Here is a 288,358-nt window from a genome sequence, read left to right as displayed (position 1 = left end):
TCTGGCACTTTTAGAATGTTCGTTTTCAGAGCTGTTAGAAAAGATGCTGCTTTACGTAATAAAACAGCAGTTCTGTTTTGTGAAATGCAAGTCTTCATCACATTGACAGTATGCGTTACTGAGCTTTTGTCACATGATTCTGGGTCATCTTTTCACATCTGCTGATGAACCCTTAAGAAAAAAGGACAAGAAGGGAAGAAAATTCAATTCTGTCTGCAGGATTCACATCTCAATTTTTTTTTTTATTTCATCAGATGGAAAAGGTCAGTGAACTAGAAGTCTTTTTTTGGCAATGGAGCTAGGAGGTCCAGAAGAATTTCTGTGAAGAGAAAATGTAAAACAAATCATAAATGTAAATCAAAAGAACATCCCATTCTTGTTTATCTTGCAGATTAAACTAGAAATTCACAAAACTTTATGCACAGTTGAAAGCGGGTTTAAGACAACCTGTTGTCTGCCTATGATCTGAACAGCTGTTTGTAGGAAAATTTTCCACATAGGTCACTGCAGAAAAAGAGTAAGGTGTTGACAGCCTGACGGATGAGTTTGGCTGGCATGGTGCCCATCCAGTTGTATGACTAACACTTTCATGTACAGTATCACACACATTCAGATTGCCTGTAATATAGTAGCAGATCTTCTAAAATTATAAATTGAAAACAGAAGATCACCTGAGTTCCTAAAGAGCAAGCCGCTCTTCTCCTAAATGCTCTACCTATAAAAATGTAGGGAAAGTTTAAATTAGACTTATGAAAGCCTCTTTATGTGAGCTGTTGCAGCTGTTAATACGTGGAAAGGATCATGCTGCTATGTGCACAGAACTAAAAGATAAGCAAAGGTCCCATTGCTATGTAGAACTGCTCCGTGTTTCCTAGCCAGGAGCAGTGCTTCTTGTCTTTCAGAATATTGGTGGCCTTACTTATGCAACATTTTGCTAAATGGTCAGACATGGACATGTATGTAGTCGCATCATTGTTTCAATTAGTTGGCATTGACTGGTACTGCAAATCCCAGAAATCTCATCCTTTTCTTTGTGCATGGAACAGTGTTGCTGCAATGCAAATAAAAAAAAATCTTCAAGTCACACTTTATATAAAGGAAAAGACAGACATTTTCTTCTTTTTACTTCCCAAAAGACAAATACCTATCTGTTTCTGTTCAACCTTGCCTTGACATTTCCTCTGAAAAGAGAAATGGATTACCACCCCAACATGGTAGACATCTGATCTGTTGATCTGCCCTGGTCTATTCGGGTATGGAACTGAAAATATGCATTTTGTTTTAAGTCCTGCTACTAGGTGGCTCAGTGGCCATATGCAAGTCATCTAACTTCCATGAGGAACCCACGCATACCACGGCAGGTGCCTGCAGCTTGCTGGTTTAACCTTGGGCTGGAAGTGAATTTGGGAAAGTTTTGTTCTGTGCTTGTCTGCCAGCGACTTACAGGAAAAACAGAATTGAGTTCCTTAACGTCTCCATTCCCCTGTTGCCATACTTGTAAAGTTGCTGTTATATTCAGTATTTACCTGCTGTTTCAAACTGTTGTGAGGCATCTGCAAGGTGAATATGCTGCTGCACAGAATGCTCTCTATGAGCCAAACAGCTGAAACCTGACTGTCATCGCCAGCCCGGCAAATACAAAAGCAGTACAAGAGATTTCTCCTCTCCTGTCTCTTTATCATAGAGGATAGGATTCTTTGTTATCCTAATTCATTTTTAATAAGGTATTATTTATATTATATATATTTATACTTAATATTAAGTAAGCCTTTGGGATCTCTCTGGTGGAGAATATTAATCTTAAGTAGAATGGGTTTCACCCCTACTTCTTATCGCAAGGGAAGGACAGCACATAGCACTTAGTTTATCTCCACAGTGGAGGCAACCAGGGACGTTTAACTGTCCTCCTTCCCTGGCTGGGGGAGCCTGCAGTGGTACGTGCAGGGTAAAAGGTTTTTGTAGGTGCTCCACCTTGTTCTGCTCCAGGCCCTTGTAGGAGGAGTTTTTCTACCCCCAGGAAAAGAGCCTGTTTACTGTGTTACACTGGTAGAAGATAAAGTAATCTGGTATCTGCTTAATCTCTGTAGCCGTGTAAGGCAAAGGGGAGTGAGATCTGTCTTCATTTTACAGATGTGAAAATAGATGAGGGTGTTGCCAAAGGCCTCAAGGGGTCCCTGTGCTGGATCGGCCACTGAGTTACTTCTGTCAGGCTTATTCTTCTAGGTATATTCTTGCAGCATTCCTACCTGACAGTACACAACAACAAAAAAAGTAAAATTTCTTTTGAAATCAATACTTCTAGTAAGAAATTGACAGGAGTGATCCCTCCCATGCTGGAAGGTGTGTCACGTTTTAATGACATGGCCCTGGCAAGTCTGATTTTTTTTTTCTTCTTCCTTGCTTAGCTTTTTCCTCCTTGAATTTTTTCTAGGAAACCCTTTCTGAATGCTTGCTCTGCAGAAGCATCAATATTTTTCTACTTCTTTTGACCACTAGAAATTCCATACTCTGCTGGCAATCTCACAGTCAGCTGGTATGGTGGCTACTGTGTTAGCTAGTTATCTAGTTAATTAGGGTGTTGTGCTAGGGGTCCAGTAGGGAGGATGTATTTCTCTACAGGAGTTTCTAAACTACTTGTACAGTCATTAATTGTTTCATTTTAGTCCCAACTGCAGGAAAACGAGCAGGAGAGATGTTAACATTTAGCTTTGTAACAATGCTTCGTTTCACTGCCCTACTTATAAATAGCCAAAGTTTATAAATATAGCTGAAAACCATCTTTCCTGCAGAAAGAAATGGAAAACACTGACAGTACAGACTAAAAAAATGATGACATAGAAAATGTGTCATGCAACTGGAGAAGAGCTTCCCAAGCACTGATTTTTAATTATAAAACCTTCCTTCTGCAATATGCCATGGCTCAGTGAATGCCCCAGAACCAAAGCTCTGGGTTTGCTAAAGCTTATGCTGATTGAAATCTAGAATCATTCAAGTCCGAAGAAGTAATTATTGAGTCATCCATGCCTCACCAGCTTTTTTTACTGGCTTGACAAACTGTTCATTTTAAGCTGATGCTGTGTTCTGTGTATAGGCAAATCCCAAAGTTCAGGCCAAGGTTGCTAAGACTCACGTGCAGTGAGTTGAAACAAAATGTAAACTCTCAATCAACAGGGAACATTATGGGTTTTGAGCAATAGACATGTTGCCACAGTTGCCTTATTAATGCATGTCACTCTAAACTTCACCAGTGCCTACAAAAGCTGATCAAAAATGAATTAAGAGTGGCTCAGCAGGGCAACTGGTGCTCTCACTGTCTGCTAATTGGAAATAAGCATACTCTTGCAGGCTCCTCCCCTGCTTTCCTGCTTGATAAAAATGTGTACAGCTTTTATCCCCAGTAGCATGGTTTTAAATTGTTTCCAAAGCTGTCTTCCTTGGTGACTCTGACTGTGGAGAGTAGGTTTAATCTCTGTTGCACTGAATGACCACTGCAGTGCGAGTGCTGGGCAGGACCACTTACTGGTCAATGTTTCTGGGGAGCGGGTGCAGTCCTAGGCCATGCAGGTAAAGCTAAATGGGCTCACAGATGGCAACCTTAGAAACAGAGCAGATGTATAGAGCTAAAATGCAGTGGATATTGTACCAATTCTTTTTCATCAAATCTTCCTTTTATCAAAGGAAGTAAAAATACTATGAAGAAAAGATTTCTCTCCTTAACTTCCGAAGTAGCTACTTGCATAAGACATGTAAGACATTCAAAAAAAGAGAAGACAGCTTAAAGACTGCTGTCTACCAAAGATCTGCAGTAATATTTTAACCTAACTTATGCTGATTGTACTTTTGGATGAGTTTGCTGATAAAACAACTGCAATGAAAGTTTTGGTGTATAATATAAAGTAGGAGTATAGGACTATAGTATAAATTTGACATAGGACTGAAGAAGTAGGTGAGGGTCTATAAATACAATATGTCCTGTAGTAGAGGTCAGCTATTTTATGCATACTGAGTAATGCTAACCAATCCTAAAACATGAGGAAACATCCAATTTAGATGATTTACCCCATAAGATGTCGTCACCTGTTAGGTCAGATCCTTCTGATAATGTTACAAGAACAGATCTATTTTTACTCAGCTCTGTTCAAATATCATTCACTAGCTCTGCAAGTGCTTTGGTCCAAAGCCTGAATGAACAGGTGTAAGAACATTATCTGACCAAATATGAACTCATGTATTTTATATATTGTACACGCTCACACTTTTATTTATAAATGAGTTTGCTGTCCCTGGCATTTTACTTGCACTGTTTCTGTCTTGTCTGTTGAAATCGGAAATGAAAGAAAGCAGCGCCAGTATCTTCTAAACATTCATAATGAACTGGGAGAAGTAAAAGTTAAGTGAAAGGTGAGAGGTTTTTCCCTCCTAGCTGATTTAGTGAAGGCACATAAAGCTTAGTTTAGTTTTCTGTTACTTCGGGAGTAAACCAAAATAATTATTCACAAATTGTTGGTTTTGTCTGTATTGCATCTTGGGATTTGTTTTTAAGTTTTTGCCTACCAAAACTACAGAGAGATATAAGAAAACTCTTTTAAATTCTCTGTAATGTGCTTTCTAAAGAGAAAGTGGAACACAATCAGAATTAACTGAATTGTCATGGTTTTAAGGACACTATGTGTGGGTTTATGTGTTTGTTTACTTTTCAACAAAGTTTTTGGAAGGAAATGCATGAAACATTATGGCTATGCAGTCTGTAAGAATCTTTGCGCTTCATGTATGGTCTTTGTTTAATGAAAGCCTGTGATTTTCACATGCTTGTCCTTTCTTTTACTGCATGGCTCAGGGTTCCTAAAGCAACCAATTGAAGGTTCCTGGTAAGATACAAAGAAATTACATACAGACAAAATGCAAAACCAAGAAACAAACAAATATCGTATTGCAGATTCAGATCATAAAACCTTTAAACATACTAGGGTGAAACATCTCTCTTTAAATCTGTACCTTTTAACATGTTTTTTACAAGGATTTGGTAGCAGAGTGGCAGTACAACATTGGCAAGCAAGCTCTGCTGCTTGTTTACAGGTGGCTCATAGCTTCCACATGCATAACGGTGGAATTTTTTGCAAGAATTTTTAGCAAAGTCTGTGTGTTAAAAGCTGAAGCTGACCACCCTTTTTATTTAACCAGGGCCAATATTTTTCACTGAAGCGAAGTTAAAATTAATGGAGCTAGTAGAGATTTACTCAAGCCGATAATCTGAATGAAAGCACTACACCTGTATAAAAGTAAGATTCCAGGAGACCCTGATAGCATTTTGTGCTGTTAAGGCTGCACCGCACGTCCCGGTATGACTCCTGGTATTCAGTTGCTCATTACTTTGAGAAGCTTTAACAGTTTTGGCTGCACTTTTCCATAGCTGATGTCTGCTTCAGGTGGAAAACTTTGACAAATAGCAGCCAAGTGATTCAACCATTTCTGAAAGGAAGGTTAAGAGAAGAATATATTGCTTTATTCCTTTAAAATATTATTTAAAGTTTGTCTCTGCAGTGTTGTACTTTGGTCTGGGAGTTGGGGGGAGTGGGGAAAGGAATGGATGACGAACAAGAGGGAGGCATGGAGGTGGTGCAAGAAGAGGGAGCGAGTGAGGAAGGAAGTGGGGGCTGGAGAGAAAAATGACAACTGGGAAGGTTACAAGCTGGGTCTTAGCTGGGCAAAGAGGAAAACAGGTGTCCACGAGGATGGAGAGGAGAGTTCATATGTCAAGGTCAAGGATGGAGACCTCTTGGGAGGTCAAAAGAGTGTCAAAAGAGGCAGATTGGGCATTGTCATTCAAGACAAGGCAGGAATGAGGTAACTGATACACATTTGAGCAAGAAATTGGGAGGATATGTCAACCTGGGAGTTGTTGGGAGTCTGATGTTCAAGCAGTAACCTTGGAGGGAAGCCAAAGGCAGAGACCTGAGGCTGGCTTAGCCAGGACAGCGGGACTGACATAAGAGGCTTACTGGAGAAAGGGGAGGACACAGATGGACAAGCAAAAGGCATGGGCCTTCAACAGGGAGCTGCTATTACAGAAACCCTTATGCATAGGTAGGGACAGATAGGAAGGGCTGGGCATTGTGAATAAGATCCAAGAAGAGTGGGTGGGAGTTTTACCTGTCAGAATACATTCTTCTTCCATGATGGAACCCACTGTCCCTGAATTACCTTTCCCATCAGCCAATAATGGTAGTAAATGTTACCTGACAAAGCAAATGCTTTGCACCCTCTTCTGCTGGTTCACTGGCAGGAAGGCAGCTTGTCTGGCTCAGGGACAGAGATCTGTGCTTTGGGTCCAGAAGTCTTGGCTTGTGGATGCGTGGTAGGCACCTGTGACAGTCACGCAGAAGTTGGTATAGCGATGTAGTGTTGCATTTCTGTCCTTTTCAGGCTGTGATTTGAGTCTAGGAAGGTGTACACGAAATGGTACTTTTAGTACTGCAGAATCAAATGCCTCAAAGTTAGTAAGTAGCCACAAGAGTCTGCTCTGAAATCAGAGTGATTAATTTCCTAATGCACTCTTGTGCATCCCTATTGAATTTATTCCATCATACTCCTGTGACACAATGAGGCTTTTGTACCCTCTCTTTGTTATCTTCACTAATTTATGACATACGTGCCCAGGAGCTGATATTTCAGAGTACTTAGTATTTAGTATTGTAGATACTCAAAGTAAAGCTTCCACATAAATCAACTGCAAGCTGACTCTTCAGCTCTGCTACAAATTAGAACCCACAATCTCAAGCCACATATGGGAAGATGAGGAATACACAATTGCTGAAGAACAGTGAAAAGTCTGATTTAAATGGCTTGGCTGGCACAGCAGAAAAACTCCATGGCAAAAAGCCACATTCATTTGCTTTCATTGTGATACCTTCTGTTTTCTTCAAGTTTATCTTTAATCACTTGGCAATTTTTGCAACAAATGATATAGAGGGAAAAAAGAGTGTCCAGAAAGGGTAGCCTCCATGACTACATTGTCTGGATTTTGTCCCAGAGGAAAATCCACGTAGTAAACAGAGGAAGGCAAGGGCCCCAGAAAACTGGTATTTAATATTATATTTTGAATATAAATAAATATATGTACTCTGACCTTATCTCAGAGTACATACATAATTGTAAGCCTAGCATCATGTCACAAACTCAGGTGCTTTTGGAGCTTGGCAAATACTTAGAGAAACAGGCTTAATATTTTGGCTTTGGAGTGTTGTGATAATTAGGCCATGCCCTATAATGCATGCTGTCATGCTACTGCTGCTGGAGGATTGGAACAAAAAATAATGACATGAGCCTCTGCTTTTATTTTGCAAGTGCATTTTAAATATAGATATACTCAGAAAAATGTCTGCACCTGACATCAGAGTTTTCTATATTTATAGCTGTTACTCTCATGTCAAATGTGTTCAGTTTACCCAGCCTAATGACTATGCTATCTGCTTCTAATCCAGCAAATTCAACCTGGGCCATACAAAATGAAGCAATATTCTTCTAGGATCATTCAAAGCTGGGTTTTATAAGGGTGGACAGGTGCTGGTCAAGAGGAGTGTTAGGTTGCATATTTGATCCCATGTTCCTCTGGGGAGCTGGACTGTCCACATGCTATTGTTATCTGTGACTCTCTTGACCAGATGTGCCACATGTGGCTGGGTTGGTGCATGAATAGGAACAGTAGTTCTAATGGTGCTGCTCAGCACCTGAAGAAAGCATGTTTTTCCTCAGCATATTCCCAAGTCTCACTCCAGTGGGCAATATACTCCTGCCTGTGGCAAGATATCAACTGTTGGCTTTGTCCTGTAACCTGATGCAATGGGAGGATCAGCCACCTCTCCAATCCTGCTCTTGTGGAGGTTAGGTCCAACCTGGCCACTGTCAGGAACTGTAAGTCCTGTGGTCAGAATTGTGGCAGTTGGCCTGTTAGTGTAGGCAGAAGACTAGAAGTAAGTTTTCTCCCTTCCAGCTGATTAATCGCTGCCATTCCACCAAAAGCAACACTTAGCTAATGTTAATTAAGTGAGAAAATAACCCTGAACACCCTGGAAGCAGACAAGCAGAGTCACTGGGTACACGTGCCATCTTGTATAGTAACTTCAGTGCCTATAATTGTGCTTTAGAAGAGAAACACCTGAGAGAAAGTCATTAAGAAATTACAGTTATGTAGATAAATGTCATGCTTTATTTTTAAATGTAAAAGTAAAACACATACCAAAGATGTGCTAAATTGCTATATTAGAATGGCCAACACTGTGTCTGCTCAGGGCAGGAAGGTGCAGAGAACTTTTTCAGTAGTTAATTGGTAAAAGTTTTGTATTTTTAAAGGAGAGAGGGAGGATTTGAAAGTAGAAGGGAATTATTTTTAAGAGGCAGATCAGAGACAGGGTCTGAATCATAGGAGTAAGAGGTCCCAAGAAAGGAGGAGGAGTGAGCGTGGAGTATAAAAACCTCAGGAGAATGAAGAAGTGGAGAACTCAGGGGTATTAGAATTTTACTCTTTTCCGACTTGTGGACACTGCCTTTTCTCTCCTGGAGGTGTGGACCCCTGGTTGGTGTTTCTGAGACTATTAACAATATCTTGTCTTTAGAGCTACCTTCCTCTGACTCTCCAGCAGTGATCCATAAACCTCCTGGGATCTGTAACCCTCTTGTTGAAAATTATTGGTTTGCATAAAGAGAGTAAGTTTTTACTGTTAACAGCAGCACCTTGCTGTAGGTGGAGGAGCCTAAGCCAGGTATCAACACAACATTCTGTCCTGAAGGAAAGAAGCTGGCCTTCACTTTTACCCTACCTGCCTGCAGGTACAGTGTTTCAGGCCAGTGTTTGGATACAACTTCGGGGTGCCTGAAACATATAGGTTAAAACATATTTCAAGGTATAGCTTTTGATCATAACAATGAGAAAACTTAGAGCCAGACCTGCTTCAATAAAGCAATACCAAATACAGAATTACCTCTGTTATCTTCTGTTATTATCTCTGTTATCTTGAAGTCCCTGCACTGGGAGGAGTTTGATCATTTGCCTGGAAGGTGCTTCCTCTGTAACTGTTTTCTGACCACTGAACTTTTGGGTGGGAATTCACTCTATCAATGTGTTTTTATGCCAGATGCCACATTATATTTGTAAAAGACAAACACCTGTATCCTAAACAGGGCTGGTTGCTGCTTCATTGCCCTTCCTGTCACTGATGTTGTTCCTTGCTGTTCCTGTGTCTTTCCACATGTTGTGGTTTAACCCTAGCCAGCAACTAAGCACCACACATCCACTCGCTCAACAACAATTTAAAGGTATTTCTCTTACAATGTCCACCCCTGGGCTCTTTGGACCAGACCACTGGTTTAACATTGCAATGAACTCCTCCCCTTGCCCCTGCTCTGGCTTGGACTTATCCACAGGCTGCAGTTCATTAGGGTTGTACTTGCTCCACGTGGAGCCTTATCTATGAACCACAGTCTCTGCAGGGGTTACCTGCTGTGGCATAGACTTATTGACAGCCACAGTTGCTTTGAGGTGTATCTGTTCCAGCATGGCCTTCTCCATGGGCCACAATGCCTTCAGAGATATACCTGCCACATCATGGCCTTACCATGGCTGCAGTCCATCCAGGGGAGTATCTGCTCTGTCAAGAGCTTTTCAGTGGCCACATGCTTTGATGTGCTCCTGCATGACCTCATGCACAGCCATGGATGCTTCAAGGTGTACCTGCAGCAGCACAGAAACAGCAGTGATGCCCTGGCCCTCTACCAGCTCAGGCACACTGCCATTGCTGTTATCAGAATGTTCCCTGGCACAGCAGAGCAAGACGACCAGCAGTAGAGCACTACAGCAAGCAGTGAAAGCAAAAAGCAGCCACTAATGAATACTAGACTCTAATATACAGTAGGGCAAGCAAGCCCCATGGCAAGCACAGAAGCCTGTCAATAAATAGCTAAACAGCAATAACAGCTATAAATTCAGTCTAGCGTATTCCAGTCAAATCTGTTGTTGTCTCAAACCCTTTGAGCCCCACATTGGGTGCCGAAAAGGACCGTCGTGGTTTAACCTCAGCTGGCAACTAAACACCATGCAGCTGCTCACTCACTCCCCTGCAGTGGGATGGGGGAGAGAATCAGAAGGGTAAAAGTGAGAAAACTTGTGGGTTGAAATAAAGACAGTTTAATAGGTAAAGCAAAAGCTGCACATGCAAGCAAAGCAAACTAGGAATTCATTCACTCCTTCCCATCAGCAGGCAGATGTTCAGCCATCTCCAGGGAAGCAGGGCTCCAACCCAAGTAATGGTTACTTGGGAAGACAAACGCCATCACTCTGAACATCCCCCCCTTCCTTCTTCTTTCCCCAGCTTTGTTGAGCATGAAGCCCCATGGTATGGGATATCCCTTTGGTCAGCTGGGGTCAGCTGTCCCAGCCGTGTCCCCTCCCAGCTTCTTGTGCACCCCCAGCCTATGCGCTGGTGGGCTAGGGTGAGAGGCAGAAAAGGCCTTGACTCCATAGAAGCACTGCTCAGCAATAATGAAAACACCCCTGTATCATGAACACTGTTTTCAGCAGAAATCCAAAACATAGTCCTATACAAGCTAATATGGAACAAGTAACTCCATCCCAGCTGAAACCAGCACACCATGGTTTAAGAAATACCTGTCCCTTAAGAAAGACCATAAGCAAAGTCCACACTTTGGAAAAGCAGGTAAATAAATAAGCAAGTACTCAGTGGAGGACAATGACATTTCTTTCTTTAGCTGTTATTTTAGTATTTTCTTCTTCACTGTCAATTTTACTCCATTCTCATTTTATAATCAGCTTGTAGGAATGAACAGAGACTTAGGATGTCCCGCAGGCATTCTGCCTGACTATGTGAAGAATGTTCACTGTCAGTCAAGTGGCTGAAAATAAAAGGAAACCTTGTACTGAACCTCATTAATGTGTAATAAAATGGACTAGCATGTTATCTTGGAGATAGACTACTCTACCCTGTAATAGAGAACATCTGCAAAACAGAGACAGAGAAAATGTTGTGCTTGTAGGAGCAGCTGTGTATTTGCCATAACCAGAATTGCTCTGAGGCAGCGGTGCCTCTGCTTTCAGCCTGCGCAGTCACATAGCTTCTGATAGCTATGTGATGAGGAAAGGTTTAGCCCTTCCCCTATCAGATAAGTGCCTGTGTATATGTTGTATACTCAAAATCCACCTGCCCTGTCATCTAGCTGCCACATGTCCAGGTGCATGTGAAATGAGTCATCTTACTGGACACTCTGTGTGTGTCTTGTTATGTGGCTAATACAGGTTTACTCTATCCTGTGATCACCACACAGTGTGTCATATGGCCAGAGGTTGCACATCTGTCCTGGCAGACATGCATATACAGTCCTGCCTTGCATTTTTCTTATGGTGGTAGGACCTGTGTTTAGGCCATAGATGAGATGAAGGCAAGCGATGGAAGGACAGTGAGGCCCTTAGAAGAAATGGTTTGTGCAGACTGCCCAAGTAATCACCTGTTTTGTGGCTTGCTGCCTGTCCACATTTCAGAGAATCTCTGGAAGATGGTGTAAATACTGGGCTGTGGCCTGGATGAACTGTTTGGTGTGCTGTATTCAGGTCATGAGCTCACCACCCCTGCACTAAAAACACTGACTCGCTAGCTAGGATTTCATCCATTAGTGTAATTAAAAAGAAATGAAACAAAGCTAATGAGCCTTCTTTAATAATCTCAGTGGCTATCTCTAAAACAGAAATATACGAACAATTTAATTTTAGAATAATTAGATTTTAATTCATTGACGTTTTAAAAGTGACTAGGTTTTGGAACTGTAACAAGCTGGGTTTAAGCAAATTCCAAAATCCAAAGCAGAGGTCACAACTTGTTATCAAACACACAAAGTCTTAACATTTTTTTCTCATGTTAGGAGTGCAAACAGATGTTTTGAAGGAATAACACATATGAGTTGTTTTGTAAGCAGGAGACTGGAAAGGGAATGCCTGTCTGGTTTTGCCTTGTGTCTTCTGAGGAAGGAAGGCAGGCCAGCAAAGGGAACAATGTTCAGGTTTTCCTGAAACGGGGACTGACCGTGAGTAGGAAAAGAATAAAACGTGCATACGAAAAGCATAGGGAAAGTGCATATGTTACTTTCTTAGTTTCCTTTTCCTCTATACTTTTCCCGAGGTTTCTGCTTGGATACATAAGCAGCCTGCTTTTTACCGATCTAAATCTCAAATTTAACTTTGTTGTTATGCAAGAAGGCTACAAGTATATCAAAACTGGAAAAGCATACAGGGTTTGTGCTGATGTGTAGGTGCTGGCCTCTCCTGATTTTTATCTGAATCATGTTGGAAGATAATGTATCAGAAACTGGGAAAGACACGTTTATTTAGTACACTTTAGCATGAAACCTCACCAGCAGACAGGATCAACTGGGAAACTGAGTGTCACCCAGAGGCAGACATTGGCTAGGAACTAGCACAGTGCCTGATCTGTAGTCCTGGAAAAGCTTCAGGCTGCTATCCCTTCCCCCAAACCGTGGGTCCATTCAGTAGCTGAGGACGGCTCAGCTCTAGGACCATGTCCACTGCGACAGTAACTATAATAAGGATAATGATGTGCCTGAAATTGCGAAACTGCCTGCTTAAATGTGATTAGCTCTAGGAATGGTTGGATGGGTTTGCATGAAATAAAAATAGCAAGAAATGTTGTAAACGAGTCAGTTCCCTTTTTATTTTATTACAAAGTGTGTATCTCTGGACTTGCAATTCTACTTGGGAGGAAAGGTTGAAAGGCCAGGTAATTTTAAGGCTGTCCAGTGTGCTGGAATGGGATGCCTGAGTCCGGATCTGCTGGCATACTGCTTCCAAAAGGGTCTGATGATTTTCTCAATCCTGCTCCTGGCTGCATGGTGCTGCTTCTTCCCTTATGTGGAGTCTACTGCTTAGCTGCCTTTATGCTGATTCAACTCACTGAAGCAGCAGAAAAATAATCTGCTTTTCCATTTTATTTTTTAGATTAATTTTCATTGAAAGGCAGCGCAAGGTGAGAAGGAAGACCAGATGACTGAAAATGGTATGAGAAAGAGCTGGGACCCCCCTCCTCTGGCTGCTGTAAGATGTTAGACTCAGCTTACCTTGTCTTGGGAACTGCCCTATAAGTATGATCTGTGTGAGTATAAATACCTTCTATGTTGACGTGGAGATGGTGGTTCTTATTGATTCTCCTGAAAACTGCCATGTGCCTAACTGCACATGCGGCTTTTCCCTCAGTCCCTTGGTTCTGTGAGAACTACTCAGGTTAGCATGAATCCTGCTAATACTGTGTGTGTGGGCGGAGAAGGAGATGTAGGATGAACAGGATTATTTTGGCAGGACTGAGTGCAGATCATGTACAGCTAAGCAGGCAGGAAGGAATGGAAACATCAGCTGGGGGATAGAGAGGTGAGGGCAGGAACCTTTTAACCAGAGCATTAGCTTTGATCAGAGCCCAAACTTTTGTAGACAGACAAAGGTGATGTAATATTCCCAGGAGCTGGAAATTACTTCACCTTAAATGGTCCTCTGAGTTTGACTCACAGAGAAAATGACTTTAGGTGAAAAATATTTTGAAAATATTAGGGGGAGGATTTGGATTTTATCACTTCTTCTATTTAAAAGCCATAAATACAAAGCTTATTTCTGGCACTCCAGAAAATCAGTTGGCTTCCGTAGTGTCACAGAAGTGATGTAGGAGTTGCCTCTGGATATCTGTGCAGGTGAAGTAAGCACTAGCATTAGAGATTAAAAATCAGGGTTTCCTGTCCTAAAAGTCCCATTTTAAGAGCTTGATAGGTATTGCTATGTGATGGCTTCAAGGGACTGCCATCATAATAAGCAAGGAATCCTTGTAGCAGCTGAACCTGGGGATGGAGGGCTGGCCCAACGGGCTACGTGCTCAGTGCTCTCCCCTTGCTGAGAAACAGCTACAAGAAGTGCTATAGAAGCAGTGTGGCAGTGTGCTCCAGCAGGCAGGTTGTGTCTTGTAAGGATGCTGCTCTCCAGCTCTACAGGATGACGGCCATCAGTGGCTAATGCTGGACATTAAGTGGCAGAGAAACTTGGTATTTGTCTGAACTTTCGCACAAGATGGGGGATAATAAGTTAAATGATTTATTTATATTCTGCCCATTTAAGGTAGCGTCTAAGTACGGCAAAGAGATAAGAAGTTGAACTTTCTCAATAATAAACCCTCCTCTATCATGGATGCTTCTTCAGCTTTTTCTGTAGATGTGGGAAGTAGGCTGATGAGTGCAATCAGGGCTGAGGTGACAACGCTGAGCTGTGGAGTGTTTTAGAGGAAAGCAACGGATCTGGCTGTAGCACTGACAAATTAATTTCCACCCTCTGGAAAGAATCACTGACTTCCCTTCTGTGTCTTCAGGCCAGGAAAAAGTACCCAGAACAATGAGATTAGAAACAGATGGAACCACTGTTATGTTAGGAGTTGGAAATCATGGTTTTTTCAGAGTTTTAAGAAGAGGAATAAAACATTTTTGAAGTTCATTGCATATGCAACGTTGCAGTGCTGTGTACAGCTGATGCACATAAGCCTTTCCCAAATACTGTAGACATTAACAGCTCTCCGGTAACTGAAAGAGGATACAACTTTAGCAAGAATGCCAAGCATTTGTAGGAGCAGATAGTTTGAAAACACAACAGCTTTGCCTCGCCAGGTGGCTACGTTTGCTTGATTGTGTTGACAGGAGAGTAAAGCAGTATGATGCACTGCATAGTTTGTTCCAGTTACCAGATGGGACTGGTCGGTACTGGCTGAACAGGCTTGGCTGTTATTGCACCTTTCCTCTCACTGACTTGTATATTTATTCATCCTATTTTTCCTTTCTTTATAAATAGCAAGAAACGATTCCCTTAAACAGCTCCTTTCTACCTCTAATTGTGCTCTGAGATACTATGATCTTGCAATGACTATGAAGCTACTGTATTGTAGCAAAAGTGCTACCATCTGTCAAGAAAATCATAAGAGTGAAGCAGCAAGAACCTAACAGCAGGGACAGGGCATGCAAGTGAGGCTTAGAAAAGCTGTCCAGCAGGAAGTGCAACAAGGGCTGTAAGTCTGAGAGCTCGAAGGGAGAGAGAAGCAGGGCCATCTGACATAGGAGGCACTGCTATTTGCAGTGGAATTGCTAACAGTGGAAACAGCCTCTGCACTTTGGTAGAGTCAGGAAGAAAAAGGTGTCAGGGAATAAGCAAGCAGGCAAGGAAGACGTGGCCGTTTTCCAGTCTGCACCTCACTTACCTCCTTTGGCCTGTTGTGCAGGCAGAAGTCTGCACGGCTTCTTTCCTTTATTGAAGCTGTCTAGGAGAGCAATGGACGGGCTGTGCCATTCTCTGAGTTGCTTCATGTTGTGTTCAGAATAGGCAGTTCAATAGCTTTTGGGGGGCAAAACCTTTCTTGCCATCATGCATATGAATCAGGCCTAGTTCTTGAATGCAAGTAACAAAGCATGTAGGACGCGATGTAGAGTCTGTGGGCTCAGAGGGAGATCAGACAGGGACACGAACTGAAACAGCAATGACTAGTGCACCAAAGCAATCTCAGAAGAATGGAGCAGCAAGCATCAGTTAAGCTGATGGTGCAGGTATCCAAGCATTGCAGATGAACTGGAAGAGAAAGAGAGGAACAGCAGAAAAAAATGTGAGGAGTCCTCGTCCAAGGCAGTGGCTGCCAAAGAGTCCTGATGTCCAAATTATTTTCTGGGCCATATCTTCCACAGTGTAATACCAGCTGAGTGTCAGTGGGGAATAAGGTATTAATATTACGTCCTCTTTTTAACTGCTGGTAATCTCAGTATCTTCTCTGTATTGATAGGGTTTGTGTGTGTTGTCTAGCAGAGTGCTTAACAGCCAAGATCTTCCTTCATCTATACTAGACTTTTACTAATAAAAGGTGATGATCCTTTTGTGGTATACCAGCCCGCCTCAGCATATTGCTGTCTGATGCCACTGAACTGGCCACTGCTTTCTGCAGTAATGATTGGTTTGGGCTTGATTCCTGTTTCTAGCCTTTTAAAATTTTATTTTATTGGTTTTCAAATTAATTGCAGAAAGTGCTTGCAGATTTGTCCTCGCACAGTCTGGGCACTCGGAATACAGTGAGCTGAGGCTCACTGATAGTAGTGAGAGAGGAAGCAAACCCATTGTTTGTCTCATTTGGGAGAAAGGCAAAGCAGAGGAATATATGTGTGAGGGGAAAGGGATGATGAGGGGGAAGGGGACAAAACAGTTTAAGTAGTGTTGGAAACATCCTGCTCAAGTGGCATATGGATTTGATGAGGTCTGTGCTTGCAAATGCTGTAACTACCTGCACATATCAACTCAGTGTAATCTTTTGTGGGGTTAATAGCAGTAAATGATCAACTTAGATTTTCCAGATTGTCTGGAGATTAAATTTCTTTAAATCCCTTTGGGTGGAGGTAAAGCAAGTGCATAGCTTGGGCTCTGTGCTGTGACCTGTAACAGGATCTTGCTGGAATACACTAGCATGGGTGGCCTTCAGGAAGGAAGGCAGATGTTTATTCATATGAGAGGAGTGCAAGGGGGAGTAGAGGGAAGTTTAAAAATTAACAGAAAAAACCCTCAGCTTTATAATTCCAAATAAGACCTCTCAGCTGTGACTATCAGTAAGAAAATGAAGAGCAGACCTGCCACACACTATGTGAAAAGCACGTGAAGAGTAGTGACATTGGGGCATCCTGAAGTCTGAGCAAAACAAGTTTGCATGCCCTAAATTACAACACTCTTATACTACTAATATGAATGAGGTGGGTGTAGCACAACAGCTGTGCAACCCACCAACAATGGTGGGTGCTTGGAGGCACCTCTCAGGTGGGCATGGTGGTGGGCATGGCGACAGTGCGTCTGGCAGTCACAGGTGAGGCGGCAGTCAGATACAGATCATCCGATGTTCCTTATTAAGTGCTGACGGAAGCCAAAAGAGTGGAGATAAGAGGTTGCTAAGGGTAGATGAGCATTAAGGAAGTTTTGTTAAATGGAGCGTAACATTAATATACAAGAAACTGGAGGAGTCCAGGCCCTGAAGCAAGGCAGGTAAGCAGGACAGGACAGGCTGTGTAGAGCCCAGCAAGCTCACCTGCTGACAGGGATTCCCTTTGCTGTTGGAGCTGGTATCTCCATTTCACCCAGCATTGCCAGGTTTCTCCAGCTTCATGACTCTCTGCAGGTTGCCAGTTTGAGCATTATCTGCTTGCAGGCTGTATTTGCCATGTGGGAGTTGCAGAGAGAAAAGCCCTTGGGATATGCACCTCCAAGCCAGGGGTTGTTCGTGCTCCTTGTTTTCCATGCACCCCCATCCCATATGTCAGTCTCCCATGCCAGTGCCTGCCTTTTCCCCCTGATGCTGTTAAGGCCCTGTATTCCCTCTCCCCCAGCCAGTGGCTCTGTGAGCTCCTCCAGCAGTGATGCTGTGCATCTCTCCCACTGTTTTCTCCCTAAGCATTCTCTCCTTCCTTTTCTCCCAATCTGCAGTACAAGATGTCCCTTCAAGGATGGGCAAGACCTGCAAAGCTGACCTAGCAAGACAGGGTGAGATGGAGATGGCATTAAGGATAGGGGTGTTAATGGCTCCCTTGAAGAATCCTAGAAATTCATGGTAATGTGGAAGTGGTTGGAGAAAAAACAACCTCAGGTCAGTGGATGTAGCCTCTGTTTTCTTGCTTTCTTTTCAAATTTTCAGCCAGTAAGAATGAAATGTTCCTCTAAAACATAAGGACTGAGCAGAAGTGATGTCCAAAAGTTGCAGCTTTGTACACAGGCAGGCAGAGAATTGCTGTTGAGCAGAGTACTAGGTCATGCTCTCTTTGCCTAAGATGTTTTGGATTTTTTTTTATGTAGCTGGCAGTTGCTCTTTACTTGCACTCTTAAAGGAAAGCTGGCTTCTCTCCATCTTGCACAGAACTATTAGTAACAGAAGCTTGGAAGCAGAGCAAATTTGGTACACCATGAAAAGTTGTGCAAATCCCTGTTTTTCTTGCAGGGAAGCTGAGGCACAGACAGGGTCAATGCTAAAGGTTAGACAGTGAAGGATGTAGCAGACCTAAAATTAAACAGGAATTTCTGATTTCAGGTTTTCTGCTTGCCTTTTAGCTCATGCTGCTGTTTTGCAATGCTGATAATACTGGTGTGATGTTTTTGGCTGGTTAGAGCTGAGGTATATGAATTTTCTGTGGTTACTTCAACATGAGATATTTACCAAAGTTGAGTTGCTTGGATTACTCATATCTTCTGCACAGGTTGATGTAAGGTTAATATGGTTACTAATCTTATAGGGCATTTGTGTGCTTGTGCACAGAATCTTATAGAATGCTTTTTAGTCATTTGCAGGCTACAGCCTTTTTTTCAAATATGGTAAACCTCTTAAATAAAAAGCTCTTCTGCAGCTAAGAGCATCAGAAGGAATCCATGTTCTTAGCAGAAAAGAGACATTATCCAAAATAGCTATATCAGAAGCTTGGAGGAATAAGACTTAGAAAATCTAATTGAAAAGCATGTGTCATATGAACCAAACTTAGTGGATATACATACACACGCTGGATCCCTAGAGAGAAAATGTATTTCAGTCAGCTGGAATGTTGACAAAATTAATTACTGTGATTAGGTTTCTTGTGCACTATGTGTCCTTAATCTTAAATATTTTTAATCAATGCTTTTATTTCTGGAATGGAACTTTCATATAGTGCCTCTGCTACCATTTGCGATCAAGTCCTGCAGTTGTGATAACAATCCTGATAATATCTATCAATCTCAGATTACATTATCTGAGAATTATTAAGTTTGTATGTAAGTGCCCTGTACTTGATTTCAGTGAGGCTTCAGGACAGTACTTAGGTATGTGTGCAAACACTTTAAAATACTATTTAGAAATCACAGTCAATATGGTGTTATATACACTTTTTTGGAATGTATGCTGGTCTCTTTATCAGGCATTCTGTGTGATGCATACACCCCGTGTGCCTAGTAAGGGACAGCATCTAAGAAAAGAAGTTTGCCTTCCTTAATACAATGAAAGTAGCATTTGGTAGGTATTAAAGAAGCTGTCTTCTAGGTGACAGAAATTAGAGATAAGTAAGAACAGTTATTTCTGATGACAGAGCTTTGTCCTATAATGCATTTTCTCGTGCTTTGGGACAGAATTCCAGTGGTTGGTAATACTGTGTATTTAGCAGAAGCTTCCCGTGGACTAATTTCTTCTCAAAATTCACAGTTTTCTCATTATTTTAAGTAACTACATAATTATAATGTACAATACATGGGATCTCAGAGCTGTCTCACAGGGACTAGATCAGTTTTCAGTTCTCCGAGTACACAATGGTAGCGCGATGTCTGAGCCATGGGACCATTGTAGTGTCCTTCAGAAAGCATGTTTTCAGTGTAGTTAAGCCAGCTTGGGTGTCAATTCATGTTGTAATTTAGATTATACAAAAGGGTGATTTTACAGAGTGGGGAAGCCAGATGTTGAAATCTCATTGACTTTCAGAAAAAAGTTGTGAACATAACTTCCCTTTGTGCTTTTTTAGAAACCTAAGTGTGGAGTTCATGTAGTTTTGCTTTCTTTCCCCTTGCTCATACGATCTCTTTCTGGTGTTAATCAGAACTATTGTTCTCACATGGGCTGGTCCTGCAGGGTGGCGAGTTGTTAATCAAACAGTGCGTGTCATCTGCTTTAAACCATGTACAGTGTTCCAGGGGTAATCAGGGATAAGTGCTCTGAAGTTGGTTTCCTGTTATCATCTCTATTTTATAAAATGGGCAGCTTCCTAAGCCTGTCCAAATAAACAGAACTGAAAAAGAAAATGACTTGTTTTGGTGGCTGGGTGTTGGAGATGTATGTACCAGTGCTTGTTTTTCTTTCCCTGGGCACGATGAACTGCTACATCGCAGCCACCTTATTTTGCTTGGCTGTGCTCCTTAGTTTTTCTTATGTGGGTGCAAAATAATAAAAAAAAAAAAGACTTGAGCCAGATCATATTTAGGAACTTTTAATTTAAAACATGCCCCAGCGTGCAGATTTGTGCCTTACAGTAGAAAATAAGAATTACAACTAGTTTAGCTGTTTTGATATAAGGTTCTATAGGAAATACTCTCACAGTGAGTTTTCCTTGAGGTCTTGCACACCTTTTTGTCTTTTTCTTTCAAGCATTGTTTTTACTCAGTTGCTTTTGTTGAAGCAGTTTTCAGTTCAACATAGAAAAGTTTGATCAGCACGCTCAAGGGACAGGCAAACAGGCGGTGGAGGGACAGGGACTTCCTAAGTTGGCTTCCGTGCTGGATCTGATGTGTTGTAAGACTGGGATCTATGTCGTAGTACCTGCATTTGCGTGGCTGTGTCAGGCTTTCTTATCCTTGTGGTATTTTAAGTGTCATTCTATGTATTTCCTAAGTGTCACTGCAAACTTTACTGCTCCCGGCTTCCCATTCATGTCCATGCAGTGCTTGTTCCATCATGCTGTCAGGTCTGTTTGGGCACTTGCACACTCAACTAGACTGGGAACGGATCCATCTGAAAATAACCATTTATTTTGCTGGGTCATTTTACAGATGGATCAGCTTTCTGATCAAGTTTATTGCTTGGTTGCTCAAAAATGCTTGGCTGGCAGAGCAGAGAGGGAGAGAGATGGAGAAGTTGTTCAAACCAGATGAAATAGTGCTCTTGCCAGACACAAAACCCATCTGTTATTGCTCTGCCATGATCTGCTTTTTTTTATACCCTGTGGATCTGATGGACCAAAGACATATCTTGCTGTCCTTTTCATTCAGTCTTGCATAATGTTGACTGAGGAAAAAAATCCTGGTTTATGTTTAAGAACCCCATTGTTTCACTTGCTCCCCTGAAGAACCTTGAGGACTTTTTCAGTCTCCTTAAATGAAAGGTGATGTCCAAGGGATTCAAGCCAGCTTCCTGCACTTGCCCTTAGCAGTGGAATCCAGCCACAAGCGATGAAGCAGCGTTATTGGCAGAGGAGCTACTGGATGATATTGATGAATCTGCTTGGATGCAGTTTCTGAATTTTGTGGCAAGTGATAACGTGCTGAATGGCCATATTCTCCGTTATTCCTTTGTTCCTCTTGTCCTGCTATTTTTTTTTTTTTCCATAGTGGGCAGAACTGAAGGCACTTCAGTAATACCCTTTTGACACTAGAGCATACTTAAAGCTGTAGGCTTGCTTTCCCTCTGACCCATAATCATTACTGGAACTGAAGAAGGTGGTAGATAGAGGGTATCGTCCAACATCAGAAATATATTTAATCATCCAGGTCTGTGGCAAGGAGTTTAAAGATATGATTACTGTAAGAAACTGCAAAAACTGAGTTATGCTAAGGGGAAAGAATAAAAGATGCATTTTGGTAGCTTACAATAAATGGAATAGGAAGATGAAAGATTGTCTCAAATTTGATTCCCTTCATTGGCTTATCAAATAAGGTACAAGTATTTGAATTGATTTTAATAATGTTTTCTCATTTTTGTCCTAAGTGAACACTTCTGAAACTAATATATCCAGCTGCGCAAATTTCATGTGAAGATCTTCTTTACCCTGGTCATCCTGATCTCTGGAAATTTAGACTTTAGATATGACAAGTAAAACAATCATCCTTGAAGTACAGTTGCTTCCAGGGGTAAGAGACTATGCCAATACCTGAAAAGCATTATTTTTCATATATTGTACTTGACTACAAAAACTCTTAGATTTTTAGACACCTTTATGTTTGACTGACTAAGAAAAAATATCTATGCAGGTAACGCTGCCCTCTGCCTATTGGTAGTCAATTAAATGAGGCATTCATATGTAATGTTTAAACAGCTGGTGTTAAGTAACTTCACAAGGACATGTACTTAACACTAGATACCTTTGCAGTTGCATCCACTACATCTGTTTATACTGTTATTGCATGAATGTGAGTCTCATATTCTTGGAAGAGCTTGGCATTTGAGCTATGAGGGTCCTGCGCTCTTAAGTTCTCAATACGATGCATTGGCTTCTCAGAAATAAGCTGACGAGCTGGAAAGGGAGAAAAGTAGTTCATGCACAAGCTGGCAGATGTAATTTTGCTCCTATTAACCCTGAAATGACACCTCATGTTTATAACAGATTTTTTTAAAGAAATAAGTGGAGTTCGGTTCTTTTTTCCCTTTTAAATTACCTGAACTATTACAGGTCTATCTAGAAGCCTGTGTCAGCATGCAGTTCTAATTAAAACAGTGGCTGCCTGAGATTATCCACACTGTTGAGGGTGTACTTGAAACAGTTCTGGGTTCTTTATATCATGGCAATGGATTGCTTCATGTTCTCTTTGTGGTTTCCTGTACTCCCAGGTTTTGTTCTTCAGAATTTCTGCTCACTATGTATTTGTGCAGTTAATTCTCCCAGAGTGTAGTACTCTGAACTTACCATTTCTGAATTGCATCCTACCTGTCCTGTGTTTTTTCAAGGCCATTTTGAAGTCTGTTTCCACTGTGGTGCTTGCAACACTTTGCAGCTTGTTAGCAAAGACACCTTTCAAATGCTACCTTATCAGTCAAAAGAGTAATAAAAACACAGAATAGGACCAATACACCATGAAACTCTATGTAAGGTACTCTTAGAGTGTGAGATTACTTATAGTAAACTTATAGTGAAAATTGCTCTTTGAATACAGTTTTCCAACTTGTTTTGCAGTCAGCATACAAAATCTGTAATCTCGCACAACATTCCCATGTTTGATTATGGGAATGTTGTGTGAGATGGTATCAAAAGCCATAATAAAGCAATAGCTGTATCATCTCCATGGTATCTCCTACAGCCACAGGGTATTTTTCCTCCTAACCACTCTAAGAGCGAGCCATTTGCTATATTCTTGCTGCTCAGTTCAGCAGGCTATTTATTGGAAACAGAAGTACTGACCTAAGAGTTTTGCTAGAATGAACAAAATATAAGGACTCCTTCACAGGTGTATTTTTATTCGCGTAAAAGACAATAGGAACCAGTCAAATAGTTGGGTAAATAAAATTCTTCTGAACAACCTAGCCATGCTCTCAAAGCCGGTGGTGCTGTGAAATACAGATCTCTCCCACAATTAAATACTTCGAGGTTTCTGAGAAGAGAACACTGGTTGTTTCCTACCAAACTGACAGGAAGTTGCAGCTTTAATGACTGTGTCTGGATTACAGGATGTAACAAGAAAAGTCTAAGTAATTATAAATTCCCTGCTTCAGAGGCATCTTGGAAGAGCTCTGAATAAAGATGTAGTTTGCGGGAGCTGCCAGAATGGTATTTCTCCTGTTGTTTTTTTTGTTTTGTTTTGTTTTTGTTTGAATTTCAGTTTGTAGAATAAGTAGATAGTGTGTCTGACTGTCAGGTAGCTATGTGAGAAGTTCTGTGTATATGCAACTTCAAAACCAAATGTGTACTCTTGTTAATTGAACTCCATATTTTGCAATACAGAGTAAGCCATGGAATATCAGTAGCAGTGCATTTTCCTCAGTAATATGAGACGTATCTGCTGCTTCTCTCCTAGGGTGAGTAAGTTGATCTACTGGCACCAGTAAACATGGTGAGAAACTGTCCATTGTAAAAAACCAAAGTCCCTGATCAGTTCCTACCTCAGCACAAATACACCAACTTTGCCACCTTATTTCCTTTTCTTTATTTTCTTTTCTTTTTTAACACCTGTCCAGTCTCGTATGGTGATAGATTCACAGTTAGCTCTTCCTGACTCCACACTTTTATGGGTTAAAAGACATTTTGAACATTCTCATTTGCAGTACATTTAAAGCATTCGATCCTTGTATCTCTTTCTCTTCCAGTGAAAGTCCTTTACCAGAAGACCTTGATTTGGTGCTACAGCAGTGCAGGATCATGGAGTTGCATTTACAAAACCCAGGAATGTCTGTATCACAGGGTAGTTTTGATTTCTGCAAAGTTCTTTTGGCAGTAAACTTAGAGGTCGCTTAAGGCTCTTGCTGTATTGGTGCAGCACAGTGATATATCAGTTGCAATATTTCCTTAGACTAAGATTAATTTTTAGAACTACAGCCCACTTGAATGCAATAGAAATTATCAAATGTCTCAAAAGTGCAATCTGTGATGAAAGACTGAGAGGACCAGGTTTGTTTAGCTTGGAGAAGAGAAGACTGAAGGGAAGTGTGAGAACAGTCTTCAAATACATGAAAGGTCACTGCAAAGAGGAAGGGGATGAGCCTTTGCTTGTATCCTACTTCTTGGCTTTTGAACCCAGTCTAGCAAGGTCACTAGATCCAAGAATTACATTATTAGTGCTGCTGTGAGGTTATTGGTACTGTTGTCAGTCCCTGAGCCAGTGTAGCAATTTTAAAATTTTTTTTTTTTGCTGGCTAAAGCTGAAATATCATCTGCAAGCTGTTGCCTTCTAAGTGAGTGAATGCAGGAGCCTCAGCCTGCTGCTTGCCTCAGCAACTGAAGGCAGGTTCTGCTATCACACTCAATTAATCTTTTCCTCTCACCTCTCTTGTCTGTCATTGTGTTTTGGGAACCACTTAGTGTTAGCTGCAGTAGAGTTTTTTTTATTTCATGGTCAAATGCCCACTAGAATTTGGGCTGTTTGGTCACAAAGCCTAGTTAACTTTTAGTAAAAAATGAGAGGATAAAATAGTATAGGAAAGTACTGCAGCCACACCAACAAGGTATAGGGTCAGGTGCAGCTGACAGTTACCAGCATGTGCTAGAACTCATTTGGTTTTCTGCCTGGAGAGGTTGCAAAACTGCCTAAGTTTTGCACAGCTGATCAGTAGTAATCTTTTCTTTATTGCTAAAATAAAGAATGACACAGCAGAGGGGGACTGTTAACCTCTGATTTTGTGCACAGGTGAGGAAAATCTTCCTGTTGGGGGATCCCTCTAATATTTCTTTTTCCTCAGGCTCTAGGAGGTAGAGGCATATGCATCTACTTAACCCTCCTGGCCTTCATTCAGTGACCTGGCAGTTATTATTCTGGTGAAAAATTCTGAGACAGTAGATAAATTGTAGAGTCCTGTAGGATTTACACCCTGGCTCCCTGTTTACTATTATTTCTCCTTGCTAACCCTGAGGAGTCCCAGAGTTCAGCAGCTGAACAGCTGTAATAATGTGTTCAAAGTTAGCAGGGCTGATTTTTTTTTTTTAATCCAGCAGTTTGAAAAATATATTTTGAGTGTTCTGAGAGAGCTTGCACAATTTTTGGTTTTTCTTCCAGTATCCTTTTCCACTCTATGCCCACTCAGAAATCTGCAGTCACCATCAGGTTGCCCACATGTTTATCCTACTGGGGCTTCTGATCAATTAGTCATTTGGTAGATGTCCAGCAGTATGCCAGACTTTCAGATCAACAGGGTTTAAGGACAGGGTAAGCCTGCCATTATTAGATATATTTACAGAAGGAAACAGACAGCCTTTCTCAAAACCCAAAATAATTTCCTCACAGTGGAACAGTAAGTTGCAATTCTACTCTAAATCTTGTAAGCTACTTTTGGTGTTCAGATATCTGCCATAGACTCAGGTATGGTTTCACAGCGAGCTTGAGACCATGCTGCTGTTGAAAATAGTGGTCCTGCCCTGCCATTATATTGATGAGTTTTCATGTGGATCATCCAGTTGTTCTGAGTTAGCCCCTGGCTGGATGAGTGCTACAGCTGATGTAAGGGCAGGAGCAGACAGGGAGGGAGGGGCCGATGGCACCCTTGGAGGACACAGTGCACGGCTTGTCACGTTGGCCAAGTGTGAAACTTCAGGCTCAGGACCAGGCTTAGGCCAGGCAGCAGGATCTACGCCAGCACTCAGTGCTTTGTCCGGTTCCTGCCTTGCACTGGCAGTACTGTTTGTCCTGTTTGCCCAACATGTTATGAACTGTTTCTTTCATAAGGTCATGGGAACTTATCCCCCTCATATTTTCAAATTCCCATTACCTAGGCTAGGTAAGTGCTGCCTCTCTTCTCTTTGCTTTTGGATTGACTCCTCTGGCAGCCTTGAAGGATTATGTTGTTTTCCAGCAATGCATTCCCTTTGCCCTTGCTAACTCTCAGCACTGTCACATGCCAGGTTGATTGAAGAGGTCTCCTGAATGGTCTTCTCTGTCAGCATACTAGAATTTTTTTTCCTTGCTTTTGCTCTTTCTGATTTTTAGAGAGAGATCAGAGCATTACAAAAAGCAAGAGTGGCGGGTCATCTTCTCTGGCCTCATGCAAATTCAGTCTCCTCATGGACGTTTCTAGAGCTGACTTGACTGGATTATCTGATTATCTCTAACAGGAATCATGCTAATTACAAGTGACTCTGAGTGATAAGGTTCCACAGGTATCTATTGTCAGACTGGGCAATCACATTAAGAAATCATCAAATTAAGTGGAAGTGACTGGAGTGAACATGAGAGGGAATTTTTTATTTGTGCGTTGCTACTTCAATCCATTACATTCTTGCTGTGTATACAGTTACAACAAACAAGTGGCTGCATGTCTACAGCTAAGGAGGACAGCTTTAGGGCCCACAGGACTGTAATTCCATGGACACGTATACTAGTTAAGCCAGTCTCAGACAGAGTGAGTCCTGTGGTTCCCTGTCCCCAGGCACTGGTTCACATGCTCAGGTTTGTACATGTGGGGTGAAATAGGTGGAAGACGCATCCCTTGAGAACTGACTTGAGCAAAACAAAGGTGAAATCTATTTTTCAGCTGGGTAAGTTCCCCGATCCTGTTTATTGTAAAGCTGCAAAAAACATCTGTGTCTGCCAAAAGGAAATGGAGACATGAGATGGGAGAGAGCCCTTACCCATGAGGTAAGGGACTACTTCTCTCAGAGGCAGAGCCAGCTGATGCTAAAACAAAGTGTTTGCTGAACAGTGAATTAAGGCAAGGGATGGCATGTCTGTTTAAGCTGTCCTAAGCACCTTCTGCGCTCCAGCCCCATCTTTCAGGCAGTTTATTCTAATTCCTAAGTCTCCCAGTCTGCTGTTTGTGCAGCTGGGGAACGGACCCAGCTGAAAAAAGTGGCATTTAGGTGGGGAGTGGTGGTACAGTCAGTTTGAAACCTGTTTACCCTGGGACCTCCCAAACATCTGCCCTCATGAAGAAGAGAACAGGCTCAAACTGTTGGGGGTGGAAAGAAGGTGGCAGTTGTTTAACTGGCATTGCCACTAAAGGAAGGGATCAGCAAGCTGAAGGAGACATGCATTTGTTCGTATGAGGAAGGTAGATGTTGTTATAAACACTAGGTTTTTTATTTTAACAACTGGCTTAAAATTCTATATCTTGAAATGAAAAAATGTCTCTTTTTCCAGTGTGAAAGCCAAAGCATTCATTCATATGTGCTCAGAGTCTGTTTCATAGCTCACGTTTTCAATCACTGGGCTTGTCTTTACTATTTTTAATTTTCTTCTATAGCTGCTGTGTTTCTTTTGACTCTCTACTTAGTCATAATGAGTTTATTTTGTTTTCTACTTCTATTTTTTTCTACTTTGTTTCATTCACTGGAGCACATGATATGTTCTGTTTCGTTCTTGCACTAGAATGATTTGATTCTGTTAATCTTACAGGGTAAAAAAAGAAAAGGAACAAGAAAAAGGCTATGATTAGGAAAGTGAGGTTTATGCTCTAATATTTATCTCTTTACATGACTGAAATTCTCTTTGCTTGTAGTGGACCCACCATCACAAAATGGAAGAATTAGACTGAAATCAAGATCAGATAAAAGAATAGTTCCCTAATTACTGTTCTCAGTACTTCTCTGTAGTAGATATTCCAACTGTTTTCTTTTTCAGGAGTATGAACTATCTTCACTTTTCATGAGGTGTGGTAGTAATGGTAATGGCATGGTAATGACTTGCCATATGACCTCTTGCCTTGCAGTGGTAGAAGAGGAAATAGAGCTAAGAATTCCTGGTCCCCAGGCCTTCATTTGAACTTCTCCATATTTAAGCATATTTCTAGGCTCTGTCTTGGAGTTACCTTACTTACCTATAGATGCAGCTGGTTAAAGTGACAGAATGTGAATACTGGAAGTATGGGGGATATTTACAGTCCATCCAATGGGATACAAGTTAGTACCTTAATCAGCCCACATACACTTGCTACCCACAAAGTAATTTTTCTTTTGACATCCTGTGTGAGGCATTGATTTACAAATACTACATAATTCTGGTCAGTTGAGCAGTTTCCTCTAACAGTGTAGAAGCCAAAGTTGACACCATTCAATGTGGACCCATCATGTAACACTCTCTTACTTATCATGAGACCTATCTGTGCAAAATAGATATCTGGTGTAACCATATACTTCTGTGAACTGCACAGAGCTGGTGTCACACTCTGAAGTCATCCATTATTTTCAGAAGGCTTTGCTTGTCTCGTCTGCCTAGCCTCTCAAAAATAGGTTTATATTAATAACTTTATGGCAGGCATTTTATGTTGAAATATGTTCCTACTATATTAGGATTTTCATCCATCTAAATGTCCACCATGATAAGCAATAGAACACAGTGCTCACTAAATTTAGAGAAAAGATTCTTAAATTATTAACCAAAATCTTATTTATTTTTGTCAGTATCAAATAGCTTTTAAGTAGTAAGTGAATTGCTGAGTTGATCTAAAGAAGACCCCGTCAAGTAACCCATATTTGAATTCAATAACTTAATCAAGAATGAGATTCCAGCAGAAATGAAGGAAGTCTTTCCTCATTTGTCAGCTTTTATAATTGCGACTGAAGTGGAGTTATAAATTACATCTTTCCTCTGGTGGGAGCTATTCATGGTGGCTAAGTGTTTGTTACGCTATGGCGTTATCCCTGCTATTGATGTTTTTTCATGCTCACTTACTCAGACTTCCTGTGCTGCTGATTTTAATTCCATATGGAGGTACAATGGCATAAGAAGTTGTCTGTGCTAGCGCAATGAAAAATCTCTTATGAATGGATTATGACAAAGTTGTACTTTTATAGCATCTAGAGAAGCTATGAAATTAACAATTGATTGCCTCAGTTTTCAATTAGTCTTTGCACTGTGACAGGAATATTACTGCTCTGCTTCTTTGCCTGGCTAATGAGGCTACTCCCAGCTACTGGGAGAGATTGGTCCTATCTTCATTATGTGCTAATGCTGTATTTAACCTGGGTTTTCCCCTTCAGCATGGGATGCAACTGCCAGAGCCACACATGAAAGCACTGTCATAAGCTGCCTTGGTGGCTTTTTATCAGCTGTTGGTGCCGGGTGGATTCACTGAATGCATGTACTCATACAAAGAAGTAATCAGTTTTTTAATGCCTACCCACAAGCCTTCTGGGCACTCATTCCCATATACTCCTTACCTGTGCTGGCTCGCTCTTTGCATCGTTGGCCTGACATGGGATACATAAGACCTTGCCTTAGCATCTATTATCCCAACCTGCCTCCAATCTCATCATTTTTCATTTGTCTCTACATTTTAAGCAGTGAAGCAGTGGGTCATCAGAAACCCAAGAGTCTTTATACCAATTGCTTGACTGCAGGAACACATCAGATGCCTGGTGTCAGTCTGGGCTGAAGAGAGCAAAACCTGCTACTTTAATAATGAAGGAGGAACACGAAACATCAAGCTGCTGCTGTTTGACCAGAGGTCTGAAGATCAGTGTAGAGAAGAGATAAAGGGGCTGAGGGGTAGAGGCTGGAAATGCAGTGGTAAAAAATCCAGTGGTGAAATGGGCTGTACACTGGCACCCCTGGGAGCATGGGGAAAGGGCAAAGGTATCCATGTTGAACATGGCATCTGCAAAGACCAGTTCACCCTGGCAGCCAGCAAAGGGACGGGGGGAAGAAAGGAGGAGGTAAGTAGCCTTACCCTGCCCTGGAAAAAAGGTCAGCTTTGATTTAAAAGATGTATATCACACAAAGAATATAAGCAGCACAGGGTGGGACTCAGCATCTCAGGATGGGAAGATGGAGGCAGTTGTCTTTATTCCTGTTTCAAAGGAGAGTTTGAAACATAAGGAGTGTGCTTCATATTGAAAGCTCACCCTCAGCTTTCTGCTTGGAGATGGCACCGTTGCTCATTTGCCAATGTATTTCCTACTTTATTCTTCCTTCATCTTGATCGCACTGTTCAGACTGACTGGCTTGGGTATGAGGAGGTAGAAAAGGCAAGCAGGACTTTATTTTTGGGTAGGTTTTCCACGTGACCACAGCTGTAGCTCTGAGTTGGTAGAGTGTCTCTGCTACAGTTGTAAAGGCTACTTTCCCCTACTAATTTCTGGGGTCCCTTTTTCATTCATGCACTTCAAAATATCTGGCAAATGGAGAAAAAAGAGGAGATCTAGCACTTCACAGCAGGTGATTTAGTTGGCTTTTTCAAAATGAAAAGCATTTATATATAAAACTTAAAATGTGTCCACCTCTTGATCAAATATAAATTGCCAGGTTTTTGCATGCTGCGTCACCTGTTCAAACCACCTGCCTATTTAGACAGCCTGTAGGTTATCACATACCAGAGTACCGCCTGGCTGATTTAATTTCATTCTGCAGAGGAACAAGACGGATTTTTTCACTTGCTAAGACTTCCAGTCAATAATTATGTTGTAAGAGAAACATCTCTTGTCTGCTTCTGTAGCTTGCAGTCCCCATCCTGTCGCTTGATTACTTGAGCTCCTTCAGTGCAAGACAGAGAAATATTTCTGTGGTACAGATGGAAGGTGTCACCTCATACATTGTAAATAAACTGTGGTGGTTTTTTTTTTTCTTCCATTGTAGTATGTAAGGGTGAGGTCTCATCATATAGCACAGCAGATCTAAAGGTCACTGTCACATGAGAAAGCTAGTTTCCCTTATTTTTCTCTCTCTTCACCACTTCCTACTCTTCCTCCTGTCACGAGCTGCACAATTCTCCCCTTCTTTCCTGGTACTTCTTTGGTGGGCTGGTTCAGCTTACTGAACCCACAAAAAACTAACTCAGTACAATCAAGTGAATATTCTTCTGAGGATGTGGTGAGCCAGGTCAGCTCAGCTGAGCTGCCAAGCCATGCAAGGGATGGAGCAGGAATGCACAGAAAGGAATGGCAGAGGAGGCAGCCCATCCCTTGTAGCAGCAAGATCTGGCTCTTAGATCTGGCTGGCTGCAATGTGAAACCTTACCTGAATGGAAGCTTGCAGAAGTCTGAAAAGGGCACAGCACAACCACTGCTGCTATTGTGTCTTCTACTATCTGGCCGACCCACCTCCTTTACTTCAACAACTGTTTTGAATAATTAGAAGTTAAATTTAACTCCAAATTTCTTCCCTTGGGGTAAGTCCCTCTAAGAATAATTCTTAGCAGACAAAAGATTAATGGCAGACGGAGCAAACAACAGGAGCCAGCAGACCTCAAAAAGAACAGAGATGGGACTAATGTGTCTTCTAATCCCTAGAAGCGGGTCCTTCTCTCTATAATATTTGCACATACTTTGACCAAATTAGGGCAGCTACTTTTTTAGCATCAAGGATTTTGAATGCACATGTCAAAAAAAGAATGTTTATTTTTGTAACATGCACATAAGGATTATATCTACATACAAAGCACCAACCCCAGTGCACCACACTGCAGCCCAAACATATGACTTTGTCCTGCTTTGCAGGCACTCTGAGTGTATTAGAGACACCGTGTTCTTCGCCATCTTTGCTCTGGCAGCTGTATTGCTTGCTGTGGCTACGTACAGCCTCAGGGCAGGCATGAAACATGACAGAAATATGCTAATGTTGCAAGTGTAACCATGCTGTAGAAGGGTAGGCTAGCACATGTGGATAAGCTCAGATTATTTACCTCTGGAACTGGCAAAAGTTAAGGTTTTTTGCTTTGTGCCTCATGCATTGAGCAACAGGTACAGTATTTCTTTGCCTCACAGGTGATGCTGGGTGGATAAATCCTTTGTGTGGCACTTAGTTGCTACAGTTACTGTATCTCAAACTGACTAACTGGTAGCTCACCCTGACCGAAGGGGTTAGTGTGGGTATGCATCCATACAGAGGTAGCTCTTCCAAGCTGGAAATGGGGGAGGTGCTATGCAGTTTGAAGGTGTGTCCCTGCCACACTGCTGATGCCCTTGCTCTTTCTGTGAATAGACTTCAGGACATTCCTGTATTAAAACAAAAAGTGCTATTTAACAGTTAAAATCAACTGTGTTTTATTATCTTGTATAGCACTATTCTGCTTCCAGCCTGATGCCCTTGGAGGATATTGCTTTAGGTGCATTTTAACTACAGGCATTTCTCCTCTGCTGGATTCTCATCAGGCAGGGATTAGGATGCGGTACTTGGCTGAAGCTGTCCTGCTGACAGATCGCGGTGACCTTGCTGTGACTTCTGTTCTGATCTCACTGGCACTGCTGGAATTTGACACACTAGAACATGAGATACTGGCTCCATTATGCCACTAATTGGTATCCAGAGCATTGTGTTCCTCCTTCCTTCACCATCTGATGTAGGTGGCAGATAGTTCTAATTTATTTTTGCCATGTGATTTAGGAGGCTTAAGTCTCTATCATCAGCCAGTTGATGCCCTTATCTTTTCACATGGCTGTCTTTATCATATGCAGGTGTAGAGCTTGACACAGGCTTGTATTGTAAGCGTGGTTAGTCTCTTATTTATTGCTGGGTGCTCTTCTGGAATGGAAGGAAATTGTTTGCTTACTGAACATGGATAAAACATGCTAAATATTTTTCTTATGCACCTTAAAAGGTAGATCTTAAAATATTTTCTTGTCAAAGATACGATAACATAATATTTTATTTCTGCAAGATTACTTAGTTTTCGGACAGCATAGATTGGCTTTTATTTTTGTTTAGCAGTGGTGTGGAAGATAACACAGTAGGAAAATTCATACCCTTAACCAAAATACTTCAGAGTTTGCTCTGAATGGCAGATTTTGGTTTTAGAATTTTTTTTTGTCCAATAATCATGAAGCTGGATGAAAGATCAACAAACTGAAACAGAAAACAACTCCACATGGGATGATGTCTCTAGCATTTCTTCCCCCCATCAAAAAAAAAGACAGTAGTTTTCCAAAATGCAATTTTGTCAGCGCTACAAGTTGGAATTTCATCCTGTTAATTTAATCATTAGGGAAGTTTATGACCCTGAAGAATATGACTTGCAAATGCCTTGGTATCAAGAGGGAACCAATAACAAATCTGGCCTGGAGGGAGCACAGGGAGTAGTTGTAAGCAGCAAACTACCTGACACAATTAACAGAAAAGTAAGCTGTGGATTTATTACTGCAGCTCTGCCAGCTGAATGTAATAGTTGTTTATTTCTGGCACTGGTTAGACACAAATGGCTAAATCTACAGGAGGACTTCAGCGTTGTCAAAGTGGCACATAACTTGCAGGGTCCCGGCTCCCTAGGTGGAATTCACAGCTTGCTGTTAGACCCCGTGGCTCCAAGGCAATCTGTCTCAGAGTAAGATGCAAAGCAGTCTGCAGCTACCTCAATATCAAACATGAAGTGCTGAATTGCAGAGCAGGTTTGAACCCCACTTCTTTATCCTCGCTCATCCTAGGCTGTAGGAATGTGCATAGGCTAAATTAGAATCCATATCCTCTTTTTAGGTACCTAAGCGCCCCCTTTAAATATGGGGTAGACGACCACTGGTGCGTAGAAGTTAGAGCATGGATAGGCTGTGGATAGCTGGGGATAACTCCCTGCTGGGGAGGCTCTTTCTCATCCTTGATGCAAGGACTGTTCATACATTTTACACTAGCCTGCCCACAAGACTCAGTCCTCCATTTGAAGAGTCCTGTGTGGACACAAGAGTTTCAAAATCTCAGGAACAGGGTAAGGACAACTGATAGGAGAGCCTGCAGGGCAAACCACAGAGCAATTGTCAGCGTAGGTATGACTGCAACTCGCATCCCTGAATTGGTTTATTATAACTGTGCCACATTTCTCCTTCCTCTGAACAGGGAATAGTTGGCAAGCTATAGAAGAGAACTTCTGATAATATTGACAAGGTGAATTAATGGCTCATAAACTGTACTAATGAGGCTATTCCAGAATAGAGTTCGAGCAGGGACATTCAAAAAGGGTTTAACGCACAGGACATGTTAAAGACCAAGCTCTCTCCTCTCACTGATTAGTCTTTAATGGCCTACAAAACCTGACAGATCTGAATAAGCAGATACTCTTTATTGGGAAACACTGAAGATTGATTTCCTGATTGTATTGGCTGCCTTTTTGAGTACAAGTGCACATAATTAAAGGCAGATTTATTTCTTCAGTAAAGATGTGGCAGAGCTAAGGAAAAGAGATTTTTACCAGCCTGACTTCAGTCACATGACCTAAACTGGGGTTAGAAAATCCCACAGCAGAGGTTATCATCTGCTGAGTACAGCAGTTACAGTTCACAGTGCTTTTTGTTTTTACTTTTTAATAATGATTATACAGCTGAATTTAAAGATTTAGGCAACTATGTTGAATGATGATAAACTGCTGCCCAGTAGTTTGGTGACTTAAAGGACTATACATGCAGTTCACCTATTTGTTTTTCTAAGATCATATTATGGTTGAAGAGCATGTTGGTCACTATGCTTGTTTCCTAGAAGAACGACTAGTTGCTTTATGACTTTTTGTTGTTGTTATTTATTGAAACAAACTTAGGTATTTTTATGGTCCCGTTTTCCATTGTGTCCAAGCTCCTCCTAAGTGTCTGTTGATTTCTCCTCACAATTTCCTTGACATTTCTCATGTCATCATAAGTATTTGTAATATAGAGGAGAGAGCTTTTTTTTTTTCTCCCCAAAGGAAAAGTCTTAATCAAGAGACAGTTGCCAAAATAATTATAAATGGAAGGATTCTTTACCAGGCAACATGTACACAGATACACGGCGGTGTTTAGTAGTTCAGCAAGGTGCCACTTTCAAACATATCAAGAGATGACAAGATGGCCTGATTTTTTTTTTTTCTCAGAGGTTGGCTAGACTTTTTTTGCAAGAGGTTAGACCTCTTAAAGGTTAGGACCTCAGGTTGTGGCTCCACAGTATGAGGCATCAGGCAGCAGTGCCAGATAAAGGGGTTCCTGCTTTCTTCTCCTAGTACCTTCACATACTCTTTCTTTCCCCTGCACTGCAAGGAACTAAATCAGCCAACACAGAAGTCACGAACCAGATCAAGGGACTAATCCATGTTAAAAAATAACCTTTGTTTTGTTTTTAACTCAGACTGGCTTCTTTGTGGAATTCACAGCAGGGTTTCAGAAGCAGTGGTGCAGGAGTGTTATTTCACAGTGCAGATGTGAAGGTCGTGCTTGGCCAATGGGAAGTGAAGGTGGAGCTCCAGGATGGGATGTTTCTGCCAAACATTTTTTATTGTGGAACCATGGTCTCAGACTTCCCATCTTCCCTAGAAAGAGCAAAGCCTTTTTCTTGCCTCCTTGGCCTTACTTAAAAGGGAATTGAGACCTGCACAACTACTATTTAATGATTTTTTTCGATAAGGCCACTGTGAGAGCATTCTAGGTTCATTCTGTGAGCAGATTAAAGTATTTTATTCTACTATTGACCACTTAGGTCTTGAAAGCACACTATTATTCCCTATTCCTATCTTCAGTTGTTGCTGAAGCAGTCATTTTTATTGAATTGCTTAAGCATACCATGGCCAAAGGTTGGGGAAGCTATAAAAGCACAGGTAACTAAAAATTCTCCAACGTAAAGACATGTTTGAGGAGTGATAACCTATCATCAATAGCTTTGCAAGTAGAATGACAGACTCTGTTAATCATTGTGAATAGCCTGCTCTGAAGAGTTCAGATATTGCCAGCAAGGAGTGGTCCAGTCCACCCCTCATTAGGGTGATGAAACTGCCTTTCTTCAGAGGGCTGAGGAGAAACCTTCATGGTACAACCAGTTTAGCCTGCATTGCTGGGGTGTGGGCTCTTCCCCACACCCTTGGGAGGAGAGGAAACCAAAGGTGGTGCTGTCTAGAAAAGCAGAAGTTGCCCCACCAAATGGCAGTTTCCACAGACATGATGATAATCCCATGGTCCAGGGGAGAATCCCTCACTTCTGTATGGGCTGTGAATTCTTCGAATCATAGAAATGATCATAGAATCAGAATGGTTTGGGTTGGAAGGGACCTTAAAGATTATCTAGTTCCAACCCCTCTGCCATGGGCAGGGACATCTTCCACTGGACCAGGTAGCTCAAAGCCCCATCCAACCTGCCTTTGAACACTTCCAGGGATGGGGCATCCACAACTTCTCTGGACGACCTGTTCCAGTGCCTCACCACCCTCATTGTGAAGAATTTCTTCCTTATATCTAACCTGAATCTACCGTCTTTCAGTTTAAAGCCATTACCCCTTGTCCTATCACTACATGCCCTTGTAAAAAGTCCCTCTCTGGCATTCTTGTAGGCCCCCTTCAGGTACTGGAAGGCTGCTATAAGGTCTCCACAGAGCCTTCTCTTCTCCAGGCTCACCTCAATTCACTCAGCCTGTCTTCATAGGAGAGGTGCTCCAGCCCTCTGATCATCTTTGTGGCCCTCCTCTGGACTCCCTCAACAGGTCCATGTCTTTCTTATATTGGGGGCCCCAGAGCTGAATGCAGTACTCCATGTGGGGTCTTGTGAGACCAGAGTAGAGGGGGAGAATGACCTCCCTCGACCTGCTGGCCAGGCTTCTTCTGAAGCAGCCCAGGATACAGTTGGCTTTCTTGCCTGTAAGAGCATGTTGCTGGGTCATGTTGAGCTTCTCATCAACCAACATCCCCAAGACCTTCTCCTCAGGGCTGCTCTCAATCCAATCTCCACTCAGCCTGTATTTGTGCTTGGGAATGCTCTGACCCATGTGCAGGGCCTTGCACTTGGCCTTGTTGAACTTCATGAGGTTTGCTTGGGCACACTTCTCAAGCCTGTCAACGTCCTTCTGGGTGGCATCCCTTCTCTCCAGCACATCAACTGAACCACACAGCTTGGCATTGTCAGCAAACTTGCTGAGGGTGCACTCAATCCTACTGTTCAGGTTGCCAACAAAGGTGTTAAGCAGCACCAGTCCCAATACTGACCCCTGAGGAATGCCACTCATCACTGGTCTCCACTTGGACATCCAGCCATTGACCATAACACTTTGAGTGCGACCATCCATCTAATTACTTATCCACTGAGTGGTCCATCCATCAAATCCATGTCTCTCCCATTTAAGGACAAGGGTGTTGTGTGGGATAGTGTCAAATGCTTTGCACGAGTCCAGGTAGATGACGTCAGTTGATCTTCCCTTATCCACCAAAGCTGTAATCCCATCACAGAAGGCCATCATGTTTGTCAGGCACAATTTTCCCTTAGTGAAGCCATGTTGGTTGTCACCAATCACCTCCATATTTTTCTGTATGCCTTCACATAGTTCCCAGGAGGATCTGGTCCATGATCTTGCCAGGCATAGAGGTGAGACTGACTGGCATGTAGTTCCTCGGGCCTTCCTTTTGAGCTTTCCCTGATATACCTACAGAAGCTTTTCTTGTTGCACTTGATGTTCCTGGCCAGATCTAATTCTACCAGGGCTTTAGCTTTTTTAACCTGATCCCCGGAGCTCCTTGTTCATCCATGCAGGTGTCCTGGCATTTTTGCCTGACTTTGTCTTTGTTGGGATGCATCGCTCCTGAACTTGGAGGAGGTGATCCTTGAATATTAACCAGCGTTGTTGGACCCCTCTTCCCTTCAGGGCTTTATCCCATGGTACTCTACCAAGCAGATCCCTGAAGAGGCCAAAGTGTGCCCTTCTGAAGTCCAGGGTAGTGAGCTTGCTGTGCACCCTCCTCAGTGCCCTAAGGATCTTGAACTCCATTTCATGGCCATTGCAGCCAAGGCTGCCATTGAGCTTCACATTCTCCACCAGTCCCTCCTTGTTGGTGAGAACAAAGTCCAGCATAGCACCTCTCCTTGTTGGCTTCTCTATCACTTGGAAAAGGAAGTTATCATCAGTGCATTCCAGTAACCTCCCGGATTGCTTATGCTCTGCTGTGTTGTCCCTCCAACAGATAGCGGGGTGACTGAAGTCCCCCATGAGGACCATAGCTTGTGAATGTGAGGCTGCTCCTATCTGTCTATAGAGGGCCCCGTCTGCTCAGTCTTCCTGGTTGGGTGGCCTGTAGCAGACCCCCACTATAATGTCACCTGTTCCTGTCCTCCCTTTAATCCTGACCTATAAGCTCTCGGTCAGCTCCCCATCCATCCCCAGGCAGAGCTCCATGCACTCCAGCTAGTCATTAACATAGAGGGTGACACCCCCTCCTCATCTCCCCTGCCTGTTCTTCCTAAAGAGCCTGTATCCTTCCATTCCAACACTCCAGTCCTAGGAGCCATCCCACCACGTCTCCGTGATGGCAATAAGTTCATAGCCTTAAGGGTCAGGTAGGATGAGTGCCCTTGACATGTGCAGATGGTCACAGAATGGTGCCCGGTTGCCGGGTTATGTGTACTTCAGGTCTCCCACCTGGCCAGTGGAATCCCCCTCCCTGCATGCCCTCCTGTGCAAACTGCCACGCTGTTCCCTGTTTGCCCATCCCAGTCACAGCGCTGCTCTTTATGGGAGTGGGGGGTGGATGCCATTACTTCTGGCCCTGCCCACGCTTCATCAGCCACTATTATGAGAGCTGCTGGCTCCTGGTGGGTCTCTGTGCTCCCCTGGGGTTTCTGTGGCTCAGGAAACCCCCCTGCATGCCATGATCCCCTGCTTTGCTGCAGAACGTGCCTGCACTGGAGATGATCGCCTGTGAGTAATCCAGGCCTTGGTACCATGACTGTTCCTGCCTGACATACTCCTCCTGGGTCACCCAGCGGTATAAACCTGAGCCAGATGACAGACAGGCACATGACCACATTCCTGTTGAATGCGTTCTGGTGTGGATATTGGCTTTGTGTGTTTATTCAGGCTTTACAGTGGCCGTGTAGACGGGCACTTCTTGATCTGGCATAAAATCTGCCAGTGCAAAATTAATCCATCAAAAATGCTTTATCACATTTGAACCAGCAGAGTGAATCTATACTGGATTGGTGCCTAATGTCCCATGGTCATGGCATTTCTGGGTCCATTTCCTGTTGTCTCAGAGGAGAATTTACTATACTTTTGAAGATTTGTGGACCAGAAAGAGCGGGACCAGGTAAATTTGGGACAAGGAGTACTGCGGATGATTCTCAGATAGGTGGAAAGGAGCTGGTTTTGGAGCTGATAATCAAGAAGCTTCATGAAGACTATACTGTAAGGAATGATATAGAACAAGGGATCTCTGGATTGAAAAAGGTAACCGCAGGAAGGCCTGAATGAAAGCAGAAGGTAGGTCTGTCTTATATTACAATGTGCTTCCTGCTGTTGAACAGGTAAGTCCCAGAGTAACTCCTCCAAGGGATACTGCTTAAAACACCCTACTTCATTAGTTTTATCAGGTTAGGGGGTGGTGTGGCCCATTACTGTTATCTGAGTAAAGAGGTGTGTTCATCTGTGTGTACGAACGCAGGCAAGACCATGTCATTGTCTGAGAAACTTAATATCTAAGTCTAGACAGGCATGATCTGTACTTTGAAGGTTCAAACTGGAACTGAAACTAATAAAGAGAGTTTTAATTACTATCCTTAGAGCCTGGTTCTCACCCAGCACTGCCTGGTATCAATAGCTATCTGCTGTCTGTCATTGCCTGCTCTCTAAAAATAGACGGAGATAGATTGAGGCCATATAAACTGAAGGTGAAAAAAGGTAGGATTAATTTTTTTAGGGGAAAAGGCAAAGGTATAGCTAAAAATGCACATATAGGAGTGAAGTGTTTGGCATGTTACCTTTAGAGGAAACCATTACTGAACATTTTACTCAGGGCCTAGAGATTCCCAGATACGTTTACCTAGAAAAGGAAGAGACATTAAAAAATAAAGTCAGGAATAACTGTTTGTAAATAGGCTAAGTGTTTCACAAAATGACTCAACTTGCCTGGAAAATGTTGCAGTCTCCACTACAGGCTGGCTTGCCCCTCCCTCCTCACAGGTGAATGCTCTTGGAGCGGTGGTTTGACAGGCTCCTTTGCTGGGTGAGCAAGGAGCAGCTTTGCTGAGAAAATAATATTTCGACTGCTCCGTTTGTAACCTTGAGAAGATCTCCATGGCAACAGAAGCAACAGGACTTGGTCATGACATTTTGACAGACGAAGTTTTCCACTAGAAAATGCTGTTTTAATGCAAAAGTGTTGGGGGTGGGGGGGGGTGGGGAAAGATTAGATGTTGACAATATTTTGGTCTGAAAAAATCAGGGAAAATCTGAAAAATGTCTTGGAAGGAAGAGGGTTTTTTTTTCTTTTTCAAGCCTACTGCCTTCCCTTCTGGGACCTTACATGTCAGGAAACAAGACTACCATCTCTTCCTTTTCTATTTTGGGACTAGCGGTTGAATTCCCAGTTAATCTCCTCTTTTCAACTCTTTATTATTGATGCTTTTATGAAAAGGCTCTAAGCAAAACAGGAGATGAGAGAAGCTGTAAATCTTCAAATATCTAAAGTATTGGCTTTTTTGAAGCTCTATCTTAGGAAAGAGAAATTCTGAAATAAAAGCAAAATAATGCAGTGGAAGAGTGTACTATAATTACTTTCCCATTCTGTTTTGAATAGTTGATTTTGTACCATATGGCCTAAAATCTCAGATTAAAACTCTGTCTTCTTTGCTCTTCATGAGTTATCTTCATCCCTTCTCTCTACTCCTAAACCTGAACTGCTGGACGCAGTGATGGCCAGAGGCATTGTCATTGCATATCATATCCTCTCACTAACATTATTAGTTTTACTGAGGAGAGGTCTTGGCACCTGCAAGTGCCAACCTAGTGATTTGTCTCTTTTTGCAGTGGTGGCTCCTTATGAAACCAGTGCAGAAAATGGTATGGGTAATACATGTTTCTGTAGGGGAAGTTTTCACACTTGTTCTGCTTCATGACTCCTTCCTTGCCCATTCAATATTAAGAATATGAATAAAAATGAAACCGTTAATTCTTTGCAGTCAGAAAAGACAGGGAAATAGACACCTGTCTTCCTCACTGTCTTCAGCGAGAATGTTATTTTTAAGAGCTTCCCATGGGATTTTTGGAAATGGATTCGACATTTGAGATGATTAGTCAAATTTGCTGATTAGTTCAGTCACTTGACTGCCTGCTGTTACTAGCTGCCATTTCAGTACCATTTCTCTCTCTGCTCTGCTGCTAAGATTACAGTAGCCTTCCCTTTGCCTTCCTCTCCTTCCCCCACACTTGCCAGATCACTTTGAGGATTGTCTTTTTCAGGGCTTTGCCATTGAACATGGGGCTATAGCTGCACCACAGAGGGCCAGGCGGTGCCTGCGCTCCTGGGCTAGCGCCAGGTGAGTTCGCACTGGGCTCACAAGTCTGATGAGGTGGTACGGGGACAGACTGCTGTTGGAAACACGGCAGGTCTTCCTCCACAGCAGTGGACTGTTTTACATATTCTGGTTCAATCAGCTGTAGCAAGTGTCCCCAGGCTGGAAGCTGCTAGCAGTACTGCACCTATGTGGAAGTGGTACACACAACAAAATCCAGCCTGCTGTCTTTATCCTGGAGAGAAATGGAAGCAGATATTTTGGCAACTGTCAGACACCCATTTACCTCCTCCTGCACCTGCCCGTTGGCCAGCACAGAGTCACGAACCGCTGCTTCTGCCAAGGAAGAGCACATCTGCCTTTCCAGGAGCCAGCCACCACCAGCAAGCTAATCATGTTTGCATGGTGTGGACTCATCTTATGTAAATTTGCCACACAGGTATGTGCCAAGTCACTGGAGGTGATTGTACCATGTAAAAAATGCTGGGAATGGTAACAGGATTTGTCAAATAAGGTGTCATCTGGAGAAAGCATTAAGTTTCTAATTGGAATAGCTAAGATGAACAAACAAAGTGAAGATGAACAAAAAGATGAGGTGAGCAGAGAGAAAAATAGCTCAAGGTCATACAGCATATTAGTAGTGGAGCTGGTGTGAGCATCCAGCATCTTAATTATCAGGCCGTTTTCCTGTCACGTAATCTGCAGACTCATGCTTTAGGTTCAGCAGGCTTATGTCTACTTTGGATACATTTTTCCTAGAAAACATTGCCTCTACTTACCTCAAACTACATCACACTACAGGGTTCGCACTTGCTGTGGCCACTCAGCATCTTGACTCTGGTGTTAAAACTGGCAAAGGAGCAGATGATATCCTCTTTGTCAAGGCTGACTGATGGAAAAAGGCACAAAGCCAACATCGAATGCCAGCTCTGATAGGAGGCTGACGTAAATGAGGCTGAGGAACCATATAGGACTTCTGCCCTGGTTATATAACCTGGAATATTTTTTGTAAATGCTCAAAGCGACATGCATTGTGTTTTGGCATGTGCTTGTCAGTGTCCTTGTTTTATAGCCTTGCTGAAGACTCATTGACAGATGGCACTCAAGAGAGTGCTTTTTATAGGTGCCAGTGTCCAACTCAGATACAGTTTCTGAAAGCAAAAGGTGTTTGGGGGTGGAGGGATCTGACGCACTGCCAAAGCATTTTGTAACAGGTGCTTTGATGGTACTTCATACTTTTCAAAAAGGGGAGGTATGTGGGAGATGAATGAAGAACATCCGCTCTCATGGATGTTGAGTCACCAGATGATTCTGGTAGAAGGTGAACAGCATTTATAAAATGGAAGGACATGAAAACAGGAATTTAAATGCCCCCCTGTGTCCAGGGGAGGCAGGATCTGGGCAGTGCCTATCTAACCTGGTATTCTGGAGAAAGATTTTTTGTGACAGATTGATGCAGTTCTTACCTGGAGACTAAGCGTGTTATAAATGAACCTATCTAGTGCTTCATAGCATCTTTCTCGTAGCAAGGAGTTCCATGGACAGGACAAGGGGGATTGGATACAAGTTGCTCTTGGGGAGATTCCGACTGGACATGAGAGGGAAATTTTTCACAGTGAGAACAGTCAACCATTGGAATAATCTCCCCAGGGAAGTGGTTGACTCGGCCACATTGGACACTTTCAAGAGTTGTCTGGACAGGGTGCTGGGCCATCTTGTCTAGACTGTGCTCTTCCCAGAAAGGTTGGACTAGATGATCCCTGAGGTCCCTTCCAACCTGTGATTCTGTGATTCTTCTTTGTGGGACAGGGACCTTGGGGCTGGCAGTCACCCCAGTCCAGGCTGTGCCCTAACTGATGGGGTGCTTTCCCTTGGGGGCCAATCATGGTAGGCAGAGCCAGGTGCTGGTAACTCCATCGACAGCCCCAGTAAGGCCTCTTGGTGCACTTAGGACCCTGACACAGAGAAAGGTGTGTTTTTGCTACAGGATGACTCATGTGCAGTGACTGTCCAGTTTTACTAGAAGCAGGAAACAGAGGTGGTTTCAGCTGTAGGAAATGGAAAGAGTACTTTGTCTCTACTTATAAGACTTTGCAGTTACGTAGATAAAAGTAAACAATGCATTTCTTATTCCACTGTCATTGAACTCTATTCAGTAGAAGTATCTGGATCTCACTGTACTGTTTCTAGCTCTGGGGCTGAAGGATTTGCAGGCTCTGACTCCTTCCCACATTTTTGGCAGCCAGGTCATGGCAGTCCAGCCATGTCCGATTCCCAGTCCTCTGGTTGTCGCATGCTCTGGTTAGTGGGGATTCAGGCTTCCAGTTGAGGTGTTTGGAGACAAGATGGCAGGCAGGCTGAAAAACAGGCACAGTCAAGGGATTTATTAACCACATGCACTTTGCTCTTTACATGTACTAGGGAGTTATACATAACCCTGAAACAATGCAAGTCCATGAAGTACCTTTTGTGGAAGTCTGTGGCAGAGACAAGTATAGAATCCATTTATTCTTGGAAGTGTTCAGCTGTGGAATGATCCTTTCTCTTCTGGAAGATATAAATCTTCTTTACCACACACTTTATGACTTCTACAGAAAAAAAAAAACCAAGGCTGAAGAGCCAACAGTCTTCTCTGGAAGGCATCTCTGAGTAGGATCTTGTGTGCACTGAATGAGGTACAGGGTCTTTGCAAACCAATGGTATGTATTCCTGTAGTGAAAGATTATATTGTAGAGCAAATATATTGTAGTGCAGGGGAGATGAAGACAAGGTAATGCAGGCAACCACACCATTTCCAAATTGTTTTCTGCAGCCTCAGATTTTTTTTTTCCTGTGACATGTTTGTTATGTGCCACTCCACAGTGGCACATAGAAATATAGAAATGCTTCATGGTATAAGGCCTACTTTATTAGATTTTTAAACACTAAGAAGCAACTTCACCAACATGGCAATGATATTGATGCCCCATGTAAGCCATTTGAAGCCTTTAGATTAATTGGACATGTTCCCATCCTTCCTGTGTGCCCTCACCAGAGTGGAAGGGGTTAGTTTGCCCATGTCATGCTTGCTACAGCAGGTGAATGGTGAGATGCCTTCTCTGAAGGGGACCATGTCCTAGTGGGCTTCGATCCTTCTGCCTTGTATAGACAGCTTTTTCCTGTTCACCCTAACCTTTTATTCTCAGTTCTGAAATTCAAGCCTTAAGATTCCTGTCCCAGGTTACCCTCCTTGCCATGTCCTCTCCCTCTGCATATGTGAGAAAAAGGTAATCTTTTACACCAGGCTATTCCCTGTTGATCTTCAAACTTCTGTCCCCAAATATGGGGATATAAAGGTTTCCAAAGAAAAAGCTTACCTGCATTTTTTAACATGAGTAAAAAGTGAGCAATGATGGCTTTTCTTTGGATTCATTCTTATACATTGTTGCACCATTTTGACTGATATTTTCTCAAAGCAGATGCTCAGCTGGAAAATTTAAGCTATGGGGATGGATATCTGGCAAAGTATTCAGAACTAAAAAAACACCATGGAATGGAAATTGTCAGACAATGCTAATTATAGGTGTGGCGAGCAGCTGTAACAACCAACCTGGCAATTTCTGCTGTCTCTCTCTGTCTGCTTTGCAATTTAATGCTCTTACACTCTGTTGCCTAATTTTAGAGCAAATGCACACTAGCAATTCACAACCAGGTAATGCTTGTAACCATCTGGAACAGAGATTATCTTAAAATGGGAAGTGGAGGAAACACTTTTCCATGTGGTTGTGACGCTGTCTGTTCCTGACCTCGCTAATGACAGGAATTTAGGGAAAGCAATCATTAGAGGGAGGAGAGGAAGGAAACGTAGGGGGAGAAGTTGGAGTGGGACAGAGTGCCAGACCATCAGAGCCAGGAGAGTCAGTAGGTGCACAGACAAAAGTAGAACCAAAGATCTACAATGAGTGAGAAGCAGTCTCAGTGTGTGGGTAAAACCAGTACCAGAGAGGGTAAGGAGCACTAGGAAGGGAGGAGAATGCAAAAGATTACTCTGAAGAAGCAAAAATGACAAAACCAGGTAAAAGAGAATAAATAAGAACTATGATGTGAGACTAATGAAAACCATCAGCAAACATGCATGGTGGTCCAGGCCTGTTCAGAAAAGCTGATATCTATCCCTGAAATTATGACACGGAAGATCAGCTGCTACTTTTGAATTATAATAAGTATTTCCTCTGAATAAAAGGGAGGTGGAGGAAGTCTATCCACAAAGTTTTGGACTGAAATATATGCTCTTCATATAAAGAGAAGAAAAATAATTTGCTTTTTTGTAGCTTTTTTTGGGTCCCTTAGTACATGAATGCCGCCCAGTGCTTTTACTCAGCCCATCTCACATGCCTCTGCTTTCTGCCTATAAAATCCATGTGGAGGTTCTGCAGGGTTTTTGGTGAGAAAAGTCTTCAGAGCTCAAAGATGCTTTGTGTAGCAGCTCATAAATGCCTAACTATGCAAGTTTTAGGATGTGGCAACAGGTAGTAATTTAATATGACTTCATTGTTTTTAGTATAGTTGCGTAATCAGAGAAGTATTATTAGACTGACCAGCATGAACAATAAAGACAGGCGTAGTTTTGTGTCAACTGTCATGAACAGTTGTTCATTCACTTTAATGGCAACCCACTTCCAGATACTGTAAAAATAGGTTGCATTACATCTGGATGGAATACAGAGCACAACAAAAGTTTGTGTGGATGTGTTGTGTGACAGTCACTCTCAAAACACTACCATAGTTCATCACAGTAGAAAGGTACAGCAACAGCATGATTTGGAGTGGTTTGAGGAGAGGAGAGCAAAGGAGAGAGGAAAAGGAAAGGGAGGGAAAAGGAAGAGAAAGGGATATATTGTAATTATAGTTACATTCCCTTCAGAAGCTACACTGAATTTTGTAGATAATGTTTTGCATGGCAGAAAATCACCAAGTCTCTCTTGACTATAAAAATCATAAAAATTCCTTTTAAAACATGTATATTCACAGCAGAACCAGAAAAGAAGTCAAGCAAGACTGTGTGGGAGCCCACCCGTGGTCATAGGCAGTGGTGGCCTTTGTTGGTCTTTAGCTGCTTCCAAAATCATGGGGTTATGTTTATAACTAAAGAAAACACACAGTTTAGAACAGAAGTTTGTATCCCTCACTTCATTAGAAAAGGGTAAATTTAATCATAGTGCAGAACTATGCATTATAACACTGCTTTTGAAATATGTCAAAAAGGTATGTCTTGCAAATCTGGAAAAGATCTGAACCACGGAAATCTTGGAGAGGAACAACACATGATCGGCTTGGCTTCAGTGTTACAAGGGCCTTACACTGGTTGGGGTGTAACTCTCCTGCTGTGTTTCACACCCTGCCTGCTCACAGCATTGTTTTTCAGTCCCAGGAAAATAATTTAAATCAACTTCTATGATTCTGGCAAAAAATCTGATATTTAGATTGGCTGAGCAAATGGAGATATTTTTGAACGGGCTTCAATAACTTTCAGTAAGATAACAGTTGGCTTCCAACAGATAAACCTGCATAATTAGTCAGTCATGACTGAAATCAGAACTCTGTAGCTGAAACCTGTTGTTTAATTAACATTCTCCCACATTTGGAACTATCATAAGACAGTAAATAGTTCTGAGTCTTCCTGAAAAAATAATGACTGAATACCGGATAAATCCATTATGTAATAATAGAAGTGCTGTTAGCATTACATCAGCAAATTTGGAGAGCTGGCTTTGCCAGTCCTTGCTGGATTTTCTTGGGAACTTTTGTCTCAGGCATCTCAGGCATCTCCAGCTGTAAACTTTACTGATGATTTTGCTCCCGCAGTATGTTGTAGCTTTCATCACAGTCAATTCACTGAAATGAATTAAGTGCCATTTTGAAGAGATGGGCCTTCTGTTCCTAAAATATTTGATTTTTTGCAGAGTTTTGGACAGATTGTCTACTATGTTTAGGGAGTTCTGACCTTTTTTCCCACTTCAGACTCTTATATAAGGAGCTTGCTTCCTTCACAGCTTAAGATGCATCATGTAAGGCATTTTTCTGAAAGTAAAGTCAATGCATTTTCTGTGAAGCGTGCTCCTGCTGTAACAAAGGTGCTTGGTGGCACACTAACTGCTCATCTTTCATGTCTTGAAATAAGGGCAGTATCTTTGGTTGTGATCTAACCAATTTTATGAGTTAGCTAGAATGGTATTTCCTAAATGCTAATGAAAACTTAATTTAGGATTATGCATTTCTGAATAATGTGTTGCTATGATAAGTCCAGGTGATTTCCAAAATCAATGAGTCTGTGTTCCTCATGGTTCCTCCTGGTGCAGTCTTGTTGCTGCTCTGGATGCTAAAGCTGTCGTCTCAGAGCCACCGTCATACCACTCTTTCTGATAGTTGCTCATCTATAGGTTGCAGGCATAGAAGTTGTGATTTCTGTTATCTCATTTCAGGTAACTGGATTTGTGAGTCTGTTTTGGTCTCTCTTTTTTTTCAGTAATTCTGAAACTTTAGAATTATTTAAGTGCTTGCAAATCAAATAAAAACTCTGGTTTATAAACTTAAAAATTAAACATCCAAACCTAAACTGGCCTTCCTGGGCTTTGCGATCAAATGAGAGAGAGTTTGACCTCCAGAGCACAATGAATCTGACAGCGAGATGACTTGTCTTGAGGCGATAGTCAGTGTATTCACTGACTATACATAGAGTCAGGAATGACCACCCTACACTTTGGCATCTGAGTTTTAAACTCCTGGATTAGAAAAGATGAATTCTATCCTTCCTGTCACAATTTTTTTTTTGTGTGTTAATGCAAATATCTTGATGCTTCTTGTATTTGTTATTTTCCAGTGAGAAAAAATAGATTGCTTGGAAGCTCCAAGTCTTGGTTAAATTCAATATATATATGGCAACAGTGTATCTGTGAAACTGAAGTACTCCATCATCCTCTTCAGGCTAATCAAAACATGAAAAACCATTCAACTAGAATGAAAAGAAAGAGTGATCATGTTTCACAAAGTTTTGTGCTAAGAAAAGATTACGTTATGGCGGATAAAGTATCTCAGAAATGTGAATAGAACGAGGTATTTGGTTTCTGGTGCAGGCAATAGAACAGAGAGTACAGTATGACAAACAACAGAAGCTGGTTTATTTGCTGCAGGGAATGTAGGATTTTTCTTCTTTAGTCAGCTGTTTGTTAATTGGGTTTAACACTTTAAAAATGCAACTTCTGATTCTGTTTTGAGCTGTGCTTAACTTTGAATGGCATAAGATTAGAGAGCTGAAACACCTGTAGGTCTCTGAGGCAAATATCTAGCTCACACACTGGTCATCACAGCCCTTGTGGAGCAGTCTGGAGTTAAGAGAGAAGAGCCCATACCAGACTCCTTATCATGCTGGAAACAATCTGCTTTTCTGTTTAGTAACTGAAGACCATCAGTTCCTCTTTCCTCCAGGTTCCTGACAAGTGAAATAAAATTCCAGGTGTAGCTGGAGGCTGACTGGCCTTGAGAAAGCTGGAAGTGCAAAAGGGCTGTTAATTCTCTGGTCAGTTTGTGCTTTGCAGAGATCCCTCACTGGGCTAAATGCTAGCAGGGAATCTGCCTGAGAGGAGAGGTGGGATCTGGATCTGCCTCAGATGGCAGGGTTCAGGGATGGTCATCCTAGGGCAGGAATGGGAATGAGAAGCCTCTGTGAGAGGAGGAGGAACAAAGGACTCCTGGTGGGAAAAATCCAGTAGGAGAACAACAAGAGGACTTCATGTAGGAACACAGGGTACCTCTTCACAAAAGGAAGAGCCCCTTCACAGCCAGGGAAGAACGGAGCTAGGCCTTCCTGCAGAGGAATTCCTCACCTTAGAGGTAGTTAACATTACTTGATTGTTCTTCATGAGGAAAGAGGAGGACTTGAAACTGTTGACAGCATTACAGAAGGGTATGCCTCTTAACACAGAAAAAGTGGGTATGTATGGACTGTGGCCAAAGGTGTGATGATGAGTCACGTAGCCATACCTGGGGGAGCTGAACTCCAGCTACCTTGTGTAAAATCACAGCAATGCAGCAATGGTAGGGGCTTCACTGCAGGCTGGGAGTGCCAGCCTTCTCCACCAACATGAGCTGGGCTGTAAGCGATAGTTTAGGAGGCCTCTGCCATGAGACTCTCACCATCACAGGAAGAATGACCCTGACCACATCCTATCACTGCAGAGGAGATAAAAGTAAATACCTAGGAGACCAGCCCAGATATAACGATCAGCTCAGTTATAACCACCAGCCCAGCTACAATATGTAAACAGTGGATACTAGCTATTAGCTTACTATTTTTTAACTGCATAACCCTTTCCTCTGAGCTAATAAGGAAAGCTATTTACACCCCCCCATCTTTACAGACTTCGATAGAACTGTAAAAGGCACTGTGATAAGGTGAAGTGCTTGTAGGAAAGACTGCAGGATCCCAACAAAAAATGTAGTGATATGGAGAAAGTGAGGAAAAGGAACTGGATCTAGGGAGCTGTCAGAATGAAAGATTGTTTTTCCTTTTTTATTTTTGCCTCTTCATTTTTTGTTACATGCAGGAGAAAATTTAATATGTGCAAGCTATGTCTGTTGACTGAGTTACTGTAGGTCATGTAAATTCTTTCAAATAATAAATTATTCAAGATTGGGATTTGGAAAGTCCTGGGTATGGTTTTTGCCTCTTTCTCCAGTGGCTGAGCCCAGCTACAGGCATTTTAAAATACCACAGAATGTTTTTGCACTGGACATTTTTTTCAGAGCAGTGTACTTCTAACCAGCCCAAATCCCAGTGGGATGCAGTTATACTTAAATGGGAGTGCTTATACTGACATACATTATTCTGGTCTGAGAAGAAAAATAAGCTCTCCCTGTATAAAGCTCTTTGATGTTGTATGTGGGGTCCATCTACCCAAATTTAGGCACCTACAAATTAGTCAAGTGTCCTGGGATTCCTTTTAGTCAATTAGAGAAATAGTACCTTCAGTGTATGTATATAAAATACATAAGACAAATTGGAGAAACCATCCTAGAAGTGTCAGTTCCTCTCCATTGAATGTACAGGGTGCTTAACACGAATCAGATTTAGACATGTAACTTTCAAATGTCTAAATTGGGATGAGATAAATCTGACCATATGTATCTGCACTGGAACTTGAATCTTTGCAGCCACACTGGTGCAAAATCCTGAATTCATCCAGCAGAGTTGTATGGGTATGACTTTCCCCACCTAATGTAAACCAAAGGTTACACTTAAAGCACATGACAGAGCTTTCATATGCTGTAGGTAGGGACTTTGCTACACTGTAGGAACAGCAGGCTGAATACCTCTGTAGGTGGGTTTGCTAACTGTGTGGTAGAAATATTACTGTGATAATTCTCTGGTTGCTTTTTAGTGCACATCCAAAATACAACAGCTGATAACATGTTTTGAGCTAGTGGTATAGAATTAGAAGCTGCTGAGATAATGCTGCTGATGGTTAAGCTTGCCAAACATGTTCCTCTATAAAAGCAGTAGTGTGTTTTAGCCCAGTGTTAAGTACAGTTGATTCTTGGCTTGAGTGAAAATAGTTCTGATTTTTATGGAATGCAGAATAGTGAATTTAGAAAAAAAACAGGGGCTTTCCGAGACAACTTCTCTCGACCTCTGCCACCCCCAATAGTGAAGAGGTGGTTTACAAGAACTGTGTTCATAATGGATTAACTTTCTGTGGCTTTGGGAAAAGCCTAGGCTTGGTTTTGGGAGGGGCTTTCTTATAGAAAGCTGTTCGTAGTGCACTCAGGATTTTGAGGTGGCCTTTACTTGCCGGAAAAAAGAGCAGTGTGGATTTCATGGATTTTGTTCATGGTGCAGGTAATGCAGAGGGCATCGGAGAGCTGTGTGTTGAGGCACGTGTACACAGAAGCTTTCACCTATAGTACAAAGTGCTTACTGGGAGGAAGTGTCTTTCACACTGCGTGGAGAATGTACTGTACAGTTCTGAGCTGGTGCTCTGGGCAGAGACCCCAGAGTGCCTGTGCTTTATAAAAGATTATCTAAGTGAAAGGGCCCTTCACCTTTGATGGTAATAATTAGGAATACTGTTTGAGATACATATCCAAATATGTTCTCAGTATTATTTCTTTATTAGTAATCTAAAATTTTGAAATGAGCTCTACAGCTCATGAAAACTGAAGTGCAGTTTTAACCCCGAAGTGAATGACTATCCCAAAATTAGCAGTATTAACATCCTTGTACCTGTCTATCAACCCTTTACATCTTCCTACTCTTAGTCCAGTTTATAAATGGTTACTTGCATGGCTCAATATGCACATTATTTGTGCCTGCAATCAGTTACTAAGGTCTCAGCACATGGTTGGGTTACAGGGGCTTGAAAAGATGCCCCTGACCTAGTAAAGATCAAAAGAGCTTTACTGACTGTTGGTACTTGTCCAGGTGTGTGAACTTAGACCACCGCCATTGTAAGGTGATGTGACTTAGCTTAAACCTCCATGAAAGATATTTGTGAGCCATATTACCTCATATTTGAGGTAGTCTGAGAGCATGCCCATGGATAGCTGGCATGGTCAATCTGACAGACTTGTTAAGTTGCCGTAATTTGATCATATGACTGAGACCAAAATGTTTGACCGGTGTGCATGTGCAGTTTTTTTGGTCCTCTTAACTTCTGGGTGCAAGTATGTGGTTGTTATGGCACACGCTGCCCTGTGCACATCCATGCAGCTGCATCCTAAGGGAGCTCTGCTCTCAGCCTGCACAACATGGAGAGTTTCCCGGGGAGCAGTGGTACAAAACAGGTAGGCATGAGGGAGTCCTGGCTGTGGCTGAGGTGGCAGAAAGTTGGCACATGGACAAGAAATGAATTATGTTGTTGCCTGTAACTTTGTGGAGTGATTATTCCTTTAAAGATGTGCAAAATCGTGGATAAGCACCATTATGAAGGATGAATCTTAATATTTCATTTCTTTTAAGGTTTCTTGAAAGTCTAAATGGGAGCACCTACTGGACCATATTGTGATGCCCTCCCACTCTGCCTACCCACATTTTCTTCTTGTAGAAAATACAGTTTATGGAGAAAAAAGAATGAGAAAGGAATCTGTACACTCTTCCTTCCTTGCAAGCTGGATGCCAACAAGTGGCCCTGAGTCTTGATACGCCTCAGGTCAAGACAAGACATGCCAGATATGCATGTCTGAGATCTGCAGATACAAATATACACCTGAGATTTGCAAAACACTGCTGGTTCCCACAGTATAGACACAGCTTGAGAGAATTCTCTGAGCAGATTGCTGAGGTAGCACAAGGGCCAGAAGTAGCGTGTATATCTGGACTGAATAGGAGCAATCAAGGGCTGGGGAAAAAAAAATGATTTTATGGTTGAGTGTATTGCAATAGCAGAAACTCCTTCAGTTCTTTCCTTTTATCCACTTAGATCAAGCTCTCTGGAAGCGTTTCATGTCTTCACATGAGGAAAAAGATGAAAAGAAGAATGCTGTGCTCAACTCTTGCTCACTGGGTTTATGTTGAACTCACTAGGGTCTGATGCAGAACTCTTTTTTTTTTTTTTTTAAGTATACAGATCCTGAAATATAATGGAAGCTATAGTTCTAAATTCTCAGCAAAAGGTTGGGCTTATTTATGCCTTTTTCCATGGTGCTGTGCAAATATACAAGTTTATTGCCAATTATCATGGTTAGGTTTTTAACAAATGCTTAGTTCTTACTTGTCAAAGCCAAAAAGACTTAAATATGTTTACAGATCAGGCTGCTGGTGATCTCCGCTTTGTGTTTTGTCATGTTTAACATGCAGTTTCAGTGTTTTGAATTTTTGCTTAGCAGGCTGAGAACCACACCATAACTCTTTTTAAAATAGCCTTCATAGCTTAAATATTAATTACAGCTTCTGCTGGGGCCATTGAGATTTAAACACTGCTGATATAACTTTACATGGAGCAAAGTAAGAATTAGGACAATGTAAAATATGTCCTGGTGTTGCATCAAAATGAAAATATGGGGTGCTACCAAACCTAGACTTGTGTGGGGCACTACAGAAGCATGTTGTGTAGTACCCATGGGGTAGGATTGTTACCTTGCAAGGCAGAAGACAATTGAATAAACCCCACATCAACCCACATTAGCTATTTCCTGTTAGCAAACATTGGATATTGTTTCCCTTAGCCACACTTTATGAAGCACATGTCATGGTAATTGTCAAGTGTTGTGATACTTCTTCTTATTTGGTAAATCTTGTACAGGTGGATGAGATATTATTTTTCCATGGATATGTTTATATGAATTGCAGCCAGTGCCTCTGCCTAGAAAACTATGTCAATGCAATGCAATGTTATGTAAGTTTTGTTTAGGTTCTTATATGCTGCACGTCACAGGGTTGAATGTCTTCCAGGAGTGCATTAAGTGACAGGGTTGTCTTCTGCTACGTATAGTTCTCTCCTTTCCAAAGACGACTTTTGTGCTTTTGCTGTTTTTAGTGTCTTTTAAAATAGTTATTACATGATCTGTACACAGTTCTGGATGTATTTGTGTGACTCACATTCAAACTAGAAGATAGAGAGCTTTGTGCTGGGGATAATACCAGTGGGAACTCATCCAAAAGTCTGAGACTGGCCTGAGAAAGCTCTGTTCTCTGCAGAGCTTTTCTTTGGGTATGGATAATCCCACCTGCACCTGCACGATGAAGCTGCTGCCTATTTTTCCTCATTTTGTCTCTCTCTGTAGGTGACCTTTCACATAAGTGTCAAAGGTCCTAAACTTCTGAATCCCTTAGGAATAAGGAGGAGATACTGAAAGTAACACCACAGATTAAACACAGGTCTTAGACCTGTACCCATTCAGGAGTGGTTCTCACAGCAGCTGTATCTCATCCTTGCACATTTGCAGGGCTGATTCTCTGTAATATATAGTGGTGAGAGGGACAGCAGGACCCAGTGCTCCCAGGGGGACCCCACACTGGAAAGAGTGTTGCTGTGGGACTTTCCTCCTCTCCTTCTTTCCAGCTTTTTCAGGCTGAAGTCTAACAGTGGGTCTTCAAATTTGGGTGTTAAAGCTAAAGCAGTGGCTGATATGTATCACACAAGCGATTATTAGAGTAGCACAAGCCCTTTTGACCAAGAATTACTGCTGTGTAGTTTTTTGTCTTTGGGATTTTTCCCCAGCTGGATATTGCTTTTGAACTGAAATGATCTGCACGTCTCTTAGGAGCTTAGCTGCCTGGAAAACATTTTGATCAGATTCCAACACAGTTTTTCCAAGAGTGTTTCTTTTGCCTTGTGCTAGCTACTTCCTGATGCTGTTTATCCAAAACACCACCTGCTGTCAAGGGCAATGCTGGCCATTTGAAATGTCTCCATGTCCTCGAAGGAGCTGTACCTATTAGGCTTAATTTCTGCAATGAATTCCCAAGTGTATGTAATTTAAAACCCACTCTTCTTCTCTGCCCTCCTACCACCACCAGTCAGCTCATTTCATCTGCAAGCAGTGATGGAATTAGGTTGCCAAGAACCTGGAAGGTTTGCTTTCTCAATACCAAATTTAGCATAATATATGTATGGCTTATGCAAGAAGGAGAGTTTTTCTGTTTTCCTGCTATATCATATAACCCTGGGATCTGTTCTCTTCATGAATAGCAACATTAATTTCTGTTTATTTGGAGAAGAAGAAGGGAAACAAAAGGGAAATGAAGACTAAGCTTGCGAGGTCTGCCATAGGAAGATACAATTTTCTGACAAATATTTTAAAATTCCAAAAGAGTCTGAACTTGGGACTGGTATGCAAGGAAAACACAAAAGATTTACATATGGTATGAATGTCCAAGAAGTCTGAATCAAAGGAAAGCTGAGAATATACTTTTGCATTATAGTGGTCTGTGCAATATTTGGATCAAGCAAAGAGGGAAGGAAAGAGAAAATGAATTATTTGAAAGTACAAGAAAGGACAAGTGAACTCCAGCATCACAATACTTCCTGAAAGAGTTATTTTTCCTTCTTTTTTTTTGTTCAGGAGATCCTCAAGTACCGTGGAATAATGGAAGAGTGTCAATAGTGGATTGACATGAGCTGCCAACAAGCTGGATGAATGGTGTGACTGTCACATCTACTGAATGTTCCGGAGCTTTCCTGGCAAGGTTTTAATTTTCTGCCAGTGTAGACTGATTTTATTTTGAAAATTTGTGAGACATAAAAAATTTTATTCTCTAAGCTCTATCAGCAACTGAAAGGCTCTGTGAGGAGTAATTTAACTATTTGTTCCAAACAACCTACATAGCTCATTTTTTCTCCTTTTGGCAAGTATCTGATAACACACTTAAGATTTAGAAAGCCTTGAAGTAGTCATTACAGCTGTATTTGACCAATGGATTGCAGGGACTGTCACTGCCTGTAAGTGATGAGATCTTTTCAGTACGAGCGCCCAGTCACTGTAAGGTTAACAGTTTGACCCTCCAAAGAATCCTCATACTGACTTAAAACTCATGAGACTGGGAAATTTAGGGGACAGCATTTTTAAGTAGTATTTTATAAGCCATATTGTTACTGTCTTCTGCTCAAATGCACCCATCTTTATAAATGAATTTTTCACCTTCCACCCTTCTCTCCATGTTCCTATATCTTTGTCAACCAAGTTTGTGAAACTGCTTTTTGCAGAATTCTGTTAGAACAGTGTTGGGTCTTGGAATATTTCTGAACAACTCATAATTCAGAGGTTAAGTATTCAATTCAGTAAAGCTGTTTCAAGAAGGTTTTTATACTATTTGAACAGCTCCAAGACTTGCTTACCTGGCTCCCCTGCAACAAAACACTTGATTTTTATATTTGCTGGGGTTACCACTAGATGTTACATCTGGTGCTGAAGTCTGTGACACTGAGGTCTGTGAAGATCTCTGAACCTCACTTAAATAAACACTTAACAAAAATATACGTTGCATACTTGGCAGTGGAGAGATGCCATAGTCAGATGACAGAGCCACCCTATGAAAAGGGACTTGCCATGCATCCCCAAGGGACACATCTTATTAAAATAAAATACAAGGAAAACAAGAACATATCAAGAATAGCGGTCTGTGTATTTCAAAGGCAGCAAGGTATGCCAAGAAAAACATTGTAGTCCTGCTTCCAGCTTAAAACACGCTTGAGAAGCGTTTTTAAAAGCTTTCTACTTCAGTTTCAGTTTGGTGCCAGTGTGGGTTTTCAGGCTTACAGGACCCTTTTTTTTTAATCTAGACACAACACAGAAAATACAGAATTAAGAAAAAGCATTCCTAATATTGGAACCCATTTGTTATCCAGGCTGAAAAAACATGAAAAAATAGTATGACCTGGAAGAGAGAGAAAGAAAAATGTCCTAGAAAATAGCTTAAAACCCCAGAACATCTCAGTTGGATGTATTTATATGCAATAACAGATAATGTATTTATCGGACTGGTATTGGTTGAAAACCTAAAAGAGAAATCAATCTTTCTTGCAATAACAATAGCTAAATGGTAAGCTGGTGATGAAAAACCTTGTTTTAGTTACCTGAAATCAGGCATAACAGTCTTAGCTGCAGTGGAACATACACTGTCTCTTTAACAACATTACACAGCAGCTTCTGCTGGCTACATACTATATAAAATCTGTTCTGCTGAATATTGTTACTTGGAGCAGTTATTAGCAGAATAGGAATGGCACAGAGTTGGAAAACACAAATCAGAATAAACATTTTTTCAGACCACATTGGTATGGATAATCACCGAAAACTGCGTGAACGGTAAGGGAATGGACACAAAGCGAAAGGGACAGAAGTAATGCTGCCTGGCTTTAGGTGACATCTGGCAAAAGGTGACATCCAGAAAACGTACCTGATTTGGACAGGAATGAAGTAGGAACCAGCCAAACTGAGTAGTGAATATAAAGGCTTGTGTTTCTGTGTTGCCATCTGTCCCTGCTCTAAAGAGCATAGCAACCCTTAGTGCCTCTACATGGTTGCCTGCTTAGTCCATTACCTGAGCATCTGTTTTGTTTTGCAGGATTTCGGTGTTCCCACAGACGAGGGAGAGTACAGAACTCTAGAAAGTGAATCTGTGTAAATTAAGAGAGTAACCTAACCGAGCTGTAGAGCAGGAGGGGAAGGAGGGATGTTGCACTGTTACTGCTCCTGTGCAATGTGCTGTCCACCCTGGCCCTCTTGACCTCTCCAGTTTTCTTCTCTTTCCCCTTTGGCTGCATTTGTCTCATGGCAGCGCATTTGGTTTCTTTAGCTGTCTGTGTGTGATAGTTTAAGCTACAAAACTGGACATTATTCTATGCAGTTGTTTCTGTATACTTCCAAATGAATGTGCTTCTGGGTTTTAGACAGTGACATTTGTGGTGGGCTGGGAGACACGGGTTAGAGCTGTGTGTTCAGCCCCAGTGGAGCAGGAAGCCTAGGACACTCCAGATTAATCAGCTTCAATAAAATAAAACTCGCTTGTCCTACCTCCACCGGGGTTTTTCAGTGTGCTAGATAAAACAACCAAACCAAAGCTTTGGAAGGGGGCAGAAAATGGGATTTCTGTAAGAAGTTCTATAGCAAACTAAAACTTTCTGAAAAATAATGAGTTAAATACATTTTTGGAAAATATTTAGCTCTTAAAAAAAATTACATCAGATTTTGTCTTCCTTTCTCTGGAAAATATCTGAAGTTTCTTAAGCTGCCTGATGGGAAGCAGAGAAAGCGTAAGATCCTGTAGGCTGCTGTGTCAGGGAAAAATGTAACTACCCTTTAGAGATGTATTTCATCCTGCCTCTCATATCATTAGGCTGTTTTCTGTACTGGGTGTTTGTAAGTCACATTATCTTCAGAGAACAAAAAAAAAACAAACCCAAACAAACCCAAAGGAAAACAGCTGAGTTAATTTCAAAACCTTTTACTTGAGAAATAATGTGTGAATAATGTAAAGACTGTCAGATTAATGCAGCATTGGATAGGGGAGGAAAGGCACATTTCCTCAGCATTACATACTTAATAGAGGCATTCATGATGTCTTAGCCAGCCCAGCTGCTGGATCCTCTGGCTTCAGTCACAACATCAGCCCGCCAGGCTGCCTAGGCTTTCTCTGTAGGTAGCAGAGAGCAAGACCCCTGGACAAGGCAACTGAAAACACCTGAGTTAAGACAGTTCTGATCAGCCAGTAAAGGTACATCTCCCTGTCTGCTGGATATCATGAGCATTGCTTGCTTGAGAGGTGCCTAAAATGGGATGATGCCAATTATCCTTTCTATATAAATTTTTAAACAACTAATAAATTGCCTCAAGTCTTCTATGAAATATCATGGAGACATTTTCTGTTTATTTAATTTACCAGAAGTATATTTTTCTTTCTTTCATTTTCCTAAATTGCCCTTCCCTAGTTTTCATGTCCTATTCCTTGCACCATAACGTTATGATCATCAGAGCTATATGGTTTGGCCTTATCATAGGCAAATCAAAACTGATGTACGGTGGGAAATAGTGCTTACTAAATTTAAACATCAAGGCAAACTGTTATTTACATACAAGACAGCTTTTTTTGTTATGATCATTTATTTATTGCACTTCTAGTGTACTGGGAGCTTTGCAGCACATATTGCTAGGTGTGCTCTCTGCCCTCTGAAAACTGATATTTTGGAATTCTGAGAATGAAAGGTTGGTTGATCTACTCTTGAACCTTGACAGACAATATTCTTATTTATCTTTTTAAAATGAGAAAACAAAATATAATCACCATTTTTTTTCTGAGCATCTGGCAAAATGCATATAGCAGATGTGAGCAGTTTCAATTCCTTTCCTTTGTTAATCTCACTGGGTAGGAATATTTACAGTTTTTATGATCTGATTGCCTTCTTCACACAATGTAATTCATCACCACAGTTGGGGATAAATACTGCAGGGAAGGTACCGTGAAAGGTAAAGTATACATTCTTCTTCAAGTTGGTGCATTTATCTGTTTAATAAACCTGGTTCACAGCTTCCAACAGCTATAGCCAGCTGTTAATAATGTAATTTATGTTATCCCACAGGGGCCTGGTAGCAGAGCAATTAGGACACCTGGCTGCAGAGCCAGAGTCATGAGCACGGGCTCCATATGTGTGCTGACAGTGGTTCCCAAGGGATCCTGCTCTACATGAAGGCTTAGTCACTCAGGCTGGCAAGTGGAAGGTGGGCAGGGGTGATGCCAACAGGCTCATGCCCGTCCTTGCTGTTTTCTGCAGAAGTGGGCGTGCTCTTAACTGTATTTACCCAGGTCGCATCCCAAGACTCAGGGGGATGGTGGATGTGTTGTAGATGCATATCACTGCCCTCTTATGGATGGAGTCAGCAGTGATGGGGAATGCGTTCTCAGGCCCCTGCAGCAAGGTGCATGGTATGCTTCAGATTTAGAAAGCCTCTGTGCATCAAATGGTGGCAGCCTTACCTTTCATAGTGGGAAGATGTAAAAGCAATATGTGCTGTTGCTCTGCCATTCTGGAAGGGGGAGAAGCACAAAAAAATCACACAATTGCCACACATCTATTATGACACAGTGGCTATAAATTGGAGGAACACTAGTCCAAAGCTAACAACAATTCTTAATGTGCCCTAGGATACTCTGTTGGGCCCCACTGGATGCAAGGGCATCCAGTCAACAAATAATGTCTTTACTATGTTCTGCTGCACAGTCCCAAACCTTTGTCTTACTGAAGATGGCCACCTGGTACCCCCTTATTCAAATGCCTTTGCAATGCAAATGGCATTGACTTGAAGCATGTTATGAAAGCAAAATAGAATAGAAAAATGGTATTATTTGCAAGCAAATTGAATAACAGTGTCAAATCCAGTGGGGTAGCACTGTGCAGTCAGTTGAAGCCAAGACTTAATAACTTCTATGTTAAGGGAGAGAGAGTATGTGTTCTTCCTAGCTGGCAGTAAACTTCCCTGCTTATATTTTAGGGCTGCTACCGTTTCAGTGTCTTTTCAAAAAAAGTAATATCAATCTCCAGCTCCATTATACTGTTTGTGACCTCTTTGTCAATCTCTCAGAATCTCTTTGAGCTCTGGTGTCTATGCTGGATCAGGCCTTGATCACCACTGCTTGCAATAAATAGCTGCTTTTTTTTCTCTGTACCTGAGCACTACTACCTAAGGTGCCCATCAGTCAAAGGCAGTTACATGCTGTAGCTCCCAGTCTGGCAAATTACTGATGCTAAAAGAGGGGAGATCCTGTTGTTCTCCCCTGCTCTGTTCCTTCCTCTTCACACTGCGTAGTTCTGGCTGTCCTCTGCACTGTCTCTAGGGCTCATCTAATTGTAGAGTGACCTGACTCAACTTGGCAGCACTAAATAACCTCAGCACAGCTTTTTGCTGCTTAACATGTTGAATTGGCTTTATGGTACAGATAGATCATTGGAAGTAACACAAGAGAGGAGCTGAGGCTGTGTGGTTGGGAATGGGGATACAGGCAAGGAAGAGGGAGAAGGAACGTGGAAGAGCAGGACCATTGCATCCTAAGGCAACCAGCTGTTAAATCTCCTCTGCTACACATCTGGCTATACTCACAGCATCTCAGCACCTCTCTTTCTTTCTTGCCAGGCTTCCTTATGCCATGCCTGTGGTGTAACGGTGGTCTGCTATTGCCATTTTACAGGAGAAGGCACAGAGACAATCAATGGCTCTCCCGGTGCTATACAGATTAGCTGAGGTATGGCAAGGAATTAAGTCAAGTGTCATAAACCAGAGGTGAGTGTCTGAACCACTGGCCATTCCTCCTCACCAAAAGGTGCAACTAGTGTTTCTTCCTGCCTCTTTATTCCTGCTCTTATGTGGTAACTGTACTTCTGCTTATGAGCATACAGGGGTATTTTAATACTGCACTGAAAAGGCAGAGGTTTGGTATCCTCCTGCTGTCCTTTTATCCATGAACTATTGCAAATAATGTGCTTGCTAGGGAGTGGAAGCGGCCTTCCATTTGTTGCTGCCTTGCTGTAGTCTGACTAGTTAGCTGCCAGAATCTTCTAATTTCTAAGCTAAATGTGCTAGCACTTGGATTTCAAAGTGTAAGACCATGTTCAGCATATTCATATCCAGGACTGTTTATAATTGGAGTTTTTATTAAATTTTTCTTTGTAGTCAGGATTGGTTACATGAAAATATATTATGCCTTTTGAAAGCCTCAAGCTAACATGCAGCAAAGACTAGCTTGTTTCTACATAATAACCATGTGACACTTTGAAGTCACTGTGCAGGCTGTACACGACACTCAGGGACATGTTTAAAAGCAGTGTAATCAGCTTTCAGTCTGGTCATTCACTTTGCATGCATTTAGAGCAAGTCAGACAGAAATATTCTACTCACAGGTCTTGCTGAGATCCCTTTACCCACTTGTAAAATCTTTTAGTAACATGGTGCAATGGCAGAAAACAGCTCATATAGCATTTTGAAAATAAAGTAACGTACCGGAGCTGAACGCTTCTGAATGGTGACATATTAATTGCATTTCATATTAGTCCCAAATAATTTTTTTTTTTTTATTGGCTGCATTTTGCTCAGTGAATGTAACTTCTTCCGCTTGTGGAGTCCATGCAGACAGACTGCGCTTTCCTTGTTCATATTCCGTAAGTATGTTTGCAGTATGGAATACTTAAGTCATTTGTTATTATTTCCATTACCTAATTGGGGGAGAAGAATTTATAATTAGCAGGGTGAGTTTGGCTTTCTGAAGAAGGCAGTAATTTGTGGGATGGGATTTAGCAGGGAAGCAGAATTAGGACATTTTTCCTTCTCTTAATTATATAGGTCTTGTCCATAGAATCAATCTTAATTATACAGGTCTTGTCCATAGAATCAATCCTAGAAAATTAAGTTACTCGATACTTTAGGAAGGAAACATATTGATTTTGAATACTGTATTCTATGTAAAAAGGAATGCGACTGTGCTCTTGGTATTAACTATGAGGAGCACTGTCAGTACAGAGTTTGGTTTATGTCAGTCTGTATACAACATGTGTATTGTGTCTATTATGTACTTAGATATCTTTGATCTGTGGGCTGTGGCTCTCCTAGTCACCCTTCACTTTGTACCTGTGATCAGTGATACAGCTGGAGGCAGAGGCTAAAGGTTTGATACAGGGTTCTAGTTACAGCCACTCCTTGCTGTTAAGGCAGCTTTTCTGTGCTACTTCTGTGGTACATGTGCTGAAATGAATTAGAAATTTTGACAGTTAGGAGCCACATCTTATTCCTTCTTCCACATTTGCTAGAACTGGAAGTCTTTATAGGGATACATGCAATGTTAAGGTCAGGGTAACAATGAGAGGCAGGACTAGTTGGAGACCTCCTCTTCTGATGAATCTATATGGGAATATTATACTCTGGTTAGGAGTATTATCCTTAAATCTGGGCAGATCAGTGTCAATCATGTAGTTTTAAAAATAAGCTCAAGCTTCAGTATTGGGTTGATTTTAGTAAGCATAGTCTCTGGCAACTCAAGTTTTAGTTTAATCTGTATTTGGCTTTCAAATTGCATTTTGAACTCTGGCCAGAAGAAATGAGAGACTGAGATCAGACTCGAAAGTGACAAGGCAGTGCATCTAGCCTACAACTGGTTGATGATAAGCATGAGGGTTTGAGTAGTGCTTGCAGGGCAGTCTTGACCTCTGATGGGTTTATACAGAAATGGTAAATTAGATGTCAGGATGAATTATCTTCAGGGGGTGCTTGTTACTCTTCATGGACTACACAGAATACCTAGTATGATGTGGCTTCCAACTCAGATGTCTGCATTAAATACCTACTGCTAGATGGGATGAATCAGGTCTTTTTTGCATGTTGGCAGTAGCACTAATGAGGATCAATTGCCTGAATTTTCAGCACATCAGTAGCAATCTAGTCTGGAATTTACTCAGATTATTTTGATCAGTGGTTGCTCCCTTGTCAGTTGTTTTGAATAACATTTTGAATCCTTCTGACAAATACGGAAATACTGTGAAAATGTGAAAGCTGAAGCCAAGGTAGGTGAGTTCATTCCAGCTTTGTTCAGGCTTGATTCTGAAGAAAGTGCCTTTCCACAAGATGTTGGGTGGAGACACCCCGGGTTCTGTAGCTCAGCCAGTCTGGCTATTTCGGTTGGAAAATTTTATTTCTTTTATACTTCCGTTCAGGCCAACTTTAAGCTTGCTTCTCCTTTCTAACAGATGTACAGATTCACCTGGTTCCTATACATTTGGTAAAGCTTTCCCAATAAGTTTAGTGGGTGTGAAAATAATCAATAAGCAATACCTATCATGCTTTTCATCTTTCATCTGCAAACTCTCTAAAGTCAGCCACCTCCCCCTTGTACAGAGCAGGAAATTGTAGCTGTGAAGGGGCTTGAATTCCAGTTCAGGAACTGAGTCTTCTCTGAGGGTTGGGCTTGGCAGAGACTTCATTAATCTGCAGCTCTGGCTCAGGCAGGCATTTTCCTCGCTCTTTCCTCCTCCTTTCCTTTCCTCCTCTTGGCTGCTTGTCCTTGTCTGGCTCTCCCTCCACCGTGCTAGCACAGTTGCGAGTAGGACTGCAGAATAAGTTGCACTGGGGAACCGTTCCAGCTAAGAAAATTATTATTATATTGGAGATACAGATTATTTTTCAGCTGAATCACTTCCTTAGGAGACTAGATAAATGTTTATGCTGGGAGGGCATTGTGAGAACCAGGATTGCAGGTGAAGTAGGAATGGCTTCAGCTGGCAAAAGCATCATGGCTGCCAAAGCCTCAGTCCCAGGAAAGTGCTCTGAGAGCAAGGGCAAACCTGATCAAGTGATCTGGCGATGGACCTGCTTTGAGCAGGGGGATTGGACTAGGTAAGCTCCAGAGGTCTGTTCCAACCTCAATTATTCTGTGGTTTTATGATTCAAACTTAAAACCTGTTTCAGGCATCCTTTGACTCTGTCATGCTGTTGCACACCTTTCTTCAAGAGCATGAATACAAAGCGAAGATCAATACTGTCCAACAGAGATAGAGCCCCTCTGACCATCTGGTACACTCTACATAGTAAAAGCCAGATCACATCCACCCAGTTTTTGTTTAGTAAGAACACTATTGCAACTTTTCTTTATTCTTTTCTGCTTTGTCCCAAATAAGAACTGCAAACGTGGCAGTAAAGATGTTGTATTTTGATTTGTTACAGCTTAATTGTAAATGGTGTGAAAGCTGAAAGGATGATATCTAGGTTGAAGCGCTAGACAACCCCATACCTGCACCACTGTCAAACTCTCTGTGATACCCATGCTACCGAGCCTGTTCTTCCATAGCCAGTGACAAAGCAGGCAGTGCCTTCTGTGGTGCAGGACTATCCCTGAGAGCCATCTATCATCTCTCAGGATTAGGGCCACCGTGTGTTGGTAGTAGATCGCATAGCAATGTTGAATATATACCTCTGTTTCCTTCTTCCCTGCTGTGATGCTGGTGTTGGGAGTGATGTTCCTTTCCAGTTGCCCAGCCTCATGCACAAAATGCAGAGGGAGTGAAAGACAAGGTAGCCCCCACTCTAGCTGCAGTAATGCAGATATTGAAGGAAGTGCTGAAGTCCAAAGTTCCCACCCATCTGAGGTGTCCCCCCTGGTATTGCAGCTCTGTCTGCCCCTGCTACTTTCCAATGAGATAATATTTAAAAACACTACAGCATACTGCACAAAGACAACCAAGGCCAAAGAGGAGCACTGTGTCCAGCGCTCAGAGTGACGTAGCTCACTTTTTCAGCATCCTGCACAATTTCAATTAAAAAAAAATTATTTTTAGTATGCATGAAAGTATAGGCGGGAGACCTAATTCTAAAGTTTTGCTCTGCTTAAATGACAGTCAACTCCAGCTATGCAAATGAAACTGGAATAAATCAGTTCCAAGCTGATATAAATGTATCCAAGTGGGTATTTGTAGGAAATGGTGCAAGCAAATACAGCTCCACTTGTTTGACATCTAGAATGGGATTCATTGATGGATTCAATAGTGAGGAATAAATACTTTGCAATACATGAGTCACCCCATCCTAAGGTAGATATATAAATTAATTCAGATGAGTTGTACTCCAGAAGGATTTCTCCACTACAGTAAAAAGGTTGTCTAGACAACGAGCTCAATTTTGCATGCTTACCTTAAAGGCATCAAAAGTTTTAGTGAGGTGAATCTCATCCCTGTTTTACTACAGGCCTCACTTGTGTCCAGGTTTAACATGGGGATCTGAGATCCTCATCCTATTACTAGCGTGAACATGTTTAGCTCTGTCTGGACCAGCCAGTAGCTGTTGCTGCCCAGACACAGGGCATGCAGGTCCCTGGTGGCAACTAGTAGGAGTGTGAAAGGCAGGAAGAAGCACCACAGTAGGATGGTCTGGGAGAGGGATGCTCCCAAACATTCTTGTGATGGCTCTGCCTGCATTTCTTGCGTGCCAGCAGCGTTGCATATGACACAGGGAGAGGCACGTAAGTTGCATTCTTTACAAGCCGACAGCAAATTATTATCTGCAGCATGTGAGGGATATTTTAGAGAAACTGTGCTTCAGAGGAGTGTAGTGGAGGGTCAAGACTTCTTGGGCGGCTCAGGGACGTAGTCTCAAGAGGAATTCCCTGGTGGCAGACCTGATCCCAGCTGAGATCTCAAGCCAGGTGGCCCTTTTCTCTGTACCAACACAGCTGTTCATATCACCATGTGAGAGACTGGACTGGGAAACTGATGCCACTGAAATATAATGTGTTCTTTATTATTTTGCAGTGTGGTTTGCTGCCTTATGTGGCTCTGCTGCCAGATGTCTATGGTGAGGTTCACACAGCAACCCTTCCTCAGAGCTGCTTTTTAAAGGCTCAGCATAGCCTATTGCATAGCCTCTTTGATTTCTGTTTATGTCCTGTCAAGCAACTCTTGCTAGTGACACGAGTCTTTGCACATGTCCCTGGCTACCCTTTGGCTGGTCCTCAGAGAAGATCCTGCGTAATGACCAGCCCCTGTCTCCTGTGAGTGTGGTGAGCTAGGCTGTAGTCACAGCACCTTTGCCTGTTGTCGGTGACCTCACTGGCGAGACGAATCAATCCTGAAGGAGGACTTGCTCTTTTAGAGGAAGTGAGTGAGCCTTTGCACGTTACAGGTTGGCATGATACATATTTGCTATTTGAACTAGAGAGGGCAAAATCCCTTGGGCCTCTTGCCCAGGCTTTATGAGTTTATTTGGGGATGGCTGACAGCTTGCTGTCCCCAGCTCTGTGCCTCACCCTGGCTGTGCAAGGTGCCTCTGAGTCAGCTGCTGCATCACCTCATTTTACATCATGATTATGGTCTGTGGTATAACAGGGCTGATTCATGTTGATTCATCTGCAGCTCAAATGTCCGTACGGTCTGCGCTAGGCAGACTCCTGCGCTCCTTTCGTCCTAAGGCATTCCTACCCTTCACTGCAGCCCTTAGCCAAGCTTGAATATGAGGAGATTCACGGCTCTGCAGAGCATTGCTAGAAATCCTTCCTTCTTTCCCCAGCACATTTCTTTCAGGGAGTTTCTTCAGTCTTCACTTCAATTGTGGAAACATGCTGTCCGAAATGTCCTCCCTCACTGTGCTGCCAACCCGTGCATGTCTGCAGGGTGCTGCTCCCTTCACTTCTTGATGGCCCATTGAGGCAAATGCTTGAGAATTTTCCTTCCCTTGCTTTTCTTTTCCCCTCCACAACAGGGTCCTAACCTGTTCCTGTCCCTTTTAACCAGTCATGTGTAACTGGAGAATTCTATGAGACAACAACATTAAAAATATTGCAGAATGATCCTGCATTTTCTATACAGCAGCTGCGGACAAAGCTCACAAAATGCTGTGCTATTATGTACTGCTGGGAAAAATATTGCCTCTTGTACGCTGACTGCTTCCTTACTGCCGAGAAAGCTCCTTCCTGACCTGCTGGCGTTCCCCCCACGGCGCAGGTACCCTAAGTTGTTCTCAGCCTCAACCCACCACTTTCCTCCCTCACCCTTTCATTCCCATCCCCACTTCGTCCCCCTGGCTCTGCCTCTGTGACTGCATGCCAGGCAGCTGATTGAGCCCTATCATTGGACTGATCAAAGCTGAAAGAAACTTTATTTCTGAGAGTTATTTTTACTCCTGATTGCTGCAGCGATATAGTCAGCAGGACAGCTCCATTGTGCAGTTAGCAGGCAGTGCCCGGCAGAGGAAGCGTCTCTGGCTGAACAGGAACCTCTCTGGTGGCTTTGCCTTGTAGCAGACAAAGTTTTGTGGAACTGATCCTGCCTGACAGGGGTCTGTCAAAGGAGCTTCACTGTAAGAAGGGTGGGGGATCCAGGGGATGTGTTCAGTGAGGCCTTAAGGAGGTGGTGGAGCAAGGTGAGAAGAACGAGAAGAAAGGTGGAAATGAATGTATGAAAACGAGGTGGGTCCAGACAAGACTGGGAGTGCTGTTAGAATAGAGATGGGGTAAGAGGAGGCTTTACTGGGGAGAGAGCTGAACATCAAATGAAGGAGAGGGGTGTTGAAGGGAGGTGTCAGATCTTCTACTAGACACATACAGCTAGAAAAAGCCCAGACATACTTCTAGGCAATGCTGACTTTTCGGTGACATGGAGATGGGCTTACATGCCTGAAAATCGGTCTGGTTTTTCCTTCCAAATACACTATTTAATAAAAACTAGGACCTGTCCTTACAAATATTGACTTGGTTATGTCCTGAGACCATCACAGCCCCAACAGCCACACTCTTACAGCCAGAAGTAGAGACAGGATGAAATGTGGGGAACTGGCAATTGGAGGAAAAATTCAAGGGTAGCTCTTCTTGCTGGCTTTCTCATGGTTATGTTAAAAACAGGCCTCTGATTTTCTTATGCAGTCTCTCCCCGGCAGTAGATTTTATATTTTCTAGGGTTCCTGGAGTTCAAAACAGTTTAGTGTCTAAAAATGCTTGCCTGTTTGTTACATCACCAAATCCAGTTCCTCTTTCTCCAAAATTAACAGAGCTGCCCAATTAGTAGAGATGACCAGGATCAGTCCCTTCCTGTTATCTTTGTGCACAGTTTCCCCCAATCTTTACTGGATAAACTGCCTCAATCTTAATATGTCCATCAACATATGTGTCAGAGCTCTACCCCAAGCTTGCCACAGTACAGACACTGCATGAAGGAAGTCCCCTAGCATATGATAGCATACTGCCTTCGTGTTTCTAGTTTAGTGAAGGGTAAGCAATGTTATACGATGTAAGAAAAGACTGCTGATTTGCAATCTCTTCAGGAGATTGTAATATTCCCTTAGACACTATCCTTAGAGAGTTGGGGTTGTTCAGCCTGGAGAAGAGAAGGCTCCAGGGACACCTTATAGCAGCCTTCCAGTACCTGAAGGGGGCCTACAAGAAAGCTGGAGAGGGACTTTTTACGAGGGCATGTAGTGACAGGACAAGGTGTAATGGCTTTAAACTGAAAGAGGGTAGATTCAGATTAGAAATAAGGAAGAAATTCTTTATATGAGGGTGGCGAGGCACTGGAATGGGTTGTCCAGAGAAGTTGTGGATGCCCCATCCCTAGAAGCATTCAAGGCCAGGCTGGATGGGGCTTTGAGCTACCTGATCTAGTGAAAGGTGTCCCTGCCCATGGCAGGGGTGGTGGAACTACATAATCTTTTTGTTCCCTTCCAACCCAAATCATTCTGTGATTCTGTGATTCTTAGTCTGAATACATTAAGCCCACTGGTGAAGAGATAGCCACAATTTAAGTTAATTTTATAGTTGCTGGAAACAATGAAAGAAGTACAGAGTTCTCTTTGTAGTCAGTCCTCCCACTCATGGGATCAGCTAGTTTCATATCCTCGCTATCTCACACCACAAACCAGCAGGGAGAAAACAGTAATTCTTGACTGTCTTTTATTGAAGTGGAGGAGGCAAAGGAAGGACATTTTTGTATTCTGAACAGCTTTATTCAGCAGCAAGCTTGCATTTAACTGCAATTTTCAAGTATCTCACGAAAGATTATTGCATGTATCTTGAGAAATATCGGCAGCGGAACTGTCACTTTATTGTGAAGAAAAAAACCAAAGAGACAAAAAGAAGTGAAAGTGAGGGAATTAGTGTTAGGACTTTCTGGCTCTGGTTTTAGACTTAGTTTACTTTTAGGCTTTGTTAAATGGGAGATGAGCTGTTTTCAAAAGGCTTCTTGATAAAATGCAGTCAAATGGTAATGCTTCTAGACTTTTCCCTCCCATTTCCAATAGAGGGATGTGGAATAAGTAACCAGGCAGTATTCTGTCTCATCAGTCTTCAAATCCAGCGAAAGTGAGGTAAGGAGGAACAGGCTGTTTGCCTCTGAAGTGCTAGCAGTTGACTCTGGAGGATCCCTGAGCTTCTTGATAGGAGAAGGCTTTTCTTCAGGTGTAAGGACAAAAGAGGTTATGGGCTTGGCCTCAAATGCAGACAAGAATTAGATATTGCTGTGGAAAGAACTTTTCCCTGGTCATTCAGGAGGAACCTTCAGTAGCTCTGCGCCTGTTTACTCCCCAAAACAGGGGTTTCTGTGAGCTTTCTGGGGACAAATGCTGGTGAAAGCAAATGCTAAACAATGGCACCACATTAAGGCCAGCAGAGCTGCTTAAAAAAAGCAGACTGTTCCCCCTTCCTTCTCTTGGTCAGTCATTCCTGTCTTTACAGAAACCTCTTTACAATTGCAGCACAAGCATTTGTATGACCTTGTGGGGAACTATATTGGAAAAATTGCATATTTTTTTTTCCAAGGGGCTGTTTTTCAGCTGGATCAGCTCCCTGATCTGGTTCACCATGTAGCCACACAAATATTTATGATGGCACAGTACAACAGATGATCTGGGAGAAGATGTGGGAGTGGGAGAAAGTGGGGACTGCTTTATTGGCAATCGTTCACTTAAAAGAATACCAAACTGTAGCTTAAAGAAGAAAGAAATAGCAGTGGGATGACACATCTGAGAATAGAGTTGAGCCATGTGCATTATTCCCCAGAAGTGAAAACACAGCTTCAGATGTCAAATGGTACAATTACAGGGGGTGAAGATCAGCTAACACAGTCATTTCCAAATGATGCAATCTGCAGGTAGGGAGATTTTCAGTATTTCAGTCACTCTGAAACTTTACTTTGAGGGAGCTGGGAAGGAGAAGATACAGATAGCAGATCAAAACAGCTGCAAAAGCAGCAGATCTGCATGTGGATGACCCTCCACTCCCATGTGATCTGCAAGATCTGAAGTGAGATCCTATGTGAGATTGCTTTGGATAAATATGCTGGTTTCTGTTTGTGTGTGTGCATGGGTACACAGGTTGGGATTTTGTGAGGGATTCTTACATCGTTTTCTTCTCTTGAAGGTGTTTCTTTTGAGATGGGTTGTCACCAGAAGGAGAATATAGCCCACAGAATTATTTACCACTATTTTCTTACTAAGCTGTGCTACTTGCAGCAGACTTCTGGGCCCTGCACGCTGCAATGGCACAATAGCCTGGCCAAGTCCTGACAGAAAGATGACGTGGGTCTCCCTGTCCCATGTTGCCAGTGTTCACCCTGACGTCTGTCACCTGGCACTGGGACTTCTCTGGCCTTGGGATAAGCGTCCTGTCTGTACCTGCCCACACCCCACAAAACTGACTTTGCTGGGCCTTTGATGGGCTCTGGCATTTGCTTTAATATGTCTGTTTCTTATGCCAAGGCATCCTCGTTCCAATGCATCCAGGTGGAGAGGAGAGAAACTGAATAGCTGTTGTTCTCCACTTCCTGAGGCTCTACTGCATTCTACAAAACCCATCAGAGACAGCTCCCAGTCCAGAAGGGAGCTCACAACATGCTTCCCCATTATTAAGTTAATGCAGTTGCCAAGTCTATTCAGAGTCTTACAGATACAGGTGTGCTGAAACGCTTTGCTGGACAGGGGTCCAGAAATGCTGGGCTGTGTCTCTGCTGCAGTCTCAAGAACCAGCTCTTGAATCTGCTCTTTTTCTCCAGGACTCAAGATATAACTTAGACACACGAAGGTAATTTTGAACTTAGCTCAGCTACTTACAGAAGTCTAGCAAGATGGGACAAGAAGTTCACCAAAAATCTCCTGTCAGAAAATCAAGGTAAATTAGGCAGCTCTGAGCTCCGTGGTGCTGCAGGTTGCTGGCTGTCTCTGCCCCAAAATACCAAAGTTTGGGTCTTTTCACACTACCGTATTTTTTGGGTAGTCATACCATTATGTTGTAATGGGCTGTGCTTCTTACGTACTACTGAGATAAGTTTCCCCTGTTTACATCTGTCTTTTAAAAGATTTTCTACCCCACTATTGCATATAGTCTCATAGTTTCATGAGGCAAGATAAGGGCATTTCTGCTCTGCAGTCAGTGTTGCAGGAGGATGGACTATGTGCAAGTACTTTGACTCCAGACGAAATCGCAAGTCTGATTTAGCATGGCAGTTCTTGTATTAGCATTCCCAGGGACACATGAAGCAGTTCCTTTCAGAAATGTTTTTTAATGAATGAAGTTCTGAATATCAAGTGATTCTTCATTATTCACTGGTACTTTATTTCAGTAGTTGCAGTTTCAGTCAGTATCTCCCTAGCTTTTAAGTGAACGATGTTATTATACCTCCACTTCTTCAGAGGCTCTCAGGATCTGTGGTGAGATCAAAGATATCAACTGCTCTGTGATCTTCATTAAAAGGGAAAGACAACAGGGAAAGGGCTGGCTCAGGCAGTGAAAAGATCTTTCGAAAATCTTTGTCTCTTCAGACCGTAATAAGGGAGCAATGATCCTCGCTTGGTTAAAGGATGCAGGGTAAGAAGCAGAACAGTGCTGGAATCAGACAATTTGGTAGTTTCGTTCTTTTGTGTGTGGGGAAGGTCCTTCCCAGAGCATTACAAATTCTTTGTTTCCCCTGCATTTAACAGCATTGCAGGAAACGTGATGGGAAGAAATGACCCTGGGAATGGGTTTCTAGTTCCAGCTGCTGCAAATTTAAGGACAGGATTGCGGGGCTTACAAAGCTATGAGGGAAAAGGAAGCAAAAATATTATCTTCATCAATTCCAGGAGCAGAAAGACCGGGAACTTTTTCTTAGTAATTCTGTACCTCTGCGTGTCAGTGTCGGTGTCATGTGGGCACCTCCAGCTCTGACTGTCCCTGCCCAGCCCCTGGGGCTCCCCTGACCCTGCCCACAGCCCAGAACCCCATTTCAACCCCCTGGGGCTGTTGGTTCCTGCCCCAGTGATGCTGCAGCAGGGATGGTCTCCAGCTCCCCACAGCTCTGCCCAGCCATGACCCCCTGAGCTGGGCCCACCCATGGGTCCATGTCCCCATCCCCAAGGAGATGCCTGATGCCCCAGGGCTGGGGCTGCCTCCGGTGTCCTGGTGGCTCCCTGGCAGCCCTGTTCTGGGCTCTATCCTGCCACCTCCCATGGGGAGCCCCCAGCACCCCGGCCCCAGGGAGCCCCTGGCCCTTGCGGAGCACTGACTGTCAGGTTGCTTTTGCTTGAATTCAGCCAGTGCCTTTCTCAGGGCATTTTCCTGGTGCTTTCTCAGATATATGAATACATCTGAGCTGACTAAAAATATTCTTATCTATTATTCAATAATCTCTTCAACTTTCACCTTGCTGCTGGGTTGCTTTGTAAAACTTTAACAATAAGCTCGTTTGATTGAAGCAGAGATAAGGAGTCAGCTCATATGTGTAGATTTTTGCTGGAGAACAGTTTGTGAAACCCATGTGCATTTGGTCTGTCTGCTTGTTTCAGGACCTCTAGACACTACTGTAAGAAGAGGGTGCTTGTTTGTTTCCACAGAGATTTCGAGAACGTAACATAAGACAAACATGTTCTTTAACCTTTATTTAAAAATATCTATTGCAAAAGCACTGAGCTTGACTCTAATATCCAGGAATAGCAAATGAGCTGTTCAGTAATGTGAAGCAATGCTCAAAACAGACTGTTTTCATAACCGCATTTTTTTCATTTGAATGATTCTTTTTCATCAGTGTCAGAATGTTTGGTGAATGCATTGGACAATATTCCCTTACAGAATTCATGACAGCCGTGTGTTTGAGGCTGGAAGAGGAGGAGGAAGAGGGGAGTTACCTCATGTGAGAAGAAAGAGCAGACCGCAACAAGCCCCCGCCCCTCTTATCCCATTTTGGATATTATGACAAAGTTCTGGTTTTAGAAATATGCAATTTCGTTGTTTGTTCCTGAAAAAAAACAGGGAATGCGTTTTTCAATGTGATTGTGAGGAGGAACTGACATTCTCCAGCTTGCGCAACCTGCGTATGCACCGCGTGTAGGCAGTGTGAGAATGTCCGTCTCATGAAGATACTTGTTCAGGAGTGATAAGGGAAGCCTAACTCTAACCTGGGGCACGGAATATGTATGCTCTGAAATGTGAGTCCTGCTTCTGGTAGGTAATTTCACTATGAAGTATATCTGAGTGGTTGCCCTAGTATAGATAGGTGGATACCTGTCACCTTCTGCTGCTTTTGCCATGGAGGTGGTAGGTGCGATAGCAGTGGCTTCTCCATGCTTGTGGAAGAATCTCTTTCACTTGAGATATCCCTCCAGGTTTCCTGTGTAAGCAGGACTGAAAAGTAAACCATCTGTTTTCTCAGTACTTCCCTGAATCACAATCCTGAAGGTTAAAAGCATTTTTTAAAAAGCCTTGTTAATTAAAAATTAACTAACAATATCTTATTAAGCCTCTTTGGCCTTAACTTCTCTGAGAAAATATACTGATTTAGCATGTAACTTGCACAAAACACAGTTGTGTTCAGTAATGTGGCAGCCTGTCACAAACTTCTGCCCTTGCTCATTCCAAGGACAAAATGAAGTTTAACACTGGGATAGTTAGAAAACATTTTACCTCATACACTTTAACACTGCATTTTCCCTGTGTAGTGTTGAGCTTAGTTATTCTAATTTTATCTTCAGTAATGGGTTCCTAATTTTATTGTTGTGGCTGTTGTTCCCTCAGGGCATTTGGAAATGAGATTCGGCATTTAAAAAAACCCTTAGCTGTAACAGACTTTTAATAATGAAATCAATGAAAAGAGTATTTCTGACTATAAATCCTGTGTACTTTAACTCAGATACGTAAAAAGTTGCTACTGTTTGTTCAGTGTTGAGTTTTCCAGCCCTGTTGCATTTAACTGCTTATTTGTTATGGGGATATTCTGTGCAGATCTGGAAGTCTCCATTCAGAAGAGCCAGTGGATGACACGTTTTCCATCTATGCATTTGTCAGATGTGGTAGAGTCCACAGGAAACCTTTCGAAACACAAGAGGACTGTGTAGCCAGTGCAGCGCTATGGCATTATGACCAAGAAGCTGTTTTAGCTTTGAAGCAGAAACAGACATTTTCTCTGAGATAGAAATAGGTGCAATTTTTCTTTCATTTATATGGAAAAGTTGGCTACTCCAGGTCTGGAAGGAGGCTAGGTAGGACTATGAGGGTTTCCAGCAGCTGCTCTTCTTCACCTGTGTACAAAGGTGATTGTTGTCTTGCTATGTGTGCATTCCCAGGAGATGGGCTTCTCTCCTGGGGAAAGTCTTCTCTGTGTCTTGTCACTGACTGCAGCTTGTCTGCTCTGCCCTGTGCCTCCCCAGCATTTTTATCTGAACCATTCGGGGCATCTGGAGGTAAAAGGAAAGCCCCGGAGCAAGTGCTTTGGGGTGGCTGGATGCTCACTTCCCCTGACACCCATAGCATCAGCAGAGAAGGATCGGCAAAGGTGTTAGTGGGGCCCCCACTTGCAGACTTCTTGATTTACATGTCTGTAGATTACTCAAATAGGATAATGTGTTTAAGAAAGCATTATCTTGCTGGGTCTTGTTTGCCAAATATGAGCCTGGAGCAAGTTTTACAGCTGAGATACAATGGCCTGATAACAATATTTATGATAGAAATTCTGCCAGCTATTTAATGCCAGCAACACACTGGCCACTTGGTCACTAGCAGACTTTGTTGTCAGAATGACTCTTTCTTCTGCAAATGGGAATATCTTTGGGGAATATTGTTTGGTGCTTCTAAGTGTAAAGGCTCCGCGCTGGTTAGTGGTTAGCCAAGCCTACAGGCGCTGCATGCAAACGTCCCCACGCAGCTCTGCCAGTAACAATAACGGCTGGCGCTTACGCAGCACTTTTCATCTTCAGACTGGTTCGCAGTGGGGGTGGGGGGGTAGGACCCACCCCTCACAAGCTGTGGTTGCTGCTGGCTGCAAAGCTGCGATGGCAGCTCTCCTGCGGCTCGGGGCAGGAAAGGTCGCGGCAGTACGTGGGACACATGCTGCCCATCACTCCCACATGTTGCTTGGAGAAAAAGCAGCGTGTGCCCTAAGAGAGGACACGCAGCACATCCCACCTCAGGCACTCATCGCGTGCCAGGGCTACCACGTCGTGCCTGCCTGGAGATTGGACTCCTCTATCAGGCTAAATAGAATAGGATCTCTTTATTAGGATAGTTTTGCTGGGAAACATGCCCGTGAAGCACCAGGGCACTATGGCTTCCTTAAGTCTTTTGACTACCCTGGGTGTCACTGAGGGGGGATTTTGTTCCTCTTAAGGCAAACACTTTTTGATCCTGATCTTATTTCCCAGACTGGAGCACTTCTGGGAAAAGAATACCAAATATGCAAAATTACATAGTGTCTCTACAGTGGTGTTACCAAGTACCATTCAATGCCCTTGTGCAAAAAAGGTTATGATGGGCCAAGCTCGTGACAGGGACTTTGCCCTCATGGAACTGCGGGATAACCTTTCTGCAGGTATGCCCTTGGGACACTCAGAAACAGCGGTCTCACGTGTTGGTATGGACAAAAGCTACCTAGAATTTGCATGAAAAGGAAAACGTATTTGCTGAGCCATTCTTGGTAACACAACAGCTCGTACAGTAATGCATTTGTTGTCATTGGCCTGGTGTGAGCGGCAGGGTATGTTCAGCTCATGTTCAGTTGTATAAAAAAACATGAAAAATGACATTGTGATCCCAGACCACTGAGCTGCAGCTTACATGGTACATTGCCTGCTTCCAGTTAGGCTCAATTCGAAGAAAACTATTGCCAGTTGTGTTTCATTAGTGCACTGAAAAAAGGGCTGCATTTATGTTTTCCAGAAAGTTGCTGAATCACATCACTGTGCAGAATATATTCCTCAAATGGCCTCTCTCTAATGATGCAAGGAGACAAAAAAAGGCAAACCTGTAACAAAAGATGAAACATGTTATATGGGTTAGCTGAGGCAAAGTAATATTATCTTTTTTTAATGCTTTATGCTGCAGTGCCTTGGAATTGAAGGGCATAGAGTGTTCCTTTTCTCTTTTACTACTGCATGACCTGTGCTTAACTATTCATGTTGCAAATCTAAGACCTGTTCTTGCTCCCCACGAGACAGATGCTAAAATATTATTAGACCTTAGTGCGTGGGGGGAAGAGCTCTTAGTATAATTTTAATGTATAAATATTGTAAGCTTTATGCCAGTTCTTAGATTTTTACAGAAACGTAAGTTAGCTGGTGCACACTCTGGTGGCCAGTCTTTCTACAACGAGAACTCACAGGTGCAACATGGTAAATAAAGCATGTGCGTTTGCCATGTATTGTGCACCATTTCTTCATTTGTAATTGTTAATTTGACAACACATATACTACGCAGTCAAGCACCTTACAAAAGTCATTGCTCCCAAACAGGTATTTTTTAGTTGCTAGCCTTTTTGATCTCAAAGGCTGAATCTGGGTTTGTTTGCTAAGATCCAGTTTCTGTTAAACTTTTTTGGTCACAGCTCCCTATCTGTTTCAAAATGAAAAAGAATAAGAAAAAGAAAAAAAATATCTTACCCTCTCTTTTGTTGGACTGTAATAAACATGGTAAGGCAAAGGCTCTTGTTACAGACTTGTGTCATGCTCAGCAAATGCTGAGCCTGGCTAGGCCAGGCCTTCTGGGCTTTACAGTCGTACAAGTAACTACCAGCTTTCTGGACCTACAATACAAGTATACATGGATTAAAGATTTTTAGAAATGTTTGTGTATGCACATGTAAATTATAATAAACATAGTGTTTGATTCAGGCATGTAGCCTTTACTGACAATAACTAACTCTTTAGTATTTCTGTATATTCTGTCTTCCGAGTGCAGTTTTAATACTGGTTCTGCTTGATACTGCTTCTCTTATGTTGTCTGTGACATACAGTTATATATTTCTAAGTTATTCTTTTTGTTCAACAGGAAATCCCAGGATTTTCTTAGTGCATTCTTCCCTGACTTCTAGGCAGTGCTCTATTACTTTGGCTGTAGGTGTTGGAAGATAAAATATCACTCGATTTCTAAACAAGTGAATCTCCATCCTGCAATGTGCTGAAGTGTTGGGTCACCCCAGCGACTGCAGAAGGGGGAAAACACTGAGAGATTCTTGACCCCTTGCAGGGCTCAGGTGTGAACCTGAAGACAAGGGAAGGAAGAAAAGATGGTAGATGTGGATCTGCAGCCCTCTTGCCCATGCTCTGAGAGGCAGGTACTGCTGCTGCTCCCGTTTGCAGGGTAACTCTGGCCCTTGGGACTGCTCCCTAAGACATTTTCATCTTTTACCTCTGTCTCTCCTTTCTGTCAGGGTAGTCACTTGAGGTTGAAAGCTCCTGTCACTCAGGAAAAGAAGGTGACCTGCTCCCTCTATAGGCTTTCCTGGTTGTTGCTTTCATGATCCAGCCATCCAGGGGATCAGAGCTGCACGCAGGCTTTGAAGGCTGGCGAAAACTCTGACGTGAGACATATTTTGCATTTCTTTTAAATTTAGAGGTAACTTTTGTGTGTGTATGCATGTGCGTGTGTGTATATGTACACATTTTCCAGTGCATATATGTTTATAGCTACTTTTTCTGCAGAAGTCACATATTGAACAATTTTTATTGTTTAGTCTTAGTAATGCATGATCCCTTTGTGTGTGAACCTTCTGTTTGTTCATGGCTTGTGATAACACCCTTCTGACTGCATTCTGCACTTATTAGTGGAAGTGACACCCTCTGAGCCAGCAGTTCCGTGAACCCAGGCACGCTTTTTCCCCAGTGCCTGCTATCCCAGCTGCTTTTCTCTCCAGCCTGTCCCAGGGCCCTGCCTCCTCAGCTGCACCAGCACTGCGGGTCCTGGCATCGTTCTGGTAAGAAAAGCAACTTGTATTCAGATCAACCCTGTAAATAAAAAAGATTATTTGTAACTTGGATCAGCTCAGTGACCTGCTTTACAGCACAGCCCCAACAACAGTTGCAGAGCAGCATGAGTGTGAGGAGGCAGCCGGAGGCAAGGCAGGGATGGGAGACAGATGTTCCCAAGCTGGCCTCGCAGCTGAAGTCCCTCTTTGTGAAACTGCAGCTGCCAGCGTACCTTTGCTCTGGCATGGATATCAGAGGGAACTCCCCTGCAGTGCCTGAAATAACACTTTAGGGAAGAACTGACACATTGGTGAGTTATATATTAACTGTTATAGATGACCTTTCAGAGAGTGGCAGAGTGACAATCTCACTGAATTACTGATAAAGAAAAATGGTAATTTTTCCATTATGCAGAGCATACATATTAACTCCTAGGAACAGACTGCCAAGCTCTTTCCACTAAATTATACTGTTTTCAGTTCTTCCATACTTTCTTAAATGTGAATAAATTGTTCAGATGTTTTCAATGCTAAATAAATGCCTCTGGCTGTTTCTTGTGGGGAGCTGAGGAGAGAGGGCAAGATATGTTTTAGCTAAAGTGATTCAGCCATTTCCAAGGAAGTGTCAGAAGAGCAACATACAAGTTTGCTTGAGTTACAGAAGAAACTAATCTTAGCAGTCATTCAGCACTGTGCTTACTTTTCCTTCCCAAGGTCTGACCTTGCTCAGTGTTCAGCATTATCAGAGGCCTGCTGCAATGAAGTTTGTGTACCTATGTCACTTAGGACACAAATGTGCTTTAACTTAAGTTTAAAAGCAAAACCCTGCCAGAGGTGATAAATATGAGTACTACATATCACCAGTTAAATGACTAATGATTTATTTGTCTTTGAAGCTTCTGGTGAAAGCTGAAGCATAATGGTGAAAGAAAAAATAATATAAGTTACATAACGCGTCACATATGGAATTGATAATGCTCTGTTTTTATACGGAATAAATTGCTCTTCAGTGGTTATATGCATAGATATAATGAAGACAATTTCATTTGGTGTCCAATGTGTGCTGTGCATATATTCAGGAGATTTAAACTTTTTGACTGAAGATGAGATTTTCACAGCAGATCCTTCTTTTGGTCAATATATTCCATTATTTAATGAAAAGAAAACCTGGCTGTGTTTCAATTCAATCATTCGGTTTTCAAGAGACATTATTTTGACCTTCAAAACCACAATGATTATCCTTGTTTTAGACCAAAATATCATCCTTTTGAATTGCAGGAAAAATCTTAATTTTTTTTTCAAAGAACTTCTTAATTCACTGGTAATATATTTGCTTTGAATTGTATGTTTGGAATTTTACAGATGGAATTTATATAGCCAAGGCTTAAGCACTCTTACATAATTAATAAACCCAAATCCCTGTGGTGTCAGGTAGACAGGTGCCTACAGAGACTCTTTTCCAGTCCATCTTATTGGGAAGCATCCTCTGCACTCAACAAGGTGAAAGAAGAAGGGATTCAGGTAATAAAAGGCTGGTAATAAATACCAACCAGCACAGGAGATTTAAGGGTAGGCCACATTCAGGGCACGATATTGCTCAAATGTGTTTGGGGAGGAAGGACTGACGGGTTGTTTATCCATGCCTTAGAGCTGCTACCCATTCATGTGGGTCATGGTTGTCCTGGGATGTGGAGCCTGCACCTCCTTTCATCCCACCCAGATCTCTTCAAGGAAAGAAAAACATGAGTAATGGAGAAGATGAATCATTTTGCTTAAATAGATGGTGCTGTGGCAGCTAAGGAGGCAATGTGTGACAGAAGAGAAGAGAGGTGAAAGGCAAAAAGGCGTAGCCAGGACTGGGTCAAAAGAAAGACTAAGCAAAATCAGAGAGAGACACATTGAGACAAAGGCTTGGCCCAGGAATGAGTGATGCAGAGTTTCTATGAAATTGGTAGAATCCAGGACATAAATGTGCTTAGGAATAGCGCGGTGGTTATGTTTGGATGCAAGGGCATTTTATGTATACTGCCATTGCAGATATTGAACATCTTTAAGCTAGTGCCAGAGGTCTGTCACATACATTAGTCTTGGAATTGCTGCCAGTTTTCTGAGTACAGTGTGTCCAAACGATTATTACATGAGACTACAGTTAGAAGCATGCAAAATGAGTTGCATGTAAATTATACTTGTAGCTGATATTTAGGCTCTAAAAGGGGAAAGGGATGTAACTCTTGCATGTGACAGTTTTGATCAGTGTCTTCAGGCAAAAAAATCGCTTTGTACTTGCTCATAAATTAAACTTGTGTCATGATGAGAAGACAGCAAAATCAATCTTCACTTGTTGGAAATGTTCTGCGTGCGGGCTTTGGCAACATCATTTCTCCTCATAGGAGGAGGACTGTAAGAAATCCCAGCATAACCTTTCAGATGGCTATGCCATCATGCTACTGTATTGCACCACCAGGGCGTTGCAAAGAATGCCTTAAAATGTGGAGCTACCCAAACCTAAAGAGGCTTGGGAGTGGCATATTCTTTACTGTATGCATGACCTCATCCTAAAACGGAAGATTATCATTAGCAAACTTAAGATGATGGAAAGTTGGGAGGAGTTGTTATAAATTTCATTTCAACAACAATATGGGTCAAATAAGAAAAAATACATTATTGTCATCGTCCTCTTTGCCAGTTCTACCTGTAACTGTTCTTTTTTATTTTAGAAGGGGTAATGACCATGAAAATCAGAATGAACAAATTTCCCACATATGTGCCAGGGCAACATCAGAAAGTGTTGTGCAGAGCAGCTGGCATTGCTATTTGGGCTGCTGAGCATGGCCATGAAGGTCATGCTCCGGCCTGGGTGCAGGTGCCTGTGAATGCAGGGCAGGGGAGGATGCTGCCAATAGCTGCCAGCAGCCAGCTCTGGTGTCAGACTGATGCAAAGTATGACTAAAACTTTATTGCTGAATACAAAATTCCCCCATTTCTTTCTTGCTTTAATGAGAAGAGCACTGCAGATGTGGGGACGGGGATAAAAGTAGCCAGTATTTCCTCTCCTCTCTTTCTACATGCTAATCAGCCAAGCTCATGGGGCACTGGCTAATCCCTCTGGCTTCTGAACTGAGGAAAGAAGATGCTCCTCTTCCAAGTAACTAATGAATCACCCCGTTTAGTACATAGCACGCATGACTGCATTGTTAAAAGCAGACTTAATCACTCAGTGAGAAAAATTATATCGATCATTTCTCCCTTTTAGTTGTTAACTGGAAGCCTTGGGACTTGTGACTCACAGCCTGTGTGCTGCAGCAAGCCCACAAAGACTTCTGTAGATTTTTAGCTGGTTATGGGAGCCCTGTGCATCTTATTCCTCGCATCTTCCTAGTGTGGCTATAATTCAGAAAAATGTTAAGATTTCTTGGTTTCGTACCTTTCTAGGAATCACTGTTCTGCAGATGGAGTTGGCCTGAAATTGACACCAAATTTCAAAGAAGAGAAGCATTTTTGGTAAGCAACTGACTTCTAGCAGGGGACAGGGCAAAACAACCGCTGGGCTGGAGGAAACACACCCTCCATTTTGTCTTTAGCTCTTGTAGTGGGGTTAGACAAGCCACACATACAGCAGTTCACCCTGGTTTACAAGCACAGACTGTGCGTCAACAGGACAGTGGAATAAGGAAAAAGAAGTAATAAGAGTAAATCCGAAGATTTTTGACAGCTTGCTAGAAGGAGAGTGAATGGGTCTGACGTGAGAAATAAGTTGTGTTGTTGACTAGGAATTGCCAAAGGCAGAGCAAAGTGAATAGATAAAAGGTTTTCAACATGACATGGGAAAAATGTGTTTGTAGTTGTTTCAAATGTAGATAGATATACTGATAGATGTACTTGTCTGTTAATTGCATTAAAAATACTAGGTTGAAAGATTTTTACCAATGCCGAATGAGCAAGTTTTCAACTGGTGGAGAATGCCAAAGTTCAGACAGCTTATACCCTCTATAATCAGTCCCTCTGTGTACGTATGTGTACTATAAGAGCATAATATGGCTGAATTTTGTTGTTACATCTGACTTATTTAATTGCGTCAGGCTCTCGACTCATTAATTTATTCACAGATACAAAAGAAGCTACGGGGCCTCCATGGAGGAGTGTGTAAGGACAGTTCTGCTAGGAAGTGATTGAAGCATGTTTGCTGTTATCAATGCTTTCTGGTTTTTCTCCTAAATAGCCCTTCTCATTCACTCTGTGCGGACACCCTTCCCCACATGCTCCTCCAGTTATGACACTACATGACATGTTGGTGGCCAGCAGGTCTTCTGCTGTCCCACCACAGCCTTCCTCATCTGCTGGAAAATGGAGTTAGCTTCTGCTGTGAGCAGACACTTAGGAGGCAGGGAAAGAAGGAAAAAAGGCACCCAATGAACTAGTGATTGCTTGTGTAACAATTGTGTAATGATGCTAAAAACACAATGCATTATAAGACTTCACCATGTCTGAATGCGACTGGGAGAGGAGGTGATGTAAAACAATGCTGACATGCTGAGCGGCCAGGGTGGAGAGGGGAAAACTGTTTGCCAGGAGATGCCTGAATGCTGAATGTGATGCATACTTGCCTACGCTGTCTGCTAAGCTGAGGTTGGTGACATGACATGACAGTGATTTGTTGGGTGCTGTTCAGTCATCACAACTTTTTGTAACAGAAGGCATAATATCCTCAGTCTCCTGAAGTCTGCAGCAAACAGGTCTCTTCAAAGAGACCGAGGTCATCCATAGTGGCTAATGATCTCGTCTTACCTCAGCAGGCCTTTCTGGCAGCTCAAGCACCATTCTCAGGGGGAAAGGGCAGAAAATACTGCTTCCAGGACTGGTTCAATGTGGAATTAGGATCCACTTGCATGCTGCCCAGATGCAGTTACGTATTTTTTATTTGCTGCTGTGAAACATCAGCCATAAAAATACATGTAGTCTACTCATTAAATGCAAATTGCTAAGGACAATGGGGATAAACAACAAAAAAAATCTCTAGAGAAATGGTATACTAAAACCTGCTTTAAAAAGGCACTAGTGATCATCATGCGATCTGCTGGTAGAGGTGGCAGGGTGGGATGGCCGAGAGATCTTCTGCTTTAGGAGGGACTGCTGGCACACGTTTGCTCCATCAGATAATAATAGTATTCTTTCAGCATCTTTGCCTGTCATTGGATGGCTGGCTTTTTGTTTCTTGTGCAGCAATTGCTGCAAAAAGTATTGCCGTCAGCTGTACGTCTTAGAAATATCCTTTGGTATATGGAAAGGAAATGGGTTTTATTTTGTTACAATCTTACTCCCCTGGCGCATTGCTTGATGGACGTGGTCACTTGCTGGAAGCGTGCTGCCATGGGGGAACAGCCCCTGGGATCTACCCCTGTGTCACCTCAGCTCTCAGAGAAAGACATAAACTGCTGTGGAGGAAGCAGATGTTCCCAGTGGTATCACAAAGAAGGAATAGGCAGGAACAGAACTGGGAAGAAGGGCATGCTAAGGACCCTAGCAAATCTGCATTTGGTGGGTTCAAGGGAGGATTCAGTGAGAACAGAGATGAAGAGGGAGCTTTGCTCCACTAGCTCTGGAGCAAAGCAGAGAAGCCCCAGAGGCCTCCCCAGCCACCACAGGATGTTGGGGGGCGTGTTACATTTTGTGTGATGACCCTATGGATGCAGAGGAGTGTACCTTGTAGAGCCACAAATCCCAGCCATCCTCTGCACTACAGGGTCAGTAAGAAATACCAACTAGTAACTGTACAAAGTTCTGGCCTTTACATAGTTTTGTCTCTGTAGGAAATAACTTGGCCCTTGGCAACTAAAAAGGGACAGACCTGTTATAATCATCTGTAAATGTTTTTGCAATGGAGAGATAGTTAGAGTAGCCAGCACTTGTTCTTTGTAAGCAGGGAAGCAGACATCAGGAAACCAACATCTTTAATAACAAGCTGCAATTTGAATTCCTGGCTGCAGCTTCAGTTTAAAATCTCTTTAATACTCTTAAAATATATTTTAGGTTAGCAATCTCATTCAGCATCAATTTCTGCTCAGATCTGAGAGTACCTTTTATAATTCGCTGTTTGTTTTGTTCATAAAAAGAGTATCTAAACATCAATGGGTCCTTTATATAAACATAAGACTCTTGGATCGCTTCAGTAAATTACTTATTACGACTAATTTCCCACCACTTCACAAAACCACTTTCTGTTTCAGGGCCCTTCCTTGCAAACCTTCTGTGAGACTGAGACAGCTCCATATGTAGTATCCCAATATTTGAAATATAAGATTGTGACTCTCGATACATGTGTTTTTATCTCCTAGATCCCATGTATGTGTATTGGCAGGCATGATGTGTATCCTTGTGAAGCCTCAGAGCAGGGGCCTTGCATTGTGCAGTCGAGGGAGTCACGCTGGTTCTCACACTCAACCAGGTGCACTGCTGTGGCCTCACACACCTCTCTGACAGGTACATGTTATCCACCTTTCCATGTCAACAGAGTCCCCAGCTATGCTTCTGCCTAACAGGGACACCTGTCCTTAATGGGAATCAAAAGTCACGATGACCAGAAAAGCCCCACCCAGTCATGAACCACGTGTAATGGTTCTCCTCTTACCTTAGTGTAGTCTGGAATATTGATTTCAATGCCTTACCGAGGTCAGCAGTAAAACTTCCCCTGCCTGCAAGGGAGCCAAGAGTCCTGCCTTCAATATCTGACACTTATTGGTAGATTTCTTTGAATGTCTTGAAATGAAATGCTGAATGCCTGCTCATTCATTTTTCTGCCTTGGGCCAGGTTGTAAAATGAATGTCCTGTACAAATTGGCTTTGGACGTCATGTTGCTGGACAGCTGAGAAACGATGTAGCCACAGCTGACCCTCTCCTCCTCCCTGAAGACAAATTACATTTTTCACCTTATATTTTTGCAATTACACTATCAGGGTCTGAGATTATATGGCACATGCTTAAAAAGGAAGGATTTTTATACAAACCAAAGTCCTTCAATTGCCTACCAAAAAAGGCTTTATTATTCGCTATGGGAAATCTCTGTGTTAGACAGAAATGTCTAATATGAATAAAATATGCCAACTTCAAACAGTACACCTGATTTTCCATTTCTTGCTCATCCAAATCACCTGGCAAACTCATCAAGAGATTTGGTGCACTAACACATATTCTAGCCAAGTAGTTAAACCACCGCTGAAATATTTTGCAGGTTGGCTGCTTTTAATCAGTTTTGTAATCTGTAATCTTAAAAAGATCTTTTCTTTACAGCATGCTTTTTCTTGCTTATTTGGTTCAAAAACTTTCTGAGGCAGAGATGGCCCATACTATAGAATTCTACAATATACAATATCCAGTTCTGGAGGAGCCTTTTCAGTATCATTATAACGCCACGCAGGAAATGAGGAGTGAACACTTGGTTTCTGAGCATATGCATCACTGGCATTGCTCCTACCGTTACAGCTAACAACCATCCAAGACAAGACAGGTATAGAGGCCAGGCTGCGGTAACATGGCTCAGTAAATCTGGCTTCAGAGTACTTAATGGTGAATCAGAGTAGTTACCGGCACAAACAGTAAAATTTCAGGTCTGGTTCAAATTTATCCTACCTAATAAAAAGTGTTTGCTTTGTTTTAAAGTAATAAATTTCTTCTGGCCAGTGTTATAATGGATGGGGTTTTTTTTTGCCTGCAATCAACTTGGAGACAACAGAAAGCTTTAATGCTACATCCCACACCCTTGTTAGTTCAGAAAAAAACAGAAATACAGTGGTGCACGCACATTTGATCCAGATTAAAATTGTATTGTCAGTTGACCCAGTAATGCATGTAGCTGGCATTAATGTAAGGGAAGCCTCAGCTGTTGAAGGGTTGATTCTTGAGTACCATGTAACCATGCAGCATTTCATCATCCCACAGGAAATGCATTTGTCACTTCTTCCTCCATTGACTCCCAGTGCCTGTTTGCCCTAGGCTTTGGTCTACACATTTTATTTTCCATTTATAAATCAGCATTTTTTTTTGTTTGCAAACTCTATCTAGTGTTTCACATAACTACAAATCTTACCAGCTCTATACGAGGAAAGGAAGATGATGAATGAAAGGTCCCCTCATTATTGTCCTAGTGTGAACATTTTAACTTTAAAAAAAAATGCTTAACTGAGAGAGATTTGTAATCCTCCTTTGCTTATTCCCAAGATTCTTCCTCATGTCTAAATCATTACTACAATTGCTACATAGACAGGTTTGGCTAGTACTGCAAGAAAATCAAGGGCTGGCCAGCAGGGCGTTTAGCAGTGTAATGCTGTAAAGCTTAAAAATAGCATTTTGGATTCTAGAGTCAGTAAATTTCTAACGTTAAAACACAAAACTGGAAGACTTTGAGAGGTTAAGTTTATAATAACAGATGCCATTAAGCATTGTGTGGTTACTCTAAAGCTACAGGAGTATTTGTTTACAGTTTTAAGAAAGCTTGTCAACCTCCTTTTATAGTTAAAATGTGTCCTCTTTGTTTAGCAGCCTCTGTTCTGATCATTTAAAAATATTTAACTGGATTGCAATGCATGCATACAATGACTCCCACAAAGCCAACGTTTATTACATCTGCTTACATACAAAGCCATGAACAAATAGCGCGTTACTTTTCAGAGAAGAGGACAGGGTTCGAATCAGTGTTTTACGGACCTTCATATATATATAAAAAAAAAAAAAAAAAGCTTCTTACTACATTTGGTTAGACTTGTGTTTGGGAAAAAAAAAACAACCCACAGAGCTTCAGGTTTTTTGCAATTATTCAGAAGGGTGATCAAAACAATGCTCACAACTCTATTATCACTAAATCTTCATACATGACATTGAAAATGCATCTTATGTTTCCATTGCAACTAAGAGAGTTCTAATAAGGTTAATTTAAATGATCAGTACTACTGGCATCCCTACAACCTACATACTAAGGGCTCCCCTGCTTCTTTCATTTGGCATTTGAAGTGTTTTGCTGAAAAATCATTGAAATAGCCTCAAACGTCCCTAGACTGATGGAGATGCAGAATTGTGTGTCTAAGACCCAAAGAAAGAGAAGCTACGTATGTATATTAGCACATACCAAAGTGAGCAGATAAGAAACCCCCAAAAACGTGTTCTTTAAAATATTAGAGTTTTACTCTGCAGTGGAATTCCACCAATCCCCTGTCTTCGCTCTATTTACCCATTTTCTGTGCCATTTACTGGAAAGTGCCTAGGAAACTTGCCAGCAAGAGCTAACGTCTCTGAAGTAACGGGATCAGAATGGCCACGGCATCACCACAGCTTTTTGGGGTGGTATTTGAAAGTGTTTGTTTTGTGGTAGGCTTTCAATTTTATGCAGAATAATTTCATAGCCAAGGCATTTGGCAAGGAGTGTTCTGTATGACTCAGCGGCAGATCTTCTCCATCTCAGATTTTGGTTATATTAATATCAGGTTTATTTTTTACATGAACTCATACATATTTATGACTTCAGCTCTCTTGAATGCTGCTGGGCTTTCTCTTGTTCCAGTGCCTGTCTCTCCAGCTACTCCAGCAAAGCTACATGGCATACTCCACACAGTGATTCAGTCTTGGGGTGGGTGTAAAAAAAAAATCAGTCACTGGAGCAATTTTTTGTTGTTAATGGAGATAATTCTATTACTTCTGTCTTTAATTGGGGTTACCTGGGGGGAGCTGTGCAAATCCTACAACATTCAGGTTCTGTAACACTAGATAGAAGCCATGACTTTGAGCTCTTGGGTTTGGTATTAATGCTAGCCATCCAGCCTTTATTAGTACACACGCTCGTTACTCATGCAAGTCATTGCACTGACTTGAAAGACGCTTTCTGTAGCACAGAAGCTGGCCTCCAGTTGTCAGCTCTTTGTTACAGACGTCACCACAGAGTCAGCCTGGTTCTAAAGTAGCTGAGAAGATACACTCACCCTAAGACATGCAGTACTTCATCAGTGAAGTGCTGGTGCTCTGGCTAAGCTCTTCGGTACCTCGAGTGAAGAACTGAAGAGCTGTTATTTTCCTCTGTATTGAGAAGGGAATGGATCAGGAAAGATTGGCGACTAGTTCAAACACAGACTAAAACCCCCCTATGGGTTTTGCCTAGCTCCTTAGGGAAGCAAAGGTGACCTCTGGTGTCTTTCATCATCCTTCCCCCCTGCCCCCCACCGCATACCTTTTGAACCCATGGGGCAGTTTAAGTCTAATCAGAAAGAGGCGTAGATGTCTCAAAGGTAATTACATTTCTTGGGTTTCTGACAAAATTGATGGCTGGGTAGAGGTAAAAGATCGACATTTATGCTACTGGAAAGATCAGTGAGCCCAGCTAACGTACAGGAGCTCCTGTGCAGCTCTGGACTGACCACAGCACACCCTGTCTCCTATGTGGTGGGGCCCTGAGTAGCCTTGGAGAGACAGAAGATGGAGCTTCTGTAAAGGTGAAGCGGCAGGATATATTCTTCATGGGAAACTAGGCTTCATTTCTTCCACTGGTCACAAACCATTTGGTTACCACCACCTAACTGACTGCCAATAAATTTACATTAGTAGTAATATTCGACTCTTCTATAATGCTTTTCATCACAAGATTCCAATTTCTTTTCACCATAGAAAAGGTATCAGTATTTTCTTTTTTATAGGTGGGGAGTGTTACTCAGAGGACTACTTCTGGGGTGGGTACAAAATTATATGCAGTCTCCCAAGTCTTAGACTAGTGCCTAAGCCACTGGATAATCTTGATTTGCTAACTCCAGTTTAAAACCACCCTAAATATTTTTCCAGGCTAAACACATTTGTTTCCCCTAACAAAGCTGAGGGGGAGTCAAAGGGTAAATAATAAAATACTGAGAGTTCAGTCCAAACTGTCAAACTCTCTTGAGGGCAAGATAGATGCTGTCATTTTAATACTTAGTCATTGTCCATTTTAAAGTATATTCCTACATAAATAGCAGGATCAGTAACAAATAAAGATTTTCATATTTTGAGAACTCTGAGAAGTCTTTTAGCTGTTCTTAATTGCACGTCTTGGTCCTCCTATGGCTATTGTGCCCTATATATACAGGTGGCGGGCAGGGAGGGCCTGGCAGCTGCCTTCCTTAGGACTGTCTGGCAAGGTGTGTGTACCCCCACTGTATGGCAGTGGCCCATCTGTGCTGCTAAGCAGCCCCGCCTTCAGTTGAAAATGCATTTGTGCCCAAATCCGTACTTCATAAAGCTTCCAAATTTTGTCACGCGCTTTTATCACTTTGTGTCTTCATAAGTCTTCAAAGACTGAAACAAAATGTGGAATTTCTGTAGTTTCCAATCTTTTCCACCTTTTTGACTTTTTGCCTTTACGTGTCACTTTTAAAATTATTTTTTCTTCATGCACTGTGAGTCTCACTGATGTCTCATCCCAACCACCTACCACTTATTTCTCCATATCACTAGTTTCACCAGGAAATTCTCTTTTACCAAGTGTTTTCTGCCATTGGCCTCTTCAAGCTTATTGGTGCTGCCTGCAAGAATGACAAGTTTCAGTTGTAGTTTCTCAGCAAAATGAAGAAAACATGAATTCGAACTGCACTCTGCATTTTTTTTTTTGCAAATATTTTTGAGGGACAAGAGTATCAATAGCCGAAACATTCTTCTTCAAGGGAGTTTTTCCTTCACAAATTTTCATTTGTCCAGCTATGTTCTTAAATGACAATGTCTAGTAGGCATTTTGATGAAATGCTGCTTTGATTTAGGAACACCCACATCCCTATATTTCTGTGAAATACATGCTCATAATACAAGCCACTAAAAGGAATCACAAAATCCAGATGCATGTTTTCTCTTGGTTTCAGCAATGCTGTAACTTACGCTGCACTACTTACTTATGAATTACAGTTTTGCGCTTACAATAGCTTGCTGCTTTTTCTAGTCACAGATTTACTTACTTAATCAGTTTATAAGACATCTCGTACCTTACCATCATTTTAGAATCCAAACTCCAAGCGGCACGTTTTCTAAATCATTGAGGACTGACCGGGAGATAATGGCCATAATCTTTGTCTCTATATTGACTCCTTGGCTGCCATTTCATAAATATGCACAGCAGTTGTTGTATGAATATTACAAACAATTTCCAAGACCTAACAAATTTGCTATGCTTGTATCAAGTACTTTAAGATAAAATACTTCTTTTGATCAATAATTTCCATATGGTAAGTTGTATCATTTCTTGGGGTCTGGGGGGAGGGGGTCCATATTTAAATTGTATATAGAAGCCAATTTTCTCCAGTAGCTCAAACATGGGTTTGTTGGAAGAGCTTGGCTGAGGAGATAAAGGGGAGTCTATGGAAAGTTTTAACCTTTGAAGACAGACGGTTGGCAACTTTTTAATAGTCTTTATTCTTATTATTCCTCTTTGTCTGTTCCATAGTTTGTGATGTGGATTTTTAACATGATACTACTTTTACCTGCTAGTTATTATGGTTTTTAACATACAAATCCTTTAAACAAACTGTGTTCAACTGAGTTTCATAGAGTTTAACTTGAAAGGAGAGAGCCTCAGAAAAAGATGTGGATGAATTTGAAAGCTACTCGCTGAAGTATATGAGCAGCATATAGTGACAGCCAGAAATGTACAGTTTAAGAGCTAGGAAAAAAAAATAACCAGAGGCTGATGCTTTTTATAAACAGGATACTTAAAAGCAACATCTTGAAAAAATGGGATGCTTTTCCAGTGCAGAATGTCATGAACCCAAGGAGCTTGTGACCAAGAGATTTTGAGGTCAGGAACTTCACATGACTGAAAATAATCATCCGTATAAACACTGAAAATATGTAGGACAGTAGCCTGGAATCTTTGCAAATTTATAGGCCACAAGTCTGAGCGAGCATATGTGCCGTGGACATACCACACATTATTTTCCCTGCCATTTTGTACCAAGTTATGGTGGTTCCTGTGGCCCTCAGTCATGGCAAAAGATGGCATGGGCACTGATTCCTGCAGGCCATGGTCCAGAATAATTGCTTTTATTTGGCTGCATATTTATTTATATGCATAGCCTTTAAAAAATAAAAAGGCAGTTATCTATTGGAACATCTGAGCAGTGTTGGTGCATGCTGGGCCATCCTGAATACTGCTTGTACAGTCAAAAGATTGATTTTGGATCTCTACTGAAATAAAAGCATGCTGGCTTCTGCAGGTATGCAAGAGGTTGATGTAGTTTGGACTTTCAGCCTTTGGCATCTGTTTAGAGGATGAAATACTTGCTTCCTGCTGGATCTAGGAAAGTCTGTGCCATGCCTGTGGTCTGACACTTTCTGCCACCAATGGACTCCATAAGAAGGCACCTTTTAACTCTCCTGTCACCAAGCCCCTCACAGTTTATGAGGGGCGAAGAAACGAAAATTTATAACTCCCACACCTGAGGACATGAACTATATTCTAGCAGCCTGAGATTTCAGTGTAAGGGCAGCACATCATATGAATTCATAGGCATTACCATACACACCATAATTAAACCCAAGGACTTCCACTGGAAATGGGAACGATTTAATCTTTTTTTTTTCTAGATCTCTGCCCTAGGGGTGAATTTTTGTGTGCATTCTCTGGTATTTAGAAGAGGCAGTCACACCACGGTCTTTCCTTTACAGGTGGGAATCAATAGGGTCTCTCTCCTCTCCCTGGCCACCTATTTAAATTTGTAGATACTTAATATCTTTAAGCCTATCTGGCTCTGTTGTATTTGATTGAAACTGGCCCATGGATTTATAAGTTACTGAGGAAATGACGGGTGGAAGGGTGCACAGACAGATGCATATGTTCAAACAGACATCCACACAAATAAAGGATCACGCATTTCCTTGCAAGACCTGCCTAAGAAAATCCTCCTCTGATGCAAGACTTCTAACTAGTGTCCTCAAACCTCTGTCATCTTCCTCTGAGCCCTCAGGAATTGCTAACCTGAGAGAGTAAAAGATGTGTTGCAAAGATGGGCTGCTTAACTCACCTGGGTATGGCAAATAGCACATTCCAACAGTTCATCGTCTAGGCTGTCGATTGCTCTTGTTGAAATATCTGGTAAAGGGGGTGAGGTATTAAAATTTGCAGTCATTTTGATTAAATTTACAGTAAATGTCTACAGCCTAGATATTTAAGGAACTGTACGGCCGTGCAAGAACAATCCTTTTCCCATTGTTAATCCCACGTACAAAATTCAGAAACAAACATCATTACTGCCTTACAGTATGTCAAATTTCAAAGCCACTTCGTACTATGTACACATAAATGAAAACGATCTAACGGATGTGACCAAAGATATCACTGCTTATCAGCTGAAGCCGATAGCAACTGCGTGTGCACTTTTAACCCGCCCCAGTTGTGGACCAAATGACACTAGCGTGGAACACACTGGAGCCTGTAGCTGGAATAAACTGAGCTCAGACACATAACGCTGCTGTGCCTCTAGCCCTAAGCTGCTGCAGCCGAATACTTCTGGTCATGTGCTCGTAACTCATGCTAAATCTGAGGATTTTAGAGCACTTAGATATGTCAGCCTTTGAGTGGAAAAAATGTTTTCAATCTTTGCAGAACAGCTGGTGCTCTGCTATATTTGCTCCACTCAGCACAATTAGTCATTGAACAGGTTTATTATTTACTCATGACCCTTTGACTTGCATCCAGTATTAAAAGATGCAGCTTTAGAATAGAACAGGGAACGGCGGTGTGTTGAATTACAGATTATAGAGGGTACTGGTATTCCAGCAACTCTCCTGGCCAGGCTTTTACCTCACTACCTACAGATACAGATTCTTTCTCGGTTGAACTGATGTTTTTGGGCTGTACTTTTTTTGAAGGTAGGTGTGTGCTTGTGTGAGCAAAATATTCTTTCCTGATATTTAAAAATCACTTAATGGGTCATGCCACAAGGCTGCCTTTTCAGTTCAGGGCTTGAAGGAAGCACCTGCTCCTTCAGAAGTAAATTCCCAGCTAATTATTCGAAACAGAATGCCCTAACAATACTCCTGGAACATGCATTCCTCAGTACTCTCAATACCGCACGACTGACAAAATAAACGCGGAGCTGCCTTCGCGCTTCGCCTCATCCACTGAGTCCCAGCTGCGAGTTGGCACTAGAGCGCGTTTCCTTCCCCCGGCCGGGGCCCGATTCCGGAGGAATGCCAGCAGCGAGGGGCCCCGCCGCCGCCCGGGCAGCCCCCGAGGGGAGAAGGCCGCGCTGCCGGGGACGGGAAAGCCGCCCGGCCTCCCGCCAGGCAGCGGGCACTGCCGGCCGGGCGAGCGGCAGCAGAGACCGCTGTCCTCCCCTCTCCGCGCCTTGCCCTCGGCAGCCGGGACGCCTCCGAGAGCTGCGGTGCTGGGCCCGCCTGCGGCGGGAGGGAAGGAGCCCGGCCCGGGCCTCCGCGGAGGAGATGGGGGCGCAGCCCCCGCCGGGCACCCTCACACGTTCCCCCGGCCGGGCGGTGGCGGCCCCGTCTCCGCCCGTCCCTCCCCGGGGCGGCGCGGCGCGGCGCGGTCCCGCCCCGGCGGCTGCCCCGCCTCCCCGGCCGCGGCGGCTGTGGCGGGGCGATCGGGCCGCGCCGGGCTCCTGCGGGGCGGGGGCGGCGCTGGCGCTGCGCGGGGCCCCGCGGCTTCCCCCTCGGCCTGGCCGCGGCCGCCCGGCGGCATCCGGGCTCCGCCACCATGTTCAGGCGGATTCTCCAGCGGGTAAGGCAGCGAGACCCGCCCCGGCGGCGCCGGCGAGGGCGGCGTGTCTTGCCTCGCTGTGCCGTTCCGTGCCGTGGCGGGGAGGTGCCGCTTCCTGGTGCCGGCCGGGCTCGGGGCCGGGCTCCCCGCGGCGGGGCCGGAGCCACCGGCCCGGCCCGGCCCGGGGCGCAGGGGCCGGCGTAGGCCCGTGGAGGCCGCGAGCTTCTCGCCCGCCGCAGGGGACGGCCCCAGCCCCGACGAGGCGGGGCGGGACGGGACGGGACGGGAGGGGCCCGCGCTCCCGCGCCGCGTCCCGGCTGGGGGCGGCGGCGTCCCCCGGGCTGGGCGGGGGTACCGGCGGCGGGCGGGCCCCCGCGGCCGGGCCAGAGGCCTGTCGGCGGGGCGAGGGGCGGCCCTGCCCCGGCGTGGCTCCTTCCCGCAGCGTGGCGTCGCCTCCGCCCGCCGCCGCGGCAGCGGGCCGCCCGCGCTTCGGGCAGGCTCACGGGAAGCCCAGCCTGGGGAGAGCCGCCGCGGGGACCGGGGTTTGCTCCGCGGGGGCCGGAAGCAGCCCGGCGGCCACCGGCCAGCCCTCTCCCTTCGTTTCGGAACTGGCTTTTCCGGCAGCTTGGGCTGGTTTGAAAAACCAAGTTGTGACAGTCGTTTATGAAACCCTTCTCGCCTTCCAAAACCCTCGCGTGTCTGCGCGGCGGTGCTGGCCGCCTTGCGTTTCGCTGGTGGCTGGGGTGGGAGGGAGCTGGCGAAGGGCAGGTGTCGGCCTGGCGCGGGGCTGGCTGGCGCCCGGCTGGGGGATGCACCGAAAAGGGTTGAGTCACGCCGGCGGTGGGAAGGCAGCGCTCCAGATCCCGCACCGCAGGAGAGCGGTGTCGTGCAGAAGGCGCTGACGGATAAGAGGGGAAACCACCTGCCCGTGGTGTTCTGCCTGGTGTTTCCTTCGAAGTGCTCCGTCTGTGTAACGCCTCCGTGAAAGGGTGTTTTATGCTTTTCTTACCTGCCATGCAAGGAAGCGTTGCTGCAAGGGTGAGAGTCAACAGAGGGGAAGAAGGTACATCGGCATGCATACCGCCGACTTCTTCCAGTGTAAAGTGTGCCTCAAATTGTTTTTCAGTCATAGGCCCCGAGCAGGTGGAGATCGCTTGTGGTCTGTTTGGAACTTCGCGTTTACAGGGAAGAACTTCCTTCCTGAAGTTTAATGGGAAGCCCTGCTAACAAGCAGGGATATAATACGGATCTAATTAAATATTGGCATCATTTAACTGGGTGTTTATTGATTCTGAGAAATAACAGGCCATCAAGGGAGGCTTTTATGATGTAGGAAAAAGCTTGCTCCAGTGCCAAAGGAAATTTGCCACCAAGTATAAGTTCAGCTAAACGGTTCCTATAAAAACCTGAAGTCAGGGCAAAAGTTTTTTTGTGTGTTAGAAACAGCCGTCCTTTCTGAAAAGTTTAGACAAATAACTATTCCCCAGTGACTCCCAAAAATTACAGGATTGCAGCCCAGCTAATTGCCAACACAGGTGAAACAGGCTTCTTCCTGCCCAAAAAATAAATAGAGAAATGCCAAGATTTTTAAAGATATTAATCTTTTAATTGATGCAAATAACTGTGCTTTTAAAAATCCACCTCTTTGTAAAAGGCCTAAAGCCCTCTTAATAAAGTAGTGATTGTATGTACAACCTCGTATGTACCTTTCTGCCTTACAGTCTGCGGCTGGCAAAGTACGAGAAGACTTCCAGTGTACTTTGGTGTTAATACTGAGCCTTAGCTTGCTGTCAGATTTGTTCATAAAGCAAAGTAGCATAAGTATTAAAATCTTTCACCAATCTGAGGCAGTAATTTGAAGACCAAGGAACCTCCTCTTGACACTTTTCTTGTGCATCATTAATGTAGCTGGCATAAACCCCCCACCTTCCAGTCACTGAAACGCAGTTTCTTGTGTATGCATTGGGTTTATTATTTGATTATAAGTGATGCCATCCTTTCTAGCCAGTTGGTTAGTCATTACTGGTGATGTAACTTGAGTAGCTATGAAAGTATGTTTTAAAAAAAAGGAATTCTTTATTACTTTTTTTTTTTTTTGCAACTCAGCAGGCCATCAAGCTGCAAAGGAAGAAGACAGAAGCTACATAGATACTATTTCTAGTTTTAGTCACTTCATTGAAATTCTGGTTCCTGAAGTTTTAAAACATCAGATGTTTCTTTTTTTTTAATACTTCTTCAGTTCCCTGTTCACCTTTTTATTTCTTCCACAGTTGTTATTTCTGTTTTTTAAAACATCTTCATGGTGACTTTGGCATATTTTGGAAATAGAAAGTATTATGTACCAGTTACTACTGGGCACTGCTCATTTAGTTTTTGAGGTTGGTATCTCCAAGCTGTCCTCAACTAGGTCCTTGTTTTAGGTCATTTCCCTGCAAGCTGTTTCCCTGCTCTGTATGTTTGCACCGTAAAACCACCTTGTATTCATTCTTGCCACTTTTCAGTTTAATGCATTGTTTGTGATGCTGATCTAGAAAAAGGCAGTCTTTCCCAAAAGGCATCTATGTGAAATGTCCGAGACATCTTTCCTGCCCAGGTATTTTGATTTTTTTGTCAGCGGATTCTTCAGAGAGCTCTCTTTTCTTTATTGTGTTCAACTCTGAAGGCCCTTTGTGGCCATTGTGTCCCCTCTCTGCTAGTGAGACAGTGGCTGTTGCCTCTGGTCTGTTAAAGCAGAGCTCGCTTCTCATATTTGCAAGATACCAAAACTTGAAAAACAAGAGAAAAAAACCCACTTTTTGTAAGGAGGAGGCATTTATTTTCAGCTGGTGGAAAACTGATTACTTTGACTTTCCCATGAGCCTTCTTCCCATCGCTCATGCTTTGTAGTGAAGGAGTCATCTGTTGGGGCAGTGTGACTACTGTTTACATTGGGTTTTGTCTTCATTCTTTGTGTTTAACTGGCTGTCTGCAACTGTTAGCGGTTATACTGTGTTTGGGTGGTAAGATCCTATTGCTCTAACAGTGCTCGCGTTGTTGGTGTCGGGATCTTGGAGTCTAGGTGGAGAGCAGGGCTTTGCAGCATTTCTGTAGCTTGGGTAGCACAGTCACCTTTTCTCTTACTCCCAGCTCAGGAGCTGGGAGTCTGTCTGGGATGATTGGCGTCTTGTGCCTTACCTATAATTTTCTTTTTTACGTTTATAATTGCAGGGCTTGCTAAATATCGTACTTTCTCAGACGCTGAACTGCAGCTGTGCTCGTGCCCTCCCTCTGGGGTTGAAGGGAGCACGTGTGCCTCTTCCTGAGTGCAAGGCCTGCTTGTGTGGAACCGATGGCGTGATGGGAAAGAAAGGCTTTGTGCCCTATGAAGTCAGGAGTCATTTCATTTTATGGAGTCATAAAATAGCCATCACACCTCTTTAGAACTAAACAATATTACTGTTCTGTATTACACTGTACTGTTTCTAGCACTAAGAGTTGTTTGATAACAGGGACTTTGACCTTCTTCTCATTCTTTTGTCTTGTTTGTTGTTTTGGGACCTTAATACATTTGGACAATAGTACCCTTCTGTAGTATTTAAATCTGTGCTGGGAAAACTGTATAAATCCATATTCAGACTTCCTCAAGGCGTAACATATTTTTTCAAAGGTTTAATTTATTCTGAATTTAAGACTGCTGAAAAGAGTATCATAACTGAATGGAGTGTAGCTATAGACAGATAAATGACTATGCAAAAATGACACGGTAGCGATCCATATTCATACTCTATCATTTTAATGCATTAGCTCAACTCATTCATTACATGAATGTTTTCAGAAAACAAGCTGCAATCGTTGTCGTCCTTTTTGTTGTTAATGATGCTTCTTTATATTAGCTTGCAGTTTTGAGAAAACACAGAGAACAACATTATGAAGTTTAGCATATTACTTCTACAACTCTAGTGCTAGTAGTAGAAACGCATGCTTCTCTGCAAAGTAAACTACAGCTAGGAAAGAAATATGCTGGGTGAGAGACTACTTTTGCCTCAGTCTTTCAACTCCAGGTATGCCTTTGAGGGTCAAATGTTAATTATGTAAAAATACATGTAGAGAAGCCTGTGTGAAAAATTACTTTCCTATGGGATTCATAAGTTTGCTCCCCTGTATAGTCCAACTGGAAACAAAGAGCATCATTGTGAATCTTTCCTTAGTTCACAAAGTCTGCATTGTTCAATGTGTTGTGCTTTATTTTATTTTATGGAACGTGATATAACAGTGGTCTGGGAGCCAAGCTTAAACGCGTGTGTGAACTTATTTGGTCATGCAATGATCAATTAAAAGAAAATATTCCCAATCTCCCATTCTTTGTTTGGCTGGTGAAGGATGTTTGAATTATATTACAGCCTTGAAAGATAAGTTAATTGCTTTTATGGTCTCGGTTTCCATAACATCCTTCCAAATGTGTATTAAATTTTTCTTGCTAGTCTGTATTACTTTGCAAATGGATGTTATAGGGTGTTTCTCCCAATCTTGAAAGTTACTTAATGACCTCTTTTCCTTCCCATCTGTCTTCCTTGTGCACGCCACTCACCAGAAAATGCCACCTATTCATACTAACTTTTCTAAATCTACCTTGGAATTATACTCTGTCATTTAAAGGGAGCAGGTTGTTTTTTGAAAGGCTAAAAGGATTTTACCAGGTACTGTTTAAAATTTCTGTCTTGTCTATTGCATGCAATAAGACATGCCGTGCAGTGCATTTTAGTGTGATTATAGCATGCCTGAAGTGTTTTGTAAAGCAAACACTTTAATCAACCACATAGTAATAACACTGTACTTGTACAATAAGAGCTTTCATCCTGGAGGTTGTAATATTCTCCAGTTTGTAGTGCTAGAACTAGCAGAATTTAATATGCAAATCTCATTGTGAAATGCAGCCAACTCTGGGGTGAAATGTGATGGGCGATTAACAATGCACAGTAGTGTTGTATAAGAAGTTATGATATAAGGCAAAGAAAATATTGTCACAGAAGATTCTTGGTTTTGGGATGAAACGATTCACAGAATCCAAGGTTGGAAGGGACCTCAGGGATCATCTAGTCCAGCCTTTCTAGGAAGAGTGAAGTCTAGACAAGATGTCTCTTCATTAGGTATGCTGAAAGCATGCGCTCAGGTATTGCAAAAGCGGAGATATGTGCTGCCTGTCTAAAGAGACGGTTGGACCATCTCTTCTTGCCATTGCCCAGTCTATCGAGTTTTGTTTACGTTCTCCGTCTTTAGTGTCTTTCTGTCCAAGGCTACATGAAGGCACATTCTTCAGGTTTTGAGGCTGAAGAGTGGAACAAAAGGCTTCCATTTCTTGTAAGGGATTAGTAAAGAAGTGCATATACTTTAATGCTGACACTTTCTCTATTTCAAAACATCCCATTTCTACTTGTGGATGTAGATGCTGGGACAGATGAGGGTCCAAGTTCTCAGGCTTTCTAGAACAGAACAGCTACCATAGCTAACTGCCATACAAAAGCCTTTTTATGATGTTCAAATTTCTAGAGCCTTTTTAAAAATTCCTCTCAATAAGGAATTGATTCTTATATCGTGAAAGTTCAGCTCCTTTATGGAAGAAAGCTTTGACAACTGACCTCTTAATGTTCCCTTATGTAGATATATATGTATATACATCTTCTTTGGATTGTTTGTTTTTGCACAAAACGGATTCACAGGTGAGCCTTACCTCCTGGGTTGTGTGATAGTGGTTTATGGATTGCGTGGAAAGGAACTTTTGAACTGTATAGACCAAAGAAAACTTTATAACATTAGATGCAATATTCTAACTTATCTGCCTTACTGAGAAACTTGGCTACACCTTACCAGTTGTTTTAGATGTTATTCCTCTGACTGTCAATGCACAAAATCCATGTCTTCATTAATGGAGTTACTAAACTTGCATTTTGGGGCAATCCTGCAGGACGTGTGTTTCTGCAGGGCAGCGCTTCAGAGATCACAGAACAATCTGGGCGGGAATGGAGCTCAGGGGCTCTCTAGTCTGAGCTCTTGCTGTGAGCAGGACCAGCTTGGAGGTCAGGAGCAGGCTGCTCAGGCATGGTCCCACACTGGAGCAGCTTTTCTGTATGTCAAGTGGGAGCCTCTCTTGTTTCAGTTTTTGTGCCTTGTCCTGCCACTGTGTGCTGCTGGGAGCAGCCTGGCTTCCTCTTTTTGATGACCTCCTCATAGGTGGTGTTGGGGCTGCTGTTAGGCCCTCCCAAAGCTGTCTCTGCTAAGCCAGCCCTGTTCCCTCAGCCTCTCCCCACAGGGCAGGTGCTCCACCCCCAGCTGTCTTGGTGGCCTTTTGCAGAACTCACTCTGGTTTATCCATGTCCTCCGTGGACTGGGAGAACCAAAACTAGGTGCAGTATCTCAATGTGGCCCAGTGGGGGATGATCACTTGGCTTGGTGGGTTGGCTGGGCTCCTACTAATACAACCCAGGGTGCTGGTGGCCCTCTCTGCTGCCAGGGCACGCTGCTGGCTCCTGTTCGACTTGCGGTCTGACGCAAGCCCCAAGTCCTTTTTAGCAGAGTGGCCTGTGTTGCTGCCAGGGGTTTTCCTTCCCAGGATCAGGACTCCACATTTGTCCCTGTTGAATTGCACAGGGTTCCTGTTGGCCCGTTCCTCCAGCCCGTCTAGGTCCCTCTGAATGGCAGCCCTACCCTTGAGTGTATCAGCTGGTCCTCCCAGTTTGATGTCATATGGAAACTTGATGAGCGTGCACGTGTGGTCCATGCTGGGATGCACCTTGTTTACTGACTCTATCAGTGACCTGGAGGAGGAGTACTAATGCCTTCACTTTGACATGCTTTGCATGTGCATCGTATTCTTTGCTTACACCCTTTTTTGCCTCTCCTGTTAACTTGGAGAGCTCGTGTCACCTTGCCTATTGCTTTTGTATGCTGTACTAGAAGGAAACTATATTGTGTTTTTATTTTCTTCAGAAACATAAAGAAGTAGAACTTAAACAGCTAAAATAAAAAAGATATGGAGTAGGAAAACCTGTATATTTTGATCACCTAACTGATGATCCCAGAGAAGGCTGGAATGAGGAGAGATGGTACTCTCCTACGCTTAACTGTTGCCAGCCCCACTAGCTCACTGCTTCACCCCTCCTCACTTCTCTTTGGCCAGTCTTCAGAACCTTTCTAAGATTGAACTCTGTGGCACTGGGAATTAAGTTCTTAATCAGCAAACTTGACCTTTTTATTACATTTTTTTTTATCTGATCAGTAATAACAGGCTGTAATCTTTATGAAAGTTGGAAGTAGAACTTTCTTTACAAAACAAAGCAGGAAATTATACTTAATTTTCAAAGTATGGAAAAGCCTGCATGCTGCAGATATTTTATAAAAGGTTATATAGCTAACTTTTTCTGAAGAAAAACTAAGGATTTATTTGAGCAAAAAAAATCTAAACCAATAAGATTTGGGAGACACCGACATCTAGAAACTAAAACTATCTACTTCTGTCCCTTTCTAGATGTCAATCTATATATTTAAAATTCTGTTTCTTTAATCCCCCTATATTAAATTAGAAAATCCTTTATAACATTACAAGTATTTCCAGATGGGCTAAAATACTGTAGTAGCATTATTACATCCCATTTGCAATTGTCATAATGGAATTGGATAATGGACTTTTATTCTTTGTGGGAACTAGGATTGCATATCAGTATTAAGATAACTTCTTTACTGTTTGCTTTGAGAGTGCTAACTCCTCTGCTATCAGTCATGTAGTGGCATTTTGGAGATGAGTAAAAGAAGTTAAATCAAATCTAAGTCAGAGTTAAATAAGGAATATAAGTTGTGATCCATCCATACAGATTTTGAATCAAGTAATGTTTCAAATTTATTTGCTTATTTTCTCTGAATCTGTACTTTCAAATTAATACCAGTGTTTTGATTTTCAACATATTCAGGAGATTTTATTCTTACAGGTTGTCTGAATGATTATCATGGTTTAACTTTACTACAGGCTTGACACTCAATTTTTATTTTTATTTTTTCCAAATCAAGGCAATGTACCTGCTTGTGTGCTTGTATCGACAGGGTTCTCACTCTAGTTTTCCATCCTTCAAATATTTTAAGGCTTGTTCAGTTTTTAGACAGCTTATCAAGAAAGTAGTATGATGCTAGTTTGCTACTTCTGAAACTGTTCAGGTTGTAATTTCTAGTGTTTTCCAGTTTGATATAGAGACCTAATTTAACTTCAGAGTGAGCAATACAAGGGCAGAGCTTAGCCTAATTCTTTGTTTTGTGTTGAGCATTCATGAGGGGAAGTGGTTTAAAATTCTGGCCTTTGCTTCTGGTGTCTGCTTGTTCTTTGATGCATGGAGAGTCTTGGATAAAAGCTTTTGTTGAAGTGTTGCACTGAAAAATATATAATTGCTTGTCAGCTTGTTCACTACTTTACTCTTGTGGAGAGAAAATACTTCTGTATTCCAACAAGAGAGGCCTTTGCATGGGCTATGTACCATGCTTTATTAAAGGCAATCTGTAGACACTCATTTTTCTGTCTCCCCTCTCTTTCAGACTCCAGGTAGAGGTGGGTCTCAGAGCTCAGATTCCGATTCATCTGCCACACCAGGAAATGCCGTGGATGTGAACAATGAAGGCTCCTCCGAGGTAACGTGCACTGTGCGTGGGACTGGAGTCTTAAACCTTGGGTGCTGTTTGTCTGGTCCATGAAGCTGTTGGGAGTAACTTTTGATGCCTGACCTAAATAACAGCTATACTAAAGAGGAACTGGTTGTATTTTAAATAAAAACAAGGGTGTCTAAGCCATATAAATATGTAGCTGTTAATTAGGTGTATATATCTAAATGGTCACAAGCAATCCTTCCTGTAATCCTACAGATGAATTATTAAAATTAAAAGCAATGAGACACAAGCTAAGTCTCCTCATTAATAAATCTTTTATGAGAGTTCTGAAAAATGGGGCTTAACATTTTATCACAACTTGTACTCTCTTTTGATCTTTCTTCTGCTAAGCTATAATGTATACTGGAAACCACCTCCTCGTAAAATATACATCTTGTTGTTTTTTGTTTGGTGTTGGTGTGTAACTCTACCGTTTCTAAATCCTATCCATTTTTTATGTGGTGTATGCCATACTTAGCCAGCAGAATAAGTTGTTATTTCTTGCTTCAATCCCATATCACAATGTCTTTGGATTTACAGTGTTGTCAAATATTAACTCTGAAAAATGCAAACTGACTTCACTGGCCGTCGAAGTTTGTGCTAATGTAGCCTGATTACCTAGCTCGAAAATGTTTCAAGCTTAGCATACAAATGTAGTGCAAGGTTAATTACTCCTATTACAGCATTAAAGGGAGCAAAGTGCCCTTTCTTACACTGAATAAAGTGTATGATGATTCAAATACTCCTATGTTTGCTATGATAAGTGATAAGAGAACTTTTCACTGTGCTGTTTAAAATCCTAATTTCCTTCCATCTGTGCATCTGGTTATTTCTTCTTGAAGACTTAATACAGTCAGTATAATCAGATATTCCTTAATATTTTGCTGCATGTTATACATCATGCATTTGTGAGTCCAAATCTGTTTTGTATGTAAATTTATACTGTCCCTGAAGCAAATAACTGGGCCAGACCAAAGGCATCTCTGTCGCTTTTGGTTGGTACCATATAATGTGAAAAAGTGTCTTTTACTTGCCAATAATTTCACCGTCTGTTGCATTACTTACAAGAGGGGTGTTCTCCTTAGCATATAATTTCAAAATCTCTTTGAAATTGAGCTCCAAAGCTGGTGATGGGTTTTTACTCACCTGAGATTCACATGCTAACAGCGTGCAACTTGGAGCCTTTCTGTTGGTCTTCATTTTCCTGTGTGGCTGGCCTGACGTGATGTCTCTGACAACTTCTCTCCAGAAGCACTGTAGCCAGACTTTGCAGAACGTTTGCTGTCTATTTTATAATTATGTTCTTGCCTGGTTCTCCAGTCAAAAGTCCAGCTGACTTGTTTTCAGACCAGTTTCTTGGCTAGATCATCTAATTTGTGTTGCTGCAAGATTCAAATAGAGAATAATTATTAAATCTCTGCAGATTCTAATTTTTCCTACCTCCTCAAGCTTGGCTGAAATCAGTCCTGTTTTTTGAGTATTGTAGTATGAAACAAAAGCAGTGAGGAGGTCTGAATTCAAACTGTTCCTTGCTTGAGGAGAGGTGAAAATCTGTTTTAGTCCCGTCTGAGGCCACATCAGCACTTCAGATCACACATGGAGCTGCAATCAAGTCTAGATACGTCTCTTACTCACTGTGCAATCTGCCCAAGGAGGAGACATTTGAGCCTGTCCTACCTTTGTAGCTTAGGTCCCAGCGCAACTCTGCCTGCAGTACAGGGTTGCTAAATACTGCATGCTTGTAGTGAGTTGACCCGCATGTGTACGCTTTCCTTAGAGTAATGGCTGCATTAGCTAGACGGGTTTGCCACAGACATCCTTTTTGGAAGGGGCCTTAACCTTTCCATGCATGCACAGTGGGTTGTGTTCAGTCTGCTCTGCCTGCCTCTGTAGCACTCTGCCATGGAGGTGCAGGCATCCTCCAGGCAGCAGCGTGGACAGAGCCCAGAGCACTTTATTCTTCTTCCTGTTTTTTCCCAGTGATTAAGCATGTAGCTTGTATCTTGAAGATGTAAGGCTGTTGTTTTTCAGAAACCGATTTAACTTTTGGCCGTGGTAAATCTCTGGTGAGCATGCTGAGTTTTGTTTTTTAAATTATATTGAGGAAGGTGGATCTCTTTCCCTAAGTGAGCATGCCAGCCAGGCGCGCAGTTGCGCTGGCACCTAGGCCTCTCCTGCTGCCGCACACTTGCTTATCAATTTACAGGGGTATTTCTGCAGTCTCACTGCACCACCCTTGTGTCTCTTTGTGAAACACCTGAACGCCCTTATGCGAAACCGCGTGATGGATCTGATGTGATACCTTATAATGGTCCATTCACAACTTGTTATGCAGCTTATTCCTCTGTCACATGAAGGGGGTATTGAGAGTGTCTGGAAAACATGAAAGTAATATGCAGCATGATGCTACCTTTTAAAGTGTATTTTAGATTTGTTTATTTTCTTGTCCTTAATAACTGTTCCTTCTTGTTTTCTCCATGGTATTGACATGCAGTTTGCAAAAACTATCTTTCCAAAAGGAAAACAGACTTTGGTGATTGTAGAGAAGTTTCACATAAGAATTTGAACAACTTTTGATTCCAAATCTGCGTTTTTGTCTTTATTAGTTTCTTAAAAACAAATATACGTTCCACAGGGCTTCATCTGTCCACTATGTATGAAAGTGTGTGTAGCTCCCACTGATCTGTCTGAACATTACCAGAATGAGCACACTGGGGCAGAAGGAAGACAGGAGCTTCGAGACATCCCAGCTGTTACTGTGGGTCTTGTTTATTTTGTTTCAATAGCTTTGGTAATGGGCTGCTTTAAATGAACATACATCTTTTCTTGTGACTTGGGTGTCAACTTTTTAGATAGTTTCTTGTGATTCCTTGCTGAACCATAATTTGATCTCTTATGCATGATTCCACAGTATACATTCAATAGAACAATTGATCTATGTCTAGCTTTCTGGTTTGCAGTTGTTTCTCACTTGAAACATTTGCAGTATTGGGAGGCTTGCGGTCACTGATGTATTCTTTTTGAACAGCTTTTGTTTGATTTTCTTGCAAATAAGACTTGCATTTTTTTATTTACTTCACTTCAGACTCAGTGTAGTGACAAATGCAGTATTGGGTCTGGTGTATTCTTTGTGAAAAGAAATGTTTTGAATTCTTATTAGCTATCTCTTTTTAAAGCAGATTTCTAGTGGGAGATAGGTGCATTGGGTAAAAGAAGAAACCGAGGACAGGAATAGAAAACATTCAGAAGCTTCTCTTCTTGGATACGTTTAAGATCCTTATGCAGCAACATTTTAAAAATAATTATGCAAATGATCTTTTTTATATAGAACTTTATCAGAATCTATTTATGCCCCCAACAAAATGCAAAGGCTGCTTCAGTTACTAGACATTATAAATAGTAGAGCATTTGTAAATTCTTCCAATTGCAGAGTGTAAAATTGCACAATTAAAACAAAGTGTGCAGTTTTACACTCCTCACTTGGAAGAATTTAGATTCTGTAAGCTGCACATGGCTAACTGAATTTTTTTCTGCTGTGAACCTTCAGAGAGTCGATGGCTTCTAAGAGAGGGCAGCTTGCCATGCACTAAATGGGTTTGTATGGAGGTGAAGTTTTGCATTCTTTCTGCTGATGTTACTTTTGATGAGTTTTGGAATCAAAGTGTCTATTCTAGGCTGTGTGAGTGATGTGATTTTATTGTTTGTTGTAGGGTGTTGTTCCCAAAGATGATGAAAGCCATCAATACACTGATTATCCTAGAGTTACCCGAGATCTCTTTTCAAGGGTGAAGTGTCACCTGTTAAAGTGAGAAGGATCTGTGGTAAAACTGACCCTTGCTGCTCTCCTGGGGTGCTGGGGGACCTCCTCAGAGCCAGGACAGCTGGCTCTTGATTGACTCCTCACTGCCTCCTTTTGAAGCAGGGACCATCTTTAGTGCTCTGTGATCAAGTCACCTTTTTATTTTCTTTATTATCTGGTCATCATGCAAGTGCTTTACTTGAGTAAGCTGTGACTTAGCAGTGACAGGTGGAATTCCTGATGTGATATCAGTAAGACTGTGGGATGTGAACCATCAGAGGTCATTTGGTTACCTCAAGTTACTCTTTTATTTAAGCTGGGTTGTGTTTAACAGTTTCATGGAGTTGACTGTGGGTTCTTGCCCACTTTGAGTTTCCGTTTCTCCCCCAGCAGTTACTTGTCGATACTTTTTACTTGCCAATTGCTGATTACAGCTTTTTACCTTGATAAATCTTGTGTATTGAGTATAGCACATGAAATGCAAATTCAGTTGTTTCTAGCTGGTGTTGTTCCCTGTTGCTAAAGCTGTGTTTCTTGGTACAGTGATTCAGTAACTATCTGCAAAAGGTGAGAAACAAAGAATGATAATATATATATAGATTTTTTTCCCAGCTTGATTTTTTTATTATGTCAGCATGTGTAGAAGCATTGAAAGAGTGGGGAAATCTGTTAATCATTATCATCAATGCTAATATGTAAAGTTTAAAATACTTGATTACTGAGAAGCTGATGGTTTGCATTTGTTGATGGAAGATGATAGTTTGCATTTGCAACAAGCACATTGTGATCTTGAAGCAGCAATGTAACCAGGTTATCGCCCTTTGTTCCGTCTTTGCCATTCCTGAGTCAGCATTACAAGAATATAATCTATTACCAATGTCATCTTATGTAGCAGACATATGAAACATATGAGTTTGGCTTACCTAGACTGTTTGTTTGCGGATACTACTGTGAAAAGTTCAAATACATTTTGTTGGAAACAACGCTGAAGAAGCTCCCAAGTTCCGTTTTTTTGCCAGTGCAGTATTTAGTCACACTTTGTGAGACCTGAAAAATTGTCACTTGGTTGACAAAAGCATTAGTACCTTGCTTTTAATTTTGACTATAGCTTTCTTCACTAACCTGTCTTCCACTGATGAAAATTTTAGTAAGCCAGGTCATTTGCCCCTCTGTTCTCCTTGCCCTTCCCCCATCTCCATCCTCCCTGCAGTGAGAGTTGGTCTTGTTCTTCAGTTACAAGTGTCCACTCCTGCAGTTCCTGAAGGTGTCTGATGCTCTGTTGTAGGAAAGGATCCTTGCCACTCACCTACAGCATTATTTATGGTCTTCCTCTTAAACAGCGCTCTGTGCAGCCCTCATTTATCAAACTAGGATCGCACCATATAACGGGTGAAATGACAGTGAAATACTTTTCCCTGCACATCTTCCCCCCCGCCCCCCCAAGCACTGATGAAGCCTTACTTTAAAAGACAAAGGCTTTTTCAGCTGCAGGAACAACCACCAAAATGTTGGCAAGTGACTCTGTCCATATATAGCCAGCTCAGCCAAACAAATGCTGTATGGAAGTCGCACGCGTCGCCACATTCCCAAACAGGGACATTGTTCCCCAACTTTCATGTATACAGTGGTGTCACTAACAAAAGCTGTGTGGCTCCTTCTGTTTTGTTTTCTTTTTCCTAAAGGAATGATACATGTTTAAACTGTGTCCAGCATTTCCTGACTGTCTCCTGACTGTTGGGCATTCAGGACATCTAAACAGTGAGTCAGTTAGAGAGGCTTAGTTCAGACTTCCCTTCCTGGTTTCTCCAGAGGCATCAGAAAACCCCACTGTATGATACTCTTGCAATGTTTAGAATATAGTGGCTGATAATACCTGTTGTCTTATCTACAACTAAGCTAAACCTAAGGCACTTTTTAAACAGTTCTTTTGGGTAGTTTTCATAACTTTCTAGATGTTTAGTAAATATCAATTTCTCAAATAATACAAGCAAGGTATGATCCTGATGTTTTCTGAATAGGCTTCTCATAGCAGAGTTGCCTAGAGTGTAAATTGGCATACTAGTTGTGCAAAAACGTGTTTTGTGTTAATTTTTTTTTATTTATTTGAAAATACCTCATTCTTTATGGTGGTTGTTGTCCTACTTGTCTGTTATTGTAGATGCAATTCATGGCATCTTCTGTTTTTATGATTGCCATTGGAATGTTGCAAACTGGTTTTCCACAGATCATCATGTCAATGCTTTAATGCTGATATTTTATTCTCTTTGGCTGCTCTTTTGGTTGCTTCTCAACTTAGGTTGCAGTGGCTGTTTTCATGTCAGAGGTACTTGCCTGCTTTGCACAGGAAAAAAAATAATTGGTTGAGTTACATTAGTACGTTAATTTGCTGAAACATCTGAACAATACTAAGAGAACGAAGAATTAGAGATACTGGTTTGATATGACTTGGCCATGTGATGCAACTTTCCTTTAAGAAATAGAGAATCTACTGGATTAGAATTTCTAATTCATGACAAAATTGTAGTCTTGTAGGTTGTGACAGAATTGTAGTCTTACTCATCAACAGTAATAAAAACAGAAGAGAGCTGAACTAGAAATTATGTTGGTTCTATTCTTCTCAGGAAGAATCCAGCTTCTTTTCTGGGAAGACATTGAGTCTGCAGTCTGGTATAACATATACTGTAGCAAGACATCTTTTTTCTTTTTGTCCAGAAAGCTAAATAATTGAAAAAATTGAAACAGACTGTAAAAATGAAACAGACTGCAGGTCTTGATTATATAAAACATGAACTTATTACCTGCTTTTCTAATGATTAGAGTTGTTATCTGAAGAAGCCACTGTCATCTTACTGTATATGTAAACACAGAGGAAGAGGCTTTTTCTGCTGAAGGACATGGAAAACATGTCAGTGTATTTTCATTTTATAAAGGGGGTGACCTAATCTATTTATTCTTTAACTTAAAATATCTCATGATTTTCTTTTTATCACTATGTAAGACTTCTGAAATAAATTATGAAATGTGGTCTTGCCCTTGCTGTCCAGGCAGACAGTTTAATCTGTTTCTGAGCGCTTCCTGAGGTTTCAGTTAATTGCTTCGATATATATTTGGGAAGTAAAACCTAAAAACTACTTGGTACATCTTTCAGCTCTGAAACATCAGTACGTTTCTGTCCTCTGGCCCTAAGTATATACAGTTCCTAATCTTCTGCCCTATAAAATGTTTCAACCTTTAAGTCACTGTGTAACTGGAGGAAATCGGAGTTTTAGCTTAGACTGAGTATTTAAATGCTGGTGAAGGTGTGTATCTTGTATCAGGGAAGACTGTGGAGGTTCACCTGCAGTGGAAAAACGTGAATGGTGAATTTAGAATTTTTCCAAATATTTGTGACACACAAAACCTAAAATCAACTCCAGAAGAGTGTTTATGTCTCTGAGCATGTGAATGTGCCATACAGCTCTTGAACTTAGTTTCAATTTTTAAACATGCTGGACTTCATCCACAACATGTAGCTTATTGTACCAATACAGTTGCAAAAGCATTGTTAATGTAAGTCTTGATTCTGAGACATGGGCAAACACAGGTCATGGCTGGAAGGTGTTATAGCTCTGGGCTTGAATCACAGCTATTGCTTTTTGTTCATACAGCTCCCTGGAAACAGGCTGTAGGCTTGAGTGCTGGCCCAGTGTTTCTGGAAGGTCAAAGATGAAACCCAGAAGCTCACATTTATTTCAGCTTAAAGCCTGGTCATGTGAAGCATGCTAAAATGCATACTGGATTGGACTATGCTGTGCTGTAGCATGTATATGGTAGAATAGTCGCTCATCTTTTCCATGTGGTAAAAGTATCAATTATACTGAAATTCTGTGGGGTTTGGTTTTTTTGTGGGTTGGGTTTTTTTCTTTGTGTTCACCACAGTACTTAAATATTTTCCAAGAAGGGTGTTTGTGGAATAAATTTGACTTCTTAGTGGAAAACAGCAAAGTTCCTTGGTTCTTCAAGCTTGAGTCATGACATAATTGCTGGAATAAAAATTCAAGATGTTGCAGAAGCTCTGTTTCTATAGCAAATAGAGGTCTGTGCACGCTATCTGTGCTATATGGCTCTCTACCACATACAGCTGTAGATCAGCAGCATTCATAGCAGCCAAAATGGGACCACTTGTTCAGTTCTATGCAATATTAGAATGGGATCAGAGAATAGACTAGACAGTCAGATATTTCAGGAAAATGCTAAGGAAGCTTGGTAGTAGTGACTTTCAAACTTAAATAGGGTACCTTTTTACTTGGACTCCAACTATACAAGCAAATCTGAATTTCACCCTGTAAAAACTGTTTTGCCCATGGAATGTCCTTCAAGAAGTGTCATCATCTTTCTGCCAGATAACTCCAGCTTTAATTTGTGAAAAAAGAGCTTCACATAAAGTAAGCTGTTCTTTCACTCATTAATTACTTAAGACAAGATTTCATATTAGCTCTACAAAGACCATTTCGTTAAAGCTCTGGGAAAAGAAAGCAGTTGGCAGATGAAGACAGATTTAATGCATGTATATGTAGGTGTCAAGCTCTAGTTATTGATGATGGAGTTCAGGGAGCTGTTATGCTGACCCTACATATGGTATACACATTGGTTAGGTCAGCTGTCTAATTTCTTCCTCTGTTAACTGTGTTGAATAGCTCTCCATTCTTAGTGATTGGGGAGTACACACTTACATGTAAATGTTTGGTTATTGTTTTAAACCTCAAGTGGGGGCCTTTGGCCTGTTGAGGGAATATCTTTGAAAATCTTCGATTTTCTTTGCTAAGGAGTAAGGAAAATACTGTTTTCAAAATGTCTTGTCACACTATACACCTTCATTACGTCAGGTTTGTGTAGAATAGCGAGGAAAAAAACATTACAAATAGGACAATATTCTGAGAAGGCTGAAATTTTCAGAAAATATTTTTATACCAGTACTCTACTCCCCCCCAGTCCTACAGGGTAATACAAGGAGAAGCCAGAGAAATGGAATCCATTCAGTCCTATATGTTAATTTTTCTGTTATGTAAAGTGTTTCTGAATCAGTTTTAAAATAGTCTGAGGATTAGGAGGGCTCTATGGTAGCCTGCAGTCAGCCCAGTTGTGTGCCATCTGCCTGCAGGTCCGTGCCCCTGCTCTCGCTGAGCAGTGTGTTTTGATGTGGGAGGCCAAAGTTCTTCCAACAGTTAATAGCCCTGTAAATTATACTGTTACAGTAAAAATAAATACGGTAGTTTTTGTGGCGAGAGTTTCCTTCCAGTGTTGCTTTTAGTATCCTGGCGTACTTCCCAAGGATTACTGTATTAATGATTCATATGGATATTAAAGTTACCTGAAATGAATCATTTACCTGATATGCCTTTTAGGATGGAGAGCACTGAGAAGCTTAACTTTATCAGGCCTAAAAGTAAATCTTAACTATTAGGGGAGAAAAATAGCTGCAAGTGTTCTTCTACAGGATTATTCATAAGTCTGTCTTGAGACAGGCAAGTAAAGAAGCCTCTGGTGCTTCCTTGGTCAAGTCCATGATCTTTGGTGAAATTTGGCATTATAACTCAAGCTGAGGCACGACACTTTCCTACAAAACTTCTGTGTAGCAATTTCTGTTCTGCTCCGAGTGAAACCTGTATGGTTTGGAGTCTTTGCACTGAGAAAGGCCTGTCCCACCACGAACAGTGTGGTGCTGTGGAGCTGCTGGGTGCTAGGCATGGCTCACAGGCGTCCACCTGAAAGAGAAACATTTCCCTTGGGGTCAGAAAATTGGGATTTGAAGATTAGCACCTCTCTCGTTTTCATTGGAATGCCTTGAACGCTGGGCCAGGGGCTCTTTTGAGCTGTAAATTGTGTGCTGACTCCTAGTGGCTTGTTTGTGCATGTGTGTAGGGTTTTGATCTGGACTCCCTTTCTTTTTTACTGTTCTTGCTCTGTGTTGCTTCAGCAATTCTGTGGTGATCTTAAGAACTCTTTCTTGATAAAAACTTGTGCATGTGGCGGCTGTGGTTTTATTTTTATTTTCCGTTAACTGGCAGGCATCTGCAAAAGGCTTGGATTCAATAAATTTTCATTTCTTGGTAGAAACATTCTGTGTTTATAAAAACAAAACCCAACTAATTATCCTTTAACTTCTTTTGGGCTCTTTTCTCCCTCTGTAAAGTAAAAGATAAAGCCCAACTGGAAACATCAATTAGGGAGTTACGACTTACGGTGCAGTGCTGCAAAAGCTTTAAGTGATGTCTTTGCTTTTATTAAATGAAGAATATTAATTGCCTTTCACTTCTCTGTGGTTGTGCTTTATTCAGAGGAACTTGTAAATGCATTTTAAAATGAAACGTACCAAGGGTCTCTTGGCAAATACAGCCTTTTGAAAAGTATAAGCATACATGTTTTATGTTGTAGCTTCCTTCTGCAAATACAAGACCATCGCTCTCATACTTGCTGCTTCTGTAAAGAAGTCTGTTACTGTTAAGGGAGCCAAGTGCAGACTTACTGGAAAGGACATCTCAGCTCCCCCAACATCTCATGGTTGTAACTGTGCAACCTCCTCTTTATCCAGGGTAGGCATGGTCCTGGTACAGGAATATCTTGTACTTGATATAAATTCCTGCAAACTAACAAAAATGCTTACAAGACTTAAGCATCTCAGACCATCAGGTTTCTTGCCCTATTCCTTCTTCTTACACATTTGTCTTTAGGTTATTAAAATACACTTCTGCATATATTTTCAAAATTTATTTGAAGATAATGCTGAGATATGGATTTTTATTTTTTTTTTAAGAGGTAAAGTGAGAGGCCCACCAACCCAAGTCCCTGAACAAGATTGTCACTTGGGGCTAATCGTTGCAGGCCCAGGAAACCCTTGCAGTTCTGTCTGTTACTGTCTGGTGCCCAGGAAGATCCTGATGATGCTGATTTTCTTACTCTAAAGAGAACTGAACTAACGTTGCTGATATTCAGATGTTGACTCTGATATTATAAGGCTGTGAGATGCAGCTGGGTCCTGGGTTTGCGCAGTTTAAGGCTCTGATGCGCGGGCAGTGGTGCCTGCCGCTGCCGGAGCCAGCGTTCCTGCCCACCCCAGCTCTGCAGAGGAAGGATGATGTTTTCCCTGGCGAGGATGCCCTGTTGCAGAAGGGTGACATCTTACTCTGTTAAAAGCTTATGCATCGTACCTCTAGGAAATGTTGTGTTAGAGTAAGGGTGCGTGTGAAGGCGGTAACCCAGTGGTGACTCCAGCAATGCCAGGTCCTTCAAAAGCAAGGCCAGGCATGGTCAAGGCAGTGCCGGTAGAGAGGCTGGGGCTGCTGGGAGGTGCATTTTTTACCCCGCCTATGTAAGAAGAACATGGCTTCTGCCATGAAGAGGAGTTTTTGACAATGCTTCCCCCCTCTGCCAATGACAGCACGCTTGCCTCCCCGGAGCTCCCGTCCACCCCGTGGGCTCCCAGCCGCAGCACGTTCCGTTGGCTCAGCAGCTCTCCTCTGCCTCTGGCCCCTCGCCCTTGCAGCCACTGCCTTCAGATCAGCCCGCCTGGGAAATCTGGGGCTGGCTTTGCCTAATAATTGAGACAAATGATTGATTGCTGTCCCTATGGGCTAATTGCACATATAATCTATTCTTTCCTCTTTTCCAGGGCTCCTCTTCCCACAGCATAAAACCCAACCACAAAAAAAAAAAGAAGGCAAAAATCCAACCAAAGAAACAGACTTTGCTGTTTAAATGGGAAGAAATAAAGGGCAAAAAGGAGGAGAGGCCAGAGTAATTTTCTACACTCGTTCTTTCCTGATGCACTTACTGGTGCTATGAGGAACATTTGCTTTCTTCTGTGAACAGCAGACTTTCCCATCACTGGGAAACTAAACTAAATATGGAGAACTGCTTGGCAGCATTTCATCCCAAAAGGATGCTGTTGCAGCATTACTGTATGAGATTGACTGCTTTCACCTACTAGGAAAAATAAATCTCTTGCTTTTTGACCCCTCCTATAGTTCATTGCCATTGCTATGTGCCAGGAGTCTCCTTCTGGCTCTTTTGCTCAGAGTGACTGTTGCTGCCATCATATAATTATATGCTAATTGTATCAGGTAAACATTACTATGAACCTAGTAGTTTAACCAATTTTCTGTACCTATTTTGGCATGTATACATACGTACCAGTTAACTTGGTTTAATCTGGAGTGAAGCTATGCTGCTCAGTTCTGGAAATAAATAAATGGTTAAGGGTAAATGCCCATTGTCTGCTTAGTAAGGAGTATACTGTTTTGTTTGATCTAGTTGTGTCGAAATTAGTCTTATATATGATATATAGTGGTTTTGACCAGCAACTGTATTTCGTTATTTATTCCTGAAGCACTAAACAAGGAGTAGCAGTTACAAAGTCCCTGTTCAGTGCTCTGGAGCTCCAGCTGTGTTTGGGTAGCTGAGCATGATGGTTCTCCTGGGTGAGAATCCATGTAAGTGTTTGGTTGCTGAATTCGTAGTGGCTAATGAAACAAAACACTATGAATGTCAAGTTAGAAAATGAGTGCTTATTGCGGTTATCAACACACACATCCAGTATGTTCATTTTGTGCTAATATTGAAAGTTTTGTGGATTGTCTCATAACATCCAAATGCAAAGTTAAGAAAAGGAGTGTCAAAACTGTTCATATGTCCTTAAGAAATCGTACGGGAGCATACATTACATGAAGTGCGATAATCCCACAGGAGTACTCTCATCTTGGATACTGGAGAGCCTTGGTTTAGCGTTGGAGTTCGCAACAATTTGTACTAGCATAAGGGAGTTCAGGGTGATATACAAATATGCAAAAGCGTATTTGGAATGATTTTAAGGAATGGGGGGCCTTAATCTCTATTTACACGAGGTTCTGTCTGCACACCTTGGAATTACAGGGAACCTTTAATAGACTAAATAGTTTCCTCTCACTCTGAAATATCTCTGTTTTGCCACTGTGGTGCGTATGGGCTGTAGTGTAAATGGGAATTGGGCTCAGAGTTGGCATGATAACGGAATGAATGAAGAACCAATATAAAGTCTACAGCTTAAAAGCAGGTGTAATAGGATGCTTGATGAATGGTGCTTATGATAAGTGGCAGTTTGGACACTCCACAAATGTTTAGAGCTACATAATATTTACTGTTTTCATTTGTCTGTGGGCTAATGGGTAGAATGAGGACATTGCTCTGCTAAATTTTTGCTCTGGTAAGCTTGCAGTAAATATGCTGGAATGAAAATGGATGATTTCTGATTCTTTAGGCTGTAGAGATCTGACTTCTTGAGGCAGTATTTCTCTGAATTGCATTTAAGAATTAATTATATGCAAGGGAAAAGGCGATTCTTAATCTTCTGGCCCTTATTAAAATCAGTAGCCTAAATATGGTGATAATAAGTGTATGAATAGCTGTGCTTTAGAGTGGGTTTTTTGTATCTCCTTTTCTTAAGACCAAACTCCACACCCTACCTCCTCTTTGGAAGAAGAATCTGATTTTATAAAAAGCTGTAGGGAAAAGTTGTAGGGAAAATTCTTTTTTTTTTTTGTGGGGGGTGGTGGTGGTGGTGGTAGAAGAAGTTGCAGAGTAGTCCTGAATTACTACTTATTTTTCTAAAGAAAGATTTTGTTGCTAGTATGTAACGCTGTTGGGGAAAAAACCCACTGAATAATGGAATATTACTTTTGTAGGCATTTTCTAACTTCTTAATTGCCAAAACTGTTGTCAGAGAGCGAAATAATTAGCATGAATCTTAACAATTGTATTTGCTATCTTTTATATGGGCAAACAAAACTTAGAATTCTGTGTAAAATAAGATGGAAAAAACAAGTGAAGTTTTACTTCTCACACTTTTAATTTTCTTTTCCTTTTTATAATAGGGCTTTATTTGTCCTCTCTGTATGAAGTCTCATGGATCAGCTGAGGAGCTGTTCAAGCACTATGAAGCGGTTCATAATTCTGGCATTGATTCAACTCATGGAGGGGAAGGTCATCTGTCACCGGAAAGGTGCAGCAGTACTCATTTGTGCATGTGCTTTTGTGTCAATGTTGAGCTGCTTCTAATTACACTGAGGGCTGTATTAATTTGAACACTTAATTATGTAGTCAAGTATTTAAATGATCATGTCCCATTTCCAACTACACTTAAAAAGCAGCTTGAAACTTACACTGGCTGATTTTGATCTGACAAATGAAAATCACATACACATGTTTATATTTTTAATTAAATCACCTGTTTCTCATGTAGCTGACAATGAAATATTACATACTGGAATGATTTTAGGAGTGTGGCAGAAAAAATACAGGTTCCTCGTAATTTCCAGCATAGAGCTGAAATTTCATCTTTTGTGGGTGGGGGAGGATAACCCTGAAGGTAGAGAAGAAAATCCATGCTGATCTTCAGAAATCTTCTCTAATTTATTTTATTTAGCTGTTTGGTCAGAACTGTATTGTTAAATATATTCCTAGGAAACATATCAGGTTGTTTTATTTTTGAGAGCAGCAGTATGTAGCAGGAACTGATAATGTGAACCTTTCTCTAGAAAAGTTTAACTGCGTAGTCTGCCTGTGTTGGAGTAATCCTTCGTGTTGGTTTGGGGAGCTTTTTCTTAGGGGTAAAATTTATGTAGGTTTCCTTTTGCTTCCTGCTTGTCTTTTTCTGTCCAGTATTTATTTTGTACTGTTACAAATGACAGTCTATGCTACTGTTTTGTCACACTCCTCCAAACTCTCTTGATTTGTACACAGCACTGTCAGGGTGAGCAGCTGCCTGTGGCCTCGTTCAGCAAACAGAGGTACACACTGCACAGCCCCACAGGTGGTCACCTGCGAATGGAGCTGGCTTCTGCTGATGCTTGGAAGTAAATGGTTCAAATGTTTTGTCACTAGTAGAACTGTGACCCAAAATGATTACATTGAAAGAAATACGGGCATTTATGTAACTAGCTCAAGAGAGGGTGGTTCTTTGGTGAGAAAAGTGGAAGGTAATATATTTCAGTTGTTATCAGAACGAAGACCTGTATCTCCCCAGTATTGTGGAGAGCTGGCAGGCCAGTAAGAGCCAACATTAGCAGAGGTCATGTCTTCATGCATGGACGGGCCCTTCCTTGTGGATAGCTGCCTTCTCTCCCAGCTGTTGCAACAAAAGAAGTCAAAATTAGGGCTTTATATAGGAGAAAGTGGTAGGATACTAGTGGAGTTATATTGGGTTTCCTATGTGCACATTTATTCAAGAATAAGTATTTCTCCTCTGTCTGCTGTAAGCCTTTTTGGGGTGATAGAACTTAGACCTGAAATGATAGTCTTAGTAGAATAATAGCATTCACATGGGGGAATATTGGTCATAACTGTATTGTTTATATAGTTCGTGAAGGATTTATTTTATGCCTGCAAGTTTCCAACGTCAACCAGATGTTGGCTGGTGAAATTTATTTTTTTTTTCCCTGCTCTTGACAGTTTAAGGACAAGTGGTTTTGTTTTCTCTCATATAATTAAAAAAGTGGACAAGGTCAGGGAGTTTGGATAGAGTGGAGGCAGTCTGGTGAGAGCTGTTGTGTAACACATGAACTATTTCTTCCTATTGGTGTGGCATTATTTAATGTTTCTCAGTTGCATCCTTGCTTGAGAAGACTCTCATTCAACATAAACATGCTTTTCTAAGACTTGGAATACTGCATTAAAGAAACATTGCATCCTGCAGCAGGGAGCCACTCTGTTAGCGGTCGAGGAGTGAAGCTCATGCGTGAGCCATAGGACCAAGGTTGGGAGGTGAAGTTCCTTATTTAGTCAATAGAGAAATCCAGGTACTACGTATTACATTGTGTCCTTTTCCCCCCACCCTCCCAATAAACTACCACAATTAAGTGCCAAGAGTAAATAGTGTAACTCTCCCCAGCGCAATTTATCAAGGCCATTGGTCCTCAGTGCTAGGATGGAGGCACTGGCATTACAGGTGGGGAATGGAGCAGACTGTAAGGAAAAGGTGGTAAGGATTTTCCAGATGGTGAGGCTGAGGAGATGTGCTGAGAGAAGGAAGGGATTTTAACAGCCCTAGCAGAAAGGATGATTTCGTGAGGATTTGGATTGCAAATCCAAATTGTAAGAAAAACAGAGTGTCTAGAGTGATACCTTATACCTCCCCCCACCCCTCATTTTCCACTGATCAGTTAAACTGAATTTAGGTTTCACCTTAAAACTACCAAGCAAAACTGTGCTGGGGATATTGAGTCCACTACTGTAGAAGGGTCCTTACGTTACGAACTCTCTGCCCCTTCTCCTCCCTTCCTCTTTCCCCTCTGCTACAAACTATTTTTATACAGCTCAAAACCTTTTGTCTGCTACAGAGACCAGAATATCTGAAATGCTTTTGTGTTGCAGATCTGGTATACATTCAGGCCCAACTTCAATAGAGTTAACTGTTTGACTTGCCTGAGGTTTAATTTATAATCTTAGGTGTGAATATTAGCTCATTTACTTACTCATACTGGTGGAAAAGCTGCTCCCTCCTCTCCACCCACAACGAATGTATGGGTTTTGAATTACAGCTACACCTGTCTCAGTAAAGTTGTATTTACAAACCTCCAGTGAATGTCTCACACAGGCAGAATAATGTGTAAATACCAGAAAATCTTCCTCTGAAAAAAATTAGCCTCCCAGTATCCCATGTTTGTTTTGCCATAAAATTGGTCTGCCTTGGAGTTCTTCCTTCACTGGTTCAAGTGCGAGTGTTTCACTTGCTTCTTGATGACCCTGACCTGATGTTAATACGCTAATGTAGGTTGAATCTATTCCTTCCAGTTTAGCTAAAGAATAGCTTGCTTTGGTATTTTGTTTGTTTTTATTTTCTTCTGATATAATTTAAAAGAACATCTGTGGAGGAGGGGATAATGCAGCACAGCAGCAATAAAATTGTGTGGTATAAAACTGAGAGGATTTGTTGGCATTGGCACCCACACATATATTCTGTGTACTCCTCACTGTTGCCACTGTACAAACAGTAAGAAAGGGTATGTTTGCATCATTTTAATGACCTGTGCATTCTACATTTGAAGTGGCTGTATCTCAGTAATGCAACATTATTCTTGTATATATAGTTGTGCAATTCTGTAAGGAGACCTGCCATTTAAAAGGGCGCTGTCTAAATCAATTAGTGACAGTTTTAGGCTTGGGTCTTGTGTTCTTCCATGGCTGGAGGCCTGAGCACGAAATCTGAGAATTTAAAGTACCAAGGCTTTAAACATTCAGACCATTAAGCGAGTGTATCTGTGGGGCATACTGAATTGCTGCGTAGATGAAAAATTATGTAACTTCATGTTTCAAAAGGAGTTAAGACAGTGTGCTGTCTCTTAGCAGTGTTCCTTTACATGATACAGAAGGGGAAGGAGAATAGACCTATCGTTTTCATAAAAAGGCATGCAAAACAGTTAAATGCCCCAGTGCACAACTTTGCCATTTTAAACTCATGTGGTTAAGCCGATTTAGATTTACATTCTGTTTTCATGAGACTTTTGCTTATCCAGTTAATATGTTTATAATTTTTCAAGTGATGTGTAAAGTGAACTAATAAGTACCTATTAATCGGGTTTGTTCCAAGTTTCAAAAAATCTAAAAATAACTATTCGTAATTACGTAAATTATATGTATGTAGTACATGGCTATCACTCCAGTTATTTAATACACATTATAACCTGTATGTAATTGACATAATATAACCACTTCATATTCATTTTCTCCACTCTGTGGATATATTTATTCAGAGATGAAGTATCACTGCTCCGACAAGAAGTCCAAGACTTGCAAGCTTCGCTGAAGGTTGGAAATGTATTTTACTTGCACTTGGTTCTTTGTTTCAAATTGCAAAGTGTTCCACTGTCTTAAGCAACCAAACTTACAGTTCTCTCTCCCCCATCTCCTTTTTTGTTTTGTGTGTTTTTGCCCCCTAGGAGGAGAGGTGGTATTCAGAAGAGCTGAAGAAGGAACTAGAGAAATTGCAGGGGCAGCGGCAGCAAGTAATTGCTTTAAAATACTTGAAGCAGGTTTATCATCAGCATTGACATTGAAGATTAATACCTTTTTTGTAAGGCACGTGGCCTGATTTAGTTAGTTCCATAATTTGAATGTTGACGTGTTCTTGAAAACAAAGCTAGTTATCTCTCCACAATGTAACTGTGTATTTAGGTCTGAAGAACAGAGAGTAGATAACGATTCTTCTATACTACTCGCTACAAGTTCAGTTCAGACTTTTCCTTCTGTTGGGCTTATTCAAAACTCAGCTTATTAAAGGAAATAAATCGAATGTGGTGTTTCGTCTGTTACGAGAGAGGGCAATGGGGTCTTTCCTGTAAGAACCTTTGGAGAACAGCAGTGTGATTTCACAGTTGTCCAGATGAACAGAGAAGGCAAGGCAAAACTTGGTGTGTTGTGCCCTAAGGAAGCTCTCACTTCTTTTACTGCTATGAGCTACTTAGGTACTGGATTGTTAGAAACCTCAGAAATGGCTTTCTGACAGAATGGCTTTCAGAATGTATTTATTGATGTCTGTAACCTCTGTTTTTAGGGCAGATTTCAATAGTGAGGAAAGGGAGGGGGAGGGGATTGTTACTGGAGCCTTGGAAGTCTGGAAGCCTGATAACGTGGTGATACATGAAATGGAAAATCATCTTGGCCTTTTCCAGTCTTCCAGATAAAACTGTTTGAAATCAGATATTTTTATACTGCTGTGCAGTATTTGAGCACAGAAGTCTGTATTTCCCTGTCTTTTCCAAAAATGGCATGAACTTTAGAAGTAGTATTTTTTATTCCTACTGTCTAATGATGCATTTATTCTGTTTTCTTAAGGATTCTAAGTCTGATGGATTGACAACGGCTACGTCTACAGGTGGCTAACATTTTATTATATTAATTTCTGCACCGTTCTGGAATTTCTGAATTTTTTTTCAGTGTAGTTTTTATGCTTATAAAGAGGTACTTTTGGTAAATTAAAGAGCTAGAAAGCTGGAATGGTACCGTTACTGGAAAAAAAAGTTCATTTTAAGTGCTTTAGATAGATAGCTCTTGATAGCTATATCTGGGGAAAAGTTTCAGAAGCTTGAGGTTTGTAAATTCTAGAAGTGAGACAGTTCTCCTGACTCTGAAAGGACTTCTCGTGAGTAGTTTTGAACATGTTTTTAATCATTTCATGTATTCAAGCATTCAATACCAGTCTTTTGCTGAGAAAGACAGTGATTGTTGATATTTAAACTATTGCATCTGCCAATACTGGTTTTATTTAGTGCTGTTCTGTACTCATTGCTAGCAAAGAAAATAAGGAAGTTTGTTTGTTTGTTTGTTTTGCAGACCAATAATTTTTGCTCTATGTTTTTCTCCATGAGGCACTCATGGAATAAAATTTTCCTTATGTGTGCATGAAGTATCTGACTGATCATGAGTAAAGAGGTTTTAATTGCAGTTCAGCAGCATGTTGCAGTGATCTGAAGGGCTATTTGTGACCAGTGAAAACCAATATGTACTTAATCCTGCAGACTACTCAACTAGTGGCAGGTTCCAGCATTATACCTGTAGATGTTTAACTTCAGTAAACTGTTTCACTTTGCTAAGCTAATTGGAGTTAAATGAATTTGGATTGCTTATTTACCTGCTGTGGTTCATTGTGGGTGTGAGTAACCATATTGTTTGAGTTCTTCCAGAAAATAATACTGTTCTTTTTATGGAAATAGAATCATTAGAACGGCAACTAGAAGAAGTCCAAGTAGAAAATTTTAACATTAAGCAAATGAAAGACTTATTTGAGCAAAAAGCAGCACAACTGGCAACTGAAATTGTGGGTAAGTATTTTAACATGAGGTCTGATTCTGTTCTCTACTTGTGCAACTTGTGCGGTGATCAGTTATTCAGCTTCCTTCTTACTAGATCTTAAATCAAAGTATGATGAAGAAATCAGCCTCCGGGAAGGTGCGGAACAGAAAGTGACAAACCTGACACGAGAACTGCAGAAGGAGAGAAGTACAGTGGAAGACTTAAAGACAGAGCTGGTATTCACTTCACACTGATGTGTTTGTTATTTTCAAGGGAGGGATATACTTAAGTGCTTGGAAATGCAGTTTTAAAGCAGTCAAACTCTGTTGAACTTGGAGATGTCTGCTTGTGGGATTCAAAAATTCAGAACACCATTGTTTCTGTTTCACTGACTTATGTTTTCAGTGTTTTTCCAGTGAGGAAATATGTGTTGTTTCTGACATATATTAAAATTTATCCTAGATTGTATTATAGTCTCTTTGTTTGATGCTCTACCCCTCAGCAGTTTTTCAGGGTATTACATGTGTAGATGTGCTGTGCAGGCCTGTATTTGGAGCATGCCATTGCTGATTTCCACAGTATCTTTAGGTCACCCTTTTTACATGCGGTGTTATGCCCTGACTGTCCCTGGACAGCTGCATTCATAAGAAGTGCTCAGAGAGGTGTTTTGTGACATGGTGGCTGAAAGGCTGGCAGCTGTCATCACCATGCCTATGTTAATGTTGACCCTCCAGTGCTTGGCTGATAATACCAATGTGTGTGTATTCCAGGATTTTGGCTCCTGGTGACTTTTATATACAGCCATGGCTCCAGGGAGCAATCCCAGTGACTCAGCGGTTGTGCCATTTCTAAAGCAGTAGTGAAAGGGACTTCTTAGTTTCTCCTGCTCAGCCACTGCTTAGACTCTGGAGGAAAGTAGGACTTGTTTATCCCCCTTCTTCCCTGTAGTCGGCTGCCCTGAAGGGCTCATGGGTCCCTCTTGGCCCTGCCTAGCCACTGGACCTATCCATTCCTCTCTATTTGTTTAGTTGTTTCTTGTCTTCCTTTCTCCTTGTGTCTTCTTACCCTTTTCCTGCACCTTTTCTAGATGCCAGCACTTGCTTTTTTCTTCCTTTCTTTCTTCAGTGGCCAGTGTTGCCTTTTCCCTCCCTTTCCCCTCCCTAGCTTTTTGCGTTGAGGGACTTTATGCTACTTCAGATGTTATTACCAACAGATTTTACCTGTGGGTCTGGTATGAGGCATGCCTGACAGTTCCTTCAAGAAGTTTTTCAGCTGCCTTTTTTTTGCCACCTCTTGTGGTTTTCTGAAATAGTTCTTGAAGACAGAGGCAGTATCATTATAAAAGTCTGAGTAGTACTAGATTGTTATGTGTCTGAGTCCTGAGAGGGGCTTGTAAGTATTGCAGCAGTGAAGTATATACAGTAATGCCTTCTGTAGAGTACTGGAGTCAATACAGCCTACTTCTCAGGGAACTGTGACTTCAGATAAATTTCTTGCATGTATTCTCTGTTATTTCAGCATTTTCTCCCAGGGAAGGTCTTCCTCCTGTACCTAGCCATCTATCTACTTGAAAATTACAGAAATGTAATCTTTGAGACCTTATCCTGTTTGTCAGATTTGGTTGAAATCATTCAACAGGTTCAAAGTTTAGTAGGCAAGAACTGACAACCAGCCATTAAATCCTGTTTCCTTTGGGAATGATACGTACTTTTTTGTGTTTGTTTCTTTTTTTTTTTCTTTTCTGTTTTTCGCGCTTCTCTTTTTTCACAGCCGTAGTACTATATATGTCACCTTGTCTATAAATCGATGATCTGAAAGATTTTTAGAGGTGACATTGACACTGGGAGCGTCTGCGAACAGCATGTGGCTCATGGCTACTCTTCTAATTTTCAGCTGCAAAGGCCTGGTGTGGAAGATGTGGCCGTCCTGAAAAAGGAGCTGGTCCAAGTTCAGACGCTGATGGACAGGATGACACTGGAACGAGAGAGAGAATCTGAAAAGCTGAAAGATGAGTGCAAGCACTTGCAGGCAGAGCGGGCTAACTCGGAGGTAATAGTCATACCTAGAGATGTGTGTTAGCTTTGCCATGATTTTCATATGAAAATGGACAGTATTAATCCATCATAATGAAAAAGCCTCTTTCTTAACTGAATTTTCTAACTTATGTAGTAGACATGTTTCTTCATTACAGTAAATCACATACTTCTGTCAATATCTGCCCTCCAAAAGCCCCCATGCTTTTTGTTGCAGAGGCTTTCCTTGGTGTAAAAAGTTATTACAAGAGCCCAGTAGCAGGGGAAAAAGCCACCTGGCAGAGCTGTGCTCTTTCTGTGGGGAGAGAGAAATAGAGCAATATCTGTGTGATTCAAAGACTTGTTTCCCTTATTGACCCACATGCAGATAAAAACAGTTGTTGCTGAAAATGATGGTTTTGGTTAATATTTGAGTTGATGTGTCTGAAAATGGGTGATAGAGTATTAAAATCTATAAAAAGAAATTATTAATAAAAAGTAGAGAATAGTTCGAATATTCGTTTGGACATTTGATTCTTGAACTTCCACAAGATCTAAAACTCTCAGTGGATATAGTAAACAGATTCTCATTTTTGTTTCTTCTAGTTTTTACTGTCAAATGGGAAGCCTTTTTACATCTATTATTTGTTGTAGGAATATTTTATGTGTAAGGTACAAATCTGTTCTGCACACGTACCTCCCACCCCGTCCCTGTCCACTGCATAATGGCCTCCAAGTGTTGCCTGTTATCCACTAGAGTAGAAAGTGAGTGACTGCCAGGACTCACCACATCTTAAGGGCAAGATGTCAGGATGTCACCTGCAATGTGTTTCCAGGCAACAGCACCTTAGTTTTCCTCTTTGTTGTTGCAGTCTGAAGTAGAAACTAAGATCCATTGTTCTCATGTTGGTTGCTTTTTTAAAATATTTTTCTCCTTTTTTTTCCTGGATTTGAACCTTTCGAATTAATTCTATTTAAGAGACCTCACTGTCTACTTGAGTTGCAGAATATGCTGGTTTCTTCAGAAGTACTTTGTGAAAGCTTGCCTCTGCTTTGGTTGAGTCAGTGAAAGCAGCTTTAAATTGCTGATGGGAGATTTGAAAACATACAGAATTGATGATAACCCTGTGTTTAAGAAAGAAAAACTAACTACCTCTCCCACAGCAAATAATTTTTCTTGGGTTTGGTTCCTCTCCTTGCCTGCCAGTGAGCCCATCCAGTTCCATGCAAGATGGAAAAAAAGGGATATAACATCTCTGATTTAGATCTTTAAGAGGGAACCTTACTCGTCAAACTGTCTCAGATACCTCCTGGCTAAAGCCTGTTTGATGCTGTTTACCATGACAGTGAGGGAAATCTCTGACAGAGATAATGGCAAGAAATCCTAATAAAAATACAGTATCACCGAGAAGGCTTTTGTTTAACATGTAATTTATTCTACTGAGGAGTCGGTGAATCCATACCTGCAGAAGAATTCTCTTGCTGGGTGTTGTTGCATCTCGCTAGTGGGTTGGTTGGTATAGTTTTACTAACGGATGACTTGACAGTGTAACAATCTACACTGAAGACACTCAGCTGCGTTTGAGACCTTTTCATTTTACCCTCTTCCTTTTCTGTTGTCCCCCACCAATGCAGCAATGCCAGAAAAGCTTGTCAATGCAGAGCTATGGTCCATAGTGAAGTGGGGTCCTTTCAGAATTCCCCAGCTTACATGAAGGAACATGTAGAATTTCTGTAGGACTTCTAGTATCCTCTGGCCTGTTGAGATTTGTGGATGTGAAGCATTCCTGACATCTTGTTATTCTGGGGTTTCATGTGCCCTAGATTTCAGAACTGCAGTTTTAACTTCTCTAAAGCTCTGCAGTGCAAAGAAATAGGAAGTGCTGCCTGGCATTATTCTAAACTCCTTAGGGCTTTCCTTCCCACCTCCCCCTGCAACAGATATGTTGAGGTCCAGGAATTGTGCAAGGGTACAGCATTGTCCTAAACATGAATCTACCATTGTTTTCAAGTTAAAATTATGTATGCCAAGAGCTTCATAAGATGTGAGAAAAGGAGTATCACAGTTGGAGTTATGAATATAATGTGGTTATGTGGCCATGTAAGTTGCTGCATAATTGTAATTTGGTTTTAACTGTGAGATCCCACGACTGTGCTGCAGAACTTAAATTTCATTTCAAAGTACTGTCTCTGTAGCCTTTTGTGGTTTTGGATGTTTAGTTTTCATGTGAAGATAAAATGACACAGTGACATGGGCGTAACAAAAATCTTTCATCTTAAAACATTCTCACAGAAGCATGAATTGCTCCCGTTCCCCCAAATTAGGTATGTTTAAGTTGTGACATAACTAGCCATTTTAAAATATAGCTTTCAAGTGCAGTCTTCAACAGGAAAAAAGATGAAGGTTTTTTCAGTTCTCCTGGAAGTAACAACAGATGGGGGAGGAGGCTGCACGATGCCCTTAGCTGTTACTATGTGTTCATGTAAGAAGTCTTAGATGTATGGAAGGATTATAAAATATGTTGCAGCAATTACAGTAATATCAGATGTCTGTGTAGTATCATCAGTGTGTAGGCGGAACCAGATAATACCGAGTTGCTGCTTGGCAGAACATGGTAAGCAGTGGCAGTCTGGTTCTTCTCAGAAGTGTTGCTGTCTTCTCTGCTTAATTCCAACATATGGCAACAATAGCCCAAGACATGTTCAAAATAAACGATTTTCTGTTGACGTAAAGTGACAGACTTTTTGAAAATAATTATTCCAAGTCATAGTAGCGAAAACTTTTTTGTATTTGCCATAAGAGAACAAGAAATGGAAGTCCTTGATTGGAAGTCCTTCATTCTGGCCATAAAAGTTTGGCAATGTTTCATCTCAGCTTTGCTCTTTACGATCACCTAAAGAGCTAAAAGAGTAAAGTGGTTCTTACACCATCCTTGGCTGTTTTGCTGAGCTGACTGAGGGTACATATATCAATATTGGTTTCCAAAGTGAGACTTCTTTAAAATAAGTTAGATTTGTGGCCTGAGTGAAGAGAATAACAAAGATCATCTTAAACCCTTAATGAGCATCTTCAAATGCTGCCGGAGAAGGAAAATGTGTTCTGTATAGCTCTACAGTTGTCACCTAAATGTAGTCATTCTTTTCTTTTTTTATTGTGTGTTATGCCTTATTTCAGAGTTGCACCTGAAACTGTGGTGTCTAGATCTCTCAGTTGAATGTTTGTTCTGAGCTACTCCTTCCATGTTTAGTTTTTTCACTATAGTGACTCCTGCATAGTAAACACATTATGAAAACAGCTGCGCTGCTGTGGAGCTAAGCATTTCTAAGAATCTCTGCAGATTGGGTTTTGTTTCAGTATCTGATAAATCTCCATAAAATACAGGGCCTAGACTTGATTGTTAAGTTGAGTGCCCACAGAATTAAACATGATTAGTAGATTAAATTATGGGTACATTTATTAAAACCAGCACTGTTTTTTTTTTTTCCACTAAGCAAAGGTAGTAAAAACACCAGGATATTTGAAAATAAATTTGGGGAAGTGTGTCTACTAACAGCTTTTGTGACTGCTTATTTCCATCTTTCATCCATCCATTTTATTTTTTCTGCTTTCTAATGGAGACACTTAAATTTGAGGTAAATTTTTTTGAAAACATTTTTATTCTTATAGTAGATTTCTGTTCTGTCAAGTTAATTTCAAGAGGTTGTTAAACAGATGCATTCCTGCTTGCTTATTGGTTCATTAATCATACAGACACATCAGCCAGACAATATCAGGAATTAAATATTCATCCATGGTGTATTTCCATGTTAAGAATGAAATGTGGTTCAGGCTTATTGAATTGTGAATGAGAGAAATGTATCTTTATGCATATAAATTGGAATTCTAGTTTGAAAGGCTGCAGTGGTGTCCTTAGCAAGCTTCTGCGCCTTCTCTGCATTATATTCTCTCAGTAGTGAAATATCCGTACTCTGTTTTCTGAGAACACCCTCCAATGTTTGTTTGCTGGACAGATCCCAGGATGTGTTTTAGCTAACAACAGCTCTGTAATGAAATAGCTTTGTAAAACACAGCATTACAGAAAGTCAGCATTAATTATGCTTGGTAGATACATACTGTGTTCATATGTTCTCTTTGGTCTTCCTTTTTCTGTAAGAAGGGTATAAATAATACGTTTATTGTCTGCTACTTCAGTTCTACTGCTTTAGTTAATTTTTTAATTTAGTATTTATACCTTTGTGCTGAAATCTGTTGTTATGAGAACAATAGGAAAGAAGACTTCTTTAAAAAGGGCACTATTATATAGTGTAGTCAAAGTGAGTGCATTCATACACAGCATACTTTAGGGCAGCCATTGTTACCCATCTAAAGTGCTTTTCTTGTTTGCTTTCATTACTGTATTCAAATACTGTACAGTCATTGGTATATTCTGTTTCGTACCGATCCTGTTCAATGGGGTAGTATTGTTGCTTTGATTATGCTGACCTGCAAGATTAAGGTGTCCCAAAGTCTCACACAAGGTTTGCATCAAATGCCAGACTCACTTGTAGCACCTTTTCCAGTACATTTCTCTTACCATGGAGGCAAAGCTTTTGGCCGTGTAACTACAATTAATTAGGAGGGTTTTACCGTGAGCTAGAACTGTGATAATGATTAATGGATAACCTGTTGTGATTTTCATTGGTTGTGGGCTCAACCTTGTGGGCATTTTCTGTTGGACTGGGACAAACTTATGCCCTCTGATATAGGACATGAATGAATCTCAGCTGGGAAATTACACTTAGTGGTACTTCTGTAGCTGATGTGGTCTGAGATGAGTTTGTAGGTGATTTTTTTTTCTTAAGCTGTTTATTTGTATACAAGATGCTTTTGATTTTCCTACCAGACGTCTTGCTTTTGTTTGGGTTATGCATGCAAAGCTGAGTTTTAACTCTGGATTTTTCTGTTTGTCTGTTCAGGCTACCATAAACCAGCTAAGAGCTGAACTTGCCAAAGGACCTCAGGAGGTAGCTGTCTATGTTCAGGAGCTGCAAAAACTTCAAAGTTCAGTCCAAGAGTTAGAACAGAAAAACCAGGTGAGAATGCTGTTATTTCCTATGCTTGTCAGTTCACATTAGAATGGAAACACATCGCACATTGCCTTGGGAAGTGCTGAAGACTCTAACAAAACACTTCTTGGTGTTGCAGAAGTTGAGAATTCTTTTGCCATTTTTGCTTCACACGAGGATATCATAATGTACAAGCAAACATGATATTTTAACCATCATCAGTATGCTACAACTGAAATCCTCAGTGTTGTTATGATTGCAGATGTCTAATTGCTGCAGTTTATGCTTGTCATTAAGCAGTATTGCCATCTCACACATTAAAATAAAAAAGCAGCACCCTTTGAAATATTTCAGTGTTTGCCTAAAAATTGTAATTCAGAAGACATCTCTTCATTGGTCTTCCAGTTTCTTAGCTTTTAGGTGACACTCCTGTCATACTTTCTGGCCTTTTATCAGAGTCATGAATGATAGAAAATGGAAATAAACTCCAGAAGCTGCTCAGCTTATAGGTATTCCTTGTGAGCTTTTATCAAAGCCCTTTGAGCTTGCTGTGTTTTGTATTTGCTTGTGTTGTGGAGTAAGAAACAGAGGTAAGGGGGGGAAAGAGGCAAAGATGCATGCTGCTTTTTGTTGTGTATATATAATATAATAGATAATATATATATAGCATATACTATATAATATATAGGTAATATATTTATATATATAGAATATATATAATATGATGAACTGTACACATTACATATGTGTATTTACCAGCAACCTTGTCAATCTTGGAAAATAGGAAAAGACAGAGACCAAACTGTGTATTTAATGTAATCTGATATTAAAGTAATATTTGCAAAGAATATAAGAAGTTGCAATTAAAATTTGGTAAAATAAACTTGCCTTTAGTAGGATGACACTTGGTTTGGCTCATGAAATCAGGTGCAGAACTGAGATGGTGAGAATTGTCATGCTGTACTTTTCCACAGACCAGCAACACTGAATCAAGATTTTGGCAAAATTATTGCTATACACTACAGAGCCCTTGCCTGAATATATTGCTGTTCCATTAACAACGTGGAATGAAACAGATTGATGCATAAGATAACCATACTTTAAGAGAGAGTCCTCTGCTATGTCAGGTTAATGCCAAACACCACTTGAGGAATAGGAAGAAGAGAAGTGGCACTGAGCTACTTTTTGTCTTTTAATGACAGTGACTTAATGCAGTTTACAGCCACCTCTTTATGCAGCTTTTTGAGAGGCGGTATCCATAAGAATGGTATGCTAGCCAAGGAATCTTGGCCCTGGAGGACTTGGACCTAGAATTGGAAAAGGTAAGACTAGCTTCTCAAATAACAGAAATTGCCCCCCCTTCGAACAGTTTGCACTCCTTGAAGCTGTCAGGGAGTGGGGAGGAGCCATTAATGCAGGATAGAATATATTGCATTTTGCTATGTACATCCATTTATAATGCCTTTGCAATGTGGGAAGATATTTCTGTGCATTGACGCAGAGTTTTTCAAGCTCATGTACAACGTCGAGCAAGCAAGCTGTTTCTTATATTTTCATGAGCTATACTAGGAAGAGCAGATGACAAGTAGATAAGATCAGTTCTCTGAGATCAGCAGGAACTGCCTTTCCTTCATTTATAAAGCACTGTAATTGTAGGGCTTGGCTTGCCTTGCAGAGGCCAGTAATTGCCTGTAGCCCAGAAGAGACCTAATGTGTGAAAAACCAGCGTTTTCCCTGAAGTATAAGACTTGTCATTCCAAACCCATTGCATATGGGGTTTTCTGTTTGGTGTTTTCTTGGTTGTGTGGTTTTTTTTCTTTTTATAAGGAAAATTATGATGCATTAACTACAGGGAGGAATGCGTAGTTTCTAAACTTCTGCTGACATAACCATTCTGAAGTTTGGTCAATGACCACAGAGTTTGTTCTTTAATGTCTGGCTACTGTCACTACTAATATGTATTACATGTTTTTTTTGCATGGAGCACTTACAAAAAGAAGGGATCAATGTGGTGTGTTCCCCCGTGTATCTTTGGAGCTTTGAAGGCTCAGGGCCCTTCGTTGAGTGCTGGCACATACTGTCATTCTCTTTTTCTCTTCTGTGGAAATCAAGGCTCGTGGAAGAGAGGTGTGCCCACATATCCCTTTATTTATCTGGGATGTAGCTGGGGCATGCATCCAGGTAGGAAACACTGCTGGGTCCACTGATGTAACCTGAGTGACCATCGCTTGGCTGCTCTGTGGCCTTGAGTCTGCTCATGGGCTTCAGTCATGCAGGGAGGTAGCAGGTTGCTGGGCAAACCCAGCTCTTCTCTCCTGAGAGCAGCAGTTTGTGGCTCTGTCTGCCCATTTGCGACTGCAGGGGGTGTTCAGCTGCTGGGGGCAGTGGCTTTAAACAGTGGTATTCATTGCTGTATCGATCATCAGACCATGGGGAAAAAAAGAAGAGTAGTGCAGGATGCAGAGGAGCATCTCCAACTGTGTGTAGCTGGTGCTCTTGGCTGTCCTTTGGATAGCTTGTAAGGTGATGGTGAAGAGGCTCTGCTTCTTTTTTATTTTACATAACATTCCTGAAAGCTTCCCAGAGTCTCAGTCTGCTTCAAGACAACAGTAACTCTTTCTTTTTTTCCTGCCCCCAACCCCCCTGCTTTACTTGAAAATTTGTTAGTGCCCTGCACTGACTCTTCATAAAGTAGCTCATAGCAGTTCTGCATGTGGATCTAGTTATGAAGTAGTAGTAAGATTAATACCTTAGCTCTAACCTGCCCAGCTGTGATGAAAAAGGTCCTGTGGAGTGTTGGTATTTCAGGAACATTATTCAGTACAAATGATCCTGCCTGGCCATTTCTCTTTAATGAAAAGGGAATTGCAACTTTATTTTATGTTCTGAGGATGAAATATATTCTAAAAGTAGTGGGATCCTTGCGGCTGACTTCAGGGTGGTAAAGATGGCACCTGGCCTCAGTATGTTCTTTATGTGCTCTATTCCTGCATTTTATATTTGCATATATATATAGAAACTTCTGCATACCTGTTACAGCAACAAGTTGTTTTATTTTTCGAGAAACATTTCAAAATATACTACTTCAGGCTAGAATTCAATAGCCAAACTTTAGTCTTGAGCCAGAATTTTAGGCTAAGTTGTATGCTTTAGGAAGTATATATTTTTTAAATGGACGTGTAGGGCATTAATTGTATTTGTTCTCACATGGGTTGCTGGACTGCTAGATTTGTCGCTTGCAAGATTGCTTGTTATCTAACCTCCCTTTTTTTTTTTATAGATTCTTCTGTTTATTTTATCACAACTGTAGAATACAAGTGTCTGCATATGGTTTATAATCACCAATATAGTCAGAATTTGTCAAAATCTGTAAAGAACAAAACTGTTCAACTTATTTGAATAATTTCACAGCTGGTTCTTTTGGCAAAACAGGTTTAATCCCTGGATACTGTGCAGAAATGGGCTTTTAAGGTGCCCAGCATAGCTAGAATTGCAGCACTAACTATCTTATCTTTGGAACAGTCTTATTCCAAAGTTGCAGAACTGTCTAAAGTTTTGATACATAAGGCTGACCTCAGCGTTGACATTTTTTCAGGATGATATGCTAGAAGTGTTCTTTATTTTTCTGTATTTTAATTGAAAGGGTCACTAGAGAATACAGTAGTCACTGAAACTGCAGGAAGAACACAGGCATTTAGAAGACGTGTATAGTAACGCTCCACTGAGTTAGGTGTCACTAAGATGCTGTGATAAATGGAACTTGCTGGTACATTTCAAGAAGATGGAATGAATTACCTGGGTTGGACAATGACCAGGGTCTCCCTGTGACTGTATTTCTGTGCTTCAAAAAGTGCCGCTGGAAAATCAAAATGGTTCTCCTGGCTTCTTTGTCCTGCTTGAAATTATAGTTAGTGCCTCAGCTAAGCTTGGGGGAAACCCTAAACTTTCTGGAATTATATCTTGTCCATTAAGATATTTAATTTCTGTCTGTATATAGTTTTGATTAGTTCATGAAATTTGATAAAAAGCATTAGGTAATAGCTGAAAATGATCTGTAAATATTTTTTTCAGTATTTTTCTCAGCATATAAATTTGACAGTATGACCTTAAACCCTGCAATATTTACTGTTGTGAATGTGGTAAGAAAAATCTGACACTCAGCAATGTTCATGTCTTGCCTTTAGGGATTCTCAGTTTCTAGTGTTTTCAAACTCAAAGCAACCATCCTCTTTGAGCTGATTTGTCTGCAAGGAAATTAGATGGTATGAATTAAAATGTAAAAACATAATCTTCTAAAATGAAGGTTGAATTATGAGTGTTTCATTCTGTGATTTATCAACATCACAAATTTTATTAGTTTTCCCAGGTTCTCTTCCATATTTTGGATAGCAGATCATGCTGTAAATATAGTGACAGGGCAAAATTAGGATACTTCTAAAAATGACCAGTATGATGACTGCACAGGATTAGACAGGAATTAAATCACAAATGTTGCTTAGGGAATTGTGCGAAGAACAGTGATACTTGAAAACTTTTTCTGTATACTGATAACTCAGATTGCTATTTCAGCTTTTCCCCAAGCAAACGCAATTGTAATAACCTACAATTTGAATGTTCAGGGAAAGCAAATTGGTCTTCAGGATGCAGAAACAGAGTTTGTATGGTGTTCTCAGTAAAAAGAAGTGTATTTATGTTAATATGAAAAACAGTATTTCCAGTTGAAACTGTGTGCTGTATGGGGTCCAGAATTAACTTGTGTAATACGAAATAGGGGTCAGTATTTCTTCTAATAATGTTTTTGAGCAAGTTCTTCCCCGTGCAGCATCAACACTTAAGAAATTTGAATAATGCATTGAACAGCTGTAAGCAGAATTGCAATTGAATTGCTGTGTGACTCTCTTCATAGAGTCTGACTGAGAAGCTGCTGAAGAAAGAACAGGACTACAGCCAGCTAGAAGAAAAACACAATGAAGTATCTGTGAGTAAGAAGAACATGCAGGCAAGCTTTCATCAGAAAGACCTAGACTGCCAACAGCTTCAGGCAAAGCTGTCTGCATCTGAAGCCTCGATACAGAGATTACAGACAGAGCTAGGTGAGAAGGGGGAAGCAAGCCAGAAACTTAAAGAAGAGTTGACTGAAGTAGAGATGAAGTACCAGCATCTCAAGGCAGAATGTAAACAGCTCCAGCAGCAGAGGGAGGAAAAAGAGCAGCATGGCCTGCAACTCCAAAGTGAGCTCAGTCAGGTAAGGTTCCTTTAGCCTCCTATAGCATCATATTGGGATGGTTCCCTAAACTATCCCATTAGGGTTTTTTAAACTCTGCATACTTATTTTTTTATGCACATGCATTTGCATTTCCTTATTGAAGGGGAGTAACTAACCATTACTTGTATTTGAATAAATATAAAGCTAGCTGGTATTTGAATAAATACAAAGCATTCTTCCTAACACTGCAGAAAATGAGATACAATCACCTCTACCCCTTAGAGAAGTGAAGAAAAGAGTAGGCAAAAAGAAGAGGCTGTGATAAGAGTGCAGAAATTCTTTGGTATTTGTCTCTACGCCTGAATCTTTTTAGTAGGCCCAAACTCTTGTCAGGGGCAAATGAGGTTAGTTTTAGCCCCTGTGTCACAATCAAATTCAGCAGGACCTAGAGTTATACCCACCTTTCCACGTTTTTATTTCTGGGAAGACTAATGTAATATCTGTCTGTCTGTAGTATAATTCCCCCTTTTCTGAGAGGGAAACGTCTTCTTAATTCAGTTCTATCTGGAACTCTTCTTAAAAGTATCTTTATAACTTCAGTTTTGAAGATTAAGGTTGAATGAGCATTAACTTTGTAGCTTATTTCTCATGTTCTTATTTGACTTTTTTTTTGTATGTGAGTAAAAAAGGCTTTAGCTGATCTGAGACAGGGTTTTTGTCCACCCTTTTTCTCTTACAGTGTTAAATGAACTCTTCTTTCATCCCATGATTTTTCCCCTCCCCTTTTTTGTTGATGTGTTCCCTGAAATAGGGGAAGTATTGTCAAATGATAGGGCAACCCAGATATTGAGTTTCCATGACAATTATGGTAATAGATAAATCCTAAGAAGTCAGCAAGGTTATTTATTCTGGTTCAGTAAAGTAGTTGAAGCTAAGCTATAATGAATTCAGGTTATGAGAAAAGCAAATTCAGGTAGAGTATCAGAAGTAGTTTCACTTCTAGTGGTAACTTTACTACTCTATAGGAAGTTTGAGAAAAGTGAGTCTTCATTTTACATTAGAACTGAACAATGCTTGATTTGCTTTAAAATTGAATGGTGAATACAGTAGGGAGTACTTAGTGTGAAAAGCAGGGATAATACGAAGTGTTAATATTGCTTTCTTTGTGTCTCTCCACACACACCTTCTCTTTATGTTGCTGATAGCTATGAGAATACCCAGAGCATATGTTCCCCCACCATTTACTTATTGTTCTGCTAAGTCCAATGAATCATGGAAGCAGGACTTCTGGATAACATTGAGCATACTGACACTTGAGGCTGGTTGAACTCTGTTTTATCTAGGGTCTTGGGGAGTAGTGTGTTAAACTGGTGAAATATTTATGCATCAGGAATCATGTCCAGTCCTAAGACAGAAAAAATAATCTGTTTTTTTCTTAGTATGACATACTTAATTTTCATCTCTAAACTTTATAATTTTAAAGTGACTGTTTCTCAATTTTCAACCCTTTGTCAAGTCTGAAATAGATTAAGTTGCAAGCTGTGCGTGTATAGTTTATCTTGGAAGAACTGTGGCTTGGCAAAACTTCATTTATGTATGTATTACAACCCCAGAATGACTTTCTCTCTCCATCAGTCTTCTGTCGGGGGGAGGGGAGGTAATTATCTTTTTAGTTATCTGCTTAGGAATCCTCACTTGGTAAAACTGCCTCAGTTTGCCTAGGCAATGTGTGCTTCAGAAGCACAGCCAAGAGGTTGGCTGAAATCTGGCTTCAGCCTGAGAGGGCATATTCAGGAAGGATTTTGGGGCTGGGAAAATGAAGGAGGAGGAAGGTGAATAATGCATTGCTGAATGAATTCCTATGAAAGGAAATGGAGGCATCACACATTCTCTGGTGATACCATTGGGAAGGAACACTGTCGAAGTAAGAAAACCTGAATAAGCAACTGGGTATCAGGATGTGTTTTAGAATTGTATTGTAAAAGGATAGTGGAGGAAAAAAAGACCTTTATACATGGTATAAAATAAAATGAAAGCCAAGTAAAAACTTCTTTTCCTCTCTCTCCTTCCAAACAAGACTTCAGTTATTATTGTCATGAAAAGACTAGATTTCTCGTGTTTGTTAATTTAATCCTTTAATGGAATTATCTTTTTATGCATGTAGTCCAATAGCTTATGTTGACACAGTGAATGCTGCTTATGAAGGTATATGTATAGTTGTTTAGTCAAACCACATTTTCAAAGAATCCTTGCCATCTTCTCAAAATTCATTTGAACAGATGCAAGTCTAGGTAAGTTTGTCTATTTTAGAATTTGGGTGATGTGAAGGAAGTGATCTTCACAATGGAAGGAAACTTCAACGATCATGTTAGTTCCAGCACAGCAATAGGAAGAGGGTAACACAAGAAAATAGGGACTCCTTCAGTCCTGAAGAGATGTTAATTGCTAATAAACGCTGTTGTTGCTGAGAAAGTTTGAATCTACTCGATTGTATCTTTCAAAGTATAAATATTTTAAAATTATTTTTGTATTCTGTAACATAGGTTAATCGTGGATTTTATGGTTCTTCTTACTTAAAATTAGTCTTAAAGTCCTTCAGAAATACTTAACTGTGCCTGTAATAAAAGTGACTTTTAAAAAATATTGTTTGATTTCCCCCTTTCCAAATATTCTGTCCCAGTATTAACATAGCCATGAATATTTGTAATAGTTATCTTGTTCTTCATTAAATTTTTTTCCTCCAGATCTTGTTCATATTTTTAGTGAGGAGGAAGTATTAATAATTTAGTGATTCCTGCAGAAAAAGAAAGATGTTCTTGATTAATGGAGGAGAGATTATGGTCTCCTTCCTCACACTGTCCTTCCTCCTGTCCTACCTCTACCTTAACTGTGCAGTCACAGTTAGCAGTCAGCATCTCGGCCACACGCCAAAGAGCTTTTCATTCACAGTTTTTGTGGTTGTGGACATACAAACAAATAATTTAGCTTGGTTAAAAAAAGAAAAAAAAGGCACAGATGCATTTGTTTTCCTGTCTCCATCCCCTGTAACTTTTGCATTGTTTGATAACATCAGCCAAATTTTGACAGGTGGCCCAAAGTTCTTCAACATTAGGTTCTTCAGTGTTATCTTTGTGGAAACAGGCAGCTAGGTAAAGGAGAGAGACTTATGTTCATGCCTCACCCCCTCAGTGCCTGGGGCCAAGATGTAATGTGATCAAAACCACTGTTTTTTTTTTCTGTCCTGCTAGGCAGCCAGCTGGCCAACAAGTGGTAGCTTGCAGTGAGCAACAAGATTGTGCTGCCTTTTGCCTAGATACTCGTAAGGTTTTGAGGAAAGTGTGAGAAAGGTTTAGTGATACTGAAGGGAGGACCTGGAGTTAAAAGGTGAATGGTTCAAGGGTCCTGGACATAAATTTATAGGGAATCAAGCTTCTTTCATCCTGATACCTGTAGAAAGTTCTTGCTGTGCTGCAAGACCTGATCCATTCGGTTTTTGCATTGAGTTGAAGGTTCATTTGTGTATGCGTGAATGTGTTCATGCCTACTTCTAAGTAGGCAGGAGGTAACCCAGGGCCTATAGTGACAGTTTCAAATAGAAGAAAAGATCATTTAATAAGAGAGCTTTTTATAACAGTGACTTGTAAAAGGCCATCCTTGCACTTTGAAGATGGTGCAGCACTGCTTTTGATAACTGAAAAAATTACAAGACAGGCTTGTGTCCAGCTGTAAGAGCACATCCTCTTGCTTACGCTCTGCTGCTGGGAGGTGCTGAGGTACAAGCCACTACTCTACACTGAAGGTTCATGTATCTCTTCTGTGCAGAGAATGAATGCCATTGATGTGGCTGTATCAAGGTAAAAGTCACACTCTTACTAGTCTAGCAATGCAGAACAGTATATTGTAGGAGCCAGCTGAGCAGGTAAAGGCTTGGTGCTTCTGCTGCTGGATCTACAGGAGTGAGGTGTGGGCTGTGTAAGATGAGATTGCTCTGAGCATCGCTATTTTACATGATCATCCTTATGCCTTTGAAGGATTGCCCTCTTTGTGTTTGTGTTAAATCACTGTAACTCATACTGAAGGGCTTCTGTAGATAAATGAGGATGTTTCTGGGTTCCTCCAACCTACTTCTTTGAATATTTGTTCGTGCTTGTGCAGTTGCTGCTGTTCTTTAACATGATTTGTGTTTCTGAAGTGTGTGATGTGTATACGTGACTTCAGGAGCTCATGTAGTTGTTTCACTCTGGGTTATGAAAACTTTTGGTAAACACTGCCCAAAGTGAATCTAAAATACAGTGCTGTTGGCTAAAGAATGGCTGAAAAAATGGATGACTTCTTCATTTTTTTTGCAGTTGCACAGTAAACTTCTAGAAACAGAGCGCCAGCTAGGGGAAGCGCATGGGCGGCTCAAGGAACAGAGGCAGCTGTCTGGTGAGAAACTGATGGACAAAGAGCAGCAGGTGGCTGATCTGCAATTAAAACTTTCTCGTGCTGAAGAGCAGGTAGGGGCCTTTATGGGGACTCTAGTTTGCTCTGGTTCTGGTAGTAGCCTGTATATGCTTGTTGTGATGTTGCAGTTTATGAAGTTTGTCCTTACGGGAATTTTATTTGACTAACACTGATAAAGTCATACAGTAAAATTGTCAAAATCTGCCAAAATGCCACTTGCATTACAGGTTTTGTAAGGCTAAATGCTTATCAGATGCATGGATGTTCATCTGGTGCTTTACAGATGAACGAAAGATGTGGTTTTTGGACTTAGGAGCTTTGTCTAAGGATCTTGTGGAAAAAAAGAGTTTGGTGCACCTAAGCTCATATGGGTAAACTTTTACATGTAGATTTTTTTGTGAGATTAAGCCCTACATGAAGAAAAATTGAATATGGCTCAGCAGGTCATTAATAGTTAACAACCTGCATGGGGTGGATGGGCAGAAATCACTTGTTTTATTAATTTTTATTTTTTTTTAATGAGCATCTTGTATATGTTGCTGATTTTCTGCTGCCTGTATGGGGATTGGCCAAATATCTGAGTGGTATGTTGTCAAAGCTTTAAAGCTTTTCTGGAGCTAATTTGCAAAGCCTTGACCTGTATAGAAATTGAGAGATTGCTAAAGTGAAGTTGCTACTAAAACTAATAATAGTAATAATAATGTTGTTTTACGGGTGTCTATATTTTCAGTCATGTTACATCTTAACAACTGTTGCAGAAAACATACTAAAAAGTCTCTTATGTTTTAGATTTTTGAGAGCTAAAATACATATATGTCTGAGTTCTTTTATAGTTCTCACTTGTGATATAGAATCTCACCTATTAATATTAATGAATGCTTTGGTTAGATTTTGATTCTTTAACTAGCATCACACACTTTTATTTTTATACCAGTTTTAAAATATTTGTGTTTAGAGTAAAATATTTTAGCATTAGAATGAACATTGAGCACTATTGGCATACTAAATGGTGCTTGTACACTCACTAGTCTGGTTGGTTGGTTTGTTTTCAGCTAAAGGAAAAAGCAGCAAATTCCACAGAATTGCAACATCAATTAGATAAGGCAAAACAGCAGCACCAGGAACAGCAGACACTTCAGCAGAATACTACAGCAAAACTACGAGAAGCCCAGGTAACATAGTTATGTATCCTCATGTGAAAGTGTATTTCAGTATTTCATTAGTTTCAATGTTTTCCCTGTAAAAATGACTTGCAGGACTTAGGCTAGTTTCAATAAATTAAGTTGTAAGTCTAGAACAGAATATACAGAGGGTGTTTATTAAATTTATCCAACATTTTATGCATTAGGAATAACTTCTAAGGTCCCTATGATTAAGGAAGCTGTTGTGTGATTTTCTAGAATGATTTGGAGCAAGTACTACGACAAATTGGAGATAAGGACCAAAAAATTCAAAATCTTGAGGCTTTGCTTCAAAAAAGCAAAGAAAACATCTCTCTGCTAGAAAAGGAAAGAGAGGACTTATATGCAAAAATTCAAGCTGGCGAAGGAGAAACTGCAGTTCTTAACCAGCTACAAGAGAAAAACCATGCATTGCAAATACAGGTAAGAACCCCCAGACTTGTTTCTTTTCTCTCATTATTGAATTGTTTCATTTTTTCCTATCTTACCAAAGAGGACATTAATCTTTTCTGTACTTGGCTGTTTCTTTGATACTTACTTTAAAGATCCTACTGTAAATTTCACAGGACTTGTGTTTTGGTGACTTCCTTGTTTTGATCAGAGGGGAAGGAATTCCTAGATGTTTCCTATGTACATATGATAGAAGTATGTGCTTATAAATAATTTTTGGATACATATATATATTTGTTTCTCTTATTTTAAAAAGAGGTGTAATTCCTGTTTTCAACACCAGAATTTGGTTTAGCCTGCATGTGTTGGCTCCTTAGTATTTGCTACAGTAAAGCCAAATTGACAAAGGCCTTTTGTTTTCATTTTTGACTGGTAACCTGTTTAAACTCTTGTATTGTGTACAATACAGCTTTACTGTAATAGTTCAGAAGAAGAAATGTGATAGTGTTGAGTCTTCAAAGCCATGACCAGACATGCTAAAATTCAAAAGATTTATTACTTACTTGGACATGCTGTTCAAGCCTTCTCTTCTAATTACCTCCTTTTTTTTCACTGCAGGTAACTCAGCTGACAGAGAAGCTGAAGAATCAGTCAGAAAGTCATAAACAAGCCCAAGAGAATTTGCATGAGCAAGTGCAGGAGCAAAAGGTACATCTAAGAGCTGCTCAAGACCGTGTGCTCTCCCTGGAAGCAAACATCACTGAACTAACCAGCCAGCTAAATGAAAGTAAAGAGAAAGTTTCACAACTTGATGTACAGGTAATGGTACTCTGTACTGTCTGGTGATGATTAATCCTGCTTGTGATTTCTGTATTCTCTCCAGAGGATGTACAAAGCAATTTGGGAAAAATTGCATGTTTCTACTGACAGGCAAATAAAGTAGATTAAGGCAGATAAAATTGAGGAAAATGAAAGTGGATTCAGAATAGTAATAGAGGGCAAGCGTCTGTTTTTTTTGTTGTTGTTTTTGACTATATTGTTTGTTTGTGCTTTTTTTCTTTTTTAATTAAAAAACCCCCAAAGTTCATAACCGAGTTGGGAAAATCTGTCCTGAAGCATCTCTCGTATTGTAACGACTAGTCATCCAAAACCTTGCTTTTATGACTCCTGGATTCTTTGCACCAGAGTGAAAGTCTGTCAAGTCACTAAGATCTTATTGTTGCCTAGACATTTCCTGTGCTGGTGACTTTTGTCAAAATTAAAACAAAAAAGCTGTGGGCCACCTTGTTGTCAATTTAATTTGCTGAACAAGGTAATTCCCCAGTATGGACTCAATGTGGACTCTCCTATTAAGTGCTGCTTAAGCTAAAAGCTGCTAATGATGTTCAGCTATCCCCAAGAATAAATAACACTTGATCAGAAGTTCTTGCATTGGTACGCTTGGAGCAGCTAGTACTGTTGTTGTTGGATTAATACACTGTGGTGTCTCTTGTATAAGTGTTACTCAGTTTCCAAACAGTTCTAGATGTTTTTAGTGGGCTTTGCTAAACTATCTGAGCTGTTTTTCACCACGTCAGAGCTAGAACGGAATAATCTATGGACTATTGCAACCACTTTTTAAGGCGATGTGACCTTCCTTACAGTCTTCAGAGAAGCAGCATGTCTATTAGGGAGAAAAACAGCCACAATAGCGGGTGACCCTGAATATTGCCTCTTTGCACCAACACCATTCATACCCACCTTCTAAATGTTGTTTGCTGGGTATTTTGGAAGGAAGGGAGGTTGCTCCCTAACAGGCAGATAGGAGCAGAGAAACATAGTATGCATGTGGAAGCGTGTTATTTTGTTTCTTGTTGTTTTTACTTGTAAAAATTTTTGGAGGCCCTTAAATGTGCCTGTAGTCTGAGGTTATCAAGGTATGCATGGGTGTGAATGCAGTAAGTGTATCCCATTGTTCCTTGTTAGTAAGTAAAAATATTTTCCTAGGATAGAAGATGAGTGGGACTGGTGGGCTTTCTTCTGTTTGTCTGGTTTTTTTAGCTCAAAGAAAGAACTAGTTGTGGCTTAAAATCCTGATATTTTTCTAAACCTTGAAAATCTTTCTTTTTTTTTTTTTTTTCTTTTACACTAGCACAGGAAAACTACTGATTTTTACTATTAAACTTATGAGAATAAAAAAATTGAAATGAGCTCCAATAAAATAGATGCTTTAGTGAAATACAACTTGTCTTTCAGGTAAAAGCAAAGACTGAATTGCTACTTTCAGCAGAAGCATCAAAAGCTGCTCAAAGAGCAGATCTTCAGAATCATCTGGACACCGCCCAGCACGCACTGCAAGATAAGCAACAGGTTATAAGCAACACATAAAGTTTCTATGTTAACTAAAAAACTACTTAAAAACTTAAGAACAGTCTTTTACAAATAGCTTTACAAAAGTAAATGTAAATTGCATTTAGAAATAATAATTTAGGAGATTTTAACCATGTGATAAGTACTGAATTCTTTTTGCTCTATTCTGGACCAGATATATTTTGCAGTGTAAAGAATTTACTTGGGAATCCACTCCTTACTGTAGGATTAGGGTTAGAGTCTAAGCTGTCCTATTAGGATATAATTCAATTCTCACCTGTATGTTATAAAGAAAAGATTGTAGAATGCACTGGGTACAAGTGAAAAATCTTAACTCTTACTGCAGATTCATATAAATTCGGAATCAGGTGCCTGTATTCAGAAATAAAACACAAAACCCCAGAAGACTGTTGTTAAAATCGCACATTTTAATATGTGTTAATCCTAGTGAAGCATTCCACTGGCTGCTGAACCAAATATTTGCATTGTTAGAATCAGTGCTGCTGTGGTCTTCATGGAAACATCCAGTAGATGCTAACATAGCACCATTTTTTAGGGTGGGAATATAATTAATTGCTATAAACAGAAGACCTCTTTTTGCAACTATTAAATAATCAGTTTTTAAATAAATCAGCTTGGTTGTAGAGCAATGAGCTTTATGTAGCTGTCGTCATAATGGTTACTAGGTGAATGTGTTCATGTCTCTTGCAGAAATTACATTGTTTTGTGTTGAACCAAATGGTTTGAAATCATATGTGATATGTGGACAACTAGCTGTTTCCATGGTATTGGCTTTCTTCTTCAGTGGTGCTTTATTTCATAAAGACAGCGAAAATATCCTCTAAGGTTTTGTAGTGTTACTTTCTAGTTACTGTTGTACTAACTGCTGGATCTAGTGCATTTATTACCTACAATTCCTCTTCCATTTATAACTTAAAACACCTTTGTTAAGATTTAGCCCACAGCCTGTAAAGTTTGAGAGGAATATTGAGGCTTTAAAAGCAATTTTGTCAGTTTAATAGAGAGAATTTGTGCATGTGTTTGTGTTTCCCTTCTCAATTTCGTGCCTCTCAGAATATAAAAGAAATATTATTTTGCTTTTTAATTTGAACACATTAGATCATTAAAGCATATGTGACATGAGTCATTTTTGAAAGTTATTTAAAAACCAATAACCTCATATTTTTATTTTACCTCAGGAGTTAAATAAGGTCAGCGTTCAGTTGGATCAGGTTACAGCTAAGCTGAATGACAAGCAGGAATACTGTGCTCAGCTGGAAGCCAATCTTAAAGAGTACAAAGAGAAATGCCTTTATTTAGAACAGAAAACTGAAGAGCTAGAGGGACAGCTTAAGGTTTGTATTGAACACGGTATCTGAGCGTACAGAAACTGATGTTCTCTGCTGTTTGGTAGTATGTGATTAAAACTGAGCTCAAATTATGGGGGAAGGATTATATCAATACCACTTCTGTTGGTTTTCTTTTTCACTAGTGTTTCCTGATCCACCCTTCAATACTATTCTCCTCTTCTTCCATGCTAGCATATCACACTAAGAAGATAGGCTTAGGACATTGCCATTATACTGTCATTTTCATGTACGTGTGCTTCTACCAACCTCTGTGCTACCTGGAAAGTGTTTTGAGAAAGAACATGAATATCTCCCGAAATTAGAGTCTTGAAGTTCAACCGTATACACTTCACAAGCGGTAGCAGGGAATGTGTGTTACATTGGTTAGCCCAAGTTAACACTACCTGTCTGGTTTAATTTATTTCTAAAGCCTTTCAGTAGGCTTCTGCAGAGGATTTTTTCCAATATTTTTTTATCAATGTTTTCCCTCAACTTGCTCTTGAGTTTTTGCATTTAATTTCTGTAATCAGTTTTTCTCTTAAAGTACACATAATTCTGGCAGAAGGTTTGCAGAACCTTTTGGTGTTTTGAAAAACTAGTATCTTCAGTTAAGGATATGAATTAGTCCTAATGCCTGAAAGCTTTTAAATTTGGGCATTAACCTTTGTTCAATATTTGTTAAGCATTCTTGGTGGTCAAAATTCACAATACATAAAACCATATGATACGGGGATCTTAGGAGCAATGCAAAATTGGTTCTGGAGTGTTGCCTCTGTTTTAAGGGAGATTAAGCGGTCTTTATGCTCAAGACTGAGTGAGGTGTATTTCCTAGTTTATGTGCTCTATAGAAGAGAAGTAAGGTTGTTTTCCCTGTATGAAATTTTAAATCCAATGCTATGAAAAAATCATGCAGTCTTACATTTGTATTAGTAGCATAATTATTTTGTGCTTCCGCCTCTTTCTTCTTTTGCTGTTCTTTTTTTTTTTCTTCCTGCCTGCTTTCATTTTTGTTTTTATTTTTCATCCTTTTGGTAAAGTTTCACAAGTAACCAGCAGACACAAATGCTTGGGCGGAATACAGTGCCTGCTTGCACAAGGTTTTATGAGGTTCCTGGTAGCTGAAGTGTGAAGCTGAGCAGTGTTGTTGATGCTGTCAACAGGAACGCAGTTCTGTGTAAAATCTTGGTGTCATCACCATTCTTTGGGATTATTCCAGTTGAATGCGTGGTATTTAAAAAAAATAATTAAGAAAAAAACCAAACCAAAACCAAAAACCCACAAAAAACCCCAGAAAATAAAAAGCCCTCAAGAATTTTCTTGGAGAAACTTGGCCATGTTGTTTTATGGCCACTGCATGAAAGAAGCAGAAGTGTCTGTAAAACAGCCAGTGTGTTGAAGCGTCTAAGCACTGCCTATTCGATGAAGACTCAAATTTTTCATGCTCCATGTAAATGAACAAGTACCTTAAAAAAAGAACCCCCCAAACCACCCAAAAAACCCTCTTACGAGTGAGCATAGGATTTCTCCACAGCTGTAGTTCGTGTCTTTGTTTTTGTTATAAAGAATGGCAGAGTTCTTGGGTTATGTAAATCAGCAGCATTTGAAACTGCTGAAACTACTCAGTAGTGGCTGAGAACCCGTCCCCAGAGCTGAGGACTGTGTACGGCCTTTTTTTTTGGATAGATATTTTGGATAGGCTCTTTAAAGATTTGTGCTTTTTATCTATTACTTTGCAGTAAAATGGCTACTTGGCCTTTAATTTAAAGATGATTTCAGAATGTTTTACCAGAATAGTTCAGTTCTGGAGGAGCAAGAGATTTGCAGGAACTAAATAATGAAAGATAAACAGCAAACTAATGAAATAGGTAGAGGATGCGTGAGCACTGTGACTGCCTTCTACAGTAAAGACTTTCTCCAGTAAATGCTACTCACAGACTAGGTGACTTTTGCTTTTTATTGCTATTTTTATTTTGTTGGCTGTGTTCTGATGGCTCTAACTCTTTATTTTTCTGCCTCAGAAACTTGAAGCTGACATTCTTGATGCTAAAGCAAGTAAAGAACAAGCTCTTCAGGAGTTACAGCAGCAGCGACAGCAATCTACAGAATTAGATCTCCGAACAGCAGAGCTGAGTAAACAGCTTGAAGCCACAAGAGAAGCGTATGCGTTTCATGTGTTATAGTCCTTTTCAAAGTCAGACATAAAACTAGAATGGTTTGGACTAGAGTTGACATTTTGTTCTCTCCTGTGATTTCTTAAAATCATAGATAAGTGATGTGTTGCCTCTGCTATGAGAACCGAGTTTTATCCCACCTGTTTTCTTTCACTCTATATGCCATGCAGACTCATCTGCCATGTTGTCACACGTGAATCACTGACTGCTGTGATTCAATACACTACTTCAGTTTATTCACTGTGCTTGTTGTCAGCTAAATATCTGAAGAGTTTGATGTAGTGAGGTCCATCTTTAAATATCCATAGCTCTGTAACTTCTTTCAAAGACTAATTTGCAATTTATGCATAAGCAGCAAAGGGGTAATTCCTTTTCATTATAGTTGAGGACGAAAATCTATCTCAAAATAGTTTTTAGAGTTGCTGGTATGTCTTCATTGGAAGGAAAAAATACCCATGCTCTGGATGAAAAAGGTATGTTTTGAAGTAGTTGTACAGTTGAAGTATTAAATAATAGAGACATTTAATGATACAAAAGAACCCATGAAGAATTATTTTAAAAAACATTATTTTTCTCTTTGTATTTACAGGATGTCTAATGCTAAATTGGATTTGCAGAAGAAATCTGAGGCCCTTGAACAAGCAAAACAGCAAATTTCAAAGCAGGAGGAGGAAAATACCAGCCTCAAACAAAACCTGGAGAAATCAAGTCAAGACACAAGTAAACAACTCAAGGAATTAGACTGTAAAATGCAAGCAGCAATATCAGAGCTGCAACAAGTGAAATTAGAGAAGGATACTCTATTAAAGGACCTTACAGCTACCAAAGACAAGCTCTCAAAAAGTTCTGAATCCTTCAAAAAAAAAAAGGAGGAATTAGAGAAGGAAATACAAAAAGGAAGAGCAGCTCTGGCAGAAATGGTTAGTAGTTTCTTTCATTAGTCATTGTTTGGTGTATTTACAGTCTGATAAAATGACTTTGCTTTCTGTCTGGAAATAGCGTACATACAATAACAATGCATGGAAATTAATTGCCTTCAGGGAAAAAGAAGTTATTTTTAACAGTTCATACGTATGTCCTACCTTAAATTTTTGGCTGGATGTTTACAGTAGTAAACATCAGTCATATCACACAACAGGATCCCTTTTTCTTGCTGCATGCCTTTAAGTGAAGAAACTAAATGGAGACAAGTGGTAAAACAATTTGATGGGAAATGTCCTCCTTTTTAAAAATGTATCAGCCTTATTATAACAAGACAAAGTTATAAACCCTTTACTAATGTGCCACCATATTGAAGAAGACGTTATTTTTCTGAGGCCATTTTAGTTTCCTTTCTGGAGTCTTTGTATTTAGAACCTTCATGTGCACTTGTCTGGACATGCTGAAAGGCTGTGTACTGCAGGCAGAGTAACATCGTCTGTTGTTTAGGGAGGTGCCTAGCTTAAGGTATTATCGGAGTACTAGAACTATTTGAGTTTCAGAAAGGTCTCACAAAGGGCAGTATAAGTGGTCAAGTGCTTGACCACCAGAGCAACCTATTATGGTAAAGAAAGTGAACTCTCACTAGCCTTGAGCTATACCTTTTTGCTCCCCTCTTTTGCATTGTTGGTAATATGAATGGGCACTATATGTATACATATTTTATAGATTGTCGTATACAGTTGTTCTGATGCCCGTGCCTCAGACATAGTAGGGGTGTCTTTCTCATTCCTTTCTCATCTTACATGTCACCATTTCCCAGAACCCTTTCAGAGGCTGTTTTTATTCTGATCTAAAAAAAGTTTCTGCTCCTAGTTTAAAAAAAATTTTTTCCTTTACTCTTTCAACTTTTTAAGATAAGCCTTTTTGTTTGCTTTACTTGGTTACTGCTGTTTAAATATTTGTTTCTCCTAACAACTTGAAGGATTTTCTCCCCAATTTAGACTTAAAGATAGGAGTCCAGATTCTGCTTCTAATTCCATAGTCTTTTGGAGGCTTGCCACTGTCTTAAGTGCATAGTATTTGGGCTTAAAATATAGTTGTATTTGCATACAAGTCCCACAAATGTATTTGCTCGTGAATTTTAGAACACCAAGGAGTTTTTGATCCTGAGGAGAGCGATGAGCCTACTGCTTCCCACAAGAAGAGCTCCCAACAACAGCTTCAAACAGGGAGACTATTGCTAATTGCAGAAACTCTTTGGCACATGGCTGTGTTTGTTAGTACAAGGTTTTGGCTGTGTTCAGCTTAGATTTACCACTATTAAAGTTTTGAGAAGTTTTGGGCTGAAAATTTGTCTGTAGCTGAGAAGGCAATCTTTTTCACTGAAAAGGAAAGCATTATTTTTGCAAGGCTTTGTAGATACTGCAAAAATACCTGGTACACAGTCTTAGAAGCTCACAGGAATATTTCCTTGTCGTATGTTTTTCAGGAAAGATCTTACCAAGAAGTAAAACACCAGCTCCAGGTACAAACAGAGTCTGTAGCTAAAGAGAGGAATGAATTGAAAAACTCACTGGAAAAAAAGGAGGGGGTAAGCCGTACGCTTGGTTTCAAAAACCTATAAACCAATAATAATAAATATTTAAAAGATTAGTTTTCAGTCTCACATGCTGGGACTGATGAGGGGTAAAGAGGTTGCAGTTCTTAAATTGTAACCTACCTGGGACACTGAAATGAGGTGATACTAAACATTTCCTAGATGTTAGTATGAATCTTTAAAATGCAGGTTTTACTTCTACCTTTCTGTCCCCCGCATACCTTAGGGGGTATTTTAGCCCCTCAGGTTTTTTGATTAGCGAAACAGTTACTTGGTATTACCAGGTCCTAATTTTTTTTTCATACTTTCATACAATAAAAGTTGTTATCTCATATCCTTAGGTCTGTTTTAGTCTTGGGCCTAATCAGTATGTGCTCTGTGTGGTTGGCAGGCCATTTTCAGATATCCTTGAAAGATTTGGTTGCTTTTGCAAACTTGTGTAAGTCACTTGCCTGTGACTGCATAAGGGCATAAGGACCAAAGGTGGTACTTTTTGAAGATGAGCATTCAGACTGCAAAATCATGTAGTCCAGCTGGCAGCCTGAAGGCCAAATCCGCTTTTGTGGCTTTCTTTACCCAAGCTGTCACCTGTTCCCTAAAGGAATCAGAAAAGATATGATAAGTGGACACATTTTGATGGACTGTGATAGACTCTTACTAACTGAAAGAGGGTTTGTGGATGTGCAGCTGTGATGGTAATTGCTCTGTGACTGCTGCTGCTGCTGCCCTGGCTCCTCTCTTGTTCAGCAGGAGCATTATGATGCTCTGTGGTAAGTGCAGGAAGATGAGTTTGATACCTGCTGCAGTTGGCAGCAGGAGAGCCCAAACCACTGCTGGCTTGAGAAAAGTTGCCTGCTCTTAATTTTGAATGGTGAAACAAGACTGCGTTTGCTCTAAGGGTAGAAAAATGGGAATAACATGATTTTAATGTGTCATAGTAGCTCTTAAAATGTACTTGCCACTGTTTGACCACCTACCTCTGAAGCAGAAGGTAGCAGCAGTGGCATTGTGGGCTGGTCTGGTTCTTTGTATGAGAAATAACAGTAGCACACTAGGAAACAGTTTCCTGCGAATAATCTGCACCTCTTTGTAAAAACATAAGAGTGGGCAAACTGGCTCAGAAGAAAGGCATAGCTTGATATCTGGTCTTTGGCAGAGGAAGATAGCAGATGCCTAGAGAAAAGTAGAGTAGAGAAGCCTTTCAGATTCCTTCAGTCAAGGGATTCTCCTCAATTTCTAACAGTCTTTTGGGAGCTGATTTCCTGAAGCTGTATCTTCAGCTTTAACAGCTTTGACCAGTTTTTCATCTGTGAAATGGTCTGTTTGCTTTTTGAACTACATAATTTGTCATCCACACGGTTCATTAGGCAGTGTCACATAATTTAAATTAAAATTATGTACAGTTATTTCATATTTTTGAATATAGATATCTAGGCAGTTGTCGATAGAGCTTGATTCAGCACGAGCGCAAGTACTGGAAATTCAGGGTCTTCTGAAGGAGAAAGAAAAAAGTGAGCAACATCTCCAGGGAAAGCTGAGAGAGTTAAAGGAATCTTTTGAGCAAAAGAAAAAGCATAGTGAGACACTGCAAGCTGAATTAAAAACTGCCCTTTTGGAAAAGGTAAGACTGGCCTCTCTTACTCCTTTAACAAAATTAAAGTAAATTTCTCTGATAAATGCTACAACTTCTGTGTCAGTATCTCTGTGGTAAACAGCTGTTTGCTGTAGTATTGTTGGAAATTATAAGGTCAGGGTGTGGAAACAAGGTCTTGAGATGCTGTTGGAGATAGAAACAACATCAATAACAATAAAGTAAAAAGAACTAGTGTTGAAATATGTATTCTGTAGGAACTGAGTTTCGATACAGTGATAAAAACAGCTAGATTGAATGTGTTTATTTCGCTTCAGGAGGCAAGAGCTGCCATTTTCTTGTAAAGCAGTAGAATTTTGTGAGAGTAGTTTAAACAAACTCTGCGGTGTTTTGGAACATCCATGGCAGTTTTAAACCAAGTCTTCTCTTATACCAAAAGAATTTATCTGAGTGACAGTATGAAACTCATAAACCATAATGGAAAGAGTTGAAATGTCTTACAATATTAGGGAGTGTTGTGTTGTGTGCCATGAACTGTTAAATTTTGCTCCAGCTTTGGCTGACCTATGCTACATGGTCATATTTGTGATTTAGTCAGTGTGTGGAAACTTTAGGACTTGGAAACATTATTTAGAATTTTAATGTTTGGTCTTAATGTGTTTCAACTAGTCTTTTGACATGAATTAAAGTTTGTTGTTAAATCAGTTACAAAATATTGTAAAATCACAAACATCAGATTACTGAACTGCTATTTTGTAAGTGGAAAAAATCTCATAGTGCAATAGAAATGCAGTTTACTGAAATGATTAAGCTTACTTTACTGTCTGTAACTTTAATTGAAACTTTCTATGCTTCTGTTTCAGGCAGAACTGGAGAATAAACTGCAACAACAGTCAATTTTGTCAGCACAGGAGCTTAAAGCAGAGAAAGTCAAGCTAGCAGACTTACAGAAGACCCATGAAAAACATAAGGAAAACATGGAGAAGCTGCAGCTGGACCTTTATGGGAAAGAGTCCGAGCTGCTGGCAACGAGGCAAGACCTTAAGGTACTTACAGTCATTTTAATGTCGTACGTAACTTAGTATATCTGTTTATATTCATTTTGAAGACCAAGAAACAGTGCAAGAGCTGTATAGGCAGAAAAAAAAGTCTTCTGCTGTATATAGAACTTAGTGCTGTTCAGTCCCTTCCCCTGAGACAAAGCACATCTTGAAACTAATTTAAAGCCAAGGGTATTTGCCAGTTCACCTGTAATACCCTTGTGCTTGTGCAGCAGCAAAGTGAAAGATGAATTATTTTTCTCTTCTTTTAAGAGTTAATTTTTTGTGTTGCTTTTTCTTGTTGTATATTGTAGCTTTCCATTAATTTAAACAGGATAGCTAATTAGGGCATAGCTTCTGCCAGCATGTGAGTAATCACTATCTTCTAGATGATTCAACTACAATTTTAGTAACTAGTCTTTTCCCATGTCCTTGCCCCTTCTGCTTCTTCCTGGCTGATTGTAGACGTTCAGAGATGTCAAACTAATAGAAACAGTAGGTTTAGGGACATGCCTGGAATGCAAGCGTCCAAACCTAGTTATTGAAGTTTTTGCTACTCCTAAGCTGAATTGATCTGATTTGGTATTAGGGCACAGTGCCTTCAAAGAGGAATTGCTGGGAGTTAAGTCAGTCAGCAAAGGTGTTTTTTGTCCTTTTTTTCTGCCCACCTCCTTCATGTCAGTGCTAGGCCAATGCTCCGGTTAGTCCCAGGACATACTGTGCTGCAGAGACTGAATGTCTACTGGCAGGATGTGTAGCGTTGGCACTTTTCCCTTCAGATGAATCCTGCTGCTGCTTTGTCTGTGTCTGTCTGACACTGTTCTAGGCTTTTCTGGAGTGTATGGAGAGAAATAGGCACTTTCGAAGGAGAGATCGTTTGGTCTGTTTTAGATGTCGGCTTCTGTTTGCTTCATTACGTATAAAGGGAGCCTTTGGTGGTGACTTAGATTTCATCGCTCCCTTTCACCTGTCCCAGTGGAGGCCTTCCAGTCCCACCACTGAGTCGTTAAAGGTCTTGTACCCATTTCAGATAGGCCTGTGTGAGCTCTGGAGCCCTAGCCAAACTCCAGGTTCAAGGTTATTCTAAGAAAAAGGTAACTAGCTCCTTTACATATAGGCCATTGGAGTTTTATTAATCCTACTCCTCCTCTGTAGCATTTAGATTACCTGCCATGTTTCCCTGTAGATTACAGAAGCTTTACTTTCAGTGCATCTTGGTTTAATCACTGTTTTAAATTGTGAAGGACCTCAACACGATTAACAAGGCAACGGTGGTTTAAACATACTCTTTCTTACAGTTAGTTACTTATAGCACATGTAACTTTGTGAGTTAATATCCTGCAGTGCATTTAGATCAACATTTGGTAATGCAATGACCTGTAAAAGCATTGGATGTGCTCAGTAACTGGATTTTTTGGTATAGTTTTTATCTAACTATCGCTTGTTGCAAAAATAGCTCTGAATAAGTATTATTAAACTAGCTTGAGGACCTCTAGTTCTGGCAAGTATAAAATAGGAAAGTAGACGTCCCACATGCTTTTAAACCTGCATGGGGGTGGTAGCAAGGGAGAGAGAGAACATCCATGCAAAAAGGTAAAATAAGGTGACGGCAACAGGAAAACAAGATTTTCAAGATGAGCAGTCAGGTAACTTGATTTATTATGTAAGTCTCCATGGAGCATAGAGAGCCTGAGGAAGATTAGGGTTCTCAGTACTGAAGTGATGTACCAACTTAGAGGCTGTTTGCTTGATTTAGAATCTTTTAAAAAAACCCATATATTAATTAGGATCAGTGAGGTCTGCCTACCACCACTTTTTTTTCCTGTAAAATGTAGTAGATGGAAAATGTAGGGAGCTGATCTTTAATTGTGGATAGGCTCCCTCATTACAATGTTAATCTAGAGAAGCAGTTGATAACTTGTCTTTGAAGACTGCAGACGAAAAAATGTGTTCAGAAAGCCTCAGCATTATAATGTTAGTCTTGACAGCTGAATATCAAAATGCCACTCAGGTCAGAAGAACTTTATGGCAGAGTTTCACAGTCCAATTCAAAGACAGCTGTCTGGATTATGTTTTGCCTTGGGTGAGTTACTTAATAAAAGTAGATAATTTGAGCCAGAGCTATGGATTTTGATTAAAGTTTGGAACTGAAGCTGATGGGTGGACTGGGGTTCAGGTTGGTCTTAATCTCATTAGTAGGCAGTAGCAAAAGTTTTAAAACTTGTATGTAAGGTGGGCTTGGGTGTCTTTCAGTGTAGGATTTTTAGCGGAGATGTGAACTTCCTGCACAGCTGTGATGAGTTGGCACAGTTTGAAGCCCAGCATTGACCAGGACAGCCATGGCCAGGCCGTATCATGAGATCCTAGTAATGCTAGGTTTTCTTTAATTAAAAATACTACAGGGGAAAACTTAAATATTCTCACGTGGTGCAGCTCCGTGCTTATTGGTGAGGCCAAAGTTTCAGGTGTGGGAATAGATCATAAAAGGCTGTACAGCGTATGGGTGACATGAGTAGTGTGGGAGGTCTAGTTCCTGGGAGAGGATGGTGGGAGTTGGGCCATACACAGAGCACCATCTGCTGGCATCTGTTCGGAATATCACTGCTGGGATTGCTGGCTCATCTCCGGCTGGGAGACAGAGGCGTGACTGGAAAGTGAGCAAATGCTTCAGTGAAGTTTTGCAATTGGAGATACTGCACCGCATGAGAGAGAGATGCAGAGTGGGCAGCTGCTCTCCGGAGTGCTGTCAGCATGGCTGAATCCTAGTTTCTGGTTCAATAGCAGAAGATTCGAGCTATGTAGCTGTAGCCAGATGCAAACCCTGAAGCTGTAAGTCTTGCAGAGGAAAAGTGAGAAGTGTTGTAACAAATTTGAAGTGAGAACGTAGTTATAACTTTATGGATAGTATTTTACTGCAGATTTACCTCGGTTTAAAAATGCATCATCTGTAACAGTAAATACACTCACACATTTTTGTTTCTGTGACTGGAAAAGGAAATTGGGTAGGATTTGAGTGTTTGCTTGTAAAAGCTATAATTTTTTATAAAGAATACAACTAAATACTTTTTGTGTATATACATACAAACATATATAAATATATATGTGTCTATATATAATATATAATATATGAATATTTTTTGTATATACACGTGTAATACTTAATGGGTTTTTTCTGTGGAAAAGACATTTTTTATATAAAAGAGTTAATAAAAATGCAGAACTTATTTTTGCTTTGATTTTAAGTTAGTGCAAGCATACTTTTGTGAATCCTGCTCTCCTGAGCTCTGCCAAGTATCCTTCAGTCTTGGCATTTGTGCTCTTTGTAGTCAGTCCTGGTTTCCTCTGTGTTCTCAAAAGAATGTTTCTTTGCCTCCAATATTGGCATCGCTGTCAGTATATCTTCAATGGACGTTTTGGGACAATATTCATGCTGCCAAACCTCAGGTCTGTAAGTCAGGAGCCTAAGTTGCCTAGAGTCAGTCTAACCCTTCTAGGGAGGGAAGAGAGATTGGTTAGCATCTGTAAATAATTTCATGTCTCTCCTTGTGGACTGGGATCAGGGAGCAAGCACACAGACTAAAACGCTCATTTGTGCGCCTCACTTAAGTGGAGTGAATCCAGGTCTTACCACCCAGTTGGGACCAGTCCTGCTGTTGGCATTTCTATTTGCACTGCAATAGCCCAAGCTGCAGTGAATCAGACTGAGATATCTTCTTATATTTTTATTTATTTATTCAAACTCTATACCAGTCATCCTAGCATCTGTTTTTATTTACAAAAATAAGTACAGTTTGGCATCTTTTGTTCTCTATCTTTTCCTTGTGTTTGGTTTTTGTCTGTCATCCTAAAGACCGATCTCATGACTGAGGGTATCTTGTTGGGAGAACACTTATCGTATTCTGGGACCAATGGCAAAACTGAATGGTAATTAAATAAGGTAAAAGGCATCAGATATTTTGAGAGGTGACTTTATGTTGAAGGTATGAGCTCCTCAGCAGTCCCAAAAAATCAGGCTGAGTTATGGTCTCAGTGGAGACTGGGCCAGGAGCAGTGATAGTAACTGGAATGTTTAACCATATGCCAGAAGATTTCTGCAAAGGATGATGTGAGGGACTTTTGAGCAAAGCAGAAAGAAAGGTATAAATAGATAGAAAGTTTACTTACTGTTAAAATTATATTAGTTTCCCAATAAAGGTAGGTAGCATCATTATTAATCAGAGCACAATTAAGAGGCATTTGTTTATGTAAGCTATAGTATGCTAAACTGTATGTAAAATTCCAAGTCTCTTATATTACAAACTCAGTGAATTATAGAAATGTTTGTGCACAATACAGTGCAGAGTCGGCTGAATACTGGCTCCCTTTATAAGAACACTTAGGATTGTCTCAGCTTAGGCATAGTTGCAATGAGATAACCTGTCCAGTGTAGACACTTGGTTGGGGGTGGGGGTGTGCGAAAGAAGAGTATCCCCTATGTGAGGCTTTTAATTTGGGTGTCACTATCCACTTAATCAAATTTCATCATCCTGTGTTAACAAATTGGTTGTAACCACATTTCTTCTACTGGAAACAAATTTTAATAAAAGCTGTGGCTTCATTATATGTCTTTCCAAATCTGCAGAGACTATTGGGTTTTCCTGTGAAGATGTTATGTGATGATGCTACACCTCCCATCCTTTCTCATTGTTAGGAAAGTATGGTACTCTGCTGCCCGCGGCAGAGCAGAGAGGGATGATTTTGCTTTCTGAAAGACCCACCCTGCTGAAAGCTTGAAATTGCAAAAGCACCTCTTACTTCGCTTAAAAAAAATTCTGAGTTAACACCTTGCGAATTGTTAAGTGGTAAACTCTAATAGCTCAGAAAGCAAATAAAATAATTTGTCTGCAAATTAATTTTAAAAGCCAGCGTGAGTTTTTAAAGAGCCACTGGGGTGGTTGAAAATGCAGTTGAATCAGCAGTGTTCCATCATTGGTGTTTCAAACTAAGTCTGACTCTGCAGGCAAAATACTTTAGACATTACAAGGGAGGGTTAGGAGGCATCAGAATCAATTTGTGTTGAAATCAACACAGGAGTGCCTAAAGCATATGCATAATTAAGTGAAGTCAAAGCTGAGCTTATTGTTCCTTTTAAAATCACTAACCTTCAACAAGAGGTTTGATTAGGATTTAAGTAAGAGCTTCAAAAATAATTTATCTCCAAAGAGTTTAAATCCTTACTGGTGCACTGAAGGTGATAAATTTATTACTAATAATAAATCTCCTCACCTCGCATTCTGCATCTTAGCATCCAAAATTTCAGTAAAAACCCAGTATTTTGGGGGAGTGTAAGATGAGTTTGGTATTTTAATTTCTCACTGGTTCTTTGTGAAAGAACATGCTTCTAAGTGGAGCTATAGTCCTTGCCGAAGCCAAAGGCTTTAAAAAATGTAACCTCCAGAATACTAACTCAAGAAGAACCCCAAAGTTTGACTTTGCTGTGAGCAAATAGAATGAGCCTTGGGTGCAAGTTCTAGGTTGTTTCTTGAGTTTTTGCAACCTGTTGTAGAGATATAAATGCAAGTTGTTCTTCTAGGTAATGGGGAGAGTTGGAGGCAAATTAAAATATAATCTGTAGCAGATTTTGATGGATGTTTAAATTTTGTGTTTAAAATGCTGATGCAGCTGAGACCATGAAATGTTTTGTCCTGATATTAGCATTTTTAGGTTGTACATTTCACTTCAGGATTGTAAAAAATTTTACAGTTGTCTGAGCACTAGCTTCATTAAGTCATTGGTAAAAAAATAGCATTGAATGACTTCTGAAATCTTCACGGTATTGTTTCACTGCCTCTTAAGTAACAGCTGTCTGGAGTTATAGAGCAGTTGATTCGCCCCAAGATTAAAATGAATTTGTGTGAACAAATTAAAGTTCAATCTCTTTCATCAGTCACCTTTCATTTTCTGCCCTTTTGTCTGTCTTCACCTTTTCTTTGTGGAAGGATGCAAGCTGGAATATGTGTAAGGTATTGCTGCTGGAAGTGGTACTGGGGTAGTTCCTTTTTACTTTACTTATGAGGCTAACCTCATAACCTAGATGTTTCTGTAACTATGCTTTGTCAACATCTGAAGCTAAATGTTGCATGCTGGATAACAATTTCTCCATGTGGAAAATGTTTAAGTGGCTGTTTCGTATCTGAAGCTTTTATACTGACAGATAATTTGCAGAACTCTCTTTGTAATTAGTCCACAGAAGAAAAACTGGCTCTAGCTCAAGAAGAATTAGTTTCCAGCAGAAATCGAATTGCTAGCAATAATCAGCAGATTCAGGAACTGAAGAAAGCAAAGTCTGCACTGGAGCAGGACGCATCAAAGAAGGAGCAGCAGCTGGGTGAGAAGACCAAAATGTTACAGGATCTTCAGAATGACAGGGTAAATGCCTCTGTCTTTTGAAATCTTCACATAGACATACCCACCCCATGCAGGCACCCTTTATTAATATCTGTTACATCTGTTAACTAGGGGTATTTTGAGGGCATAGCACTACTGTAGTGCATAGCAATGGCAGTTTTACTGAACCTCTGGTGGAAAGACTTTTAAAAGACTGTTGAAGTGAATTTGGTTAGAAATTAGGCTGTTAATTTGTTCTAAGTGCCTGGAGAGGTGGAAAAATGTTATTAGTTTTAAATCTAAAACTGCAAGCATGTTGCTAATTGTTTGCACTATGAACTGTGGATAGAGATATGTGACAGTTGTTTCCCCTTAATTACAAAGCCTCCAAGTAGGTTTTGGACCCTGGATGCTTTTTTTATAAACTTTTTTTTTTATTTTGTGAACTTAAGAAGTAACTTTTCTAGCACTTTTTACTTCTCTTCAAGATTTTGAAAGAAAAAGACTTGGCTAATGAAAAATGTAAAACAACAGAGCTCCAAGAAATAAGGAGTAGACTTGAAAAAGAAAGTGCCACACTGAGTGAAGAGCTTAGAGCCTGCAAGCAAGAATTTGAGAAGGTATACTAAGACAAACTGAGTCTTCAAGTGTTTGGTTTTCTGATAAGATATATGTGCCTAATCAGTAGATGTTATCTGGAATGGCTTTGCAAAGGTGGTTGCTGTAAATATTGGTATTACAAGTAAGGGAAGCAAAGCACAGATTTCATTGAGGTTCCTGAGTGATGCTGACTTGATTAGTGATAATCCTGGAGCACCAGTGCCCAGTGGTCTTAGCCAGGTGGACCACATAACTCATCGCAGCTTTAAGATGGGTTGTATGTCCTGGCTTTTCTTCTGTTCCCGTGTAGATTCACTGTGCGTACCCTTGCTTGGCTATTCTGAAGTGCAGAAAAGATGTCCAAAAGTGTCATGAATGCAAAGTTTCCCAGATATTCTAGGCACATCTGTTACTTCTCAAGGATGTGTGGTAGAGTTGAAACTCCCTTGATGTGCTGTGGTTTCTTAAAATGTCTTAAAAAGTCACAGTTGGAGAAGAAACAATGTCAGGAGCCTCATAAAAGACTCTCTTCCAAAATCGTAACAATCGAATGACCTTTCTAAAGGGTAAAAGTTTGGAGGCTTTAATTAAATAATTTTTAGTCCTCAGTAGAACAACCTATTTCTTGCCACATTCTGTGTGCTTAATTTTTTAGTCTCTGTAGAAACAAACACTCCTAAAAGGCTGTAGTTTTGTGTTTTCCATAATATACTATTAGTAGTTATATTTGCATCTGTTAAGCACACAGGATTTAATCTGCTGCACAAGCATAAATGAAGGTGCAGTCCCTATACACTAATAAAAAGAAAGTAACGTGATATCTTATGAGTTTCAGATGTTCTTTTGTTCTCCAGTGTTTAGAAAATGGTCTCTTATTTTTAGATAGAAGTCTGTACTTTGTTTCTGTCAAGCAATCTATGCCCAGTGCTTTCTTGGATGTTGGGGAAAGGTTACAATTCTCGTCATTCCTAAAATCTCTACTCTAAAGATGAAAATTTATACAGATGTATATAAAATATGTGCACACCAATGGCAGCTTAATATTCATCTCTTGATCTCCCTACAAGCAATGAGACTAAACCAGAAATTGTCTCCTAAAGGCTTATACTCTGTTTCCCATCTGCTACCAAGGAATGGATAGATATGCTTCTAAAGGGCATCCCCCTGGCCTCAGGATATGTTCTGTTGCTGTCTTTGGTTTGATTTTAATTTGTGACACGAATTTTGATTTATGGAAAACTGGCAACCCCTGACAGTCTGTTAGTACCTGAATGCTTGGCTATGTAATTTTAAGGAAAATTATTCCTATAAATTTAACTAACTATTCTACTTCAGGAGTTTTTTTTACATTTTATTGCAGCAGAACAAGTAAAACTAATGTTTAAAACCAAATGTATCATTCTACTTGCTTAAAACATAAGGTGATTATTTATACATTTAAGACTAATAGAAACTAGCTTTCTTCCATCAACATTTGGTTTTCACATTGACATCACGATACTTTTAACCTTATTATTGCAACCAGCGAACACTGTGAAGTATATTTTAGAACAGACTCTAGGAAGTGACAGTGGATGTATCTTTTCAGAGAACTGTAGAAAATAGTCCGACAGAGCTTCCACTACTTCAGTAGAAATATACATTAAATTTGTTTGAAAAATTGAATGTTGTTCGATATAGGTATAAGTTTAAAATCTTTGATCATTAAAATCACTGATACTTTGTGCTATAAAATCATCCTTTCTTCCAGTGATAGCTAAAAATTATTGCTGTCCCCTTCTTGGAAAGAATTACAGTAGTTTTGAATTTAAATAATATGCACTTTCAGTGTTGATACTTTAACTTTGACCTCTGTATCCTAACAGGAGGTGGCAAATCTCAAGGATGCAAAACAGCTATTGATTCAACAGAAATTGGAGCTGCAAGGCAAAATAGATAATATGAATTTGGCTCTGGAACAGGAGAAAAAAACCCATCAAGCTGTCAAAGATCAGCTGAAAAAGAGAGAAGAGGAACTGAAGAAAGAATATGCTGAAATTGAAGCTAAACTGGTTAGTATGTTAAAGAGTATAAGACTTGTTTTGTGAACACGCCTTTGGATTCTTTGGTGGCAGAGAGGAAGCATAGAGTTGACTTTAGTTTCACATTACATTAATTTTTAAATTACAAGGTCAGAAATCTTTGAGGCATTTAGTGGTGTAGGAATAGTCAGTGGGATGACAGCCTGTGTAATAGAGTTTGTTGGTTAACAGTAAGATTCTTTGCCTCATTTAAGTGTAGGGAATAGGGAAAGAATACTTGGAAGGTTGTTTTTCATTGTTCCATTGTTTTCTTAGCACACAGAGGAAAAAGAGAAAGAAGAAGAAAAACGGAAACATGAGGAAAAGGAGACCAAGCTCAACATGCAGGTCACAGCTCTCAATGAAAACCTGGCTACCATGAAGAAAGAGTGGCAAAGCAGTCAGAGGCGAGTGAGCGAGCTGGAGAAACAGACCGATGATTTACGTGGGGACATTGCCGTCTTGGAAGCAACAGTGCAGAATAATCAGGATGAGAGAAGAGCGTTGCTGGAGAGGTAAGCTATGGTCATGATGATGTGGAAGTCTAGTTTGGGAGATGAACAGCCTCACACTGAAAACCTGTTTCAGTTGATTAAGGATTCTGTGTGCATGCTTTATTTATTTATGAACGCGTTTGTTCATAGTGCCTGGGCTGTGAGTGCAGATTCCAGAGCTGTCCCTGCCAAAGCACAACGAAGGGTGTTGGGAACAAGCTGTGCTCTTTGTGGGCTTTGACAGGGTGACCATGTTGTAGTAAATCAGGCAGGCTTATCAGGACCTTACTTATCACCAAAGCCACAGCTCTGTGCTTGTTCTCGAAGATTTACGTCTACCTGTAAAAGCCTTCTAAATCCATTGGGCTCTTCTGAACTTCGAGGTATGTAGGTTGTAGCTTCTCATCTCATCTGTTGCATGAACCTTGCAAGGCCTGGCAGAGAGAGCTTCTCTTACCTGAGTTAACTATCCTTCTCCATCAGTCTGAGGCCTTGAATCAGTCAGAGTAGATGCAGTAGTCATCCAGAAGCCTGGAAAGCCTGGAAGAGACTGCTTAGTGCCTTCAGTAACACAGAATTTGCTTAGGGACTTCTAGGTATGCCCACTGCTGAATATTAGGAGACAGAATCTGTAACTGGATTAAGTAGGCTAAGGTTCACATGAGACATTTTCTTCCTCCTGAAAACCTACAGTCTTCTTTTATCCAGTTCTGCTGTTGTTTCTACAATCTATTTAAGTCTTAGATAAGCAGAGCTTTCCTTCAGGCAGCAGGAGGCATGCAAGGCAGTGGGAGTTATCTGAAAGCAGTCACTACAAGGGTAGAAGAAACACCTGTGAGACAGGAAATTTCCTTCATCCTTATTTCCTGACCTGTTTGGTGAAGGCAGAGTGAAAAACTTTTTTCGATGATGTCAATCTTGCTGATTTGGTTTTTGAGCAGTAGACCTTGGGAAAGGATGGGATGAGTTAAGTGAGATCTTTCTGTGGCAATCTGTGTGTGTTCAGCCATACTGTGCTGAACTCATCCAGTAGCCATTTACAGTTTGGCAGAAAAAAACCCTTTGAAATTTGGCTTTCAACAGTTAACTGAATTTCAGCTGATGGGAGGTAGCCTTGCTAAAAGAAAAAGGTTTTTTTTTCTGCTCCATTGTCTGACCTGATCTGCTGCAGCTAGTTTGTCAGAGTGTCCCATTGCACAGGGGTACCTACTGGGGCTTGTTGTTGATGGACTGCATTCAGTGCTGTCCCTGGTTTTGGGAATAACTCCAGGTATTAATAAGACACAGATATTTGGGAGCAATGCCAGAAAATCTTAACTGATTGTTACAACAGAACATTTTTCCAGTCAAGCCATCCAAGAACTTTTCACAGCAAGGATATTTCTGGCTGGATTTTATGAGTGGCTTCTCAGACATGACAACCTGCCCAAAGGAGGCAGTGTACATTGCCTTATATGCTTTGAGCTGACTATTTACTGTTTTTCTTCAGGTGTATAAAAAGTGAGGGAGAAATCGAAAAGCTTCAAGCCAAACTTGTAGAAACGAAGAAAAAGCTGGACAACACTACTGCTGCAATGCAGGAACTTGGTCGAGAAAACCAGTCATTACAGGTATAATTTGATTTGAAGCAATTAAATCTGTTGATTCTCTGTGTGAGAACTTATGAGAATTTCAAGTTTGTGCCAGACTGATGGTGAGCTGCCTTTCCAGAGTGATTAGGATGTTATGCTTGTGGTGTACGAGGGCCATATTGCTGTCTGTGGGTTCTTAAATCTGCTCATAGTTTTGAAACTTGGAAGATTTTTCTTTCTGAACAAATATAAGTTCTCAGTATCTTGGCAGAATTGGTGCTTTTATACGGCACTGGCTAGTGTGTGCAGTGAAAATAGAGGAAACTGGTAGGAATTAGATGTGCATTTAAAAAAACTGCTTTTTTTTATGTCTTCTGTATAGATCAAACACACTCAAGCTCTCAACAGGAAGTGGGCAGAAGACAATGAGGTACAGAATTGTATGGCCTGTGGAAAAGGCTTTTCGGTGACAGTGAGAAGGGTAGGTGTGTCTTACTGTGTGTTTGTGGGCATTTTCTTTTTATATTGATTTTAAACTCTTCGATAGGATGCAAACTTCAGGAAACGGCCTTAATAGTGCTGCGATACTCAGGACATCTCACAGTACAGTTATTGCTTGTAGTACCTTGATTATTAAAAATAAAGTTTGTGAAGCTTACCTTATTTATGATTCTTTTGCCATTTTAACAACATGAGTTTATGAACAGTGTTAAAATAGTTCAATCCCCTAAGCAAGCAAAATTACACTGTTGTAAGGGTATCTACTGTAAACTTATTCATAACCAGTCTGAATTGGATTTACAGGTATAAAAGGAATGTAACTTTATTGAAATTAGATATATGTGAAAATATGAGGCATCAGCATGATCTGGTGCTTTGTGACTACATATTTCTAAACACTAACTAGACATGGAACAGAAGGAACAACTGGATGTGTTTTAGGTCTGTAGTCAGACCTTTGTGAAAACAGCTGTGGTCAGCTAAGGTGTTAGCATCCCTCAGCTGGCAGGGTCTGCCCTTCAGAGATTATCGTCTCTGGAACAAGTGGCTTGGCAATGAAGTAAGTGAGGGGTATTCATGAGGTTCGTTTTGCACTGCTTCCTGGCTTGGTCTTAGGTGGCTCTCCCTGCCCTGCATTATTTCAGTGATGTTCTTTGGGTAGCCTTTGAACAAAGGCTGCTGGATCCTTTGATTCAAGGATACTTCTCAATGTGAAAGTAGGTAGTTACAGGTAAGAAGAACATGTTTTATGTGAACAGAAGAAGTTCAAGAGGAGAAATTCAAGAGGAGGATGAACTTCAACCTGTTCATTTCTGAAAATTATATAGTCTCCTGACTCAGTGAAGGGCTTCTGAATATTTTGCTCCTATACCCTTTAGGAAGGATTTGCTCCTATGCTCTTTTGTGTGCTGTGTAACTACTATTTAAAATTCAAACTAACTTCTGAAACATAAAAGCTGAGTTGACATAGTAATGATCTCTTAGTGATCGATGCCCTGTCATTCATGTTCAGCATGTATGTTTCTTTTCTTTCACAGCATCACTGTAGACAGTGTGGAAATATCTTCTGTGCCGAGTGTTCAGCAAAGAATGCCTTAACTCCTTCTTCTAAGAAGCCTGTCCGAGTCTGTGACACTTGCTTTAATGACTTGCAAGGATAACTGGCTATCGTGAGTGACATGTTACACTAAAATTTATATTTTCTGTTGATGCACTTCATTCAGCACTCAGACTACTATTCAGTTTGGACAATGATTGTAACACTTGGCAAAATTTAGTATATTTTAAAATGTTTATTGATACCAAGTAAAACTATTGTATTTTTTGTGAGACATGGGCTCAGATCATCCATAGCTTATTGCCATTTATCCTGGAAAGAACTTCTATGTCTAGATTAGAAATACCCAGTTACTTGTAAATAAAGTTTAAACAGAGGAGTAACAATGTATTTTTTTATCTTTTATTTTTTTGTTCAAGAGAAACAGCGTTTATGTGATATTGCAGTTTATTCTTGTTTCCTTCAAAGCAAAAGGAAGATGCAAAAACTTGTGAGAACTTTGTGTATCAAATGTTGCTGTAAAAGCATAACTAATTGTTTCATTTGATTGCATATTTGATGTTCTTTATAACCGCTTGTGATTTTGTTTTCCTTCTATCTGGTTCTTGGACTTATCTCTCTAAAGAGTGAACTCCACAGTGAGGGTAATGGCTGGACTTGACTCCAACTCAGTTTTATTTGCCCACTTAGAACTCGGTAGCATCAGCACCCGAGTCCTTATCCAGCTACAGCACTTGGATACTGGAACATCTTTACACACACTGTATTGCATAGTTTCTGTGTGTGTGTGTGTCTGAGAGAGAGCCTGTGTGAACAAATGATGAGACAAAGTTTAGCTGGCATTGTGGGAATATTACATAATACATTACAATAATCCATCCCATATTGATTGATTTAACTTTTATATATTCAGTTGATGGATTTTAATATTCCAGAAATCTTTATATGTGGGTTTTAAAAAGCAAACAAACAATACTGGTAGTAGCCTGGCATCTCTCCCCAGCTTGTACCCTGGAAGCCCTGAGAGGTTCTTGTGGTTCTAAGGGATGTCCAGCCCTTCCATGCTAGGTATCCTACTAAGAAAAAACTCTTTTTTGAGACTGCTGCAGTTTATCTGACCTTTTATTCTGTCCCTTCCCTCAGCCTTTGGTGGAAGAAGCTGAACTCCTGCTACACCTAACAAAACCTCAGTTTTCCGGTGGTCCTTCTGACCCCGCATTAGCTGGGGAGTCTTGAATGTTATGCTAGTTACATGATTTAGTCTGCTCAGAATGGTGGTGTGAATCTCCTGCTACAGGCTTAGTTTAAGCCAAACAGCTCTAAATAAGAGGCATATGTGTGTATGTCTTTTAAATACTTATTCGTATTTTCTTTTCTGTACTTGCAACACAGGTTTCTTGTAGAGTTTATGTAGGTTCCCAACTTCTTTTCTGTTGTGATTTTATTTACACCTGTTTGTTCTTGCCTGTCTGTCTCTAACTTTTCTTCCCCTTGTATCCAGTATTTCAAAACCGTTATTGCTTCTGAGTGGGGGTTATTTAGGGACCCTTTGTCTTAAAATCCCTAATAAATTTCCACCACCTCAAGCCCTTCTGTGTCTTACAAAATTTTGCCAGCCGTTCAGAGAAAAGAACTGTGTCCTGAGTTCCTCTACTTCTTGCCTGAGGTAAGGAATTGAATTCTGTCACAATGATGGAAGCTTAGCCATCGTTAGGCAGGTTTGTTTGCTTTTATCTATTGACAGCTCTATATGTGAATGAAGAAGAGTCTCTTTTATGAAAAATGTCTAGTCCTGATAAACTCTCCAGTGAACAAACTTAATCCCTCTTCTCCACAAGTAGTGATATATATGTTTCATATCCCTTCTTAGCCTACCTGTCTAGTTCTACATTTGCAGCCTCAAGGAGTCTTCCTTAGGGAGTTGTCTTAGATTCTTATTTCCCAAAAGCCAGCTGAATTATGTAACTGGTTCTCCTCGCTGTAAAAGGGTTTGGGATACAGCTGTGGTTTATGTGAAATACTGACCTGCTTTTCTGGTTCGAACTTGAGAGTTGCTTGCTCAGAAGAAACAATTGCTGCAACGATTCTGTATGAACAGAGCCTCTGGACTCGCTGCTTCTCCTCGTCAGTGTAACTGTCTGGCATAAGAATCTTTTGAATAGAAAATACGAACGAAATCTCTGCCTCTGGGAATTTTTTTTCTACTTATTTATTGAGATAATCCGAAGAGTTTGCTTTTGAGCCTTTCTTGGTCTGACACATCACTTCAGAAGCATGGGAAAAGTAAATATGCGACAGTCATGCTCCAGCCTGGATGTTCTCTGCCCTGTTGCATAACACATGGAGCCTCGTGCTGCTCTCAGGATGAAGGACGACCACGTGGAGGGGAAGGGATTTTGAGAGGGAAGAGAGAAGCTTCTCGCCACTGCACAAGGACAAAATGCATGAGGCGCGTGATCTCTCAGGGGGAGCTAGGAAAATGTTTAAAAGACTCGCTTGTGTTCAGTCATTTTTGCTTTTGAATGGGAATGTGTGAAACCTGAAGAGAGGGCTCTGCAGTAAAGAGGAAGTGGCAGAAGCTCTAGTAGGGTTGTTCTTAATTTAGCCTTCTGGGATTCCTTTGTGTGAAGACAAGCAGAGTCACCTCACTCACCTGGCTGCTGAAGCAGTGCAGTTGGTTGACCATAGATCAGACCTTGTTCTGGAGCTCCTCAGCTTCAGGGGCAAAACCAGCTCGATTTCTGAAGGTTGGTTTTTGCTGATCAGTTTATATGACCAACTTCTCAAGGGGATGGAAATGCTTTTCAGATACACATTTGCAAAAAGAAGGATTGTTAAGATCTGGAGGAGCAGTGCTAGGGTAGAAGCTTTTGTGGTTGAGCTTTGAGTCTGTAGTGATAGGTCAGGATTTCTACAGCTTTTCACTGGAGTAAATTTACAACTCCATTGCTAAATCTTACGCACCTTCTTTTGTGCTTATGATTCTTAGTTGTGGTCTGTATTTGTTGACAAGTTGATGGTATAGTTAGACCCTATAATGGTCTTGACCTCACTGCCAGGTTGAAAGTTAAGCTCGGTAAAGTGACCTATGAGATAAATAATAAGGGAAACTGGAAGGTGAAAAGCTTTGTATTTGTAAATATGCTTACAGAGTCTGACTGTTTTGATGGGCATGTTTCCGTAGGAATGTGGGGTTTTGTTACGCTGATTTAAAGTATAAATAATAGTTACTAGACTTTTTACTAGGTTTTCCTTTTACCATGCTGAGTTAAAGGATTCCAGACAAAATAGCTTAATGCACTGATTTTGCACACTGCAAACACAGAAACAGAGGGAGGAAAAACTAATAAAATGGCAGAAGAGACTGGAACCTTGGAAGCGGAGGATGCACAGTGCTGTGCTTTAACTGCCTCTAGCAAGAACCAGATTGCTCTGATTCACAGAGGAGAGGCCACTATAGAGCAAGAGCTGGAAATAATCGTAAAAACAGCGCTCAAACCAGTAGATGTGTGGGATCCTCAAGCTGCCTTTGATTACTAGCCATTATCATGGCATCAGGAATGGGGCAGTGAAGTGTGGGGTTTATTCCTGAAACTGTCCCCTCTGCCGAACACTCCATCCATGTTCAGAATTGTTGGGGGAGCAGAATATAAAAGACCAGCTGCTACACGGGCTGAGACGAGCTACATAGGCAATTGGAAAAGTGTAAAGGATAGTCTTGTTAGGTACAGGGAGAGATTCTTTAACATCCTGGAGATCACCTCACTTCCCAAAGAGCCACAATCCCTTGTGTGGTTGCCTCCAAAATGCTGAATCCTACTGCTCTACTCCAGCCTCCTGTCAGCAATACATATTTCATACTTCCATCCTGCAACCCCTCTGAAGGCAGGTAGCGTCGCAGGGGTCAGTGGCAGGCTTTTGATCTTAGCTGGCCATGCTTCACTGTTATTTGTTTCTTCTCCGCATGTATTCCTTCCCTCCAGTAATCTTCCCCTTTCTGCAAAGGTTGAACAAAGAGGATAAAGTTAATGAGTCACAGCAGGAAAAGTTGCTGTCTGCAGATGAAGAGACAAAAAGAATTTTCTGCTGCAGCTTCCAACAGAGGCAAGAGCTTTAGAGGGATCTCGTTTTTCAGCTGGCTTCACTCTCTGGCACAAGAGTCTGAGGCTTTAGGGTACAGTGTGGGTTTTTCATCTGTTTTTGGAAGGTATCAAGTAACCAAGTTGCCATGGAGCATGGAGTGCTAGGTACACAAGAACAATGAATAACTGTTTGTGTTGGGTTTTGGATGATTAGGATTATTTGTGAAACCTCACTGGAAAAGCTTTCTGGGTGAAGCAAGAAGGGATTTGGGAGCAGAAGCATGAAGTAACGTTGCTGTGTTTGTATTATGTTAGCAAGAACAATTGAGTCTCTCATGCTAGATGTAAGAGAAGTGACATTCCTAAAGAAGGGACCGGGAAAACTCAAGTACTTTTCTGGATTGTTAAATGTCAGTTAAACATGAAGTAGGAACAAATGCTTGTTGCACAACTTAAAAAAAATTATGACCAGTACTAAGTGGCAGACAGAAAACTGCTGGAGCTTAAGTTCAAACAGAATATAAACTAAACTGTGCCAAGAGGAATGATACCATGGTTTGAGTATGTTGAAACTGATAAATTACTCCTCCAAGTACCGCCCCTCCCATTCTTCGAGGACTAGGAAACAACACTGTCATTTGCACTATGCACTTTTTGCTGTCTAACTGAATATAATCTACAGTAAGTGGAATGGTATAATTCGCATTGCATGTGTTAGCTGCAATCAATGGACAGAAGGTTCGTCTTCAGCTGGACTTCTCACTGTATTACATTTGGCCCCTTGCTATGTGAGGAGAATTGCACTCATAATTCCATTGTACCAAAAATGCAGTCATCATCTGAGAGCACATGTCACAAAAACCATGCAGTCATGCACATGTTGTCTTTGTAGAGCTTCATTTTAAGATATAAAATGAGAAAATGTGAATTTGATATATTTTAGGGGTCTTGCCAGTTGTCCAGTTCTTAATTTTTGAAGTCCTGACCTCAGCACTCTGTCTAGGATAAGTCTAAAGTTATTGTCCAACCACAGCTTCTCCAAAAGCACTAAGTGGTGTACTCTTCAAAAACAGCAATAATTGGATAGTAAAGTCTCTCCACGGAAACTCAGTTTTGGGGGTATTTTGGGGTGTGTTTTCTTTTTTTTTTTAAGGGGCACTGAATAAAGAGGTTTGCTTCTTTAGAGAAAACGTTAGATGCCACTTAAGATCACAGTAATGAAGAGGATAGGTACTAGTTAATGTAACAAACTCTGCCTTTTGTCTGTAGCTCACCACATACTATGCACTCGCTGTGCAGCAGATACAGGAGTATCTGCTCATTTGAAGATTACTGAAGCCTTGATAACCCTTTTGGATCAATGTTACTATGAAAGCAGAAGCCTGGTAGGCGTGTTTTCCAATTCCCCCTCCCTGCCCCCGACCTAAACTAAGAAGAAATTAATCTGTATTTCCTGCCCTTTTTCGGGTAAAGAGGGCTGGGAAAGTGTGTTCACTGTTATATGTCAACGGGCCAGTGCTGGCAGGTCCAGGCTCCTCACTGTTGGCTTTGTGGCAAAGTATTCCGTTGTATCACGCTAAAGCTTGATTCCTGGCATAAAAGGGATGTTTGAAAGAATGTCTCGCTAGGTTAGCAAATACCAGAACTTTTTATAGTAATGTGTCCAAAATGCTGCTTGTATAGGATTTGTCACTTTTGTAAGAAAAGAAAAAAAAAAAAAAATCACAAAAAAAAAATCACAGAACCCCACCATTTGATGCCGTTACATAAGATTTCATTTAAACTACCTCTCAGCGTGAAATTCAAACATTCGGTAAGTTTAATAAGGTTTGCTCACTGTCACATTATGTAAAAGTTATAGTAAATGCCAAAATTGCAAAAGTTTATCACCAAAAAGGACAAAAGTTAAGTCGTCTTTTTTGTGAGTTTGAAAGTATCCAATAGTTTCAAGTTACTGTAAACTCTGTTCTATTCTTTTGACTTCTGTAGTTTCAATCTTGCAAACTTTAGCTGCTGGACAGGAAATAAATCATAACCACAAGCTTTCATAATCACGGTCTGCTGGGTAAAAACAATTTTGTATGCAGCTATGTCATTTGGCTATAGATAGCCTCATTCTCCAAATGTACCATTAATTCAGTCTTCTTTTTATTCAGTACTTGAGATGCGAACTTAACGAATGGTATTCTGTAACGGATGCGTGCCAGAAATTACATTGTCTTGTTTGCCTCTTTTCTGAATTTGAATGATCCATTTATTATTGCAGATGTGAATATTGCTCATACAGCTTAATTTCTGTATAATTGTATAAAATATAAATGGAAAAAGTTTTAAGTTCTTACCCACTATTTAGAGATAATGTATTATAATAGCCTTATGTTGCAGTTTTACCTGCAGAGTACTGCACTTCTTTTAAACTGGATCATACCATCTCGGTAGGTGTAGATAGATATTTTTTTTTTTTTCTGCATGAGCGTGTTTAGATTTTGTTTCTTTCTAATTGAAGTTCAATTCTCCTAAGTTTTATTTTCAGTGTTTGTGTTTACTACTTGTGATCATGTAGTTGTGCCTTACATTGTGAAAGAATAGTCCAGCGTGCACTGTAATTCCTAAACTCTGCGATTTGGAAGGCGATTGTGGATTTGGATGAGAAGATGACACCATGATTCAACTAGTTCTGTATAAACTACGATGAAATGTTATTGAAATGTCATTTTTGTTTTCTAACCTGTTAAAGGAATGATTAATGACAATAAAGAGGAAAAATTAGACCTTTCTAATAGACCAGTTCCGTCATTCAAAACTACCTTGCCCCATTTCAGACAGCAGAGCTACTTTGAAATGGGGGATATGCTCTTGTACAAATGAACTGCTGGGAAGCCACACATCTAAGAAAATGCTCCAGTTTCTTAGACTTGGGAGCTGCAACAAAGGCCTTCATATTCCTCAGGACACAGTGATAATTATTGTTTTTCAAATCTCTTTTTTTCATGGGTTAAAGTCAGAGTATTTTTTCCATTCCCAGTAACTGCACAAGGCTGCTGCGTATCCTCTCTTCAACTGAAGTACTTCTCTCACTGGCTATGTTCAGACATCCCATTCAATGCAGACAGACAACTGGCATAACTGGAAGACTCCAAAGTAGCATTTGTTTTAGTCCTTTAGACTAATGAAGGGCTTGCTTGTCAGGTGGAGACCTTTCAGGGTTGAGCTGTGTTGCAGAGAGAAGCCAGGTGATTAATGTGTTTGATCAGTCCCATGGCAAAGCTACTGTTGAATTGTGGGTTTCAACAAAACAATGGGTTTAGCTATTGAAGCAGATCTTCCTAGGGGCTCTGTGTAGACAGTGGAGAAAGACTGGGAGAAGGTCTCCTCTGAAAGGCAATTTGAGTTGGGAAATTAATTTCTGCCTTGACTGCTTTCTGAGGCATCTTTTTCTCCAGACCACAGAAGAGCCTGTTGAGCATATGTCTCCCTAAAGACAGCATGTGTGCAAGTACTTCCTGCCCCTGGGGTGTCCTCCCTGGAGATGTGCTGGCCTCCAGGAAATACTGAGTCTCTGGGACTATTTGGTTGCCTGGTAAATGGGCAGACCTGCCTTAAGATTGTTCTGGCAAAAATACACAGAGTTGCAAAACACACATTCTCTTCTGCCAGTGCAGTGAGGTTCTGGTGAGGCACTGGGGGAGGAAGGGGGAGGCTGTGGTGCAGCATGCAGCTGGGATTGGGATCGGGGAGATTGAGCACAGCTGTGTAAACCAAGTTGGGGCTAAGTGGTTGCAGCTTGCGTGGTGGCCTGGAGCAGATCTGCTGTCTCCACTCTCTTCTGCTCTCCTGCCGTACACGTTCACCACTTGGCATGGAGCCTGGGCGGCTGATCCTTTCCCAAGAAGCTGTGACAAAAACTTGCCCATCACAGACACAAGGAGAAGAGCAGGAATGTGTACCACAGCGGCCTAGGCTGCGTCTTGGAAGGTGCTGAACCAGGTAAGTACGTACAGCCTCCAGACTGTAGCTTGTATGTACGGGTGAACCAGCTCAAGTGGATAAGACACAACACCACATCCTCATGGGTGGAGCTGGGGAGGAGCAGGGTTAGGGGTGACACTTGAACTCATGACTAATTTGATTGTGGAGTAGAGGTGAATGCAAAGTGATTGCTGACTTCCCGGTGAATAATGTGAACAACTGGAATGGCACTCCTACATTCTTCAGCATAGTCCTCATCTCTGTGGCTTCTCTGTTCGGTTCCCCCTGAAGTAATTTCTGTCACTGAGAGGATACTCTAAGGTTTCTGCTGAAGGAGACTAGCTGGTTGTGGACAGAAAGTGGGAGAAGTGAGAGTCACTTAGAGTGGCTTTAGGGAAGTCTCCCTTTCTCTCTTGACTGTGGCTAATCTTAGGGGATTAGCCAAGGCTAACCTGGTGAGAGCACCCGCCCTCGGTGGTGGTAATCTGCATGAATGTTGTGGCAAGCAGTCTCAGGCATCGTTGCATTTTTGTTTTTTCTTTTTATATACTCTGTAGCATCTCTAGTTTAACTGACTGTTATATGTACTTATGACCTTTTTCAGAGGAACTTAAAACTAATGGGGAGTCAACACAATATATGCATTTGCTGATCTGCCTCCACAGGTTCAATGTTAATGCAAAAGGCATCTTGTGATATTACAGTTTAGTAGGTAGAGATACGTAACTATCAGGAGCTATGGCTAAACAATTTTAATTTCATTAAACTTACTAATACAGTTTGAATGATCTTGGAATAACCCTTCTAGACTTCCCTGTTGAATGAGTTCTCCTCACTTACATAGGTTATTTCCCCTGTCCCACTTTCTAGGGAATGACAAGCTGTATTTAATCTTCCCTGGATGGCAAGAGCCTTCCCCTGGCTGAAGCAAAGAAGCATCTAAGAGTGATACATTTATTGTATGGCTCATTTCCCTCCTCCACTTTACTCCTACATCCCGTGGTCAAAACTCTTCACTTCTGTCTAGTAAAGTCAGAGGTGTGTTAGCTTCAGAAACTTAAGGCCTGCTGGAAGAAATAACTGTTATCACCACAGTGGTCTTCCACTGGCTCTGTCGGTGTGGTACTGACATTAAATTTCAGAGGATTTAGCTGGGAAGCAGAAAGCAGTGCTTTTCTTGGTTTCATGTTGCGTGGTATAATTGGAGATTGCCATTTCTATCTGTGACATCCATGTTTTCTGTAATAAGAAAAAATAATTTGTAAACCAAGACAATCTAAAAAAGTTCCAGTAATGCAGATACATAAAAACCCAGAGCCTTTAGTTTTATTTAGTCTTTCTTCAGGCCCATGCTCATAATTCCTGAGGTGAACATGAATTATCCCAGAGCCAAGACTCTCCCAGTTACTCAGGTTGCTACATGCCACTTGTCTGGGGCCAGGGATTTCCAGCCAGTGAGGGTTTCCTTTTTGGTTGGAAGGTAGGATTTTAATTCTCTGTTTGCTTGTAATGCTGAAGTTTGCTGCAGGATATTTCACCCATTTTTGTATATTATTTATTAGTTTAATGCTGTTCCTGCAGTTTGGCCTTCCTGTTCCTCCGATTAAGACAGCCCCAGTGCTATCAGCATCACAAGTTCTGACCCCTTCCCCCCGAGATCTGTCTTGTGCTTCCACGTGAATTTGTTTCTAGCATTGCACTGACAGCATTCAGCTCTGCATCTGCTGTCATCAGGTATAAGGGCAGGGGGTGAGGGCTGGAGAGATGGATTTTAAATACGTAACTTCCTTCTCACAGTGCTAGTCCAGATGGTCTGGGTCACAGAAGCTGAGTTGTCTCTGAATTGCTATGATTAGACATTACAAATTAGTTGGCAGCAATACGTGCCTAAGGTCTAGCTGTGCTTCTCCCACACCAGGTTTTTTATTCTGCCTAGTCAGGAGCTTCTCTTCCTGCTGTAATGCATGTAGAGACACTGAGCTTTGATGCAAAGAGTAGAAAAGCACGAGATGGAGCAGCCTGTTCTACTTCATGCTATGCTGGGATTCTTAAATTGTGTTATTGACCCATCTTGATTGTTTCTTGGTGTGTTTATACCCTGAATGAGTTAAAAACATCACTTTGAAAATTAGAAAGCTGGAGAGAGAGATTAGATGACCTACAGGTCTAAGGAGTCCCAGCAGAGGATGTGAGAAGAGCCTGCATGTGCAAGCTGTATGTGCCTGGGAGAGCACAGAGCCTGGGGTGGCATGGGGTGGTTGCTCTGGCCCCTCTGGAGCTGCTGGCAGAGGTGGGTCCGATGTGCAGTGTGGTGGCGGTAGTGGTTACACGGGGGATTGCCGGGCAGTAGTGGACCCACAGGAGACAGGATTTAAACTGTTGAGCTTTTCACGGCTCAGGGAGGAGAGCGGGGAACGGGGGGAAGAGAACAGAGGGCAGGACAGTGGTATGGGTGGGATGAGCAATAGCAGTGTATTTCAGGGATGAGCAATAGCAGTGTATTTCAGTGTGTTTTCATGTGTCTGCTGAGTATTGGGTCTCTCAGAGAGGTGGGAGTGGGGCAAGGGATTCACTGCATCTATGTTCAATACACTGTGTGTGCTCTGCATGCGGTCGGTAGAGCACAGTATGTCAGCGAGAGGCAGGTGGGCAGGGTGAGCCTGGGCCTGGCAAGGGAGCTGGGGCAGGCACTTCACAAAAATCAGGAGATCTAAAGGGCAGCTTGCAATATAACAGGCCTCTGCTTGGGACGAATCAATGGGAATATGACACGCAGGGTTTCATTCAGTTGGCTGTCTCCCTTTTGTTATAGCCTAGCTAGCTCGAGGCTGTGATGTGATAATCAGAATTATCCAGATCATCTTCCTTTCTGTCTTGCAGATTCACGTTAGCTAAACCCATGAGCTTATCTTGGCTAGCAAAATTTCTTTAAAAAAATATATTGATCATGCTGAGATTGGGTTTCTTGGGAGCTGAAATAAGTCTGCCTTTTCTAGGGCTCAGAGTGCCCAAAGTCAAGAAAATGTGGTAAAGCCACTGCGTCCAAGTGAAAAGAGCCTTTCACTGCAGGGTTTTCTCCTTTGATAAAGTGGGCTTGAGAGGCATTGAGAAGATGGTAGCCACCTGGTGTGAAGGCAGCTTTGCAAAGTAATCTTTCAATAACAGGAGAAGGTAATGACTTCTTGAGTAGATACCTATAGTAGGTACCTATTCCAAGTACCAACAAGTGACTTGGAAATTGAAAGAATTCACTTACTGCTTTTTCCTGAAAAAGTCTGCCTACTGCAATTTACTTTTAAGAATTAGTATTAGTGGTAGTCAAATGTCTGTATGTTAGGTATTAGAGGATGAAGTTCAACTTACAGGAGAAACAAATACTTCTGTGAAGTACCTACCACGCTTTCAGATGTTATATACAGCGTTGTTACTAGAAATGTGATGTGGTGTGAAAATGAGGGGTAAATTTATGTAACAGTGGAATTAATCATACCATCTGTTCAGCCTGAAATTGCAAGATGTGTGTTGTGCATAGATGAGCATGATACAGTTTTCTGATCTGAGTACTACTGTATATGAGTTGATGTGGGGGGTTGTTTTGGTGTTGACTTCTCTGGAGGGGCTGACTGTTTTCATTCCTGTGACACAAGAAATGGCATTTTTTTTTTTTTTTAAGCAATAGGACACGATAATGTTTTTCAACAAGAATATGACCTGCTATCGACCCTGATATAAAATTGGTACATGTTCAACAGCAAAAATTCTGTAACAAATGTGTGAAACAAATCACTGGGGTGTTATTTTGGTTTGGTTTGGTTTTGGACAAATGTCACAACTGTAATAGATTCTTAGCACAGTGTGGCCACTTTTAAGCTGAGAGCCTCCTTTAGGGAAAGTGTAGCTGTATAATTAGAGAAGAAAGAAAAAAAAAAAATGGTGTTCTACTTACCTTGGCAGTCTCTGTCTGAGCTTGTAGCAAGAAGACTGCTATGCATTGGCGATACCTATTTTCATGCTGTATTAGGAAAGCATTTCGCAGGCTGAAGACTGGGGGAAAAATACAGAGAAATGGTATAAATTCCCTCATGCAGCTGTTAGTCCAATTTTTATCACATTGTCTGATTATGATTGAAGAAATGATATAATAATCTTTTCTGATTCTTAATAGGTCAATGCACCCTGATAGGGTTAGTTTTTTGTTGTGCAGGAAGCTTTGTTATTTCAAAAAGTTAATTCCGCTTGCACTTGTTTTATTTTTTATTACTTTATCATTGTGCGGCTGAGGTGCTTTTGAGTCTAGCTGAGGGTCATTAAGAGAAGTTTCCATTCAAAGTGGACTAAATCATAACTGAAGTTAGAGAAAAACAAGTATCAAAAATAAAAGAGAAAGGCCCCATTTTTATTTTATTTCGACCAGGTCCGTACAACAGCTGCTGCTACATAGGGAAGTGGCTGCACTCAGGCTGATGCTGGGTTTGGGCTCTCCCTGGGGTATGTGCATGAGCCGGCGCTGCTGCCCAGGGTGCCCCCGGTTGGCTGCTGGCAGCAATGTCTCGCAGGGTTGGACGTGTTGCCAGCAGCCATTCGGTTCCTGCCAAACTTCTGCAGAAGTTAATCGGTGACTCTGGGTGCCACAGCAGCATCACCTGGGTCCTGCAGATGACTTTGGGCATTATGGGACAGGTTTCCGTGCAAGGGGACAAATCAGCACCAATGTTGCATGTCCAGGGTGAAGAGGTGGCTTAAGTCTGCTACAAAGCAAGCTTGGGGGAAGCATCTTCAGTTAGCCAAAATCCTGCAGCAGATGGCAGGCGTGCTTGGGTGGGCTGGTTTTGGCTGGGAGGAGGGCATGGTAGTGCCTTATAATGCACTGGATTCATGTGGCGTTGCTTTTTTTAGCTGGAGTTGACGTTGCTGTAAACGAAGCAACGTTGAGTGAGGTGCTCACCTCCTGCAGCTGCCTCCCAGTGAGCAGTGTCCCTAAGCAGAGCCGTGTACATGACCCCGCGCAGCCCGAGGAGGGTGCAGATCTCGGGCTGCCAAGACAGGGCAGCATTCTTCTGATTCTGCTGCAGTTGATGTATCTTTTTGATAAACTTATCTAGTTCATATAGTTTGCTCTGAAGCCGTGTACTATGTAGAACATCTTGCTGCTGTGTAATGCTTCTCACCCAAGTGTTTCCAAGTGCTCTACAGTCAGACCTCAAAATGTTTCTGGAAGATATATTGTCCTATAATCCTAGTTTTATAGAAGAGGAAAGTGGAGCATGGACTAGTTGAATTACTGCGGTGAATCAGTTAGCAGTGGAAATTTGCAGGAGCAGAGGGTGTATGTTTCAGAACTCATGCCTTCTGTCTGTCTGTGGTCATTGGGAAATACAACTTTACAGTTCTAAAAATGAATTTTCTGGGCAATGCTTGGCATCAGGCTCTCAGTAACATTTTCTAAAAGAAATTGTGTGGCTGTAAAGATTACCGGTCTTTGATATAGCAATGTACCAGTGGGTCTGGCCCCTTCAAACTTCGTGTATAGTATTATTAGTGGAGCAATAAAAAGTAATTGCAAAAATTAAATCCAGAGCAGAATGTTAAAAAGAATGAGATTTCCTAATCAGAAAGTATGTTTCTGTTTACTGTCTTCAGAGATGGGTTCCTACTATTACACTTACATGTAAAGTTACACCTGTTGTACAAGGTGCTGGCATTTGCGGATAGTTCTGCTTTTAGGGTAGCTTCCCAGTGTTATGAGCAAACCATTATATCATTTATCCCTTCGCTGATACAGACCAGGCTTTGGGCTAGAATTATTCTGCATAATTATCAACCTCCTGCCTGCTGCCAAAAGGGTATTTCTATGATATCGCAGTATTTTATTTTTTTTTCTAGTCCGCGTACTGAGGTATATTTCTTTCCAAAGTGGGATCAACCCTCAGCAAACTAATCGATACAAAAGTACTTGTTAGATCAAAAATCAGGGTTTCATTTTTTTATTAATGAGATGGATCACTACAGGTCACATGCTGCCCTTTGAGAATGTGCTAACTAATCTTTTACTGCCACCAGTAGTAAAAGTCTCGAGACTGCAAATAAATTGGCAACATTCCCCAAGGTCACACATTCCTGACAATATTTAATCTCTTCCCCCCACCGTGAAGGGACATTTTCCATTGATACTGGAAGTTTTGCCTGTTATTTTACACAAAATGGTGTATATTTACACAAAATGGTGGATATCTCAACTGCAAGCTTCCTATAGTAGTTTTTCTCACTATTTTTATTGTACCCCACCCCAAGAGGTCCTGTATTAGGATGGGGCTTCCAAGGTATTACAAGACTACAGGTAAGTAATGGAGACTGCCATAGCTACAGCTGTAATAAAGCTGGTAGGATTATAGTGGGAGAGAAGTCAGGCAATGAGGTTCAGAGTACAGGGAACAAAATAAACTTTGTTTATTTTGCTGGTTGCAGCTGATAGAAGGACTCTGGTTAGAAATCTCTGACTGTAGGAAATGCTGGCTTGGAAAATAATCCAAAAATCTTATTCCCATCTCCATTATGGCTTTTATGCCCAACCTCATATGTGCAAACTGGAGGGTGGCTCCACTGTCATCTCCAGCACCCAGAAGCTATTGACTCTGCATCTAGTCTGGGTTTAGACAGGAGCGCAGGGCTGCCCTCCCCTCCACACTGCAGGCAAGAGACAGCTGCTGTGTTTGGTTAATTTCTGCTGGGTTGGTTGGGAGACTCGTTAGGCACACAGACGGTGCCTGCAGCATGTTTCAAAAAAGGTTATTCTTCTCTCTGTTCATCCCCTTATCTCATCCTTAGTCATTTGCCTTTTATTGCCTACCTTTATTTCCTACCCGCATTGATGCTGAATGCTAATTACTCTGTGTGAATATATTACAAAGTTATAATTTTTATGGACTCTAGGTTTATTTTCTATAGCTAGTGATTTCCTACAGAGCACTCTAGCTCCATGAACTTTTCCTCCCAGCCTTTAGGATTAGGATGGCTGACAGGCCCTGGAGCCCAGAGATTTGCATTTCTCTTTGATATAGGAGGCTCCTGGGATCTGGGCAGTGTTAGACAGAGGAATGCAAGAGCTGCATGAGTGGCTTAGACCAAGGGGAGGCCTGATTTTTCATGCCTGCTACCTCACCCAAGCTCTGATTTGGTGACTCAAGCGATGTTTTGGCAGGGTAAGGCTGGTCACTCTCTGCGGAGTCCTCCTCCCCTCCTCGCCCAAGGACACCCCAGCAGATGTTATTGTGGCAATTTCCCCTGGCTTTATGTTTGGATGTCTGTGCGCAAGGAAGCACTGATGTGTGGTGGGTGATTTCCATCCCCTCAGTAGTAGGTGGGGAGGTGAGTAGCAGCAGCAGGAGGTAAATCTCCTCTCCAGCCGCCTCAAGAATTGCTGCTGTGCACATGTGAGGACACCCAGGAGAGCAGTGTGCTGGGGTGTTGGGTGGTGGGACAACTGGAAAAATATTGCATAACTACTACAGAATTGAAAATATACTTGGGAAAGAGGCCTGGGATTTGACAGAGTATGTTAGGACAGTAAGGGCAGGGATATACTCGGTTTGTGAGAAAGATGTCTTTGGAGTCTTGATTCCTCCTTTGGCATGAATGGGTAATACCTGAGAGTTGCTGGTGCGTATGTGAAAGTCACTCTTAGAGGCAGGAGGACATGGAGCATAATGTCTGTGTTAGCAGGTCATGCCTTGCAGTAAGAGCAGAGCTATGAAGCCGAAGAGTGCTGAGGCACCGGCATTTGTACTCCAGGGATCTGGGGCTGGTTTGTGGGCAAACAGCATCTTATCCTTACGCTGTCGTGTACACAATGCATTGAGGTGGTATTTACGAAGACATTCAAATACACGTGGACACATACCTGTAACATGGATGGGGTCAACGTTTTTCAGTATCAGCCTGTCTAGTGGGATGGGCTGGTCTAGGACTGTGCAAAACCCACCCTCTCTTATGACGGAGTGCAGCTCAGGTGTGAGAGAAGGACAGATAGGGATGAAGCTGGTGTCTGAGCCCCCGTATTTCTGGGAATAGAAAATGAAGCTGGTTAGCTGGTTGTCTGCCATCTGCTCATGAAGTACGGGCACTAAACAGCCCTAAATTATGTGTTTTCTCTTATCAAAGGTACTCAAACAGCTTATTTGCCTGAGGAACCTCAGAAAAACTCATCGGTACATGAAGTTCTCCTGCAAGGTCACACCTTGTACTAAAAGAGCACAATAGAAGCACAATACAAGTCCAAAGGCAGAGAACAGTCACTCTAAGGTGTTCAAAGGTCTTTTTTTCCCCTTTCACCCCACCCCTCCCCCCTTCTTTTAGTAGCAGGACTTTTATTCTGTTCCTTGGAGGTGCGTTTCTGCACCTCCCTTTGCATACTTGCAGAACACACAATTGCTGGGGCTCCAGATGGGTCATAGCCCCTCGCAGAAGGTTCGTTGACACACGTACATTGGGCAACCCTCAAAGAGACTTGCCTGTGGGCACCAGGCCTCTTGAATCCCTGCTCCTTTCATTGCCCCCTGTGCTATGGGATGGTGCTGCTCTTCTACCATCTCTCACTGCATGCCTTCTCTATCTCCTACAAAGGCAGAACAGGTGCTTCTTTAGAAAAACACCAAGAAGTCTTTAAATCAGATGCAAACTTCTGGAGATAAATCTCCAGGTGCACTTAGCCTTAATTTACATCATCTTCATAGTCTTCATAAACTTAATTAGCTAGATATAGTCCTGAACTGAAGCTTTAGGAATTTCAGGTCGTCCAGTGCCTTTTTTTGAAGGCTACATACAGTTATTTATCATCTGTAGGACTCTCTATAGCATCTTTCATCAATAAAAATTTAAAAAAGAGTTATATATCCATTTTAAACTAGGGAAAATCAAGGAAAAGAGAGGACACGTACAACCGGCTGTGTAGGAACTGAGTGTAAAGCCAGCCTTCCTTCCACTTCAAAAATTTCCCTGTTTTCTCCACCCCCACCCCTCCTTTTTTTCCCCCTTCTTTCCAACCTTTTTGATATCTCTGGGATATGAGTCATGAGTCATGAGGGCAGCATTAGAAAACTTCTTACATTCTTGAAAGTTTTCTGAGTTTTAGAAATCCAGCACATCAGAACAACACCAGGAAAATATTAAGGTCTTGTAATGTAAATTCTGCCTGTCATAGTATTGCTGTAACATACTCAGCCTAGAAGCAGGGTTTTGAATCCATGTCATGGTTTGCTATTTGCATAAGGAAGTATCATCCTTCATGCCAGTTAGTCATCTTGTATTTTTATCGTTAGATCAATCTTCCAAAGTACATTCAAAATATTTACAAAGCTAAAAAATATAACAACTACAACCATGCATATTTCTATCTATTATTACCTTTTTGTTACGTTTAATTTTTGTAATTAATAGGAAATCATTGAACAGGAAGAGGTAGACGTCAAGGAGTCTTGTGCTTTCTGAGGAGGAAAACAAAAAAATGAATTTGATGGTGTGATTATTTTAAGGAATTGCTACGAGGCACATCTATGAATCACTGCATCTTACAAAATGCTTTTAACGAAGAAGCACTTAAAAAATCATGTTTCTTGATGATTTTGGCTACTAATACTTGCACCTTGTAGCAGCTACCTTGTTATGAAAAAACAACTACTGGCCTGCCAGGAAAAGCACCTACAAATACAACAACCAACATGCTATACATTAGCAAATCCTACCTGGTAAACAGTGAACCTTCTGACAATGGCAGAGAGAAAGAACAGGGAAGTGCCACCTTTTCCTGATAACTTTGAGTACTGGTATGCTGCCCTCTTCACAGGCTTCTGCAGCGGTGAAATGTTAATCGATAGCATGATAAAAGCCTCCCAAAAACTGCATGAAATAGCATTGGCTTATCTTTCCTTCCTAGCTTAGAAGTCATGATGATGTGAGGGATAAAATAACAAAAGTCTGTGAGAATGTTTCAAAGTCTTTCAGGTTCATCTCCAAGCCATATCTAAAACTTGGGTATTATTATAATAAACAATAGGGAGCAATTTAACAAAAGCAAGAGTAATTTTTTAAGCAACTTCCCACAGGAAACCTGGACTCTCTACTGGATTTGCAGAGTTTGGTCCTTTGACCTCTTCCTTGTTTATGACTCCTTCTATCCCTTTCCATGGATCTTTCTTTCATTTCCCTTTTTGGTCCCAACTTGCTGTCCTATTTCACTTCCAGAATCACCTTCTTTCTCTGCTGCAGGCTTTACCCTTTATAATCTGTCCTCTGGCTACTCTGTACCAATAGGGCATCTCTGGCCATGATAAGTAGGCATGAAATGCCCAGCTACTCTTCACAGCAAATGGGATTGGTCAGAGCTATTGCTTCCAGGCAGTCTTGCAGGATCCTAAAATACCTTTTTGGGTGTTTGGTTCTGAAAGGTTTGGCTTGAAAACTTCTTGTCTCATTAATGTTGCACAAGGCAATGTCAGTAGTTACTGAAAATTAAAATTCTAACTAGGTCATGGATCAGCCAGCTGCACAGAGAACAAAGAAACTACCATGAGGACCTTCTTATGTGCCACTGAGATTCAGAAGAATTCAAACAAGCAAGTTAATGTGTATTAGACGTCTTACAAAAACTACCTTTCTGTAAGTTTCTATGAAATCAAAAACTTCATAGAGGGTTCTCCACAGCATCTCTTGTACATCAGTAGGCCTTTGTGGGTGTTACACATCCTCTGCTCCTGAGAAGGTGGTGAAGGCATTGTAAGACATGGGCTGTGCTCATTTCTGTCAAACCATTGCTACAGCCCTGCAGCCACTGTGGCACACAGCTTCCACGATCCTTTCAGATGATGGTCTTCTCCAAACTTCCCAGGCTGTGCTTCCTGCTCATGCAAGGAGGAAATCTTCCTTTCCTGTGCAGATAGAGATTCTGCAGCAGCTCCCCAGCAAGCAACCTGTGCCCTGCTACAAAATGGTGCCTGTGTGTCTGGAGACGTGACTCTCCGCTCTGCCAGGGTGATAGACAGCTGCGAGCACTGTTGTAAAAATCAACATACTTGTGTGGGACCACTGTGCTACCTGTGGATTTGATGACATGTTGTATGAATGCTCTGTTCATGAAAGGGAAGTGACTCGGCAGGATAACACGTTCTTGTTCCAAGGTATTCATCAAAACAGCGGTCTTAGTGGAGATGAAATATGAAATAAAAATAGGAAGAACCTCTGGATTTGCAGTAATTTTCAATGAAACACATTGTGGATACAGTGCCAGAAAGGTGAGGTATCTTGACATCTGCCCCTGGGCACATGGGGTGCCTTGTATAGGCCAGTCTAAAATTCTTGTTTTCCTAACACCATATTCTTGAACGTGACAGTAAAATGCTCCCTTCGAGTGGCAGACGTTGGCCAGCCAAGGTGATTTCTTCAGCACCTGGCAGACTGTATATCTAGATGTGACAATATACAATCATGCAGTTTACTCATCCTTTTGGCAGTTTGGCTGTTTCTCAGTCTCTCTCTGACAAGCTGTACATTTGGTTTTCTTTTCCCACACCTGCACAAATATACTGTTGCAGAGGTTTGTTCTGGACCTGCCATAACAAAATATGATTCTGGTAAGCTAACTGCTGATACCAGGACATTTAGGGACTTTACCTGCTAGTGTTAGCTTCCCTTCATGAAGGAGAAGTCTGTTCGCTGAAGACAAAATGTTTTCACTGCTGTTTTCTCTTAAGGTTTGCTTCAAACACTTGACCCAAAAAAAGAGAAAGAGAGACAGAATGGGGAATCTTTCATATCTGATGATGAACTGGGAGGCAACCAGCAGTTAAACAAACCGAGCACACGTGTGGTCTTATCTCAGGCTAAATATATTGCATAGCTAATAAGTGAGCATGGCTGTGTTTCTTCAGCAGTGCTATTGCTTAAATGTGTTTATGCTTCTGAAATGTTAAGCTGGGCTTTTCTTTTCCCGAGTGAGTGTAATGGTTTTTGCAGTGCTGCATGTGAACAGACATAATCCTTGAGGTGAGACCCACTTGATGACCTTACCATAATGCTGCTTAAAGTCTGTCTGTATGGGTAAGGGGGTAACCACTGCAGAAAGGTGGGTACGTTCCCAGGAATGCTGTGTAATTTTTTTGTAATTCTAGTGAAATGTATATAGAAATTTCTTTGGGTCAGCCTGAGGAGTGAAAGAGGCAAATAATTTCTACTTTGTATCTTTATACAAAGGTAGTAGTACTTACATCTATCCCATTTCATTCTACCCTCTGAAAGCAAACACTGAAGAGTCCTCCTGGATCATACAATCATACTCTCTTGGATACTAGCTGAGAGCAACCCATGCTGCCATCCTAGGCACTGTGCACAGCCTGCATGTTCAGCTACAGTGTTTGCAGTGCTCAGGCTGCAGCTGCTCCTGTTAGAGTAAAACCATCCCCAGTAACTAGAGTATAGACAACCTGCCAGCTGCAGATGATGCTATAAGGATAGATAGGAGACTAAACCTTCCACGAGGAAAAATGCCCTTTAAAAAATTGCTTACCTCTGGGACAAAGAATCTCTTGTCACGATCCCAGACCTGAGGCCAAATTATGACCTCTTGCAGCTGCCTGAACTTCTGAAAGTTGTCCAACCACTTGACTTTACCTTCTAGATCCCCTGAAATACGTGAAACAGCAGTTACTGCCAAGGCTGACAAAACCAGTCCTGTTTCTAGAAGATGCTGAATACCAATGTTCTCCAGTGGAAGCCAAAGCACCTCACATGTGAAGCCCCAGATGAAATCCTGGCCTTACTTTAAAAAATACCTAAACTCTTCTTTAGTCATCAGAGCCAGAATTTCAAACCATGCATTTAATACATGCTTAATTTCACTGGTAAATTAAAAGGTTGTGTTTACTACTCTGGGGAACAGGGGGAATCATACAAAACTCAATTGAACTGTAATCTTAAAAAGTTCTTTAAAAAAAATCCTGCCTTTCTAACTGGGATGGGGGCACCTCAGAATGTGAAAAATGGGGACTAAGTCTTTGCTGATTCAGTGCTATTATGGGGGAAACTTTAATGGACCTGCAACTTAAATTCCAAGTTTTTGTGTTGAGTGATATTGCAAATGATGGTTTCAGAGAGACACACATATACACCAGAAGGGGAATGCTGGGACTGCAACTGTTCCTCATGTCACTGATTCACCGATCAAAAAATGAAGACAGATCGTTGTTAGGTGTCTGTGAATGAAGAGGCGTCACCCTTCTACCTTTGGTTTCCTTGGCCCAGAGGTATTTAAACTCTGGAAGGACCTATTTCTTTGCCAGTAATGTTCCCCAGATATCCCATGGTCTTTTGGGGCCATACCTAAAACTGCTGTCCTCCCAGCAGAAGTCCCCAGACTAGTGACAAAACCATCTTATTTTCCTATGGGACCTGTTCTGTCCCAAAAAGTATACTCCTTGTGTGGCCATTAGGCTAGACTCCTTATAAGACTTGGCAAGAAGAGAAAGAACCCTAGTCTCTCTTTTAGGTGGAATTCTGTCATTGTAGTATTTACCCAAGAAGGAGAATCCCCAGAATGTCTCTAGGAGACTCTCTCTCTGCCTCATCTCCCAAGAGGCTGATGTTGTTCAAGAATTCAGCCTCCAGGGTGGGGAGAAGGATGGTGGTGGAGAGTGAGCCACCATGCTGGATGGCTCAAGGCCCTGGTGTGCCGCTGGTGAGGATGAAGTGCTGCCTGGCACCTCTCCCTGCCAAGAATGGCAGGGTAAGTGCTTTGCTGGTGCACTGTCATGTCTTTGATTTCAGTGGGGTCTGTGTGAGGCCTTTGGGGAATAAACCTATTTGCTGATGTACTATACGACCATATGACAGTAAGAGATGCATTTATAGCTTCCTGAACAAGACTGAATTAATAAATTATTTAGAATTAATACATTATTTACTTAAAACAAACTGCAGGGGAAGAAAACATATTCCTGGACTAATAGCTGGAGAATATCTGTAGCTGAGATAGCTCTTCAGCTACTTTACTCTGTAGGACCCTGTCATTTAGGGAAAGGTCACTGACATAATATTCCCCTTGTGAGTGCAATTTTATCCTACTAAGGATTAGCACCAACAAATCCTTCCTAGACATAAATCCAACTCAAAGACTTCTTTGTTTGAGATCTTTCTTGATTTGTTCCAATTTGTGATCTGGTCTTAATTGTTCGAATGTCACTGCAGATGATTCTGAGCAAATACAAGTGACTGACTGATTTGGGACTCCCGTGACCTTGCTCAGAGAGGTTTTGACAGCACAAGGGTGGCACCAATCATTTCCTACAGAATGAGGAAGGGCTCAGGATTGTAGAAAGGCATGCATATCCTCATTGCATCTCTGCAGGGAGACCAGACCCATTCACCCTCGAAGAACATTCACAAAAAGGCCACATAACTTGCTAACTGCTAATCACACACTTAACTTTTAACCTTAGCTTCTTACGTATGGACTTTTCCACCTTCTCTTTAAGTGACCAGATAAAGCCTTTCTCTGTTTCGTCAGTGCTCCTCTTCCAGATGTTGTTAAGGAGGAGGGGATAGCGTGTCAGTCGATGCAAAGGAGTGACCAGCAGCTCCGGCAGATGCAGCCTCTTGCACTGTTCATTTTGTTCACACCACTGCTGAAGACAAGGAAAACCTGCCTTAGGCCTCAGCTTGCTCCCTAGCAAACAGTTTTCTGCATCATCAGCTGACTGTAATGAGACAGGGACTAATTAAAGATGAACTTCTCACAAAGTAAGAGCAAGGGCAGCGTAAGGGTTCTCTACAGGGGGAATCAAATCGCTCCTCCAGATTTACTTTCTGCGTTGCTGTTTCCCATTTCAGATGCTGTGGCCATGCATTAAGCAGTGCTGTCATTTATCTGCCATTTTAATTTCATCAGGAAAACCTCAGCTATGTTTGAAGGCCACCTTATATTTTAGGGTCACCTGCTACTTCCCACTAGGAAAATTCTTCCTAGGCATGAGTGTATGACATCCCTGTTAGGGAGCAAGCGATGTGAAACTCCCAGGCAATAAAAGCTGCAGAGTTTGGCTGCTACAGAGATGTACTCCCAGTTTTGGGCTGGCTGTGAGAAAAGCCAATTTCTTCAGGTTTTTTTTTCTAAGCCTGTAATCTTAAGTATTTACAGGACACATCGGTCTGCTAATGCTAAGTCAGAAAGAGGAGAGCCCTCTCTCCAGGAGCCCCACTGCTGCACTGACTGGAGTTGTATCAGGCAGATGTGGTGTTGGCAAAGACAGAACCTGCTCTAGTGCTGTAACTTTACAAAGACATCATTAATAGCTCTTTCCAGCCTTAGAGGGAGGTAAATGCTCACTTGCTGGTAGTATTTTGATATAGAGTTCTACATTTGCTTTATCTATGCTTTAGCAAAACCTGTCAGAGGAGCTAAAACACTGCCATTGCAAAGGGGTTACTTCCTGTTCTATCCACGATGTTGCTTCCTCCCTATGGGCACACGGGTTAGCGAATACCCGTGAGTGAGGAAAGCAGCCCTGCTTTCTTTCCAGGGCTTAACCAAAATCCACCCCTCTCACTGTGGGCTCCCAACACATGTTAAAGCACTGACATAATCCTGGATTTCTGTTCCCCTTGTTTTGGCTTGTATCATTTCCTTAAGAAGAAGGAAGTCATCATATGCTTCTCCAGTTCTGAGGTCTGTGAATGTCACTGCTGATGTGGCATAGCACAAAGGCTGGGGGGTGTTTTGCACTCAGGGAATGTAATCCCTGTCATCTGCTGAAGCATGTAATACCCTACGTACTGCATTCCCACCCAATAGCTAAACCAAGCTGATATGCAGGAGACATATCAAAGTAAAAGACTTGAAAGAGATTTTACAATATGGCTTGATTTTTGGTGTTTTGGTTTTGTTTTTTTTTTCTGTAACCATTTCACTTTGTTAAGGTGGAGGTCACTAAGTCAAAGGGTTACATGCAAAACATCTGAACGATAGAGACTGGCAATACATATTTTCTGCTTGCAAAAATGCAGCCAGTTGTTCATTTTTGGCTTCCCCCTTTTGCCTGTTCTAAATTACAAGTATGCACATTCACATGTGCAGGGGAACATACACTCAGGAGGGTGACTGCTTATTTATGATACCCTCTGCAGTTCAAAAAATCTGTGTAAAATGCTATCTACACAGTTTAGCTTCCAATGAGCTTCTTAGTCTGTTGTTAAAATCCTCTCATAAGACAGGAAGGCTGAAAACACCACCACCACCACCAGTACTTTACTTTCAGGTAGATGCCAAAATCTTCTCTCTGTCTCAGGTTTTCCAAGTAGAAGACAGCAGAAGTATAATTAAGGCAATAAATCTCGTGTGTCTGGCAGAGGTCACCCTGGAAAAACTGCAGAAAAGACTTGGAAACTTATCAAGAAAGATGAATGTCATGACAAAGGGAGGAACAACACTTTTGATTTTGTAATGCGCATTTTACCTGCGATTTTCTCATATCTAGGAAAATAGGGGAAGGCGGGAAAAGGGGAGTCAAAAAAGTAAAAGGCAAGTTAAAAAGTAGTAAAAGTGGTAAAGTAGTAAAAAACCCACAACAGTGCTCAAGCAATGCATGGGAGCACAGTTCTAACAGCTCTGCAGAGGTGTGAAGCATTCTTAGACTTTGTTCTCGTTAGAAATAAATGATGTGAAATTCACGTAGAAGCTGAAGATAAAAGCCATTATATATGCAACAGCTTTACATGGCCTCATATTGCATATCACTTTATATCCAAGTCTGTTAGATATCTCTTAGAAATTTTGAATGCCATCCATGATAAAACTCAGTTTTGTCTGTGATTTTGTCTGTCTCACACAAGTATTATCAACAAAAATGCCTAAAGTCAGAGGTAATGGGGGTAAGAAGCCAAGCTCTAGCCTCTATTTCCCTTTTAAAAATCCTAACCCTGAGGTAAGGTCTGTTTTAGTATTTTCCCAGAAGTTTTCTAATGGCCTCTGTGGCTAGGGAAAGTTAAGGTCCCTGAACTGATTTTCTGTCTGTATTAATACTTCCAACTTTTCAGCCACTGGGGAGTTGTGCAGGAGATAGAGGCCCTGGAAACTGCTGTTGGGACAATTGCCTTTTTACCATGCAGATTGCCCAAAAGGGTTGCAGGGCAGTGCTTGGCGGTGGCAGGACAGCTGTGTCTGTGCCTCTGTCTTGCTTAGCAGACACCGGCCCGAGTGCAAGAGGTATTCCAATCCCATTGAGCTCTTAATTAAGCACTTAAATACACTTGCGAGTCTGGTCTATGGAGAAAAGGAAGGATCTATGGGACGGAGTGGAAGGAGGCAGGGAACACCAAACGATGGTGGTGGGATCTGGTCTCAGGGAAACGTCTTCTGTAGAGCGAGAAGCTCCCCTCTGCCAGCGGCAAAGTCTCCTCAAGGTCTGGGCCACTGTTCCCCAGGAAGGGAAAATCTTTCTGCACTTCATTCCACATAGAGAGCACCTTTCCATGACCACCTCAAATATACCAATGAATAAAAAGAAAAACATCCTAGTGACAGGATGAGGCTGAGACCAAACTGCCTGTGACAGATGGCATGTCCTTGACTCCCTTGATTGCTCTAAGGCACCTGCATGCTATGATAAATGGTCTGATGCAAGGACCTGCTGATATTAAGCAAGAATACTTCTAATTGTGTTACCTTGCTGAGTATGGAGCTGAAATCCATAGGAGAGTCTGACTTGCTGACATGCTCCCTCACAGTTTCAAAAAAAGTTTTCAGAAAACTGAGACTTATCTAAGTAAGAGGAAAAAAGGAGAAATCAGCATCAGTGATGTTCTGAAGTTAAGTTTAAAACAATTTTATTTCCCACCCCTGGTCGCTTCAAAGGCTCCAAGCCTAGTGGGGTGCCTATACTTATCTCCCTGACATTGCCAGAATTAGCTTCAGACTTTCATCTGGAATGCTTTAACTAGTCAGAAGCTAAAACAAATCTATACAAATACGCACTTGAGTCCTGATAATATATGACAAAAGCTTTGAAACAAAATCTGTTATTCCATTTAAACTTATTTTAGGTTAACAGCTGTATTTAACATGAATTGACATGAAAAATTACAATGGATGAATGGTATCTGCTGGAAAACACTGTATGACAGAGTTGTGACAATTAAGGAAGTCTTCATGGTCATTTGAAGAAGATGCCATCTTTTATAGTTCAAGTTTGTTGTTGTTGTTCCCCTCGTGCTATTAGAGATGGGGGGAATTTCTGTAAAATGCTATAAAAATTCACATATTCCCCATAAGTTAACTTTATATGTTTGCACTGGATTCAAGGGTGCCCACGCTGTCAGTCAGATGTAGGTCAAAGACTGCTCCTAAGCCCACACTTGGCTCCTGAACACACTGTTTGTACGCCAATTCATGACCAGGCTCAGCTTTAGGCCAAATTTTAGGCCAGAAGGGAACATTGTCCTATGCGATACTGCCATGAACTGCTGTTGTAGCTGGACACGCTGTTTTGTTTGGTGTATTTAAGGGGGTAGGGATGCTTATAGGATGATGCTTAGTCTTTCATTTTGATGACGGTGCATTTTACACTTTTTGCAGCATGCATTTTTTTCATGGATTCAGCCTGCTGTTAAGAAGAAATGCATGCTGTAAAATGCATGAAAAAAGGCATAAAAGGCATTGAGAGCAGCTACTTTCTCCTCTGTTTGATCACTGTTTTATATACAAGCATGCATAATAGATGATCATTTATCACCTCATTAATAAGGACAACAAAATTAGAAAACAAAATAGAAGATGTATTAAAGATAATTCTCTCAAGACATGACCACGCTCCAGCCAAGCTCAAAGCTTTTGTGATCATTAAATGGCACGCAGCAATACAGCCCACTTCTTCTTTGAACAAGAACGAAGGAATTGGCAACCACACATCAGCTAAACTCTAGCAGTTTGCTGCATGTATGGTCTTAGCTACAACAAGAACAAGGTGAAACACATCAACTAAAAATCTCTTTCCTTGTATCTCCAAACCTGCTCAGGTGGTCACTCACAACAGCTCACCTGGTGTGTGGTTAGTCACTGAGTCAGAGGTGACTTGCTCATGTGTTTGAGCTCTGGCTAACTGTCCCTGCTCAGAAGGCCTTTCTTGCTTTTCTTGTTTTGGCTAAAAACGGATATAACTGTTGAGGCAGGGGTATTACAATAAGGGAAAGACTGTGAAGTAAGCTAACTGGTTTAGGGTTTGCAAAGAGTCATTCAACTTATGGGACTGAAGATCCCCTTCCAAAATTCACTTGGCTATTAAGGGTGAGGTGTCCTGAAAAAGAGGTCTCAAGCTAAGAAAAGCTTCTGTTTTGCTTGTAAAGCTATGTAAAAGCTGTTTTGGAGTTATGCATTCCTTTAACTTTCAGGACCAGAAAATGATCTCCCAGCAAGTGGTCGCAAGCAGTAAAGAGCTGGAGCACATCACAGCCAAGCCTTGTGGTCTCCCTCATCCTGAAAGCTGGCAGGTAAGTAGCACATGAACACAAAGCATCCAGCCTGTGTGGGAGATATACTTCCACCCACACCAATGGAAAACTGAGCTGGGGAGAGGTCGTAAACATTTTGTTTTAACTTACTCTATGGGAGTGGCATAATAGATAGCAAAGTCTTTATGCCTGTCTGTTTGAGAAAGGAAACTTGTGGATATTTTGCCCTTGTTGCTGTTTTCCTGTAAGGATTGTGCAGTCGGAGTTTATCTTCACAAATACTTTTAAAAAGATGTTGCTTATGAGAATTAGTCTCAAACTCCTGTTTACTTTGGAAACAACTGCCAAATAAGATCTCCTCCATGTTCAAATGCCTGTTTATCTTTTGCTGGAGGCACACGAGAATTTGCACTGGTGAAATTTGACGCCTACTGATACATCAAATAGAAATGAAAGAACGACTTATTATTTGAACTAAGTTCCAAATGTGAGCATTGAATCTGAATAGAAGCTTTAAGGATGGTTTCTCATCTCCTTTTATTGGGCTGGTTGTTTTCTGATCTTAGTAAGACTTATTTTTTCACTCACCTTATTTAACTCCTCTAAGTTTGCGAAAAGTCTCCACAAATCCACATCCAAGAAAAACTCATTACTCTGGAGGTATTTTAGAGTGTTCATAAATATCTTTAAAAACAAAACAAATCAATGTTATTCACTATTTGTGCCAGTTTGATATATCTTTTTATTTTTTTCCTGGAAAGAACATGTTTGCACTGTAATTCTCATGAAATGGTGATTTGATTTGGGGAGGGCAGAAGACGGCACTCTGAGAAACATTTCCTGACCTGCCTGAAGACTAAATATTGGGCTTTGTATGAGGAGTGTATGAGTGATGTCTCTGCAGCTGCCACGGAGGCAGCTATGTCCCTGCCGTGCTCTCTGTCAGAAGAGGAGTGACTGAGCCCCCTGCAGATCTGTGTGAGGGAATTAATAACATCATAGTTCCAAATTTCTATGACCTTTCTAAATGCTTTCCTTCCCACTTCGTGCATCTGCTTCAATATAAGTTGTTTCGAGTTACTATGGGGAAAAAAAATTGTTGGAATAGCATAAGTAGAGGGCTTATGAAGGTTTTTGATCTCATTGGATTGTTTATTAACCTATATTGAGCGAAAACTGCATGTGTATTTATTGGCTGTTTAAGATTTTATATTATTTAAGCTTTGATGGTCACCTTGGAGCTGTGATGAATCTGATATAAATCTGAAAAAAGCTTAAAAAATGTAGACTACAGAGTAGAAATTTTTGTATATGTGTGAAAAGCATTAATGAAAAAAACCTATCACCCAGGTGCCAAGACTGAAGAGCTAGTGAGAGTGTTTGCTCAGCCTTGTGTAATTCTTCAGTTGCCAAGAACAGTTGACCTGAGAGTTTAAAGAGGATTTATGGTGGTCTTAAAGCTCCCTGTGGAGAGTTATTAAAATCAGTGGATTATTTCTATACTTAGAGTAGCAGGTATCTGTAAACCTGGCTACCTAAATTCAATGGGTTCTTTCTTTGGCAGGAGAGTTTGGGAAGCTGGTATGGACTGAATAGTTTATCATTCATGGGTCATGCAGGGCTGGCTACAGCTTGTCTGTGGGCTCCTACATCATGCTCACCAAGGGACCTGCATGTCCTCACCCTTCCCAGGATTCACCCATTTTTTTTAATCTTCTTAGAAGAAAGAGTCTAGACAGAAGGACACTTCCATCCTGTCTTGGTCCTATAGCTGGTCCTGTTGTCCCGTTTCCTCTCCCTTCATGTTCTGCCCCACCAAGGAGGAATTCAACCCACTCCTCTACTTATTTGCTTTACTTTGCAGTACCTCTTGTACTGCTGAGGCTAACTTTTCAGCAGCATGGAAAATGTTTCACTAATAATTTTCTTTTAACTAATAAGAAAAAAGGAGTTGTCTGTGCAGAATAAGAGAAAAAATATAGGAAGATATTTAGAGAAGCTTCTATCCTGTTAAATGGATACGCTAACTTTTGATGTGTGATGAATGTAAGTAGTGCAGCTATTCTTGTACCAGTGTGTAGTATTCTCATCCATATTTCAAAGCTCTTAAAATTCACCAGGATGGAGGCAATTTGGAGTATTTGGGAGAGGAGTTGTTTTCTTCTAATATTAGAACTACAGAATCTGCTGAATTCTGAGGTTTTCATGCTCTAGTCAGGATAATCTAACCACAGCTGTATAGGAAGCTAAAGAGTACAGTGTTACAGACCAGTGGTGGAGAAATAGCCGCTATAGAGAGTGGCTTTAGTTCAGAGATAGTGAGCGGAACAGTGGAATGCCAGCTGAAGGAAGAATCTGCAATCAGATGGTGTTTACAGAGCACTAGAAAGTGATATCCAGAAGAAGACATGCCATCAAGAAAATAAAAAACAAAGGGAATTATGGAAACAGGATGAGCATGCAAGATGGGAGAAAAACCAAGTGCTTAAGTCATTCTCCCGTAGGAACCCAATGAGAGGTTACAGGTGGCTTTGTCTGCCATACTGACAGCAGGGCAAATAATGTTTCATTATTTTTGAGAAATGAAAGCTGAAGTTACCATCTTGAGAACCAGCAAATGATCCAGAAAGTAAGTGCATTCACTTGTGAAGAGTTCCCACACTGCTGCTTCTTTTTTCACTTCTAACCGTCTGTTGACATCTTTCTGCTCAGTCTGTTGTGCCTTCGTAAATTCATGCCAAGATTTATTCTATTGATTGAAGAAGAAAGAAAACCACAGGCTGTTGCATCTGCTGCTTCAGACCTTAGGAAAAGAATCTATGATCTATTTGCCCATGTAAAGAGCCTGTCTGCCAATATTAGTGATTCTTTTTCTGAAAGCTTAAAGATTCCTTTAAAAATATTTTTAAAATCTGTTGTTCTCCAAAATATTTATAATATAAACACACTGAACTGAAACTAACAGAGTATGACAGTCTAATGCTGTATCAAAAAATAGTGGTCAGCTTGCAAAGGCTAAACAATTTAATCTGTTGTGCTGCTGCTGCTACTGGAGAGCAGGGATGAATGGTAGCTTCCTATTTTCCAGATGGTAAAATCAAGGTACCAAAGGACTAGGTACTTGGATGTTGTTTTGTTTAGTCCTAAGGTGGCCTCTATCACCTTCCTGACCTGCTCCAAAGTCAGATGTTCACAATTAAGTTAGGCACTGACAGGAGTCCTCAACAACCTAGTCTATGGGGAACTGCATATAACAGCCTGCTGTGAGAAGCAAAAGGTTTGCTTTGGAAGGGGGATGGTGTTAGGTGTGTGTTATCTGAATATTGCCCTGGTAGCCCAAGCTTGGTGTTTATATGGCTGGGGGGTCCTGGAGCCCAGAACCCTTGTTTATCTGGCAGACAGGTTTTGGTGGGATTTCTGCAGCTGTACCTTGGTGTTGGCACTGACCCCTATGTGTCCGCCTCTGAACGCGCTCCTAAGGCAGTGGTGGGGGTGACTGTGCCCCATTTGGCCTCTCTGTGATGCTGCAATTTATTTCCCCAGGTCCACAGGCACTGCTCAGAGGGTTGTCTTGATGCCTTTTTCTGAAGGTGGTACCTCCTTGATCTAGGGTGGTCTGGAAGCCTGGCAGAAGCCAGGTGGTTGTGAGGGCCCTTGCTAACCACCTATGACACTCATTTTCCCTGTTGCCTCTCCTTTTCAAACAACAAAAATATACCTTATGCTTATGAATTAATTTTGCAGAAAGTTATCATATCCAGATTAATGCAGTGAAAAATGGTAACTTGAACACAAAATTTTTATCTTTAAGTATTCTTTGTACAGTATACTGTGTATTTTGATACCTTAAAGCAGAAAAAATCATATGTGCTGCAGTCTATGATCTTAACAGTTGAAAGACAGTTTCCCAGATCAGATGCTTGCTTCTGTTTGTCTTTACCCTGTTGAATGAAAAAAAAAATATCCCCATGATTCATGCAATGTTTTAAAGACCAATAAGTTTAGCCACCTTAGTAACCTTGCTCTGATCTGTAAGGTGCCTGCCCTTAACTGAGTGATTTCCTCATATTTCCAGGCTCTCCTACACAGAAATGAGGCAGTGATGGCAGGTTTATTTGTAGCTATGGGTGGGGTGTGTAGGTGGCTTAGTGTGGGTGTGTAAGATCTTATTTATGTAACACAGAATTCTTTTGCAGGGCAAATCGTTGGTATGGCAACAGACAATGGGCCACCCTCAGCAGACAAAACAAAATATTTTTCTTTCTTCAGCACTGTCAGAAGTAGGGGACAATAAACTCATAGCTGAAATCATCCTCCTGCCTTAGGTATACAAAGTTTCTGTGTTTGTTTATTTTTTGAGTTACATATTGAGAAAACACCTCTGTTCAGCTATGGAGTAATGTCTGTGAAATGAGCTTTTAGAATGTTTAAAGAGCAGGAGGGGTTTACGTGAGGGATCATAAAATAAAATCAATTGCTTTTGGTTTGGCTTTGTTTTTCAAGCCAACAGTGCCATGTAAAAAGTTTAACCAATATTTACGAACTCTAATTTAGTGCTGTGAATATAGGCTTATGTCTATCGTCCTATGCCTATGTCTATTACAGATTTATGATTTGAATGGTGAACAACACTCAAAAAGGAAATTCAGATACCATAGCAACTGAAAATTTTCATAACTGGAAAAGACAAGGAAATGGGATTGACTGAAGTGTGTTGTTGTGTACGCTTTTACTGAAGAGCGTGAAAGGTGCCCATGAGGACAGGAAAGACTTAAGAAAGCATCTAAAAAGCCACTTTGATAGGTGAAGCCTAGATCCCTTCCATGAGAGCGGGAGTTAGGCAGGCGCGCCAGAGCCCTAAGGCACTAGGGTCTCATTTAGCATGCAGAAAGTACAGGATACAGCGTGGTCAAAGCAACAACGCGACTGACTTACCCACCTTGTGCTCTCTTACACTGGGGAGCTGCACTGGACGTGCTGCCACCGCTGAATACCTCAGATGAGAGCTTCTGGGCTGCCCACCCCGCTCTGTCCTCCTGATGCCAAGGGCACCTCTTCTCCCACCACCCATGGGGGTGGGGAGCAGCGGCGCTGACTCTGTTTTTTCACATGCATCCTGTGCAATAGCACTGGTGGCTGCACTGGACCTACCCTACCTTCACTGAAGATTAATGTCCAAGCAGTCTCAGGGTGGGCTGAGACCTCTAAGTTCAGCTCACCTGCTGGCTGCCTTTCTCCAAGGGCAGTAAAGTAAAACTTTTTTTAACCAGGTTAGTTGTGGGAGAAGGCAAGGTCAGTGCAAGGAAAAAAAAAAAGTGGTGAAATACTCACAACTCCTCTTTTTGCAAATGGCCACCTTGGTTTCTTGGACTCTAGTGGGTAAAACGAATGTGTTATCAGTAAACAAACAAATAGCTAAAAATAAAACTTATTTATATTTTTTTGTGTGTGTGGTTTTTTTTTTGTTTTTAAATGAAGCCTGATATGCTATATTCTACTTGGCTCGGATATAATACTTATGTTTTGTGTACCAGACTTAAAACCTATTAAGTCTGTTGGGTTCCTCCCAACAAGAATTATGTCTATCTGTGATGGGATCTTGGATGATGTGAAACACTCCCACTTGCTGCAGATGATCAGTATGTGATTGCCAGTTCTTTACATGGGAAAACACATCATACCTCAGGCCAATTCTTAAAGATACCCATTGTTTTGAAGTAAGAATTAGGCTATGTCTGCTCATTAGTGATATCTTGGAGCTATGCAGGTATGTAAAACTCCTGTGAATAAACAATCCTACAAACCCCAAGCCTCAGCTCTGTCATAGGGCTGGCACAGTGGTGCAGGCTATAATTCATGGTCCTTAGTGAGGCACAGGGAAAGCTGGGGATCTAGACGTAGGAATGCACTGGTGAGAGGTGAGGAATGCCTGTATTTGTTCAGCAAGAAATTAGAAAGAGTCTTCTAAATGTGGCACCTACCTACAGGCCTGTGTGTGACTGGAAATCACAGTCAAAACTTTCTCCTTTTGGAGTTTGAAGGCCTTGGTCATTCTTTATGGAGATGGCTGGCTGTTTGCTTTGATGAAACTGCTGGTTGTGACATTGACTTATATACTTTTTGAGGAAAACTTTGATCTCTGGTCACCAGAGATTCTGGCTCTGGCAATCGCACTGCACACTATATTATACACCACAGTAGGTATTTGTGGAAATTGCTCGCAAGTCTACATTTTGGTGTTGGAAGGTCTTGTGAGAAATCTCTAGCCACAAGTTGGGTCTGCTACGCTCGTGATTAAAGTGCTACCAGAAAGGGTGACATGGGCCACTCTTTCCTTTGCTTGAAGCTGTTCAGGTAGGAATTTGTAACTCAGCTGCCTGCAGATGGAGATCCTGGCCTGGGCTCTGGTTGCTCCTAGCCTGTGGAGGAGGGAGGTGACCTGTGTCCTGCCCTCCTCATCTACCTCTTACATTTTGCATTCAACAATAAAATGCAGAAAGCAAAAAAAAAAAAAAAAGGGTGGGGTGGGTGGCAATTTTAAAATTAATGATGCAGTCGCTTTGGTGTGGCATAACAGAATCCCCCATGGAGGCTGTGCTGCCTTGCTTGTTGTTGTACTGATCCTCCCTCCCCATTCCACATGCACACGCATTTTAGTCATGGCTTTTGCTGGGCTTAGACAAGCAAATCCCACCCTGTGCCTGACCTGCGCTCAGCAGCAGGGCTGCGTGGGGAAGGTAGTCCATGGCACTGTCTGACACCAGCAGGTCTCCAGGGAACACCTTGAGTCCTGGCAGACTCACTACCACGGAGCTACGCCTGCGCTCGGCTGATCTGTGAGACGCAACAACAACACAAGTCATCTCTTTCCATTCCTGGCTGTGGAAGAAACTTCTGACATGCTCCTTGCTGATACAGAAGGAAATGAGCTAAAAACCCAAATTACAGTGGCTATGACATAATGTGTTGAAGGAACAATGAGTAGAAAATTTCAGTAATCAACAGCAAGTATCTAATTATCTTTCCAATTCATAAGATCAAGGTGCTTATGGCCATGACTTGCCTCACATAATAGGTACTTAGAGAATTTAAATATTGGAAATTCCTAGGTTCTTCTGAGATTAGGCCAAAAAATGAGTGGAGATTTCAGAATCTATGTTCTGACACTGGAGTTCAGAGGAGGAGTTAAATACCATGTCCCTACCTGATATGTGGGTTGTCACTTTTAACCTTCATATAACTCAGGTGACTTCAAGAAAGGACAGCATGCTAATGAAACAGTTAAAATGTTGAGGTTTTTTTCTTTCTTAAATTTTAACCTTTTGGATAGTTTATTCTATTTTATTTCTAAATCTTTATGGCATTTTTTTCTACTAATTCAATATTTTGTATTTTGAATATAATATCACTTAGCGACCCTGCTGATCGAAAACAAAGGGCTCTTTCCAACTATTGTTTTTACTAACAGAGGGCATTGTCCAGGATGTAGATCCATCAAGTGAAGTGACACAGGCATTCTTTATCCAACAGTGTGTTTGTGCCAGAGGCTGCTTGCATTCAAATACAGAAATTATTGGTGCACATCAGAAACCCTTTTTGATTTTGCTAATAACTCACACCGGTATCTAATTAATTGTGTTTAGTGTACTGTTGCAAAGTGATGGGTGTCTTCTGTCTTCAACTGATTGATGCATGAAGACTGCATCAGATTTCAAAGGGTCAGTAATTAAGTAGCTGAGGGAGGAGGCATGAAGTGTTTGGGCGTATATAAAACTTTTCTTTTTTTAGCCACCATTTACCATGTGTGGTATTTTTGGTCAGTTAACTATAATTCTTGTGCATTTTTTGCTTAGGTGGATACCTTACTGTGAATATTTAGCCATTTACCAACACCTGATCTGAAACCTGGCAGGTATATTTTTCCCCTTAAGTGCATGAGTAGACGCTTGACAACTTATCAGCTGGCAGATGAGCTCTGAGGTAGAGAACTGGGATTTGTTATGTATAACAGGATATGGAGATTATGCTTTTTGTTATGATCTGATAGTGACATTCCTTGCAGTTGCCTTAGCTAAACCAGCTGAATTGTATAGACGAAAGGAAAGACAGTTCCTAACAGAGAGGGCTGTAGGCTATCAGGAGGGCCAGGTCTGGGATTGAACACTTGAAACATGGGCACACTAGGGCTTGAAAACTAGGTGTTGAGGAATTTACAATGTGCAATGTATGAGTTCTTTAAAAGCTTTTTCTTTTCTGGTAGCCCTACTGAATGGAGAATATACAATCTGTTTATTTAACTTGGGGATTTACAATGAAACTCTGAGGTTTCTCATAAAATGGAACCTAACACATGATTTGAGAGCTTTTATGGATGGGGTCTGTTTCTTGGTGTCTGCAAGCCCATACCAGTGCAGGGGAGACCACTTCCAGATGAGGTGTGCTGAGTGTCACCCAGTGCAAACTTTAAGTGTTGGTAACAACTGATTAAGATGCACCTGAAACCTCTAGTGATTCCACCATGCAATCTCTTAGGCATCTGGATTATTATATAAGCCATATGCTGCAATATAATACAAGGATAACTCTAACAGTTGTCGCTCCTGTACTGGGAAGTTCAGGAGATTTATTTCAGGTTGGATCCACAGTAAAATTTTGCCAAGGTATTATTGATTCTTAAAGTCTTGAAGCCTACTTAAATTGCAGAATATATTTTGAAGTTGGAGGCTAGTTGCTTATGAAGATTAGTAATGGGGAGTAGTTTCATCGTAACTGAGTTAAATGGTGTTATTTTCCTAGATCAAAAAGGCCTTGCACTTCAGAGACGCATATTCTAAACAAGTTCCTCATGTAGATATGCAAGCCTGTGAAGTGTGGGAACATGCCAAGGTCGCTTGGATGTGTATCTGCAATATACCTTTACAATCTGACATGCCCGGTCTGATTAATGAGTTACATGCCTAAATTATGTACTTATGCTTCACAGATGAAGGTACAGGTATCTGTGATTACCTGGCCTGATGCCTCTAGACATATTGGATACATTAGATGCTCTTGTTGGTTTTACTGGAGAAATGAAACTACTGAAGTGCTGCGTGTTGGGATTTATCAGGTTTTGAGTCTGTATGCAATGTTTTACCATCTTTTCATGCCTGCAGGGTCAGTAGCTTTGCCTTTTTCTTTAGTTTAGTTTTGTTTATTTTTTTTTATTAGAGGGAGGGGACTGAAGTGCTTGAGTGAAAGAAATGTACTTTAAGGATGAACTCAAGCACCTGAGGAACTATTGCAGATGATACCTCCTTTAAATCTACTTGTTTTGTGAAACAAGATAATGTCACAGGTTTGCATTACAAAGTTATAGAAAATTATTAAAGACACTGAAAGCAGCTCATGGTCTGGAAAAATAAAGATCCTGGGTACACAGTTGTTTCTAGGGCATGGAGAGTTTCCACCAATTGCTTTCTAGATGTCTGTATCCTGATACCTTCATAATCTTAGTCTAACCAGACCTTTAGGTGTCTCAGGGAATAGACATCTATATAAATCACCTTATTTAAATAACAGATGTTATTTAAAGGAATGTCTACTAGATGAGAATAAAAGCAACCAAAAAGGTTACAAGGGCCAGAATTATAGGGTGGTCACAGTACTGAGATAGCTGCCAGGTAATGACACTGTTACCCAAGCCACTCAGGGAGGGTGTTTTTACCCCCTGATTCAAAGAGTTACCATGATACTTTATGAGACATTAAAAAAGGAAGAGGAGCACCGCAAGATAGATGAGCCCAGCTCCCTCAACTCATTGAAAATGAGCTGCTTTGGCAGTTACTGAGAAGACTTATTAGCTGGTTGTCTTTAGGAAATAATGCAATGCAGTCTGGCACCCAGTCTCTGATATGCTGAATGGGTCAAGGAGAAAATGAGCTCAGAGTCAACCAAAGGGTTTTTTTAATCAACATTTCCTTCCACGGCAGTGTTGGCTTTAGCATCTCGCCCTGTCTCCACCACACACACCCCTCTCTCTGTGTTGCCTCTCTGATACTTTTTGTTTATTTATTTTGGCTGATTATTTTTAATCAGCATCAGTTCAGCATGTTGCCATGCCGACAAAGATGTACTGGCATCCCTTACTGAGGGCTGTGTGTGGGAAGGCTGTTTAAAATGAGCATTGCTGCTTTAAGGAAGGCTTTTGAAAGTACAGCCCAGGAGCAGAATGATATTCATTAAAACTGAAGGATGGAGGTATGTTTTTACCCCAGAAGATCTATAAGTCAGCCTTGGAGGAGGTTTGCCAACTGTCCCAATGCGCTTCTAGATGGAGAGAATAATCTGACATTTCAGCAGTTTTCTCTGGCTCATAATATATCATCCAAATATCTTTTACTCAGTCCTTCCTGCTGGTGGTTGTGAACAAAGCTCGTGTTCTTCCCTGTGTGATTTCTTGATTTTAAAATGTGTCTGGATAGAAGTCCAGCACCAATATCCTAGCTGGCATATAGTGGCTTCCCTCTGAACTCTCCAGGCAAGTGGCATTAAGAGAAGGTGTGTACATTAAAAGTTCAGTGTTCTCTTTGGCCATTTGCATTCAGTATCCTTCAAATTCTCCCCTAAAGTTTACTACAGGTCACCCCAGTCTTCACCCTATCAGTAAGATATACTTATGTATTATAGTTTTGAGGTGGATCAGTGCAGACTCTTCCCTTAATAGGCGCAGATCACCTGCTTTCACACTGAGATGCCAAGATCTTTCCCTTCTCTCCTCTCTCCATCTCCCTCTCCCCTTTTCTACTGTAAATTCAAAGTGCTAAAGAGTGGGCTGGAAATTGCAGCAATTCAGAAAATCTCTTCTACAATGAACATGTAGACACACACACACATCTGTTAAGCCTTGTCTAGGGAACTGCATTGTGTAATGACTCATAGACTGTATCAGCCTGCTCCAACACACCCAGTCCCAAACACAGACCTGTTTGCAAGCTTCAGGTTATAACAGAGCTTTTACCTGAAAAATGAGCAAACATTGGGAAGAAGAGGAGACACAGCTCAACTAATGATGTCTACTGCCTTAAGAAGTGAAACACGTCATGGTAGAGTCACAAAAGGAGTGTATTGCTGTTTGTTTTAAGGCTATTTCTGTCTTCCCCAAGCCTTGTTCACCACTGCTAGTGCTTTTAATATACCTCACTCACCTGCATGCCCCACCTGAAATCTTCAAGGGGATCATGCAGTAAAGTGAGTACTGCAGCATCAGTGAGAGAGGTATGGTTATTAAGGGAGGTACTAGCTCCTACTTCCTTTTTGTTTGGAGAGAAAATAAACTTTGTTTCCCTTCTATAAACATTTGAACATCTTAAGGAAACAAACACGGCTGAATGAAACTAATTTCTAATCAAGGTTTTACTTTCTGATAATTGCTTGTAAGAGCTTGATGCAGTCCACCGTACAGATCTACAGTACACAACATCTTATCTTGCCTACTCTAACTTATAAAATTCAAGTATTCTTAGTTTGTAGGATTAACAGTCCTCCCCATCCAGTAGCTGTCCTAGGTCTGCTTTGCCCATGCATGAGAACAATATCAAGCTGTTCTGCTAGCTCCTTTGCTCCCATTTCCCTCCCACAAAGGTTTGAAGAATGTCGCTCAAGATTATGAGATGTTTCACATTCTTCAAGCTGAAATTTGACACTGCTAATCCAAACATCAGACCTTTTGGCAGTTGGTGCCTAGTGCAGAGCTCTCTGATGGTCCAGCTGAAATATTGAGTGAAATATTGTTTACATGTCAGGGAGAGGGCCACCTTTGAAAGAAAATCTCATTAAAAAGTTCAGTTTAACAAGCTGGTGACAGGCATTTAACAAGGCAAATCTATGAATTAAAGTTGAGTTACACATACATGCCTCACTGTTGGGTTTTGTCTTAGGGTGAAGTGGATTCATTAAAAATGTACAAAGTGAGGCTTAGAATAAAATGAAAAATTTATACATACCTTTGCATAGGCAATCCACTCTGAAAGAAAGTGAGATAGTCTTGTTACTTGGTCAGAAAGCAAGCAATCTGATTTTGTGAAAAAAAGTCCTCATTTGCTAACAGAAATCTACTACATAGATTTAGACATGGGCTAATTATTTTCACTGTTCCGGAGAAGGGAAGATAACTCATTTGATATCCAGAATGTTTTTCATATTTGAAGTGGGGCAAAAATAGCTTTTGATTTGTGGCACAAATCTAGCTGGTTAGTAAAGAGCTGTACACCTATTTGACACCATCCACGTTCAGTGAAATGTATGTGTAGGCACTTTGTATAAGGACAGAGTCAAGCACGTGTCCAAATTTAACTGCTTTTAACTGCTAGAGCACTGGAACAGGCTCACCGGGGAGGTAGTGATGGCACCAAGCCTGACGCTGTTCAAGAAGCACTTGGACAACACCCTCAGAGACATGGTGTAAATTTGGGGCTGTCCTGTGCAGGGACAGGCATTGGACTTGATCCTTGTGGGTCCCTTACAGCTCAGGAGATTCTATGATTCTATGCTTGTGTTAAATAATGAAAAGTCTTTGACAGTAGATCTGGTAACAAACCTGACTTATGCAATGCTTCTCCTTGGGGGTGAAGTTGTGGGGGATAGCTGGACAGTAGTTTGCTGCCCGGGAAAGATTGAGGGCTAGCTCCTCTCTTGCTTGGTTGTCTTTACTGACGTTGGCACTCACTGAACCAGTGTTTCTTTTCCTCAGAAAAGATTGCACAGCTGCCTGCTCATTTATGGAGCTGAACGCAAAAAGCGAGGGGGCTAGTGAGTGGCAAAGCTGGTTAAATGGAAGTAATAAACAGAAACGGGACCTCTTCCTTTGTTAGCAGCAAACCTAAATTTGGCTCAACCATCTTAAATGACTTCATTTTTGGTTCTGTTGGGTTTAGTAATGCTATTCAGTAAAACAGAATAAAAAACTGCCCTGGCTTAGGAACAATCTGGTGGAGGGACCCTGAAAATAAAATAATCTTCTAAAACCCAAACCAGAACAGAATAAATTACTTAGTCTTGTTCTTTCATAACCCCACAAACAGTTATATTGGCCCACCAGGGTAAATGGACAGTGGTGGGAAAGAATGGCCATGTGCAGTAGTGGACTAGGCTAACCCGGTCACCAAGAGACAAGGCTGGAAGCATTGTCTCTTGTTGATTTGGAAAGAAAAATCTCCCTTCCTGATGAGTGTAGTAGTTGGTCTGTTGTATCAAAGAAACTAGGGCTAGGTTGCAGTTCAGGGTAAGAACTGTGGTTTTGTTTATGTACTGGGCCATGATGGACCAACACTGAATATGCAAGACTGAAAAGAAGGTTGCATCATTCTTCTCTTACCTGAACGACCTCCTGTGGTGTAGAGCTAGGGTGGGGGAGTCTCCTAGGCAGCGTAGCAGAGTTGGCTCTCCAAGAGTTCTGGAGTGTCTCATTGGGACTGCCATTGCTGAGAGGATCTTTTTGGCTTGGCAGCTTTGATCTGGGCCTGGCAGACTCTGCTATAGTTGTCTCAGACTTGGCTTTGGAAGACAATAATTTTGCATGCACACAAGAAGGCAATGACAATGAGGAGGCTGTAGTGCACCGAGGTGGACTCTTACAAATGTGGTGGAGAGAGCCAGTGTATTCCTTTTGATTCCCCAGCTGAGCTGCGTCAGAGCAGTCTTGAAATGACAGTGCTTGTGAGGCAGAGGCCATCCTTAGACGCCTTAAAGTTGGAGAAGTGGAAATTCTGGCCAAAGCATGCCGGTCAAACTGGAAAGGTCCGTGATGGCTCCCAGTGCACTCCTCTGTGGGAAGCTTCAGAAGTGAAGACTCTGTATAACCTTGTCTTCGAACATAGTCACCTGGAGTCATGGTGGTGTCCATACAAACTGATACAGCTTGCGTTTCACAGGGACCGAAGACATCTTCTGGACTGCTGCTTCCAGACACAGCAACGTTTCCTTTATGAAGCTCAGCTTCCCTGTTTAGAAATTCCACGCTGATGCAGGTTTCTTTGACCAAGTCCAGAGAATAATCAGAGCTCGGTTGTTGCATTCTTTATTTGCAGCATGAAGATTTATAGCTTTGTGTACCTACGACACATGATCAGGAAAGTTTCTTAGAAACTTGCTGTATCCATTTTTATATGGGAGGATGTGCAAATGGAAAAAAAATCTAAAAAAAAAATAGTAGATATATGTAGTACTACAGAAACAATTACTTGCACTTTGCATCCTGCTTAAATGCAGGTTTCAACAGCTTCAGGACCCTATTTCAGCATGCTGTTAAAACAACCACTAACTTTGAGCGCGCAAGCAGTGTCAGCATCAGTCAGCAGAGCTAATTAGGCGGCAAAGACTAACTGTGTAATTAGGCACTCTGCTCATCCGGTACTGCAGCTGGCTATTTTCCTGTTGCCACTCCCCCCTCAATAAGTGAGATTGTAATACTGCTGTACATGGGATAAAAATGAAGTCACTAGCTCTCAGGACTCCTACTTGTTGCAAAATGTTTTATGTACAATTACTAATGATTTGCTGAATACTTAAACAAATACAATTTATCATTTAAATAAGGTGAGTCTAATCACTCTTTTCAGCAGGAAAAGTATTTTGTAGGAAACATGTTGTAATCAAATAATTAAGACAATTTCTCAAATTAACATATCTGTTGATCAATCAGTAAATAATCTTATGTTCTGTGATTCATAAAGCTCTATTTAAGGTATCTGGATGACTAGTCTCTCTACAACCGGACTGACATTTCAAGTTCTAACTGAAGATTATTAATTCAACCTCTTCAGCTTCTTCTTCAATTCAGCTTCTTTGTTTGCTAAGAGGAATCTTAAAACTGTTCATGATTGCTGGCTTCGTTGGGCACTTTCGTTTATTAGAATGAGTTTATTCAAACATGTTGACTTTTTTCTTGAGCTATTGAATCTCACGCATTGAATATGATTTTTGTGTAATTATGCAGTCCTATCAGATTGATTTATAAAGTGATTAGAAACAAATTATTTTTTCAAGTTAGTTAGTTTAAAGTATTGCTTTTCACAAATTTTTCAGCCTGTAGAAGACAATCATTCAGATGTTTACAGGAAGAAAAAAAGCACATCTTTATGATGGAAGTGGCTTCTGCCACAACTGTAGTGAATAGCCGCAAATACACGAGCATCTACTAATTCCTCTTTAATAGATAAAGACTAATCAACACATATGCATACTAAAATGGACGAGCACTAAAAATCACATTCAAGGTATATCACGAATGACAATAATGAGAAATTGTTACTATTTTCCACTTCTGAGCAAAGATATGATTGTATACCATTGCTGTGAGGTTTGCTGTTATTGATTTTTAATCTTTCAATACTTTTATTTTGTGAAGTGCAATCACATCTAAGCTACATAAAGAAACAAAAAGACAGATAATTGTTTGGCCAGGCATTCTCTTTGCTTTTAATTTTGCAACATGGCATGAAGCTTCCAGATATTCATGCAAATACAGTTCTGTTGCAGAAATAGAAAAGATTAAAGACATCTCTTCATGGAAGTCTTATATTACAAATCTGACTTTTATTTTTTTACTTTTCAGTTTACCAAGCCTTTTTTTTTTAAAATAATTTGAAACTTATGAGTTTCTTTTTCATAATTTATGAGCTACTTTTATGAGTAGAATCTCTCAGGAGCAAATATTTGTAAAGAAAATATATTGCTAAAAAAAAGTGCAGAAATATTCCACGCACATGCAGAAAATTTAGTGTATATGATTACACTTACCAAGATAGCCAGGTGAAGATTTACCAACTTCCAGTATTTCACATCCTTTTCATATGCAATAAAGTCAGATTTTCAACAAGTGCTTGATTAACTGATACTAGGCTTAGCAGTAGAGTTTTTCTCTTTCAAAGCCTGCTTACTGAATGCTGTTTTAGGGAACTAGTTTTTCGTCTTGTAGATTTGTTTCTAGGGGATTTGTTTACCAGGTCAGGTGGAAGTGGCTTCAGGATCAGTGCCCATTTACAAAAGGTAACATGACCCATATGTTTTATTAACATTCCTTTTATCCTCATTCCTTCTATAATTCTTTTACTGTACTTTTCACATTGATAAAATTTGGCAAGAGAGACTCAGTCAAGTGTAGAAGAAGCTGCAAGAGCAGATGAAGTGTCTCCACCCCTTCAGTAATCCTTTTTCTTTTTTTTTTTTTTTTTTTTTGTTTGTTTTGTTTTTGCTTGTCTTGATTCATCTGGCTGGATCTAACTATGATCTAACCCTTCATGGAAGAACAGTAATTATATATCCCTTGGTTTACATAATTATTTACAATCAGATTTCAAGTTTAACAAGTGTGCTATCTGAGTAATTCTGAACACAGAGAGATTTTAGTACAGCGGTATTTGAGAATTCATCCAAACATTGATAATTCACTGTTTTGTTGTGTTGCAGAACTGACTGGAAACCATCAGAATTGGTTTAGGGGTTCTTTGGTTGGATGGATTGAAAGCGAAACTTGGGAAAAGTTGTTTTATTTGGTAGATAACTTGTAAGGAAGCACTAACCTCCACAGATGTTCAAATCTATTGTGTAATTAACACACATTTTCAGAGGGCTGAGTGAACACTTTGAAATGCAGACAACCTTTTCACTATGACATTTTCATTTTCTGTAAAGACTTAAAGGCTTACATGATAACCCCAAAACTGGTATGAGTTAAGTGCCTTTGATTTTTGCTTAGCATTGGATGTGACTGTGGGTTGAGGGAGGATTCTTTCAAGAGAATGACAGAAGAAAAAATACTTGAAGACTTTATTTGCAAGATTAGGACAATATTTGTTTCAGTATTCATTTAGTTTTTGTCTCCTAAGAAAAAGAGATAAGTTTCAAAAAAATAAAAAGGTCATCACCCTGTCTGACAGTTGATAGTACAAACAAATGTATTTGCTTTTTGCTTTAAGTAGGGATTTTAGGACTTTTTTTTTTTTTTTTTCAGTTCCGTATGCTGCTCTCCAGGTGATATTAGGATCAGATGAAATGGAACAGCCCTTGTTGCCTGATGAAATATGCCTGATGAAATATCTGGAGATTTTACAGTGTTCAAAGCTGTCTTTTCCAACCCCACAGGAAAGACCTAGGTGCACTGCAGCTGGGCAGGTGGGGGCGGTGAGGCTCTCCAGGAAGAAGTGCAGGCTTTTGTGGGTAGGGGACAGACAGTCAACAAGTGAAGCTACACCTTTCCTGGTGGGTGGGCGAAACCGCCTCTGTGGTGGGGAGAGCTGAGCGCTATGCCCTCTGCTCCTGGCACTCTTTACATTTTTTGTGTAGTGCATAACTAGGTTCTTCTGCTGCCTGGATGTTCTGAATGTGCTTTAAAGCTGCCACTATGATTTTACCTCCACAACTTCTTACATGAAAGTATCTAGGTGGCCCTTTGCAAGCACCAGTCCCCAAATTAGTACAGGGTCTACCAGAGCAGACCTTACTGCTGCTCTTCAGCTCATGGAAGCTTCATCTTAAATCTAAATCTATCCCCAACTTCTGAACATCTAAACATTCAAATACTCCTGTTCTGTTTACCAGCATACAATTCAGAGGATGACAGAGATGGCTGGGCTAGAAAGAAGGCTGTTGTACATTTGTCAGATAGCAATACCCATACCCAGGCCTTGACAGCTGCCATGTGGCATCCGTTTTGAAAAAGGCAGTTGGGTAAATATTAGTAAAAGAAAGAAGTTAGAGTGTTAGCCTGACATCAGGGCTGCTGTGAAATACTCTCTGACACATAGTGCTGGGACTGGCTAGGTGGCTTTGGGCATAGGTAGGCAGAAACTTCGTTTTAAGGCCATTTTTGATCAGTTAGTTCTGACTGAGACCTGGAGGTTTTTTGGTTTGTTTTGTTTGTCATTGGTTTTTTTGGTGTGTGTGTGTGGTTTTTTTTTTAATTCTAGCTGAGACTTGTTGTTGATGTGATCAGTATACTTATATTAACCTAGTAGTAATTATATAAAAAGTTACTCTATTTCCTTCCCATTTGCTGGTGTTATAAATTGAAAACGATCTCTAACTTCCTTTACCCAGAATTAAAATATTCTTAAAGGTTTAAGCAGTTCTTTGGCTTAATGGCGGGGTGGGGGGGTGGGGTGGCTATTTTTCAGATGTGGGTAAAATCATAATTGCCCTTATCTTGCCCAGAATTCACTTGCACTGCCCAACTTACCTATTAGTCATAATTGTAATAAACCAGGTACCCCTCTCAGCTTGGGCTATGTATGTGTACTTAACTGGCTCCTATCACCACCTTTTCTCAAGTTACTACCTTTCCAGACAAGTGTCATCCTATCTCAAACTATAAACTCAATCCTAGACAAACCTTTGCTATAGCATTAATTCCATGAACTAAAATTTTCATCCTCAGAAGCAAATAATTTTTTTGCCAAGTAATTTAACAGACTAAGCTCCATTTACCTTCCATGTGCTTTCTAAAATAAATAATTACATTAGCTGAATGGCCTCTTCTGGTCTAAATCCTACCATTCATGCTCAAATCTCAGCTTTCTGTCAACTAACCTTACTCTGAAATACACTTCCAATCTGAAGCTGAGGTTAATCAGTCTCTTGTGCATCTTTTCCTGGGGGTCTCTGAGGACAGCCAGTGCCCCAGTTTGTTGGTCTTTGACCTGGACTGTAATGCTGCCATCAGCTTCAGCCGTGGTCTTTTAAACAGTTGCTGGGTTTGCCAGGTTACTCCACGCAGGGTTAATCTCCAAGTTAGACCTATGCCCCCTTATGGATCAAGATGACACTTCAGGTCAATGATCTCTGCTAACTTTGAACATAACCATGTCTATCCTAAGTGTTTTCTCCACCCCTACTTCCCTGGGTATTCCAGAAATACACATAGCCAGATGTCCTTGCCAGCCTCTGCAGTCACCTTCTGAACTTGCATATTACTCATGCTAATAAGCCTCTGTATGCTGAAACCTTATGCTTCATGTTACCTCATTAATGTAGACCAACAGCTGCTCCAGCCAGCCCTTCTCTGCTTTTCACCTGGCAAGTCACTTTTTAATATAGGAGATCCCCAGATTCTGTCGGTACAACTCCTTATCCTCTCATTTTGTTTAGCCTTAGCATTAGGGCAGCCTCATTTGTTTGCTAGCGGACTAACTGTAGCCAGGTGGACCAAATCTGGTCTCAGCTTTACTGCCTTTCCTCTTAAGAGCTAAGCAATTCTGATACTTTTCTACCTTATCTAACCCCAAATTCAGGCTGAGCTCTAGCCTTCAGGCTCGTCTTTCTAAATAGGTCTCCAGAGGACAAGTGAAGCTTAGTGTCAGGGCAGAGAAATAGATATGAGTGCAGCATTGTCTAGAAGTGCCTCACAGCTCTGTCATGGACTTCCCTCTAGCTGTAACACACCTAGCTGGCCTTTTGGCTACCGACAATGCTTTTGGGTCGAAGGACCAGAAATAAAATAATGTGGTCCTGGATTATGTACTTCCAGCAATGCCCCTGCAGGTCCTTCAGAGATATGTAGGCTATCAGAGCTGGCTGGAAAAGCCCTCAACTTTCTTCCTGGGTTTTCAAGCATAATTTGTTGCATTCTTTCATTTGTTTCCCTGAAGTCTCTCTCTTGTTCTGTATCAGATCATATGTCAGATGCAATTTGTCTCCTACTGCTGCCAGGTGTAGAAGGTCTCTCACACATTGGCAAGGACAAAAAACATCTCGGCTATACCTGGCTGGCTAGGGGCCTGAGTTGCATCCAGGTCATAGGATAGGCTCATAGATGGATCTGTGCTGTATTTTCCACATACCAGAAAATGTCAGGTTGCTGATTATCTGTTTACCTCTTGAGAGGTCTCTGTGCATCACTCAAATGGGCTTTCTACTACAATGCCCTCAATCTTTGGCTGTTTGTCCTCAAAATCTTGCACGTTCTCCACATTGAGGTAAAAAGCGTTATCTGCGCCACTCTTCTTCCTCCAGTCCTCTATTGTTTGGAAACAGGCTTTATTGTGCCCCATTCCAAATAACCTCCAGCATTTGGTGTACCCTGAACATACTTTTCTAGCCATTATACCCTCTGAGCACTGCTCTCAGATTAGTCCCTTGAATGGATGCTTGCTTCTGAATTCATGTTTATGGGTACTTGACAGCCCTTCCAAAAAAAGAGAAGTGAATGGCATGTCTTTGTAGTTCTGACAATAGCCCTGTGGGGTCTATGCCAGCTTTGCAGTATGACCTGGCTGCAAAAATCATGCTGTGTACCACACCTCATCTGTTGCACTCTTGTAGGAACAGACCAAGCACAGTGGGTTACCAGTACTGGGGCATGGTATGAGATTATGGGTTTCCAGATAGAATGCAAGTCAGTGCCCTGGCTGCAGGGCAAGCCAGGTAGACTTGGTCCTAAGGTCAGACAGTCTATACTCTGTGTGGGTGGGCAGCCTAATGAGGGCTTAAAACTTCAGAACATGCTTGGAGTATTATTTCTTTGTCTATCAGTGATGTTCCTCTAGGTATTTCTGTGGTGAGAAAGTTGGCAGATGTGGTCTCAGCATGGATGATTTCACAAGACAGAGTAGAGGTAGCCACACAAATTGAAAGTAATTTGGCAAAAATAACTCATTCTTGCTGTCCAAATCAAAACATCTGAGATCTTGCTTTCCATATACTTAGCTCTGAATAAGTCTTAACAGGCTCAGAGCACAGATGCTATTGACATCAGCTGCAGCTGTAAGTGTTCAGCTCCCTTGGTAATCAGACCTCAGGTCTCGAGTCAAGTACCCAGAAAATAAAGAGCATGCACTTTGTGACCCCTGTGAAAAGTTCCATTTAAATGGCTTGGGCAGTACCACAAAGAAACTATGTAGTAGATGGAGAGATAAAATCTATTTTTCTGGGGAAACTTTCACATGAGAACTCCAGTTTTTCTTTATATTAATGCCAGCCTCAGTCACCTCATGCTTCTCAGCTTTTGAACAAATAAAGAGCAGTGGTCCAAAGACAACAGTCTCCTGCATGCCTTAGTGCTGATTCATTCCCAGAGCAAGGACATCCCATACCCTAAGGAAGGGTCTCAACCAATACACAGCGTGAATGTATGACTAAGACCCATCATAATGCCAGAACTGGATGAAGTGGGGCAGGAGACTGCAGGTTGTGCAACCATTGCTCCATTACCTGAACTGGAATCACCTACCTTTCCTTCCCCAAAGAGATCAAAAAAGGTACCAAAGGGGATTTATGCTCTGGCACTTTTTCCTTTCTGAGTGTTTAGCTTTGCAACCAAAATATTGGTGGTATTAAAGCCTACAGCCTCCCTATCCCACACCTAATTAAAGAAAAAAGAAAGGAAGCTTCTTGTTTTCAGTTAGAGAGGAAAGTCTTGGCTTGTCCCAGAGCTGCAGCCACAGAGCATGCAAGTTCAACTCATCCTTTCAGCAGAGTGTGGACAGAAACCTTTTGAAACTTAGTCAGGGAGACACCATTTGCTATTTTTCCAAGGCTTTACCTTAGTCAAATTTTGGCAGAAATTCATGGGACAAACATAAATTACACAAAACCCATTTTTCTATTTGACAGCAAAACTTCAAGTGACTAATCAAAATCTAGACTTATAAAAGAAGAAATTCCCGTTTTGTTATTATGGCTCAAACAGTATATTTTTATCCTCTAGATTTGCCATCAAAAATATGGAACATTTTCGCTGAGAATTTTCAAAAACTTCAGTTAATGGCATACACCTATGTAGGGGAATAGACAGGGATCGGCGACCGGAAGATTACGGGATGTGACGGAAAGATAGACTCCTCCCCATAGGAGTGGCAGGAACAGGAACCGCAAGAGCTATATAAGCGTGTGATGCAGCCAAATAGACGGACATTTTGTATCCATCATATTGGTGTCTGTGCATCGCTGTCCCCAGGGTGGGTAGAGCCCTGTGTCCCGGAGATATGCGGCCCAAGATAAGTTCTCCCGTAGAAGCGTACAGCTACAACCTACTGCATGAAATCTCTGCCAGATGGTTAAAATCTGGCAAAGCAAACGGGAATTTAATCATAATAAGAGCAAGTATTGGACAATTTTAACATGCACTGTCAGTTTGCCTTTAATATTAATGGTGGTTTACTTTTTTTTGTAAATCAGTAGACAGTAATATTTTTACAGAATTTAGCAAGTGATGCAGCATGCATTCCCACTTGTACACACTGATTTCTGTATACAGAGTTTATTTTTGAACTTACGGGGCAAATGAAAATATGATTTACAAAATAAAAACAAAACAAAGCAAAAATAAATAACACACGCACAAAATTAATAGAAAAATTTTGTAAAATGTTATGAAAAGCAGAGACCTTTTCTGTTCTTCAGAACAAACTTCTATGGAACATTAGCAGTCACTTTTCTGCATATCCCAAACTGTATGGAGAAAAGCTTCTTTCCATTCAGAAATCTGTGACATCCACAATGTAACAAATAGCCAAAGAGGATAAAAGGCAGAGGAGGAACAGAGTTGCTGTTTCTCAAGCACTTATCAATTTCTGTATGAAACCATCCATTTGGTTTGCAGTCATATGTAGGTATTTGTATTAGGGTATTTATACATGAAGAAACAATGAAGGAGCAACTTTGTTTTGGGCTGAAGTAGTACAAAAATGACTGTTCCTCTATCTAACTTTGCTTTGGGTCTAGTGAAGCATTGTTTTGGGCAGGTAATGCTTTATACCTCTAAAAATAGGTCACTTCAAGAGTGGAAACCTTTCCATTTGAAGAGTTACTTCAAAAAATATATTTAGAAGAAAACATTTGTTGAGTATTATTAACATAATATTAGTTACTTGCAAACTGCATAATTCAGCAAATCTACTCTTTTTAAGAAGTCAGCTTTATTTATACTCCCTTTTATGGTTCATCATCGCTTCTGAGAGTTTCTTTACAAATTCCTTGGGGGTTAGCTTGAACTTTAGCATCTCGGTCACAACATTGATAGCTCTTGGAGATCTAGGTGATTGCCTTCCCTGTCAGATGCTGTGCCTGGTTTTCATCTCTCAGCACCTGATCTAAAAATATGTGGTGTCATGCAAATCAGAATACTGAAGCAGGTTTTGGAGACAACAACCAAAGGATCAGGTCTGAAGCTCACCTGGCAGATCAGAGAGCTACTGGCCTGCTTTCTCCAATTTCACTTCAAGGTATTTGGGAGAGGGATTTGTCTCATCCAAGTTTAGACATGCATACATCTAAAGCAGCTATTCTCCAGTCCTTCTGTAGTCAGTGGTAATGCCTATTATGCGTGCAGTGCATTTCAGGGGATAATTCATCTGACCTATATTAGGCACCCATTTTAGAATGCCCAGTAGATATTACTATTTCTCCTTAATGCTTCAAGTGTGACTATTCCAGATTTATCTATCCATCTTACATGAATCCTTCCCATGGTCTTCAATCTGTCTGGCCCCAGCTGTTAATGAGCATGTTTACTGGCCTGAATGTTAAGCATGATGCTGTCAGATGAATGGAGTTTGCATAGAGGTTGTCTAACCTTGTCTGCCCAGTTAGGAGCAATAAACTTGGGCCTTATCTTGATTTTGTGCTCTGATCTATGGGTATGAGTGATGGAGCCTGGTCCTTCTACTGCTGCTCTGCTGGCAGAAGACTGTAGTATATGAGGACTCTTGTTTGCAAGGAGAAGACCTACAAGAACTTCCCCTGGCTGAAAGCAGGACCAGCCAAGATGATATGCTGAGCTATGCTGGCCAGCTACAACATGGCATGCACAACCAGTAATGTGCCCAAGGAGGGGGCGAGAGGTTACAGAGCCTGTGGTGCGCTTGGGAGCCCTGACATAATCTGGGTGATGTGTGAACATCCTGTATTTCACACAAAGGATGTATTTTAAGGGTGTTGCGAAATATTTTACCTCATTTCACAAACGACAAATCGAGAGAAAAAGTAAATAAACTAGCAACATTCAATGAGACTTTGTCAGATATCTTCATCCCTGACTTCCAGACCTCCAAACTAGTGCCTTCTGTGCAGCTGTCCTTGGTTTCAGACAGTAATATTCTGCTTTCAGCAAGTTAATTATTGCAGGAATAGAGGTTTAATGAAGAGAAGAACTATAATTTTCTGGCTGAAGGCAAAGAAACTTTGAAACAGAGAAAGGAATCAGCTGGCAAATCATCAATCAAGAATACAGAGCAGAAATCTGTGCTCTTCGGTGTTGATAAGTGAGACTGATTCTTTTACTTTAATGTGGCTCCCAGGACAGCTGCCATTAAATTGAAAGTTGCAGATGTTTTCTCCCAATGACCCTCATAACCATCTTTTACACAGCTTGATGTAAAAGCTGTAGGCAGAAAAGTAACACCGAACCAGAACTGCCCAGCACCCTCATCACTAGAAGCCCTATATAAGGCTGTCATGCTGACAGATATTGATTGGCCAGCTATGGGATAAATCACAAGATAAAGATGTAGGTGAAAATCGTAGGTTTACATTAACATTCCATTAAGTAGCTTTTATTCTAGCCTTAAGGATTTTTATTTTTTCCTGGCCAGCTCTATATGGCATACCATGAGGAAACATTTAACACTGGGATGAAAAAGTTTTGAATTCTCCCCAACACTCTTATACTTTGGCATTGGTTTATCCAGACAGCTGGATTTAGTGGATACAGTAGTCCTGCCAAGGCAAGACAGGTTGTAAAGAATGACATCTGTTTCTGTTTGCTCATCAGTGGCTTCCCATGTGATAATCATAGTAATGAAAATGACAGGCTTCCCAACAATAATCTACAGACATTTTCCCATTCTGTATATGCTTTTTAGGACCTAATGTGGTGTGAGAGTACTTTAGAATGAACCCCCCCCAATATTTTGGAAAGCTTTGAACTCACATCTATTGTCGTCAAGTTCATTTGAATTTATTATCTAAATTCAATAAACTACCTCTACTTTCCAACTAAAGAATGTATCAGGACAATAGAAGGGCAAGTTAAAGGGAATTTTTGCTGCACTTCCTTAGCTGGTTGCCAGATGTTGCTGTCAATATCAGCTGGACAAAGAGTTTTAACTCATTTTCTTCACAGCGTTTTGATTTTGGTAGCACATATGTTTCTGGTACCCCTGTAAGACTGGGTCTTCAAGTGATATAGTCAGTTCAGTTCAGCAAAATCACTTGAATTACCCAGAGCTTTCTTAGCTAAGAATTTGTCCTGTTTATTCATCTGACTCAATCATACATAGTATTATCTAAGTGTGATGTGACTGACCATCCTTCAAACTGGGAAATATTTAAATGAATTTAAATTGTCATCGACAACATTTTTCAATGAAGGAAGCATACATCACTTTTTCTGATCGATGTTCATGGGGATGAGAGAACATTTATGTCCATAATTAATTGATGAAAGAATTAACCCACTATAAATTACCATGACTACACCTACTCCTACGGCCTGTTTCTTTTAGCATTAGCTTAAGAAGAAAAGATAATGGAGGAAAAGAGGGATGGTATTTCTTATAATGAAAATAGAGGTAAAGATAAAATAGTTGTGGTAGTTTGTCTTTTTACCACATGGTAATTTCTTGCCGTCCTCTTTGTAGCCACTTAAAAAACACCCTGGGAACTTAGTACAATACAACTGATTTCAGGGTTCGTTTTGGTGTTGACAGTCAGTAGGCAGTGATTAGGCTTTTAGTTCCCTAGTGATCACACCGTAATACAAAGGCATGCAAAAGGCGGCACCTTTTTGTTGCATTCATCCTCAACATAAAGCAGAGCACCCTTTGACTAAGCCATTCAAATAGCTACTTCATCATTGTGTGAACACCTCTAAAAATCTCCAGTCTGCATCCATGCATCCTGGAGAACAAATCCAGAGGTGCTGCTGGCTAGCTAGAAGCATCACAAAAACAAGAGCTTTCCCTAGAGCTGCAAGTAGCTTTCTTGGTTTTATTCAGTGCTGTGCCTTTGATATTTAAGAAATAGTTAATGATTTTCCACTACAGTGGAAAAATCCACAGATTCAGCATCTCAACGGGATATTCATACACATCTATATTTTAGATCCTTTGATAGCATGCTCTGGTAACATACAGTTACAGCTACAATCTACTATGAATAGCAGTCTCCGTGGACTTGGTGTCAGCTATTTTGGTAATCAACACATATAAGCGATTCATACATCCCTCTTAGGAATAAGGCTTGGAATTTTAGCTGTGTTGCTTAGACCAGAGTTGTACCCACCCCCTCAGACACACGTTAATCTAGAAGAAGGATTAACAGAGTCACAATCTAAAGATTAGTACAGTGACAACTCTATTCTCTTCACTTGCAGAAAGAATAAAATCAGAGCTCAGAATGTAATTTCCTAATTGGGAAAACAACAGTGTAAATGCATTGAGTGGGTTTGCTTTTATTCTGGATTTTTACTTTTTTCTTTGAAACTTGAGGCAGTTAGTTACAAAAAGTATTTTACAACCCTTTAGTGAAGGTCAGAGTTTGCCAGCTGGACTAACGCCAAGAAAAAAATACTTGATGGAAATGTCCAAAGAGATCAGCAGAAAACCAGTACGGACACAGATGGGTGTGTTCCCTGATGGAAGGTGTCAGGCAGTACAGTTTGTGTGAAAAATAAGTACTTTCAGAAAGCAAGTTTACAATCGGTTATCAAAATGGCAAAAAGAAGTCAGCTGATAAACACTCTGTCAGTATGGATAACTTAACATACAAATTATTATTTTTCAAAAGAATAATACCTCAAAAGGATGGTTATAGGAAGAAACGTTACCTTTATTTCCAGCTGGAGTTTTCTATATCTGCTCAGAGAAAAGCAGAACTCAGTGTAAAGTGAAAAGTTACAAGCTTGCTATATGTAGAACTTTAATTAAAAATGTTTTCCATTTGTTTTTAAATTTGAAATATTCTGATAAATTAATAGGACAGTTACTGAGTTCTTCCTTTTGAATATTTATTAGCTACCAATTGTCTCATGGGCTATTTTCACATCCTCTGTATGAAGTAAGTGATTGTTTTCTGCTATACAAAAGGGGTAAAGTCCCCATCTCAGTGATGGTGGCAGTGATTCTGTCATTAAAATCGGTGAGCTCTGAGATTTTGGGATCACACTAAGGCCTTAGAGTGAAACTTGCCAGTGCAAAATAACTTCTAAGTTCTGGATGGTGTTCACTCCTGCCATCTGCTAAATAAGTCCTCTTTTGGGAACCTGTTAGTCCTTGCCTCCAAAAGGCGCCTTGCTTTATGCCAAGGCTGGAACACTGAATTTGGGGCTAATGAGAGATTACTGACTACTCACTTCTGGGATTTTCTTCTTTTCCTGGGATGTAGCACTGCACATTGGCTGGGTTTGTATGATCTGAGAGAGTCTAGACCTCGTGCTTCATTTCTGTGGGAGAATGATCCTGGCTCTGCAGAGCTGGCCAGGCCGGAGGCTCCCTAGCCCAGCTTATTGCTAGTATATCAGACACAAGAATTTCTTACGGCAGTGCCTGCAGATCGCTGCATCCTTTATCTTTCAGTTATATTTATTTCATATTTTGCCCTTTCAGCATGTTAACTTCTAACACATAATGTAAACCAATAAAAATTTTGGCTGAAGGAAATAATTTTTCATTTTTAGGAATGAAATTTGGGATTCTGAGAAATGTCTTTAAGTGCCTTGAGTTTTCAGAGGCCAGAGCCAGTTATTAAAAAATCATGGAATATATTAGTATTATCATCACAAAAATATTTCTGCATTGCTTAACAGCCTGTCTTGTTAAACAGTTCATATGTATATATATAGTTTTTCTTCTTTATTTTTATATTATAAGGAACCTTTCAATATAGAAAACAGGTGGAAAAATCTCATGTGTGGGTCATTTCTGAAGAAATCCGTCTCTAAAAAGTTATGATAACCTAAAGAAATTATTGTGAACTTTTCCTTCCAATGAAAACCTTTCTTTTGCAGAAACTAAGAGGTGCTTCTGTTGAAGAAGGTGGCAAGACAGCAACCTTTAGTAACTTAATCCATGTCATATTTCTATCTTCTGTAACAGAAAATTTTTTTGAAGTTGCCTTTTTGCTGTCTCTAAATATCACCTAAATGGTATTTGACATTATCTCCATAAAAGACTAAATAATTATCTAACAATGTCTGGAAGTTTTTTGAAACGCTGTTCAGTTCTAGCTCATCTCATGAATAAATTTTCCAGTCGTCAGATGATGCCATCTGCAGCATGCCAGCACCACTTTCATCTCTGTGATAGAAAAACAAATCTATTTAAACTGCCAAAATAATCAGTTAATATCATAATGGAAAGGATAGTAAATAATATGGCATATTATTAAAATGGCCAGCTACTTGTGTAAGTACATATTACACTATCCTGTTTAGACAATCCCTTGCATTAAAACCATTGCATTTATTTAAAACTGGTGCAATGGCATTGTACTTGAAAATTGGATGGAGTCTTGAAATCCACTGAATTCAAGGGAAAACTGCTTTTAACCTGAATAGGGGCATAATATTAAGTTCCGTGTATTTGGTATTACATCCAAAAGAACACAGCCAGCCTTCTAGACCTTCACAGGTGTATCAAGCCAGAAGACACATAACTCCTACTACAAACAACAGAGAGGCTTATATTTGGGAAAGATTACATAGGAGAGCAGCTCACAAATGAGAGAAAACATCACACTTCCAGGGGTCCTACTGGTCCACAGTGGCACCTCAGGTATAGTCAGGTCTCAGGATGAGCTGTCGGTGTCAACCTCACACTCTTCTACTGATTTACTTGCACTCACACCTGGATATTTAGGTTATGGTTGTTGTGGGACATAGCCTCAATGTGGACACAGAACTGGTACATCTCACAAGTCAGTCCTTCTCCTGTCTGGTTCAAAACATTTCTCGGAGGAGAAGTAGGACATTCAAGAAATGGTGTAGTCAAAGGTTTGGATTGGAAATTGCTTGGTCAGAGTTTGCTTGTGTCTACACTGAACTTTCTTTGTGTTCTGGATGAGCCACTTGAACTGTACATCTCTAAAACGGCCATCAATATTCTCTTCCTTTGTGCTGTATTATATTTTTTCCAATTTAAGGAAATATCCCGTTCACCCACCTTTGAGGAGTTTGCAAGAAGCTATCGCTAACAGAGTATCTTGTATAAAAGGATGGATTTTTTCTGTACAACAGGCTGCTGTTCTGCATGAAGAATGATGGAAGAATTTGTCCTGGAACTTTTTACGCTTTTAGAATGGAAGAATAATTTTGGTTGAAATACACACTTGGTCATCTGGTCCAAACCCTTGCTAAATGATAAACTAAACCAATACTGACTTAGATCAAGGAGTTTTACATATCCCATGCTCATTCTGCCTTGTGATATGGACAGTTCAGCTCTTCCCATTGTACCTGGTAAATTTCATGACCCCCTCAAAGTGTCTGTGAAGAGGTTACGTGTGCATTGGTGAGTATTGGAGAAATATATACCTTGATGAAAAAAAACTTCATTAAATAGCCACACAAGGGTAGAAAGGGCAGGGAGAGCGCTGGGGGGAGATAGAGCAGAAGTAAGAACAATTCCTCCTTTTCTAATGGAGAAAACAGGGGGAGACATCTCCTTTTGTGAGATGGAGTGGTTAAAACACATAATCACGATAACTGCACTTTAAAATAAAAATGTTGATATGCTGTTTGAAGCTTGCTTTTTAAAAAGTTATAGTGAAATTCAGGCTATTGGAACTGGTAGCTTTGACTACATTGGGTGAGGATTGTACCTTTTCAGTTAAATTCCTTGCTCCTTTTTTATTCTCTTGTATTTATTGGCCTTCAAGCCTTTTCTCCATTTCCTATTGTTTGGCTATATAAGTAATTATGGCAGTGGACTTATAAAGCAAGCAGGTGTATTAACCCAAAAGCCAAATGATCACAAGAGGTTCCAGTCTGCAGGATGCAACCATTTCAAATATGTATGGCAGTGGAAATTTTGTGAGTGCTCTGGAGGCACAGCCCAGATTAGCATTACCCATGTACACATGGTACATCCAAAGTTTTCTCTGTGTGTGTATTTGTGTGTATCTATGGATACATACTGTAAAGACTAGGAGCATTTTATGGCCAGAAATATGTTGTTATAAGAAAAGAGTAATTTCCAGTAATCAAACTGTATTCAGTGGTCCTAATTATCTCTGACACTGGGTATCCTTTCCAAGTTACGGGTCACTGTTTCCAATGACTTTATGGTTAAGATTCAGCATCAATGTCTTATAAAATCAAGTATTATGGAATGTAATTAATGAAGGGGCTGGTTGTAACACCATAGTTAAAGAAGACTTGAAGTTTTTATTTAAAGAAATGTTGGCTTTTTACCTCAGTCTGTTGCACATACTCTTTATGTTATAGCAATGTGCCTTGGAGATGCCACTTTCTGTATTTATTATAGAGGGACTAAAGTTTGGGGAATCATCCTTAAAAACCTGTCCCACAATAAAAAGAATTTTCTGAGTCATGTAGCTGTTCAGACTGTGGGCATACTTTTATTTTGTTAACTTGGCATTCATACAGGGTTTACTCTTTTATGGTATCTTTTCTCTTTGATGCATTTCTCCTGAAGAAATAATACTGTGCTTTGAGTTAACTTGTTGGTCACCAACTGACTCAGTGTGTATGACCAGGAAACAGAAAGTTGTCATGTCTTGGCTTAAACTGAGGCTTCTTAGGATGATCACAGTGAAATATAGGTCTTAATTTCTAGCCTGAATGGAGAGGGACATTAATTCTTGCCTGAGAAAACTGATGGTTAGAGATCATTCACTGGCCAGGAAGGAGACCAAAGTGTCTTTAGGTCCCACCACTGAAGCCTCAACCTTGTGAGATCCCTCATCACCACTCAACTACCACTCCTGCAAGGCATTGCTTCTTGCAGTATTCCTAGCACCCCATACCTGTAATACAGAAGTTACACCTCTGCCATAATTTTGCACCAGAAGTTGGGTAGAAATAATTGCTCTATCAGTTTCTGAACCTGTCCAGCAACCTCTGAGATGGGTTTTTGCTTTAGAAATGTCGTTGTGGCTGTAAGGATGAGAGGAGACATAGTCACAGAGTAATTCAGGCTGCAGGTGACCTCAGAAGGTCTCTAGGCCAAATCATACTCAAAGCCAGGTTGGCTCTGGGATCACACCAGGTTGGTCAGGGCTTCATCCTGTTGGAAACCTCCAAGGATGGAGACTGCACAGACTCTGGATAAACTGTTTCAGTGCTTGAATGACTATACCATATCACTGCTGTTCTTGAGATAATAAAATAAGTCTTTTTTTCCCTGTTCCTGTGCATCACACAAACATCTGGGAGATGTTCCCAAGTCCCTTTTATCTGACCATCATACTTACTTAGTTATTGCACAGTTTATAGAGCAGGAAACCAACACATAGGAAAAGGAGGGCAATTTGCCTTTAGCCTTAAATTCTGAGATATTAGACAGAAGCAATGTTCGGTATGTTGTAAATCATGTGAAGAAAGCTAGTGTCATGCTTTTACCTTGGATCACTGGTGCGTTTATCTTTGAGGTATTTAGGTACAGGCAAGATAAAACCCAGCATCAATTTGCCAGTCAGAAGTACAAAAAGTAATACAAACCAGCACAAAAGTTATACATTTATAGGCTTCTATTGCTTTTGTTTGTTTGTTTGTTTGGTTTTTTTTTTTATCAGGACCCCTCCTGCTCCTTGCTTTTAGGGACCCCAGTCTAGCAATAATCATTTTATTGTCTAACCCCTTCCCCAGAGTTTTCTATGAAACGGAAATTGCCCTTGTAAGGTTTTATAAACATCAGTTCAGCTAGTGATACTGGATGGAGTAAAAAAACCCCACATATTTACAACTGGAAAGGTACATGATTTTAAAGTGTAACAAAGGCTAAAAATTAAATATTGGAACTGATATGGAAATAGCCCTCCCTGGACTGCAAGACACTGTATTTTTGCAAAGGAAATGAGGTTTTAATTGATAAAAATATGAGCACTTGGAAAGCGTGTCACTAGAAGAGAAATTAGTTGCTATTTTGAAAGAAGTAGTCTGTGCTTGCAAAGCATAAGTCAAGCTCCCTGAGCTCCAAAACAATTACAAACTAGATATTACATAATTTAAAAAAAAAAAAGCGAGTCCAGGGAGTAATGAAAGATGGTATTCACAATTCGCTTATATATTACTTTAAAGGCAGCTTGGTTACAGGGAAATAGAATAAAATGATAGGATTGAACTAGTGTTGAGTCAAACACCAACAACTTTTGTGTGGTTGCTGTGTAATTATTGCTTAAGCAGCATAGCTTTGAAGCAGTAGGGTTTAGCCTTCTGAAATGTTATCCTCAAAGGAAAATTGCAGACAAACAACAAATCCAAGGGGAATAAAATACAAAAGTTGACATTAACTCAAGAGTACATTTACACAGTTAACCACTAAACATCAGGAAATGCCACAGTTCAGTCTGGCTGTGTAATTGTGCTGCTGCTGTTTTGTGTGCGTTATCTCACAGGCTGATTACATGGACATCTGAAGTCTCTCAGACAGAATCTATCAGATATAATGTCCCCACATAGATATAAGCCTATGCATGTGTTCAGTATTCCTCAAAGATGTGTCAGTAGCCAGTGACAAATTTGTGGATATGAGGTGGATAGAGGACTCAAACAACTCCAGTAAAATAAAAGTCAAAGCTCAGTCACCTGAAGTGCCACAAAGATCTCTTTAAGGGGATCTCCAGATGAAATATGGAATATAACCTGAATATTCCTGTGAAGGAGTATAAAAAAGTACCTCTGGAGACTGCAAGTTAATGCATTACTTTGCCTAGAAAATTGAAGTCAGAAATGAACATGACATGCAACTATAGGATCATGCCTCAAATAGAGACCAGTAGTTGAGTTTTCAGAGGTGGCCTCTAGCTGAGGCCACATGTGAGATTTACAGATAATGTTCACCTGTGACAGAGGTCTGTGTCTCTAGTCTTGGAACCATCATCAGCACCTCTTGCTATGCTGGTCTGCTGCTGTCACATTTGATATTGGCAGGCTGCAGAAGATCCACTGAGCCGAATCTCTCATCTTCCCTTTTCTCTGATAAGCCCTCCCAAAACCTGAGCTACAAGACTCAGATAACAAACTATAGCAGAAACACTTTGAGTGTGTATGTGCATGTGTATGGAAAAAATCCAAAGGAAAAACAGAAAATGCTAGGAAAGGACAGTCTTCCTAGGAGAACAAGGGATTATCTCAGGGATGGGGACGGGGGAAAGTAAAATGAAATTGGTTAACTTCCCAAGTCAAAAGGGACAGATCTCTTCTTCCCATGATTTTACAGGTAAAGTGACAGATATGCCATCATTTCTAAAATGAGTTTTGGAGTTAGACACAAAATTTTGCTCTACTTGTTGCCTTGTACTGTTGCCTGACTAAAGAACAAAGCAAAATGGCCACTGTCTTTTAATCAATAGTTACAGTGTCCCAGAGTGCAATGTAATTTCTAGCTATGCTTTCTATCTATACAGTGTAAATCCTTTTTGGATGCTAGAAACTGTCCATAGCACCATTTCTGCTGTGCTCATTTAATCTCTTCTCATTCTGGCCAGGTCAAAGTGGAAGGGATTTGCAGGTAGTTCATGAGGTGTTGCGAGGCCTGGAATGGGGAAGGAGCTCCCTTAACATGTGGTGGTGTGAGTCACAAGCTTTCTGCTCTCCCCAGCCTTGTTTCTCCTGGCTGGGCCTGCAGTGAAGCATGCTTGGGGAGCAGGGACAGCTGAGATGCATATGCAACAGCACCTGGGAGGTGGTAGTGGGACGTAGCTGAGACATTTTGCGGGGCAGTTGTAGTGAGAAGGCAGGGGAGATGATAGTAAATAGACTGGGAACTAGGAGAAAGAGGAACCAGTAGGAGCAGTAGCATCCATGCTGTGAAGCAACTGGCTGCAGAAAAAGTCCACCCTTCAGCCCTGCACTCATTCTCCCTCTGTTTCTGAATTTTGTTATGGTCAGATTGTCTTTGATAGCAAGAGAATTCAATGGATATAGCAGAAGGCTTACAGGGCTGTATAAAGAAATACTATCACCTTTCTCTTTCTCTGATGTGGTAGTTCTGTGCAAGCAGCAAAAAAACTGCGTAGCTTCATCCAGTACCCTGTGACTTCTCACCAGACATCTTGTCAAACTTGATATATTGTTCACCATCATTCTCTGTATATGGTACCACAGCCATATTTTTCATTCATGTAACTGGTTTCAGTGTAATCTAATGCGAATGAACAGCTGAATAAGACTTCCCAAAGCAGTGTAGAAATACCTTACCGAAACAGAAACTTTCACTGGCACAATTCTTTCTGGCTTCCAGCTCCTGACAGTGCAAAGTTACCGGATTAAACACAGTTTTCCTGCCTGTGAGGTATTCTAGGAGCTCAGAAAACGAAGTTGGATGAGCAAATAAGTGATGTATCATGTGAAGGCACGCAGGTGTTTGGTTCAATGGGAAACTTGTGAAGCATGTTTGGAGTAATTCCAGGTATTACTGGAGTGTTGGGTCAGTTTCCGCCACCTCCCTTCCTTACATCTTTTCACATTGCCATGTAGGACTCTATATTTTCCTAGAAGGCTGGTTTTGATCACAGATACTTGGGCTGCCAGCTGTATTCCCAACCTCCTCCTATCAGACAGACAGATTTAACATGAAATCCATGCGTGTTAGAGACGGTGGGTCATGCTTAGTAAGTCTCTTACTGGAGACAAGGATGGAGGTCTTGTTGATGTTAGCAGTATAAAAATATAGTTAAGGGCTGGAAGTATTCACAGACTGGCTGCTGCAGATGAGAGGTGTGCTCTGTCATTGATGGCAACACACAGAGCCAGTATCAGAGCCAGGAGAGACCATCATCTATGCTGCAGAGCCTCATCACAGTATTTGATGGTAAGAAATACCCTTTTCAGCAGCTTTATTCTTGCTCCTGGACAGAGTGGGGGAATGGTCCTTCTCATAAGGCACAGGGCTTTTGTGTACTTCACCAGATGCTTTTCTTCAGCAAGTCAGGAGCTAGGAGATCTGGGGGCAAATAAATTGCCTGGAAGGAGAGGGGAACAAGCCATTTTGGGAACACTACTGAGGAGAGGATGTACCAGGCCCAAGGGGACTGTGTATGTCTTGTTTTATCTCAGTAAGCCAGAGGGAAATGTGCTTTCAGACATGTTAAAATTCATTAAAGCTTTAGAGAGGAAAGCAGGGCCTGAATAACCAGATGTTTGGATGGGGTAAACTCTGGCAGTTGCTAATTAGCTATTATAGAAGTTGGACAGGAACAGACAGTCTGGTCACAATAGAAATAATAACATGCTGATCTTTTCTGTTTTTCTGTGTCCCACTCCCCCATGGCTGCCTGCTTGTTCCTCAGAGATATCAAGCCATTGGCCACAGCAGTTAGAACTGTGGTTTAAACAGCTGTCATTTTGCATCCTGCTGGCTGCTTAGCTCCCTTTTATCCTCCATCCCAGATGCATAGCTCTCCTTCCATCCATGATTTACTTGCATAGCTCCTCTGCTTGAAGTACCGACTGTCCTTCCTGAGCAAGTCCTTCCTTGGTGTTATGTAAGAGAGAAGACACCCCCCACCCCTGCAACAGTAATGAAATTTATTGTCAAACATTTTTATTTGTTGATGTTTGCTTATTGTTAAATACTGGCAGATGAGCAACCATTGTCCATGATGGTGTGGGTAAATCTACACAGCACAATGAGCTGCACTGTGAGCATACATCTCCTCTTGTGTTTTCTTTAGTATGGGTGAGTTAAAACAATATACAGCTATTTCAGTCACAAACCCTGAACAAGAAATTAAGAATTTAACAAAGAAATCCTTCAAACTATTGTAAGAAAAAGCAGCTGAACCTTATTCTTATAATGAAATGAATTACTTCTAACCTGGTTTTACAGGCAGAAGTAGGAGAAAATACAAGTCTGCTAAAAGTCACCAATGGCTGCCATCAAACAAGTCTGACTCAAAGACCACCAAAGGCATAGTTCATGTTCTGGGACTTCCAGACAGGATTTTCCAGCTGAACGCCTTCAAGGCTGTGACACAGTCATGGGTTTGCTAGGATCAGAGGCCAGCAGTTACATTTCCTGGGGATTTATAACTCCAGTCCATACTGTGCAGCCCTGATATTGATGTGTATTTCACCTGTGGATATGGGTGAGTATTCTCCCTGCAATGTAGAAGAAAGGGATATCTTCAGTCTTAAGCAACCATTTGTAGTAGGTTTTACATATGTCCACATCCTACCAGAGGAAAGCATGGCATCTGGATGAGCACTGGTAATTTGACAGTGCTGCAACAGAAGAGACTGGCTCAATTACTTCTCTTTTAAAGGTATTTAAATGTGCAAATCTCTAATTACTTCCTTGCATTTGGCCTCACAGACCTTTTTGTTTACAGGCAGGCATTCTAACCACAAGCGTGTGTTTTTTGCAGGATCTAGAATGAGACCATGAGGCACCTCTGTGAATGTATACCTGGAGTAGGTTATGCAGACTGGGAGACACTCATAGAATCACAGAATTGTTAAGGTTGGAAAAGACCCTTAAGATCATCGAGTCCAACCGCTAACCTATCACCGCTGAGTCCACCACTAAACCACATCCTCAAGCACCACATCTACCCTTCTTTTAAATACCTCCAGGGATGGAGACTCCACCACCTCCCTGGGCAGCCTGTTCCAATGCTTGACAACTCTTTTGGTGAAGAAGTTTTTTCTAATATCCAACCTAAACTTCCCCTGGCACAGCTTGAGGTCATTTCCTCTCATCCTGTAGCTTGTTACTAGGGAGAAGGGTCTGACCCCCACCTTCCTACAACCTTCTTTCAGGTAGTTGTAGAGAGTGATAAGGTCTCCCCTCAGCCTCCTCTTCTCCAGACTGAACAACCCCAGCTCCCTTGGCCGCTCCTCATAAGACTAGTTCTCTAGACCCTTCACCAACTTCATTGCCCTTCTTTGGACACGCTCCTGCACCTCCATGTCCTTGCAATGAGGGGCCCAAAACTGAACGCAGTACTCAGGTGCAGCCTCACCAGTGCTGAGCACAGGGGCACTATCCCCTCCCTGGTCCTGCTGGCCACACTATTCCCGATACAAGCCAGGATGCTGTTGGCCTTCTTGGCCGCCTCAGCACAGGCAGCTCTCCAGCCACTCCTCCCCAAGCCTGTAGCATTGCATGAGGTTGCTGTGACTGAAGTGCAGGACCTGGCACTTAGCCTTGTTGAATCTCATACCGTTGGCTCCGGCCCAATGATTCAGTCTGCCCAGGTCCCTCTGCAGGGCCTTCCTGCCCTCCAGCAGATCAACACTTCCACCCAGCTTGGTGTCATCTGCAAACTTACTGAGGGCGCACTCAATCCCCTCATCCAGATCATCAGTGAAGATACTGAACAGGACCAGCCCCAACACTGAGCCCTGGGGAACACCACTCGTGACCGGCCACCAAGTGGGTTTGACTCCATTCACCACCATAGAAACATGTTATCATATTACATATTTAGGAGCCCTACAACTTGCTGAGATTTAAAGAGTGACAGAATGGAAGCTGTCTTGGGTAACAAAGTCTGAGAAATTCCCTGTCACTGTCATCTTTCTTTCTTATAGCCAGATGGTCTCCGACTTAGGTGACCTTGAGCACTTTTGGGACTGAAGAAGGGGTATGTCTTGCTGCTTCTTTTTGTAACAAAAGGGGAAAGTAAGGAGCAGTGGAGAAAGATGAGGAAATGAAAAGAACTGAACTGAACTGTAATGAAAGAAGGCAAGGCCAGAAACAAATACAGCAGTAGTAAGAGAGCTACTACCTTCTAACCTCTCCTTGACTAGCAGAACTAGAAGAGGGTGATACGACTGCCTCCAAAGTTTGAAGGACTCCTGAGGAAACAGAGATAGCAAGGAAGAAAGGAGTGTTTGGGGCAGTGGAACTATTGCTGTGGAACCTAGTCAGAGCCCAACATGGGTACTGTAAGAGAACACTCAAGACTATGAGTCCCAGGGTCTAAAAATTCCTCTCTTATAAAAGTTCTTAACAGGAAAGAGGATTTGTGGCACAAATAATGTGTTTTCTACCCCTTTTCTGGTTCTCTCATCTCTATTTCTGTCTTTGAGCTATCTATTATTTTTTTAAAAAAATCTTGTCTGTTCATCAGTCACATGCAGTGTGACTTCAGTTGTTTGCTTGGATATGAAGCAATCCCCTGTTTTGGGCCTCTCAAGCTGTGCCTTAACATCTTCTGCAACTCGCTACATCTAGACCTTGTTAACATGTTCCCATGACTGCCTAAAGCACAAATTTTCCTAGTTAGAAATAATAGTAGCAGATAAAAGTTTCTTATAATGAGCAAGGAGTTAATATGAGAGTGGGAACATATTCTAGTTACAGACATCAAAACCTAAGTGGTAATTCATATTATATGTATTTAATTATTATTGTTTTATTTTAAGTTTTTTATTGCTGTAGAAGCTCTTTCACCAAACCTGCAAATAATGCCTTGAGGACAGACTGAAGTCAGTGAACCCTCGAGAGGTAGCATTGTGCCTCCATCAAGTACGTTAAACAAGCTAATTTTTATGACTTGGGTTTAGCAACGGTCATAAATGTCTGAAAAGAGTCTTTATCATGCACACAAAATTAAGTAACTAGTTAATCCATTTGTCATACTGCATGAAGCCACAGAACTTCTGCTCTTTTGTTCTGGGACTAATGGCGTCACAGGCACTGACTTTTTGGGAGGTGGAACTTGCATAGCTTTAGTCCTTTACCATTTTCTAATGCTCATATGAACCAGTTGATGATCATGGAATTAGTTGAACCACTTCTCACTACTGATTATTACCAACCCAAGATACTTTCTGATTTACTGAAGACTTGTCTAGTATTATTTATTTCCTGTACTAAAGAAATCCATGGCCATGGTAGCACAACAACCTTGAAGAGCCTCAAGCAGTTTATAACTGGTGCTTGGCATCATACTAAGCAGTAAAGCTGATAGTAACATTTTACTGGTTTCAACATGTTTGAAGATAAAATTCTGTGGTGTCCTAAAGAAAATGTTGTGATTGTGAGTGGCTCCCAAAGTTTTGCGATCAATTCTGAGCTTTAATTCAGTGCTTTCCTACCTCTTTCAGTTTGTGGATCTTTAAATTTTGGCCAGTAGAAAATGATCTTTTGAAGACTTTGCATATATAGTTAATTACAGAAGATATGTGCTCTTTTACAAATAGGCTTTTTTAAAAAAATATGGTTTTACAGGTACCGTAGAAATAGTCCACAGGACTTTGAGGGGTCTGCAAACTACAAATTGAAAACAACAGATTTAAAGCATAAAGGGTGGTGTTCAGTGAGCCATTACAGTAGGGACCGCATTATCTAGTAATGATGGATAGCGAGCAAATCTATAGTAATGGTAGCATCTTTAATACATACTTGATTAACTATGTTCTTTTATCATCATTCTGCAAGGTCAAATATTTGCTGCAGAAGAGTTTGCCACCTCTTGGCTTTGTCTGTGAGTGCTTGTGCATGTGTGTGTGTGTGTTGCTGTACAGTCATTGCTTCACAAGGAAAACTATTCTCTATGGAGATACCAGAGGATGAATTTTCTTTAAGTGATGATTTTGTAAGTTGTTAAGTGCAAGGACCAATCCTGTCGTTGTATATGATTTATCTGGTGGGTGGGAAAGTTGTCTGCAGCATGCGGATTTATTCTGAACTGTAAGAAGCTACAGCACTGTAGGAATTTTTCATTACTTGGATGTACCGATGTGTGAAAAGTGTAGTCTGCAGTGTTTGAAAAATAGCTCAGGAGTAGGATAAAAATCTCTCTAGCTTCACAAGAAATCCCATTATTCATGATGTAACTGTAAAAAACCAAAAAATATATATCTACACGGGGAATAAGATCATAAATGTCCATTAATTTTCCCCAAGAAAAAAAATTGCCTTTTTTCCAGCTTTTAACAGCCAAAAAGGCTGTTAACCGTTAGTAGACATTTGCCACTTGCTTGTGAAGACAAATTTGAAATGAAAATTAAGTATTTTTTGCTTTTTATGAAATCTTAGACCATTTTCATAATGCTATTCACATGTGTATTCACATATTCATACATACCTTTCTGAAAGTTTTCCTTCTTGTTTATTTTTTGAACAGTTTTTTTTGTTTGTTTAAATGTCTGTGAAATATGAGCTACCCATATTTTTTGCTTAACACAAGGTGGCAGCAAGACATTGCCCGGTGACATACAATAGCTTGGGATGCTTGTTTTCCCTCCTGTCTACTTAGCCTTCAGATAACAAAAGGCCTCCTGATGAACGAGCACTGAAAGAAAAAAGAGTTTGTAATAAGAACAGTTTAGAAAGATGCACAGATAAAGAATGTACTCCAGATAAGATCCCAAATGATTTGTTACATTATAGTAAGCCATGTTGTAAACCACTGTGGACAATATCACAAAATGTTGTATTTCTCTCTCTTTTTTCCTTGTATTGTTACTGTTTCCTTAGGATTTGCACATTAAATAAAGGCTGCTGAATGTGAAGGTGGAACTTTACCAGGTTTTCAAGTTTTAATTTAGCAATATTCACAATATTTGTTGAGATTCTGCGTTTTGGAAAGGACAAAGCTTTCTACTGCAGTTCTTTGTTGTCTAGAAAACACTTCAGTGTCACTGCATTGAGTGGTAGCTACAGTGACAAACTCCTTTTCAAATGCAGTGGGAGGGAGGAATGAAGAGAGATATTCCAGAGTATTCCACAGACAATGTTAAAGAGAGTTTTTTCTTGTTCTTGGCAGATATAGATCACATGGTAACAATTCTGAGCGCGGACCAGCAAGTTGCCAATGTAGCTGCTGTTGCTTTTATTATTCATATTCATACCCCAGCAGGCCCGAAGCAGATTCAAAGCATGGCTGGGCTACTGCACATGCTAATATGATTAAAATTCATCCTTGTGGGACAATTTATGGTGTTTTAGGTCCATCTTACTCCCAGCATCCAAGAATACTATGAAACATTTATGCATCATGTTTTTGGCTAGCTGTTCACCTGAAACAGAGATTCAGCAGGGTGGGCCTAACCTCCCAGTGGCCACTTGGTTTGTCTGTAGCCTCTCTACACATTAACATACTTGTTGAGTACCAAACAAAAATTATAGATGTTTCAGACAAGCTGATTTAACAGAAACTTTGCCTCCTTGTTTCACAAGGTTTACATATGTGGCTTATTTTCCAAGAACTGGTTGGGAAAGATCAAGTTATTTCATCTTCTATCACAATGTTTTACTTATAGCCTCTAAAATCTAATACCACTGTTGATACTATGAACTCCTGTGCATGTGAATCATACACACAACTAAGGGATAAGCATCCCTTAGTATCTGTCAAAAAATATAGTTGTTTTCTGATGTCAAAATATTGTTAGACAGCAATGTAGTCCTTCTTCCCTTGCTTACCCTTTCTAGTTTTGCCCTTGAATACTTGCCACCTGGAGATGAATTATGGGCTTTGGAACTATGCAAAATAATACAGTTTTCAGCAAGAAAATTCCCGACTCTAGGATCTTGATTTTATACTAATAGCTTTAATCATGAAGAATAACCCCCACAGAGCACCTTTAAACTGTATTTGGACTATTCTCAATGTGTGATTCATGCACAAACACAGGGTTTGGAGTAAGAAAATGACATACTGTAAAACTTATCAGCTTGTTTGACTATGTATGATTCCTTGGGATAATAATACAATTGAGGTTCAGAAGGATTCTTCTGGGAGTCTTCTTAGGATTCAGCTATTGTCCAAGAACTCTTTGCTAAATGTTTTGTGTCAGTTTCATGATTTTGAGTGCATCATAAAATCAGAAAGGTGTTGAAGTATTATTATTAGAACATGAGGTGCTGAACTAACAAGTTGGGTGCCTTCTTTTTATAGGACTAAGGATAACAAACGCTACATTACTTTGCTACTATGTGATATTTACTCACAGAGAATCAGGGTTTCTTCTTTGATACATACCTGCAGTTGCCTTGGATGGAGCTACAAAAATCTGAGACTGTTCAAAACGTGACTATTCTAAATATAAAATGGAGATTCTTCCATAAAGAAACCCTCTCTGAAAATCTCCAACAAATTGTGAGGTCTCCCTTTCTAAAAGAGTTTTAGTATCTGGTAACATTCCTTTGAAGTTTTTACATAATCTTCATTTTAAAAACATGCCACAAACCCTGCCATTAATTTAAGTTTGTAAACCTGAAATAACATTGTGTTTTTGACACCCTCATATTATACTTGGAATGGATGAAACACTAGTAAACACAGCTATTCTATTGAATGCCCAAGGGAGGGACATGGAAAAAAAAAAAACCCAGCCACACGCTCCAAGAAAGAAATCTGAGGTCAAACAGTTTTCATGGGAGACAAGCTACGTGGCTGGGATTATCCTGGCCAATTGTGGGTTACAAAATCTCTCTTGAGAGGTTATCTTGGCCAATTGCTGTATTAACTTTCCACTTCTACATCTGTTTGTGGGTGTGGACAGCACTCAGAAGTGTTCCTTTTATTGAGGGCTTTTTGTACAAGGAAGCATAGATGAGATGCCAGGACAGGCTCTATCTGAATGGACTTCCCATGCTGCTCATAGGCTTGCTTGCCATGTTCACATACACAGCAGACAGGTTCTCATTCTTTAAGCTTCTCCACACAGTGGACAGTTCCTGGCATGAACCATGTTTTGTACACACATGACAAACAATGTGATCTCTGCTAAGAAGCAGGATAACCTCAGGGTTAAATATATTTTGAGGAATCTGAAAGCAAGTTAAGTTGCCTACATAAACAAGGCCATTTTGTCCATTCCGAAGTATTTCTTGTTTTCTGCTTCTAATTAATACACTCAGTTATGTCTTTTTCATACAAACACATGATCTCCAACTCTTTTCCCACTGCTATTAAAGCTGGTACAGCAACTGCTAGTTACAGCTAAGTTCAGACTCAAGTGTCTGTTGTTAAGAGTTGCTGTGCAGTTTAAGGCAAACCAGTCTGAAAGGATTTGTCTTAAATACTAGCAATTTCTGGGAGCCTATAAAAAGTATACCTTTTTCTTTTTCGATTATCCAATTAATTAACTTATTGTGTGGCGCAAAGTCTGGACTAGAGTATGCCTGTTACATTTACCGTGACATTCACGTCTTGCACACAGAGTTAGGACTTCTCTTTCAGAAGTCAGGAACATGGATAACAAGAAGCTGAATAGTGGGATTGCTGCACTTTTTGGTAAACAGTCACTCCTCTGTTTTATAATTCTGGAAAATAAAAAGGGTCCAGGTGTTAGAGGTTCAAACTTTACTTCAAGCTTTTCTCCATGCCTTCATGCATAGAAAAGCATTAAAATTTTAAGTATATTTTAAATGGCAGTTGGAGAGATTGTGATGAGTTTTTCTTCTTACCGTGGTTCATGAAGCCAAATAAACCCTGAACAAGTGGACAAAGGCCAGACTTTGGAGCAATGCAGACCCTGGGATTTGTCATCGCAGGATAACAAAAGGGACTTTGCAAGTGAATTGTAAAAATTTAGCACGCTATGAACTGTGTGCTCCTCTAACACCATCAGTTGTTCATAAGCTCATTTCTCATCCTTGAAGCCTGGACTACTTATTTTTCTTCTGCTGTGTTCGTCCTATGCATTTTGAGGGCAGTCTAGTACATGAAATATATTCTTTCTGATTTTGTAGCAGAAAAATCTTAGATTGACACTGAGTGCCATTTCTGCCTTGTCATTGATAGCCATCTTGACTCTGGCCACAAAGTAAAAGAATTATATTCCCATTTCTTTGTTTTTAAGAATAAATTATTTTAAGGTTAGATCATGTATCTTATCCTATGACATGTTTGTTTTTATTCCTAAGTACATAAACATTCTTGTACAAGTGTGTTGGTAACACCATCTAGCAAATACCCAGTACAGAACCACAGGGCAGGTTTTCAGAGATTCACAAGTGTGGCTTGTGCAATGGTGACGCTTCCACCATCTCTGTCCCTTACTTGGCCCCTGGACTGGCACTGACACCTCTAGCTTACAAGTCAGTAATCGCTATTCACAAAAGTGGAGTTTCAGGTATTTCCAGTTGGGGTTTGGAATGAGCATAGGAAATTAAGTAGAGCAAAGAATAATGCTTAGAGTAACCATAGGAAATGCTGAAGTTAGAGGTACTGGTATGCCTTGTCTTGTTAACAGGTTTAGATACCTACTGGAAAGGCCAGATCAATGCCTCTGTGAGGGAAGAACCAGACTCCAAACTTGCTCTGGGGCTGCGGACACCTAACCCTGTCGCTTTGCTGTTATTGGATTCCTGGGAGTGAGATTTCTTACAGCAGAAAAGGAGACAGAAAAGCAAATGTGAACGACTCCAGACAGATGACTGGGGCATTTTCCCAGACACCAAGAGAATTTCTGGTTTTGGTCTGGATCGTAGGTCTGGATCATAAGCATGCTTCATCCTTCGGTATCTCTGTTTTGAAAAACAAGAAAGTGTTACTGAGTTCCAGGGAAAAAGGTTTGATATGTTTGTTTGCCTGAGACCAAGAAAGTGAAACTGTGCGTTTGATTTCACATAATGATCAAGATTGAAAAGTAGCCTGACACAGAGGGCAGAATAAATTTGGGATTTGGTTGGGACTGGGCTAAAGAGATGGTATTTTCTCAGCTTTTCCTGCCTTTGACTCACAGAGAATCAGGTATATGAGAAAAGTTTATTTGTGGCAGGTGAGGAAAATTAATACTAGATTTGACCGAGGTTGCCATCAATATTTTATATGGAGCCCGATATTTTATGTGATATACCCAATCAAGGACTAGGATTCCTGTTCTACAGAACAAACCTGTCAAATACTTAAAAACTGTGATCTAGTTCATTAAGTAACTCATTACATGTTCAGGTAAGCTTTTTCCATATTTAGTTCTTTCACCAGAAATTAATGACTGCTAGTAATTTCCATGTGACTCCATACAGGGTTGTTTGTTGTTTTTTTTTAAGTAGGTGGAGGTCATTAAGTTTGCTCTTTTACATCACACTATTGTTAAAAAGTTTTTGTTGTCTCTATGTAAAGACCACACCCACAAGCTGAAAGTTGCATCATTTTAAATAAAGCAAGAAAACAGAGAGAAAGAACTAAGGCCTCCTATAAAACCCCACCCACTCCACCTGTTAATTTTCCAGGTACACATGGATGTTACATCCATGATAGAGAACAAAGCAGCATAGAGTTCTTGTCTCCCCTGGCAGCAGTGCCCCAGACTCTACCTTTAATACTGGCTCATTTACAGTTATTTAAAAAAAAAAAACCAAAAAACCAACATTAAAAAACCTGGCCAAAGCAGAAGCTTTAAGTTTTCTAAAGCTTCAAAGATTTTTTTATATTATTGAGACTTCAGTAGTGGTAGCACACAGAATTTTGCAGTTATTATTGGCACTGGAGAGACCACAGAAACACCATGTGAGTCCGTGTGATTACTCTAGATGGGTCACTGCAACAAAACTTGCCTGTAGTAGACTTCACCGAGCTCTCTGAATGTGTAGTTTTGTTGTCAGTACTCTGAATAGTTTGAAGGCCTGGTTCAAAAGTTCACTTTTTTCTTGGCTGGAAGGAATGTTAAAAGCCTTCCCTTGGGAAATAATACTACTAGGCAATGACTTAAAAATACTAATTTATCACATTTGATACATTAAAAACAAACAGAGAACATGTACCTATGCCAGATTTAAAGTGCAAGTTTCAAAGAAATAAGGCATGTGATTTCAGAGGGACAGCAGTACCTGTCATTTCCAGTTGCCTAGCTCTACATCTTTCATGACACAGAAAGGGGATTCTTCTGGATCTCTAATCTATAATGCTCCCCATAGCTTATATTTGGGACATGAACAGTAAACTGTGGGCTCCAGATCCACAGTGGGGACACACTGTCTAAAAAGTAGCTGCTGTAGTATCTAGCTTGTACACCAGAATTGACAGAATAGGTAAAGGGTTTTTTGTTTAGACACATGGATGTCAAACAACCTGGTCAGCCCTCTGGTCTGGCTGCTGGTCAAGCTGGGTGCTGGCCATCTGCAGGTCCTGGGGTAATGGCCACTGTGCCACTGTGCCTCCACAGCATTGACCTGGTACCAACCCTTGAAAGAGGAAAGAAAAACAATACAAATGCCTTAGGTGAGAAGTGCCAGTTACAGAAACATTTTCTGTATCAAACTAATTCAAAAACACACTTTGGAAGAAATGTGCATTCTTAAACTCTGCATTAATCAGGTTACTCCTCTGAATCTGGCATCCTGAATCTCTCATGGCTCGATTTACAAAATGGAGGTTCTGCTGGTAGGACGCTTCACCTTTTTTTCTGTTGTGGAGAAACTAAGATATGCTTGCAATCAGCAGAAACCCTTACAGGTCCAATTCTGTGTAGACTCACAGGGGTGAAAAACAATGTGCAAATGAATGTTAGTCTGGCAGACCTACCTCTCTCGCTCCAAAATATGATTATGTTATATCACTACTGAAGTTGTTTGTCTCAAAAATGTGCTTCTGTTATGCTAGATGATGTACAAATGTACCAGGCAAAGATGATCCCATCTACAGGGAGTTCTTAATGCCTCTGAGAGTGAGAACATATTTTTCCTTCCTGCAACAAGTGTTGAGGGTCAGCTCAAGCTCTTTGCATATGAAGTGCTGCTGAGAACCACATGAAAGAGAGTTTTTAAAAATGCTCTCTATCTGAGGCTCTTCACAATATCAACTCAAGTGTCTCTTGTTTTCTGATAAGACTGGTGAGCAATATGCAATACTGAAGAAACAGTGGAAGTGGTACAGTCCTTGATTCAGGCTTTCATGTTAAAATGGAAATAAAATGCAAATGTCTATCTTGCTGCTGTATAAATGCATTAAACTGCAACGATAACATGTTGAGCTGAGTAGGAAAGCACTTTATGATGGATTTTATTAATGGAATATCATACAGGTAGATCAGCTAGACTGATACATGTTTTTAAGAAAACTTGTCAAATTTATTACCTTCCTTGGAAAACTGTGGGAGACTTTTAGCAGTATTTACAAATAATTTTTGTAATCTGTTCATTTTACATATTAACAAGGTGATCAGTAGTAAAGCTGGGTGTTGCAGTGTATTGTAGTGAATTAGAGTTCATGCCCCTGAAATAAAAAGTGCTTTTTAAATGAAGAGATGATTAGACCAGAATTGACCCCTGGGGTACACCACTACTTGTTGGTCTCCAACTTGACTTTGTGCACTGATCACCACCCTCCAGCCCTGGCCATTCAGCCAGTTTTCAGTCCACTTCACTGTGTCATCACCCAGCCCATACTTCACCAGATTCTCTATGAGGATCTTATGGGAGACAGTGTTGAAAGCCTTACTGAACTACAAGGTAGACAATATCGACTGCACTCCCCTCATCTACCAAGCCGTATGGGAGTGCCTCCAGCAGGTGTTACAGCTTTTAGCAACCAAGCTTCTGCTTCCCCTTGAAATCCTCAGCTCTTCTCTCTTCCCTCTGCTTTTTAATTTCCCTGTCTTTCAGATAACTTCCTTCTCTCTCCCTTAAACCCCCATCTTCCTCTCTTGAGGAAGTGTCTTCCCTTTCTTGCCATTACAGTCACTAGCAGATAGTCAGTCTATGGCAGTTGTCCCTGACTTACCATGCTATAAGGAACCCTCTACATGGAAACAAGCAAACAACCCCAAATCTTCTTTTATCCTGGCTTCCTTTCACCAGTGGAGGGAAGACTTGTGTTTTATTGCTGCAATTCCTCTCCCACCTCCTGTGAAATGCTACCAGCCTCAGAAAACAAGTATGTGCAGAGACCTCTCTCCCAGAGGCATGGATCAGGGGAAGGTAATACTATACATGAGTGAAGGGGAAAGACAAGGGGAGGGATGAGGGTGACCGACTTAGGAGACAAAGGGATCAGGGTGACAGGAACAATCACATATTGTGAGGAACACGACTACCTAATTTTTGTCAAGTACGGCATGAAAATGTGTGAGGACATCCATGCCATGGCTCCTCAGGGATGTGTGTGTGGGACTTGAGTGCTCTAGAAGTACCACTGCAAGGCTGGGACAATCCACGTGTTAGGGGCTGTTGGTAGCCCTCTATGAATCAGATGCTCCTGAGGTTCCCCTTCTCCGTCTTCAGCCACCCTGTGTTACTCTGGGTATGCTACAGTGGGTACAGCATCCTGCAAACACACCCCACACACTGATGCCTGTGGGATGCTGTGGCAGGGAGAGGGAGTGATGGCCATTGTCTAGGTTTAGCTTCCAGCCACCAAATCTTGCTCTGCCACTGCAGGCACAAAGGACAGTCTGTCAGAAACCTCTTTCCCATATGGTTACCCATGTATCATGGAAAGATCCCCTCTGACCTTTTCTTTAAAGAATTTCAATCTATTTTGCCTGCCAGTCTCTCTGTAAGACAGATTTTTCTTGAGATTAAACTGTTTTTGTAACCCTTTTCTGAATTCAACACCTTAACAGTGTCTGAAGGACAGAGTAGATAAAGACACTTTTAATTCAGATTTTCTGTTTGTGATTTGGATGTGTGAAACCTTGCAACATTAGAAGTTGTTGTAACCTAATAGCAGCTGGAATATGCCTCTGTGTGTCCACTCTGGCATAGAAGCATTGGCCCGTATTTGCAGAAGCTGGTTAATGCTCAAAGGATGAGTTTAAAATGCTTGTGAGGCCAGAACCTAAAGAGAATCTTGTAATAACAGCACAAGGGATGTATCCACATATAATGTAACAATAGAAGTTTTTACTAAACAGCTTTCTTTTGTTAAATAACTTTGTGCTCAAGCATGATCTGATTGAAAGGATTAAACAAAATCTCAGAGTCTGTGATTGAATTTTCTTTAGGCACCCTAAGCCACAGCAATGGCAGCATCAAACAGATTCATTCAGACCCTCTGAATCATGAGATTTAATAAAGAAAGATTTATTGAATGCAATATTGCCTCCCAAAGAGCTTCTCCTAGACTTCAGGCCAGTAACCACCTACCCTTCCTCCCTCAGTTTGGATGGGAATTCAGTACAGATCCAAAGTGCAGGCAAGCATGCCTATGACTTCCTGAGGATGGGATGGCTGTGCTCAGGACGAAGCTTCAGGAGGGGACTGAATCAATCTGAAGGGGATGAAAAGGACAGTCAGGAAAAGGACAGTCCTGCATCCACTGCCATGAATCCTGGCTCCTGTAAAGCCTTCTTGCCTTGTCTGAGGCTGGTGGTCCAGCCAGAGAACAGACTTAGCGGGGGGAAGAAGGGGAAAGAAAGAAAGAAAGAAAGAAAGAAAGAAAGAAAGAAAGAAAGAAAGAAAGAAAGAAAGAAAGAAAGAAAGAAAGAAAGAAAGAAAGAAAGAAAGAAAGAAAGAAAGAAAGAAAGAAAGAAAGAAAGAAAGAAAGAAAGAAAGAAAGAAAGAAAGAAAGAAAGAAAGAAAGAAAGAAAGAAAGAAAGAAAGAAAGAAAGAGAAAGAAAAGAAAGAAAGAAAACTGAGAAAGAAGAAACAATGTTTTTCCTACAGTTTAGTGAGCTGAACTGCCTCACTGAGACAGTGCCTAGTGCCAGGGAGGCTGGAATGGAAGAAGAAGTGCTACCCAAAGTGGAGGTCTGGGAAGCAGAACCACTCCCTTGGCAGCAGGAAGCTGTTAGACTGGCACATTTCTTCTTCTGTTTTTGACTCCCTACTTCATCTCCTATCAGATAGTTTCCTTCCTTGTTGTACCACATTCTCTCACATCTCGATTTGCCTTTTGCCCCCTGTTGTGTCTCCAGTCATGATCCCTTACCTTCTCTTCCTCCCTGCAAGTTCCAGTGGCCCATACAATGCAATCCAGAGACCTGGTACCTTCTGCTGAGGGTGGTCTAGCTTCAGTTGCAGAGGAAATTATGAAAAATGACAAATGGTTTTGGCAGGGACATTGTTCTTCCAATAACTCAAAGATATTTCTCTGCTTTGACCTACAGTTGCCTTAATAATCTTCCCTTGCCCTAGCTGGACCACTTAGCTTGCACGACTGTAGATGTCCTAATTACTAAAGACCTCTTGCTCCTGATGAATGCGAGTTTGAGTATTCATGTTCTTGAGAAACTTGGCACCCAGATTCCTACTGTTTGCGCAGTGTCCTTTGTCATGGCCATAGAATAATCACAGTTGTGCCCTGCCTCCTCCCCAGAGGAATGTTTTGCCATTAAAAGTGTCTCCACTTTGACTTCTGCTGGCATGCTGCTGGCTCAGCTGTTTTGACACAAAGGTTGCAATGATCTGGCAATCAACTCACAGGGACTGAAGCTTCAAGGGTGAAGGTCCCCATTCTAAGCCATTGGTAAGAATTCAAAATAAAGAAGTAGTAAATAACAACTTCAGCTATGGTACTCTACATTGATTTCACAAGAGAGGATCAGCTGATACTTCAGCAAGCAAGTAGGAACTAAATTTGCAATTACACTATTCATTTTAATCTATGTATTGACGTATCTCTACTTGTCCGTATCATTTCTACTATGTGTATATTTATTCAGCATACACAGAAAAGCAAGCAATGTTTCATGCTTCCAAATCTTTTTTCTCTGCAGCATGTCTACTCAAATGCAGAATCTCTGGTGAGGAATGAGAGCTGGTCAGTGGCAACAAATATACATTGTAGGAGGTGCAGCATAGGTACCCAGTTGTCGATAGTCCTGACTTACTCACTGACTGCTCTGTGCCCTTCAGTGAGGCATGTAGCCTATCTCCATCACAGTTCATCACATAATAAATGAGGATAATAATCCTTAGCCCTAGTGTAAATAGGTTTATGATTTAAGGATGAAAAAGATATAAAATGACATTTTATTAATTTTACTTTCGAGGATTACAATGCATTCTGTACATGACAGTACAGCCAGCACTAAAAGTTTCAATTTCTAATGGCTCTATTTAGAAGCTTAAAGTACAACGCTTGTATAATGTATGACCTATTATTGCAGTCACTGACACTTGGGGAAGTTCTCCCTTCTTTTAATATACAGTTTTCAAACTTTGCTTTCTCCAGCTGGAAAATGTCCTAATTAGAGTTTGTTTTTCCTTTAACAGTCCCCACAGCATTAAAAAAACCCCCAACAACCAGAAAAACCCAAACAAAAAAAAAACCCAGGGACCAATCAAATAGTCAGACTAGGTTCAAGATGCAAGAACATGTCAGAAGCAGAGGAGGTGATGGCGCAGTGCCACCAGTAAGAGAACAGTACCTCAGCTGCAAAGCAGGGAAAACAAGCAGAAAGCATGCCAACTTAGGAGAATTTCTTTGCTACGCCTTCAGTTTCAGGGCCATACATTAGAAAGTGTCTTGGCAATTGTTTTGAAACTTCAGGTATGCCTCTTCAAAGATCCTCTAAAGTTCCCTCTTACTTAATAATTCAGAATACATATTTTTTTAATGGTAAAAAGATGCCATGTATAACAAGTACTCCCTCCCTACCTGCTGAATGGAAAGAGCCCTTTGTCCAGCACTAGGAAAAGCTTTGCACCATTTCTTTCAGTTTATGAAACACATTTGTTCAAAAGCCAGTTCAAGTTGTTTGAGACTGTCCCTTCCTACTTTTTCTCTAGTAAAAATGTGTGAATTAGGAAAAACATTGGGAGCAAGCGGTTCCTTTCCTTGACTTACATATTTTTCTTTGTTTCCACATGCTTACTTTTACATGATAAATATTGTCAAGTTTTAGTGGCTGCCTCCCAACAAAAGAACTATTTACATGGGAGTGTACCAAAGCAATCATTGTTTTATTTGCTACTGAGCCCATACTGAGCTATAAAACTCTAAACCAGGGTCAGAAACACCACCATATAATGAGGTGAAAGGGCACTCACCGCAAACAGAAAACCTTAAATAAATATTGTGTTTTCAGCTCACAGACTGACTTATTTTAATAGGTCTTGTGACAACTACCTGCCAATAATAAGTTATTATGACCTTGTAGAAGTCTTACCACATGAAAAAAGCAAAGTAAGTTTAATATTTTATTTTCAGTTATTGTTAATGTGATGCCTAGGTCAGTGTTGTGTTGGAGGCAGAAGACCAAAGAATGAAACTGCTTGGAATAAAGCTGATGAGCAAATGATAAGTCCAGCTTTCCAGTGTACTGAGGAGCTGTTTTAATGCACTTTTCCAGGTGCTTAAGCAAGGGAGTTGGACAAGATGATCTCCATAGGTGCCTTCCAACCCCTACCATTCTGTGATTATGTGTGTTAGTCTCTTGATGAATCTGATCTCTTTATAAACTTTCTCTAGACCTCCTTATTGGTCTGTAAAAGTATAACCTTTCCTCTGCAGTTAGTCACACTATTTCTTAGAGTTCTGCGAATCAGGCTGTGGCATTGCCTGGCAGTGTCCTGTGTGCCCGGATACTCATCATGGGGAGCTGTTGGCACCTGTGAACCCTTTCAATTGTGCTGCCACCTGTGCCTTTGAACTTGCTCTCTTCTGCCAAGTCATAAGCATCCTTCACACTTATATTTCTGCACCTTTGCTTCTCACTTTCACATCAGCCCTTCTCCAGCTGTTGTCACAATCAGCAGAAGCCATGAAAAGTATCAGAGGAGGTCATGAAAAGATTCAGAAGAAACCGCAAAATACTGGAAGGCATAGAGTTAGTTGGCAGCAGCTTCGTACTTCACTGGGTGAGGAAATGAATGCTTATGCTTGCATCCAGTAATGACAGCCTGTTCTTCCTTTCCCAACCTGAAGATATTGGCCTTCTGCCAACTCAGGGGGAACACTGGGACAAAAGGAGGTTCACAGGAAGGCATCTGAGACAGAAAAAGAAGAATGAAAAAGCGGAATGGGGGTGGGGGTGTCACACTTTCAGAAAACTTGAGAAAAAGCTCAAAGTTTATAATGCTTTCATGTACCCCAAAATACTGAAAATTCCCTCTCTGCTTGTGCCTTCCAGAACAAGGAAAACACTCACAAATGGGAAACAATATTAATGAGAAATAGTTTTCTATCACCTGATTTCCTTGGCATACCTTACAGTCTCTCTGCTTGATAAAATAAAGCTTTGCATGGCAGGGTCCAGAGGCTGTAATCAAATAGCACTCATAAATCTAATAAATAGCACTAATAAAACAGATCTAAAAAATGGATCAATAAAGGCGAAGTCATCACAGTGCTCTTGAACTGTAGGTTTATGACCTTATGATCTGAAAGCAGAACAGACTTGCCATGTTCACCAGTGGTCACTCACATATCCCTGACCATTTGGGGAGGTCCAGAAATATACTGATGGGCAGTGACTACCTCCCACTCCTTGCATGAATCCACACAGTACTCTTAGAGAAGCAGAGAGAAGGTAGAGCAGGGTCAAGTCCACCACACCTGTTGCTGCCTACGGTGGGATTTCCAGAGCTTTATGCAGCCTTGTTAAGGATCAGCTTTCAAGACAAGAAAAGTCCTGAAAGACTAACAATCCTCCCATTAACTGTACTACTTCATAGTTTTCTCTTTAAATGCACTTCTTCCATTCACTTGGACCTCTCTGTTACTACCATTATTAACAATAATAGTGTAAGCCATCTAGATGTATTACAGAAACACACATCTCAACATAGTCCTTGAAGCTTGAATAGCACCAAACTCTATCATACGTTATTTTCTTTTCAAGTTTATCCACCCAGCTCACATGTATACTTCTCAGCTCTGCTGTCTGTTGATTAATTTCAGGGTGTTTAACTATGACAAGATCCTATCACATCCTTTTCCTCCCTTATTTTGGGGTGAGCTGCTGAAGGGCAGTTGGTCTGTGAGCTTCTGGCGTAGAGATCCAGCAGAGCTGAGATGAGGTTGCTTGTGTCGGTATGCTTGTGTCTATCCCCATGCCCTAGAGTACCTCAGGTGGATGTCTGTCCTTGGCTGGTGCCAGTAACCACGCAGGCTTGACAAGGAGGCTGAGCACAAGTGCTGAGCCCTGGTGCTGCTGCCGAGAGCCTGCCTGCCAGTGGCACTAAAATATTATCCTTTCCTCTGATCTGAGACGCACGGATGTCCCTGGCTTTCTCTACTTGCTTCTGTGATAAGCTGTCTTAAACCTCAGTGTAAACAGCATGAAGGTAAGTGTAAGAAAGACAGAAGAGAAAAATGATTAAACTGATTTCCATCACAAGGAGTTGACAGGGAACTCGTGCTGGATCCTTATTTCCGAGTCCTGCACCATGCAGAGTTTGGCTTACAGGCAGCATGTGGGTACATATTTACACAGGCAACTGCAGTTATAAATGATGTTCACATCATCTTGTTTTGATCATGATGGCACTTTTCCTTCCCCCTTCCCCTATTATATTTGAAGAACCTATTTTTACTCTTCCCTGAGTTGTGACAAATACATATGTACCAGTCAGATAACACTTGATTATTATTACTAATGGAATTTGAACTTGGGCTCATTATAAATTAATAATTATTCTACTGGTGAAATGGGAAGATAAAAATGGGGCAAAGATAGAAATGCATTATAGTGATTGAGTGATGTATTGAAACAGCAGTTTCAAAACCACCGTGTTAATGGGAAATGAAAAGTTAATATTGGATTATGGGTTGTGCAACACCACAGCAGGAAACATTGAAAAAATAAGAAAAATCAGATGAACTATGAATTGGAACTGGGGCTAATATTTAAGGAATAAATGATTCTTCTAAACCTGAAAGCTTGATTTTCAGAAGCATGGAGGAAATGTTGGTCTCCATTCAACTGCTGGGAGCTCGTACCTCTTTAAAAGCAGATCTCAGTTCGGTACTGAGACAAACTCTTGTTGTCCAAACTAAGGACCAGATGAAATGTAGCAAATTTGCAAAAAAAGAAAAATTTTTTTTAAAAAATCAAGAAAGTCTTAAATAACTAGCTCAGTATGCACTGTAAACCTAATGTATCTAAGTGAAATCACTGAATTTCTTTGAACTGTACATAAAGCCGTTGCTCTAGCTAAACAAAAGAGAAACTTGAAGACCACCTTTTTCAGAAAGGAACAGAAAATAAATGCTGGCTTTGTTCCTTCCTTATGTTCTTTTCAGCTGTCTGGACTATTCTGGCATCATCTGAGTTTGGGTTGAATGTTAGCTTATACTGTTGGCACCCAACTTACCCATATCCAAAATAATACAGTTCATTACAAATACTTGTGTACACCTTCTTGGGTTCCTGCAAGTTTAGTAAGGAAATACTTCATTTTCACTAGAGTGAATTCTTGAAACTGGAATTAAGATAAACAGAAATGCTGCTCCTTTGTTAGAAATTAAAAGGTAGAGAGCTAGCTTAAAAAGATAAACTCTCATTGTTATTATATTGCCTTCTTCAGAAACTTATTAACTTAATAAATACTGGAGTGGTGGGAGTAAATCTGTATTTCCACAGTATCTGCAGCTTATGAATCAGTGAGAACGTTGCTTTCCCAGTTCTGATTTCATCAAAGGCAAAGCAGAGATGAAAACACCTCGCTGCAGCTCCCCTGCTGATCCATTAGCAGCAAAACTGCATTTACCTCATTTACATCCAGCTATTACATCTTTCTCACCAGCAAGCCTTTGCAGTGTTTTTCTGCTTCCTGTATTGTGGCAGTGAACACTGGTGTCCAGCTCCCTCCCCATGGGGACACCATGCCAGGATGGCTTTCTTGTTTGTCTTATGCCATGGGCAAGGCAAGACAGTTCTTGCTGCTCTGCTGGCTGGCTGAAGGAAAAATGTCTGAAGCACCTTGTTGCTCTGGGAAGTCTGCCTCCAGCACTCTCCCAGGAGCCCAGCTCCACCCTAAAGCTGGATTCCTCCTTTTTGGGTTGTGGCCAGGGGAAGGAGGAAGGATGCATGCCCAGCTACGTGCGTGCAGTAACACTCAGAGGTCCTGCATGGGGACCTGAACCCACCTAGTCAGGCACTCCAAAGATGAAGACTAATGTCTTCATTGCAGATCAGGAGGCTGAGGCAGGTGAAAATCATCAACACTAACCTGTTGCTATCTGTGCTGGCAAGCAGCAGCTGTAGAGCAGGAGCAGACCCAGCTCTTGCAGGGTCTCTGGTAGATATAGGGCTGGGCCAGGCCAGGCAAGGCCAGCATCTCCTTGCATCTCACATGGTGGGGTGGGCTTGATTTCTCTCCGTGCATTACATATAGTGGCAGATAGTCTGTTTAAAGCTTAAGGGAGCAAAAGCATGTATGGCAAGGTAGAGGTAGCAGAATTAGGCTTGGTAAAGCTAAAAGCAACGATGGATGTAGTCTTAGAAGCAACAGCTAAAAAGAACAAAATAACATAAAATGACCAAACTGCTGGTTCGTGGACTATCTGCCAGGCAATAACAAGGAAGAATGTTGTTCATAACAAGCTATAAACTGGCTTTCTCTTAGGCAGCTATTTACAGAAATGCTCCCAAAGTTGGGAAATACATCTCACATGAACACCCAAACACACTGCTTTGGGGCTTTTTACAAGTCTTCCCTCCTTCAAACTTCAATTCCTCCATCCCTGCCTATTGTCACAGCTGCAGAATCCTACTGTAAGGAGCATGCTGAATCTTTTCCATTCGCCTTCCCCATAATTTCATGCTTACTTCCTGTATTGGTTCATTTTCATGTACAAAATCATTTTCATCCAAATGGGAAGCTACAAACTAAATTTGTAGTTTTATTTGTGGCATTAATTCTCTTGCGGTAATGCTTGCAGAAATATTTATGAGAGTGTATAAGTTGTACCAAACCTTGAATAGAAAAGAACAGGAAAATTAAACCATATTGAATGTATTCAAAGAGTGTATTTAATTAAACTTTTAAAATAAATATAGCTGGTCTTTTAACAATAGACAAATTAGGATGTTTTCTTTCCCTGAGAGAACCTTTCAGTTAGTTTATTTTTCAAAGTTAATGCTTTATTTTTCCAGTGCAGGAATAATTTTGCTTAATTTAATGAAGTTTTTGTCTAAGCCAGGAATTGTTTAAGGCGGTGCAATTAATTTAAACAGAAGGAAGCTCCTATCCTTACCATGAAGGGGGAGGATTTTGTTCCTGGCTTAGTCCATTAAGTTCCAATGAAATCAATCCCTCCATGTGTGAATCATGCCCTGACCGGTGCCATTCAACTAGAGATTCCCTATATTGCTATTTATATATCATTGGTCAAAATGTCTTTTTTACATTGGTATCTTGATTCCAGTGTGACATATAGTACAGAGGGAAGGAAAAAATATCTTGAGATGTTACATAACAGAACGGAAAAGCTCCAGATGAGAAAAGCTGTAGGCCACTTGAAGAATATGAATGGTCAAGCTCTAGTGCCAGAGGAGCTTCTTTGTTTGACAGTGGATATAATCCAAAAGCTGCCTGAGGCAGGAAGGCAATCCACTTACCAAGCAGTGGGAGGGAAGGCACTTCTAGGACACGTAATTTTTCCCCCTTGGAGCTAGGGGAAAGGTTTCAATTAGAGATGGGTGAACCTGGTGGTGTGAGGTTTTGCAAACCTCTCCAGCAGATCTATTTTTTGCTTCACAACCATAGCCTAAGTTTCAAACTTTTCTATTATGTAATTTAAGCTCAAGGCTAATTCTATCTAGAAAAACAGGCTACTTTTCTCTCTCTCCTTTGACAAGCATGGAACCTATGTCATTATATACTGTAACTGACACCAGCAAAACTGAGTGTCTGGTAGATGTCTCACATGTATTGGACCTACATTTCAGTTGTATTTTCCTTTCGAGATGAGCTTCCCTATTGCCCCTCCTAAAGGTGCAGCATAGAATAAGAAACACGGGGAAAAAAAATGCATGTATGTGGGAGAGTCATATAGAGGCAGTCAAGCCACCATGATGCCCTCTCAGATGGGTTTCTCTGTGTGTGAGAGCAGCTGTAGAAGTCTCTCTAGATAGAGCAGTCCTTTGTAGGGGCTGGCTGGTCCTCAGGGCTGCCTGAGTAATCCCTACCCTCCTGCTCTGGGGCTCAGTCCAGGCTGACTGACCATTACAAGAGCATCCAAGCGGATCCCTGTGCAGCAGCCGAACAAAGTGTATTGCCAGGACATTTTCACAGCCTCAGCTACAACACCCCTAAGTCACCTTTACTCTGCCTGACTGCTTACCTGGCCTGAAGACACTGGCTCATGGGGAGGAAGGAGGGGGGAAGAGGAGGGACTTCAATTTCCCTTGCTGCCTTCCTTACTTTTCTGGCATGTGAACCAGAAAGCCAGCCCTGAATTTGAGTGGGAATTCAGCTCTGAGAAACCAGCCTGCCCACCTACCCACTGCTACCTCCAGCTTCACTCACAATAAAAGCAAATGGGAAGTTACTTTGTTTTCTCACTTGTACTAGAAAACTGTTAACTAAGATTTACCGGGCTCTGTGGAAGGTTTTATTGATTCAGGAAACACCCACATTCTTGATAGCAGTTCCTTCAACATTAATCATTGGGTTAGGTGTTATTCTATAATAGCATTGCCCAATGCTAAGAAACAAATCTTCACTGACATGGAACAGCTGGATAGAAAATATCTCAGTGTTTGCAGGGTATATTTTATAAACTGGCTTGGAAAATCCTGTTTACTGATTTAGTGGGGTGGGGGGACAAGAGGAAAGGGAAAGACAAGGAATGAAATGAACTCTGTATTAGCTGTTGCAGGTCCATCTGCCAAAGCTGTAATTAGATACTTGTAAAGCAGTAATCAGCTGTATCAATACTAAGTTTCATTTAAAGTAGGGATGCATGGTAAAAGAATCTAGAAAGGATTAGAGTGCTAAATTTCTCTGTTAGTTTCCAAAAAAAGTGCTGGTTGTCATGAGATAATTCAAAACTCATTTAGCTTTGCTTTCCCAAAGGAAATATTAGGTAACTTGGCGTGAGTATGTTCTTCTGACTAAAATACTTGACATTTTGGTTGACGATGAAACATGATCCCCAGGGCTGAACAGTCTCCTCAGGGCTCGGTTCCTGGATGTCGGTTACTCTCTCTGCTTTTCACTTTGCTCCCTTTGCCTTTGGTCTTATTTGTGAGTATGTATAAGTATTTAATTTATGCCCCCCTAATAACCTCCTGAATTAAGACTTTGTCCTGCCCACAGATCCCAGCTGGTCTGTAACATAGCACATGGTTGTTCTCAGCAGTAAGTAGACAATATATCTCGCCCCACCTCAGCAGCAGCACTCACTGAACTGCTCCCAGCAACACTGCAACTGCCCTTTGGGGTCTGAGCTCCAAGTAGTCATTGCCTCTTCATTCTGTCCAGATAGGTGGAACCTGCTAAACCACCCTTTTTCACCCTAATCCTCAGTCTTAGATGGTAAGGCTTTCCAAGTGGAATTAACAGTCTGGAATTCAGATTGTAGAGAGTTTCAAAGCTTCTGTGTCTGGCAGGTCTGATCTACTTTGGATCACATGCTATGACAAGGTCGTGGACACTTTACTAATAGCCCTGAGGACCCAAAAGGCGCTCCACAGTTTGCAACATATTTGCAAACATTCCTATGCAGATCATCTTGTTCTACAGCATTTCTTCTGATTATCACTATTACTACTCGCTGCTGTTTCTTGCACCTTTTTGCCATAATCTCTGCTTTCAGGGAGGAGTTAGGAGAGCTTCAGCATGAAGCTAACCTGCCAGTCAGAGGTTTTCCTCTGATTTAAGGCTATTCTTCCTTTTATAGGTACTAGCAGACCTCTTTCCTTGGTGGCCATAGGTGACACTTCCCTGGGTGAACTCAGACTCAGTTACAAGGAAGGGGGGATGTCTGAGACCCTGCCAGCCCATCAATGCATCCAGGACATATGATAAGATGTGAAGCAGAACCACACAGACACACCTGTACGGTGCCAGCGTGTGCATGTTGCAAAGGCTTTTGCCTCTGTCCACCAAGTAGCCAGCACAGTGCTTTAGGATGCTGTCACCCCCTTTCCAGCCTTGGCCCCCTCTTCCCTTCATGAACTGACATCTTAGTATTTGGCCATGAAAACTCCTGTGCTACTGCGAACTAGTGCAAACCAGGCCCCGCTTTTTGGCTTTGCTACCGTGCATTTACCTCAAGCAGAGAGACAGGGCAGAGAGCTGGGGACTGCCAACATGGTAAACCACTACACTTAGTTTCCTCAGGGCTACTAGTCCAGAATAAGAGCATTCTATGTTCTTCATGGCAGTTTATATCAGCTTGGAAGGAATTAATAAACAAAGAAAGCTCTGTAATACTGGAAAAGGAGTGTCCACACTGTGACTTGTACCAGGGAAAAAAATTTACCTTTCCTGTGCATACAAATCTTTCTGGTGTGAATCTTGCTTGCTTTAGATTTTAAGAAAATGTACCAGGGTCCTTTTCACTAAAGGGAGTGTTAGCAAGTAGAACAGGAGTCCCTTCTGGCAGAAATATTAGCTAAAAGAATATTTTCCCTGATCCCCCAAGTTATTTTTCTCTCTTTCCTCCCTCCCGTGCTCTTCCCCATGCACATTTGTTAACCAGAATTCCCCAGAGCTTCTTTGCATTTGAGGCCACTTCCCCAAGCGCTGAACTCCTCCCAGCAGAAACCTTCAGTTCAAGGCTTCTTAGGAACATCCTTTATTGGTAATGCAGCTAAGCAAGTCTCCGTTAATGATACATAGACACTGATAAAGAATCAAAGACAAAAACTGTTTTTCTGACTGTTTTTGTCTTTGAAGTCAAATGCACACAGCTCTTTTTTATGTAGAAAGTATTTTCACATTAATATCTCCAGCATGTGGGAAATTATTACCTCTTGTGGGAATATGGAACCAGTAGCCCTATATAGCGTTAGTGACAGTCTGCTGTGATGAATTTTGAAATTGAGCAGATTCAGTAAAGGTGCAACATCATAACTGAAAAGTCTTGGGGCTGTTTCAGTTTTTGTTACGAAATGGATATGATTCATTGCAGTCTACTTTTCCACTCTTCAGACTGCTTCAGTTTCTGAAATATGGTATTAGCATAAAACAGTCTATAGTGTAATGCTGCTGGAAGAAGTTTAGTGCTGGAGCATTTCTTATTTCTCCCTTTTGCTCATGAAGGGAGTCACGTGTGATAAGTCTAGATTTAGATGTCTAAATCTAAGCAAAATTTCTTATTGTATATATGTTGTGTAAAAAATACATATATGTGTATGCACACATCTGTGTCTATACATGTATAAATATCTGTATAGGCGCACACTTACATACACATGTGTGTTCATACACCCTGTTCTCTGTTACTTACATAGCCCTTATAACTTTAAAGCTGAGACCTTTTGGCTGAAACCAAAGCCCTCATCTTACACCCTATTATATTTTCAGTAGGAGAAATTCCCTGCTTAGAGTAGTTTGTAGTCTAAATAAGCAGAGAAGGGGAGATTATGCAGAAGCTAAGACAGGTAAAATGAGCCCTGGTCAACACCGTAAGTCTTGGACCCTTGAGGCAGTTGGTAGTTCTCCAGTGTAGGTGACTGCATGCTGATGGAGGGACCCTTGCTTGTCTTGCCTTCCTGACTGATGTAAACTGAGCAGGCGCAGGCTCTTTCTTGCAGACATCATTGCACCATGCCCAGGTTTCCCTGGGCTGGAACCACCCAGGAGCAGCATGAATTTGCTGTGCCCTGAGCAGGCTAGCTAGACTGGTAAGCTGTGGTGTAGACAAGGAGTTGTCCAGGTCCAGTAGGCTCTTCAGATGTATTTTGCCTAAAGAACTACAAACTGTGCAATTTGAAAATTAGGATCTAAAATTAAAGCCCCACAAAAGTGCCTGTTTGTGGTAAGGGCTGTAAATAGCCAGTCAGCTCAGCAGCCTAAGCAGTCAGGCAGAGTGCTTTCCCAGCAGTGCTGTCCTTATTTTCATAGTCCATTTCAAGCAGTGGAGGGGTCTCTGGTAGAATAAGAGAACTGTGCTGGGAGCCGTGATGAAATGTCTAAATGTTGCCAGAGGAGAGGGTCCATAGACCCTTCCCCTGAGTCCCTTGTATAACGAGAGCCTCAAGAGATGGACACTAGAAGTGTCAGATCTACTGCAGGTATGTCTCACAACTGTGTGTTTGTTGCATATGCCAGAGATTCAATATCACATGCAGAGGAGAGAGCCTGAAGCACTGCACATGTGCAGAGCAGCTTCTGTTTACATGCACATGTAGTACTCCCAGATGCTTAAAATCTTAATATAAGCTTGGATCAATCAGGAATATTATTTTATGCAGACCCCAGGCTCTCTCCTCTAAAATCATGAGAGAATCTCATTTTCCTCTGTGCATTTTCTGCAGGACAGGAGTGGCAAGGATATAGATCTCCACTAAGCAAAGAAATGTGTCTGTTCATAGCAACACCACTGAGTTCAAGGACAAATTAGAGTTCCTGGGGACCCAAACTAGAAGTTTGCCTTGAATATTGCACTTGGCCCCAAGGAAATGAAAAATCAAAGCGATCTCTAGTATCCATCTTCTGTTCCTCAATGTAAATATAAGCCCACAGTTGTGATAACACCCAGTGCTGTTTAACAGTTCTCTAGCTGGGGTGTCTGCTTTCTCCCTTGCTCACACCACCAGGACAGAATGATCTACCTTTGCAGTTCTATAAAGCAACGTATGATTCGAGGTTGAGGGAATACAGATTTCCACAAATCCTGACACGGCTCGAAACAGTACTTCCATCGTTCATCTACTTTCACAAATCAGTTGAAATGCCTCTTCACAGACAAACCTATTTCCTACATGCTATGCTTGCCCAGTCTCAGAGCCCCATTGTGTGGAGCTACAGGAGGAGGTAGTATACAGTACTTCTGCTAACTGCATTGTGAAAGCATCTGGCCACCACACTGAAGGATGGAAGCAGACAGTATAAGTCATTTTATCAGCAGGTATATTCCAACACAAGGTTTCATTTATGGTAGGCGATAGCAATGCGTGTATTTTTAATTAACAAAACAATGTCATAACAGACCACTAAAGTATTGAACTACAAAAACTTCTGACTACTTATAGAATTTAGGCATGAAGCTCCTGAGAAATCCTGAGGTTCAGAAATCTAAATCTGTTTGCAAAATTATTACAGATTTTCAGTTTCTTGGTCTAGTATCTGCATTTGCTACTCCTTCTACATGCTCCAAGTATCACTTTTCAGGTATTCAGTCACACATGAGCTCAAAAAGAGGCAAAACATATTTTCAAATATCCCAGGAATTTGCATCATAATTATTGATCTGTAATAAATTTGAGTTGTGACCTTTCCAGTGTCTGTCAGAGCAGCTACTAAAATTGGCAACTGATAGGTTCTTTCTTTCTTTATTTTGCAGTGTACATCCTCCCGTAGCAGGTGATAATATTCCAGAGTGACGGTGTTCCTCAAACTTCATCAGAACTCAAGTAAAATTTGGTGGTGCTGCTAAAGTGAATAAAAACTGTTATGACTTTGCAGATTAGTCATATGTCAGCCAATGGTTGCATGCTATCTATAACACCATATCATGTATGATATCTCAACAGAGACCTTTATAGCATTAGCATTGAAGTGCTGGTGACCTTAAAGGTGTTGTCACTTGGTAAGTTCTTCAGGATAGGAATTTCCTTGATCATCTCAGAGGTCAGACTCTCTCCATACACATACCTGTCATTATCCTTATCTAACTGAAAATGAAAACTCAAGCTGTGTATTGGGGGAACATTAATAAACTTGAACTTGACATGTGTTAAGCTGTATAGTGTCCACAGCCTTAGCTGTGTCCTTTGCTAAACTTCCTTTCTGTTTCACCCTAGTGGGGGAAGAACCAAACAGGGCATGTAAAACCAGCCACAGCTGGCTATTTAGGTATTCATGGGCAGCTGTTCTGCAGCTGGAGTTCACATGAACCCTTGGAAGATCTACTGAGAGAGGAATTTAATAAGCAGAGTACAACGAATTCTGAAACTGCTTTTTACATATACAGGAGCCCATTCTTCCTGAAGTTTGGGATTCTTGGATTTAAAGGAATGATTAACGGTTTTTAAATACTTCTTTTGTTAAAAAAAAGAAAGAGTTGGGTTTTTTTCACTCTGTTCCTCTTCCTTTCTTAGTCGCTAGGCTTTATTTTGCTTATTGTGCAGTGACAGAGAAATCAGTACCTCTGTATGCATCATATGTTCTCTAAGCTTTACCATGAGGGGTAAACATGGAAGCTTGAGTGATTTCAGATGATCATATTTATTTTTTCCACTCTGTTCATTCCTGATAACTGGAAACATTTTTCTGAACAATGTCAGTGTCACCTCTCAGTTCCTTCTTTGTAACTCTCTTGTGCCATCACTCTATTTCCAGCAAATCTTTACTTTTGAGTTGAGGTTGAAAATGTTGAGATCAAAACAAACAAATCCATTATGTGAATTCAATCGTTTTTTATTTTCTACTTTGTTCAACACATTTCAAAACTGAACATCCTTCGCTTTGTAATTTTTTCTGGAGTTATGCCAGTCTTCAAAGACCATTGTTTTGACTATGTGTTTGGTGTTTGACTCAATTGTGCTCCCAGATAGAAATAGGCTTTATTTATTTTTGGTTTAATTGTTCATAGAGAGCAACTCTTCATTAATGGAAAAGCGTGCAGAATAGCTACCTTTCCTCTCCATGGAAAAAAAAATTCTATTTCATGTTCAAAAGGCGAATGTGAAGGCAAACCTACAAAAGAAAGCTGGTCTCCATCAGATTGCAGTGCCTATGACCTTTATAACTTCTCAATTAAAAAAAAATCCTGCTGGACTAGCCATCCCTTCACACTGATTTCTCATGTGTAATAATCTACATCCCTTTGGTGTAGATAATTACATCTCCTGTGGAATTGGATTACTGCCTTGAGAAATGAAAAAAAAACCCAACCAACCATTGTTGCCTCTGAAATGCCAGGCTAATATTAAAAGCAATACAAAAAGTATTAAAATGTTGAACTGCAAAGCTCTAAAAATATACATTTTTATTACCATTTGCACAGAATGTTTTTTCTGTTGATCTCAGTACTGAGGTAAGTACTATAACAATTACTGAAGTCAATGACTTACATTCTACCTTCACCAAGCCAGGCAACCTAATTCATTAGAAATGACTATGCCAAGTAATTAAAAATGAAAAATATGATCTGTATCAGGAAGTTAGTTAATGCATAGCTCTAGACAGTCCCACAAATTTCTGTAAGGTCTGATTTTTACTGTATGTTAGAGATGATATTTGATGGCATATTGAAATGACATTGGCTTGTTTACCTTTTTTGTGGTCTCGTGGGTCTGTCATTCTGTGGCCACCAGTCCCTAAAAGCATCCCTCTTGCCGAGCTTGTCTGCCACCTGTAATACATAGCGTGGAAAATTAAGCCAAAGAGAAGGAACTGGGTTTCTTTTTGTTTTCCTGAGGAAGGTGTTTCAGAAGCTTGGCCAATGCAGTCCTTGGTAATAAGAATAAGGAAGAGTTTAGTGCTAACCTTGACATTTCCAAGGCTTCTGCATATCTAAAGGAACACTCCAAAGGAGAAACTGTCATCTGATTCCAAGTTATTTGGGTGTTGCACACTGATGTGGGCAGTCTCCTTGTCAAGGTTCCTCTTCACTCTAAAAGGACTCTTTAGTATTCTCGTGATGGCCAAATAGAGGAACTATTCAAGAAGGCCAGTTTAATTTGGAACTCAAACTGCTAGCTTGTCCTGAGGCACCTTCTGGTGGCTCTTAGGTGTTCAAATATGTATGGAGATCAACCTCAGACTCTAGGTGTTGTCAAGCACTTATGCAACTTACAGATATCTGTGAATAATTCATAATTTTTCTTGAGTCATAGCTAAGCATCATTTATGGCTCCATTCATTCCACTGAAGTTAAAAACTGCTGAGTTTCTGTCTTATCCCTGTCAGGATGTGGAGAGAAAGTGATTTTCTTCCCCCTTCACTTAGAGCATATTTCTGTTGTCCTAGATGTGTAGTCTTGGGTTTGGTAGAGGCAGGCTGTACCTAGTACCATGTTTCAAAATCACTTCTGATTTTAAGTTAACTATGGATACATTTAGAATTACAGATGCTGTATTCTTTATTCAGTAAAATCCAGTGAACTGGAAGATTTTCTGGAGTTTGCCTAGATAATCTAACTTTGTCAGTCTCTTAGAGTTTTATGTGGCTTCATATCTCTGCTCTTTCTGTTGATTTACAACTATTATTTGCATTTCCGTGACAAATCTTTTATTTCTGCCCATTTTTCCCTCACCCCACGAGACACACAGGAGATGCCTGATGCGAGAGAATGTCTGTCCTGCCATCTGTCAGCCAGCAAGGCACCGCCAGAAATTTAGTTATGTCCATTGGTCTGTCTGAAATGTAAATCTATATTCTATATACACTATCAGGAAAAAGCCCTGCAAGTGGAATATAGGAAGCCCCTACCCGCTGCTAGATTTACTGAATTCCAGGCAACATAATAATATCTGTTGTTGGGAAGTGGGGGGAGAGGGGGAAATTTTTCTTTAAGCCTGGAGACAGCACTGAAATATTTAAGTTAATACTATGAAAAGATATCACAGCATACATAAAACATGAAATGCCATACAGGAAAACTTCTAATATTGCAGTAGCTTTTCAAAGGCAGATGGTGTAGTACAGGCAAGACATAATATTGCTCAGGCATTTGGTAGCTCACAGTCCTTTCCTAAACAATAGGGTTAGTTTAAAATATATTAAAAACAAAGGAAATTCTGTCTGCCTGCTGCCCAGGTTGGAAGGAACCAGCTGTTTCTTTTAAAAATGCCTTGTAGCATATCCTGTGCAAGGTATCTTAATGTCCTCCTTTCAAAAGAGTCAGACCTCAGATTTGCCTCTAAACAAGTGGGTTTTTTGCAAGCAGCCAAGCACTCCTCATGAGCTGTATTTCAGATGCCAAAAGGAATTAATATCTGGAAGTATTTTTAAAAGAAAATTTTTTTAAATAAAGCATATAGAACATATGTTCAAGGCTACTTTGAAAAACCCCTCAAGAGTGCAAAGCCTAATACTAACATATGAATCTTTTCTACACATGAATCTTTTCTACACAGGAGCTTAACATGGTTGTGGGATATTTTTCTTTATTGCTTTCCTTGTGGAGGGGGGTGTGTGTCAGTTCAAACCTTAGCCTTTTCCTTTGTCTTGCAAATGGAATGACTGTTTCTGAAATGAGCAAATATGTCCCAGCTGGATCTTATAGCCTAAATAAAACCTCTGTAAATTTATCTTGACGAATGTAAACAGTCAAGCGATAACATTTTCCATTAACCCAGTCTGGAAAAATGTAAACCAATTTGTGTTATATTTCTGTATTTTCCATTGTAAGGTGTTGCTAGCCATTCCTCTGCTTGCCTGTGCATTTTTTATCAAATGAAATTTGGGCCTGGTGTCTCATATCTCTGTTAACACAAGACCACTCAGATATAGCTAGAAAGAATTTTCCAGCAAAGGACGATCAACCATCAGTTCTGATAATATTCACTGTCATGGAAACTTCCTGGTCTACATGTGTTACACGGAAAAATTGTTCCTTAACAGCAACATCTTGGCTCTCTCTTTCCTCATCACTGCCCACTCGGGGTGTTAATGTCTAGATGAGATGCCAGTTCACTGATATCCTGCTGAGTCTCAGGGAAAGAAGCTTTCAGCACATTCTGCATTTCTGAAGTATAAAGCGGTGATGGAGAGGGATGTGCTGAGGCTGCTGAGGGCTGCTTTAGCAGAGCTAGATGTTAAGAGCACAGCTGGGTCCCAGCTCCGCAGCTAAAACTGGTTCAGCAGAACTCTGTTCCTTTCTGATGTGATTGTCTCTTGGGAGCTGTGCTGCTTAAGCTTTTGGTAGCTGCCTCATTTCTACCTCTCCCTGTCTGCCAGTCCCAGATCTGGATGCCTCTGCCCCCAGTCCCAGTCTCTGTCCCTGTCAGGGTAGCTGGTGGTTTCAAAGTGTGCTTTTGGCAGCTTGTGCTTTAGGCACAAGCAATTAATTATTCTAGATAAAAATACTTGGGGGCTAATGCTCAGCTGTTCTGAATGGCAACAGGCTTACAGCCATCAATGGCTTTGATGCCAGCCTGTGTGTCCAGGTAGACAGCAGAGCCTTTAGTTAACACCTGGTTATGAAACAAGTAATAGTCCCACTGACATGCCGGCTGGTGCAAGAGCACCGAGGCAGTGTGTGAGGGTGTGTATCTCTGATGAACAGAGTTGCTCTGCTGACAAGACCAAGGCTCCTGAACCACAGTGGTGTTCCTGCATTTGCTGGAAGGCACAGCAGCTCTTCCAGGGTGGGTGTCGCATATTCCTGAGGCACTGGCTGGTTCTTGCTGGTCACCTCCTCAAAGGAGAGCAACCCCTCCCTCAGGAGAAAAAAAATTCTGCTGGGACTTGCACCCACATGAGCAGACACCCCTCTTCTTCATTCTTGTCTGCCTGAGATAGCTTGATGCCTATCATATACACTGAGCCTTTCATAAAGACATCAATCCACAGCATCTCATCACCTGCCGCTATCTGGGCAAAGAGCTTAGGCCAGCACTCAGCCTCCAGAATGGCCAGCGCTCAGCCCAAGGACACACGCTTCCCTAGTATGCAAAGCGCTGGGGAGAGTGGTAATTTAACAAGACTTAGTTGCACTGAAATATACTTTAAATAATGTAATACATTTTCAGAAACCTCATTAAATAGCCATAGTACTTTTCTTTCTTTTTCTTCCCATCATCACTGAACAATTAGCCATGCATTTGTGCATAAGTGGAAGAGCTATCCTTTCTATAATTAGAGAATGTTATAATTATATATGTCTTCAATTCTAATTAGCTCTGGGCATCCACCTGCAAGATCAGCCTTTGCATATGGAACTGTACACAAACCTCAGCACCATGACATTCAAACACATTTTTTCCCCTCTAACAAAGTTGACTCACCTTTGTTTTGCTGTTCTTGGGATTTGTAGGAGAAGATCTGTTATGCACAGTGTGGGTGAGGTGGTCTTTGATTTATTTGGTAAAGCTTCGTACATCATCACCGTCTTCCTTTTTCATGGTGAAAGAAAGGACTGGGACAGGGAGATGGGATCAGAGGCGTGGGTTCTGCTCTTGACTCTGCAACAGATTTATGGAATAATTTTGCAAATATTGCATCACCTCTGTGGCACTGTCTGTAAAAGAAGGATAATGTTTTTTAACGCTTTTATGAAATGCTTTGAGCATTTTGGCTGAAAAAATGGATAGCATTGTTAATATCAGATGTGGATCAGTAAGGGAAAAAAGGCTGATGAGCAGCAATCTTTGTATTTACGCATATTTGCTAACATCAACAAGAAAAACAAAATATTAAGTAGATGTGTGATAAGCTTTTTATTTGATTAAACTTTATACACCGTTTCCTTAAGTGCTGCTGAAATATTTTTGACACTAAGTAAAATCTTGGAATTCATCTAATTTGCCTTAAGATGTTAGTAAGATAACTCTGCCTTTTCCTGATGGCTGTTCCTGCTGTTTGTCACTGTGAAATAATAATAGAAAATGTAAGAAATAAGCAATGCTTCAAGAGGAAATAGAAACTTTCCAGTAATGACTGTGAGAAAAATTTCCAATTACATGTACCTACTAGCCATCTCAAATGAATATGTCACTGAAAGAAGTGTTCTTGGAAAAAAATGTTAGAGAGAAAAGAATGAAACTGACTTTTCTAAAGATACATTAAAAGAAAATCTCTATTCCTATTCCCTCTTCAGTCTCTGTGCATTTCCTGATACACAGGCATATTTCACCTATAGCAAGATCATCTTCAGAGTCTTTAAACATGAAGATTTTGGTGGGTGAGTTAGGCTGAAAGATTTCTCAATACATTGCAGTACCCAAGTTGAAATCTTTATTGCCAGCTAAAAATCCACTCTCTTTACTCAAATATCTGCTCTGAAGTTTGGTTAATATCTGTTAGTGAAGTGAAAGGTAAAGCTGTGACCTATGACAGCCTGGGAGGGGGTGGCTGTGGGTACTGGATTGAAGGGGTCCCTGAAACTAACTAAAAACATCTGAGAGTGGGAGTGGAAGTTATTCTTATGCATCTAATGCCCACTCTTAGTCTTACAACAACACCACGTGTCCTTAGAAATTAAGCAGTAAGTAAAAGGATGAGTTATTATAAACTAGCAATATAATAATCCTTGCATTTTTCCATACAATGCCAGCTGGGATAAATCTCTTGAGGTGCTTTCATACTTCTAAAGTCTACAGAAAACCCATCCCCAGGGTTTTGAGAGTTTCTCTGTGATGAGGCTTGCACTTCAGTGCATTTGGGAAAAAACTGGCTTCTTCACTGGTACTTGGAGTGGTGGTGCAGCCCCCTGGGCCACTCTGAGAACCCAGGATAAGCCCTGTTGTGTTGTTATCTCGGTCATGAGGACTTGGGCACCAGGCAATCTCTGTCCACACCTGGGCTACCTGCTCCCTGAATTGTGTACCAGAATTGTGGCCAGAATGTGAAATACTGACCAAAGCCAATCATCTCTGTCCTATAAATAGCAATCCAAAAGGGAGACCCTTTGAGCTCTCTGGGACCACAACGGGCTGTGTGAGCCAGTATCTGGGCTGGGACACATCTTAGGGTAGATTTTGTGAGGACTGAAGGATTGTCTGTTGATGATTTCACAAGGACTCAAAGGCCTGATTTCGCGAGGTTCACCGGACGTGTGCTGTTAAAAGTCAGCACATAAAAGTGAGTAATTCATGAAACTCACAAAAAGAGAAATTTTAATCACAGGTTAACCTTGGAGGGGTGTGTGTGGGTGTGTGTGGTGTGCGCAGTTTGACTATATATACATACATATTGTCCCTATTCACATAAACCATTGACCAACTCTAAGATTGGACATAGCCGCACCTAGACTCCTCTCTGAAAGGAGTTTAGAAAGCAAGGGGGTTTGTTCTGAACCTCCTGACTCAATGGGAGGGTCCTCCATATCCCTGCATCCACAATCGCTCTGAATCATTCTGACTGGAGCATAACTGAATTTTCCTTTGTGCACTTCTTCTATGTAAGTAATAGAGTGAACCTTGCTGTTCTCGAATCTTTGAGTCGCTATGTTGATTGTAAAAAATTCCATCAAATCACTATTTTAAATTGGCTGATGCTGTTCAGAATTATACAACCTAATACTGTGATCTATCTTGAAAATATTAATAACTCTTAGATTGCTAACCAAAGCCATGTAACAATTAACATTCCCGACAGTTTGGTGTAGATGGTCATGCCCACAGGTTGTATTTGAGACAATTTGGTGTAGTTGACAGGGTCCACAAGGTTGTATTTGCGACACTTGGCCTACTCTCTGGTCTGATGCAGACACAGAGATGCCGAAGGAAGTACAGCTCTTTACCCAACCGTGCTGTATTTAACACTGTGGACATACGTACTCTAAATAAGTGAGTGTTTGGAACGCATTGCCCATGAGCTGGGTTTCTGTAACATGCACTGGCTTGGGTGATGGGGCAACTTTTAGACCATCAGTGGCAAATACGTATTAATAACACATAAGTAACATGAAGCTATGGGCACAGTACTGAGTGACCTGTTTGGTGACTGTGTGAAGTGGCCATCTATTGATTAACTATTTAGACTAATTAAACCTTCTGAAAAACTTGGATAAAGGTGTGGGCAGGAGAAGCTGATCTTGTAATGGGGCAGTAGGTCTGGGGTGTGCCTGGATGCAGTGTGTCTCTTAGGCTCCAGAGTGCTAAAGCTTTGCTGTTGACATCGCATGGATCACAGGCAAATCATCATGAGCTGAAGTGCAGCTCACTTACCAGGTGCATGCTTTGTCTCCCAACCACAGAGACTTTAGCATGGTTCTTGGTCATGTGGGAAATAGCTTAGATATATCTGCACCATAGAGAAGGAATAAAGTGAGCAGGCATGAGATCCAGGGTCTCCTCCCTCAGGGGGGGCCAGAGGCATGAGCCGCTCGCTCTTGTAGAGGCCAGCAGCTCACAGTATTTCTGCACATGCATTGCCATCAGCACAGCTCCCAGTACCTGTCTCACAATATCAACCAGGGATGGGCCCTAGTTGAAGGCGTGGATCAGGGATTAGCACTCAGAAATCAGGGTCCAGGCTGGATCTTGATTCAAGAGAAAGTGGGGTGGAAGAGGCTGTAGCTCTGATATCCCTCAAAATTATTGTAGTCAGCTTGGACAGTTAGGAAACTTACCCAGTTTGCTGTGATACATGGCTCATAGGGTACCCCTCTTTACCTGTCACAGATATTTTTGATGTTAAAAAAGAATATATGTAGCATCTTCTTTCCAAAGCTATTGGCTAGGTTTCATTATGTTCAGAAGAAATGTTAGAAAAGGCTTTCTTTTACTGGAAGCTTTCATTATCTCAGTTTATCTCAGTTTTATATTATTTTTTATTTTTATGGTATGTTAGAAAACTTTGTTCTCTCTTTCTAGCCATGACCTCACAGGCCTACTGTACAAGGAAGCAGTTTTATAGGTGTTTATCTGTATATATGAGGGTCAACTTGAAACCACTGGAAAATGACTATACTGAAAACATTTCAGTTTAACAGAACTAGTTGCTGTTGCTTTCTTGAAAAGGCAGTGAAAAATTCCCTCTTAGACCAGACAAAAATACCCAAAGCCTGTATGTAGACACTGGAAAAATACACAGTTAGAAGCTTAAATGAAAGAAAGAGCTCACCTAGTCTTCTTAGGGCACTGGGGAAGAATTATCTGAAATTTATGTATAGATACATCTTCAGGATGGCTAGGAATTTGTTTTAGAAGTGGGCTTGCTTTGTTTTTCTAAGACGCAAATTTGGATGGAGCTACTTCAGCCTTGTGAACTAAAGTGATTTACTTCTAACCTTGGAACATTTTAGTATTGCATATTTCCACATCAAAGGGGTGAGAAAGGAGATACGCACTGTGCAGTAGTTTTTGTGGGTCGTGATGAAACAGATATATTCCGAAATATGAAAACAGAGAATGTGTGGCAGTATTCTCCAGTGGCTTCAAGACAGGCAAACAAATTGCTAGACTTACCTCATTTCTCTAATAATTTTTGTTCATTTTAAAATTTTTGGCAGTATAGGAGAAGGACTGAACCTTGCAGTGTGCCCTGAAATATAGCTTTTTTGATTCAGAGTAGTAAGGAAACCCTAAAACTACTGAGCCCTAACAAAAAGCAACCAATCTTCTATGTCTAAGACAGCTTTCTCTGCTTTCATAGTCTCTATTAACCTCTGGGGTGGAGAAGAGGCCCTTGCACTGAAGTCTGGCTATGTCAGCTCTTTGTACGAGTAGACCAACTCCTTGCATGATCACAAGCTGCTGTCCCAAATCCTGGTTTATTCTGATTACATTTGCTTTGCAATGTGGCTCAAGAACTGGGCAGCAGCACAATGAAGCAGCTCCCCTGGGGTGCTGGATGTAGAAGGTACTGTTCTAGGGGATGAAAATTGGGTGGCTCTTGAGTACACTGCATCTGAAAAGATGAGTCAAAATCAGAATGGGTCAGAAGTTCCACCTCATATGTTTGCTATTTGAGAACACTGATTCCTCAGTGGTGATATGGTCCACGGACATAACTTCATTTCAACACAGGTCTTCTGGAAAACAAGCAAACCCTTGACAGTCCAGCTACTTGTTTCCCCAGCAGCCAGACTCTGCTGTAATGAGTTCTTAACCTTGGATCATTTACAGCTCTTGATTTACTCCTAGGAAGAAGTCCGAGGAAGTGTGTTTAAAAGGTTACAATTTGCTATGATCATTAAAATAATATGTGCCTAAAGAGAACTTCTTAAACCAAAATATTAAAGTTTTTAAAAAAGCCATTGGATGTTGAAGTGGCTTTTCATCCCTTGCCATTAAGAGGACTTTCTTTGATTCTTTTTGAGAGAATCCAAATAGGGGAAAGAAAGATTATGAGCATTTTTTCTCAGATATCTTGGAGCAGAGGCATCCAAATTTGTCACAGAAGTATTCACAATTTTTCATTAGCTTGAAACTTGCACGTAACTCATACAATGGAACATTTTATAGCTGATTTGTTTTTCACAATACAGCTGCAGAAGTGAGCTTCTGCCATAAATACTGAAAAGGAGATTAAAATGGGTGAAGGAATGCTACACACCCATTTTTCCATTGGGTGAAATTTTGAACTGGATGGGACTGACACCTACCCATATTATGGGTGCTGCACATTGGAACTGGCCAACAGCCACACTTTCCTTCCCCTGAATTTGGCATGAGTGTGAGGTGTTAGAAGTTGTGTTGAAGACAGCCTGTAGTTTTCCAAAATACCCTTGTGTCTTCTTGGCATTTCTCAAATGACAGCAATAAGTCACTACTGTGATATAAATTTGCACATGGACACCCTTACCATTTAATTATACACTTTCCAATATTGTTGAGTATTAAAAGAAAAAAATCAAAGCCTGTAACCTGCCTCCTTTGACACTGGGCCCTATTCATCTCTCTGTGACCAAATGGAAAGCGACAAGTGCTTCTTCACAACATGCTGGCTACATGAACAAGTGTTGATAACACGGGTTGAAAGACACAGCCTGGTGCCACCATGTCCAGCTGTTTCTTCACTAGTTACCATTGTGCTGCCTCTCTCTCTTTTCAGGTTGGCAAGTATGTTTCCAACTAGCCTTACATTTTGCCTCCCGGGTACTGTATCTTTGGTGCTGCTTGCCAGGACAATAGATGAGCCTCTTTCCCAATGCTGAATGTGATGCTTTTGTGTAGACTTAATCTTTGGTGAAACAGGTTTGTCCCTGCTGCTTACAAAATTTGCAGCGCTCAGTGCCAAGAAATGCATCTGCTGTTGGCCCTGTCACTTCGCTCTACTGAAACAACACTCGTTTTGTGTTTCTGGGCTCTGCTCTGCTGATTTACTAAAGCAATGCAGTTTGAGGAGAATAATTTATTTTTGTGCTTTGTGATGATGGTACTTATTTAACTTGTTGAATTTTCACTACACAAAAAAGCAGCTTGATTCCCTGATACAGAGCCCTTCCTAATGCAAGGTGTACATCCCCAGCCTTGATCAAACCAGTGTAGATATGTGTGCTTTTCATGCAGTGAGATGGCCAGGTTTTAAGCTCTGAATTTTGCTGTGGCTGGATTTCCCTGTGGCACCCAGGGTTGCTGTGCCTCAGCTGGCAGGCGTGTTCCTTAGACCAGCCCCAAATATCCCCATTTCCTTGCAGATTCTGACTATGTACAAATCCCTTTTGATCCTGCAGTGGGTATTAGTGGGGCTCCTGGACAAGATAATCTGTACAAGCTCAGACAGGAGATGCCATTGCAATACATGCAGACAGCCAATGCCTTGTCTCAAGTCCATTCTTGTTGGGACAGCTGGCAAATTTGATTTTGTGCCTATCTTGAAGCAACTTGTAAAAGATACCATACCTGTGGGATGAATGCTTTCCTGGAGAAGGCATGAACTACCTGTTTCATTAGAAGACTTCCTATCCATACATGTAAATTGCATTCTCTTTTAGATTGCTGGTTTTTTCAATGCCATTTTGTGTTAGACATCTTGGTGCCTAAGTGAACAGATTACTTGCACACTTGTATTTTATTCACCCGATATCCGTAGTCTATGACTTTCCTGTCAAATGTCTATTCACACTACATTTTGATTGGCATGAACCATGCTAAAGAAGAGCCATTTGTAGCCACCTTTAGAAGCTCTTACCAAGACAAGTACTCTACATAGCTGTTTCTAAGTCAAAGCTTAACCTTCTTCTAACAGGAAAGAAAAACACTATAGATACTGTTAACTGACTGTGAGCTCTCCCTTATTGTTAGCACATTCAGCACTCACAAACAATCAAGAAAGGCTGAGGCTGATGCCAAATGCTGTGAAGCAGAGAGGATAATATGAGGGGAGAGGATATTTTTTTCAGTGAGCTCCACCTAATCTAGGCTCTGAGTTTTCATTCCTACCCTACATTTCAGTTATAAGCAAGGATATCCATGTGTTGGCTGTGCTTCAGAGTCTGCCAAGTACAGCGGTCTGAGAGTAGCAGATTACCATCCTAAAATAACAGAAGTCAAAGAGGGAAAAGGTTGCTTGTCAAGTCCAAGCACAGCAGAGTTGTCTCCTGCTCCAAGCTGTCTGGTGCTTTGTGCAGACTGCTTTTTAAAACCTTTTGCTCTTGCTAAGTCTCTTGAGAGACAAATCTTTGCTTTAAAATAATCTCAGCTGACAACCATCCTAAATGATGACTCTTTGCTTAGCTGTTATAATACTTCCACGCGCCTCACTTGCCCCCACCCCCCAAATGCTTAAAAGGAAAGCAGGACATACTGAGGGTTTACAAAAGTAAGTGGGATAAAGTGCTCCTTACAGAGTAATGGACACTGGTGTCTCAAGCTTTAATGAAGACCTGATATTTAATGGAATTTCATGTCTCCTCCCTCAGAGTGAAGCTGAAGGAAATTGTTCCTTCGCTGGTCCCTATAACCACAGTATCCCTGAGCAACAGCAGACCATGATACAAAACTAACAGCTCTCCTGAGATACACTTCTGAAATAACCACGACAGATTTGCCCATTTGCTGTGTTTCCAAGAGGGCCAAACTTTTGGTTTTATTTACTATGTCTGGCTGCCACAAAAGAAAGCCTGAATCAGCGCCTGTTTTAAGTGCTTTCTTGTGGAAAGCTGACTCTGAGGGGACAGTCACAAACAGGATTATGTAGGCTGCCACCCACTGTCTTCTGATAACCTCCTCAGCATGGCTCCAGAAGTACTGGGAGCACTGAGTCCTCTCTAACGCTGCCTGGAGATTGAAATTAAAAGCCATGTTCTCCGACTCCAGTATATACCTGCTTTTCTCTATTGGCATGTATAGACTAGTGCTGTATTTATACTAATTAAAGTGGGATCAGAAGAACCTTTGGTAATGTTCTTTTTTTTTCCCTTCTTTTAATTGAAGTAAAGATTGAAACGCCTCTTCCTCTTGTGATACTGAGTAATTACCGTTATCACCATGGACTTAATCTCTCTCATATTTTATCTGTTTTATTTTCTATCAGCTACATCTATAAGTAACATAATTGTATGCAGATCTGGTCTTTCTTCCATTATTTTTCTGGTGCCTTTTCTCCCTATGACATGCTTGTGCTAGCATGTCCCTTTGGATCATAAGACTTTCAGGGTAGGGCCTTGTGGGTAGGATTAATTCTTCCCCAGGTAAACTGCCTAAAAGTTAAGCATCTAGTCTAAACTTATTATCTAGGTTCCTTCTATAGTCAGTAAAGAACTACAGATACTAACAAGGATGGGCCATCCCACCTGTCTTACACATCTCAGTGAGGGTAGGCAGACTCACCTCTCTAGAGATGGATTTTTCTTTGTATTGTGTAGCATATTTTCAGACGCTCGAGATCAGGGTCCAAATTTTAGTATCTCTGTCTAGATTCCTCTTTGGGGTCTAAGAGGTAAACTAGCTCTGGGTAAATGGGAAGTCCTCTGTCTCTTGAGTCGTCAGTAACTCATTTTGGGTAGGAATTTAGAAGGTGGCTGAGCATTTTTAGGATGGAGGCTGTATTCAGTAACACTCGGTGGTGGAACACACGAAAACCTGACAGTGGCTGGTCGGCATGTTGACAGGATGATTAACAGGACAGTGTGGGACAATGATACACTCTATCCTGTCTGCGGTGTAATGTAAGGTAACAAACTGGCCACTCTCCAGCCCATTCCAGTGCTTATACACATCTTCCTAACCTGGCAACTTGATGTTTTTTGCCTGTGATAGTGAGATGTCATGTCTAATTAAGGAGAGCTATGGCCCTTGTACTCCACAGAGCTGCTTTGACACTTTGAAGGGCTTTTAGCATCCAAACCTCAAATATATCTAATGGTCTACAAAGGCAGATGGGCTTACTAATCCTGTGGCCCACATTCTACAGACAGTGTCCTGCTGACTTCATTGAAGAGGATCTCCCATTGAACTCAGAGTTGTTAAGCAGTCAGGATTAAAGGTTTGGGTTTAACAATTCATCAATCAGCCATTTGCTGAAAACATATTCCCACATTTCTGATCTTCTCAGGCAGATTTGCTTGTTATCTATGTGGTCTTTTCCTTTACTTCATTATTTTTTCCTTGGATTTTCCTTGGATTACTTCTCTGTTCACTGTAACACAGACCAACAAGGAGTCAGAAGTCTTTGACCAGAGCTGTTACCGGAGTTAGACAGTAGAGGGTGCAATGTGAGCAATAAATTTATCTTCTAGGCATTGTCTCCTTGATCATGGTCACCTTTCTGACTCACCAACTAAAACGAGCCCACAGTCAATGCCTGAACTGTGGTACCATGAAGATAGACTGTGGCCAGATCACAAGGCTGATGGAATGCCTAAACGGTCAGGTTTCAGCAGTGTTTTGCAAGTAGTAAGTAGCATATTCTTTCCACCTCTTACCCAGCATAGTTATTGCCATACAAACTCTGGAGGCTGATGTGGATAATCTAGATAGAATGTGATGTCTGGTCTTCCTCCCTGCTTTCCAAATTCTGAACTGTTCCAATATTCATGTGCTTTTCATAATTCTGGCTGTGGGTCAAGATCATGAATCAACCTGTTCTTGGTTTTGTTAAAGAAAGATCATGAATTATTCATACCCTGGCAAAAGGCACAATGAAATAATTAGGCATTAACTATGCACTGTAAGTCAACCATGACCAGAGGACCTTCCAAGCTGAGACCACATTTCATAAAGATTTGTATCCATATAGATCATAAATATCTGGCAATTAGTTTGCTGGTTTTCTGAAATAGAAACAAGGTTCATCTTATTGGCAACTTGTGATGAACTGGAGGTGAAGAATGTGAAGAGAAGTTGTAATGATCCCTGCTCTGCATCTTTTCATCTTAACATAGGTCTTTGGGTTAGAGAACATTATGTCTAGACTGCCTGACAAAATCAAACTCTAATTTGGCAAATTCAAGATAATAACAAAACAGGTAAATTATAGTTTAGTGATTAGTTAGTATAAGCGCTTGGCAAGGCAACAATTAAATGTTATATATGCTTAATAGGAATCATCAACTCATCTGTTAGGCTTCTTTCACACCAGGTCTCTGAAGGCATCCATCATACTCTGGTTTCTTTCAGCTAATATAGTCAGTGCAGTGTGGCAATACCTGATTATTATTTTATATCTTTTTTTTTTTTTAATAGAGGAATGGGAAAAGATACAGTTTAATGAAGATTTACATAGCCATTTGAGGGAATATGTTTTTTTAGTTGTTGGTTCTGTTGACTACAATATGTTCGACCTGCATTTCAGTTGTTCAGAGGTGATCAGTGCTCTCTAGCTTCTGCCATTATTAAATAAAAGATCAATCACATAAAAGTTTTTAAAAACCCACAACAAACTCAAACCATGTCTTTCCCATTCTAGAACTGTGTATTTACTAAATAGCTTTACATAAGGTGGAGTAGGTGTGACTATTGTAGTACAGTTTACCTGGGATACAGAGAGTGAGAAAGATCAGCACATGCAAGGAACTGGCCACCAGGCTGAATGAAAGATGTTGACCCATTCTAAATGCCTTAGACTAGCTAATGTAAGCACTTGTATCTGCTTATCGTACATGTCCAACTTACCAGACATCAAAAAGTTTGATAACCTGTTAAACACACTCAGACACAAGGCATCTACAACCCAGATTCCTCACAGCCATTGTTAGACTAAAATCACAGAGAGAAGCTTTCTTTAACAATGCAACTACTTTAAAAAACCCAACAGTAGGCTACGCAACCGGAAATACACCATTCCCAGTTCTGTATATTTGGTGAAGGATTGGAAAGAAACACTGAAGAACACCTCCTTGCAGGAGAACTTTGAACCATCTCCAATGTAAACGTGAAAGCACAAAAAATAAGTGGAGAAATTATGTTATTGTAACAACACAGTTGCATGCTAATGTGAGAAAACACAGACCATATAAACTTATGAGCCTGCTTGTTCTTGGAAGAGCACTGTAGTACCACATAAACTACCTAGGGCTATAAGTTGGGTCATAACTGTGCTTCATTTGGAAAAAAGTACAACTGTATTAAAAGGACATGACAAAGCCCTTCACCTTAAGCAGTATTGAAAATGAGCAACTCCTTCTGATAAATTCACAATGGAGTCTGAAAACATACCCTATAAACAGGAAAAGAAAGCTATCGTAGGTTAACACAGCCACTGGGGAGAATGCATAATCAGAGGATCAAAATGAATGTGTTATACCCGGTACTGGAATCCAAAGCTGGCCAAATCTGGGAGGTGTTAGTCTGTTACAGAAACCCAGAATGATTGGAGTTATTCTGCTTTTGCAGTCAGACATGGCTTTTTACAGCTACCTCTTCATTGCGATGTATGCTTCTCATACTGTTTGTACTGCTTATCTAGGAGAATATACAGTCTTGATTAATAGTGGCAACAGGTATCAAGCACAGCAGACACTCCCTGTCATTTGTTAGGATTCTCCTGAAGTACATGTTGACTAGATTTTTAGTCAGAGGGGAAGTCAACAGCAAAGCCTTTTCATTGTATATAAATTCCATTTCTAGTGCCATAAGTGTAGACTGGGAGATCAATACTATTTAAAATATGAAGTTACATGGCATACTGGCAACATTAAGGTGTTCCAAAAGTCTTTGAAATGCCTTGTTTTTGTTTCAGTCATAAGGATCACAGTATTCATCAGCACTTATTTTTTCAGAATGCCATTTAAAATCTGTAAACAACTTCATGGGTCTGCAGACTTGACTCTGAATTTTAAGGCACTGCTGTAGGTAATTTACAAGGTACCTAATGATCAGTCCCTAAATACATTAATCAAAGCCTTATGTCCTTATATCTGTAACAACTGTAATAGCCCTTACACAAGATTCTGAGGCATTTTAATTTTAATACTAGTGTGTATGTTTGTGTTTTGACTGTTCAGTTTGGAAGGTCTGGTCACTCCTGACAAATTTTCCTCACAGTCTTCTCTACCACCTGATAGATTTGCATTGGTTTATGGCACGACTGACTTCGCCCTTTCTTAGCCCTCACCTCCTGGTGAAAGGGATTGTGACAAATACCTTCCAATCAGTTATTCAGGGAAAGATGATGACAGGACTGCAATTAGGTGGTGTTGTACGAGTGAGCTAGTATCTCCCCTCTAGAGAAAAGAGAGCTTATAAGGGGAGCATGACTGCAATGATCCAACTAGACAACCAGCCATTTTGGCATGTGTCTGATGTTGAACTCTGCTAGGGAAAAAACAAGTGCTACATTCCGCTGTGTTACGCTGCTACCCTCAAACCCTCCTGCATGTCTGGGTGGTGGGTGTGAGTGGGTCTGGTGTCAGATCAAGGACCACTGTTCCTGCATTCCCAGGAATCCACAAATAAGGACCTCCCAGGTGCAATAGTGAGACAGTCTTCTTGGTAGGGAATGTCAGGCTGGACTGTTGAGTCCTATTTTGGTCACATGCATCAATAAGAACTGATGGTGTTAAATCCCTAATAATACATCGTAAGGAATCAGGATGTTTGTATTTGATGTCAACCCACCTCTGAACTAATTGCTGGTGAATGTTTACATGTGGGCTTGCCTTCTGTAAGGCTGTCCTAGTCCTGGGCACTGCTGGCTGATGAACAACAGGAAACAAAACCCAGAGCTTATGGAATAGGAAACCTACCTGCAAGTCTGGCCCAGTCTGTAGGCAGGATTTGGCCCCGGGGTGGAAGTGCCCATGTTGGAGGCTTGCTGATTTCTCCTGCCCTCCTGCTCTGGGGAGCTGTTCCTGGCATGGACACCCCAGTGGCCTGTTCAAAAGCAGCCGGCTATGTCCCCTTGCTCACTGGGGCCTCTAAATGCCCACACAAGCAAATGTGCATGTATACACACCTCCCACAAACACTCATCAGAGGGAAAGACAAAGCAGACGAAATAGTGGTAGTTGTCTGTTTTCATTTCTGCTTGTTCTGCCAACATTATGGGCTGTGTCCAGCAAGTGCTTTGTTTACAGTGTTCTCTGGGGAGCTACTGGAGTGACTGAACATTGGCCATGCCCTTGCCTACAGACTAAAACCATAATGGGCAAAAATACTCTTGCAATGATAAGACCTACTCTGAATTATCTCCAGAAAGAAAACTCTGTACCTGGCTTCACTGTCTAATATTATTCATGGCCTGCCTTTGGAAATTCACACAAATACAAAGGGCTTTCAAGACAGAAAAGAAGAATGTGTCATACACCAGTGGCCAGGACTGTGGCTGGGCTTGGTGGTTGAAATGGAAAGTTTTGGAAAAAAAATTCTTTTTTGGAAAGTTTTATGTAACCAATAAACAGCTTTTATTTCTTGGTAACGTGAATTGCTGAGGGGAGGGCATACCTCCTTACAACAAATGCAGAAAAGGAAGAAATAATTTTTGGTGGAGGTTATCAGAAAATCTGTTAGTTCTGTTTACACAAAGCTTTTATAAATGACCAGGGAGGAAAGCTGAATGCAAAGTCCTCTGCCTAAATGGAAAAAGAAGTGGCAACTGCTTGTTTCTTCCCACCCCTTGCACAATGATGGCTCGGCCAGCTCCATGGGCAACTCTCCTGTTTCTAATCTTGTAACCATCACAAAGTGCACATTTCTTACCGTAGTGAGGAAAATGCCTTAACATGCTGTGATCACTATCTGTCTGTGTTTGTTATGGTACTGTCCTGAAGCCTTGGCTTACACAGAGACCCTTCTCATGTTGAACTCCCCACAAATACAGGTCAGGATATATTTCATGGCCTGGAGGGCCAACATCTGAGAAATATTGGCTGCATTTGTATAACAGCTGAACCTTCTGTCAAAATCCAGAAATACCATAAACTATCTTGCATCCCCACATAGAAGTCTCGGGCTCATTGGTGCAAATCCACAGCTCAGGCTCTGGCTCCCTATAATGTCAGTGAATGTAAAAAAGAGCCAGGAAGTCCTGAGCAGAAGTATCTTATGTTCCCGGTTTTTTGTGGAAAAGGTGGGTGAAAGGCTGCTGCCACGAGGCCATGAGCTATGGGGCTGGCAAAGAGCTCTCCTTCCTGCCTGGCTCAGTGCACCTCAAGGCTGCTCTGGCCTATGGGCACAGGACCTCACATGAGTGGCTGTGGAGCCATGTTGTTGGGGGAAGACACGCCCTTTGGGAGAAGGAGAGCCATATGGCCAATATCTCAGTGCTTTTGCTCTAGCTCAGGAGTGTCTGTCTCCCTTAAGGCAAAATGCCACACAGATACACTGGCTCAACACATGTGTTCAGGTTGCCTTCCTGTGGAACCAGAGTGCTGGCAGTGTGGGTGGAAGGGGACACCTGGGTGCACATTTGGACTTTACCTAAAACAAAGTTGATACTTGGCTGCAGCTAACATCTCAGGAGCATCTGTGGGTCCCTCAGTCTGGACATCACCTCTTTCTCTCACTTAAACCAGTCCCTGGGGGGAGGAGAAGATAACTGTGATATTTGACATTACTCCTTCTAAACAGAGCAGACTTTATTTAATGAGGTCAAGATCTTGTGAGGAGTATGTGTGAGGGTTGGAGTTTGCAAGGAAGCAAATTTGCAAAGCGGTATAGGGAGACTCCGATATTGTAAGAACATCAGCTAATGAAAACACCTGGGATGTAAGAGCAGGGTCACTAGGCTTCATAAGCTCCAGTCCTTAAAGGCAGATCTTTCTACAGTTAAGTATTTGTGATGAAATAGAGAGTAGAATGAGAAACGTTTATTCATGTGGTGTGTACTTCACCAGTGTCTGAAATTTCTGGGTGTATCTTCAGTGAAGAGATAACTGGGGGAAGAGAAGATGGAAACAGCTGCTTATTTATAGGATCATATACTTAAACAAATGCATAAGAAAGAGGACATTTTACCTCTACTTACGAAAGAAAATATTTTTTAAAAAATGGCTGATGCTAAATATTTTCATATGCTTGATGCACAGGGAGGCTGCTGGCAGGTGCCATGAGGGAAACAGAGCAGTTTTCACATTCAGCACCCCTTTGGGTAGGCACAGGTTCCTCAAGCTCATCTTTGGGTCAGCTTAGGCACTTGATTTGTTTCAGTAGAAAATGCAACTAGTCTTGATGTCTAAAGAGAGATTTTGATTGATAAAAAAATTGTGGAAGAGCATGACCAGGGTCTCTGAGTAGCTCTGGAAAGAACCAGACTGGCTGAATGAAAGCTAGACAAATATGTACATTCTCTGTAGCAAGAATAAGGTACTTAGAAGAAAAATTAACATACCACAGAGTACAAGCAGATCACTGTGAAGCTGAAGCTAGCACCTCATACTTGCCCCAGCAGACAGGAAGGGACACAACAGTGCTTTGGACGAGAATATGGGAACATTTATGCGTAATCAGGTTGCCCAAACCAGTGATCTGAAAGCACAATTGTGCAAATGTATCTAATCAATGTGGGGCATAGTTCTTCAGTGGGTAGGTTTTGAGAAACTGACGGAGTGCGTTCAAGACTTTACAGGAAGGGGACAATAAGGAATGATAATAAAAAGAAGAACTTGCCCCTGGACAACTCAAAGGAGAATATTGGTGCATTGCTCTGAAAGAGCTATGCCAAAAACCCTCCCCAACAAACCTCCAACAAAAAAATAAGAAAGGTAAGTTTTTTGCTTGTGGCCTAAATCCACAGATGTGAAAATGTCACTTTTTGTTTACTTGTTTTGGTAAGGGGTCTATTTTAGCTAAAAATATCTACGTGTCCTTTAGTCTTTGCCAAAAGAGTCTGGTAAGTCCCTTCCGTAGATAAAGAGGTTAGTTTTTTTCAACTATGAGCTTAATACAAATTTGAGAGAGACTTGGTTTCAGCAGATAAACATATTGAAGTACCTTGGGGAAACTCCTGAGTTAATTTTTGACCATGTCAAGTTTATAAATTCCCCTTCAAGTCTCAGACAAATGATTATATGAGATGTCATTGAGACAAAGTTCTTCCTGAAAAAACTACCCAGGTCAGTGTATTCCCAGATCTTTTGATCTCTTGCGTGTTAATCCTAGACATGACTTTCTTTTTCTGTTCATCTTGTAATTCCCAGTGTGTAACAGAAAAATATGTTAACATGTCATATGAAAATCATTTAATAATAGGAAAAAGCCATGTGCAAGGCTGGATATATTTTATATTGGTTTCAAAATTACAGTGAGAGCCTGGAAACTATTTATATGCTGTCTATGACAGAAATATAGTCCAAATAAAGCAAAGGGGCCTTTTTGTTGGCAAAGGAACTATTGAACTATTGAAAAAAATAATAACCAATTTGTTTGTTAGCTAGAGATAAAGTGAATGTGGGAGTTGTCCTAAACTGTTCCCAGTTTCCTAAGATACTATTAAGAGGAAGAATTGCCATGTATATCCAATTTTAGGTAGCTAGACAGAGTTTTCAGGAAAAGTTCATGTCTGACATGAGATTGGATTTAGGCAATTTGGAAGGAAATACAGCTTTAGATGAGTAACCACTAGTTCCTATTATTTCCCATCAAATGGTTGGAAAATATTATCAAAATAATAAAGCGCCTCATAGACGAAGATTGCTGAATCGGACCGTGACTTGAGATGGGAACAGCGAAACTGCGTAACAGTACCAATGCATCATGAGTTATCAGCTGCTGTCAATTTTTCAGGAGAAACCTAAAGACAAGAATGCCTGCCATGTTAGAAACTTATACTGCAATTGCTGGGGAATTGCAATTATACAGAGAGACAAGCAAAGCTGTATGAAAACCCAACATGATGTGATCCTGAAGCTGCCACAATTTAATGTAAATTGTGCCATGCCTGGCCATGATAAAAAATATTGTCCTCAGACAGCAGGTATCTAATCTATTTTGCGGTTTAATGAAGCTGTGACTCTATTTGTTACATGATGACATCTCCAGAGGTGAAGGTATAGCTGGAAAAACGGTGATGAGGATGGAAATAAGGATGTCGAGCTAATTGCTTCATCTGAGAATGTCTCTGGCAGGTGACAATCCTGACAGGCTAAATGGGAGCTGGGAAATGAGGCAAGCATAGCTGAGGGACATCCCGCTGCCTAACAGCATCCTGCTGACTTAGGGGAAACCTGCAGGTTTTCTTGATGGTGTAGGACACCCCAGAGATGAATTGGACACTTCTTGACATTCTGTATTGTTCTGTAGTGCTCTATATTACTCTGTATTCTTATGTAGACATTCTGAACTGTTTTAATGTTGATAGAAACTGGTTAATTTGGACTGTAGGAAGGAAGTTGTGGGTAGGAGGTCTCTCAGAAGAGCCATCTAGAAGAGGCTGTTGCTACATTGTTCTGAGCAGAGGGCTAAAATTACAGACCACAGGTCAGTTTGACCTGCACCATCCTGTGATGCAGTCCCTGCCAGGCTCTTCGGCACTGCATAGCTATTGAACGACACAAGAGCCTTGTTTTTAGATCTTTTTAAAGCTTCAGTGCACTGTTGTTGCTATATAATCAGTGACTCAGGCCACAGACGCCTGTGTAACAGCTCTGCAGCTTGTCCTAGAGTTCACAGGGTCAGTCCCACTCTTGTTCCTATTTAGTGCCCAACACATCACATGAGTAACTGGAGACTGTGGGTGCCCAGGGAGTGGGATCCCATCCTCAAAATTAGATGTTCTGTTGGGAATGGTTTTTTGTGCTGGGACAGGCTGTGGCTGCATGAATTTACAATCACTTACTGATGTATGAATGGCCGTACTGATAAAGCTTTTGTGTTTATGTGCTTGCTAACTTCAAAGGACACTGTTGCCTATATGAATTCAGATCAGATTTCAGGAGCTGCATTAAAATCCAGTAAGGGCCAGATGGCTGACTGCTTGAAGAAGAACTTTCATGTTTAGCTTTTAAAAAAGGAAAAAAATCACCACCTCAAACCCGTAAACTAATAGCAATGTTAGAATGACATTTTTGTTTCAACCATTGCTCTTTTTTTGTTTCCTGCTCCCTTCTTAACTAAGTGGTAATTCATACTCCTGAAACTTGTCTCAGCCCCAAATTAAAATCCTTGAAGCATTCTGGTTTTTCTTCCTATATATCATGTTTCCTTGGCATCGTCCTTGGGTGGTACTATTTGTGGTTCAGTAAGGACAGAGCTATCCTCTACATGCTGGCAGAAGAAAACCCAACAAATCTTGTCTGGCAGTTTTCCTTGGTAAGCTAAATGATCCAAGCTGAATAGACAATGGTACATTGTTGCTGTGAGTGTAGGTCTCATGAGCAGGACTGATATCCCTACCAGCTCTATCACCAGCATGCAGAGGCTCCCTCCTGCCTCTCGCCTGCCCTTCTCTGCCACCCCTCAAGCCTTCAAAAGTTCATGTTTAAGAGCACATGGCAAGGCATAATGCACTCAGATTTCTACTTGCACAAAATGTTTATTTGGGAACCTCATAAAATAACTTAGGTGGTTAAGAAATCTGGAACAGGCAGCCAGGGGAGTGAGGAACTGAAAAGAAAGGATATTAGTCACTTGACTGCTGCTTGGGCGAGACAGTGATGTTGCGGTTATAAATGTCAGAAACATACATTTTATGGAAATAAGGGTGTTTTGTACTTGGGGCTGGGCATGCTTCTGTGGAAAAATCAAAATAGAATGGAAGCTAATAGGATTATACAGAAACTTCACAAGATTACAATAGAAATGACATTTACCTAAAGTATGTTGTTTCATTTTAAATAATTTTATAGAGAGTTATACCTAGTTGGTAGAGAAAACACTGTTTACTTCCATACCTTGTTAAAAAAAGTCTTCTGGGTTTTTCCAGAGGATCAAGGAAGAAAAGGGTGGAGATTTTAGAAAATGCTCCTGTCACGATTCCTGGCAAGATGTAAGATTTCTGGTATTTTTACTGCTGTTTAGCTACAACTGGGTGAATAGTTCACGCTAAGCAATTGAACAGATTCTATTTTCTGCACACAGAATTAACCATGAGAAGATGTCGATTTCCTTCACCACCCCCAAAACTAATTTAGAGATCTTTTTATCAGTTCCTATACACATAAAATACACACTGTGCTAGAAAAATAAGGCCATTCTTCATAGGATTGTTGCAAAAAAGTTCAGCAATGACTGTGAGATATACAAATATGATAGAGGGCCAGAAATGTACTTTGCTGCCACCAGATACACCTCATCTTATGTTAATTACCAGTTTCTCTCAATAGTTGGAATTACCAGGTCTTTTCCCTGGAGAAACTTCAGCAAAGCTACTTTATCTTTTGATGTGCTTGGATCTGAGTGTATCTCCAGCTGGAAAAAACAAACAAACATTCCAAAGAATGTGTTCAGACTTGTGCATTTTTAAATCAAAATCATATGCAAAGCTTTGGATAAAACATCGGTTTTGCAATGTGGTGTAATTTTGTTCACATTTGCACTTCAAAAGGCTATATGGGGAAATCCTAACTCAACTGTTGATGAAGTTTCCAATAAATCAGAATCTTGAACGTATCCTGCAGTGCTCAGTTACAAAAACTGACTCTGTGCTACTTGGCCAGTCTGTTGGTATTTGTATTGCCACAAAATTGCAGACTCAGCAACATCCAGCATGCTGCTGCTGCCGACCACAAGTTTTGAACTACTGTAATGACCTTGCTCAACAAACACACTCGTTATTTTTGACACAGATGCAATTTACCAACCAGTCTGTACACTCTTGGGTTGACATTCCCAGAAGTTATCATATATTTGGAGGGTTGCTTAATGTATAGCTAGTAGTTATTTTAGAACTGAACTGAACATTTTGTAACACTTCTGTTGACTTTTTTAACCCATAAATGAAACATGGAAAATTACATCTGCTCCTTGCTGTGGGATTAGAAACGTGATCTTTTTTTGATGTTTATATGGGGCACTCTGAGAGGAATCTCTTTACACTGTACCAAATCAAAACAGAGCTTGGCCCATGGCACATATTCCTATGATTTACAGGCTGAAACAAGTTTCAGTTCCAGCCTCCCTAGTAACACAGGCTTTCAGCTGGAAATACGATCTCTGTATCTCTGAAGTTGGGAGAACTTATTAATCAGAGAACTTTCCCTGAGGTGATGTCTCCTTGGGAAAGAAATAAAAAAGGAGTGGGGAAGGAGGGTGGTATTGTGCTTAATTAGGTCAGTTAAAGTTCCCTAAACTTGTCAGACCCTCAGCAATTCTTTATTGTTTCCAGCATGCATGCATGAATAGTTATTTTTCTTCACTGGCATACACATGCAACATTCAGTAACTTTTAGAGTGGAAAGCTGATTACATGATATTAAAGCATAAAATGCAGGTTTTATGTGTCAGGTTATAATGCCACAGGCACACATACACACAAACAATTGTTCCTGAATGCTGGTTGAACTATTCCTCTCAAATCTGGGAGCTGAATGAGCTGCCTTCCATGTGCCTCCCAGATACTGAGAGCTCTCTGGGACTCATACTTATTTTCTGTTGCTTTTTCATCCCTCCCCCACTGTGTTGTCAAAGGTATTTTGACATTTCATTTGAAAATAATTAGAGAAATATTGTGTACCGTACTTGTGGGTGTTACCTTAAAACAACCAATGCAAACCCTGCTGGAGTGCTTGAGCATGTCTCCAGCCTCGGTATTGCCTGCCTGCTATTTTTCTGGGGGTTGCCACCTCTGTGGCAGGGGGTGCCCCAGCCAAGGGGTGCCTCTCCCTTGACCTCTGCAGTTCACAGACTGACCTTCTAACTTAAACCAGCTGTGTGAGCCTTGCAGCATGTCTGCTTGTGCCTAAGGACATACACAAGGATCGTGGCACATGTAGTATCACATATATAAGAAATTAAAAGCAATCTCCGGGCTTTGATCAGCATCGCAGCTCCTTATACATATTAACTTCTACCAGTTTTGCTGCAGTCCCAACCAAATACATGCACAGACTTGGACTTTGGTGTTGTCAGGCACTGCCAAATGCTCACTGGTGGTCACTGGTTTGTGTCCCAGTATGGACTGGGTAGCTACAGCAGGAGCATACTTATCAGAGTACCATGCCTGCTGCTTTATCAGAGCTCTTCTCTTGGTATCCATGTTCTTGCTGTTGCCAGTATACAGTCCATAAATATTTCTTTTCAAAGTGTACCTTAGCTTTCCTGAGGTACAGCTTAGGGGCTTAAGTACATATAAGCTAAACACACTAAGTGCCAAGCATCAGCCAGCTCAGCTATGTAATTAGTCAAAGGGAGACCAGCTAATTTTTTATTGTGAGAAAGGGGTATTTACAACTCCTCTCACCTCATAGATAATAATTCTGCAATGCTTTTGTACTTAGTTTTGAAAATAACTACTTACTTTTTAAACAATGACTTTGTCTGGAAAAACTCAACCCGTGGGCAGCTGTTTGTCATAGATACAAGCACCTGAAAACAAGAGGCTGTAACAGAAAGCAGGTTTGCAGCCGTAGAGTGGGTTTTTTTTCTACTCAGGCTATGATTACCACGGTATCCACCTGGTGTGGAAACATACAGTGCCATGTTCATAGGTGAGCTTAAACTAGGACAGGTCATACCTTTTTAGTCTGCCTGAATACCACAAAGTGAACCACAGCACCCCAGGCTCATGGCTGTTGAGCAGACAGATCATGACTGAAGTGTGTTCACTAATTCACTGCAGCTGAAGGCCCAACATCCCCAAATTGTGAGATTTCGCTGTGTTCTCCTGCGTTTATCATCCTACAGCTGAACCTTTATCAAGCAGCAGAGGGAAGGTGGCAGGGAAACTGAAGGCAATGCCATCAGAGGCAGCAATTTCTCTTTGGAGAGGGTGATCCTAGCTGGGGGATGTGTCTGGTTTCTGGTCTTTGTACACGCTAAGCGTTGTAAATGGAAGAGAGGGAAGGATGGAGTCTGGACAGTATCTGTGGGCTGCTGGGCAGTATTTTTACTCAGATGGCTCTTGTAGGAGTTTCTGTAGGCCTGTTGAGCATCAAGGGGATTTGAGGTATTAAAATGAGTTGAATCCCAGTTTCAGACATATTTCTTAAGTTTTGTGGTTAATCAGAATCTATCAAAATTAAAAGAATATGAAACTGCAACAGAGATGTACAGGCCAAGCAAACACGAAAAAAAGAACAGCCATGCCTATTGCAAAGTGAGAACTGGATTGCTTTAATGGCTTTTCACTGAAAATCTGCAGCCTTACAAGTAGCTCAGCAAACTGTGAATGTTGCCTGAATGGAATACTTGGCTGTTACAAGAAAACATATAAGAAGTTGAGCACACAGAGGACCTGCCTCCCATCATTAAATAACACAGCTGGCTTATGTTCATACTAATACTTTCCTGTGGAATTTTCTCTCCGCATCACTTGAAGCCCTCACCATGTGTCTTACCCTTTTCCATTTTGTGCTTGGGTTGTGTTTTCAGTGGAACTGAACTTAATGTGCCTGCTCTGTTTTGGTTACGCCTAGAGGTGGGCACAACCGGTTTTGGATTCACCACATTTTAAATTAAACATTTCTCTCTGCTCTGTGCAAACCCCAACCCCCTCTAACCATGGAAATTGTTTTAACTTTTTTTTCCCTGTGTGTGTGAGCTTTCACCCACTGCTCTACTTCCTGCTTTCAGCCAAAACATTGAGGGGAAGACATCAAAAGGAGAGGGCAAATGCAAAGCAGTAATTTCATAAAAGGGGCCAACGGGCATGAAAAACAGAACCTTTACTGGCTTCCCACATATGCACTTGACCTTGAAATGTTGAATGCTTCTTTCTTATTTCAAAGGCTGGATTTCTTTATTTTTCCTCCTTTTCTGCAGTAAAAACAACTTCATCTGAACTCTTTGCTGAAAAGCCAAAAGTGTAATCAGTTTCCTAAACTTTGCACAACTTTGCAGATCATCGCAACAACTGCTGTCACAATTAAGTTCAATTAAAGAAAAAGGATTCCAATTAGAGAAAACACCGGTACTGTAATAGGATAAAAGTGGGAGCAAAACCCTTACAAAGTGTGCTGCAAGCCTTCATCAACAAGCCAGGGTAACGAGCAGTCTCATCTGCAGGAAGGCTACATGATGACACTTGACTTCTTCAGTGTATCATACATCAATATGTAAATGTTCGTCAGGAACTAATAAAGTCCAAGAACGATCCAATATTGTCCAGGAAAATTAATCCTAACTCTTAATGGGACTCGGTGACAGAGCCCAGGAGTTTTGTAGCATATAGCCCTGTGTTTTAGCAAATGTTTCTTGTTCATTTTTGGGGAACATGACCAGTCATACTTGTTAAAAAGATTAATCCCTCATCAAATCAAAAATACAAATTTTCTATCTGCTGTCAAGTAGTTTGCAAGCTGCGCAGTATTTGCTTTTTCGTTTCCTTTCAGTATCTGACAAAGTAAATGATGGAAATTCTTTTTACAAGTATAGTAGAGTGCATCTTTGTCAATATTACTATAGCTTCAGACACTATTAATCTAAGATCTGTTCCTGGGATTTCCACCCAGCACTTGATCTGCATCTTTACTCTCTTTCCGTACGTGTTACTGAATATTCATTGTTTAAGCAGGAGAACAACGAGACAAGAACTAAGTTTTTGGTGTCATTGAAAACCTTTTGCAGTACTTTCCAACAGTTCCTTCGGAAGATTTTCAGTAGCTTCTCAGTAGTTTTCAATAGTTCCTCCTGACGGACAAATGTACTACTCTTGGTATCTGCTGAATATGGAAATATTAAGGACAGTTTTCTGGTGGAAGGTTCTTACTTGTGTGAGAATAACTTATGTTTGAGGGCAACATATCATTTAGTGTGTGATGTCTTAAATTAAGATACTGGTCTTACACACAAAAGCCAGGTCTCTTTTCATTTGCTTTACAAATTACTTAGCAAGATTATTCTGTAATGTATATGTGTAGAAAAAGAGCTTACTATATTTTCTAGGTATTGTATTGATATGTTGAGCAGATAAATATTCCCATTAATTTGAGTAGGATCTTATCTTTAAAAGATGCATAGTTGCCAGATCAATCATAAATAAATCTTGTGCGTAGCATGGAAAGTAAACGCTTCTACTGTTTTGTTAGTGTTTTTCTCAGAAATCTTTTATCCATCCCAGACCGATGAGACTACTTTCTTGCTGGCTTGAAAGGAACTTTTACAAATATGTTTTATACTTCACTCCATGTGTGAATTGAGTTTTTATATGGGAAATCTCACTAACATATAGTACTCCCTGTTGACTACACAGCTGTCAGCAGCCAGTAGAGGATTTTATTTGAGTCTTCTCTTTATTTTACTTCTGCTGCTTTTTCATGGTAACCAGGCTAAGCCAAATGCATTTGAAAAAACAGCAGGTCAAAGTGAGGATGAATAGATCACATTCATAATGTGTTGTCTGCAGTTTCAAACAAACTGATTTGTGCTATCTATAAATCTGATACACATTTTAAAAAATCAAAACAAAACAAAAGTTTCTGCTCTCTGTCTACTGAGTTAAGTTCAAAGCTTTTTTCCACTTGATACAGCACAGGAACTGGAACAGAGGTCTTTCATTTGCTGAGTGCCCCAAGCACTGTTAAATGTAATCCTTCTCTTACTCTTAGGATCAGTGAATATTTAATGCATCCATACAAAAAGCAGTGACTCTGGCAGGAAAGAAGAACAGCACACATGATGGCTTGATACTGGGACAGTATCCCAGTAGTAAAAAATATAGGTTCAAATCATCTCCAGCAGAGGTGAGAATGGAATATAAGTGTTTTGCCTGGGTATCGGGAAATGTTCTAATCCTCAGCTATGTAACTCTGCCTCAGATTTATATCTAATCCAAAACCCTGAGACGTATTGGTTCCAGCTTCATACCTTACACTAAAATTTGCTTTCTTTCTCAAATTAAATCTCTGGATGATCTATTCATTGTCTCTGTTTTCTCAGGTATTAATAACAGTGAGTTTCTGACAATGGAAGACTTTGATTGCTGTGTCCGTTCCTTGACAGTTTAAAAGGATGAGATTCAACTCAGGATCAAAACTAAATTTGCTGTCTACTGGAAAGTGTCTGCATGCATGGCAGGTGTATAGGCTCCCTCTACAGTCAATAGAAATTGGTTCAATTCAGCTAGATGAACCTAGAAAGTGATTCTTCCCAGACTTTGATAGACCGAAAGCTCAATTTGGATGCCTAACCATAGTTTTGAGGTTTTTGAAGATGTAGTAGAGAATCCTACCCAGCCTTCAGCTGCTGACAAAGAAAGATGCAGGTCTCACATAGCTGAACTGGGCTCTCCTGGCTTGTGACCTGAGTAGCTCTTTAGTTTTACTGGCTCTGTTGTCTGCAGACTTGGTCCAATTGCCTGCACACACAGGCGTCTGGTACGTTGGACGTGCCCTGGGACTGGACCCTGCTGGGTGTTCAGAAAGAGATGTATCTCTTACAGCTCTGTGCCACATTTGCCAGACTGTCTGGATGTCTTGGATGTCCTAGGACATGTGTCAGCAAGAGAAATGAGCACCTGCTTTGACTATTATGATTCTCCATTGCTTAGAGGATTAGCAGACATCTGCAGACTTAAATATTGGGGTCTAATATCAGACTGTACTTTTGGAGGCCTATCTCATTACATTTGAAATAATACATTTTGATGGAGACCAGACTCATTAGTTAAGCCAAGTTCTCAGCTGCCTTGTGTCATTGATATACAGAATAGGTGGAGTTTATTATTGAATATGGCTGAAACTGCAAATACTGCCTGTGCACAAGAGAATGGCAGGGGGTTAAGCACAAACTCCCTTATGCATGACTGGGGTGCTTTTTTTCATTTATCATGTTCCTTGCTTTTTACTGAGGAAGATCTTTGCTGAATTTGCAGTTTTTATTTGTGCGGGACAAATCAGCCTAGTACTTTGCATCATAAAGAAGGGGTTTGCCATCCTTGAACCTAACTGAATGCTAAAGACAGGGTTTATCAACCATCCTTAAAACATATTTAGGTACAGTACCTTGGCCTCAGTTTATTCTATTTAAGCTTGTAAAACTTCTTTGTATGACATTTCTCAGGGGCATTTGAAAGCAGAATTATGTGTATTTCTACACTGAAAATTTAAGGGACAAGAGAGAATCTCTTAGACCATCTTTTAAATACGCTATAAGATCATGTGTGCTTTAAAGCACACAGATTTATGCTTTACAGTAGCCTGTAAAAGGAGATACTACTTGACAGTCTTATTTATGCACTAGACTCTACTGCTATAAATGGTGGAGGGTAAACCTAGATTCCCTGATCCAAATTCTGTCTGCTTAGTCCTTTTCATCATGTTTCTTCCTCTGTACTGAGAAAGAATTTACATTATAAAAATAAATTGACCTGGCTAATGAAATTGCTTTTGTACTTATGTGTATTAGGAATAATATACAATATGGTATCTTCTGTTGTGAAACCACACAGACTTCCAAAGAAATGTAACGATAATACGCTAAGGTGAACACCACGATGAAAGATGTTAAATATGGTTCTTAGGCAGCTAGACACAGAACTGCCTGTATGTCTGTATTGCTTTAGAAAAAGAACAAAAACAGGAAGTGAAGTGTCAATGTTTTTAGGTTGTGTTCTGAAGTCAGTTACATGTTAAATCAGTAGGACAATTGTATGTGAGTTTGTGAACTAAACTCCTTAAAGATCGTGTGGTAGATTAAGTAACTCATCAATTTATATTAAAAGAAACAATAGAAGTAAAGCTCCTGATAATAAATTGTTACCAAGTTTTCTATTTTGCACTGTAAGAAATTACTTGAATTAACTTTTCATTATTCAAAGCCATCATGCTGGCATGTGTATAGGAGTTTTTGCTAGAGTGCTCTAAGACAGATTTTCAAAAATCCCTTACAAAAATATGCAGAAAGATTTTTTTGTTCTACTTGTTCCTAATTTCTGAAAATGCTTTAGCTCTTCTTATAAGTAGCATTCTATTGCTGAGAGGGTTTTGTGGTTGGTTTTTTTTCAATTTTTCTCACCTATTGAGTAATGAACTCTTGTACAGAAGTCAGGAAATTATTTTCCTGGACCTAGAGCTATTTGCCTTAGCAAAAGTTTCTAGAGTTTGGTTGTGAGGAAGCAGACCAAGAAAACAGAGAAATGAGCTATGTTCCATGCTATGCATGGTACCAAGCTGTCCTTTGACATTCACTCTGTCCGCATCGTACTTCTGTGTCTTAACAATCCACCACTTTTTCAGATCACATTCACCACTTCAAAGTGTTATCTTTGTTTTATGATTCATTTCAAGCTCTGGTTGCTAGTGTCTGCACAGATTTTGCATCATTGTGTCATTATATGTCATTTCCCTTTCCCTTTCTGCTCT

General features: G+C 41.0%; 2 protein-coding genes and 1 long non-coding RNA gene across 4 annotated transcripts; 2 read left to right on the top strand and 1 right to left on the bottom strand.

Moving 5' to 3' along the window:
• The first annotated feature begins 78,291 nt into the window (after nucleotides 1–78,291).
• LOC135314670 (uncharacterized) lies at nucleotides 78,292–86,137 on the top strand. The gene is made up of 4 exons (XR_010374171.1): nucleotides 78,292–78,477; nucleotides 81,901–81,969; nucleotides 84,801–84,945; nucleotides 85,274–86,137. It is a non-coding gene; the product is annotated as an uncharacterized LOC135314670 (long non-coding RNA).
• A 7,878-nt stretch (nucleotides 86,138–94,015) lies between these two features.
• On the top strand, nucleotides 94,016–171,245 carry EEA1 (early endosome antigen 1). 2 transcript variants are annotated; one of them, XM_064450791.1, is made up of 30 exons: nucleotides 94,016–94,196; nucleotides 102,729–102,821; nucleotides 105,472–105,594; nucleotides 116,520–116,647; nucleotides 120,396–120,450; nucleotides 120,582–120,647; nucleotides 121,477–121,516; nucleotides 122,355–122,462; nucleotides 122,548–122,669; nucleotides 124,327–124,482; nucleotides 129,402–129,518; nucleotides 134,398–134,736; nucleotides 139,047–139,196; nucleotides 140,196–140,315; nucleotides 140,544–140,747; nucleotides 141,333–141,533; nucleotides 142,950–143,063; nucleotides 144,263–144,418; nucleotides 146,431–146,570; nucleotides 147,173–147,503; nucleotides 148,994–149,095; nucleotides 150,528–150,722; nucleotides 151,556–151,738; nucleotides 157,955–158,140; nucleotides 158,587–158,718; nucleotides 160,564–160,749; nucleotides 161,035–161,273; nucleotides 162,742–162,862; nucleotides 163,206–163,304; nucleotides 164,362–171,245. In XM_064450791.1, exons 1-30 carry the CDS (start codon nucleotides 94,173–94,175, stop codon nucleotides 164,482–164,484), a joined length of 4,353 nt encoding a protein of 1,450 aa, XP_064306861.1. In that variant the 5' UTR covers nucleotides 94,016–94,172; the 3' UTR covers nucleotides 164,485–171,245. The 2 variants fall into 2 exon arrangements, with proteins under 2 accessions (XP_064306861.1, XP_064306867.1); XM_064450797.1 differs by lacking the exon at nucleotides 105,472–105,594.
• A 2,318-nt stretch (nucleotides 171,246–173,563) lies between these two features.
• PLEKHG7 (pleckstrin homology and RhoGEF domain containing G7) lies at nucleotides 173,564–205,967 on the bottom strand. Its single transcript, XM_064448790.1, has 16 exons — nucleotides 205,269–205,967; nucleotides 203,899–203,918; nucleotides 198,621–198,748; nucleotides 197,246–197,286; nucleotides 195,760–195,855; nucleotides 194,514–194,663; nucleotides 192,503–192,598; nucleotides 190,134–190,229; nucleotides 188,722–188,835; nucleotides 186,921–187,095; nucleotides 184,986–185,101; nucleotides 184,094–184,187; nucleotides 181,832–181,911; nucleotides 180,330–180,489; nucleotides 176,379–176,476; nucleotides 173,564–173,671 (listed from the first exon to the last, which is right to left on the bottom strand). Exons 1-16 carry the CDS (start codon nucleotides 205,965–205,967, stop codon nucleotides 173,564–173,566), a joined length of 2,271 nt encoding a protein of 756 aa, XP_064304860.1.
• Between the last annotated feature and the right edge of the window lie 82,391 nt (nucleotides 205,968–288,358).

This window comes from Phalacrocorax carbo, chromosome 1 (assembly GCF_963921805.1).
Source record: "Phalacrocorax carbo chromosome 1, bPhaCar2.1, whole genome shotgun sequence".
Lineage (NCBI taxonomy): Eukaryota > Metazoa > Chordata > Aves > Suliformes > Phalacrocoracidae > Phalacrocorax > Phalacrocorax carbo.
This window is presented reverse-complemented; position numbering and strand designations above follow the sequence as displayed.

Bases quoted from the DNA above. Each gene is read 5' to 3' on its own strand.
- PLEKHG7 (XM_064448790.1), bottom strand. From the start codon at position 205,967: ATGCAACAACCGAGCTCTGATTATTCTCTGGACTTGGTCAAAGAAACC. The intron at 187,096-188,721 runs GTAAAGTACTGG...TGTCTTCAGCAG, and splicing joins ATTTTGGCATCTACCTGAAA to TGGTGTGAACAAAATGAACA. The intron at 180,490-181,831 runs GTAATAATAGAT...TTCTATTCCCAG, and splicing joins AAATTAAACGTAACAAAAAG to AAATACGGGGGCTCAGACAC.
- EEA1 (XM_064450791.1), top strand. From the start codon at position 94,173: ATGTTCAGGCGGATTCTCCAGCGG. The intron at 120,451-120,581 runs GTTGGAAATGTA...TTTGCCCCCTAG, and splicing joins ACTTGCAAGCTTCGCTGAAG to GAGGAGAGGTGGTATTCAGA. The intron at 120,648-121,476 runs GTAATTGCTTTA...TGTTTTCTTAAG, and splicing joins TGCAGGGGCAGCGGCAGCAA to GATTCTAAGTCTGATGGATT.